The following is a 288,358-nucleotide window of genomic DNA, read 5'->3' as shown; positions in this document are numbered from 1 at the left end:
TGTGATCCATTCTACTAGCCTGTGTCTCTTAATTGGTGAGTTTAAGCCATTAACATTTAGGGTTATTATTGAGATATGGTTTGTTCTTCTATCCATATTTGTTTATTGATGTTACTAACCCTGATTTGTTATCCTCTTTGACTATTTTCCCCCCTTTACTGTCCTATCTCCCATTGTTGGTTTTCAATGTTATTTTCCATTTCCTCTTGCTGTAACGTTTTGCCAAGGATTTTTGAAGAGATGGTTTTCTAGCTGCGCATTCTTTTAACTTTTGTTTATCGTGGAAGGTTTTAATTTCATCTTCTAACCTGAAGCTTAATTTCGCCGGATACACGATTCTTGGTTGGAACCCATTTTCTTTCAGTGTTTGAAATATGTTATTCCAGGATCTTCTAGCTTTCAGAGTCTGTGTTGAGAGATCAGCTGTTATCCTGATTGGTTTACCCCTAAATGTAATCTACTTTCTTTCTCTTGCAGCTTTTAAAATTCTCTCCTTATTCTGTATGTTGGACATTTTCATTATAATGTGTCTAGGTGTGGATCTTTATGATTTTGCAGATTCGACGTCCTGTAGGCTTCTAGGATTTGGGATTCTGTCTCATTCTTCAAGTCTGGGAAGTTTTCTCGTATTATTTCACTGAATAGACTTTTTATTCCTTTGGTTTGGAGCTCTGTGCCTTCCTGTATCCCAATGACTCTTAAATTTGGTCTTTTGATATTGTCCCATAATTCTTGGATGTTCTGCTCATGGTTTCTTAGTAGATTTGCTGAGCTGTCTATGTTCTTTTCCAGTTGAAATACTTTGTCTTCTTGTCTGATGTTCTCTCTTCTAAGTGATCTACTCTGCTGGTAGTATTCTCAATTGAGTTTTTAAGTTGGTTTATTGTTTCCTGCATTTCTAGAATTTCTATTTGTTTGTTTTTTATTACCTCTATCTCCCTGTGAAATTGATCTTTTACTTCCTGGATTTGTTTGTCAATGTGATCTTTCATTGTCTGATTTTGCTGTCTCATGTCTTCCTTGAGACTCCAGATCATCTGAAGCATATAAATCCTGAACTCTTTATCTGACATTCCATCTGTTGCAGCTATTACCTCTTCTAAAGTTGAGTTGACCTGCATTGCTTGTGGTCCTTTCTTTCCTTGTCTTTTCATACTGCTCGCGTTTCTTTCTGCTTGGTGCAACTGTTGTGTTTTTGAAATTTACCCCCTATTTATTTATGTTGCTCTTGTATAGTTGGGAAGTCTCCCTTGCAGGACGGGTATTGGCTGTGCTCCTCCTCTAATTATGGTGGTCTGTCTACCCCGCTGATCGGTCGCAGGTCTGCCCCCGCTGCGGGCCCGGGTGGCGGCTTTGCTTTGCCCCCACTCCAATTGTGGTAACGTAACTACCACGCCCTGGGGTCATTGGTCCTGATCTGGATGTGGGTGGCGGCTCTCCTGGGCCCCCACTTCAATTGGTGTGATGAGTCTACCGCGCTGGCAGACCTCTAGGCCGGTGGGTCGCAGTTCTGCACAGCCCCCACTCCCAATGGGGGTACCTGACTACCTCTCCAACGGGTCGCTGAGCCCCCTCTGGACCCGGGCGGCGACCCTGCTCCACCCCCACTCCAACCAGTGTGATGCGACTGCCTCGGTGTTACGTGTCCACCACGCTGGCAAGCTACCTGGCCTGTCTTGCCAGTTGGCGGCAGGTCTGCCTGCCCTACTTGCTCAGATGGCAGTTCTGCACAGCCCCTACTCCAAATGAGGTTACTTGGCTACCGCGCCGCGGAATCGCTGGTCCTATTCTAGGCGTGGGCCGCTACTCTCTTCAGCCCCAGCTGCATTTGGGGTGTCATGGTACCACGCCGGCGGGTCACTTGGCCTGCTCTGGGCGCAGGTGAAAGCTCCACTCTGTCCCTACAGCACCCCGCCGGACCCTGATTGAGAAGCAGTCACCGCCGGTTCCCTAGCCTTGGGCCAAAGCAGCTTAGGTAGCTGGAACCCCGCCTCTCCGATCCCGATACACTCTCCGCTGGGAGCTGGCTCCAGGGAGCGACCCCCACGGGTTCCCCAGCCCCAGGCCAAAACTGTTCCGGGAGTCAGAACCCAGTCGCCCCAAGCTCAGTGCACGCTCCACTTGGAGCTGGCCTCCACCGGCAGTCTCTGAAGTTTCCTCAGACCTGGGCCAGATTAGCCCTGGGAACCAGAATCCAGCTGCTCAGTGCCCGGCGCATGCCTTGCCCGGCACGCGCCTCTAGGAGTATTCTCCACAAGAACCCCAGTCCCGAGCCTGAGCAAGAAATCTGTCTGCTAGACGCAGGCAAATACCAGCCTGATATCACCTGTTCCATAGTTGAATGGGCTGAGATCAGTAGTACATGGGGATGATTACATCATCTCTCCGAAATGGCGGCTGCTGTCCTCCACTGTGGTCCGACCGGTGTCTGGAACCAAACTGGGCCGCTTCTCTCCTCTGTTTCAAAGCTGGAACTCAGCACTATGGGCTCCGATGTACCACTGGCGGGAGCCCCCCCGGATCTGTATCGCTGTTCCCCCGCTCCGGCACCTTGCCGCTCCCCGGCGCTCGCCACAGACTCCAGCCGCGGGGCGATCGCCTGTCAGGCTATGCGACCCTCCATGTGGAGAAATGGAGCTCTCAGAGCAGAACTTCTCACGATGGAAATCTGTCCACTAGATTCTGGAGCACCTCAATTTCACTGGAACTTCCCAAAGATAGCCTTCAGCCGTTTTGCATCGTCTTTCTCCCACTTAGTGACGCCGCGGCACCCTGGGGTGATGCACTCCCTTTGTCGCCATCTTAGAATCCTCAAAATCCCAAACTTTTTGAATATCACATTTGGATTTCTGATTTCTGGATTAAAGGTGATCACAGCCTGTAGTATTAAATCCTTATATTAGAAAATGAGAAAGATCTTAATCAATGATACCTATTTCCAACTTAAGAAATGGGGGAGGAGTGTATAAATAGACCAAAGTAAGCAGAAGAAAGGAAATAATAAAGATTAGAGTGGAAATCAATAAAATAGAAGGCAATAGAGAAAATAAAAATAAAAAAACTAGTTACTTGAGAAGATTAATACAATTGATACCCCAAACCCAAAGCCTGAATGTTTTCCCTGGAATGTGTATGCTAACTCACAATGGTGGGGGGCCTAGGGAAGAGTAGAGGTAATTTGGCATAGGCAGAGGGGAGTGAAGGGAGAGTAGCGGGTATGGGGGTAGGGAGGATCGTGGAATCAATCGAACATTATTACTCTATGTGCATATATGACTACACGACCAATGTGACTCAACATCATGTACAACCAGAAGAATGACAAGTTATATTCCATTTATGTATAATGTGTCAAAATGCATCAAATTAACAGCATATAAAAATAAATCTATGTAATCCACCTTATTAGTAAACTATCATGTATAACTAATTAGAACAAATAAAATATACAATTGATAAACCTCAAGTCAGAATGAGAGGAAAGAGAGAGAAGACACAAGTGGCATCAACTCAGATTTTGCAGATCCTTTTATTATTATCCATTACAAAGAAAATGAGGAAATATCATAAACAACTTTGTACCAAAACTTTGATCATTAAGATTAAAAGGACAAATTACTTGGAAGATGAAAATACCAAAAGTCATTCAAAAAGAAACAGATCATCTAAATAGCCATAAAACCATTTTAAAAATTGAAGTTGTAATTAAATGCCATCCCAAAAGGAAGCTCTAGCCCCTCAGGGCCATATTGATGAATTTCACTGAATATGTAAGGGAGAAATAAAACCAATTCTACGAAAACTCTTCTAGAAATTCAGGAAGAGGGAATTCTTCCTAATTCATTATGTGAGTCCAGAATTACTCTGACTTTAAGCCTGGATGACATTTCAAGAAGAGAAGACTATAGCCTATTTCCCTCATAAATACAGATGTAAAAACTCTAAAGAAAATATTAACAAAACAAATAACAGCATATAAAAATAAATCTATGTAATCCACCTGGTTAATAAACAGAAAAACATCGTATTCTCATCTCAATAGACATAGAGAAAGCATTTAACCAAATCTAGTTTGATTAAAATTAGTTTCTGATTAAAACTCCCAGAAAACTAGGGAAAATAGGAAATTTCCTCAATTGGTTGAAGGGCAAATCTAAGGTGAGTATTATATTTAATTATAAAAGACCAAATGTTTTTCTAAACTCAGGAATAAGATAAAGGTGTTTACTCACATCGATTCTTTTTTTTACTCACATCAATTATTTTCAATTTATATATATATATATATATATATATATATATTTCAATTTATTATATGTTCTAGCCAATTCCAGACATCAAGAAACAATAAATAAATAAATTCAGATTGAAAAGTGGGAAATAAAGCTATCTTTGTTTAAAGACAGCATGATTGCCTATGTAGAAAATCTGATGAAGTCTACAAAATAGATATTAGAACTAATAGTTGAGATGGGCAATATTTCAAGGTACAAGAGTAATATGCTGACACCATTTGCATTTCTATATTTTAAATAACACTAATTTTAAATAACACTAGAACACAGTAAAAATATGCAGAAGAAAATTTAACAAAAGATATATAACAAGGGACAGCTGAAAAATACATAGCACTGCTAAGAGATATTCTAGGTGACCGTGCTCACCATCACCACCCAGAGTGGAGAGTTCCAGTGTGGGAAGACCCAATACACAAATTAAGATGTCATTCCTCCATGGATTGATCCATAGATTCAGTGCAGTTCCAACCCAATCCCTACATTATTTTATGTATTGATTCTAAAATTCAGATGGAAATATTAAGGTCCTAGACTGGCCAAAACAACTTTGAAAAAGAAGAATAAAGTTAGAGGGCTAAAAGCAATCCTTAGCAAGAAAAGTGATGCAGGAGGCATCACAATACCAGACCTTAAATTACACTACAGAGCTATAATAACAAAAATGGCATGCCAATAGCACAAGTAGGCATGAAGATCAATGGAACAGAATAGAAAACAGAGTCAAACCAACATAAATACAGTTAATAGCATACTAGACAAAGTCACCATGAACTTACATCAGAGAAAAGATAGCCTCTTCAACAAATGGTGCTAGGAAACCTGGAAATTCATATGTAATAGAATGAAATAGATCCTCTATATCTCACCCTGTACAAAACTCAACTCAAAGTGGATCAATAACCTAGGGCTCCTAAAGTGCAAGAAGTGAAATCAAGTATCAATAAATGGGATAGTATCAAACTAAAATGCTTCTTCATCACAAAGGAAACAATCAATACCATAAACAGACAGCCTCCAGAATGAGAAAAACTCTTACCACCAGCACCTCAGATACAACATTAATCTCCAGGATACACAGAGAACTAAAAAAACTTAACATTGGAAAAAAAAATTAAAAACCCAAATAACCCAATCAATAAATGGGCAAAGGAACTGAAAAGGCACCGCACAGAAGAAACACAAATGGTCAAAAAATATATGAAAAAAATATTCAACATCTTTAGCAATTAGAGAATTACAAATCAAAATAACACTGAGATTCCATCTCACTCCAGCCAGAATGGCAATTATGAAGAATACAAGTTACAATAAATGTTGGCAAGGATGTGGGAAAAAATGCTCACTTACACATTTCGAGTGGGACTGCAAATTGGTGCAACCACTATGGAGAACAGTACAAAGATACCTCAAAAAATTTGGAATGGATCCACCATTTGACCCAGCTATCCCATTCCTTGGTTTATACCCAAAGGACTTAAAATCAGCATACTACAGTAACATAGCCACATCAGTGTTTATAGTAATTCTATTCACAATAGCCAAGCTATGGAACCAACATAGGTGCCCTCCAACAGATGAATGGATTAAAAAATGTAATGTAATATATATATATATATATATATATATATATATATATATATATATATAAAACACACATAATGGAATATTACTCTGCCATAAAGAAGAATGAAATTATGGCATTTGCTGGCAAATGGATAGAACTGGAGAATATCATGCTAAGTGAAATAATCCACTCTCAATAAACCAAAGGCAGAATGTTCTCTCTGGTATTTGGATATTAACCCACAAGGGAGGGGAAGATTAGAAATTCACTGGGTTAGGGGCTGGGGATGTGGCTCAAGTGGTGGCGCACTCACCTGGCATGCGCGGGGCGCTGGGTTCAATCCTCAGCACAACATAAAAATAAAATAAAGATGTTGTGTCCACCGAAAACTAAAAAATAAATATTAAAAAAATTCTCTCTCTCTCTCTCTCTCTCAAAAAAAAAAAAAGTTCACTGGGTTAGACAAAGAGGAATGAAGGAAAGGGGGTAGGGATGGGAATAGGAAAGACAATAGAATGAATTGGACATATCTTTCCTATGTTCATCTATGAAAACATGACCAATGAAACTCTACATCATATACAACCACAATACTGGGATCCTCATTGGAACAAGTTTTACTTATTCTATGTATGTATAATATGTCAAAATAACCCTACTGTAATGTATATCTAGAGAGAACAAATTTTTAAAAAATGTAAAAAATCATAAGATTATATATTCAATCTGATTAAAAAAACTGGTAAAAGTTTAGGAAAATATTTTTTAAATATTTAAAAACAGAAGTCAGATTAGATTCAAGTTCTTATCCTCTTTGATTTTCTTTTTTGGTCTATAACCCAGATTTTCAATAATGTTATATTATCTCCAATATATAAAAATAATTTTCATTATAATTTTTAAAAAGTGAGAGGGCTAACATTGCCTTATTTTAAGTTGAACAATAAAGCTATACTAATCAAAGTGATATGATATAGGAATAAAGATGGACATGCAGATCAGTGGGAAAGAGTGACAATTCAATGGAAAAAGGATGGTCTTTCCAACAAATGGTGCTACAACAATTGAGAGTCCATATGGAAAAAAAATAGGAGGGAAGAAAGAGGAGAGGGTGGGATAGAAAACACACACTTCCACCTATTTACTTTTAATGGATGATAGACCCAAAAATTAAAACCTAAAACTACAAAATTTCTACAAGAAACAAGATAAAATTGTGTTTGGCTAGATTAGGCAAGCACTTATCAAATATAACACCAAAAGTATAATGTAAAAGAGAAAAAAAAATTGCTAAGTTGAACTTCATCAAAATTCAAAACTTCGGCTCTTTGAAAGACACTGTTAAGATCATGAAAAGACAAGGACAGACTGGTTGCTAGTTTGCAAAGTATATATCTATAAATCATTTCTCTGTTAAGGAGCTTGTGTCCAGAATATATAACTCTCTAGATATAATAATCAGAAAGGAAACACCCCCAGGGTGTTTGAAGATATGAGGATGGCAAAAAGGCACATGAGAAGATTTTCTTCATCATTAGTCTTCAGGAAAATGCAAGTTGAAACTAGTCTACTGTACACCTTTTACAATGGCTAACATTTAAAAGACTAACCAAATTATAGGCTAGTGTGTGGCTCAGTGGGTAGAGCACTTGCTTAGCATGAGTAAGACCCTGGATTCAATCTCCAGCACCACAAAATAAATAAATAAGCTTATTTAAGTAAGTGTTTTGGATAATTAACCAAATCAAATATTGGTCAGGATGTGGAGGAACTGGAAAACTCATATAGTGTTGGTAGAATGTAAAGTAGTAAAACTCTTTTGGAAAATAGTCTGGCAATTTCTTAAAAACTTAAGCATACTTCTACCATATGATCCAGCCACTTCAATTCTGGGTATTTACCCATGAAAAAATAAAACATATGTCTATATAAAGACTTGTATGGAAATGTTCACATGGGTTATGTTAATTTTTCTATTGTCATATGACAAATTGCCACAAATTTGGCAGCTTACAACAGCATGCATTCATTATCTTGTAGTTTCCATGGAACTGGAGTCTGGGCTTGACCTGGCAAAGAGTTCAGAATCTCACAGACCTGCAATCAGGGTGTGGGCCAGGTTGCATTTCTTTTTGGAGCTCAGGCCTTTTCCAAGCTCACATGACTGTTGACAATATTCAATATCTGGAGATTGTAGGAGTGAGTTCTCTATTTTCTTGTTGACTGTCAGCCGTGGGCTACTCTCAGCTCCTAGAAGCTGCTAGCAGTTACAGTCGTGTGGCTTACTCCCAACATGATAATTTACTTCTTTGAAGTCAGAAGGTGACTCTCCAGTCTGCAAAGAAAAAGTCCCCCATAACCTCCTGTAATGATAGGAGTGACCATCTCATCAGCTTAGCTATATGCCTTTCCTACGGGCTCAGTCTACTATAAAAGGAAGGAATTACTCTAAGATGCAACTCACTGTTGGTTATTTTAGGATGAATCTGCCATGCCAGATTTTATATTTGTAATGGTTTCAAACTGGAAACAACTCAAATGTCCATCAACAGGTGAAAGGATAAATTTTGATATATCCACTAGAAAAATACCATGCAGTAATGAAAACTAATATAACACATGTACAAAAGATGCATGAATCTCAAAACAGGTATGCTTATACTAAGGAAAAGAAGCCAGAAAAAAACAAGTATTTACATTTATTAAAAACTGTAGGAAATACACACTAATTAAAGTGACAGAGAAGATCAGTAATTAGTGATTACTGAGGGCAGGAGGTGGTAACTGGTTTTATGAAGAAGCATGAGGAAACCTTTGGGGGTGACAGATATGTTCTTGATGGTAGAGATGTTTTCATGGATTTATCATATAATTTACCATTTAATTGCACACTTTTAAACAATTCATCTTATTATTTGTCAATCATGCCTCAATAAAGCTGTTTTTTAAAAAAAAAAAAAAAAAACTTGGCATCTTCTACCAGAATCACCTCTATGAAGGTATTTTTGCTTCTTAATAAAAACTTCATTGTTACTTTTAATTCACTAATTTGCTATAATTAATCTTTTACAGCAGATTCTCAGGGGGTGAAACAGAAACATATGTTTGAGATGGAGAAACTGACAGCTATTGGTATGAAGGCCTATTTTAGAAGATCTCTAAATGGAGTCTCCCTACTTGGCTTACACCTTGAAGTTTTAGTGGGAGTGGAAAATAAATAACCAACGTCAATATATTTTAACTTTATGCATAAATGAACAAATTCTATGATCACAGAATAAAATTTGGATGTTTTGATATGTTATTCTCTTATAGCTCATAGAAAACAAAAGTAGCACTAGCTTTTATAATTGTCATAAATTTGCTTTATCAGGGATCTTTCATCTTAGATCTTTTCATCAAGATCTAAGTTGTTATCTAAGGTCCTTCAGTGCAGCCCAAAGGAATCCCTCACACAGGGTACATCTAGGGGAGACCATCTCCCTGGACTCTTGTTTAGCACATGCTGTTGTTTGAATGTGTGTATCCCTCCAAGATTTCTGTTGACAGTTCAGCCTCAATGGAACAGTATTGGGGACTGGTTGGGCCAGGAAGCTTCAACCCCAGGGATGGGATGGGCACATAAACAGAGCTTCTCCAGCATGCGCTTCAGTTCCCAGCTCTGCACACGCGCATACACACGTGCCTCTATCAAGCTGAGTGCAATGATGATGTATTTAATTAGTTTTAATTAATTTAATTAATTGATGTGTCTTAATTAGGAACAACTTGGAGAAGGAAAAGCTTCTCTGGGGTTAACAGTTCCAGAAGTCGCAGTTCCTACATGGCTGACTCCATTGCTCTGCCCAATGGAGGTAGTCCATCATGGGACAAGGGCCCAGTGGAGGAAAGCTGCTCAGTTCAGGCAAGCAAAGATGCAGAAACCTTGAGTGTAGCTATGATGAGGTCTTCCAAAGCCACCAAGTTATTACAGATTTTCAGACTGGAAATGAAAAGACCACTGAAGTAACCTACAAATTTTAGTTTCTAAACAAGTAAACATCTGTTTCCATAACTCACTAAAGCAAAAAAAAAAAAAAAAAACCCTTTCAGAGTTTTTTCTTATTCTGATTATTAAAGTGGAGAAGGTCTGGAGGCCCAAAAGTGAGATGACCACTGGGGATAATGCCTAGGTCCTACTGGCTCATTTCTTGCTGACTCAGAAGAAGCCATTGTGAGGGAATTTCAAACTGCAGGTATATAAGAGAGTGTGTTTGCAGCTGGATTTTTTTTTTTTGTTTGTCTATAAGTAAAGGAAGCTTTTAGTAGTGACCTGTCAGACTCCCAGATAGTTAGCATATTTGGTGGTAGTTGGTGGCTGGTGGTTGTGGTCTTTGGATATTGTTTTTGGTTTTTTTTCTTATTATTTTTTTGTTTTTGTTTTGAGTTATTATTATTAGCTAGCATCCTTGTTCCAGTTGAGGATGAGCTTTAAGAGTAGTCAGAGCAGTGTAGTGATCAAGGGGCAGAGCTCCTGCTATGAGCTCACCTTCACGGACCATTATACGGTCCTGCTCAGGCAACTCTGCAAGGATTCCAGGCAGGAGTGCATCTACATCCGCCAGAAGACTCCTCTGCCCCCACCTGTGAAGACACATCATAGAGACTTCCCTGGGACACTTTCCCCTGCCCTGCTTTTTGTCCTTTCTCCCATGCACCAGAAGAAATTTATTCTTCATTTCTTTTTTTTCAAAAATTGTATAATAAAATTGATGTTTCAAAGATAAAAAAAGGCTGTGTTTTTTTTTGTTTGTTGTTGTTGTTATTGTTTGTATGTTTTGTTTTTGAGAGGAAGGAGGCCTCAGGGCTATGGCTGGAGCCCAGAAGCCATCCTCTCCAAGGCCTGGACCACTGTACCTCCCTCTCCTTCTCACTGTATGTACTAGCTCACCTTGAACCAGAGTAGATTCAGATTTACTTACCTGAAGCCAATGTAGATGGGATCTTGCTCCCTTTATGTAGTATAGAAGAGATGCTCCCCTTGAGCCAGTGAAGACTTGATTCACTTTGAGCCGGTTGCTTTGGCCAGAAGAAATCCTTTTCCTGGTCTTCAGGCCCCTCCCTGAAGTGTGTGGGGAGAGTGGGTTGTACCAACCCCCTGGTAGCACTAATAAAGTATTTTAGGGTGACTGAGCAATGAAAAGGTGCTCTGCGAACCTCCCAGTGACAAATACCTCCATTTGAGCCCAACTGTACTCTCCCACACTCTCTCCCCCCAAGCACTCTCCTCCCCTCCCTGAATAGACTCTGGTCGATCAGACTCTAACTTTGAGAGAGGAACATTTTAAATGGAATTGTTCATAAGGACATGCATAGATTCTCTATATTAACATATTAATCCCTTATAAGTTTTAGGGATTCTCTTCTTGTTGTTTCTGTGCTCCTGAGATTCTTTGACTGTTAAAAAGAAAGTGTTTTCAATTCACTACTTCAAGAAAAGGATAGTAAGTGTCCAACAACCAACTAGATGTCCTTATCCTCTGGAGATTCCTTTAGCCCACAGAGCAGAGGAAAATATTCCATTATATGTTGCCTCCTCCAACCGCCATGGGTCATCACATTTGGAAGTTTAATAGTGACAGGAGGAGGTCAGTTGTGCCAGTGAGTCTGAATCCTCCAAGGTCTTTGTCCCTTGGCAAACTGGGACTTTGTTCATTCTTGCCAATAAGGCAGCAATCAATTTGGCAGGACCAGGTAGTGAGAGATGGGTTTGTTGGCCTTCACAAGCTCATCTACAGAGATGTCCCTAACGAGATATGAACTAAGATGGGAAGGTTTTTCTCAACAGTTATGCCAGGTGCATCACTAGCCTGAATACTGAAAAATTGGGAGCAGTTTAACCCACTCAAAAAAGTGCCTCATTGTCTTCTACCAGGCCTGGGAAAGGACCTAATCACAGTTGGAAAAAGGAGATGTCTGATGATTTTCTGCATTCAAATGTGGTCTCATTACCAACTGCAGGAATGGGAAATAGTCTCCAGAGGAAACATAAGTTATAATACTACAGGCTTAAGAGACTGATTTTACTAAAGAAAAAATAGTTAAAATGCCCTGTGCATAAGGTTTTGCCTTTCAGTCTTAATATAGTGGCTTTCATTACTTATTAGCCTTCTGCCAGATGGATCGATCCCCAACCCCTTCCAAGGCTTACATCTGAAATGTAAGCTACAGAAGTGATTATCCAAAACCAGTTTGAGACCAAATGGGGGGTGGGGGGAATATGTCATTTTTAAATTCAAGCCACTGTGGAACCTAAATGGCTGGTTATCTTATCTGTTCTTGCACTCTACCACCTGCTTTCTTAACAAGTTTCTCCATAAACACTACAGCACAGGGAGGAAAATGGAATGATCTCATATACACAAGTCTTATTTACCTTGAGAATATTTATCTAAGTATTTCAGGACTCTCACATTCTCTAAATACCTAAAAGTGCACTCTGATCTGATAAAGATGTTTTGCATACTCCTTTACTAGAGTAATTATGGCTGTGTTTTAGAACTCTTGTGGGATTTTGTTGTTGTTGTTGTTTGTTTAATTTCTATATTTTTGAGCTCATTGTTTTATGGTGAATTCACATTTGATTCTGAACACCTAAATTAATATATTTTTCTGATTAGACTTATTTTATCTAACTATAGATGTTGTTACACTCCATCTTGTTCAGAGTCAATTTCTCAAATACATGGAAAAAAATCTCCTCTCACAAAATCCTAAGAAGGACATAGACATGTATGTTGGGAATATATCTGATATCCATCAAGGACAAATGGCCACCTGAACCTTTGATTTCAGTGTCCATCATGGCTGTCAGACTTTACACCCTGCATCCAACTGAACTGGCCTGACCTTTATTTAAGTCAAAATGTAAAATTCTGATAGACTCTATTTTAATTTCTAATAGGTTAAATCTAATAGAGACTTTAATAAAACATCTGAAGCATTGTCTCCTACCTGTGGAGATCTACCTATGAAAAGCTACAAGATCTTTGTTTCCCATCTCTTTTATGTATGTATATACACCTGTGTATTGTATTGTTATGTCTACATATGTCCTGTGTCCATATATGATGTATGTGATATCAAAATTGGTATATAAATGAGTGTTCAAAAATCAAAATTTAAGTGAGAAATGGATCCAAATACCCTTTAGTTCATTTTAAAAGTAGTTCAATTTAAATTGGGTAAACATATGAGAGTAAAGATATTTTTAAAATTGTTAACTCACAAGTTTTTCTAAGTGGTGAGGCAATAAATGAAGTGTGGTTTCTATAAAATGTCTAGAATGTGACATCTATTGGTTCTAGGATTTTTCTTTAACAGGGAAAAGATGGTTAATACTTAATACTTTTCTTATATTTCTGTTTTTTCAGTTAAAATTAAATTTAACATCATGGGATTAATCTTCATAAATGTGTTAGAGAACATATCTGATTAATCTGTGAAGTTAAAATGCTAAAATTTCAACTACTAAATATCAAATCAAGTACTCTTGACTTTTTAAATTCCATAAGGTAACATATTTAAACATTAAATGTGTTTCATAAATTTGTAAATGGAAAAAGGTTTAAGAATGCTTTGTTTTTGTGTCTTCACCAACAAGGTTACTAAGAGTTAAGATTCTATCAGGTGTAATTCTACATATAAAGAATATAAACAGTTTCAGTTGGATTTCAATTAAAGTACTATAAAAACATAAAGTAGATAATATTATTAAAGTACAGTAATTTGTTTAAATTCAGAAATTTCCTAAGAATTGTTTCAAAATGTGAATTTAAAAATGGGCCAACAGTTAGAAAAGAAATATAAGAAGGTTCTAGGTATGGAAATATAAGAAGGTTCTAGTATGAAAGTAGAGGTAAAAAAAATGTTTCTGGATCAGAATGTCTTTCATGTGGGAAAGTAAAAGTTGTAGAATGTCTAAATAAGTTAGTAAAGATATTAAAATTTGTGCTGATTGTTGGAGGGTAAATCTCAAAAAGTTTGTGACTAAGTTGGCTATAATTGGCACAATCAGTTAAAGCTATTTAAGGTTTTTCTGAAGGTCAAATATTAATACACTGATATAAACCAAAGTTTAATCCTTTTTGTGTTAAAGTAACAAAAATTTCTTAAAACACTTATCTGCTGCTATCCAATAAAGTAATTTCTTGTGTCTGTTTTTTTTTTTTTTCCTTTAGAGAAACTAGTCTTAAAAGAATTAGGGTCTATACAATTCTGGTTAAACAACAACTGTTATTTTAGAATATTAACCTACATTACAGATTCTGAATTTTTCTTTAAAAGCAACTCAGTTAACATAAGAATATCAGTGTGACTGTGGTGTTTACAGGCTTCTTTGTGTACTAGTTGTATTTATATTTTCCAAGTATATAAGTCTTTAAAATACAAGGTTTAGAATAACATTTTACTAAGCTGATGTTCTTCAAACTAAAGTTTGAAGTATAGATTTGGGATTATAAAAATTATGTTTCTTGGTTCATAGCTATTAGACAAACTCAGTGTTTTTACTCTTGTTAATTTGATTTTAATATTTTTTCTTGTAAACTTTATAACTATTGTCTGTTAATGCCTTACAAAAGTACAACTTCTAATATAACAACCAGAATTAATTTGAGATAACAGGCCATCATAGAACAGACAGGATACAAGGCTAATATTCATTGACATGTTCCAGATGCATGTGACATTTATTTTGTATTAATCTCATTCCGATACTCATGACTTCTTGTTTCTCTCATAGAAGCACTCATCTTCCAGATCACTTTATAGTCTTTTCTTTCTGAACCAGGTTTTTACCATGGACCACTTGATAGGCCCAAAACATTCCTAAAAGGGAAATCCAAACTGCTTGCCCTACATAACCTCCTCTCAGCCTGAAGCAGCCAGAGCAGTCATTGTCCATTTCCCCTTACCACACCAAGGGTTCCTTTCTCAGAAGAGGGATTGAGGCCGGGGACAAAAGGACAATCAGTGTAGGTAATGAATGATTGGGTCAGGAAGATGGAGCTGATTCAAGAGGAAATAAAATCCTAACACCTCTAGAGCACTTTCCCCTCCTCCAATCTATTGCCAAGGTTACCTGTCTCCAGGGAATTGAGGGGACTCCCTGTAAGGCTTCTCTCCCACTTTTTGGCCATGTAGGCAAGATAGGCAGTGGGCATTAGAAGAAAGGATAAAAGGGGCAGGTCACCCTCACTAAGGCAATTTGAACCCCCTCCTCTGTAGAGGTCTCTCTCTCTCTCTCTCTCTCTCTTTCTCTCTCTCTCTCTCTCTCTCTCTCTCTCTCTCTCTCTCTCTCTCTTCTATCCTTTAAATAAAACTTTCTGCACTTGCCTTGGCATTTCAAGGATATTCAATCTTCAACCGGGGAGAATGGGACTCAGGCCTGATTCTCAACACCGATATCAATACCATTAATTGGGCTTAGTTCTAAACAAAGCAAAGCTCAAAATTCTAAGCAACATTCATTAATTTATATTTGCCTTTTTAAAAATTTTTACTTGATCACCCTAAAAAACAAACAAACAGAAACCAAGTTCTGACAGTCTCCCAAAGTTGCTCCACGCAACTGAGCTAAGGTTAAGGTTGTTTGTTTTTTAAATCCTGGAGTGTTAGGTCTCATCTTCTAAATTATCTACACTGAGAGTGTTGGTCCAGGCAACCAGGTCATCCACTTCCTTTTCCCAGGACTCTGCATCTATATCATCATCTCCAGCATATGAATCTGTAGAAACTTTATCTATGGTGAGAAAGATGAAAAGCAGAAATTTAATGCACATAGCAGGAAAAGCAACCTGAAGTGTTCCTGGATTTGTCACATAATGATGAAGGTCACCTGAGTGAATGCAAACAACTTGGCTCAACTTTTTAAATTTTGCATTTTAAAACAGACTTTGTGTCACAAATCATTCTTTCCTTTTTGCTCAATCTTTTTTTATTCTTTGCTAGTTCATTTATTGGACCTTTATTTACCGAGTCCCAATTGATTATAAAGGAAAACATCTTCAGAAGCACAACAGGGTAGGTGGGAACTTGTTATTATGTTCACAAAATAGGCCACAAAGATACTCATCCTAATTGCCTTATATTTTGTATGCTTTCCACAGAATAGATTCTGGAAAGGCTGCATCTTATTGTTATTAATCTTGGAACAATTTAGTTAGTATAGATATTAAAACTCATGCTGATTGGGCTCTGGTTAATGCCAAGTGGTTTATTTCCATTCACTCTTGTTATCAGTTTGGGTTCAGTTAGGAAAACAGAGCCACCATGAGAGTCAGTGTTTAGTACAAGACGTCAGCATTACCCAGGTGCAAGAGGACCATGGGAGGGCTGGTCTGGAAAATCTGAGAACTATAAGCAACTACTTTAGACTGACTCATGGGCTTCAGTGGGGAGAGGAGGCATTCAAGGAGTACAAGGAACTACATGCACACAGCTACCCAAGATAGGGCAACATGAGGAATTCCTGAAGACATCTGTGGAGCCATCAAGTCTGTGAAGATGGACTTTGTGAAAAGATAAATGAAATAGCTGTGATTGAGGAAGTCACCTTGCCCGATATGCATAACTTCCCAAGCATAATGTCCCCTTCTTCCCTCCCATCTCCTGAATCTTAGGAAAGTCTTCTCAATGGCAGACTATGACATGCTAAACCTCCCTGTAAAGGAACACAAAATTCATTCCTTCTCTGAGTCATATTTCCCTTTGATATTTTATACAAGCTCACTATTGCTATCTAATAAACAACCACAAAATTTTAGTGACATACAATGATAAGTATTCCTTTAGTTCACGCATCTGTAGGTCAGATGGGGTTGCCTTATTGGGCAGGGGAATGTCTGGCAAACTTGGTGGGGAATGCTCGGCTCCACACCTCACGTCTTTCTCTGTGATCAGAGAGCTAGTCCACACATGCTATTGTGATGATGACAGCACAAATGAAAGAGCAAGCCAAGTCCTACACACCATTTCCAAACCCTGGGCACAGCGTGCTCACTAATATTCCATTTATCAAAACACGCTCTGAGGCAAAGCTTATTTTGTCAGGATAATATCCATTCCTGCTTCAGGAATGGATATTTCTGAATGATAATCCAGTTTAACACAACCTCTTGGGAATAGTCTTTTCCAGAGTCGATGCAAAGAATGGTCTGCCATTTGCAAAGAGGACAGGGCTCAGTACTGAAGATCTACTCAGTTTCTGGACATTCCTTAAACTGTTCTTCCATCCAGCTCACCTATCTTGTGCCCACACATTATGAGTTCATTCCATTTTTTTCCAAAATCACAGGGCTGCTAAAATATGACAGCTGTATTTCTTTCTGTCATAATCAGTTCATTTGCTTTGATCACTAAATAGCTACTCTATGACAGGTACTGTGCCATGAAGACCGAGAGGAAAGCAGACCCTTTCCTCAAGGAGCCCACTACTCATCAAAGGAGACCAGCAGTTAAGGAGACATAAAGGAAACAAAATATAGATTTTATAAGGCATTTTAACAGTGTGATTCTCAGAATTATTCAAAATTTATATTACTATGTAATTTACTATAAAATTGAATCATGTCATTTTAAATTAATGCCAGATCTGCTTTCTACTCTTGGGTTTTATTCAAAGGTATTCATTCCAATTTGGATAGTAAAAGGAGATAGCTTGATATCTTTGGGTAACTTCTTATTGTTACCTCCAGCACTGACATATTGAAACCAAAAGGCGAATTCAGAAGAACACACTTGGCTGAAAAATGAATCCATAAAATATCACAGGTTCCATGACAATGGTCACACACTCAGTGGGACCAAGCATCCTTCTGGATTTGGGTTCAGGGGTGAGTGAAATCATGATTTTGCATTTTTTGCATTTTCTCCTCATGTCTATTTCAAAAAGAGTGATTAGAAACAAAAGGATGAAAAGATTTAGGACTTAGTAAGCAAGAGAAAGAACCTAAGTAGAGTTATAGGTTAACACCATAATTTCTGCACTCTTAGTTCATGATTTTTTTTCCTCACCATTTATTATGCCATGGCTGATTATTCTATGAGGGAAAAAGTGCTGTTCATTCATGTGTATGCTCACTTTCCCTTATTCCTTTGTGTATGCCTTTCCTCTTTCCTTCAATCTTTATATTGTATTTGAAGAACTATTAAAAGTACTTTTTCACAATAAAAAAAGAGACAATGATAGCAGCTTGTGTGGCAGACAGTCTTGAAGGTGGCCCCGTGGGATCCTTCATTCTGGAGTACACCCTCTGTAAAATCCCCTCCCTTTAGGCGTGGTGGGACCTATGACTTGCTTCTAACCAATAAACTATGCAAAGATGATTAGATCTCACTCTCATGACTATGTTGCATTACATAAGATGCCATCTCAGTATCTGACTTTCCCTAAAGACTATCCTTGCTGACTTCACGAAGTAGGAGGCCACACTGGGAAAGCCCACATGGCAAGGAATGTTGGGTGGCCTTCTGGAGCTGAGAGAAGCCTCCAGCACACACTTAGCAAAAACTCCAGGGCTCTCAGTCTTCAGACAGAAGAAAAGGAATTCTGTCAACAACTATACTGGATTTGAAGGCAGATTCTTCCCCATTTAAGTCACCATGGGAGAATGTAGACCTATTGACACTTTGCCACCTTCCAAGATTCTAAGCTAAAAATCAAGCTAAGCTCTGCCTGAATTCCAGGCACACAGAAACTGAAATACTGTATTTTGTTTTTAACTGTTAGTTGTGTGTTAATTTACCCAGCAGTTGAAAGTTAATACACTGTGATATGTCCTTGATAGAAATGCTATGATAACCCACAGAGAAAGTTTCATAGAGATGGTAATACAGGTTGGGTATGCCTTACTGGAAATATATGGGACCAAAAGTATTTCTGATTTCAGGATATTTTTTGATTTGTTTTGGAATATTTGCATATACATAAGGAGATACTTGAGGATGTGATTCAAGTCTAAATACAAAATTTTGTTTCATGTAAAATTTATATACATAACCTATAGTTAATTTCATACCATATTTTAAATAATTCTACACATGAAACAAATTTTACTGCAAGAAATTTTCCATTTGTGGCATCATATTGGCCCTCAAAGAGTTTGGAATTTTGAAGCATTTCAGATTTTTGGATTTTCAGATCAGGGATGTTCAACTTGTACCTGAATGGAATCCCCAAGGATGCCTAGGTATTAGAAAATAAAGAAGGGGAAGAAGAGTGTTTGGAGTAGGGGTATAGGGAAACAATGTACTTTTCAAAAAGTTTTTAAATGATGCAGGGAAGAAAGAATGATGACCCACTGGCTCAGTGTGGCGTTTAGGGTATGAGGGGAGAGTGGTAAGAGATGTTCCTGAAAAAGTAGGCACATATTAAGCGTCGGGGACTTTCTATGTCAAAAAGTATATTTTTTTCCTGAAGGAAATGGGAAATAAAATAGTTTAGACCTGGTGAAAATATAAGCAGATCTGAGCTATAGAAACCAGTGTGACAAAGCATGGACAGATGTTATTGTTATCATTAATGTAACTAAATGATCTCTTCCACGGATGCCAATGGTGGGAATGTTGGGACAGAGTGAAGAGGGGTAGAAAAGTCATGGAGGAGTGAAAGTAACGCTGCAGAAACAGCATCTGGTCAGTCCTTGTAGGTCCCCTGAGGTCTAGATGAAGGACTAGCTGGAGTCAGGGTGGTAATTTGTGGGAGGGTTTGAGTGGTATATGAGAGTGTGAGGAGTAGCTGCTGAGAGCTGTGAAGCAGGACTGCAAGAATCACTGAGCCTATTACAATAATAAAATAGTAAAAGGACACTATTGTACTTAACAGATAGGTGACAAGAAAAAACGGTCACTAATACTTTCCAGGACTTACCAGTTTACAAAGAATTTTGACACACACGGAGTCCTTTAGTCACAAGGGTCCTGTGAGATGGGGCAGGATATAGAAACTAATATTTACAGAAAATCTTTTCTGCAACCAGTATCAAGTGAGGAGGAAGGAACTGCTCAGAAGTTAGGTAACCTTGACGTAAGTACACAGAGCTGGGACCTAAATCCAAGTTTTCTGATCCCAAGGGTGATGGCTTTCCCTCCATACCAGCTGACTTTCGCTCTAGGTCACCAGCTCTCTCTATTGCGACTCAGGACTTGCCCCCAACCCATCTCCACAATTCTGGTAACTCAGCTAACATGGTTCCTTTCTTTTCAGCCATATTGCCTGTGGGTCCAAATCTACCATGAGTTTTAGGGGTCAGTTAATGACGACTTTGTTCTGGCTGTTTCTTTACACTTTGAAACTTGCCTCATAGTTTCAAGCCTATTATAAAGGGTAGTAAGCTTGAACATATAAGTCATCCAATTTTGTGTGTGTGTGTGTGTGTGTGTGTGTGTGTGTGTGTGTGTGTGCTGGGGATTGAACCCAGGGCCTTGTGCATGTGTGGCAAGCACTCCACCAACTGAGCTATATCCCCATCCCTGAGTTGAAGCAATCTTAGAGGAGAACACAAGAATTAGGTCCCCTGTATTCAAATGTATTTCAGCTGAAAAAAATTTAATTTATTATTATAGTATTTTAATTGTAAAAACAAAAAACAAATAGGCTGAATCCGGTTTACCTGGAGTTGGCCAGAGAGGCTTTTCAATTGAATCATGGACTTGGTGAAGCATTTTGTTTTCTCTAGCAAGATGAGACTTGGTAGCAGCATACCTACAAAGGGAAAAGGAAAGAAAGAATCTGAATTCCCAAATGAATTTTGAGAAGTGTATATTACATCCGAGGAAAAGAAATCTAACAAATTAGACAGAAAAGCAAAAAACAGACTTTGAGCATAGAACCATTCTGAGTGCTGATGAATAATAAAGTGAAATTATTTCAATATGTGGTTTCCAAAACAAATAGTAGTTAGGAAAATAAACAAACATGATATAAAATTGATATTGTAAAAGTAATGAAAACATCATGTGATACAGCAAAGAATATTAGTTTCCTATGGCCACCACAATAAACTAACACAAACTTAGTGACTCAAAATATGGTTATTTCCCCCTTAAGATATATTCTACGTAGATATATTCTAAGACCCCCTGCATTGGGTCAGTGGGTGTCAGAAATTATAGGTGGTACCAAAGCCCATTATGTTTCTCCTATACATGCATGCTTACACTTAATATCTTTTCTATCTTAACTAGTTATTATTTACTATGGTCATAACATCTGCAGTTTGAGATACAAAAGAAAACCTGGGACAAATTTCTTTTTCCTTCTTTACAATTTCACAAATAGAAGATTTGGTTTTACTGTAAGATCTTAGCCCCAACATATGATCTTTTTGTCTTTCTTATTAAGTCCAGAACATTAGCTAGACACGATGGTGCATGCCTGTAATTTCAGGAACTAGGAAAGCTAAAACAGGAGGATCACAGGTTTGAAGCTAGCCTGTGCAACTTCATGATTTTTTTCTCAAAATTAAAAGAAATTTTAAAAATTGGGGGTGGGGACTGGAGATGTAGTTCAATGGTAGAGTGCCCTTGGGTTAAATTCCTATGCCCAGTATAGGGCATGCGCGCGCGCCCACGCGCGCTCTCTCTCTCTCTCTCTCTCTCTCTCTCTCTCTCTCTCTCTCACACACACACACACACACACACACACACACACACACACACATAAACACACACACACACAAAAGAAGAACTTTCAGTTTTCACTTAAAAGAAGAATTTAGACATTAATTCTAGTTGTTCCCTGGTATTTCACATACCTTCTTTTCACATACATTTCTTTTTTTTTTTTTTTAAATCATCTTTATGGGTTTTTTTTTTTTTTAAGCTACTTGAGTATATTTTGTAAGATGCAGAATACCTGCCTTAGGGCCCATATCTACTAATTCCATCATCTTTATCACTTATGAATCTATGCCAATTGATTCTTTCTCTCTGGTCCTGAGTCACATTTTCCTGCTTATTTGCATGACATGATTTTTTATGCAGTGCTGGAAACAGCAAATTTTACATTATTCGGTGCTGAATTTTTGTTATATTCCTATAAATATGTTTGTGCTCTGTTCTGGAATGCAATTTGGTATCTTTTGAATCCTTTTTGTTTTTGTTGTTGTTTTTTTTTTTTTTTTTTTTTTTTTTTTTATTTTTGGCACCTGGGAGTGAACACAGGGTACTGAACCATGGAGCCACATCCCCAGCCCTTTTTATTTTTTGAGACAGACAGAGTCTTGCTAAGCTGCTCAGGGCCTTGCTAAATTGCTGAGGCTGGCTTTGAACTTTCCTCCTGCCTCAGCCCCCAGGGTCACTAGGATTACAGACATGCACACTCCGCTCTGAATCCGTTTAAAACCGTCACAGCTTACTTTTAAACTTTTTGTGGTTCAAAGATAGCCTTTATCTGAGGGCTAATTTGGTTGGCCCCATGACCAAGACATGACCCTTCTGAAATCTAACCCATGTCCCTTAAATTATGAGGTCTCTAGCTAGCAGGAACACAAATAATTTTATAAGCATAGATTTTGTGAACCTTTCACTTAAAAAAAAAATCCTTAGGATTTCGTTTTGTTTTATTTTCCTCAGGGCAAACAGGGCTTTAGGAAATAGCCTAGCATGATTTATACCTTTTCCCCTCTACCAGTCAGCCTTTGTCTTCAGAATAATATAAATATTATTATCTCCTTTTTAAAAATTCACTCATTTGCCTTTATATAACTGAAAATACATGTTTTGCATGCAAAAAATCTTTCATGTCACTAAAGAAATGCAAATTAATGCCTACAATGAGAAAAACCTTAGCCGCTGGTTCATTTTTAAATTCTTTCCTAAATTTGGCAGCACTGTGAATTGCAACTTGTTCTTGAAAAGCAGCTTTATGTGCATAGCAAGAGTCATAAAATTGATTGTATCCTTCCATTAGTAGCCCAGCTTTTGTTAACATGTTCTAAGGGAACTTCTAGACATCCTCATTTTACCTTTCTGGTAAAACACAATCTAGTAAGTCTCTGGGGAGTAGGTACCTCCTTCCTCTCACCTCTGGGAGGACGACCTTGTGGGGAGCCAGGGAAGGCATCAAATTCTTCTGGTCCTAGGGGAGGGGGCTGAGGGAACTTGAAAGATTAGGGAGAGGGAGGGAGACAGAGGGGGAAGAATAAAAGAGAAGATGGAAGGAGAAATGGAGGGAAGAAAGGAAGGAAAGAAAGAAGCAGGGGGAGTCCCCTCAAAATGTGGGAGAGAATCAAAGAAGCAGTTTCTTAGGGAAAAAAATGTTTCATATGCATTTTTACTTATATCAAAACCCTCTTTGAGGCATGGGGAAGAAGGGAAGCAACCTTAAGCTACGATGTTTATAATATAAGAGGTTCCACCAAATTCTGTGCTCTAACCAGAAATCACAGCAGTTTGGGTTACATTCTGAGAGAAAATTTGATGAAATGAATTATTTCCATAAAAGGGGACCAAAAAATATAGATTTCATGTTTAAAAAATAGTTGAAAGAATTGGATTTGCTTATTCTGAAAAAGAAAAAAAATAAATAGGAGAAAAATATGATAACTATTTCCTAAGACTGAAAGGGCAATTACACAAACCAGAAATGGCCTTATTCGTGTTGTTTCAAAGAATAAGTGGCATACTTTCTTTTCTTGTATAAAATCCTTTCAATCATGCCTTATGTCCATCCCCAAAGCCATCGCAGGTCCTCAGTATCAGACATGGTGCCTGGCACACTTGGGACAGCAGTGAGTGTGGCTTTGGGTTGGCAGGGTTAAATTTCAACTCTGTTACTAAATGTGCAACCTTGTGGAATCTTATTTTTTAACTTTTTATGATATGTTCTTCATAAAGTGAAGATAATTCTCATTTTCTGGACAATTTTGCAGACAAATGAGAATTTGGAATGGTTGATACCGTAAGGTGTCAAGTTGTAACCTAGAAGAAACAGTAGAGCTGTTTGAATGCTTGTTACTGAGCTCCCTGTATCTAAAAACATCCAAGCAGAGCCAAAGTAATTGCCTGGTAGAAATTATTTTTTAAAGGGATTTTTTTCCCTTTGTCTATATGTATTTTTAAACATAGTGTTAATTCCCTTTTTAGTCACAAGATGGCACTCAAGTTTTAATCTTTGGGGAATAAAAAAATTCCTAAAAATTGCATTAGATATAATTTTGTAAATCTATAAAAACAATGTTTAAATTCAATACCCCTAAAAGGATAACACATACATTAAATGAAAGTACTCAGCATGAATTTTTTCCATACTCCAGGAGAAAAGGGAATCAAACTTAAGCATACTAAAAGAAAGATGACATGTTTTTGGAAGTTAAAACACATATTCACAAAATCAGACACTAAAGCAACTTAGAAATAGTATACGTTTTAGCTCCTTAATTTATAAAGACAACTACAACCAGAGTATATTTCATAAACATAAGAAAGTTTTATATTAGTATTTCATACAGCAGATGGTAATTGTTTTTCCATGAACAAAAAGGGAAGCAACATTGTTAGATAATAAACTGTGGTGTTGACAAAAAGTAAAAAAAAAAAAAAAAAATTCCACAAAAGGCAGATTCTTATTTGTGCATGCATGCAGTTGAGTGGGCCATGATTTTACACTTACCTGAAAATTTTAAGCAAAAGTACATATTAGTAGGCAAGTAGGAAATACTTGTTTTAATTTTTAAACAAAATTTGCATTTATCAATAACCTCAGGCAAGCTCTCGTTAATCTCTTTGTGCCTAAATTTTTTCTGTTGGTAAACCATAAATAACATTCACTTCTAGTTTTACAGAATTTTCAAGAGGGAAGTGTCAGGAGTGGCAACTTGGTTGAAAGGGGGAGCGAGGAGCCTTCCTTGAAGCTATCACCAGGGCCAGCCAAGTGGTGTGACTTGGAGTAGAGGTTAATTGGTTGTTTGGAGTAGAGGCTAATTAGTTGTGGCTCTGAAGGAAGCGAAGGCTATATCACTCAGAAGCCTGGCTGTCTACTCCACAGCGGGGCCAGCAGCACCTCAGGAATGAAGAGAGCCTGGCACAGTGATGGTACTTTCCCATGTTACTACTTCCTGTTCCCTCTACACCTCCGCTTATGGGCAAGAGCAATGTTCTTCTCTAAAGCTACACTGAATGTAAAACTCCACCAGAATTAGTAACTTTTCTTTAGAAAACTTGATGGCTGCCAAAACTTAGATGACTGATGCAGATTTCTCTGTTTTTACATAAGCAATCATTAACTGTGGAGCACAACACAATTTTATATGTGCATAAGCGAGAACACTCAAAAGAACAGCTTTCATTACTTTCTCTCACTATTTTTCTAAAGAAAATAAATACAATCTGCTGATTAGATTCCGGATTACATTCTTTCCTACATCTTGACAGAAAAGAAAAGCATTTGCAGGAAGATCCAAGAGACAGTCAAGGCACCGGGAAAGAAAAAAAAAAAAACAGTAGAAATGAATATAAAAAATGATTAGTTAATGAATATTTATGAACTGATTAGTATGACAGTCAGTATCTGTTAATAGTAACTAAAACATGTGTAAAGTTCCATAACCTGTCTAAAATATTCAAGATAGTAATTTATATTTCTAGTTTTTATTCCATTTATCACTATACCCTAATACTCCTAAAATAGAACAATAATCTCTCCATTAGAAGGGGGCCTTAATAGAAGTCTATAGCTAAATTTTATTTTTCCTAAAATTAACTGCTTTCACATTTAATCTTAAGGAGAAACAGGATAAGTATGTACCTTTCAAAAAACATTAGTTGAGTGCCTACTATTTGCCAGGCACCATGCTAAGCATGGAGAATGCAAAGGTATACCGATGGCCCTGTCCTGGTCACTCACTGTGAACAGAGGAATCTCTGCACCACAGTTTCTGAAAGAGACAAGGAAAGGGCACTACAGGAAGAGAGGACAAGGGACCTGGGGATGCCTGAGCATGCCAGGTACAGTTTCACAAAGAGATGTTTGAGTTGGATCTTCATGTCATGCTTGTGAAACACTTTGTTAGGAGCAGGGCAAGTGGAGGCAAAGAGAAGGAAAAGGAGCCACAGGCATCATGGGTCCTACCATAAATGAGGTCGTGGTAGGTGTTGTTTTCTAGCCTGACAAAATTTTGTAATCTTTATATATTTCTGACAGATGAGTTTTGTTCTCTAAAATGTTGGAAGCCTGACTTTCATCTTACCCTCTCTGCAAGAGCTAATGTTTCTGTACCATTCTGTATGGTTTTAAATGTATGATCTCATTCAAGAGATTCAGTGCACAACAACTTGGCCAGGTAGGTTACATTATCTCCATGTAATGGATGAGGAAACAAGCTCAGGGTGGGTAAGAATCTATCCCAGATCTGTCTGACTCCAAAGCCCATGCTCTTTCCCATGCTGCTTCCAAAGAAAGATTTTCCATCTGTGAATTGAACTACGGCCTCAGCAGAAAAGGTATGAATAACAGCACATCTTGTGAATACCTACCTTGTGCCAGACACCATTATAAGCATTTACATGTTTTAATTTGTATATTCTTCACAGCCTCTTTGTAGGAGAGGTATGCTTATTAACTGCTAACAGATACAGCTGAAGCCCAAAGAAGTCAGAGAACTCTCTCAAAGTCACAGAGCTGGTAATTGGCAGGGCCAGGACTCAGATCCAGGCAGTCTGGCTCTAGTGCCCTGAACTTATATACTCTATGCCCTGTCATTTAATTCAGACCAAATCCTAACTCTGGGTCACCAGAAAAGACACTGCTGAGAAACTTAGCTCAGGCAGAAGGCACAAATGGGGAAGAAATGTTAGGTCCCCAAGAGTAAGACAAATCTCATGTTGCTTAAAAGAATCAGGAATTGATTGATGAGGGTAGGGGAAGACTATAGGGGAGGACAAGACAGTGACAGAAGAGGAAAAAAAAAAGTCTTTTTCCTTTACACTATGCAAATAAAATATTCCTAATTTGCATTTTTCTGTTATTCTTAAACAGGAAATGTCAGTGCAAGGAAAGCATTTCAAATATATATTAAAGCAGAGATACTCAATAGCACATACTGTGTGTACAAACAGACCGATGATTCACTTACATAGATTTCCCCACATATTTGTCATTTAAGTCTCTATAAATTAGCCACTTCATCATACCTTGCATATTTTGATGCACACAAGACTTGTTCTGAAAAGAAATCTAATTTCACCAATCTTTAGATTTTTACTATACTTCTACACATTTGCAAGTTCAAATATTTATGCCACAATAAAATGTATCTTTTAAAAACCTTATTAAAAAGTTTTTTTTCTTTTGACTAATCACTTCCAAAATTCACAGGAATTTGATTTAAATATATTCTGATCATTTGATTTAAATATATTCTGATCATTTGATTTAAATATATTCTCATCAACCACCAGATGGCATAAGGTGTGAGAGTTTTATTCTGACAGGGTCACTGTGCACATGATAACTTGACCTATAACTTCAAAATAATGTACTTGGAAGAATGTTCTAGCACTCAAACAGCTCACAATTATTTTTGCCATATGTAGAAGTGGGTGAGTAAGTTGAAAATAACATGGTCCTACTTTTTCTAAACCTTTGGGTTCTGTGGGATACTGGTGTTACATAATGAATCAGTGATCAAACAAATAAAACAAAGCAGTTCCTTTAAGGGAAATAAAAAATGAAGTCATGTCAAAGCAAAATTAACCTCATATTCTAAGTAAGTGTCCTCAACTCTAAAGAAAATTGAAATTTGTCTTTAAGAGAAAAAACAAAACAAAAACACTTGTACTCATGTCTAAAAAAAAAAAAAAGAACTTATCTTCTGCCTATAATTTATCCTGAAAGTAGAAAAGTATCGAATTCAAAAGCTTTCCTCTGCTTTGGCTTGAAGATAAGTTGTTGCAGAGGTCACCTAGGGGGAAAAAAAAAGTCCAACTAAAACATCCAATCTGAACGTGAACGTTAAATAAAGGAAAGTTTATTTTAAGAACTGCAACTTCTACACAAATTCAAAATACAGCCCATTATTTTTATAGGTCCTGTATGTCCACCTAGAAAAAAGAGAGCAGAACTCTAGATAGGGCAGAAGGGTGGGAGAGGAAGGGAGGGGGCATGGGGATAGCAATGAGGATGGAATGTGATGGACATTATTATCCAAAGTACAGGTATAAAGACCCGAATTGGTGTGAATATACTTTGTATACAACCAGAGATATGAAAAGTTGTGCTCTATATGTGTAATAAGAATTAAAATACATTCTGCTGTCATATATAAATTTTAAAAATTAATTAAAAAAGGATTAAATGATAGATCAATAAAATAAAAAGGTAAATGATAAAAGATAAAATGAAATAAATTTTAAAATATCAAATTTTTCACTCCCCTGGTTTTATGTAGCATGTTTATTGAGCACCTTGAAAAAAAGACACACCAGAATAAGCAATGACTTCAACCCACTCAGTGCATAGAGGAGGGGTCTGTGCTCTGGCACGCCTGCCTTTAGGAGCTGAAAATCAAAAATGGATTAAATTCCCTTCCTTAATGTGGTCTAAGATCAAGGACTCCAAAGATATCATAATAATTTATTTTTGCATTTTACTACATACTTCCTCATTGGAGTTAATGTATTTGGTTCCTAAGTGAGAAATCTTTGGAAGAAAAAAAGATGCTTGGAGCTATGATAAGGGTGAAAATCTAATTGGTCTTATATAAACAGTTTTTTGTTTTGTTTTGTTTTACTATTTCTAAGTTGCATGTTGATAAAGACATGAACAAGAGGGGGTGGGAATAAGATAATTAAGGGGAAGGTGTTGTGAGATTTCTTCACTGTGGCTCACATAGTTTCCCCATCTTCAGCAGCCAATAGAGAAAAGATGTTTTCTACCTGGGTTCATATGAAAGGGAGAAATGATACTTTATTATTGTTTTTATGCTTTTAAGTTGTTATTTCCAAGAGTTTCTTCTGATGTTTCAGCTAGATAATAGAAAGTGGAATGATGGATATTTCAAATTAATAGAATAATACCATTCAAGGCATTTGAAATTTCTTACTTTAACTTCCATTCTTTAGGATGTCCTTTATCAGTTTTCTTCCATTTATAATACTCTCCAATGAAATGTGGATCTCCAAGCACTGAAATTAGAGTATTAAAATAAGGAGCTATGCATAGATTCTTTAACAACTGTTAAAAGTTGAAAATAACTCATTTCTCATTAAGTCATTACAGGGCAATGATATATACCATATAGATCAAATCATGTTACAATGCTCAGAAACTTTCCAAATTTCTTTCTTTTATTGGAACTTTGTAATATTCAATATTATTTGAAATGAGTAGGTTGTGAACCAAAAGTTGTTTTCATTATAATGATATTTGTTTATATATCATTTATGTTGTTAAATAAAATTTATGGGAGACCATTGTTTCGGGCTGAGATCTCGCACTAGGCCCCAACAGACCAAACCAAAATCCCCAGTACTATGCAGTCAAACTGAAACTTTAAGAAAGAAGGAAAATTCCCAAAATGACCAGTTCCACCCACCAACCAAAACTAAAGATCCACGGAACCACTCAGAAGGGACCCAATAAACCAGAACCTGCATTGTGAATAACCAATCCACCTTTTTTCTTATCTTCTTTTCCACTTTCTGTAGTACTAGGGGATTGAACCCAGGACTTCATACATGCTAGGCAAGTGCTCTGACCACTGAGTTACAGCCCTAGCCCATTTTATTTTTTGAGATAGGACCTTGCTAAATTGCCCCAGCTGGCCTCAAACTTGTGATCCTCCTGCCTCAGTCTCCTGAGTAGCTGGGATTATAGGCATGCATCACCACGCCTAGCCCAATCTTCTTTTGGCATTATTGTTCCCTTGTTCCTGTTCTAGCTGCCTTATAAAATCAACCTGCTTGGCCATGCCCCGTGGAGCACTTAGTTATTCTTTAGAAGAAATGCTACCTGGTTCATGAATCACTAACAAAAGTCAATGCGGTCATTAAATTTGCTGAAATTTTGGTTTTTGGCAATAGTAATAAAGATAGTATTAAGAGAACTCATATAGCCAGGCACAGTGGCATGTGTCTCTCTAATCCCAGCTATAAAGGAGGCTGAGGCAGGAGGATTGTGAATTTGAGGCCAGCCTGTGTAACAATGTGAGATCTGCATATTAAATAAAAGATGTCTCATAAAAACCACAGACACTGTAGTTTAACAAGTTTCTAATTTAGCATTCAAGTTGAAAAATTAAATATTGGAGTTGGAAGGGACATTGCAGATCTTGATCTTTCACAAAGCAAGAATATCAAACATATTCATCAAGATCTGACCTTTGCCAATGACAGAAAACACTCCATTGTGTTGTTGGGAAGCTGCCCATTCTTTTGGCAGATACAATAATGAGGGCTACGATTTCCTCCCTTCATCTGAGTGCTGCAAATTACCATTGATCCTCGCTCTGACCTCTGGAGCAATAATGAGTAGGCTGGTTCCTTTCCCAATAGGACAGAGCCTTCTAATATTTGAGGATAGCTCTCAAGGAAGTCTCAGCTCCTTCAACTTCTTCTTAGGACATGATGTCCTAGAGACAACCATCTTCATCATTCTGATGGCAAACTTTGTTGGTGTTTCTGTTAAAATTTATGTACAGGGCTGGGAGAGCAGCCCAGCGTTAAAACACATGCCTAGCATGCAACGAGGTCCTGGGTTCAATTCCTAGCACTCACGCACGTGCATGCACACACACACACACACACACACACAGTCCATAAATGGATCAGGATTTTGATTTAATCTGAATAGCAAAGATGCAAGTGGAATTACTACCTCCCTTGATTTGTGTGCTACACTTATATAATGTTGGCTTAATTTGCAGTCACATTACAATCACTGGCTTATAAGTTTGTGATTGATTATAAACCTTATGTCTTCAATCAATTCACATCAAATTTATTGAAAACCTAATATGATTAAGACATTAGTAAATTTTACATGAAATATCTCACCTTGCACAAAACTCAACTCAAAGTGGATTAAGAACCTAGACATTAGAACAGAGACCTGAGTCTACTAGAAGAAAAAGTAGGCCCAATTCTCCATCATATTGGCTCACACAGACTTCCTCAACAAGACTCCTAAAGCACGAGAAGTAAAATCAAGAATCAATAAATGAGATAGCATCAAACTAAAAGGCTTCTTCACAGCAAAGGAAACAATCGAAAACATGAACAGAGACCTTACAGAATGGGAGAAAATCTTTACCACCATTACCTCAGAGCACTAATCTCTAGGATATACAAAGAACTCAGAAAACTTAACAGCAAAAAAACAAATAGCCCAATTAATAAATGGGTAAGGGAGCTAAAGAGACACTTCACAGAAGAAATACAAATGGTCAAAAATATATAAAAAAATGCTCAACACCCCTAGCCATTAGAGAATTGCAAATTAAAACTACACTGAGATTCCATCCCACTCCAGTCAGAATGGCAATTATCAAGAATGCAAGTAACAACAAATGCTGGTAAGTATGTGAGGGAAATTGCTGGTGGGACTGAAAATTGGTGCAACCACTCAGGAAAGCAGAATACAGATTCCTTAGAAAACTTGGGATGGAGCTACCATTTGACCCAGTTATCCCACTCCTCGCCATATACCCAAAGGACTTAAAATCAGCATACTATGATAATGCAGCCACATCAATGTTTACATCAGTTCAATTTCACAATAGCCAAGCTGTGGAACCAACCTAAGTGCCCTTCAACAGATGAATGGATTAAGAAACTGTGGTATATATACAATGGAATAGTACTCAGCCATAAGAATGAAATTATGGCATTTGCTGGTAAATGGAACTGGAGAATAGCATGGTAAGTAAAATAATCTAGTCTCAATAAACCACAGGCGGAATTTTCCCTCAGGTATGTGGATGCTAATCCACAAGGGAGGGGAAGATTAGAAGTACTTTGGATTAGACAGAGGGAAATGAAGGGAAGGGGGTGAGGATGGAAATAGGAAAGACAGTAGAAGTAGACATAACTTTCCCATGCTCAAGCATGAATATACAACCAGTGTAATTCCACATCATGTTCAACCACAGGAATGGATTCAAAATTGTAATGGGTTGCACTCCAGATATGTATAATATGTCAAAATACACCCTACTGTCATGTATATCAAAAAACAACAAACATAAAAATTTTAAAAGAAAATTTGACTCCACATTATGTACAACCACAAGAATGGGATCCTAATTACAATAAGTTATACTCCATGTATGTATAATATGTCGAAATACACTCTACTGTCATATATATCTAAAAAGAACAAATTTTAAAAAATGAAAAAGTATGGTAGGATATAAAAGTTAATGAAGGACTGAATAAAACTTTCTGAAAATAGAACATACAAATGGGGAAAAAATTTGAACTATTTATTTGAATTTAAGTTCCTATTTTAGAAGACAGAAGATCTTCAATAACCATACTCTTTTTTTAAAAAAAACAGAGAGAGAGAGAGAGAGAGAGAGAGAGAATTTTTGAAAAATATTTATTTTTTAGTTCTCGGCAGACACAACATTTTGTTTGTATGTGGTGCTGAGGATCGAACCTGGGCCACACGCATGCCAGGCGAGCGCGCTACCGCTTGAGCCACATCCCCAGCCCGAAGTAATATACTTTTGATGGGACTCTTCATTGTGCTTTGTAAAAATTTTAAATTTACTCTCTTGTGAATGCTATTTCCTTTTGAGGTTTCTATTCAAGAACAATACATATCTTTTCTTTTAAAAAATGTTTGGCCTACATTTCATATTTGAATATGTATGGCGGGCAGTCTCTTCCTTATGTATTAAAAAACCCAAATGGCAAGGTCATCTTTCTTGAAGAGTCCCATCAGTTTTATATCATCGACTCGTTTTCTCCTTTGCTTTCTCTCACACCTGAGTGGAAAATGCCACAGTACTTTGTACAAACTTTCATTTTAATGATTCTCATATTTTATCCCTTCCCTTATCTCCCACTGCCTTCCTGTAAACTTCTCTAAAGGCTGATCACAGTGTGTATCTTCACATCCCCACACTGTCAACCGTCTAGATACAGACGTTCAGTGAATGATGCCGACTGGAGGAAATGGTGAAGGTACGAGGGCAGGGGAATGGCAGAGAAACAAAGAAGAAAAGATAAGTGAAATTTTAGCAGAAGTTGAAATTCCTTTCTACCACTTCTCACCACCTGGCTTGGGGCTTCTGTTTTTAACAAATTTTCTAGAAGTTGAAATTCCTTTCTACCACTTCTTGCCCCTATGGCGGCAGTCTTATAATCTGTGGTTGAAAAGCATCCTCTCAATTATTTCCATAAAATAGGTTCATTTTCTGTTGTGCCTTCTAAGGCTTACTGGGCATTGTTTCCACTCTGGTGTGTGTTTGTGTGTGTGTGTGTGTTTTATGATGCTGGGCATCAAACCCAGCTACCCTTTGCTACTCTGGGTTTTCATGACACCCTTTCTGTCCAATATCAGTGGAAGTTGACCTGAGATTTTCTGCCTGCTGGGAGTGTCACATTCAAGGAAAATAACAGTTCCAACTTGCCTCAGTGTGTCTTATTAGCATAAGACAAATGCTGTCTTGTGCTAATCATGGAGCAAATTAAAGCAGGGTGGCATGCTTTTGTCCATCAAAAGAAGTGGAAGACGAGGAGCACAGAGTTGAGAGACTATCCTGAACTCACTCACTTGTTTGTGGCCAACTAGGACAGGGCTGAGTTGCTAACTTGTGACATCATACTCTTCCCAGCAGAACCTTCCCAGTCTGCATTGTACTCACTTGGGAGCTTTAAAAAATGATGACTGCCTGGTCCTTCTCCCAGAGATCCTAATGGAATTGGTGTGGGGTGTGCCCTTTATGTTGGAATTTTTACAAGCTCCTCAGGTGGTTCTAATGAGCAGTCAAGATTAGAACCACTGCCCTGGAAACAGACAGACTCCCTCTTGCACCTAAAGGCATTTGGGAGACACCTGCTGAGCCTCACTGCAGGTTCAAACACTCAAAAGTTAATGAAAGACTCCTAGGGTGAAGGCAAGCATCCCCCTGATGCTCCAGGCCGTTTGGTTTGTCTTGATGACGGCAAACAAACTTTGGGATGCCTACATTCAATATTACAGATCACACTTGTCTGAGGGAATTCTTTTCCCTCACATAAACATTTCCTTATGGAGATCATTTTCTGTTGTTAAGGAGCTGTTGCCCACAACCACATGTATTGGTTTGTTCTCTGCCAAACCTTTTATTAGCCATTCCATAGTGATGGACAGAGAACAGTGGGTCATTGGTTCATTTCCCTATATGAGTGCCTGTGATTATGAACAAAAAATTATAATTATTGATAAAAGTTTTGCCTATATTGCAGAGATGAATTTAAATCTCATACTATACAGAGATAACTTGCTGTCTTAAAGACAGTGTAGTGTGATAGAGTAACACATGAGGAGTCAAAGGATATGGCTCCAGTATTTGGACCACAGCCTTCTTAATTAAGAATAGGCACATTTATTGAGCACCAAGTGCTAGTCGTGTTGTAAATGTTTCAACCCTATGAAGTATGTGCTGTGATTATTCTCACTTTGTAGATGAGGGAACGTGGACACAGAGAGTGGGAAACTTACCCAAAGTCATACAGCTAGTAAATTGCAAAGCCAGAATTAAACCCTGGCAGTCTGGCTCCAGAATTTACCTTCCTTACCAAAATATGGTATTCTCCCTCCCATGTATGATCTTAGTTAAATTACTTAGCTTCTCCTGGTCTTGGTTTTCTGTAAAACAGGCTAATAATAATAATAATAATACCTAACTCATAGGGTTGATATACCACATGCATGCCATATATGTGTTTGATGAATATTGCTTGGATAAATGAATTAAACGATGATATGCTGGAGTGATTCAAAACTTAATTTAGGTGGGCACATTCTATAAACTGTGTTATGCCAGAACAAACTTATTATGGCATCAATGACTATGCAGGTATTTGTGCACAAAGGTATGGGAAAGTGTTAATCCCCCAAATAAAAATATAACTACTCATCGTTCATAAAACATACAGCTCTTAAAAGATGCACAAGAGTTTAATAATCTTACCATTGAAAAGAATATAACTGTAGAAAATGAAGTTATTAGAAGTCTCCCTTTCATTTCTGAGTCATTGAAGAAGCATTCTATAATCTACAAGTTTAATCTTTATTATTGCCAGGAAATTAGGCCATTAAAAAAGATAGTGTTGGATCTCATCCAGCTGAACTATCAAAAGACAAAATGGCCAGCAGCACATGTAAAGTTTACATTTAATTTTTTTAAATTAAGTGCTGGTTATTATTAAAGGTGAGCCCTTGAAACAGTCTTATAACAATTCCATGGGGCAAGAAGAGGCAGAGTGGCTGAAATCTTGCACCAAGTGCTAGATTTAAAGTCTCAGAAATTCTTCTGGGCTAGCAACAACCATTACCAGCTATTGCCTTTACAGTGAGGGTTGGATTACGTAGTTGGTTAGTGAAAAATGTAGAAACAACAAAATTAAAAATCTGGGGGTCAAACTCCTTGAGGAAGAAACTGCACTTTTCAATTATTCTTTATTGCAAGACAATCATTCCCGAATCTCCTTAAGGCGTGGCATGTGCTTCTATCATTTTTTTCTCTAGCAGTTTGGAGTTTCTAAGTGCCCTATATATTTATATAAAGTAGCATCCTGTAACAGTTTGTTTTTTGATTGAAGGAATTTGATTTGGAGTCATTCCCTGGAGTGTATCAACAAATGTCTCTTACCACCATGTTTGTGCCACTAAGTGGCTTTTGCCCCTAAAATGCATCTCTCTCCTCAGTGTCTCATGTGTAGTAAGGTACTCAAATATGTTTGATGAATTGACTAAGTAGCACCTGACCACAAGTCTTTGAAATTAAACATTCATGTATTCTAGTACCAGAAATAATAAAAATTCTTTATACTGAGAGAGTTGCAAAAATCTGTTTATCTTAAAGAGCCATAGCTTAAGGTGTAGCTCAGTGGCACAGCATTTGCTTAAGGTGCTCAGGTTCCTAGGTGCCATACCCAGTATAACAATAAGTAGTTCAGTGATAGAGTAGTTCAGTGATAGAGTGCTTACCTACCCTGTGCAAGGCCCAAATACCAAAATAATAATAATAATAATAAGAAGAAGAAGAAGAAGAAGAAGATATTTTTAAAGCACCTTAAATTATTTTCCACCACTAATCTATGAGTAAGTGAGGATGGTAATAGGTAATGAATAATCACAAAATAATTAGTATCCAACCTTTTGAAAGATATGTTATTTCTTAAAAATTATGTATCTCACTTTTGGGGGTATTTGCTCATTGTAATATTATTTTTTGTTCTAATTCTAAATCTAACAACTTTTTGTAATAGTTAGGAAACTGTCATGATGATGAGATGAAATATTAAAGAGACTCCAAATTAAGGCTCATGGAGTGGAGCTGAGTAGAAGCATTCATAATATTCTAAGATAAATCAGTCAATAAGGTTTAATGAGAGAGACTGAGAGGAATAAAAACAGATTACGGTTTTGGCAAGAAAATATAAAAACAGTGATCTCCCACTGACCAAGAGAGGGAATTCAGAAGACAGAATAGGGTGTGGGGCAAGAGGATGCATTCACTTTGGGACATATTTAATATGACCTGCTCATGATGCATGTAGATGAGATGTCCAATGCACAGTTGTTAATGTAGAATTCAGAAGAGGGCTCTGCTTGAGATGTGGCTTTAGGCTACTGCAAAACATGGCAGTAGAAGAGGCCTTTCAGAGAGAAGGTAGAAAGCATTGAAAAAAGAAGCTATTTTTAAGGAAAAAGGCAGAGGAGTGCTCAGAAGAAGAAAATCATGGCTGTATGGTATCATATAAAGCCAGGAGAACATAGCTGATGAGAGTTTGAGAGATGGACTAAAAGTTCCCCCTGAATCTTAGGAAGTCACTCTACTAGCTTCAGAATGCACCATCGTGTCAGTAGGCTGAGGCAAATTCTTAACCCACTTAGATCCAAATAATGAAACAGTTATCTAAGAATCCAGTGAAATGGAACTGGAAAGGTGTCCAGCTCTTGCGTTCTCTTTTTGTTCTGTATGTGTGATGATAACAGCTGATTTTTCCTCTTAGACTGATATAATCAAACACCCCTAGGTTCTTACGTTTTTCTCTCTGAATTTCTACTTAATTCTTCCTCTGGCTTAAAGGATAATTGTGTTTAGTATTTTAAAGTCTCCTCCTGCTGCAAAGCTTTCTTTCTGGGGTGAAGGGAGTTAGATAAACCTCATAAAATTAAGAACTTCGTCTTCTATTCTTCCAATTGCCTATCTTTCCTTCTTGGCTTTTAATCAGACTTTAGTTCAGGGCTCCACACAAAAGAGGAACTAAATTAATAGTTGTTGAATGAATAGTATATAGATCCAGCAGACAAGTTTATTGCTCTTACATAGCAGATATGTTGCAATTAGCCTTTGAAATCAAGACAAGCTGAGAATAATGAACAAATGAATATACACCAAAAGGACAGAGGATAAGGCAAGATCACCTTACGTGGAGCTCTGTAGGATTCTGTCGCTTTGGATGTGGCTATTCTAGACCATGTCTTGTAGTAATCATTAAATGAGATGGATTTAATTGATCTGAAAATATAAATAAAAATCAGACAATGAGTAGTTTGTAAATTTGCTTTTCAAAATTTATCAGAGCGGGGGCTGGGGTTGTAGCTCAGAGGAAAAGTGCTCACCTAGCATGCATGAGGCTCTGGGTTCAATCCTCAGCACCACATAAAAATAGAATAAAGGTATTGTGTCCACCTGCAACTAAAATATAAATATTTAAAAAAAATTATCAGAGTGGATCATTCAGATAACATCTTGTCATAAGACATTGGACTGATTTGCAAATTCTAACAAACAATTCTCCTTTTTTAAAAAAACATTTTTTTGGTTGTTGTTGGACACATGCCTTTATTTTATTTATTTTTATGTGGTGCTGAGGATTGAACCCAGCACCTCGCACATGCTAGGCAAGCACTCTACCACTGAGCCACAACCCTAGTCCCTCTAACAAGCAATTCTAATATGTAAATCTAACAGATGAATTTCACCCTCAGATGAATACAAATAACAGAAAAGAAAATTGTCCAAATCATTTATTAATGAACGTAAGTGTGCACCCATATGAATAAAAAGAAAAATATAGGTTTATGACCTCTATCTTACATATAACAATAAAAGAGAACTTTAAGCAAAGTATTATTCGTATACATTTTCTCATTCTGCAGTATACAGATTTCTTGCATTTTATATCAAAATTCAATAAAATCACCTTTATTTCCTCCTTCTTAATGAGGAGAATTTTTTTAGTTTTATTTTTACAGTTCTGGTCATTTTAAAAAAAGAAAAAAAAACCTAACTCATTTTTAATCCTCCTGCCTGTACTTTTCCTTCCCTTTGTCAATATTACTATGTTCTAATAGGAGGGCAAAGATCATCATAAAGTATTAAATGGGCACTGCAAAACAATCTCTTAAACAATTGCATTTCCAAGTATTTTTACTACAAACTTTTTGAATGCAGAAATTCTTAACAATCTATAAACAAAATATTGCTTAGAGATATTTTTCAGATGTGTGAAAACATCTATGTAAGTCATTCACCAACTGAATGACTTACATGGATGTTTAAATATTAAATGTAAACTGTTTTATGCTTGTTTTCTGATTTTTAAGTTCCTAGCTCTTTGAAAAAAGAAGCAATTTTTCATTTAGAATGGATATTTTAGCATTAATTTTTATAGATGAATCATAGGTACCTTGAAGTAAATATTTGACTCAATTTTGAAATTAATGGAGCAATATCTAAATGTGTTAATGCATTCATTTGTTTAAGTAACAATTACAGACACCTAGTTTTAAGACTAACATTTTTCAAATGTGTTATTACTTTCCCATTCACACTAAAGTAGAAATCTGAAACTTGGAAAAGATAAATTAATCATTACTATTATTACTTCCAGAGCTGCATGCTGTGATTTACCCCACTAAATGATATACTAAACTAACATTAATTTGCCAACGAAGTGTTTCGGCATTTGGCAACAGAGGTAACAAAATGAAAGGCTGCATTATATCTCCTGCGTGGAAAAGCTTGTGATCAATTTTCTGTCACAGATCATTTAGCAGACAACAATGACCCAAGAGGAAGGAAACTGTCAACACACTGTCTCGTGAAAAAAAAATACACCATCTTCAGGCACAATCGTCTCCGTTGTTTTTAGTCTGTTTGAAGACGACCCATGACCTTCTCCCTTCCCCAGGGTGTACTGTTCAATTTCAACTGTTAGCCTTCAGAGGCTTTTTTTTCCTTTCTTCTAGAATAATTAAAAATATTTCGCTAAAAGGTATAACAGTAGTTAGTTTGAACATAGAAAACAGAATATCTTAAACATTTGGAAATATTTGCATTTTCAATTATAGAGGAAATATCCCCCTTAAAATAGGGGAACAGTAACTATATTTTCCTATTATTCAGATAAACTACTAAGCTTACAAGGATATACACAGCACAAAATACTCATGTGTTTATAGTTTCAACCAATAACAGGAATTTATTGAATATTATCATTGACAGTATAACTGCAAAAAAGTAGAAGCCATAATTTTAAATTGACCATTAAAGCCTCCTATCTTGCTGGGAAAATAAGATGGAGTAGTGAACAGACGTTTTCTGTATTAGCATAATAAAGTGTTAGAAGGTTTGACCCAGATATTTGGAGAAGACAATGCATGAACACTTGAGCAGTGGAAATAACAAAAATGTTAGAAGAGGGAGGTTTTGGAATCATTTGGAGTATGGATCTAGAAAAACAGTAAGAAGGCACCTTTGGCCAAGGGAACAACGTGTACAGAGGATGCTGGGGCGGGGGAGGGGGAGATGAGAAAGATAAGACAATTGACTATTGTGCAGCATTCAAATTTGAAGTAGTTGGAGTTTCATAAAAATAAGTGAAATGAGGCAGTGCAGGATCCTCAAATTTTATGCAGAGAATGGTTTAGAGCAGATTCAGGTTTTGGGGTTTTTTGTTTGTTTGGTACTGGGGAACAAACCCATAGGCACTGACTCAGTTGCCCAGGATGGCCTTGAACTTGCAATTCTCCTTCCTTAGCCTCCCAGATCACTGGGATTGCAGGAGTACATACCACTGCACCCAACCTAATTCAGTCATCTTGATTCATTAGGTAACAGAGAGCCACCACCAGTAGTTCTTAAATAGGCAAGTAAATGAAGAAATCAACTTCGGAGCAACGATTTCCTCTGGGGGTAGTATACCAAGTGGATTAATATAAGGTAGACTAAATGCAGGGCAGAATAGGAAACAGAAAAACACATTCATTTAGAAAACAAATTCACTAATTTAGGCATGAGATAACTGAGAGCTAATAGAATGGGAGTAAAGGCTAGGAGGAGGAGGAGATGAACCTTAAGATAATAATGCAGAGGAATCTACTCACGGGTTACCTAACAGCGTGAAAGGTAAAGGAATGTTAGGGTCAAGTATGCTAAGGCCCAGAAAACTAGTTTTACACCAAGAGAAACTGAAGTAAAATATGAGTTTAATTTTAGACATGGGCTTTAGGTGACGAGAGCATAGACGGATAAGTCAAAATGACCATTAGGACTGTGAATGAGAAATTGGAAATGGAAAACAGGGATTTGGGTCAAATCAACATAAAGGTTGATGGATGAAGCCATTAGGGGAAACAACCTCTGAAAGACTTAAGTAAGTGTTCAGAAAAGAAAGAACAGAAACCAGCTCATAGTTAAAAGGAGCCAGTGAAGGAACCAGAAAGGTTCATTAAGAGAGGAGGAAAACAATGGCAGTGCTATTTCATGCAAGCAATTGCCCCAGTTACAACCACAGCCTAATGGCTGAACCTCTGCTTGGAACTTTCCTCTCTCTCATGCTCCAGTCCTTGGTATCATGGTTGAGAGCAGGGTCTGTGGTCAGCTGAGCTGTGTTAATACCCTCTGGCACCACTACTTATTAGTAGTGCGAATCTAAGCAAGTTACCTAGTCTCTCCAAACCTGTTTCCTCATCTATAAAAGTAAGAGATAGAACTTTCTCAAGTGGGTGTTGCCAACATTCAATGAAATCATGCATGAGCAGGGCCAAGTTTAGCAGCTCTTCAGCACTTGGTGCCGGCTGGTCTCAATTGCCTTTGATAAGGGTACCGTCATTTCTCTCCTGCTAACTCTAGACAGCTTCCTCAACATCTCTCCCTATTCCAGGTTGTTACGCCTCACTGCAAAACCACATTTGGTTATCTATTTCTTCAGGATAAAGTCTGAACACTTACAGGTTGCAATCTGAGCATTTCCAGTCTTTTCTTTTACTAGTCTTATCCCTACATTCAGAGGCTCCATCACATGGAATTTCCTGCAGATCCTGAGGATACCTAATACCACACTTCTATTTTTAATGCAAGCTTTTCTATTTAGACACTCTTTCCCTCTATCTGTTTGTTAAATTCTTATTCAACAAGGTTTGAGTCCAATTAACATATTTTGTAAGTGAAAGTTGTCTTATAGTGGACCCTCGTTGCCTCCTCAATAGCTAATTCATTCTCCCCACTTTATGTAGACACCATGCATTCTGGTGAGACTGGCCCATTCCACATGAGAGCCCAAGGAGTTCAGGAACTGTCTGATCATAATGCCTATTTCAGGGATAGTAATTTGATTTAAAAAGAGTGAATTAGAGCAAGGTTTATTGTAGCTTTGTAGTACAATATATCTTTATATTGGGGATGTGTCAATCCTTTTTGTTCTTTAAGATTGCCTTGCTACTCTAAATCCTTTGCATTTCAAGATATATTTTGGAGTCAGCTTATAAATTTCTAGAAAAAAAAACCCTGCTGATATTTTTAATACATTGAATTGAATCTATAAATTAATTTTGAAGAACTGACATAATAATAATATTTAGTCTTTCCCAAGAAACAAATGGTGATTATTTCATTCTATTCCTTTAGGTCTTTTATGATTTTCAGTATAGGTATCTTGTGCATCTTTTGTTACATTTTGATACTGTTATAAATTACATTTAAAATCTTTCATTTTCTATTTGTCCATTGTGAATATGTAGAAACACACAGTTAATTTTTTTCTCTTGCAGTACTAAGGATTGAACTCGGAGCCTTGTGAATGGTAGGCAAGTGCACTACCACTGAGCTACATCCCAAGTCCCTGATTTTTAAATATTCATTCTGGATCCAGAGACCTTGCTAAACTCACTTATTAATTTCCAAGTTTTGTATATTCATTTGGATTTTACTATATACATAATCATATTACTTGTGAAAAAAATGATTTGCAGCAGTCCCCCCCTATCCACAGTTTTATTCTCTGCAGTTTTATTTACCCACAGTCAACTGTGGGGCAAAAATATTAAATGGAAAATTTCAGAAATAAAAAATTCTGAAGTTTTAAATTGCACATAGTTTGAGTAGAATGACAAAATCTTGTGCCATTTGACTTTATTCACCTTGGAGATGAATTGTCTCTTTGTCCAGTATATCCATGCTATATATACCACCTGCCCATTAGTCATTTAGTAGCCATTTTGGTTGTCAGATTGACTGTCACAGTATCGTAGTACTTGTGTTCAAGTAACCTTTACATAATAATTTAATGCTATGTTACAATGCATTGCCCTCACTTCATCTTAACATGTAGGCATTGTATCATCTCACAAGAAGCAGCACAGGTACAGCACAATAAGAGATTTTGATAGATAGAGCACACACATAACTTTTATTGTAGTATATTATCATAATAATTCTATTTTCTTACTAGTTATTACTGCTAATCTCCTAGTATGGTTAATTTATAAATTAAACTTTATCATATGGATGTATAGGAAAAAAAACAGAAAAAAATGTAGTTTGGTATTATCTGCAGTTTCAGCATCCCTGAGGCTATTAGAATGAATCTCTGGGATGAAGAGGGATTATTGTTTTTAGCATCTGTCTGTCTCATTTTCCTCTCGGTTATCTAGCAACCAATCCTCCTCTCCCTTTCCCCCTTTGGCTTTGTATGTAAGCTCCTCACACCAACACCTTGATTGCCCCTGGCATTCATGATTCATTTTTACTTTTTTATTTGAGACATCAACAAGCCTTCCTGTGGGCCAGGTCATGGGAAATGTGCTTGCTCATTATTCATGCTTTTGCATGTGCTACTCCCTCTGCCTAGCAAGCCCTGCTTCTGTGGGTCTACAGACGAGTTCCTAGACCACCTTTAGAAATCACCTCTGGCATCACCTCCTTCTGCAAGCTGTCCTTTACATGCTCTTCTCCCAACCCCTGCCAAGACTTAGGAAGATATTCCTCTGCACTCTTCCAGTATCTTGATCTTACCTCTGTCATAGCACTTATGGTATAGTATTTATGCAACTGAACAATAAACAGGCATGGATCAAGAAAATGTTACATTGCAATATTTCAAAGAGATGGTTTGAGAGATAGATAACTTGCTTTAAATAGTGAAGGTTTCTAGAGAAAGCTTAGAAAAAATGAAAGCCACAGGGAAAGAAGTTTCTGCTCATTAGTTTAAATGTGGTTCGCTCTGACCTTAGCATTCCTCAAATTCCTCCCTAGCCATGATCCTGATATTTGCCTTGTGGCCTTCCAACTGCATCCTTTGGTGGAACATGCTTCATATATTTGTCCTGTGGGACACAAAATCAGCCTAGCTCCCTGTATTTTCTTCCCTTCAGAAGCCATCTTCATCCTTGAGTATAAATCTCATGAAGTTAGTATCACATGTTACTTGGGGGCATTTCCCCAATGCTGGGGCACAATGCCTTGGCACAGAATGTATGCTCAGTAAATGCATTTTAATTATATGCATAAGTAGCTGTTCTCCCATGTATGAAAACCTGATCCATAAACTGTGGATGGTATCCCATGGGGAAACATCCCAGATAACAAGCACAAGTTCAAGTCACCTTCAATTACTGAACATTAACTGATTTCCCCTGATTATATTCTACCCAGCTGACCAGACTTCACCTGAGTTTTATTATGTCTTTTGTAAACAGTGTTTTAATTGTCTGGCTATGCTTCTAGAATATGTTTCTATATGCAGATCAGTTCTTCCAGTTCATGAAGTAATGAGAAGTACTAAGCCTATGGTGTTAGAACACTATAATGCTAAGAGCAGCATCTCCAAATAATCTCTGAGAGACATCATTGTGAATACACTATTTTAAAACTAAAAACTAGATATAGATTAGCTCAATTGAAGAACAGATGTACTTCCAAGTATGGTGGGACATGCCTGTAACCCCACAACTTGGGAGGCGGACACAAAAGGATTGCAAGTTCAAGATTAGCCTCAGCAACTTAGCAAGGCCCTATGGAACTTAGCAAGACCTGTCTCAAAATAAAAAATAAAAAGAGCTGGGGATGTGGCTCAGTGGCAAACTGCCCTGGGTTAAATTTTCAGTACCAAAAAAAAGTACCACAGGCAAATATTGGAATTCATGAATACATAACAAATTGCATCCTGATATACACCAGGAGTGTAGAATATCTGAAACCTAGATTATTGCTCTGAGTTTTGCCTAAGATCTTCTCTAGAGAGTTCAGGATGTCACAAGACCTGATTCTGGTGTCATTTATCCTTGGTTTAGTTCAGAGAATCTACTGAAGCTTGATCACAGAAGGCTTTCAGTTCTGTTCCTACTGCTTTATTAGTTAATGTTGACACTGTATCTTTATGCACTGAGAATAACTATACTACATATAGAAAATGACTTTTTTATGTTCCGGGGGACTTCAGTGTTTTACAGTTGATAAAATAGTGTTTGTGCACTGGACAACAGGTCTATTCTGTGTGGATAATTGAATGCTCTGGACCACATTGACACATTTAAGGGACAGCTATGCCTCTACTGAATTCCAACCTAGTGCACTGTTCACTCACTAGATTATACATTATCTTCCTGCAAGTTTCCAACACTGTTGCATAAACAGAAGGCCCTTAAGTTGCCTAATTTCCCTCTTATTTAGAGCCAGTGAAGGAGCTAAATCAAGCACTGTTTCAACACTAGCTAAGTGGCTGTTTTCTACTTCTGATCCGTTAACAGGGTAAAGTGGGTGGAAATGCACAGGAAAGCAAAAGCTGCAGAACTGTATCTGAGCTTCTGCCTATACCCATTGAGGTGCTCACCACAAAATTGGTGTCACATTGTCAGGTTATCTCCAAAAGGTACAATGGCCTCAAACCTATCACTATTTTCCTATAAACATAATCTTCTAAATTTCTTAAAGTTTTATGGTTTATAATGATTTGTGCTCATTCTGTTGACAACAAAACCTTTTCCTTTTCAAAATTAAAAATAGAATAATAGTTCAGTTCATATAATTACATTCAATTTAAATTAAATAGAAAGAATTCAATCATTTCCACATTCTTCCTGAACATATTTTTTAAAAGCAAACACATAAGGTAAAAGCAACACCTAACTACTCCCTTTTCCAAGTTAAAAATAATTAAAATTTAGTGATTATAGAAAATATAAGCAGTTTAAATCAATTTTCCTTTTGGTAAATAAGTGGACAGAGAAGTATATAATGAAAAGCTTACCTGACCAATTTATCTTGGTCTTGGGATGACTGCATGTCATCATCTTTCACTGTAAAGAAAAAGATGAAAGGATTCTGGTTTATTTGGAGATTGAATATATGGCTTTATGTGCACTCTTTCCAAAGTCTTAATAAAGTGCTAAGAAAGGAATAAAAAATAAGGCATAAAAAAATCTTAAGAAGCTCAAAAGAAAAATGACAAGAAAAATCTTCAAGATGGAAAGAAGATGTCAAGTGGTAAATAACTATCTTTAAAATTTGATAACCATCTGTATGATGAGGGGATGCCAATAAAAAGCAAGTGAAATTGGACTTCAAAATTTAAGAAGTAACTCGGGAACTGAAGCTACCTGCTAACTCTGAAAGGAGGAGTGAAAGACAGAGCACAGCCCCCTCATCCTTTGGGACCAGATGACCCTGCTCCAGGCATGATGGATGATGCTGACTATCTGTATAGGAAATTTCCAGTCTCTGGAGAAGATACCTCTTGAGCAAGGGAAACTCAGGACTGGCAGGTACTAAACACAGAGCGGGAGTATGGTAAGGGACGGAGGAAAACCAGGGAAAATAAGATAATTCATACTGAACAGCAAGATCCTGACCCTTTTCCTGTCCATCTCTCAGAGTATAAGCACCTCTCTCCATTGCCACAGACTGGAAGATTCATCTCAGGAAAAATAATCAAGCCTAAGTAAATGGTCAGATTCTCCCTGAATAACAGCTTGATGATGAAACAAAACCATCAACAAACCTAGTTTATATGCAGAGCTTCCAATCTTTTAAATAGACCATTCAACCCCCAAACACAAAAGCCAAATGTTTTCTCTGATAAGCAGATGTTGATCCATAGTGGGACAGGGGAGTAGGGAAGATTGAAGGAACTTTGGTTTGTGTAGAGGGGAGTGAGGGGAGAGGTGGGATTGAGGGGATGGGAAGGACAGTAGAAAGAGACAGACATTGTTACATGTAATCATATACATGTATGATTACACTAGTGGAGTGACTCTGACCATGTACAGCCAGAGGAATAAGAAGTTGGTCTCCATTTGTGTACTATATGTCAAAATGCATTCTACAGTAAAATTAATTAATTAATTAATTTAAAAAATAAATAGACCATTCATGATATGTTCATCATATGAATGGGCAAATTCTCACAAATATGTTTCCTGAGTGCCCAAACTGACACGCTTTGTCGATAATTAAGTCTCAGTGTGACCTATATAAGCACAGACTCCCCCCTTGGCCAGTTGCTCATTTTCTATCAGGAAAGTGGGTCCACCAGAGGCGTGACTCCTCTGCTGAACAAAGGCTGTGCTGCTCTGTGAAGTTTGCACCTGGCTCTGTCATTTTGCGCTAACAATTTTAAGAACTAAAGAATCAGATCAATAGATCTAATGTCCCAATCATAGAAGCTATAAGAGGAGACAAAAGAGAAAATTGGGGGGGGGCAAGGAATTACAAGATAACTTTCTGGAACTGAAAGATAATATTTTGATATGTCAATAGCTTATCAAATGCCCTGTACAGTGAATGGAAGGGGAGGGGGGAATAGCAAAAAATACAACTAAGTAACATTGTCAAGAAATTTTCAATCACTGGTAATAAAAGATTTTAAAAGCTTCCAGAAATCAAGAATTATGTGTGAAGAACTGGACAACTGAATAACATCAGATTTAACAAAAGGAACCCTAGAAAGTAAAAGAGAATAGTGTTTCTATATTTTTGAAAGAAAGTTATTTCCAAACTAAAAGGCAGCCAAACCATGAGCATATAAGAGTAGAATAATCACAGAAAATAATGGAAAATTATATTTAGACCTTGTGTAGCAGGAAGTTCCTGAAGAGTGTCCTCCGAGAAAATGAAGGAACACACCAACCAAAGGAAAATGAGGCATTGAACAAGATCTCCAACCCAGAAGGCAGACAAAAGGAACATTCCAGCACACCTGCCGGAAAACTGCCAATTTGGAATTAAAAGAGGATGAGATATTCCAGGAAGGGAGTGGGGAAAGTGGAACAGATCCAACATTGATTGAATCCCTGGGAGCCTTTTCACATCTTGGTTAGAAAGTTTAGGGGAAGAATAGAGGGAAGATTTGTAAAAAACAGAGAATGAAAAATCAAACCATGTGTAAAATAAAAGAAAGAGCTTCATTCATGGCTTATTTGTGATGAATATTTAGTCATATTAATGTAACCAAATTATTTTAGGAGGAAGAGAAGAAATGTGGGAGAGAATGGCAACATAATAGACAAATCTTTCTATTTCATAAGACCACATCTATAAATAATATCTAAAATTGAAATCTTCAGAAATATTAGCACAGAGTAAGCCTAGAAATGTAGTGGTCAGTGCTGGAACAATTGTGCTGAGCAGTCACTGCCTCTGGGGGGCAGCACTCAAGGATAAAAGATGTGAGCTTCTGAGGTTCGCTTTCTTTCAGAAGAATCGATTCCTATTATATGTTCTTCAAAGCTATAAACATATACTTCTTTGATAGAAAATAGATATTTAACATTTTTAGCTATAGAGACTTTGCTAAAATGTTCCTGGTCTATCTGGTGCACTAAAATACAAACAGGGAAAAAGAAGTGTGTAGAAGTATATAGTCACAGCAAATAGACCCATATGCTACCACCCTGTTAAAAACAGGTTTTCTGTATCTCATGATAGCTGTAAGTAACAGGACATTTGTAAAACTACTGTAATCATTGGTTCTGAACGAGAGTGTTAAGACTCATGTTCTTTATTGAGAGAGCAGTGCTATTGGACTGTTTCTTTTCTCTGGACATCCAGGTGGATAGGATTTCTCTGGACATTCCTACATCTAACACCAAGAACAAAAAAATTATATGTACTCATTCTAAAAATCAAAACAAAAACAAAAAAACAACAACAAAAAAACCCAGAACTAAAACCTTATGAGACATTACTTGCCTCATTTGTAGAGGCAATTTTCTTTAAAATTGCCTTGTTGTTAAGAAGATTTTAAGGGGGGCTGGGGATGTGGCTCAAGCGGTAGTGCGCTTGTCTGGCATGCGTGCGGCCCGGGTTCAATCCTCAGCACCACATACAAAGATGTTGTGTCCGCCGATAACTAAAAAATAAATATTAAAAAAATTCTCTCTCTCTCACACACTCTCTCTTTAAAAAAAAAGATTTTAAAAAAATAGTGAAATAATTTGGAGTTTGAGCTGGAAAAGAATCAAATGCTCATCACAACGTTTTCCTAGCCATAAGCAGAACAGAATTTATTTGCATAATTATTAGGTTCTTAAAAGTTTAATGTAAATTAAAGCATTATATTCTCCATAATATTTCTATAATTCCCTTTATCCTAGTATTGACTCATCTGCTAGTTATTGCATTACAGGTTACTTAGACAAGTGTCTGAAACTTATTAAGATGATTTTCTTTATTTATCAAAAGCTTACAGGTTACTTAGACAAGTGTCTTAAACTTATTAAGATGATTTTCTTTATTTGTCAAAAGCTATAGGAATATACCTGGCTAAGAAAAAAAAATCTCAGGTTTAGCTACCATTATTCAGTTTACCCTCATATTTTCCTTCAACCAAAGATTTTTAAAATTCTTTAAACCTTATGTTTATAGAAGAAAAGCATTAGTGATAGGGGATCTGTCGATCTGACCTTGCCCACTATTTTAAGTTACTTGAATTGTTAAGAGAATTCTTCTTCATGTTCAGCTAGCTGGGAGCTGATGGAATTTACCATTAAGGATCGGCAACTATAATGGCATTTACTTCTAGGAAAGATCAGTTAGGCACCCAACTGGCTATATAACTTATTGTGCAAAGTGCATACTGCAAGGAAAAAGGAGTACTAGAAATCATTGCACCAGGACTATGCCAGGTAGTTAGGGGTATATGAACACTCTAAGGGAGACAAGGATATGACTAAAGGAAATGAGGCTATCAGAACATGGGAAGGTCACTGGGCCACCACCCACTGGGTCTGAGCTCAGAGCTTAGTATCTTCTTGTCAAGGCAAAGACCTAACTAGCTATGCAGATGCCAGGAAAGAGTTTGGGGAATGAGAGGCATTTGCATCTGCATATCAAATACCAAACTTAGCTTAGGATAATACAATTTATTCCAGATACTTGATTATGAGGGGAAAAAAAAATCCCCATTGTATTCCAGATATATTTTGACATGGGGCTGGGCCAAACCTGTAAATTCTGGACTTCAGTGATTACAATTTAGAAGGGATAGGAAATATGACAGACTTCTAACTTCAATGTAGTCCTACTTCAGTTTTCGGAGCAACAAAGAAGAAATCTCTTTTTCTGTATTTCTCTTCAAAAATTTGAAAACAGCTTTTATCATTGCCTTTGATTTTCTTTCTTCCATTGGCTTAACATACACATTTTCTTCAGCAGCAAAAACCATGATGTTATAATTGAGCATATAAGTAATCTACATAAGGACCACCAAATCAAAGTAGGATAAAATGATTATGTCACAAATACTTAGTAAGAGGATACTTTTCTACTACTGGTTTACATTAAGCAAATATCTACCCACAAGAACTTTTTCATAGAATTAAGTTCTTCTATCAAGTCAGTCTTCCATCTGTACTTGCAAATTTTAATTTTTTTTGACCCTAAATGAGTGATTTTACATTTGTTCCATTAAACTTGGAAGCAACAGGAAAGTGGGAAGGCCCAGGCTAAAGCCCTGACTCTGCAGCTTGCTCTATGTAGCCTTAGGTTAATCAAGTCATCCTTGGATTCCTCACTGAGGTAGAGACTGTGAGGATCAGATGATTACATGTGTTTGAAAGTACTAAATAAATGATGAAGTAAAATCTGGATCTAAGTTCATGCCTTTTTTTTTTTCTCACTCATTCTACAAAATTTTTATGCAATAACTCGTGTCAGACACTACACGAGGCTCTCAGGATAGAGTTCTACTCTATAATTAATGACTATCAGGATGACACAATTAGCTGCATCTTGTTTCTTGTTTACACAATTAACTATCTGTTCCAGTTTTGTGTCATTTAAAACTGTGACAATAGTTCTTCCTATGCTTTCCCTAGATCTCTGTACTGATATTTTAAATATGTAACATGAGAAAGGATTCTACTAATATTCCAGTAGACCATTTCCCCAGAGGTTAAAGTAATTAATTCTTATGGGATGCAGTTTTCAACATAGACATACTACTATCTAATTTAGAGTGAACAAGTGTCTGCCACTTCCTCATTCCTGATGCGTAGCCACTGTTTCTACTATATTAGGACACTCTTTCTCTATGAAGCTGTGGACAATTTTCTCTTCCTGGCACCCCATACTACCATTCCTGGCCCAGCCAAGATGGCAGGCAAGTTGATACTTAAATACTCTATTGTATTTCCATACATTTTACCAACATACATAATTAAGTGAAAGCTTCCAAACTATTTGGTTTGTCACTCATCTCCTGGGCAGTGTGGTAATGTGAGCAGCTTTTCTGGAAGGTGTGCTGGCAAAGTTGGAGAACTGAAAGACATAAAGGCTGATGTCTACCTGTGGAGGACAAAAGAAAGGACTGACCTCCATCAGGTATCTTCTCTTTTCTTTCTGCAGGGAAAACCCAAAATCTATTGTGCAAAATCATTTATTGCAGAAAATTCTTTAGAACCAGTTTTGAAAACAGTCACTCACCAGAAATATTGATATAACTTTGTTATATAGAATGTTTCTTTGTAATGCTAGCACTATCGGCCTCAGTGGAAGGTTATGTGGTATATATCATTTCTTTATTCATCCCACAGATATTTACTGAAAGCCAGTACTATTCTCCAGAGGATACAGCAGTGAATGTTACAGAATACTGGTAGATTCAGAAATGTGGTCCGTGTGAAGCAGTACTGCTCTCTGTGTACGGATCAAACTAAAAAATGTCAGGGAATGTTTGAAAAATTCTGAGAAAACCAAGACATATTTGGAGATACTGGGAAAGATGCCTGATCGATACTGTTTAATTTGCATCAGACCCAAAATTCCTATAGAAGAGAAGGAGTTGAACTTGGTCACAATTGTGCAGACCTAGCTAATGGACTAGGGGCAGGGATGGGAGTCTTAGAATGGGACTGGAAAAGAGACAATAGAAATAAGAGAGAGAAAACACCAGTAAAGGTCAAAGCCCAGTGGCTGGGGAGGTAATGATACTAGCTGCTATGCAAAGTAGTTGTGCCCTACTTACTAGGAGGAGGGACAGAGATTCAAAGGGAAGAACAGTTCTCACCTGTGGGGAAAGCCCTCTGGGTTCTGCTAACTAGAAAGAAAGCACAGGAGCAACAGAGCCAAAGTCAAGGGTCACAGGGAGGATACCAGGGTATCAGAAAAAAACTGGACATTCAAGCAGATTTTGGAGAGCTTCAGGTGTCAATTCCACGAGCCTATTAGAAGGAATACCTGGGAGGGAACGCTCCAGAAGAAAATGCTGAGTGTTTTGTTAATCAAGAGGAAAGTACTCTCACTTGAATAACATCTAGGGTACTGCAGGTAAAGTCTGGGAAATATCCATTACAGATATGAGTAAAAAGATATCATATTATGATGGGTAGACACCATCCATTCTTATGACCTTATCAGATGATTCTGGGAAGAATCTGCTTCTATAACATGTAAAGACACTGATTTTTTTTAAAAAGGATCACTGATTAGCTAGACAAAAAATTAGAAGAGATCTTAGTATCATTTCATTACTGAAAATGGAGTAAATAGGCCCCTCTATAATATTCAAATATTCCCTTATAAAACAATTATTTGTTAGATCATTTATTCCCTATAAATGCTTATTGTATAAATGATAGTTGCCAAATAACAAGTCTTCCTTACGTTGTAATGGTTCCTGGAAGAGCTTTCGAATTATTTTTCTATACATATATTCATCTTTAATCAGCATTTGGGCCGCTTGCATGTTCACTGGGTTTTCCAGCACTGGGTAAGAAAGCATAACCTCAAAGAAAACACACAATGTATGTGAGTTTTTAAAGTAAACTTTTTCTCTGCACAAAAAGACAGACAAATACATACAGCTCTGAACAAGCATATCTGTATAGACCTAAAGATCAATATAAAGATAGCACAACAGAATCTGTACTCTGAAGAAACTCTTGATCTATCTTGGTTTAAACTAGGATCAGAGCGAGTTAAAAGTTCTTTCCTATAACATTTCTTTCTATCGTATAAATTTAAATTGGATTTATGTGTAAATGGAAATAAACATAAGGAATACTGAAACATCTCTGTACATGGGTTAACACATTTTAACACAAGATCACATTAGATACATGGATAAACAAGCACATTTGTGCTTGCTCACACGTCAATATCCCTCCAGGTCATGGTTCAGACCATATCGCTAGTAGTTTTCTATTGTTGCTGTAATAGTTACCACAAATTTAGCAGCTTTAAAACAGCACAAATTTATTATCTCACATTTCTGGCTGGGCTGGTTTCACTTTGGATTTAACAAGATTGAAATCAAAGTGATTGCTGGGCTTCTTATCAGATGATTCTGGGAAGAATCTCTTCCAAGCTCACTCAGAGGGTGAAATGAATTCAGTTCCTTTCTGGATTTTATTTATTTTTACTGGCTGTTACCTGGGAGCCACCCTCAGCTCCTAGAGACCTATCTCCAGTCTCTGCAGTGAACTCTGAGGACCTGAGAACACAATGGAATGACAAATTTTCTTTTGCTTGGAATCTCTCTTACATTCCCTTTGCCCACATCCCCTCTCCTTCCACTGACTTTCTTTGACTCTTCTGCCTTCTTCTATTGCTGAGGGCTCATGATTACTTTGGTCCATCTGCATAATCCAGGACAACTTTCCTATTATCATATCAGCTGATTAGTAACCATAATTCCCTCTGCAAGTGCTTTCACAGTAATACTTAGTCTAGTGTTTGAATAACTGGAGGATGGCAGTCTCAGGGGGAACTCTTTAAACATTTTGCTTACTGCAGTATCTGTGCCCTCGACCAAATGAGATCAGTGGGAATTAGAAACGAATAGTTCTGCTAGACCATGATTTGTTTATCTGGCACCTCAAAATTATCTTACCTCAAACTGCAAGTATTTATTCAATAATTCAGTATTTTGAACATTATGTGACATGCAAACTCTATAATAAAATATAATTAAAACTACTACAAATTATGCATTACTCATATAATACTTATTTGTAGATGCAGAACAAAGTCAATCATGGTGGCTTAAAAGTTATGGAAATTATGGCAATCTTTCACTAATGAAAGCAATCATTTGACATCTGTGATTTCCAAAGCAACTAGCATTGTCTGCCGTTACTTGAGTTTTCCTGTTTAGAAAACACATTTAAGCCATATTTCCAAGAATATTAAATCACCAAAATAAGGATTCAGTGTAGATCGTAATATACCTTTGCCGCAGTCTGGCTGGGCACAATTCAGGAGCCACTTATCAAGCAGAAAGGAACTTTATTTTTAGAACACACACACCACACGACAGGAGCTCTTGAGGAATTCCCTCAGAGCCCAACTGCCACCACGGGCTTCCCACAAGACTCTCACCGCCCCCCCTCCTCCTGCTCTTCAGGCTGATTCTGGGGGGGGGGGCGCGGGGGGGGGGGGAGCCAAAAAAAGTCCCCCAATGAGCAGCTTCCTGGTCTGAAAGGGCGGGGAAACAGCCCAATGAGCATCACCGGCAGAGGAGCCAATCAGTTGGCAGCAAGAAGTTTGCTGGGGCTACTGTGAGCCAATCATCAACTGGCAGCAGGAAGTTTGCTGGCAGCTGCAAGTTTGCTGGCACCCCTTTGGCTGTGGCTCTCAACATACCTTTCAAAGTGGGTGGGAAGCAGATGAAACTTCTCTTCAAAGAGCAAACTTTTGGTCTTTGGCTGGAGAGCTAATCTTACTCAGAGAAGCACAGCTGGAAAAGTTTATTCAGTAGTCTGCTTATTAACCACTAGGCCCAAGACCTATTCACCTCATGTATACACAAGCTATTATGTATATTTAATGATTTTTAAGAACGGGTATATAAGTGTATTTTAAAATGTATAAATCAAACATCCTGCTAAAATGGCAAAAAAAGGAAAAAAAAAAAAAGATTTAACCTTTAAATTGGTTATGTGGTAATCTCAAATTTAAAAAAACTTCCCAGGGGAGAAAAACTAATAACAATAGAGCTAGGATTTTCCTTTATGATGATCAGTGATTTTGTTTTCTTTCCCTTTACATTATCAATCCTCTGTGATGTGACATACTTGTTTTATGAATATATTAAAAAAAAGATGAGTAACTGTATTATCTACTGGTTTTTCTGGATATATTTGGCAACACCCTGTGGTCACTTTGCTTGACTGTTTAATAGTAAAAATAATCATGATATTTACTATCACCTCTTGTGCTCTTGGAGTAGGCACAGTTCCAATTATTTTCACGTACTCATTAATTTAACCTCACAAGTCACATGATGTAGCTACTAATAACTGCCTTTATTTATTTATTTATTTTAATGTTTTCTTAATTATATATGGATGGCATGCCTTTATTTTTTTTTATTTTTTTATTTTTTTAATATTTATTTATTTATTTTAGTTCTCAGCGGACACAACATCTTTGTTGGTATGTGGTGCTGAGGATCGAATCCGGGCCGCACGCATGCCAGGCGAGCGCGCTACCGATTGAGCCACATCCCCAGCCCCAGCATGCCTTTATTTTATTTATTTATTTTATGTGGTGCTGAGGATCGAACCCAGTGCCTCACACAATGCTAGTGCTCTGCCATTGAGCTACAGCCCCAGCCCAAATAACCACCTTTCTTGTGGATAAAGAAATTGAGGTATGGAGAGACAAACTTATCCAACAGTGCAAGGATATCAAGTAGAAAAAACAGGATTTGAAGGCAAGCAATCTTAGAACACCAATTTTCCTTCCATTACATTATTCTTCAATTCAAAATTTTCACCAGTTCATTCCCGTTTTCCATCACTCATTACATTTTGGGAACATTCAACTTTATTATTCTTATGACAGACTGTATTTCAGATGGAAGAGAAAGGAATATATCTCAGTTTAAAGGGGTCCAAAAGTTCAACCCCAGATACCTGAATAGCACATTCACTCAGTTCCTTGACATTTTTGCTCAGATGTCTCTTTTCCCAGAATCAGCCTCATACAAGTAGAGGCTTAATACATATTTGTAGAATAAAATAATGATTGAATTGGACATGAAATCTTTTTAAAAGATTACACTTTATTCATTCAGTGTACTAAGATGACTAGATAGGAAAATTAACTATTATTTTACTCATTTAAAAAAATAAGCAGGAGAAATGGGATTTGTATTATAATTCTGTTGAGAAAATTCAATTAAGTCAAACTCCTTTGTTCTCCAAGTATTTCAGATAATCAAAAGTTAATAGTTTATCTCCAGATATTATTAATGATAAGTAAGTCCCTAGATAGAATAGCGCTAAGCCTGATCCAAGTAGTCAAAACAAATGTCATGGAAATAATTTTAGCATCAGATGAGAGAGGAGGGCTTTTAAGGGTCAGGAATAACATAAGACAGAGGTATGATTCTATGGACCATGGGTCCAGGGCATAAAGGTGGTGGCACTTGGGAAACAGGCTCCTATATGAGGAGAGGAGATAATTCCTGGTTTAATTATTTGCTGGGTTTGATATGAACATTTATAAGAGAAACTAGCCAGCACTGTCAGAACACAGGATAAAATAAAGCATTTTAAGTTATAGTCATGTGATTCACCTCTTCTGAAGAAGGCAAGGTTCATGAATGAGGAAAGATTTAAAAGGCCTGTTTTGTATTAGGAAATAAAGTTAAGAGCCAAAATAAAACCTAAGACTATATTTCCACAATTGAAACCATCCAAACCATTATTTTCTTCTATTATAAAATGTGTATTCTCTGGTTGTAAAGGCCCTTAACTACAATTTCAAATTAAAATAAAAATCTTTATAACTTAAGTTCCACTTTGTGTCTAGATATAGAATGTTGATTTACATAAGCTTTCTCAAATCCTTTAAACATTAAAATATTCATTGTACATTTTGATCCTTGTGTTTTGAATAAATGGGGTATTAAAGAAAGCATTATAATAAATCGATTCTTACCTGTAGGGCAAGTAAGATACTGCTCAATGTATAGCCTGTATTCCACATCTTGGGGTTGTCCAAAAAATCTATACAGGGCTGACCAGTGTATGGGTCTACTGTATTAAAATAATACATTGATGTTGATATATAATAATATTATCCTTTGAAACTTATAAATATCAAAATGCCTAGAACAGAAATGAAATCCACATGTTGGATGGGATGGAACTTCCCTCCATTCTGTTATATTAGATTGGAAAGATACCAAACATTGACTTATGTCCTCACACAGCTAATTAACTAATTCAGTGTTTAAAGAAAAAAAATAGAATAGAGCCAAATATGAAAAATGAAAGTATAGAATAACTAGAACAAAATTAAAATAATTACTAGATTTTGTTTTGCCAAAAGCTCATTAAACTTAAAGATAATGGCAAAAACCACAAATAACAAAATTAATAGATCTGATTACATAAAAAAAGTTTAATCTTAGATGTAAAAAGAAAACAGCATGAACAAAATTAATATTAGTGACAAATTAGGAATATTTGCAACATCTATGACCTAATGATGATATTATAAATTATGTTAGATAAGTCATCAAATTAGAAATATAATCACAAAAGTGAAAAAATTGTTTACTTCACAAGTATTCAAAGAAGTGTTTATTAGAGTAATAGCAATCTAGCATGTATGACACATTGGTTGAATGCCAACAATGTAAAGAAAATAATAATAATAATTTAAAGAATAATAGCAAGATTCTTATCAATTAGGCAAAAAAATTTCTCCAAAGTTTCTATGCTCAGAACTGAACGGTGCTAAATAGAACTTGATATACATTTCCTGGTGGGAATGCAGATTACATTGAAAGACAATTTGCATATATATATTATATAAAATATAAAATAATTATATAAATTATATAAATATATAAAACTATACATAACTATCTTTCTGGACTGGAGGTCTAATATATAACCTTCCTCTTTTCTTAAGTTCACATAAAAGTAAGAAACAGACCAAGATGTTAAAAGAAGGAAGTTAACATCAGCTTTGCTATATGTGAGACTGAAATGGAAGATACACTTGATCAATGGCTTTAATTGGCTCCAGAAAAGTCTCTCTGATTTGAACTTACCCACCAAACTAACAGCCTGCTTAAGTTTCCTGCTTGGAGGAACAGACTGTACCCATTCCAAGGTCAGGATAGTTGGAAAGAAAGAGTGTTGGGAAAGTGCTGGGACACAGGTGATCAATTCCTTCCCTCACCTCCGCAGACAGGTAAGTGACTTCTCTTGGGAAGAGTAGGGGAGGAAAAAACAATCATAGGCTTTCCCATATTTTTCCCTTCTAGAGACAGAAATTCCCTCTACTCCATGTGAGGAGTGAGGCCTAGGGGATAAGAATACATCCTATTAAATTTAACCCATTAATGTCCTAAATATTAAACCAAATATGGCACAATTTTACATTATGAATTTCAAAAATAGATTTTAATTACAAAAATAATAATAATGTACTGGGGGGTAAAGTACATAAGAGAATATAAAGTAAAATACAAATGTTCCCCTGTCTACCAATTCCACTTTTCTGTTATTACCAGTTGGTCCATAAAAGCTACATACACATACACATATGCACACGTGTGTGTATTTATTAAATGTAATTATATTTTACATTTTGTTGTTCAAAATGGTTTTTTATGTAACAGTGAACTGTTAATATATTTCCAGACATAAATATTTATCAAAAATATTGAGCACCTATGTACCAAACAAGGAAGATTCTAGGGATATTACAATGAACAAGATTCTAGCTTTCATAGATCTTCCTTGATTTGTTTAAAGGTAAAAGATATCACAAGGGATTTTTCACTTAAGAATTCCTGTAATAAGGGACATTTAGGTTACAGTAGGTCCTCTGCATGTATAAGTTTGGCATCCTTGGATTCAAAACTATATATAATACCTCAACTATGTAGAAAAAATATATATACATAAAAAAGAAAGTAAATTCGGCAACATATTAAAAGTAATATCTCTTTGCATTAGGATTCGAGGTGATCATAATTTTTTTCTTCAATTTCACAGTTTCCCCAACAAACACATAATCATATTCAAGTTATTAAAAAGAAACATAATTATATTAAACATTAATAAAGAATAAGTAATATAGATACAGAGCCCCTGATAATTAAAAAAAAAAAATCTCAGTTTAGTCCTTACCATTTGGATGAAAAGGAATTGTTGTAAATTTCACAACTGGAGGGGCAAGGTTGTACTCCGATGTAAATTCTATTGTCAGTTGTAAAACAAATCCTATGATGTAGAAATAAACGATTTTATTGAAGTGCCACTTTGTGCGCGTGAACTCCAATCTGATTAACATTGGAGTCTCTCCTGATGGTTTGCTTAAGTAAATTGCTTCTTGGTGCATAGACCCCCTTGGGTATTATAACATTTTTCACAACCTAATGGTGCTAGTTTGCAGCCTCTTTCCCATCAGTCCTTTGTATCCACCACCTCTGTTCCCCTAAAGCTAAAGTCACCAGAACCTGCTGCACCCTTTCTTGCTTTCAATTGCAGCTTTGCTGTGCTGATTGCCTGAATTTCTTTCCCTCTTCTGAACCTGACAAACTCTTAAACATTCTTCAGGATTCAACTCAAATGACACTTCTTTGGAAAGACTTTCCTGATTTTCCCAGGCATAATTCACCAATCACTCCCTCTTAGGCATTCTGTTCAAAATTCTTAGTAGCACAAATTATATTTTACTGTAATTATCAGCTTATCTCCCTTGCCTCACTCAAGGAATCTGTCTTGCTAACTCATGATTGAAAGAACACATGGTCATTAAAGTTTACAGTGATCCAGTCAGTCTTCTTAAGAATTTGTTATGGAAATTTAGGGGGAAATCATAGTGGGTAAAATGAGAAGAAACTGGGATTTTGAAAGTCAATAGGAATTTTAATAGATATTCTCTGATCTTCTGTAAGACCATTAGAAGATATTCTTAATTAATATGCTTTATTGTGTTTGCTTTTTAAAAATGTGATAACATTGGGACTGAGGGTGTGGCTCAGTGTTAGAATACTTGCATAGCATGAAGGAGGCCCTGGGTTCAATGTTCAGCATCAAAATAAAAAGATCTGGCATAAAGGAAAAAAAAATCTAGAATTTCAATCTATGTTTAAAAATAGCAAAACCATTTCTATATTGCAAATAATGTGAATATTTTAGAATTCTAGTGAATTGGTATAATTCAAACATATAAAGAATTTCAGAAAATTAATATAACTATATATGTATGTATGCATATATATATATATATATATATATACACACACACACACACACAAAGGATACAGACTATTCATGATATAAAAAATTTTAAAGCAGATTTTGAAAACACAAACCATGCAAACTTGAATTCTGTAGACCTTCAATTTCAGCTTGCCATTTCAGCATATCATCAGTTATAGGAAAAGCAGTAATACCCTTTAAAAAAACAATACAGAAGCAGACAAAAGATTATTAATTGCAGTTTTGAAAATCAGATGCCAGGTTATACTGAATTCCAAAAACTCTAAAAGTTTTTATTTATTTATTTATTGGTTGACAAGTTTATTTATCGGTTGATCTGGGGATGTTTTATATGCCTTATTGCATTGAAGTTAAGGTAGATTCTAGGGAACTTATGCAATAGTAAAATTAAAAATCACAAGGGAAACTAGAAGATCAAGATTGGTGTTCGTGTCTTATACAGTGTCTGTGTCAATAGCCAATTTAAGATTCAAATTAGAAAAGTATGAAATAGTTAGAAAGCCCATGTTTCTTCAAAGCTTTTTAAAGATATATGGATGCTATACGGAAGGCATAAAGTAGGAATGTTTTCTTTAAGAAAAAGTCCAATATTACAATTATATATAAAAACATTTTTTCCTCTACTTGAAGTATTGTTCCAATGAAGAGCCCAGAATGTGTTTAATAGAAAACCTACCAATCAATTATGTTGAGGAATACACTTAAATAATTCAATAAATATTTCTGAACAAACATGTTTGTTAGGTGCTTGCCTGGATGAACAGCATCTCTCTCTCTCTCTCTCTCTCTCTTTATGATTTTTGCTTTGCACTTTTTTAACCTTTATTTTATTTTTTATATGGTACTAAGTATGGAAACCACTGCCTCACTGCCTCACTGTACTAGGCAAGCACTCCACCACTGAGCCACAACCCCAGCCCAGCCCTTCTCTCTTATCTATATTATCTGTGTTTATATATCCCTTCATTGAGTTCTCTTTGCTAGAGAACCAGAAAGTTCACAATGAGCAGAAACAATATGAAATCTAAGTCTATGCCTCTGGGATGTTTATTGATAAACTGTTCCTAATATCTTCAGTGAGGGCTTTTTACTTTTATAGCATGGTGAAAACAGATCACACTGAACTGGAAATAACAGTGCAACTGTTGGTAGCATTCTGTATCTTCCTTCTAAGAATGACTTTCTTTCTAGACTTTTTCTTAAGCACACCTCTTTCCTCTTATCATCCACTTCACGTTCTTCATAAATTGGGCCAACACCCATTCCAACAATTCATTGGTGGCAAAGTAGGGCAAAGATATTGCATTCCTCTGAGATAAAATTATAAGAGAAACGTATTGGTGTGTTATGCTGGTAAAAATGCATTAGACAGTAAGTACTAGAACACAAGGGTAAGAGTAAGGTGTTTAGAATCAGATTGGGCCAAATCATTTTGGAATCTTTTAAAAACTTAGGTTCTGGTAGGTAAAATTAAATACTGCTTATTTTATAGTATTGTAATTAATGAGCATAACCCTGAACCTACTAGTTACTTACCACTTGATAGATTCTAATACTCAGGGCTTAAATCCACAATAAATTACTTAGCACAATATGCTTAAAATTGTTAGCCATAATTATCTTTAAGAAATAGTATTATGAAATAGTTTTGGTAAATAATAATATCATAGTGGCAAATTAGGTTTAATTAAATTATGATTTATAGAATAAACACGGATTAAACTGCTTTTTAAAAATCATTAACCAGTGAAAAAACAAATCCCTCCACATCCCCAGTACTTACCACAAAATTGTTCTGGTTCAACTCTTTTAAGTCTCTTTCCAGCAAGATGTAAGCTCTGCTGTACATGATAACGCAGCAGAGGATCTGCCACTGTTCACAGATAGACTGCGAACTCCTCAGGTTTACTCTGAGCCTCCTGTCTGAGGTTTTGGATCATCCATCTACATTCAGTTAGGTCTCAGAGGTCACTCGCTTTCTAGAATCCCAGAACATTCCCAAGATAAACGGTTTCTTAGTTTGGGATATAACAATGACTTTTCTTTTCCTATTCTGACTCCTCTAGAGGAAGACTTCCAGAAGGGAAATTGGGGTCTCACTCATCAGCGGCGTGTTACTGCAGCGCCAACCCACCCTCCCAACACAAATTTGGATGAGCAACTGGGACCACCCGGGTTGTTGGCTCTTGAAGTGGCAATGAGGAGAGTGGGGATAAGACAGTCCCAGCAAGTTGTGGTTTAGGCTTCCCAGGTGTGACAAGGTGTCCGCTGAGCCGGAGGAAGCAAATCGGTTGCCCAGCAACAGGACTCAGGGAAAGTCTAACTGTGGTGGAAGGTTGGCCTCTTCTCATCCAATCAACGGCGGGGTGTAGCGGCTGGATATCTCCGCAGCCAATCAACGATCAGTTTCACTTTGAAAGGCCAATGAAATCCGTGGTCAAGGCGACACCCCCCGCTTTCAGTCCGCGGACTAGGACTCCACACCACGGGAGTGGGGGGTCCGCGGTGAGATTCCAGGACCCAGCCTGTAAGTCACAGAAACCTTCACCCAATGTGCATCTCCGAAATTGTCCTTCCTAATTCTTTATCAGGGACTCTCCGGTAATGAGTGACTAGTAGGTTACAGGTTTGGGTTTATTCATAACCTCTTGGCTGGTAAGGCGAGGTATCATTCGTAGCCCAATCTCATACACTATGATGTTATCGAGTCCTCCAGTTGCCCTGGGAGAGAGCTCCAGAAATAGGGAACGGCGTGAAAGTCCTCAGATTCCCATCACTTCCTGTTTCGCTCTTGCTGTTCCTTCTACTTGGCACCACATTTTTTTCCCCATGTTTCTCGCCCCCGTTTCCTCTTCGCTCATCCTTCAGATTTCATGACTTTGTAAAGTCATCTTTAAAACGCAATTAGGCGCCTCTCGTTCTCACCACGAGACCCTATGTTTGCCTCTTTGTTAGCACTACCACATTGTTTCATAACTGCCTTTCGTCTTCACCAAGCTGGGCACTCCTCATTCCCTGTGCCAAACTCAGAACCTGGCGTCTTTGTTCAGAGGGCTTTCTTAATTTACGTAACTAATTTTATAGAAATGGGATATCGGTTTAATCAGTTCATTTCATAAATACTGATTAAGCACCTATTTTACAGACTGTGGAACTGTTCAAAGGAAGTGACTCATTATTGCTCCAATGTACAATAAGCAAGTACAGTCAGACCTCTGCATCTGCAGGTTCTGTGTCCTTGTGGGATCAGCATTTTTGGATTCAACCAACTGCGCATAGAAAATAATTGGAAAAATACTTATGTTGCATCTGTACTGAATATGTACAGACATTTTTCATTATTTCCTCTACAATACAGTGTAACAACTATTTACATGCAATTTACATTGCATTAGATATTATAAATAATCTAAAGACAATTTAAAGTGTACAGAAGAACATGTGAGTTATATGCAAATACTGCACTAATTTTTTGTTTTTGGTAAAGGATGTGAGCAAACATGAATTTTTGTAGAGGGGGGAGCATCCAGAAAGTATCCACTGTAATACTGAGGTATGATTGTATCCAAACCCACAACAAATACACAAAAGAAAAATTATAATTTCAGATCATGATAAGTGCTATGTAGAGAATAAAACAGTAATGTGAGAGGAAGTGGGGTAGAGAGTTAAAGGCTAGAAATGGTTATCAGGAAGGCCTCTGTAAGAAGTGGAACTTTGACCTCATACACAAAAGATGAGAAGGAACCTGTTATATGAAATACTAAAGGCAGAGAGTTCTGGAAGAAACTGAGGAAAATACAATAATTCTGAGTCAGGAACAAATTTATCTTGAAAAGTCAACCAAGGAAGGGCTGTGGGAGAGAAGTGACAGGGTGGGAGAGTACATGGCAAGAAGTTTAGGTTTTATGTTAATGGCAATGAAAATCCATTGGACATTTTGAGTGGAAGAATGTTATGCAAAATATTTACAAAACAACTGATCTGTGAAAAATAAATTGCGGGAGAGGGGGCAGTTGGAATGCTCCACAGTCTATTTCATGTTCAGGTATAGTAGCTTAGAAATTTTCATCAATATATAAATTTTGGCACAATGAAATGATTTGATCCTATGTCTCATAGAACTGAATACAAAGGATTTTTTTTCTATGAAAGTATCATCTAAGATCTGAAACTGAATTTTGTTTTGGCCATCTTTCAATCCCATTGGATTTGAACTTGGATTTATGTAGGACTGGTAATGTAAAGTGAAAGTGGACAAAGGAATATTTCAGTGAGAAGAGAATGGATTAAATTTAGAGATCTTAATTATGTTTCTCAATAATATTATGCTGCTTATACAATTCCTTCTTCCATTCCAACGGAATATTGTGATAGTAAATGCAGAATCTTCTGTAATTTTTTTTAAATTTTAATATTTATTTTTTAGTTTTCGGCAGACACAACATCTTTGTTTGTATGTGGTGTTGAGGATCGAACCCGGGCTGCACGCATGCCAGGTGAGCGCGCTACTGCTTGAGCCACATCCCCAGCCCCTCTTTTGTATTTTTTAAAAAATACTGATATTTATATTTTTCATGTACCACATAAATATGTGTACATTTTGAAATGGCTAAATGGAGTCAACACATGTATCACCTCCCACGCTTATCATTTTTTTTTGTGATGAGAACACTTAAAACCTACTCTCTTAGCCATTTTCAATAATAAAATAAATGTTATTAATTATACTCACCATGTTGCTCAATAATAATCTTTTGTTTTTGTTTAGAATTTTGTTTTAGGGAGAAACACGGTAAAGTAGATAAAGTAAAAGAAAAAATTCTTTGCTGTGAATTTTTAGAAGGTAGCATTTATGAAAGTAAAGCTGATAGATTCTAATAAGACCACCTCACACACCTATATTACTAGCTTTTTGATTGTTCCTTGGGACTTCAGACTAATATACCCAAATGCCTGGTTATTACCTGGCTTGTTCCAAGGGTATTACAAACTCAAATGTCAAAAAAGAAAATGACTATTCTTTCTCCTAACTAACCTTCTATCCCAAATTTTCAAGGCTGAAAACCTGAAATTATCTCTGACTCTTCTTTTTCATGGCTCACATGTAGTCACTCATCAAGATCTACTGTCTTCATAACTTCTCAAGTTTTACCATCAATACCCCAATTCACAGCCTTGTCATTGCTTGCCTAGGCACAGAACATCTTTGTACTGTACTTCTTGCCTATGGACTTGCATATCATAGTACTATATTTAGACTACTAGGTCATCTGATGATTTTCTGCTTAAACTATTTAACAGGACCAAGTACAGTGGTGCATTCCTGTAATCTCAGCAGCTTGGGAGGCTGAAGCAGGAGGATCACAAGCTCAAAGCCAGTCTCAGAAATTTAGCAAGCCCTAAGTAACTTAGTGAGACCCTGTCTCAAAATAAAAATGTCAAAAGGGCTAGGGATATGGCTCAGTGGTTAGGCACCCCTGGGTTCAATCCCTGATACAAAGAGAAAATATTTAAAGGGACCGCTTCAGCTCCCCAGCCATCTCCATCTTCAGCATTTTGAATGTGAATCATCTTTCTGGGGGTGTATGGATATGGTGTGTGACCTTGGACTTTTCTTTTTAGCAAAACGGAGTCCATGCAATTCATTAATTTTAATAGTATGTGATGTAAAAAGCATAAGACCCTGGACTTAAATTCAAGCTTCTTAGCATGGCAGTGCCAAGCCTACCTCTCTACCCCTTCCTTTATCGATGCCCACTCTGCTTTGTACTTGAGGTACCAGCACCATTCAGCTACATGTCTTTTTCCCGTATATACCATCTTGTCTGGTTCTAGCCATCTTTTCTACCTGGGTTTCCTTCCTCTTCTTTATCTCATTTTCAACTCTTACACATCCCAAACACATAAATTCCTCCTTAAAACTTTCCTGAATCACCAGGGTGGGTTGTGTTTTGATATGACCTGGACTCATCTTTGTTTATTATTACCAACTTTTTCTTAAAAAACTGTTTGTGGGACTTTTTCCCCCACTAGAATGTAAGTTCCTAAGGGCATGGTGACTTGTTTGTCACTGCATTCCCAGCCACAAGCACCTGGCTAAGAGGAGGAATTAAATATGCTGACTGAATTGAACTTAGCAAGATAAAAAAAAAAATTCTGGGGTCACGGAGAGTCACCTTCCATGAAAGAGCTAGGTTAGGCATAAGCAGAGGAAGGGTTTTGATGAGATGTGTTAGGGTAGGTAATCCAGGGGAACTTGGCCAGCTCCATGATGCATAGGGGGTTAAACTCAGGAACAGGTTGACAAACAGGGAACTAAAGGATGGAAGAAGGGTTGGTTATTGAGGTCAAGAGCCACCACAGCAGAGGGGTTGCAGAGCTGCAATGAGAGTATAACAAATCCCCAGAACACAAAAAAGGAAGGTAAAGGAAATTCAAAAGATCCTGCAACTGATTGGAGACAAACAGGTTGGGAATTCCAGGACTATTTTGAGGGTGGAATTGTTGGAAAAAACAGAGCTCCCTGCTGGAGGCCCACCGGAGCTTGGCACTATTATATTCTGGGGCTGCTAAACATATTCACAGTTATATTCACTAGATGGCCAGCATCCTGCATTTTTTAAAGTAGCTTAGCTCATAAGTCAGTGGGAAATGTGCTTTGGTTATGGAGGCTCCTGAGTTGAGGAATGGAGCTGGGGCTTTGGTGAGAAGAGGGAGCAAGAGGAAATATGTGTGTGTGAGCCCACATGTATGTTTATCTGGCATCTGGCATGCGTGTAGCGACTGAGTACGTTCACCTCCTATAATTAATAGCATCAGCTGTTCGGATATGAGTCATTTGCCATAGTAAATTTATAGCAGAGACCTATCTGAAGATACTTTCGTTGGAATGGAATCACCTTCCATTAATTACAGCAAGTATTGGTTTTAATAAACATTTTTTCATACATGATATACTTGATATCATGATCTTGCCATGTCTCACTCCTAAGCCTGCCCTTCTTTGCCTTGGTCATCAGGTTTGTTCTTGTGGTTGTTTTTGTTTTTATTGTTGTTTTATCAACTCAATCAGGAAAATAAATCTCTACATGTAGGCCTTCCATTGTTTCAATACCTGATGGTAAATAACAGGTGCTTTCAAGACAGACCTGGGTTGGATCCTGGCATACCTGTGTTTTATAAGTCTTGAAAAATTTACTTAGCTTCCTACACCTACATTTTTTCGTGTATTCTATGAGCCAGTGATAATACTTACAAGATCATTGTGAGGATTAAAAGAAATAACACCCTTCAGGGTTTTGGTTACTACCTGGCATAGAGAAAACAACAGTTAACACTTCCCAGGTATGGACATTGTTCTAAATGTTCAGCAGGAATTAATTGTATCCTCAAAAGTGAATCTGTGAAGTAGTTATACTTATGATTCTAACTTACAGATAAGGGAAACTGAGGCATAGGGACACCAGATAGTTTGCCTAGGTTACACAGTTGGACAGAAGCAGAGCCAGGATGCAAAACCCCAGATATCCAGCTCCAGAGTCCATGCTTTTAACCTTCAGGCTGCCCTGCCTTGCAGATGTGTCATATCCCATTGAGCACTCTGGGTTTCTTGAATAGATCATTGCTACTCTCAATAGTTGCTAGAAATATCTGTGTGCATCTGTGGTTTTTGTTCTTGTTTTCATTGGCAGTAATTTCCTCCTGTTATTGAGTCTCTTCCATCAAAATGTAAATCCAAAAAAGCCAGACTACTGCTGTATAAAATAGTGCCCATCTACACGTCTGTTAACTAAACGTGTACTCTTTCTTCTCTTTTAGATTACACATTCATTAAGAACTGTCTCTGACTTCTGCAAATTATGAATATACTTACAGTACTCTGTATGTTGTTAAAAATATCACCTAGTAAGTAATTATTTTTAAATGGTCTTTTACCACTTTTATTCCTTCACGTTGACAGTAGATTAAATCCTATTGCTTGGAGGAGGCCTTGTTCATGGTCTTTCCCCTGAAGGCCTAAAGGTTTGAAAAGAGAACTGTTGCACTGCCCTTTTATAGAAGGCAAAATGCAAAATTCTCAAATAACCCCCAGGACTGTGCATAAGATGGATTTTATTCCTGTTATTAAGTCATATGGCACATTTGCCTTTGAGAAAGTCCTTAAATGGGAGTTGGCTTTTCCTGAAGTCAGCTACTCAAAACTTGCAATGGATTCCAGGTGAGGGAGATTCTCTGTTGTTAGCTTTGAAAATGGAAGGGGCAATGTGGCAAAGAATGTGGGCAGCTTTTAGGAGCTGAGGATGGCCATTGGATACCAGCAACAAGAGAACCAGAGCCTTATTCCACAACTGCAAGGGAATGAGTTCTGCTAAAACCACATGAGCCTGGAAAAGCTCCTGAATTTCAGACCAGAACAACCAATGTGTGGTGAGACCCTGAGCAGAGAAGCTCGTCAGGCCATGCATCAATCAGACTGAGAAACAGTGAGCTAATAAATGAATATTGTTTCAAGATATTAAGTTTGTAGTACAGGTTAGTATCTCTCATCGCTTGGAACCAGAGATGTTTCAGAGTTTGGATTTTGTTTTTCTTGATTTTAGAATCTTTGCATAGCCTTTACTGATTGAGCATCCCTAATCCAAAAATCTGAACTCCCAAATGCTCCAGAATTTGAAACCGAGCTTCATGTTAGCATTTAAAAACTCTTGGACTTTGGAGAATTCCATATTTTGGATTTTTGGAATTAGGGATGTTCAATTTGTATTTTGTTACACAACAACAGATAACTCATACAACTTCTTATCCAGAACACATAGCCCCTGCCCAAGATAAGTAATATGGCAAAAAGGCAATTGACTTACTGATCTGGGTTTACCCTGATCCAGTGTGAAAAGAAATTGAAGTCAGTTAATAGTAAAATAGAATCATTTCTAACATATAATTTTTGGCAGTGTAATGAGATAAGTGTGGGCATGCAATCTTTAAAATTAAAGACCAAACTAAGGCTCACATACTAATTTTCATCATCCTAGGTGAGCAAGGCAGTAGACAGTGCAATTATTTAACATTTATGATATTACTAAGGTTGTTTCCAGCTTTAAAACCAGGCATCCCCTCCCCCTCCTTTTAAAAATAATTCTTTCCCTCAGGACTTGGACAGATGTTTTCATTTTACTTAAAGACTGTTTTCCTCATCCACGAGGAATATGTACCAGTACAAAGTGTTAACCTCATTTGGATTTGAACCCCCATCCTCAAGAGCAAGAGGATGGGGAGGACCGCCAAATGTCAACTCAGCTGTGAGAAGTGTTTTAAATCATATTTTGACATATGTTACACTGTTAACTAGAAAACGAAGTGCGGCACACATGCTTCTAGTAACTCTGGTTTCACATCATATGATCTCTTCTTTGTCTTGAGGACCTTTTGATGTGCGTTCCCAATATTGAGTTTCTCTGCTTTTAATAATCTTATGTTCCTTCCTCAATATAAATGTCATGAAAAATACTGAATGCTAATCTTCAAAGATCAAACAGGAAGAAAGAGGTGGGCAGCGTAGTTTAGTGGCTAGAATTCCTGAAATTTCTCAAATTAAAAAAAATTTATTTTCACTTATAAAAGCCTCAGCTCCAGAAATGCTTGGTTCCTCTTTTAATGTTGAAGCTGTATGTTCCTCCCGATTTTAGAATTAGATGAATTATAAAATAATTGCCTTTCTTGTTGTAAGGCACCTGAGATGCAGGGGCCACTTAATCACTATTTATATCTCTCCTTCTGGGTCTAACAGAGAGCTCAGAATCAACACAGAACTGGCTTTTCTTTCACCGTCTCTGCTTTAGCTAGGGGTGACCAACGGCCCTGGTGTGCGTGGACAAAGGACTTTTCAGTACTAAAACTGGGACAGTCCCTGGCAAACTGGCACGGTTTCTCACTCTAGCTGGGGCATCAAGGACCTTTTCAGATTGAGAATTGTGAAACAACTTGGTTAAAGCTGTCCACTTGTTTTTGGAGCTTGGTGTCTGTGAGGAAGAAATGTAGTTTTCCTGGGTTCTTCACACGTACTGATATGTTTTTACAAGAATCAGGTCTCCTTTCATTTTATTTGCCCACATGAAAATACTTTCTACCAAGAGATATGGCATTTCGTGATATCTAAGTACAGTTGTGACTGTGTGTGTGTGTGTGTGTGTGTGTGTGTGTGTGTGTGTGTATGGGGGAGGCATTTAAAAGGTGGAATTATCCTAGGCTTCCTTCACGTATATCAGTTTAATATACCTTTTCACAGTGTTCTCAGTTGCCTCAGGGATAGTTCCAGAAATTCGTGGTGGGAGAGGCTCTGAGGTGGCAATCGGCTCAGAAAGGGTGTAAGGGATGGCATATGGCTCAGGGATGTCTCAGGGGTGTGTTTTGAAGCTGTTTTTACTTAGTGTATGTTTATTAGGGGTGGTTTGAAGGGAGATGATGGAAATTATTGAGGAGCTAAGCCTAGCCCCACCTCTTTGGCCCCAGTACTGGGTGTTCTACATTATGGCCTACACATGAATAATTAAATAGAAGAGTTTATGCTCTATTTACCACATTAGAAAACAATGTCACCCTTTATAAAAATTGTTTAAAACACATTGAATAACAACGTTACCACTTTTTGAGCAATTACTCTCTGACAGATACTTCTTGTGTCTTTAGATAGTCTCATTAAATGCTCATGCCAAATCTGAAAGATTGGTGTTAGAAAAACTGCAAAATTATATAAGCTCTATTTTCTGAGAACTTTGTGTTGGTGAAATCTCACAAAATTCTATGAAATAGATACTTTATAGGTTAAAAAAAAACACACAACAACCACCAGTGACTTATTTAAGTTCAGTGACTGAAGGAGAGATTTAAGCTTCAATAATTCGACATTAAAACCTTTACTTTTTTTTGATGCTGTGGATGGAATCCAGGGACAGTATGCTAAGTATACGCTTTACCACTGAGCTACATTCCCTGCCCAGAACCCTTACTTTTAAATACTGTTAGTTATATTTACACCATTTGGTAGATAAGGAGATAGATAGAGATTACCTTAGCTACTGAAGATCAACCAGGTCATTTGCTGGTGTAGTTGTCAAATACGTGCTGTTGCTCCCTGTCTTCCCCTCTAAGTCAGGAAGGAGGGGATAGAGATACAGTGTTGTATGCTATTTCTGAGGAATTTATAGGAGATTTTTAAGGTACCTTTTCTGGTACATTCTAAGGTCAGCCTGAGAAATTATAATTTCTAGACAATTGTGGTGATAACTCAGTTTGACAATGATTGCTTAGCCCAACGATGCCTATTAAATTCATTTTTAGTGCTGTTTCTGATTGAGTGGTAGGTTGTCTAGGCAAGTATGTTAAAAAAAATTTTAAGGCTAAATCTTAGTTCAGTTTGGCCTCAGAATTTGGGTTGGCCAAGAGGATACCACATGGCGCATGTATGAGCAGAAGTTTTCTGAATGACTGTGTTTTGGTTCTGCCTGTTGCTCTTTTCCCTATGCCATGACAGCCCCTTGTCCTTCAGAGACCTGGGAGCAGGGCTGCTGCAGCAGACCCATCTCTGCTGAAACATGAGACCTATTTCTGAAGCACATATGCTTCTAAGGCTAGGGAGGGCTTGAGCTTTAATCTATGGCTTCACGTAGCTAGTTCTGTTATTTTGCTTATGTGCATCTGAATTTAGTCGAGAGCACAAGTCCATGAAGACTGGCATTTAGAATACTTTCCTTCAAAGTGAATATTCTCTGAATTATTTCTATTTCAGCATGTCCTGATATTGCCCTTTCAAAAAAATATAAGTAATGTCTAATCTAATTTTAAAGTAGGGCCTTCCTCCTAACTTAACCACTCTTGAGTTAGAATATTTACTCACAGTCACTCCAGCATGGGATACGCATCTTGCCAGGCCTGGTCAGCAAATGTTATGGTATTCATTTGTGAATAAGCAATTCATAGGTGCTTAGGATTCAACTAGTCATAAATATGTCAGCAGACCTTCTCCCTGTATATCTCTATGTTTTTAAGCCTTCCCAGCCTAATTTCCCAGAGGATTACATTGACCTTGAGTGCTTTGATGGTTTGTAAGGCTCCCCCTCTCCTGAGTTAACAGTGTCCTAATACTCTTGGCATTTATGGTTACAAACTTCAGGTGCAGTCTTATTATGACTGCAAAAGAGCCACTTTCTTACACGTGTGCTTCCTTGCTCCTTCTGCCTCTGTAATCTAGTACTTCCTCTTTAGTATTTCAGCTATTGGCTAAAAAAACCCTCTCTATAAATTAAGATTATGAGCTTCACCCTAGCATCACTTGGGTCCCTATCCCTGTCCTCCTTGGAACTTCCAGCCCTGTAGAGACCAGGGAAGGGGAAGAAGGAGCACCAGGTCTAAAAGCAGAGTGCTCACAGCCAACCAAGTGCTGTTGGACTGCAGCTAGCTGGAGGAAAAAGTCACAGTGCGATTGTTTCCCCACAACTGGGTAGAGTCACTAGAAGTGCAAGGGTTGGAGGGGAGGGGAATCTCTGGCACCTTCCAGTTTGATGTTTTCTAGGGGCTTCCCAGCCTTGCCCTCTGTAGAAGACCTGCCTAGCCTTCAGGATGATTCTGTTAACACTGAGGAGTGTTCCTTTCATTTTGTTAACCATCAGTCCAAGAGTTAAGAGGTATACTAAGAAACCAGTTGTTTTGAGCTTGTCCATAAGAAGGGAAAAATCTTTCAGCCACTAACCAAGAATAAGTGACTTGAATGAACTAGAAGAAGCATGACAGCCACACACACACACTCACTATATCTATGTATCTATTTATATAGATAGATATATAGATATAACACACACTCACTATATCTATATGTCTATATGTCTATATAGATATAGTGAGAGTGTGTGTGTGTGTGCACGTGTGCATTATGCACGCTCTCTGCCACTAGCTATACCCCAGCCTGTGCTGTTCTTTTTTATCCAAGCAATTACAGAAAAATATAGCTAGCCAATTGTCAAACAGCTAACACAAACAGTTTTAGTGCTGAGTTTTTTGTTTAAAGAGAGAGAAAGAGAGAGAGAATTTTAATATTTATTTTTTTAATTTTCAGTGGACACAACATCTTTGTTTGTATGTGGTACTGAGGATCGAACCCAGGCCACACATATGCCAGGCGAGCGCGCTACCGCTTGAGCCACATCCCCAGCCCAATGCTGAGTTTTTGATTAAGTAAAACTTGACTTTCTGTAAAGACAATAGAGTGCTAAAATGTTCTTTAGAGTAGGTCAGAATCATTTGGAGGGATTATTAAAACACAAATTGCTGGGTTCCACAGGAAGAATTTCTTATTTAGAACTTTGAAGTGGAGCTCATTAATTTGCATTTCTAACAAGTTTTTGGGTGCTCCTGATGCCTGACTTTGGGAACCCCACTTTGAGAAACACCAAGATAGGTAATCATCTTCAAAGGTATATAGATAATAGAACTCTTCTTCTTTTTCAGTTGATGCATGTTATTTACACACAATGGTGGGCTTAATAGAATCTCTTTTATTCAGTGCTTTGTGCCTCATAGCAGGCAGAATGGGAGAGTGAGGCTGGGAGCTTGCAGATGTTGGTGATTAAGGAATTAAGGGAATCGAGGGACGCTCAGAGTTGAAGGGATTGGGGATGGTGGGAGAGGCAAGAGGCTGGAGAGACATAAGAAGGAATGGGAGTGAAGGACAGATTGAGAAATTCAAGCGTGAGGGAGAAACCTAACCTGACAGGGATCTCACTGCCATATGAAGCGATTGCCTTATTGAGTTTGATCGTTGAGGTGGTGACAAGAGCTGTACCTAAAACAGATGGATAAGGCCCTGGAGGTTTTATTGTATTCCCTTCTGTATTAAATAGCAGAAATGGACAAGTTCTTTGAACTTTCATAATGATACTCATTTTCCTTGACAGTATGTATTAATCGCCAGATGGGAAACTCTTTCTTTTGGGCAAATAAGTTCATAAAGATAAGCTGTGACAATTAAATGGCCACATTTCTTTTATTTTATCAATATGGCTGGAATCTAAGTTGGACATGATAGGATGTAGGCAGCCTTTTTTCTTTAGTGTCCTAAAACATGAGTTTTGATGTCTAAGTTCATATGGAAATTCCTATTCCATTTTTTTACCTTCCATTCATTGTAATTGTTCAAGGTGTTATTTTAAGAATTCAAGGCTTAGCCATATATAGGTGGATAGAATTTGGTTATGAAATCATTGAAAGCCTCCTTCCACCTGCAGTCACTAGCAGAAGAATGCCCAAGTCTATTTTATTTTTTTACTTTTCCAATATTGGGGATCAAAACCAGAGCCCCATGCATGCCAGACAAGTATTCTATCACTGAGTTACTTCCCCAGCCCCTCAAGTCTATTTTAAAAGCCTACTTAAAAAATCATTTCAGTGAAGTATGAACGAATATGTCTTGTGATTCTTCTTTCTACAAAATGTCAATCATTAGGAGAAATAATATTAGAATTCCCAAATACTTCTAGAGAGCAATATTCAGAAAATAATATTTTATAGTAAACATTTTTAATAAACAGCAGCATAAAATAATCAGTGTTTAATATCATCTCTGGTGTGTGATACAAATGCATAAATCCTTGATATAAAATAGCCTTTTCGTCATTACAATTCCATGCTTGTCTATTTGAAATGCCCATAACAACAAATCAAACATTAAGTAATACAGTGATTAAATGCATGCAGTGAAAATAAGGAAAGATATGGTAAGGTGAAATATCTGATTATTGCCATTATATATTTGAAGAAAATCTATATTGAGTTAAGAACAAACAAAGGAAACAAGGAAACAGACCAGATATAAAAATGCAAAGATATATTTTCACTTCTGTGATACAAACCATAAAGATAGTTTTGTGCAAAAAAAGAATCTGAAAATAAAGTAATCTTACAAAACATTGTCAACAAAGCAAAAGATATTTTTCAGTTTGTGAAAAAATACTATTTAATACAAAAGGGACTGTGTTATGCAGTATCACAGTGCTGTTATAAAATACATTATTACAAGTGGTTTTGAAATTTAGATTGCTCACCTTAATGATTTCAGCTATTACAAAATGTTTAAAATAAATGTTATAGTTCTTTATAAAAAACTAACTTGAATTTATTTTTTAACCATAATAATGTTTTTCCAGAGAAGGTATTTTACTGGCTCATGGAATGCTAATTTCCCTTTAAGGGATTCCTAGAAAAACTCAGATTCACTGAAATTGTGTTTACTTAAAATAATAAATATTCTTGGAAAAACAATTGATTGTCATATGATATACAAAATTGTGGTTTGAAGCTTCATCATTAAACAGTTGCATAGCAACAAAAGGATACAAATATTCTCCTCTACCTAACGTTAAGAAATGTAATGTCTTGAATCAGCTTATTCATGCCACAAAAATATGTCTTAATTTATCTCCCAGAAAATCTGAATATAGCCAATTCTTTGAGTTCACAGTAACTATAAATTCATGTTTGTTCTTTGAAAATTCAAGTTTGGAAAAATTACAACACATTTTGTTAAATAGATTTCCTTGCTTTCCCATGCTAATTGTATTTTTTAAAATGGAAACATCAAGGTAGTTTCTAATTCTTTTACATTCTCCTCATGAAATATCATTTCCAGGAATTAATTTACATCCTGGAAGTCTCACATAGCTTTAAATGAAAACAAGACTTGGAGACATTGTTCTTAGAATAAAGGAGTTATTTTTTAACAAGAGAAAAATCAAATATAAAGCTCCTTCCTATATAGGACTTGAAACCCATAAGAATTCTAAACTTGGCAAAAGATGCTTGGCAAGTCAATGCCAGGAGAGGCACATCTGATACCCCTCTCTAAAGAAGGCAAAAAGGATCATGTTGCTTATTTACCAGTTTAAAGAATGCAGTTGTTGGTACCCTTTGAAATGAGAACTCATTACTTGTTTTTTCGAAATACTGTAATGTCTTGCAAAACAGAATGTATTGTCTTTGAATTTCAACTAATTGTATGAATACATTGTTATAATTCTTAGGGCTGAAATAAAATCTGTGAACATTTCCAGCACAGGGGGAAAAAACGCAGGGGGCGGGGGGGGGGGAGCTTTAAATTTCCAAGCTATTGGAATCATCACAGGGTTCCCTATTTGCCTACAGTCCACTGATGGTAAGCACCCTGACACCTCAAACAACTTGTAAATGGGGCTGGGGCTGCAAGATATGGCCTTCTTGGTCTGCAGCCACACCTCTATTCTTCAGCGTTATTGGTCCAGGGGAACTCCGGTGGAGGCTGTCTTTTTGGGAACTCTTGTTCTTCTCCCATGGATGTTTATCTAGGTTGAGGGACAATTTCCCTGGATATGCCTCCTTCCGTGTCTCGTTCCTAATGCAGCCAGGTGAACTATCAATCAACAATCAATTCCAGCATCCACATTCAGCCTTCTTAGGGTGCTATGCCCTGTGTTATTTCAAGGACTTGTGTAAACGAGTGAGAAAGGAAAATGTGGAAAAGGCCTTCATGATCAGAAAAGGTGGTTCACACAGAGGCATACTCTGCACCTTCCCAAAGAAGCCCCACTGTGGAGAAGACTTCAGGACATGGGATACATGGTTATGGCTCATTTCCATCCAAGATTTCAAATTTGGCCTAAAGTTTCCTCATTGACTCTGAACACCACTTCCATACAAACATGCATAGAGTCTAAATTGAATCAGTATAATTCCTGAACATTTGTCCTGAAGAAGAGACAGCAGGTAGACAAATGCTATGGTATATACATCTCGGGGAGAAACCAGTCATGGTGACTAAAGGCAAATACATAAAGCACCATTCAACTTTCCTTTTTGGTTTGATGTTTAATCATCAGGCTCTTTTCTTCTTCAACGGTTTCCAGTTTTAAGTACTTGAAACCGTATGTTCCAATCCCAATGTCACTCCATGCACCTGGATGGACTGTAAATCCCACAGTGCGTTTTTTTTTTTTTTTTTTTTCCTGGCCAGTGTCTGTCCTGCTTGGTAAGACACTGTTAAACTTCACAGAAGATACTTGTTGCAATGTCTGCTAAATGAGAACCTTACTTTAATAAAAAATATTTGAATATAAATCTTTTCTACGGCTTTCTAGTTTGTCCTGTATACCACATTTACAAAAGTTGCACATTTTACAGTTCTGCAGAAATCATAGATTCCGTGTGCCCATGAATATTGGAGTCTCCTAGCAAAGAGGGTTGCTTTGAGTCTATTTTGTAAGGTTTCTGAGATTTGTTGCCAAAAACGGTGATTCCCATTCCACCAGGATGATTTGGAATTGACATGTGGGGTAGTAATGGGATATTTGCTTCCTGATTGGATCCTGATGAAGGCAAGCTGGTCACATGGCCAGTGCTGGTCGACCCACTGGCGCTGCTTGGGGACCGACTCTTGGGAGGTGGGCAGTGCTGAATTACCCTGGGAGGACCTGTTGGCTGGTAGTGGGCAGCTGGAAAGGCTGCATAGCCAGGAGGTATTGGGTATCCATTGATGGGGATGAAGCGCTGGTTCTGAGGTATTGCTGGGCCAATGAAACCGGCAATCTGGCCCTGTGGTGTGATACCCTGGGTTGGGAACATGTAATTGGGATATCTGGGGTTACTGAGATTACTCACTGGGCTGGCACTGAGGGAGGTTGTCTGCGTGGTGGCATTTCCCCCAGAAGGAGTAGTAGAGCTGGTGTGACTTGAGAGACCCTCCCAGGACCGAAGTCGGACATGAATATCTTTAAATCTTGGTCTCCTGGAAGGAATCTCATTCCAGCACTCTGTCATGAGACTGTACATCCTGGGCGGGCAGTCTTCAGAACATGGCAACAGCTGGCGTTTCCTCACCATCTCGATCACTTCCTGGTTACTAAATCCATAATATGGCTGGAGTCCAAAACTGAATATCTCCCATAAGACAACCCCAAAGGACCAGATATCTGAATCAGAAGAGAATTTGCCATACATGATGGCTTCAGGGGGCATCCAGCGAATGGGCAGCAAAGATTTACTCTGAACTCTGTAGTAATCAGCAGAATAAATTTCTCTGGAAAGCCCAAGGTCTGAAATCTTTACATGAAGTTGCTCTCCGATTAAAATATTGCGAGCTGCAAGGTCTTTGTGGACAAAGAAGTGACTAGACAGGTATTCCATGCCGGCTGCAATCTGAATTGCAATGTGCAGGAAATCTCCATGATCCAAGCTGGATTTTACAGTGCCATCTTCATCACTGCTACAGCCAACATCGGAATGTGGGGACCGCATGATGAGGAACTCATGGAGATCCCCCTGATTCATATATTCAAAAAGCATGCACACAGGTTGTTCTTGAGTGACAGCACCCAGAAGGCAGACAATATTGGGGTGGTGCAGTTCGGCCATCAAGGAGGCTTCTTGTTGAAATTCTGTCCATTGCTGAGGGTTATTATAGTCTTTCAAGGTCTTGATAGCAACCAGCTGAGCATGGTCCATACCTGGGAGATAGAGATGGCCCTTATAGATTTTTCCAAATGCACATTCGCCCAGTTCTTCCATAAAACGTACAGCAGAAAGAGGCAGCTCTTTAGCTTTGCTCTGTGTGAAAGAAAGGAATAATGTGGATTAAAACATTTCTTAAGGCAAGGCATCAAAGCATCTGAAAGGAGGCATGAAGCAACCAGAAAAGAATCTAGAAATTAATGAAAATTAATGGTAATGCATTTTTTTAATGATTTCTTTAAATTTTCAGTAAAGAAAAGCTTATTGATTCAGTCCTATGCTTTATGGTATTGTTTGTAATAGCAAAAGATTAGAAATAACTCAAATGTCCCCCTAGAGAAAACCTACTTATTAAATAAGTCATGGTAGAACTAGTATATAAAATATCCCATACTCGTGAAAAAGAGTAAGGAAGTTTTCCCTGTACTGATATGGAAAAGTCTCCAAAATCCTATTGCTGAATTTAACAGAAAAAGTAAACAAAGAGTTAATGCTGTTTGTGACATTTTGTAAAAAAAAGAAAAAAGGAGAAAAATGAATATACTCATAATTCTCTGCATATGCATATAGAAACTACAAAAGGAGACTTGGGGTACGGCAATGGTTATCTGGAAGGTATGGTGGTAAGAATTAGAAAGGGGCACAGAAGTGGAAATTTTTCCTGTTATTTTTTTGTTATTGTTGGTGGTGGTGGTACTAGGGTTGAACCCAGGGCTTTATCCTCATAGGGAAGTGCTCCACCACTTAGCTACATCCCAACTTGCTATCATGCCTTTTTATACTTTTTATATAGGTAAATGGACTATCAATTCAAAAAAATGAATAGTTAAATTTAGAACTATATGGTCAGCCTTTCCACTTGTAAATCAGGAAATTTCTTCTGCAATTATAGGTCTAGCCGCAATTTTTCCTTTGTTGTCTGGATCCTTCTGTTATTACTATTATTATTATTATTATTATTATCCTTATTATTATTATTATTATTATTTGCTAGGGATTGAACCCATGGCTTCATGCACACTAGGCATATGCTCTACCACTGAGTTGTAGCCCTAGCACCTGTGGCAGCTAATGAAGTTCCTCTGGGAGAGCAAGGTGTCAATGATAAGAAAGGACCAATTGAACTAACTTTTTTCTCTTGCAGCACTTGGATGATTTTAGTTTTGCTATTAAGAGTAACCCAAGATGACTTTTTCCTACATGATGTTAAGATTGGGGCCTTCAATAATAACATTCGCTAATGATGTAAATGAATCTAACTGATGTGATGGTCCCTTGAACAGCATAGTAGGTATTTCTTTTTTACTTAAACAACACTCCCCAGGCTTTTGATGGTAGAGAGGGCTAAGAGACTTAGTTCTAAAACTTCTTTTGGGAAAATGAGAATTGGGAAACAAACCCATGGGTCATTAGACTGATATAATAAGGAGTTAGAAACCCAACACCCTCTTCTCCCCCACTGCTTGAAACTGACCCATAGGCAGTATGGTGTAATTCCAACCAAGTGAGCTTTGGAATCATACAAGTTTGAGTTTGGATGTTGGATCTGCTGTTTTCTATTAACAATAGTGAATACTTATATAGCACTTTGTGCCAAAACTATTCTAAGCACTTCATAAATATTAACACAACCCTGAGGAGGAGGTCCTATATATTAGCTGCTGACCTTGAGTGAGTTTCTTAACTTCTCTGAACCTATTTCCATATCTAAGAAATAATATAACTACTCCAGTTGCATTAGGGATTAAATACTACAATGTATAAAAGTAACTTCAACCTAATAAGTGTCCTTTAAATCATTCTCATTATCCTCATTAGGGAAGTCATCCAAGAAGTGGAGTAAATGCAAATGATTTAGATCCATTTCTAGCCTTAAGTAGCTCTAGAGTTTGTCTGATTCCTTCTATGTTTTAAAATATGTTTTAAGTGTCTTCTTGACAACTTTTCTCTGTTGTCCTGTTATTGTTAGTAAAAAAAAAAAAAGTTGATAAAAAAAAATAACATAATTTGTTTGGAAGCCTGAGGGTGGATACAAAGTTGTGACCTGAAGAACTCCTCAGAGGGTTCTGGTAAGAATAGATAGAAGTGGAGGCAGCAAGAGCCCATGCTGAAGAGCAGATGCTGGCAAACAGGACAAGGAAGCAGCAGGCCAGACTCTGGGAACAGGAAGAGAAGAAGGAATGATAGGAATTGGTGAAACCTGACTATTAGGCGCAGGCTGCCCACCCCTCCACTGAGGCAAACAAATGAATTTCCAAAGGTGATTTTGCCATTCTCCATAAGGAGAAAGAGGCTTAAAGAAAGTCTCAAGATTTTTCAGGAGACCCCAAATTGCTGCACTTGCAAAGAAGGCTGAAGTCAGCAATTCCACATAGATGCAAATACAGAATGTCTCTGGAGGCTCAGACCAGGCCTGACACCTTGCAGGGCTATGAGCTCCAGGGTGTGATCACTTGCAGAATTATAATTGTTCCTTATCCCTGTCCAGATACGTGAAAGAGTACATTTTGGCCTAAAGTGTGTCTCGTCATATCTCACCATTCCCATGGGCCCAGGGACCAAGCAGTATGGAGTCCAAGTCTTCTCCCACCTATATAGCATGAAGGAATAGTCTACTAGAAGCACTCAAAACCAAATTTGGGCGGCAGGTGTGGTGGTGCATGCCCATAATACCAGCAGCTCAGGAGCTAAGTCAACTTAGCAAGACCCTGTTTCAAAATAAACATAAAAAGGCTAGGGATGTGGCTCAGTTAAGGCCCCTGGATTCAATTCCTTGTACCAAAAAACAAAACAAAACCCAAAACAAACAAAAAACAAATTTGGGGTTTGCTTTAGAAAGAAGTGTAGAAAACATATACAATGGCAGATCTCACAAAACCTTTCTTTTGAACACCTGTGCAGCAGCCAGCACAGTAATGCCCAGAGCAAACCACACAGAAATTGGTTTCAGGGGAATCCTTTACATAGTGATTTGCATTTTTAAAATGCTCAAGTTACTTGGTACAAATGAGTCTTAACTATAGACTCATTTTCAAATTTTACATAAATCCTGAACTAGTTAAAAAATCATAAAAACCCTTCAAGAAGCAGTCGGTAGACTGTACGGTGATGGCAGGAAATTAGCTGTATTGTTGAGGAACAGATGGTTTACATTATACAAACCCTTTAGGCTAAACTTGTTTAGGTCTGGCATATTGTAAATTATATTTTAGTAATGAAAGTGAAATGACCTCTGCTTGACCTCAAGTGGGGTTTGTCTGTTTGAACCAATGTAGTGGAAAACTATGAAAGAAAATGAAGTCATAAAGTTTTGGCAGTTCAATTTTGGCTCATTTCAAGTTAAGGGGTTATAAATCTGTTTAGTTTTTGTTTGACAAGTATTTGTCATACAGGGATGTACGAAATGTAAAGAAGTGTAAAATACACATGAGGCACGGTGCCAAAGTAAACCAAGTACAAAGGAACACTGGAATGAATAGGGTCCTGGGCGCCTATCTCTTTATCACTCCCTCCATTAGTTGAATGACAAGATGGGCTCGGTTTATTATATGCTGTAAGGCAATTAAGTACCTTAAAACTGAAACAGGCTTTCAGTTTAAATGTTAACATTTTTACTTCTCAAAGTAAACACACATCTGCCTCAGTGCGGTTTTTAAAATTATATAATTTTTGATGGGGAGGCAGATAAAAGTTGATGTAGAAGCTGATAGATCGGTTGAAGATGAGATTGTGCTTCTTCCTTTAGAAACTTTTGGAGAGCAACAGTGTCAGGGTTCGAATGAGCAAAAGGAGAATGAAGAAAGAACATTTCAGATGTGAGCACTGGCTCAACTAAACAGTAGACAGAGACCGGGCTGATTGTAGGTGGCCTCTTTCACCTGAGTGATGTGTGAGAAGTGGGGATGTGCGACTCTTTTTGTTTTCTTTCTTAAAAAAAAAATTTTTTTTCATACCAGGGATTGAACCCAGGGGTACTTAATCACTGAGCCACATCCCTAGCCTATGTATATATTTTTAGAAACAGAGCCTTGATGAATTGCTTAGGGCCTTAATAAGTTGCTGAGGCTGACTTTGAACTCACAATCTTCCTGCTTCAGCCTTCTGAGCTGCTGGGATTATAGGCCTGCACCACCCTGCCCAGCTCCTTTTTGTTTTCTTAATGTTAGATATAAAAGAACAAACTATGAGTAGAGTTTTTTAAGTTGTAACTCTGATGGTGGCTACTGATGGGTATGAAGGGCCATCTCCGTGGTGACTTTATCTTTCTACTTCAGGGAAGTTACACCTCAGGTGATAACAGATTTGAAATAACTTCTGGTGAAGCAGCTTATGAGCAACTGTTATTTCCTAATCATTTTACATAAGTGATTACTCTAGGAAATGAGAGGTTTTGTGATGGCCACCAAAACCTGCTCTATGACTGTTTACCTCTGGTTTGGTTTCTGAGGGCTGCTCTACTTTTGAGTCCCACTTGAAGTGGACATACAGATAAAAAGCAAAGCCACTATAATGTATAGTTAATGTTTGCTAATAAAATAAAGGAGAGAAAATAAGCAGAGCTACATTAGGATGGAGGAAACTGGGCCCAGGTGGTTCTCTGGCACAGGAAGGGGTCTCTAACAACAGTTGCTGAAGAAAGACCAAAGTTCATATTCACAGTCAGCCCCAACCACTGCTTACAGTCTCTACAACCCCTGTCATTCAAGCTCAGTATATCCTCCATGTTCTGATGACCAGGCTGACTGTGGCCCTCTTACAAATCTCCTGTACTATTCTTTGGAAGTAGATTTAGCTAGACACAAGTGTCTGCAGAAGAGTAATTTTCATGTCATGGCATTTGTCTTTGCCCTGATGAGACAGATCCTGACCCTATTGAAATTTGAGGGATATATATATATATATATATATATATATATATATATATATATATATATTTTTTTGGCAGGAGGACATCACTTGGTTCTTTTTCTCTCCAGAAGCAGTACTCTCTCAGATCTGCATTCCTTGGAGACTGGCTTGCTATCTGAATCTCAAATATCGCCATATTCTACATCAAATAGGCATCAGACCCATTTGGAGAACCTATTAAAACATAAATTGCCAGACCCCACCTCCAGAACATCTCATTCTATAGGTCTGAGATATTCCATGGATGACAGCTCCCAAGTGAGGTTGATACTCCTGGCCACACTTTGAAAACCACTGGAATAAATGGAGATGGCTTTCTGGATTTTGCAGTCTGGGTTCCCACATGAAGAAGGACCACAGTGCATGTGAAGAACCCAGTTGAGCTATTCTAAAATATATAAGGTAGAGAAAATAATACTCTGCATGAAAAGATGCTTTGGGAAGGCAGGGAGAAGGAAAATGCAAAATTACCTACCAGCAGTTGCTGGGTTTGTATTCTGCACAGCTACCAGAGATTCAAAGTTCTGAAATGTAAATCTTTCTATAGCATGAACCATATTATCAATTTACTGTGTTTTCATTTAGTTTATAATAGTTGGTTGCATCAGTTAGTCAACTGATGTTATATCTACAATATACCAAAGAGTGCACATACAGACTGATATATGAGGGAACCATGCAAGACCCATGAAGAGCAGACACAGTTCCTGCTCTGATGTTTGTAATTTGAATTTATTAACAGCTACCATGTATTGAATACTTTCCATGCGCTAAACACTGAGATTAATAATGGCTATAGTTTTAATGCTAATGTATTAGGCTATAAATACTTTGCATATATTAACTCCTCATAATAACCCCATGAGATCAGTAACCATGCCTAATCCCCAGTTTACAGATGGAAAACCTGAGGAACAGAATGGTTAACTGGTCCTGAATCTGATAGGTGCTCAACTCGGACTTCAGAGCCTGCTTTGTCAGCTACTCCCCGATGCTCCCTTTTGTGCTCTCTGAGCTTCACGCGTTAGTTCATTTCATCCTCATTATAATGCTCTGAGATTTCCCCACCTTAGGGATGCTCAAGATGTGAGAGCTTTCTGAGCTAGACAACTAGGGTTGATGCTCTGCTGCAGAGAGTAAGAAAACGAAACCTGTCAATAGTAACCTTTGCCAGAATTGGGCACAAGAACCCCGGAGAGTATCTGAACCTGATTTTTCTTGGTATGTGGACTTGGCTATTGCCATGAATCTCCTTGTCTCCAAAGTCGATTTTCCTTTCATGTGCATTATCTTGGTTCTTAGGTAAACAGTGTTAGATTTGTGAAACAATTGACTCCACTCATAAACGGAAATGACTGAATTTTAAAAGCTTAGAGGCCACAGCCATTTTATTTTGGGAGATTACAGACATTTTTCAAAGACTACAGCTGAACTAAGTGCCTTCTGGCTTATGCAATCAAATTCTAGAGGGAGTTTCAACCCATAGTTTGCCACATTTGTTTCAGAGTTCAGCTGCACTTCTTTGGAAGTGATTTAACTTCAGAGGCGTTTCTTTTCTGTATAATGCAACTTTCTGATAGTTAGTTTGAATGTTTGGTGGTGACCAAGGTTGATTCTGTGGTGGAGTTACTTTACAATGTCAATGGGAGAGGATCCATTCTGCTTGGAAATAGACAGAACAGATGTCAGTAATTTTAATGTCAGCCTGACAACCATGTGCTTCTAACTTGAGCTCATATGTTTCAGCCAGCCTGAACATTAAGGCAGTAGAGTGAAATAAGCAGACCTGAGTTCGAGTTCTAGCTCTGTCTCTTATTAGCTGTGACTTGGGGTAAATCTTAATCTCAAACTGTTTTTTTTTTTTTAACCTCCTGAATCAGGCTTAAACTAGTATTTACTTGGTAGGGTTATTAAAAAGAATCTATTGAAATAATGCTGCATTACCTCAGTGATGAAGAATTTAGCCCATTCTTGGTACTCATTTATAATACTTGTTTCCCTACAAGTTTCTATAGACACAGGTCTGAGCTGAGGTTGTTTTGGCCACCCTCCCCGCAATCACTACTGCATCCTCTCCACCCTGATGGGTTTTATCTAGGATTCGAGCAGGGTGTAGGGCAGGGGAATTCATATCAATAGGATGGGCACAAAGAATATCAAATCTCCCCTTAGAGCTACCTCTATAATCTTGGTTGTGATTCTTTTGTGTCTGTCCCCACCCTGGGCAATGCTTTGGGCTGCTGGACCCTACAGCTTCTATGTGGAACATTCTGCTTCATTAAAAGACCTGTAGTCCTCCCTGTAACAATAATAATAATAATTTCTATCTATTGAGTACCTGTGAATGCCAGACACATTATCTTAAAGTGTCCAAACTATCTCTTTGAAGTAATATTTTTGTCCTTTCTTTACAGGTGAGAAAATAAAAGGCTCAGAGAAAAGTATTTGCTTACGATCTCACAGCCAGTAAAACAATTTAGCCGTGATTTGTAATCCTATCTTCCTGCCTTTCAATCCAAGCTCTTTGAAGAGTATCAAACTATCTCCTAGAAATATACTCAGAGAAAAATGTGTCTGGACAAATAAGTTAGGCCCAGATGGTAGGGACTCCTGGGTGCCTGGATGAATTTTATAACTTGAGATTGGTCCTTCCAGGTTGGGAAATTATTGTACTCAAGGGGGAGCTAAAGGGATGCCAGAGGCTGAAGTCAGGATGACAGAAAGAGAAAGAGGATGAGAGGACTGACATACATTAGAGGGCGTTCCCATTTAGGGCATTAAAAGAAGAACTAGTGAAGGAAACATGAGGAGGAGATAGGAGGACAGCCAAGGAAAAAGCAGTTCAAGATGGTGGTTAAGGATATCAAATGCTCCAGAGAAATTAAAGAGGATGAAGACTTGGAAAAGGTCACTGGGTTAAATTACATCATTGGTGACTCCCAGGAGGCCCATGTGAATAGAATGGCGAGCTCAGAAGCCTTGGGAGGCAGTGGCTTTAAGGAATGAGTGGAAAAGTTATTGAGGGTAGTTAACCATGAAGTGTAGTGACATCTGGTCTGGACAGGTGTTCAAAAACGGGAAGCCGGACCACAGCAGGGCTTCCTAGAAGCCTGTCTTGGCAAAAGGGACAGGTCTAGAGAATATATCCAAGTTTCAGCATATCTAGCAACTACTTTGGCTGGATAGGAGAAAGAAGAGATGAATTGCCTAGAAGTGAAGAAACAGAGAAGAGGGCAAGAGATGAGGGTAAGCAGAGAAATAAAATATAGTCACCAGCTTCAGGAAGCTAGGCAAATCCCCCTTCCGAACCCCCAACAATCCTCAAAGGCTTCTTACATCAGCCAAGAGCTGCAGAAATCTGACCCACCAGGGCTGGTTAGACTTTGGCGGCACCCCACCCAAGGCCTCCTCTGCTTTTCTGTGCCCCTGTTCTCAAACTCCTTCACCTCTGAGCCTCTTTGTTTGCCTAATCCCCAGGTAGGCGAGGAGTCAGAAAGCTACATGGGTCTCTGTGTTGAAAGGGAGACTCTGCCCTCTCCCTCTCCCTGAGAAGTTCCTTCCCTAGCCTCTTGGCCTCATCCAAGAGGCTTAAAGGTGCTGTTTTCCAGTTTGGGAAATGCAGGCAGGGGAATGAGAGGCAAAGGGAAAGAATTAGAGAAAAGGGAGTTTCTAGGTTCCACTGAGGAGGTTCACTTTCCACAGTACTTTTTTTTTTTTTTTAAAAACCCACTTAAATTGTAAAATTTGTAACTCAATATAGAAAAATCTTGCTTAGCTCAGATACCACTAGAGTACTCATCGGAGGATTAAATGGTCTGAAATCTTTTGCTGAATAAATGCTGAATAAAATAAAAGGAAAAGAAACTTGGACAGTCCACTTCTTTCTCTGAACAGCTGAGAAAACTCAGCAAAAGACTAGATGATTTCTCCCAGGCCCCGAGAGGTAGAGGGAGAGACAGAAGAGCATCTCCATGGCCTGTCTGTCCGCAGGCTCAGCATGAAGACGCCTCTCTGGTCCAGTGGCTTCCTTTTCCCATAGATCAGAAGGAAACTGGTGCCTCATCAAAAACCTTTACTAGCAGCTCCACCATTCTGCCTCTCAGGGGACCTAAGCCAGGCTCGTCAGCCAGTCTGTCTGTGGCCACCTATTGTCCTCCTGGAAGGGTATCAGTTTCTAATCTCCCAGAGGAGCCTCTTCTTCTTAATCCAAACACTCAGGGGAATGTTAGCAGCTCAGCAAGTGAAGAGAGATGGAAACAGATAGTTTAAACCCTGATGGGAACATTCGCATGGATAAATAAGAGGCCAGAGTCTCTGACTTTTGAATAGGGCCAAGGAAAAAAATAAAAATAAGGCGAAGGCAGGCAGTTTCTTTCCTTCACTTCTTTTTCACCCTCACCTCCAAATACCCTTTTGACTTTGCTCTGGTAGTGTTTTCAGGGCTTTTTCTCTTCCTTATTTGCATCGCTTCCTTTTACATTTTATAGGCGCATGCAATATTTATGTGGCTTTGACCTTTTAAAGCAGTTTTAGAGATTGATTGTTTACGTTTAGGAATTTTCTTTAAGGTCTACAAAGTCTTTTGTGCTTTTTCCAGGAAAAGGCACTCAGTAAGAACCAAAACAAACAACGGAATAACTCAAATTTGATTGGAGCCAAATCTCTTAGGAGAGTAAGAAAAAAAAAATTAGCATTTGTTTTTGTTGTTTCCTTTTCCCTCTCCCAACCCAGTCAAATATTTGAACCATTCCTACTTCAGTCTAGTTCAAAAGTGCTTATGAGCTGTTTAAGGTCAAATTGTAAGCCTTGGACTGGAGAAATCTTGACACTCATTTCAAGGCATGTTTCAGAAATGAGCCAGGAACTATGAAAACCATGTTTATTTCACCAAGTCTCTGAGAAAACTCATGTCAGTATGTTTTACATGTGTCTCTTTGACTACGGAGGATGGGGAACCATTATTACTCTGGCCAAATTTTATGTGTACCTGCAAAAGCTAGGGCTATATCACTCAGGTTTGTGAGTGTTAGCCAGGCCTCTGAAAGGTTTGTCAGCAGCCTGGGGATGCTTGGCACAGACTGACCAGATGGGATCATATTTAGTTGTTTTCCAGACTCCCTCCCTTTTCTATGTAATTTATTCTGTGAAAAAGTTATCAAGGGGTCAGCAAGAGCCAAAGCTTTATTTTGAGTTGAAAAACCCTATATTTACATTTTATCTCCCCAATTACAAGCTCTTTGACCTTGAACAAGTCACTTAATCTGTTTGAGTCTCAGTTACTCTGGCTGTACAACAGTAATGATATCATCTGACTTGCATATTAGCTATTTGGATTCACTGAGATAATGGATATAAAAGCCCCTAGTATAATTCTTGGCAATTCATATTAATCAATATATATTAGCTTTCTCTATTTATGCCACAAAACTCTATGAGATGTTCAATAGAAAAACTATGTAAATTCAAAGTTTCATGCCTGTTGGACATCACGTTACAAACCAGCCTGCACTAAAAATAGAATTAAGATTAAGCCTTATCTATAAAAATGATAATTTTCCTGAATGGAAATGATACTTCTATGGTTCCTGACACAGCAGTGAGGAGCTCATCTCTCCAGTAAGATGACTACTGCCCAGTATAACTGCTATAACCAAACTGATTTGAGCCTATATTTCCAGTAAGTGGCTTTTGCCCAGAGTAATTGCTATAATCAAACTGATTTGGGTCTCTCAGCCACCCAGGCTCTGCAATATCAGAAACGACAGGGCAAGACTCTCACTGAACAATGACATTGCACTAGAAGATTGAATCCCTGGGATATCTAAAAGTACCTGGAAGGCCAACCAAGTCTAACCTCCTGAATATGCAATAACATTAACCTCTTTATTTTCTTTTACTTTTATAGTAGTATTAAGTAGTAAGGATTACAGGTCACATTACATAAAATACTACAATGTTTATAAATTGGCTATCTGGAAGCTAGGATATCAAAAGAGTTGAACCCATTCCACTCATGCCCCAATCCACTGCATGATCTTCAGTGTGTGTGTGTTCATGTGTGTGTGTTTGTGTGTTATGGCAAATATTCACACTTAGCAAGAGAACATTGGTTTTGCTTGGGGTGGAAATTCTGAAAATGAAATTTTAGCATTTAAAGAACTCTAAAACTTTACCAAGAAATATGATTTACATAATAGCAAAAATATTAAGACTCCCAAGTTTAAAAAAAAAAGTCTAAACAGCAAAGCAAAACAAAATGAAACAAAGACCAATAGTCTCAATTGTGTCATTCCACTTATTAGACAAAAGAATTAGCTAATTTAAATGTGAAGACATTTTCCCCTAAATTTTATTATGGGTGTCCAACGAATAATATGGCCACTAACCCACAGAGAATATAAATATTTGTTGAATGACTAGTCCTCTGGATTTGGCACAAGAAGAAAAGACAGGCTTTGGAAGCAAGAATTCTACACGATTTAAGTGAATTCCTTTGCTGAGAGGCTTGGGAACAAGGTCCTGGCCTTCCTGAGAGTAAAAGCCTGTCAGGTTTCAGCTCAAGATGTAGTGCGGGTGCTCCATTCAAAGTGAGGGCAGTGACCCTGAGTTCCTTGTCAGGACCTCGAGCAACTTAAATGCTGAAAGATGTGAATGGAAAGCAAAAGGGGATGTGGGTTGATTTTGCAAAGAGAAGGGAAGGTTTAAGTGGGCTATCATAGAACAGCTTTCAAAGATTGTTGGAAGGACAACCTTTCTCTTAAACCAAAAAGAAAGAGATTGAAGATAGGATTCGAAAGGATTTTTAAAAATTGTGTTAAAAATCCAATACATAAAGCTGACCATCTTCATTATTTTTAATTATACAATATAGTAATTTTAATTATGTGTACATTATTGTGCAATAAAAGGATTTTCTGACTGTGAAGTTGGTAAACAATGAACAATGTTGAATCGAGCGCTCTCTCTCTCTGTCTACTCTGGGGAAATAGGGAATCTCCTTCTTCAAAATTTTAAAGTAGCTCACATTCTTTGAGGGCTGGGGCGGGGGGGGGGGGGACCAGGGATTGAACTCAGGGGCACTGGACCACAGAGCCACATCCCAGCCCTATTTTGTATTTTATTTAGAGACAAGGTCTCACTGAGTTCCTTAGCACCTCGCTTTTTGCTGAGACTGGCTTTGAACTCGCCATCCTCCAGTCTCAGCTGCTGAGATTGTCAGTGTGCACCACCGCGCCCAGTAGTAGCTCACATTCTGAGCCCTGAGGGCCTGACTGAGATGATTTCTTAAAAATCCCGTCTAACCCAACAGTTCCAGGGCAAGGCCAAGCTCTGGCAAGCCCAACACTGGAGTGGACACAGAGGAAAGCCATGTTTCAGGTGCCTTGGGCAGAAGAAGAGATGCATAATTAATCTTTGCATTGGCTAAAGATGAACTCTAGCACTTGAACTCTGATTCTACGTCATCTGATTTCCAAGCATAGTATGTTTATGATGGTTTGCTTGAACTTGAAGCCTGTGGAATAAGTGCAGCTCTGCACAGCTTATTTTACCTTGGGTTTATATGCATTCAGCATTGACATCTCTACATTTTGGCCTCTGACGTGTTTCGGTTGCCGCTGCACTGGTGGTGATGAGGACTTCTGGTTATTGCGGCAGACACAGATAAAGAAGAAGAGGAAAGCAATGGCCAGGGGAATGGCCACGCTTGGCACCAGTATGTACAGGATTTCCATTTTATTCTTCTCCTTGGAATCCTTTGAATCTGGGTACAGAAACAAAAAAAAAGAATGAGTTATTTTGTTAAAATAACACGTATAACATTACATTGCATAGTTTAAAATGACCCTCTTCTATTCTCCTATACACACAAATCCACAGTGAGAAAAAAGAATCCATTGCTTATTAAAATTTGTTTCTATCAAACCTTCAACATAACTTATTGAAGTTTAAAAGTTTAAAGTTCAAACGTTTAAAAATTATAGAGAACATTATAAAGATTTTTGTATGGGTGTGGGTTGTCCTCCGGTGCTGCCTCTCTCTAGCAGCAGACCTGCATTTCTCTAACACCTTAAAAGTTAAACACCACGTAAATGGACTATATACATGCAAGAGCCTTAATGTGGACCACAGGGGTCTTCTTCTTTTGGACGCCAGCCCAGATCAACCATCACCACCACATGGTGTTCCAGACATCAGACCCTTGTCTTGGCTGGTGTGGACTTACAGGTCCAGTCCTGTATCTGCCAGTTTCAATGTTGCTAAAGAATGCTGAGCCCAGTGTCCCCAAAGCAACTGGCAGGAGAATATGGGGATCTGAAGTCAGGGCCCCATGGGTCCCTGATGAGCTTTGTGACCTGTTCAAATCATTCATGTCTCTGGGTTTCACTTTTTCTCATCTGCAGAAGTGAAGTGGAATGTTCTGGATGGTGTGTACAATTCCCTCCAGCACAGAAGTACTGTATAACTTGACACTTTTTTTGAAACCCCAGAATTCTTCTTAAATGGTTTCATATGAACCCAATAATTATGAGTGCTAACACTTTGAAGTATGTTTTTGAAATTTTATACATCCACTTTACCATTGGTTGGCAAAGACTATATGTACAGAAGGGTATGAGTATGCTTTTTTGAAAAATTGGTTTGGGTCTGACCATTAAAACCAAAAACTTAAGGCATATATTTTCATCAATGAATTTTTTGTCTGGTAAAACAAACACGGAATGGTAATTAGACAGGTTAGATAATGACATGCTCTGACCACTAAAATCGACTATCTTTTTTAAAGAAAATCCAAAATTGTGAAAATTCAGCTTGACACCAAATTCAGTGATGATTATTTATTTTACAAAAGAATTAACATGCAACCCTTCAGTGTGATCTTCCACTCCTTCAGTAAGTCACTAAACAAAAGCTACTATATGCCTAGCACTATTCTAGGTGGTGGGAATATAAAATCACGTAGGACGTGTCCTCTGCCCTTAAGGGGAGTCTTGCAATGAAATAGAGAAAAAGTCATCACAATATGTTATTAGACAAAAGTATGAATAGAAGGATGAAAAGACCCAAACCCTCCTTTAAATAGAGAGCTTCCTGCTGGGCACAGTGGTGCACACCTGTTAATCCCAGCTATTCAGGAGGCTGACATAGGAGGATGGCCAATTTAAGACAGCCTGGACAACTTAGTGAGACAGTGGCTCAAATAAATAAATAAATAAACAAACAAACAAATAAAATAAGATAAAATAAAATAAAATTTAAAAGGGCTGGGGCCAAAGCTCCATGGTAGAGGATTTACCTAGTATGTGTGAGGCCCTGGGTTCTCTCCCCTAAAAAAAAAAAAAAACAAGAGGCAGGGGCACTTCCCTGGTACATGTAAAGACAGTATACTAAAAATAATAATTTAAATCCCTTTTTATATTTCTACTGACACAAAATCAGGTTTGTGATCATTATCCCTATGGAATAGGAACTTTTGAAAACAAACTCATTTTATCCGCACACCTAACTCTAGGAGGTAGGTGACATCCTTACCCCCATTTTCATAGGCAAGGAAGCTGAGGGACAGAGTGGTTAAGTAACTGGCCCAAGGACATGCAGCTGGATCTTCCCCATCAGTCTTGTTCCTAGCCTCTGTGCTGCACCAGCGCCAGCAACTGGGGAACACCTGCTGTTTTGTGCCCAGCTTCCCACAGTAGGGGTCCTTGGGTTCATGGAGGTGAAAAGGGTGAGGGGGATCTGACAGGTGGAAAATAACACTGGTGCTGGCTTTGAACTCCCTAGTACCTGGTATCCCTGGTACCAGGTAAATGTGCAACCTTGCATCTCTGGAGGGGCCACTCTTCACTGCCAGGTGCATCTGCATGTCGGTGGACCGATGGAGAGGAATCGTACCAGTTTGAGGATGTCTACAGCAAGGCCTCCTGTGAGCTCACAAGACACACAGTGGGTACACTTAGATACACTGCTGTGGATTAAGGGAAGTAGACTTTTTAAAGTCAGAGACCTCGCTTTACTTCCTTTGTCATTATGTAGGTGAACTTGAGTCAGCAGTAAGACACTGAGCAAACTTGTCCACAAAGTAAAAATAATAATGCCCACTTCGTAGAATTGTTGTAAATAACAAACAGTGTAACACGGAATTTACCTATTCTAGTAACTGTAATGACTTGATCACTCAAAGTTCACTGTTAGAGTAAAAGGGGATTCTGGGATAAATGTTTGGGACTGGGAATTCTAAATAACCCTCAGCAAGAAACAACCTCTCTGATCTCTATTTCCTTCTTTATTCAATGGGAATGAATCACCCAATCTTATTTAGTTCATGCGAGAATCAAATGAGATAATGTTCACGAAAGAACCTTGAATAATTGAAAATTGCTATACAGTTGTTGGATGCTCTGTTATTAACATTATAGAATTTCTCAGTACCCTGGGGTGAGGGCAGATCTCTGTTATTCTTGGATTTTCAGTGAAATCATTATAAGCGTAACGATTACAAAAGGAATGAGACTAATTCAGTACTAATGTAACGCTAGTCATTTTTCCAGCCTGGATTTTTAGCAACAAGAGAAAGTAAGGTCTCACCTGTCTGGCAAACAAAGGAGTCTATTCTGTATTCATAACCTATCAGCTTATTCATGGAAGGCCTTTTATTGTAAATGGGCGGTCTGGGACAAATCCCCCTGTAGTTCTGCAGGAGAACAAACTTCAAGAAGCTAAATCCTTTAAATACACTCAAACTTGGCTCCTTCTGCTTACACAGAGGGTATGCAAAGGAGTACAAGGGGTGCAATGTCTTCCTGCCAAGTGAAATAATCAAGCAGAACAATACGCAGTGGTGTTGGAGGTGACAGAAAACAAATGCAGGACTATTGTAAGTCTATCATACAACACGGTTCCTTCCCTACACGACTCTGCATTTGGCCAGAAGGGGGTTCAATCTCTGGCTCAAAAAAACTTTAAAAAATATTTTCCATAGCACAAGTAGCCTTATTTCTGCCCAGTCCCTTTTAAATGCCCAATCATTCTTATTTCTCATTTTAACCTAGCACTTGAGTGTTATCTCCATCTTACAAAAACAGAAATTGAGGCTGAGAAAGGATAAATGACGGACCAAAGCTGGACAGTGGTGGAGCTTCTGGGTTGGAATGTGAGCAAGCCTGTCTGGCTTCAGTGCTTCTATGAATCTTAAATTACATCACTAATGAAAATTATTCCAAAATATTATATGGAATTGTTTTTGATCATTCTTAAGATTCCAAGGTTCCCTTTCAGTGAGAACTAATATCTCATAGGGAGTCATACTGTTAAGACGTTGCATTGGAACAATGGACATTATTCTCACTCGAAAGGGTAATGGAAACCTCTAATGTGTCACGCAGAAAATTGGCTGCAAATTAGAATGGTGAAGATTTTTAATACTTTCGAATAACTGCTTAAAAGTTCAATGCACATATTAGTTACATCAAGTTAAATACTTGGGATTTTTGAAACCAATAATTTAGTCCAGATCACATAATTAATTTCCGTTTAAAAATCAACAATTTGGTATCTCAATTCACATCTGACATTCCTGTTTTATTTTTACAATGACACTCAATACTTTGATTAGTAATTAAATATATTAGAGAAAATATTCTGTTCTTACCCTGGGGTTTACAGCAAGGTAATCATGATTTCTTACTCAGAAGATACTTTTGTAAAGTGAAACATCATCTGGGATATTACTTTGAGTTAAAACAAGGAAATGCTCTGATTTTAAGTATGTCAAAGGTGGGAAGAAATTTGAGTGAAAGTTAGAATTCAAAGGAAATGAAACAAGTTTAAATTATGGCCTTGTTTGAAAAATTTTAAAAAATTAAAAAGAAGAAAAAACAATCACTATTATTTATTATTTAAAAATTATAAAACAAGCAGGTCCATGGCAATAATGATATTTACATATACCCTTGGAAACCAAAAGAAAAAGATGGTAATTAGGCCTTAACCTGGCTTGCTGGCCCTGGTATTCATTGCTTTGATTTGATGATGGAAATACTAAGTAGATTGTCTATTGCTTAATGTATTCTCAAGTAAATTCTTTAACGAAAGAAAGAAAGAAAGAAAGAAAAAAAGAAAAAAAAAAGAAAGATAGGCCATATCAGTGATTAAAATTTTCTCTGTAGAAAAATGTTTAAATTATAAAAAGTTAGGGGCAAAAATTCATTTGTGAGCACTGGGAAAATCTTAGTAACTGCCATCTATACAAGTTCACTAAAATTTTCTACACAGTCAGGGCCTCAAGTTTCCTTTCCTATAAAAGGAAAGAGTTGGGCCATCTTTGTTTTTTAATAATTAAAGAGAATTTCAATTGTAAAAAATACGTAACATAAAATTACCGTCTTAACCACTTTTAATTGTACAGTTCAATATTGTTAAGTATATTCACCCTGTTGTATGACCCATCTACAGAGGTTTCCGTCTTATGAAATTGAAACTCAGATCCACTGAACAATTCTTCATTTCTCTCTCCTTCAGACCTGCCAACCACAATTCTACTTTCTGTTCTTATGAATTGGACTATTTTAGGTGGAATCCTTGATAAGTGGAATCATATGGTATGTCTTTCTCTGACTACCTTATTTCATCATGTGATAGCATGTGACAGGATTTCCATCTTTTTAAAAACTGCATAATATTCCATTTTATGTACATACCATGTTTTCTTTATCATTTATCCATTGATGGATATTTGGGTTGCTTTCGCCTGTAGCTCTTGTGGATAATGCTGAAATGAACATGAGTGTGCAAATAGCTCTTCAAGATCTTGCTTTCAAATCTTTTGGACAAATATCCAGAAATGGGATTGCTGGATTATATGGTAATTCTATTTTGAATTTTTTGAGGGACCTCCATACTATTTTTAATGTACTGCACCATTTTGCATTTATCAGCAGTGCGCAACAATTCCAATTTCTCCACATCTTCACTAAAAATTTTTTCTTGGATAATGGTCATCCTAATAAGAAGAGTGAGGTAGTATCTCATTGGGGTTTTGATTTGCATTCTCTAATGTTAGTCATAATGAGCATCTTTTCACATGTTTGTTGGCAGCTTGTGTGACTCCTTTGGAGAAATGACTTTTGGAGTCCTTTGTTCACTTTTTAATTGGGCAAATCTTTAGGTGCCAAAGTTTGATAAATTGTATAAAATTAAATCTCTTTCATTTTTCATAGAGGGGTAGACCAAGCAAATTTAAACTTCAGCAAAACATCAATCAAGTTGTAATTGACTCATGATTTTCTTATGAAAAAAATGGATAAATATTAGTATCATTAGATAGAATTGTAATTCACTATATGCATTTACCTAAAAGTGCTAATCATAAATCAACACCGAATTATAGAGGGTTATACTTTAGAAAAATTGCTTGCTCAACATTGTCATTGATCATGACAACTTGAAAAATTCCTGAATCTAGGAAAGTTACCCAATTGTTTAACTATTGAAATAAAAAGTGAGAAGATCATACAATAGGCTAAAACAATGAATCTAAACCGGCAATTGAAACTTTACAAATAGATATAATAACTTGCAGTTAGGCTATAGACTTGTTTTATAAAATCCATAATTATAAAAATCTACTAAATGTTGATGTAATCACTTTCCCCCCAACCCCTCAAAAAGGGAATACTAACAAGTTTTAGTGGAGATTTGAAGGCTCAGTTGCACCCAGCAACAGCATGATGAAATTGCTCTAAATTTTTCTCATATGGCACTTACAGCAGTGTAATAGCCGTCACTGCAATACTGAGTAATGATTAAGAACGTCACAGCCCTCTGGTACTTTCTCTGGTTACAAAACACCGAAGGGTGTCTCGTATTCTGAATAGGTGTCCTCTATTTTAAAGAAGGGCTTTGAAAGAGTAAGAAATACCCATAAGAGGAGAATGGTAAGAAAAAGTAAGAGGGGCTATGTGCTTTTCAGAACAAAGAGAAATCAAATAAAGAATATGAAAGATGTCTTCAAATCTGTATGAGGAATTACATATACCCGGGAATAAAAACCCAATCTATTTCCACATCATGTACATCCACAAGATTGGGATCCTAATTAGAAGAAGATAGACACCATGTTTGTATAAATATGTCAAAACCTACTCTACTTTCATGTATAATTAAAAAGGACAAATTTTTTAAAAAAGAAAAAAAACCTCAATTTAATTCATAGACTTGCTCCTTATTAGGGTTAATTTTTTTTTCTTTTTAGTTAGCGGTCAGCATAATCAGATTTCACATAGAAGTTTTGTTTTCTCTCTTACAAAAGCAGACTTTTGAGCAGTGGGAGCCATTCCACTTTGAGTGGAACAATTTCTCCATCTCTGGAGCCATCTGTCAATGTTTGTGATTTCTACAGTTCCTCCCAAGGTTCTCTGATTTTATAAACTACATTGGTATAACTTATTTGGACCCTTACTAAATTTTTGACTCTCACATGAAGCAATTTAAAACCTATGATGACATTTCTCTGTAGTGCCCTCAGCCCATCAGATCCAGTCAATGAGGCTGACCTCTCTGCATGGTATCAATGGGCACTTTGACCATTGACAGGTTCATCCAATTAAAGTCATTAGCAGGAGATAAAGGCAAGAAGAGTATGGTTGATGGATTTGTTCCTCTGGCCTCCTCCTTACTGGGTTGCTGAGGATTGTCGACATTCTTCTACTAAATGCTACCACGAGTCCTAGACAGCCTTCTGGTCAGCCTTAATAGGCTGGTAATACTTTCCATTCCTTCTAGTCTCAGATCCTGCACCTTCCTTATTGGTTTCTCCTAATAACACCTGTATAGACAATTTCTTTGCAAAATTCCCCTGAGTCTATTGGGTCATTCGTTTCTTGCTAGAACCTTGACTGATACAAAGGCAACAGCAACAATCATTGAGGCTTAACATCAGAATTCTGTTACCAAAAGGCCAAGATGACAATGACCACTTCCTGCTGGCAGGGGTGGCCCCCAAAGAGTCAGGGGCTTTCAAAAGCTTATTTTAAGAGAAGTTTACACACTGGGTAAATGACTATGTACTGGGGACACCTAAAAAAAAACTTTGAGAGAAAATTATTTTATAGTTAAAATGTTTATGGACTATGACTTAGCTATATATAATTTTGGGTCACTATTGTTCTTTGTTGAAAAATGTATAAAGGCTGGAAACTAAAGGGCATCTTAGAAATGTCTGTAGCATAAAATAACTGTTCTAGAAAGCTTCAAAGTATACAAAATCACGGCTTTATTCTTTTCTTCTTTACCCCTCCCCACCATTCAGTTCACTGTAGTGTTCAATTTTGGTTTGAAGAAATGGCTGAGAGACAAATTGCCTCACAACAGGTCTTCTATGAAATATGGGAGAAGGCTGCTGACAGAATAAGTTAAAAACTGCAGTGTTCACAATCTGGAAAACATCTGCCTTGCCCCGAACTGTAAACCACCACATTGTAGAAAATAGTTTGTGACAAAGCAGAACCTGGGGCGGGTGTTTCTAAGGTCATGGGACAAGTCAAGGCTATTCAGGCACAGAAGAAGGCTATATGCCCTTTGGCAAATTGTTCCAAGCCCAGGTCTTAAAAGGAAATATAAAAGCAATAGACCAGGTTAAAAACTCCAAATGGAGCCAAATGATTTACTACTTTTCTTATCAATGGGACTCTTCAGTGAAGCTAGTTTAGGAGCAAAAATAATGCTACTGCTAGTGGGTTTGGGTTGTTTGGTTGAGGGGAAACAGACAATGCTGGCAAGGTTACCGGAAAAACTGTGACCTCAAGGCTTGATCAAGGAAAATAAAGGGTCAAGTCTTGACTATGGAAACACCAAAACAAGCAGGATTCTGCCTCTCCATACAAATCAAGAAAGCAACAAAAGGGATCTCAATAACTTGGGGAGGAAAAAAGAATACAAGTCGTGCAAAATGGCAAGATCATTGCACAAGGAACTTCCAGAAACACTAATGTTCCCACAGATTAGCCAACAAAGCTGGGTAGAAAAGCATTGGTAAGGGCTACAGTGAAATGGTGACCCCGAGAGGAGTGTGTAGATGCCAGTTTGGGGGAAAAAATCAGCAAAATATTTCTTTTTCAATTTAGTTTCTACCCAACCCATGATACTTGGCTTCAGAGGTGACCGATGACTGCACATGGAAGGTGCAGGCCAGATCTCCAAGATGATGGCTAGCTTTGAGTATTGGAGATCTGGGATAGCCAGGAAGTGGCCGGGAAAAAGGGAAACACCATGAGACCTGAGTGGAGTTGCTGGAGGAGCTAGACCATATCAAGGCTGAGTCTAAATGAGGCATGCTGGATTCTTCAGAGATGTCTTTGAAGCTGAGCGTTCTATTTCTATATCTCTGCATATGTGAATAAGAAAATCAATGGACAATATTCCAGAGAATTCATAATAATCAAAGGAAAATGATAAAGGAATATTTATTCATCTGAAATAGTCTAGAATTTGTTCTAGAAGCAGTTACAGCGTGGCAGACAGAGGGAGGGATCTGGGACAGGGTTGTGTGGATCTGGTAAAAATAACATGCCTCAACTTCTGCATCAGTAAGGTGGAGATGATCCCTTTGATCTTGTGGTTACTGTGAGGATTAATTAGTTCAATACATTTTATTATGCATCAGCTAAGTCTTGGGCTAGATCTAATAGAGAGAACTAAGCATAATGTTCAATAAGCACTGTCACCATTAAAATGCAGAGCACAAAGCACTGGGAACTGGATGACAATACTTAGTGCAATCTAGCCCCTTTCTTCATTAAATTCTCCACTGGACTTAAGCTGCCTGAGGGTCTGGTCTGATCTCTCTTGCTGGAAAATTCTGAAGCACAGTAAACCTCAACATATACTGGTTTAGTGACTGACTGAATTGTAATACTTTTCCATTGTAATTATCAGATGCCTGGCACATGAAAGAAAAGAGGGAGGGTGAGAGGTCAAGTCTTTCTCAAACTATCATCTGTTTTGTCCTTTCTTTTCATGTCCTCTAGGCACTTTCTGGGCATAGACACACAATCCTCACCAAGCCAATTTCCAAAATTCACAGTGGCCACATTAAGTTGTCCTTCGTCTTGTGTTCTGTCCCAGAGTGAAAGTTCATGAATAAAACAATCTGCAGCAGACTGTTTATTCTAGAAAGTACAACCAATGTTCATATTTTCTATTTAATTAGGCCTATACTTTTTTTTAGCCTTACTTAGTTGAAATTCAAACAAAAGATGTCATTAGTGAAAATGAGAAACCCATGAAGATTCTGAAATCTCAACTTGGAAATGTAAATAACTAAGGAACATTCCCACAACAGTCCATCCCACTTGGGATGGCAGAAAAAGACTCATTTCAATCCTGTTCTACTAATTTACAACTCATTGTGAGATGAACAGTTATAGTTAATATTAGTCTATCTATCCGTCCGTGTGTTCTCACACAGAGTCATATACATACATAAATCACATAGTTTAAAAGGCAGGCTGTAGGTTGTAGTGCTTGCTCCCTTTTCTTTTAGCCATGTGACCTTGGACAAGTTACTTAGCCTAAGTCTCAGTTTTCTTTATTGGGCATTAAAAACAAATAAACAAGTAAAAAAAGAAACCTACCCATAAGTATATGGAATTACTTATTCATGACAGATTGCATTTAAAAAAATCTCTTAGTGTAGTTTTTGGCCGGTTGTAACTATACAATAAATGGTAATAAGTGTTTAATATTGTTTTTCTATTGTCTATGATTGTATAGTATAGGAAAAGTTTCCTTGACCCTGGCATTATTGACATTTGGGGCTGAAGAATCTTTGTGTGGGCTCTTCTGGGTTTTGCAAGGTGCTTATCAGCATCCCTGGCCAGTAGCATCCTCTAGACCCCTCTGTGGTGATAACGAATTTCCGGTGCAGAACAAAGAGTGATGGTCTAAAGAGAGGAGACCCGGTTTCTATGAGGTAATTGGTGATCTTAGATGGGCCTCTCACCGCTCTGGGCCTTGGTTTACTCATGGTTAAGGGGGCCGGAAAGTCCTACTTCATCTTTTATGGTTTTTGTGAGGATGAAATAAGAAAAAATCAAATGCTCTACAGAATTTATAAAAGTAGGATTCCATTATGATTATTTTGTCAGAGGTGGGCTACTGAGGGTCGCGATTATGAGAAATCTTGTCTCAGTCTGCAGTCGACACTGACCTGCTCTCTTCTGGAACTTTCACACTAGGGAGCCGCTGGTCTCCCAGCAACTTCTTATTGATCACACAAGGATTCCCCGTTCCTTTAATGCATGTGTTTGTGGCTTGAGTTGAAGAACTCAAGAGGAACTGTTTTCTTTCAAAATAAAATGAAAGTTGTGTTGTTGTTTTTTTTAATCCTAAGTGGTAAAAACTGCCTTGTTATCTCTGGGTTAACTTTCATCTAAATTTATCATTCATGTGACTAGAATTAACCAGTCATCAGAATTTTAACTGTGTCCTCTGCAGGTTAATATTCAGAAAGAATTCTGAGTTTCCAATATCACTGTCCTGATTAATACTGTGATCATTTACTGATAATCATTTATGATGAATTTCTTCAGCAGTAAGGGAACCTTTTTTGATGTTATATCATATAAGGGAAACGGCATGGTGGAATCTGGAGGTTGAGCCTGTTGTTATCCTTGTATTTATTTTTGCATCTATAGCTTGAAATGAGAGCTAGGAGAGTGCCAAGTAGAAGAATATGAGCTTTGCATTTGCTCAGAGCTATGTGTCAGCAGATGAAAGTTCAGTGGTAGGTCCAATCCCACCAATGGCTGGACATCTGATTTAGACAAGTTCTTTAAAACTTGTGAACCTTAGTGGTACATATTAATAATACCCATCCCACAGCAAGGGTATGAGTTTTGAATGAAGAAAATCATGTTAGGTACCAAGCAACGTGCAGGCATGTATTAAGTGTTCTGTAGATGTAAGTGATATTTCTCTCTCTCTACACAGTCAGAAAGAACTTTAAAGGATTTTTCTTCTTCTCTCAGAGCATGTGTTTGGTCTGATGGCTTCAGAAAGGCTATTGAGATGAAAATTAATACTTTTTTGGTATAATGTATAGTCTTGATTTTTTTATTTTTATTTTTAGCAATAGAACTTGAGTCCTTGAATCAGACTGTCAACATATCTTCCAGTTTATGGGCAAATTTCTTCTCTATTTCTGATAACTATTAGTTAGAAATTAAGGATCAGAAGTGACCAATGGAGTTTGCCAAGAATGGAATGAACTGTGCATTTCTCCCATAAAATAATTCATTTGGTCCAGCTCCCACTAAACTTCTGCAGTTTCCTCTCTCTCAGCAAAAGGCAAGCCAAGCCAACAGCTCTGGAGTCATTCTTGAACCCTTCCTCCTTTTGTACCACATCTGATCTACCAGTGATTCCTGTCATCTCCAATCTCAAAATGCATCCAGCCTCTGCCCCTTGCTTCTGCCTCCTCCATTCCTCCTCCTGCTCTCAAGGACACTGCATCTCTTCCCCCAGATTATCTCTGTAGCTTCCCATGATCTCCTCGCCTCTGCTCTCACCCTTCCTGCAGTCCAGTCTCAACTCAGTTTCCAAAGTAATCCTTTAAAAATGTTCCGTGTGAGTTCTGTTCAGAATGCTCTAAGGCCTTCCCTACTCACTCAGGCTCACAGCCTCAGTGCTACAGTGGCTTCCAGGGCACTGCATGATTGGATCTTATTACCTTTCAGACCCATTTGCTGCTCTCCTCCTTGCTCATTCTGCTCCAGCCCCAATGGCCCCTTACTTCCTCTTGGGTGTGCTAGGCCTACTCTTACTTTAGGGTCTCCACTTATCCCACCACCCAGATGAGTAAGTACTTGGCATATAGTAGACATTTGACAAATATCGTGGCACAAATGCCTTGAATAATGATCTAAAGACCCAGTTCCCCCTGGCTTATGTTATCTGTGTGTCTCATAACTATTGCTTCTGGTTTGAGAGTTTTTGTTCTTAGTTTCCCAGCAGTGGCATCCTGGTTCGCCCATCATGCCTGGGAAGCCCACTCCCCGTATCAACAAGAAAGAGTGTCAGAAAGATGAATCCGTTCCAGAGAGTTCCAAACTCCAGGTCTCATCAACATTTTCATTCTCTTTCTTTTACCTTATAAACATTCTCTAAGTAATGGAACAAACTGACTCAGCAATTCCATTTTCTTTCTACACACTTGTACACTTCTTCTGCAGTATTAATGGACCAGACAGAGAACATGTTTATCCAGAGAGTGCCCTGGATGAGTGGGCAATGGTTGAAGACTCATCCTGGTTCATGGGTATGCTCTGTGACATACAGAAGACAGTTTTTTATCCGCACAGCTTCTGATATGACTGTTGTGCTAAAAAGGTCCACTTTAACATGGACCGTTATAGGTCACATCTTTTTCTACAGAGATGATTGTGATAAGCTGTCTCACCTGTGCCTCTGGAAAGCTGGGTCCCTGTTACATCTTCTAGTGCAATGGCTTCAGGTAGAAAAGCAGTTACTTTTTATAGTGTGATCTGGTACCTTACTATTATGTAGAAGTATCAAGATTTTTTTTTGAAATATCAAGATTTATCTACACTAGAAACTGTCTGACATCAAGCAAACACTTTCAATCCAATTTGCTTCCCCCCACTGCCCCCCCATAGGATACTTCTAAGTGAAGAGGGAATGGGGTGGGGATCTTTGAGAGGCGATCAAAGACATTAAGGGCAATGACTTGTATTTACCACAGGCTGGGATGTCACACAGGTCAGACTTAAAGTTTTCATCCAAGGTGAAGCACCAGGGCGCCTCCTTCTGATTCCCTGGGTTGCGGCAGTAGGAATGGCCTCCATTCAGCTCTGGGAAGCGGAGGGCAGTGAAGGTGTGTGTGTGGGGGTACTGGGAATTCCACGGCTGGCACTGGCGCCCTGATTTGGTCACACTGACAGTCCCCCGGTAGTCTACACCTGTATTGTTGTAGCACTTGTGATCTGAAAAACCCAAAGAAAAGCCCAAACTGTTAAAAAGACACAGAGGCAAAGCTGGTTGGTGTTCCCCAGGCAGCAGTTTCTGGAGGGGAGAGCATCTGATTAACCTCATGGTCAGGGGCCACGTGGGGCAGTCTTCCTGCTGGCTGGGCTTGGACTCAGGGCCTGCCTTGCAGTTACATTCCTGGGAGGATTTAAAGCTTATGCTTCAGGAATAAAACCAGTCTTCTGCAAGTATTTTTAATATTGAGCACAGAAGAAATCAGAACTAGAGTGGGACCTAGAGGTACAGAAGTAATTTCCTCGTGAATGGTTCAGTGAAGGTTCAAGCCAAGCTTTTCCTAACATTCTAATTAATGGCCTTACAATGAATCATGTGATTAGAGAATCTAGCTGGTAATTCACAGAAAATGTGTACTAGTGCATTCTGGGTTGCTAGCAGGAGTTAGGGCTCTCTCCGTGTGGATGTAGTGAATACCCATGGGAAGCAGATCCATTTAAGCAGCCCTCCCAGGTGACCATAGTGGCTAAAACTTAAAGCACTGTAGAATCTACTGAGTTGATATAAACTGGAGTTTGGAAGATTACTGACTATAGTAACAATTTTGATATGAGCACTTACTATGTACTAAGCATTTTTGATCTATAAATTTATTTAAGTAATAAAATAACATTAACTACTGAAAGGAAATTTAAAAAATTACAAGTTTAATCTAGGTGAAAGGAACATGTACAGAAGAATAGTCTTCCATTGGGTGGTGGAGAGAAGATAGATGATGGAGGCCAACCTTCATATATGTTATTTTAAATTGCAGTACAATACACATACCATAAAATTTACCATCAGTGCATTTGGTACCTTTACAATGTTGTGCAACTTCACCACTACGAGGTTCCAGAACACTTCTGTGCATTACTAGTCACTCCCACTACTCCTAATCCCTGCCCCTGGCAGGTATGAATCTGCATTGTATCTCTATAGATTTGTTTATTCTACGTATTTCATATAAATGGAATCATACAGTAGTGTCAGGCTTCTTTTATGTTTTCAAGTTCTATTCTGGTTGCAGCATATATATTTGCATGTCATTCCTTTTTATGAATAAATAATATTTCATTGTGTGGATATACCACGATTTATTTACCATTCTTCCACTGATGGACATTTAGGTTGTTTATGCCTTTTGGCTACTGTAAATAGTGCTATTATGAACATTCACATGAGAGTTTTTGTTTGAACATCTGTTTGCAATTGTTCTGATCATATACTCAGGGGTGGAATGGTAATTCTGTGTTTAGGTTATGAAGAAACTCTCTCCTATTCTTTTAAATGGTTGTTTTTATGCAGCTTGTTGAAGGTAACTCTATCTAGTCTACCATTGAGTGCTGAGGCATGGTACTCAGACCACTAGAAGGTGATCTAATGACCAGTGTGAACAATTACTGTCCTGATGTGAATAATTACTGTAGGTCAAGGTCCATTTTCACTATGCCATTGGGTTGCTCGCCTTCAGGTCAGCACAGAAGTTCACACAGAAGGTCAGGGCTACCACTTACTTTTATTTATAGGATCTGCCATGGGAATTCCAATCCGAATACAGTTTGCAGCTTCTGGGCTCTCTGGCTGGGGAAGATCTTCACAGTTTGGCAGTTTTAGCCTCATCAGAATCATGGGATTCGACCTTGCAAAAATGTACTCTGTTTGACACAAGACATTTTCCAGGATTTCACATTCATCTCGACACAAGTCTCGGGGCTTTGGGACAGCTGAGGTTTCATCACAGTATGGGAAGGCGTAGTGGCACAGGGAAGGAATGGCAAACTGAGAGCACTTATCAGATAAGTGACTGGAGGTGCCAATCATGGTGAAGGCAGCTGAAAAACAAACACAATTATTAACTCCAGAGGCCAGGGTTTATCTCCTCCGGTTATCTAGTCAACAGATATCAAATACAAACACACACAGGGAGGAATCTGCTGTGCTGAAACCCACAGGGCCCGGAGGAGGAGATTCATTTCAGATGTCAAAGCAGCTTACTTTCACTGACTTGAAAAAATCATTTTGACTACAAAGTTAAAAAAATATTAAATTACATATGTACTGTTTCCTAATAAAAATAATTAATTAGGTTAAAGTACAATACATTTTTCATTTTTTTACTACAAAGCAGTAGAACTTCATGTTTCATCCGGGATTTTTTTTTATTATTATTAGTTTTTCGATGCTTCTAAGACATTTGACAGCTCCAGGGCAGAACTTGCCTCAGGCAGTGGCTGAGCCTGAGCACAGCATCCAGTTCTGTGTCTTGCCAGATGGCAAGAGTTGCTGGACGAGTTTGGGTAACTTGCTTCATTTCTTTGCGGCTTGAATACTTTCTATTCCATTTTCTGAAAATGAGGCAACTCACTTGGAAGTTCTCGAAGAGCACAATCCAATTGTTCCAGTATGTATCATAGACTATTAGTGCTCCTCCAGCTTAACCTCATCCCCACGGGGCGTCTAGATAAAAAGAGCAGCAGTCTGGAAGGGCAGTCCTGGGGGCTGTTGATGCCCTGTTTCTCAATGTGTGTTTCTTGGGACTTTAATCCTGAAGCTTATTAACAGTGTTTGAGAAACTATGCTTACACAGCCAAACAGGTTTGGAAAATGCTAGGGGGTTAAACAAAGTTATATGGAGGGGGGGGATCAATAATACGTTCCAGGAAGCTGATGTCTACTGAACAATTATTATAAATAGGTCACCGAATATTTACGTCAGAATCTCCCTTTATTTGTATGAATTCTTGGTAAAAGTTGGGTTAAAATGTTCTTTTTTTTTTTTTTTTTTTTTAGGTTGAAATGTGCCTTCAATAGCTCCTTCCTATCAATCCTACATCTGCTCTTTGAAATTTCAGAGTTTTCTTCCTCCTGAAAACTTGAGGGCTTCCAAAAAATGGCAAGTCCATCTTTCCATAGTTAGTTCTCCTAGTTAAATAGCTCCCCCCAGCCTCCTCCCTGTTCTTTCAAATTCCTTCAAGATCATACTTTCTGAACCTTTTGTTGTTCTATGTTCCCACCTTGGAATGTTTTGATTCTGGTACTGACAACTAAATCCACAGCCTGGCACATTCTAGGTAGGTGCTGTGCCACTGAGCAACATCCTTAGCACTTTTAATTTTGAGACAAGGTCTTTCCGAGTTCACAAAGCTGGCCTCGAACTTGGGATCCTCCTGCCTCAGCCTTCCCAGTTGCTGGGGATTATGGGTGTGCACCACCATGCCTGGTTTGAGTTTATTCTTGCCTCTTTCTCACTTGCTTGCATACTTTTTCAGTGTATTATGCAAATTAAGGTGTTTCACTGTGGCATTTCCATACATGCATATATACCTGGTGCATTGGTTGTGTCTACCTTCCCTCTATGCTCTCTATCCTTCCCTGTTCTTGCCTTTCTTAAATCCTCAGGTTGCTAGACAAACTGTAATAGTCAGATTTGAATTTCAGAAAAACATGGAGGATATAATTATGTTAAACATTATCTGAAATTCAGACATAACTGGAGAAACGTTTTTGTATTTGCTAAATCTGTCAGCCTTACTAGAATTTCATGAAGGCAATTTCAAATGGACTGCAAAGAGCATGTGGCACAGAAGCATAATGACCACACTCATGAAAAGGACATGAGGCCATGATAGCCACCAGAACTAGGGTGGAAATGGTCTAAGATGCACTACACTAGCCACACTCATGTGAAAGGGCCACACTCTTAGCTTTCCATCAAAAGAAAATGAAGACAATTAAATTTCAGTGAGGAAAAATGATGAGTAAAATATTGACAAGTACAGCAGGAAGGCACCTAAGGTTAATCATTCATTTCATATAGGAAGAAGGGATTTTCTTTTTTTTCTGATTTTCCATATTGTTAATTGGTGCATTATAGGTACACATAATGGTGGGATTTATTGCTCCATATCAGTACATGCACACACTACAACAATATAATGTGGCCAGTATCATTCCCCAGAGGTTTCCCTTTCCCTCTACTCCTCCCTTCCCTAGTCCCTTTTTTCACTCTACTGATCTCCCTTCAATTCTCATGAGATTCCCCGACCTTTCTTTTCCTTTTTTTTCCAGAAGAAATGATTTTTGTGGACAAGAAGCAATTTCCCCCAAGTCGCTGTAAAAATAGCTCTGGGATTCATGTCCAGAGTTCTAGACTCTAATTTCATTCTCTTTCAGTGTATAACACGTTGCTTCCCAACAGTAAGCTCTGTGAGGGCAGACACACCCAGCCTGTTTACACCATCACATCCCCAGGTCCGAAGCCAGCTCCTGGCATACTGAAAGCACTCAGTAATATTTATTGAGTGTTGGAGTGAATGTCAGATTTCTTAAATCTTCCTTTTTCTCTAAGAGTGATCTTTAATAAATTATTTTAATGTAAATTCCAGAGCACAGAGATCATGTCTCATGATTCTTTATGGCCTTGCTCCCAGCCCTCATGCCTAGCCTACTCCTTTGTCAAGAGAGAAGCTCAATGAAATTGTTGGTGAGAAAAATAGTTATTCAAGGGATAAATATAACTTTATTGTTGTTACCTACCTGTGATCTGATTTTCTATTTCCCCTTGCATATGCAAAGACTCCATATAGACAGTGCGGTTGCCAATAAATCGTGCACATGCAATCCCTCTGTATGGCTGACAGAATCCATCTTCTTCATACTCATCTCTAAAAACAAAGCGTAGTGGTTATCTAATGTACCGGTTAGTCAGCTCTCACTGTGCAATGCCCTTAAATACCACTAGGGGGCACATTTGGGCATAGTATCCCAAAGACAGCTTTTGCTCAGTTCTCAAAACATCACTTAAAACATCTGTTGGTCACGTTGGTCAAGTTTCCTACACCCCCAGAAAATCATCCTGAAGCACAAAATCATCCTTAAATATGGGAGAAAACGCTTTTATTTTCGCAGCTGGTGGTGGGCTGGAAGATGATGTAGTTGTAAGAGTAAAGAGGAAATGAGTTGGAAATCTGGGCACATGTTCTACAGTTTTTTGTTTTTTAAGCACAGATTATTTCTGCTTCATTTGCTACAATGGCGTGGGTGTATTAGCCACAAGATCCACTCCAACTGACATGTCAATTAGGGGGATCCACAGGGTAAGGAGCTGGGTGCAGCTAGAAGGAACCAGAGTGTAGCCTGGATAGGTGGCTTCTTACTGCTTGAGACCTATGCTATGCAGAAAGACAGCCTACACAAAGCCACAGACCTGAAAATTTGAGTTGAGTCACTAAATCTACAGGAATTTGGAGAAAATGTCTTTGGAAGTCTTGCCTTAATGTTACCCTAAAATTTTTTTTTTTAAAAAAGTCTTACTAAAATTTTGCTACCTCAAAATAATAAGTAAAAGAAGAAAGTAGATTTCATCTTGAAGACAAAGGGATACCAGTTAATTATTAGCACTGTGGCAAGTGATGAACCTGGAGATGTTAGTTTTAATATAAAAGGGCAGAGGCTATACCTTCCCTAAAATGGGCCCAAGACAGAATATAGGACATCCACCTGTTTTTCAAAGGAAGATCATAGCTATGTCAAAAGCTGCCTGCCACATTTGTAGGTTGATCTCTACCCTGGATGCTTCTTTTCTGCTCAATCTGGCTGCTGTCAATACGTCTCCACAAAATATCATTTCCCTCTTGGGTTTTTCTAAGTTAAAAGCCAGGAAAACAATATTTCCTTTCTGGGTTTAACATGTGGGCATCCTTAGGTAAGTCCTCTATGCCCTCTGAGCCATGTTTTTCTTATCTATAAGATGGGGATGACAATTGATCTCTCTAGCTTCCAAGTATAAGTCATAACAATCCCATCAAATAGGGCAAAGGCCTTTTAAACGGCAGAGATGACATTGATTATTATTAAAGTATTTACAAGACTCAAAGAGGAATTTTATTTAAAAGGCATTTACTAAGCTCCTATCCTGCAACACAGACTGTGGTCAGGGCTTTGGTGCAGTACTTCCCCACTTGTGTCGGTGGGGTGAGGGTCAGTACAGGAGTCTAGGAAGCCCACAATACAGCAGCAAACCAGAAAAAAAAAATCTGATAGACAGTTATATTCATCAGTTTTCTATTTCCCACTCTACACCAATCAGTTTGAAGGTGGGGGTAGGGTAAGTATCTTTAGTTGAGTCTCAAAAATAGCCTGTATTGCAAAGCTCTTAAAATCTTAACCTTTAAGTACACATACAAACGAATATATTATATACCTGACATAAAGAAATTGAAATTTTAATGTTGTGCAATCCTGCAAGCACTCCATATGTTTACTTTCATAAACCCTAGAGTAATGTTGAAGCCTTTTTGGCTTAAATTTTACTTGGGTTGTAAAATTAACCCAACTTTTATTGGGTAACTAATACCATAAACCTATGGGGAGAAGGAAGGTTCTCGATGACCTAGCCTTGGATGCTGTAAACCTAAGTAGAGACCAGAATCCACCCCCACACCACCCCTGCTATTAGAGACTATGCTTTTCTATCCCTCAGCATTAGCAGATCCCTGGATGTTGAAGGTGTCATTATGAGAACCCTTCGTCCTCCCCTACTTAAATTCTGAAGGCCTCAATTTATATCTCTTGGGAGGACAAAACCCTGGAATTACCCCCAGATATAAATCCCCAACCTACTGGGAGTTCCCATATTTTATGTGTGAAGCTTAGGCTAAACTTCTTACCACCTTTCCAGTTCAAGCCTCTTAAAAAGACTCTTTGAAAATATATATATATATATTCCCTCCCCCAAAAAATAAAATGGAATGCAATTCCTTAGCTGCCCATTTCTTATCAAGGGGTTACAGCTGCAGGTGTATTGAAATTTTTTTTTTACTATGCTTAGAATTCCTGCTATTCTGACCAATTTCCTGGGGACAGATATTTTCAAAAACCAAAAAGCAAACCAGTATGTAACGTCATCTGCTGGTGAGCAGTTCTCAGCCCTGGCTACTTGTAAGAATCTCTTGAGGCAGCTTTCAAAAATACCAGTGCTTAGGCCCCGCCTTGGACCTATTAAATCATACTCTCTGGGGGCAAGGCTTAGGAATTCATGCTTAAGAAAAAAAAAAAAAAAAACCCCAGGTGATTTGAACGTGGTGAAGAACCACAGCACTAAAAAAGCAAACTCCTATTAAGCATCTGCTCCTCTGTGCTGCATGCGGTGTGAGGTGATTTCTTCATAGCATCTTTATTTCACAGGAGGAAACACTGTGGTTCAGAGAAGTTAAGTAGCTTGAAATTCACAAAGCCTGGAAGTGGTGGAGCTAGGAATTAAAGGGAAAAATTCAAAGCTCAGGCCATGTTGCTGGATCTGTAACTGTGTTCAGTTTTCCAAGACTGTTCTCCATCAGAAATAACTTGATTGTAAGTAAGAGACTTTCTGATGAGCCTTTATCCTGTACCAAGCACTGCTGAGTTCCATATATTTATAAAATAGTTTGTAAGTCATCTCATATTGACTGGAGTCTTCTAAAGAGGGTGTAGTGTAATTATTCCTATTTTACAGATGAGAAAACTAAGGGCCAGAAAGCGTGAAGAACTTGTCCAAAGTTGTACAGCAAGCAGAAGAGCTAGATTTTTCCTAATGGAGTGCTTGTAACCATACTGTGTGTGTGTATATATATATATATATATATATATATATATATATATATATATATTTTTTTTTTTTTTTTTCCTAAATGGTTTGGTTATGGAAGTTCCTGCACTTCTTACAGGGGCTTTCTGCTGTGGAGATGCTTTAGTGTATACTGAGTGGCAAAAAGATTTTCTTTTAAACACAGTCACAATCACCTTTCATTCCTTCCAATTTTCCCTGCTGGCTTTGGCTGGGGGAGAACAAATCCTCCCCAGCATTAATCAGCTTTATGCTTTTTTCCAGCTCACACTTCTTTCATCACTGATGTCTTCCTGCCTCACTCCATGCTCTGCAAATTAGAAACATGAAGCGGCAAGGCAGCTGAAGTGCAAGGGCACTTGCAGTTATCGTGTCCAAGGCCACGTTCTGCGGAGGAGGAAAGTGCATGGTGAAAAGGCAGACGGAACCTGGCTGCTCATTGCCATGGTCAGCATGAGCATGCGCCAGATACCTCCCTGGATGTAGAGGTGCAGAGGGTGTTTTGCGGGAACTTAGGTTTCTCACAGAGGTAATTTAGTTACCATGTTGCCAGCCTCTGCAACCTTCCCAGTTTGTTGTCATGGAATTGGCAAAGACAGAAAACGTTTTGCCCTCCACTTCCAGGGTCTCATTCCCTAGGGCAAAGAGTTTATAAAGGATGATGAGACTTTGCGAGAGTGCAGGTGGCACCTTGGGGCAGCAGTGGGAGTATCTATCCATTAAGCTCTGAAGAGCCAGGAAAAGCAACACTGTTCTATGGAGACTTCATCTCATGCCTGTTCCCAGCCTCGTTCCCTGCCAGGTGTAGTGAACCTGGTAATACTAGCCACACTAAGGATCTTGCAAGTCTCAAAATAAAAAATGCACTTTGATGCTCCTGTGGCTCGGCTTGCACTCTTTCTGAGGCCTGAATGCCTTCTACCCTCCTTTCATCTGTGAATGTCCTTCTCATTTTTAGGATCCAGATGCTCCCAACTCCCCCCAACTCTCAGCACCTTAGTCAAACCATTCTGTGGAATACTAACTTTATATTATACCCTTCTGTTTATTGCTCACTCACAAATCAACCTAATTGAGGTTGTGGTGACTGTCCTAGGCTAGCCCACTGTATGGACCATTCTCCATACCAGAAACATCCTCCTTCCTGGGAATCATTTTCTTTCTCAGAATAATAATAAAGGGAATGGGCAGATCTAATAGATTTAATTAGCAGAATGGATGATTGCTAGTGAATTTGGCCCTAAAATTCCCCGTTTTGGGGAAATACAATAGTTAAAATGAATACTTATATGTGGGAAGAGAATGGATGTAGAGGTGTTTTGCTAACCATAAAACCTAACTGAAACCAAAGGATGGAAAACAGGTACTCAATTAGCTTCGACACACAAACATTCACAGCAGCACAATTCACAGTAGCTGAAAGGTGAAAGCAACTAAAATTTTCATCAACAGATGAATGGATTAACAAAATTTAGTTGATACACAGGGTAAACTACTATTCAGCCATAAAAAAGTAAAAAAGTACTGAAACATGCTACAGTATGGAAGAACCTCCAAAACATTATGCTGCTGGGTGTGGCGGTGCATGCCTGTCATTGCAGTGACTTGGGAGACTGAGGCAGGAGTATTGCAGTTCAAAGCTAGACTGGACAACTTAGTGAGACCCTGTCTTAAAATAAAAATAAAAAGGTTTGGATGTAGTGCAGTGGTACAATGTCCCTGGTTCAATCCCTAGTACTGAAAAAAGAATATGCTAAATTATATAAGCTGAACACACACACAAAAAAGCCCCACATATTGCATGATTCCCTTTATATGGACTATTCAGAATAGGTAATTCACAGAGACAGAAAGGTTGGTGGTTGCCAGGGGTATGAAGGCAGGAATGGGAAGTAACTGCCTAATGAGAGAGGCAGTGTATGTGCCACACTGTGAATGTGCTAATTATACTGAATTGGTCACTTTAAAATGGTTAATTTTATGTTTCGTAAATTTTGCCTTAATTTAAAAATATCTCATTTGTACAAGAGGGCTGAGGTGGAGGTCCAGGGAGAGGCCAGTAGCTAGGATTCCAAGTCTTTGAGGTGAGGAGGGGTTTTGATATCTTTGTGGGTGACTATCACAGATTCATCTGACGGAAGTGTGGGCAATTTACAGAGCATCTGCAGTATGGTACCTCTGTCCTGATTCTCACGGCTCTTGGAGTGGACTGGCAGGGAAAGTGAGCTCCATAAGCCCACAGCATGGCAACCTCATGGGGAGGTCTGCAGGGAACAAAGTCATCCAGCACCTCTGAAGTTACCCCCTCAGCCCTCCTATAGGCCCCATTATGAGCCACGGGAGATGACATCATATCAGGACCACAGAGCCAAGACCCAGGCCACCATGCAGCGGTGGGAGTTTCCATCCAGGAGGAGATGGTGTCCCTAGGTGTGCTCCAGTGAGCCATCTAGCAAAGGTGGGTTATTTCTTCTCTATGTGGTTAGCCTTTTCTCTTTTCCCGAGTAAAAACAACTTCCCAGTGCCTTCCCAAAAGACCATCATGGCCAAATATGGATGGAAAGTATCCCCTTTTAAAATGTGTAAATTGGGCAACCTATTGGCAAGATTGGTTAAAAACAAAACCACATACTAGCTTTAGATATTCCAGGCTCAGTGTGAAGTTTCCCAGACACCCTTGGGTGATGCAGTCAGATCACTTAAAGGTGAAAATTAGGTATAACAAAAGCAAAACCAAAATACAACAAAAACTTTCCACATAGTAAAGGAAATAATTAACAGAGAGAAAAGATAACCTGCAGAATGGGAAAAAGATATTTGTAAATTATTCATCCAACAAGGGGTTAATACCTATATATATATATATTTTTTTTTCAACTAACTCCTCAGCAAAAACAAAACAAAACATATAAACAAACAAAACAAAATAATCTGATTTTTAAAATGGGTATGTGATGTGAATAGATATATTGTAAAAAAATATATATATATATATATATATATATATATATATATATACACACACAAATGGGTAACAAATATATGAAAAAATCCTCATCTTCACTCATCATCAAGGATTTGATATTCTGTCCTTTGTGGCAACAATGAATGGAAGTGAATAATATTATATAAAATAAGTCAAGTATATGACATGTTCTTACTCATATGTGAAGCGAAATGAATTGATCTAATGGAAGTAGAGAATAGAATGGTGGCTACCAGAAGCTAGAAAGGGTAATGATTGGGTAAAACAATAAAGTGAGATAGGAAGAATCAGTTCTAGGATTCCATATATAGAGCACAGCATGGTGAAAATAGTTTAAAAGTTTATTGTGTAATTCAAAATAACTAGGGGAAATGATTGTGAATGTTCTCAACACAAAGAAACGATAGAGATATGTTAATAAGCCCAATTTGATCATCACACATTGTATACATGTATCAAAATAACACTGTAAATATAAATAAATATGAATAATTGATATGTATCAATTAAAAGAATTTTAAAAGGGGACTTTATAGTAAAATTAAGGATCCGAGTAAAGGTCACAGAATTAGTCCAATGCCGATAGATCAAAGACAAGAAGACTTTAAGAACAGGTTATAATCAGATATTACCTCAAAAGTTATCACCTATCCAAAAATATCTCCTTTTTCCCAAGAAGATTTTGAGCCTGGAAATATCCTTAGTTAACTGCTAACCAGGACGAGGTGACATAATTTGAATCATACTGGCTTTAGCTACGCACATCTTGGAATGAGGCCTTTTGGTGAAAAGGCATCTGCACAGGTACAGGCAGACTCGTGAAATGAGCTAGTCCGAATAAAGAACGTGCTGGAAAGGGAGCTGTCAAGCGCACCAAAAGCAGACTTTGCCTCCGGCTGACTGTGGTCAAGAGATTACAGGCGAAATACGTGATCCCAAGGTGATCTCACAAACTGTTTTCTAAAGATCAGTCTGAAAGTGGGCATCAAAGAAGGTAATGTGCTAACATATTTGACCTTTCAGGTCAATTTTCAAAGGGAGCCAATCAAGGTATGTCCCCCAGAGGGTGGATGACACAGGGAGAAGACTCCAATCTGTCAGGTCAGGAACTCAGCTAGCTCTGACATCCTGTTGTCTGGTGTTGAAATGCCTTTGTAAGCACAGGCAATTTTGAGGTGACTGTGTCCAATATCATGTGAGGTTCCCACAACTGGGCACTGACAACTGTGAACATTTATTCCCTTGCTCTGTCTCACACCACTTTTTTGCTTAAAAAAAAAATTTAAATCAAATTTCAAGGTTTCCCCCCTCTCTCTTGGCCATGAACCATTTAAACAAACAGATGAATAATGTCTGTCATAGTTTCCAGAACAACACATAATAGTTACTTGTGTTCAACTCAGAAATGGGAAGACATTGGCTTTGCTTCACGGTGATGTTTGGGAACACAAGGGTTGCACTGCTCTTGGAAAAAGAGAAGAATTACCAGGCTTGTATCTCACAAATGTAATTTAAAGGAAAATGATTCATGTAATGTATTTTCTTCCTAATAAACAATATATTTGAAATGATAGGACTGCACTAGTGCAGTGCTCATAAGAATAAAAAAGATCGTTAATAAAAAGAATGAGTGATTTTTGTCATCTTCAGTTTACTGAAGTTTTCGTGGTAGGGTGGCCTTGTACCTTCTAAAAATGCCTTGGATGTTTTTATGTTTTCCTGCTGTCAAAGGCCTACATTGCCCCTAAGGTTAGGCTGAAGCTGGGAATGCATAGGTGACAGTTGGAGCCCTCAAGGTCAGGGCCCTTGAGTTCTCATTAGAAATCCTACAGATGTGCTTTGGCAGCTCTCCAAATACCAGGTATTCGAACTGCTCCCCCAACTTGCCCATTGAGAATAATGGGACTCTGGAATAATGTGGAATTCACACATACCAGTGTGGGCAGATTTTCTACCACAAATGTTGCTAGGATTGCTTCCCCCAACTCCCTATTTTCCTTGTATGCTTTTGGCCATGTATTAAAAAAAAAAAGAAAAGAAAAAGAAAAAAGAGGTTTGTGGAAAGAGTGGTAAGTGAAATTTAGGGATGTTTTAGGAGGATTTAATTTCATTTTACTACTCAGAAGTGAGGTGAAACCCAATCCCCAATTCTTGCTTTTCTGTTTCATCTCAGTCAGCTTTGTCTCTTACCCCTGCTGTCACAAGACAACTGGCTTCCATGCAAGGATGGTGGGTAGAATTCCACCCCAATCCCCAGGCCCCAAAGGGCAATGCAGAGGTGCCCCCGTGAAACAGAATCTTATAATTTTTTAAAAATTATAAAAGTAGAAATTCACACTAAAATAAGGATTAATTTGTGATGCACCAAATGAGATTAAGCAGACAAGGAATATCTATTAAATAAGGGGTCTCTGGGACACTTGTGAAACCCAGTGAGCTCTTTAGGAGAAATGAGGAATAGGGGTGGGTTATAGAGGGCTTTAACTGGAGTGGGAAAGTGCAGGCAGAGGGAGGGGAGGGCTTCTACACTTGGCCTCCAGATACCAACAATGCCATCTCTGTCCACAGGCTAGTGTGGAGGAGAAATTTAATCTCTATCCCCCATTTTCATCCCCTGCCCCCTTTCCATCCCTTCTTCTCTTTAGCCCAGATGTGTCTTGAAGCACTGTGCTGAGAATCAAAGAGGGGGCAACTACTTGAGACTAAAAAGGCTTCTGAGGAGGTGACTGCTTAAAAAAGGAATAATTCAACAGGTCATGGATTAAACAGTATGCTGGCCAAGGCAGGTGGAGTCAGAGGCAGGAGCGAGGTTTAATAGAAGCAATGGTAAGAGGGCAGGGGTTGTCCAAGACAGGCCCAAGGACAGGGTCTTCACTTGAGCTGGGGAGATAGAGAGGCTCAACTTTCCATTCGTTTTCTTCCTTCCTTCTTTCTTTCTTTCTTTCTTTCTTTCTTTCTTTCTTTCTTTCTTTCTTTCTTTCTTTCTTTCTTTCACAAAACTTACATTTAGATTCCTATAATTTTTTAAACATAGTCTTATTTTAAACTTGCTATCTCAAAATCATAGTCACAAAAGGGAAGGGGATGGATTCTATGCCAAAGACAAGAAGGCACCAAAGAGTAGTGTGGTATGTCATGGTGACACAGTATGCAGAGGGCAGTGTACCAGCCTTTTCCACGGAGAGCTAAGCCTATGCCACAGGTGGCAGAAAATGATAAAGGGCCCACAGGCAGAGCTGGTGTGGAAGGGGACTGTGAGCTCAGGGCAGACACATGACTCAAAGCTCTCCCCTAGGCCTGTTTATCAGCTCATACAGATATGCAGTTGCAATGGGGAATTATGGTTTGAATGTGGGGTATCTTTCAAAAGCTCATGTGTGAGACAATTCAAGAATGCTCAAACATGAAATGATTAGATTATGAGAACTGTGACCTAATCAATGGATTAAGCCCCTTAAAAGAGTTAACTGGGTAGTGAATGTAGACTGTAGTTGAGGAAGTCACTGGAGGCTTGATTTTAGGGTTTATATTTTGTCCCTGGTAAGAAGAGCTTCCTCTGTCTCTCTCTCTCCCTCCCTTCCCTACCCCCCATCTACCTCTCTCTCTCTCTCTCTCTCTCTCTCTCTCTCTCTCTCTCTCTCTCCTTCTTGGTTGTCATAAACTTAGTCTTTCTACATAACATTCTGCTTCATGAACTGAACCTATGAAACCGTGAGCCAAAATATACTTTTCCCTTTCTAAGTTATTCTTATCTTTTGGTAAATGGCAAAAAGCTAATTAATAAAGAAATTGGTACCAGAGGTGGGACTGTTGCTATGACTAACCTGACTATGTTGTTGGGAAGCATTTGGAACTGCTTTGTGGGAGGAGTTTGAAAAAAATTGGCGATGCAGGATGGAGAAACCTTAGAATGTAGTAAGAAGAGCTTAATAGGCAATTCTGGTGGGATCTCAGAAGACCAGAATGCTGGTAGGAATGTGGACAGTAAAGATTTGGCTCATGAGGTTTCAGGTGAGAAGTTAGACTCTACTGGAAATTGAAATAGAGGTCATCCATGTTACATTCTGGGAAAAAAGAAAAAAAAAAAAAACATTGTCTGTATTTGGCTCATGTACTGAGACTTTCCTGAGGCTGAATTTAAAAGTGATGGGCTAATTAATCTGTTGGAAAAAATTTCAAGACAGCACAGCATTCAAGTGCACTTGGCAGTTTTCAGCCAAGTTTACTGTGATAATCATGAGCAGAAAACAGTGAAATGATTTGAGAAACTTACAATTTGGCCATAGTATGTGTAAAACTTGGGTTAGGGAGAGATGGTTGTTGAAAAGATTACAGTCACTAAAGATATGTGACTAATAGGACATAACAGGTCAGACATAATAGGAAAGATGGCTTGAGGGGCATCTTAGGAATTGATAAGATCACATCCATCCTAGGTTCAGGGGTGTAAAAGTAAAAATTCCTTTGAGAAGAGACCACAGGGGCACCCTGATTGTATAGGGGTCCCTTGGAGGTGGCTTCACCATGCTCAGCTATCCAGGCACCCAGAGGCCACTGCAGCCATACTCCTGAGAGACCTGGCTACTGCTCAAGATTGGCAGCAGATGGCATCATCCATGTGGTGCTAGTTCTGCAGGAATTCAGGATTGTATAGTTAGGGGGTAATGAAGGCTTATAGAGAGATTTCAAAGGAAGACCTGAGAGGCCAGGCAAAGTATAGTAGGTTCAGAATCTCTGCAGGCAACTTCTGAGAGGGTGATGCCTGAAGATGTGAGAAAGAAGCGGAAGCTGCAATGGAGACCCCTGAGATTAAGAGATAACGATAATATGGAACATCTGCCAAGGAAAGCTGCAGAAATCAAGCAGAAAAAAGCCAAGAGATAGGCCCTGTGGGCTGCAACCAGTAAGGCCATAGGGGCAAACCTACACAAGCCCTTTGGAGAGAATATTAGGAAGACATGTACCCCAGATGCTGGATATGGAGCTACAGGACTTATTTGCTCAGCTGGATTTTAGTTTTTCTTCGGTCCTATCTCTTTTTCTATCCCCAACTTCTCCCTTTTGGTATGAAAATATTCTGTGTCATTATATATTGGACATGTGTAAGAAGCTTTTGATCTTTACAGGGGCTCACCATCAAGAATTTGCCTTGAGTCTCAGATGATATTTTGGATTTGGACTTTTGGCAATGTTGGAACTGTTAAGATTTTGGGGACTCTTGAAAATAACTAAACATATTTTGCATTGTTAGATGGGCATGAGCTTTTTGGGACCAGGGACAGAATTTTATGGCTTGAATATGTGATGTCCCCCAAAAAGCAGTTCCAAATGCTTCCCAACAACAATGTGTGAGATAATGCAAAAATGCTCAGAGGTAATATGATGAGGTTATGCGAGTTGTGACTTAATTGGTGGATTAATCCACTTTACTGGAATAACTGGTGGTAATTATAGGCAGGTAGAATGTGGTGAAAGAAGTAGGTCACCTGGGGTGTGCCTTTTGGTTTATATTTTGTCTCTGGTGACCAGAGCTCTCTCTGCTTCCTGGTTGTCGCGAACTGAGCCGTGTTCCTCTGCCGTGTCCTTCCACCATAATATTCTGCCTCGCTTTGGACCCAAAGCTATGGAGTTGGTTGGCCATGGACTGAACCTCTGAAACCATGAGCAAAAATAAACTTTTCTTCCTCTAAGTTGTTTTTGTCAGATCTTTTGATTACAGCAACAAAATCTGACTAATACAGGGAGTTTGTAAAACTCAGGTCTAATCTTCTCTGTAGCTGAATGAATGAAGAGTGAGTGGCTCTGTGACTTGATCAGGTTCACCACATAGATGTCATCAGTGTGCAGTCCACAAGGAAGTTCAGGGCTTTAGAGACCCACAGAAGTTGGTTTAGTCCTGACAGCTGCATTCTAGCTCTGTGAAGCCTTGGGTTACTCACATAGTCTCTTTGGGCCTTGTCCCTTCTGCTGCAAACTAGCATGATACTTAAGTGTGATAATGTTTACGAAGTGTTTGCTCATTGCAGATGCTTGTGAAATATAAGTTTCATTTCTTTTTTATTTATTCTAGAAATATGTACTGATTTGCCTACTATATTCTATAGGGCTCCAACGGAGCAATGAAACAGGAAAAAATCCTCATTCCTATATGACTTACCTTTTACTGGAAGCTGTTTCTCCTACTCATTTATAACTTGTTACTTGCACTTTCCTTTTATCATACCAAAGATTAGTCATGCTTCTCTGTGGACAGGTTAGGAAGAGAGGAGAGTCTGTTTATGAGGTCAGAAAGAGCCACCGGAATGCCAAGTCTTAAAAGAATAGCATTTAAGAGAAAAAGTTTGAATAAGCTTCCCCTTGAGCCTCCATTTTGTTCTCCTATTAGAGTGGATGGGCTCTCTATGCTTCACACTATATCTCAGCCATTGCCTTGAGCATATTCATACCTAGTCATAGATGTTGCTCTGGCAATGGTCCCTTTCCTCTGTTTACCACCATTTCCCCCACAATTTATACTGGACCTTTCCCATTATACACCAATGCACTATAATATCTCCCATCTTTAAACCAATATACTTCAGCCTGTGTTTCTGTTCAGCTGCTTCTGTGTTTTTCTTCTCATTTTTATAGCAATGCTTCTCCCAAAGAAAATGTCCACGGCTAGTTTCTCCAGTTCTTCCATTTGCTCCTGGATCAACCATTCCACTGAATAAGCTCCTGTCAAGGTCAATGGTCTTTATGTTACTAAAGTTCACAGTGAACTTTCAGTTCTTATTTTATTGACCTAGCAGTAATATTTGACACAGCTAATCCCTTCCTCTTGAGATGTTCTCTTTCAGTTGGCTCCAGAGTACTGTTTTCCCCTTATTTCTTTGGTTATACTTTCTTTAGTCTCCTTTGCACTTCAAGATTTCAGTAATCAAGAGGCTTAATGCTCAGTGCTTAGATTTCTTTCTATATTCACTCTCCCTATTTCTTAGTTTTAAATGACAATCTCTGTGCTGATGACCTCCAAATTCATATCTCCTGTCAAGACCTCTTTTTGAACCTGAGCCTCCACTTGAATATCTGAAGCAACTTCAAACTCAACATGTCTAAAACTGAAACTTTATTTCCCTCCAAGACCACTATTGAGTTCTTTTCCATCTCAGAAAATAACAACTTCTTCCTTCTAATTGTTCATAACAAAAACTTTTGAGTTCTCCTTGACGCTGCACTTTCTCTCATCTCCACACCATTGGCCCATCCTTTCACTCCCTCCTTCAAAGTCTATTCCAGACCTACCTTTCCTACTCTCCTCTGGTTCAGGTCATCATTCTTGGTATATGAATATTTCTAACTGCCTCACAACTGGTCTTCCTACTCCACTCATGGCCATCTTCTCCCTCTCATCTTGGTTTAATCTCAATATGGCAGCTGGAAAGATCCTTTTAGGACATGTTTCTCTTTTTCTCAAAATCGTCCCTTCTCATATTAAGTAAAAATCAGAGTCCTCACAATGTCCTCTTACAGTCTTTTCCTACCCCCACTGCCTCTCTGACATCTTCCCTGCCACTTTCCCTCCTGCCCTTACTTGAGTATTACCCATCGCACTTAGTATCCTCAGGCATACTCTGTAATGATATATTTAATTGTTTATAAGCAAATTTCATAGGAACAGGAAACTTTGGTTCAGTCATTGCTATATCTCTAATGGTTTGCATCAAGTTATTGGAAAAAAACATAAACAATTATTAAGTGAACTAAATTTATTCCACTCTTAACTTTTACTTCTGTTTGATGGTAGCCAGGAAGGAGCCTAAGTTCATCTAAAGATTTGAAATTTATTGTCAATTTCTCTAATTCTCCACCTAGCCACCCAACTCCTCACACATCTAGTTCTGCTAAGTAGAAGACACAAAGAAGAGAAGAGGAAAAGAAACAACCTTTAAGAGTAGCATTTTTTTTTTTACCTTGAAAACTAAATTAACTTCCAATGCACTTCTTGGATTTGACCTCACTCTTTTCTCCTGGTTCAGGTCCTCCCAACCCCTCAGCTGATGTACCACAGTTTTACTCTGAGAAGTCTGCCCCCAGCCTCTACTCTTTTCCAATCCACTCTCCAAAAGTTGCCAAAGAGATACCTGAAGAGGACATCTGTGTCCTCCCCAAGGCTGATGCCCTCTGCAAACCCCCCTGCCTTTCTCAAGTGTACAAAAATAGTTGTTACTCGGATGAGTGAATAAGAGCTGAATGCCACTAGCTTCTTAGCTAATTTCATTTTTAAAATGGTTCTTTTGCTTCATTTATTCAATCAACCTCACAAGTTATGAAGATTGTGTTCTGTGGTCAAAAATATACTAGGCCCTAAGGTAGATTTTTAAATGATGACCTTTGACTTTAGCTTTGGAGATCATTTTTAAGCATAGATGCTTTTGAAAAGACAGAGAGAGAGAGAGAGAGAGAGAGATATTAAGGAGAAGGAGGAGGAGGAAGTGGGAAGAGGAGGAAGAGCTTCCTCTACACTTTCCTTGTTCCAAGAACCCCTCAAGGTAAGTAGCATAATCCATATTTTATAGTTGAAGAAATTCAGGTTGAGAGATTAAGTCTCTTGCCCTAAACTTTAGTCTTACTCCCAATTTACACTATAAGGAACACTTCAAAGCTAACAACAATATACTGAAATTGTGTGCACATATGATTAAGTGAGAAATAAACAATAATACAAAGCAGTGTTTGCAAATAATATTGCCATGTAAAATAGTTGCATGCACTTGATAAGAAAGGAGTTCAGATAGAAATAGTTGAAATTTATTGAATTACTCATCTGCAAAATTGTCTAAATGTCAACAATGATGCAGTAGTTAGATTAACAAGCTGAAAAAAGAAGCTTGAACACAGGTGTCATATTTTATTGTACACTGCTTGGAATCAGCAGAAAGGTGAGGATTTTGTAAGCTGTAGTTGGAGAAGGTTTCTTGGAGGAGAAGAGGGAGGCGAAGGTTGGGGAGATAGCTAAAGGCAGAGAGAAAGATGGTGAATAGAAAAGGTCCCTCCCAGGCAATCTGGCCTGATTCAAGATTCCCCCCATCCAAAAAGAACTGTTCTGACTTCCTAGATATTGACAGGAGAAAAGCTGGCCAAGTAAGTTTCAAGTTTTTCTATGGCATTACCTAACTGAAGCAGGATGCTGGGACTGAACTTGGCATTGCTGAATGGAAAAGTCACTGGGCTGGAAATCAGAAGACCACGGTCTTGCTCTCATTTTGGCTGCCAACAAGGTTATTTCCATACAACCTTGGTTAGGTCACTTACCCTCCTTTGTCCTTGGTTACTCCATTTGTATAATATAGAATTTGAACTACACAATATGTTCTTTCCAATTCTAGTGTTCTTTCTTTCCAAGTGTAACATTTTCTGGTTACTCTAGTTTAAACACCCATTGTGTCCCACCAAGATGGCTGCAGTAGCCTCCTCACTGATCTCTCTACCTTCATTCTTGGCCCTATAAATGAACCTTTTACACAGAGGCAGAATGGGCTATAAAATAGGTAGATTAGATCATCTCTTTCCTACAACTGTTCAATAACTCTACTGCATAAAGTTCACTGGTGACAATCCTGATACATCAATACTGATCATAGGCCCCCAATGACCAGCACCAACTGTATCTTAAATACTTTCTCCTGCCCAAGGACCCCTTGGTCTTTCTTCCCTGGTATTAAAAATCAGTGTTGTCACAGGATGTTTCCCTTCCAGTAAGTCTATCCTCACCTGTCTCTACCTGGATCACTCTCTTCATCCTTCCAGTTTCAGTTCAGTCTCACCTCCTTTAAGAGATGAGACTTTCCTGGAATCTTGGGATTTGTCCATGAGAAGATATGTGCTCTCCAGCATTCTGCACTTACTTTATTCTATGATTATTTGTTGAGAGGTCTGTTCCCTTACTAAGCAGAATGCTCCTGAAAGCAGTAGCTGTTCCTATTTTCTTTCTTTCTTTTTTTAATCTATCTGCAATCTCACTCCTAGCAGAGCTGAGTACCTATAACCTGGTTCACAGAAGGCACCAATAAATATTTATGGAATAGTACTCCATGCTTCTCAGTGATGGCTGCACAGACCTCTGTCAGATTCCAATGACATCAGTCTCAAGCAAAACCTCATTTGAATACAATCCCAAAGGTGGAATGAGGCAGGTTCAACTCCCATTTCTTAAGTGCACTTGGTAGCCCCCCAGGAGCCCAGCAACCCCAATCTGCTCTTTTCAGAGTTGGCAGGTTAAAGGCAGTCTCTTTGCTCCCTGTCCCCTCCCTCCAATTTCTCTAACCAGAAACAAAAAAGCCTCGTGGTCCTTGGGGTACATGTTGCTGTTGTATGGGACTTGCAGTACGGAATCATATCTGATTCAGTTTAGGTATTATTTCAAGCATTACTAAACTCCGCTAACCTATTAACTCCTGGCTTTGTAGTTATTTCCAGTTGGAATGTTTTTAGGCCGAAAAAAGGAAAGTTTGTGAGAAGACATAAACATCTTTGGTGAGAGGTGACATGTGTTTTCCCCTAGTGAAAGCAAGGCACTCCTGTAGATTCTGCAACTTTTGGACAGTGCATAAAATACATCTCTTAGGCGATTAATCTCCTGGCAGGCTTTGAGTGAAGCAATTACTCTGTGTTTTTCTTTGTCACCGTTGGAAATTTTAATTGTGTCTATCTACGCTATCCATGTCTGGAAAGCCAAAGCCTGCCTTGAAGCCTCTGCAGCAAGCAGATGTAAAAATGCTTAGTGTTCACACGTTTGATTTAAATATTGACAAATTTTTTCATTAGAACATTAAACCCTTAGCTTTATTCATCTGCAATGCTTTCCAGGAGGGTGACTTCCCCCACCCCCTGTTAGAATGACTCCCAGTAACTCAATACAAACTTTGCAAGCAAGAAAATCATGGAACATGGTAGTCTATTGTGTCCACATTCTGTGGGGAGGCAGCTGTAACTGGTTATGAACCGGTGCTGGAAATAGTATTTAGAGCTTTCTTGGCAGATCTCTTACATCGTTATTCAATATGAACTGCAAATCATATGCTCGTAGTTATGAAAATGTCAGGAAACTCCTAGTGTTCATGCTTTGTTTGACAAAACTTTTTTTGAGTAGTGTTGGAAGCAGAGGCATCCAACACTTGGGATGCAGAAGAAAAGAACCCCCCTCCAACCTCCAGCAGGTTTTGAGAAGCTGGTAATTCGGTCCTCTGTGACAAGAGCTCAACCCTGCACTGATGGACATACGTTTCACACAGTCTTGATTAGTCCAGGATGTGTGTCAAGGCTACTAGAGGTCTGGAAGGAAATGCGAGAAACTTGTTCACTTCTTGCTCAGTTTGGATCAACTGAGCTTCAGATCAAGGTCAGCAAACTGTTCACTCTGAATCCCTGTGGCAGCTGAGCCATGCTCCTTAGGGAGGGAGCAGGAATAAGGCAGAGCCTAGAGGAAAAGGACTGAGCAAAAAGTGAAGGAGAGAAAAGAAAAGGAGGTGGTGGAGAGAGAGAGGGAAGGAGGAAGAGAAAGGAGGAAGTGTTAAAGGAAGGCAAAATTTGAGATGCTAATAATAATAATAATAAGCTGGTATATTCCCACATTGATATTATAATTGGAATTTAGATTCCCACCTCTTATTTTTTTTAAGGATGCTCAGGATTGAACCTGGGGCTTCATGCATGCTAGGCAAGTGCTCTACCACTGAGCTACATCCCAAGCCCTCTCACCACATTCTTATATGTAAGGGAATTTTGTATTTCACCCTTTAAAAAACAATAATTGTTGTGAAATTTTGAAAAATAGAAACAGAAAGAGGAGAATTGAAGTCCCTTACACCCAGAACCCACACATAATTGCACAGACACACACATTACATATGTATTAACACACATATTAACTGTTCTTACAAGTTGGAATTATCTAGACATGTTTTATTTTTAGTGTATATTTTCTGTAATACTAAAAATTCTTCTAAAACATAAACTTTAGTGGTTACCTGTTAACATTTAGGTTGTATCCAACTTTTCATTGTTCATAAAATGTTGGGATAAACATCCTTGTATGTAAAATCTTTACATATACCTAAGATTATTTTTCTAAGCTAAAAACAGAGTTATTTCCTAGGTCAAAAGGAATAATATTTTAAAGTTTTGTTTTTTCAAATAATCTTCTAGGAAGATGGTTATAATTTATGTTTTTACCACCGTCATAGGAGAATATCTATTTTCCTGTACTCACTGCTATAAATACCTGCTAAGTTACCTACCACTAAATGCATCACTTTTAAAGATACCTCATTCTTTTATCCTTAGTAATCTTAGTAATATCCATTTTTCCTATATTCACATTTGTAAAACATTTGATTCCTTATCACATCCACTGTTCATACATTTTCTCTGTTCATTCTATTATTGGTTTTATTCTTTTCTTCCTTATTTATTTATTTATTTATTTATTTATTTTTGATTGCTGGAGAGTATTATTCTTTATTCAATGAAGAAATTGTATTTTGAAACATTAATCAATATGCCCAAGAACAGACAGCTGGCATAAGGTTACTTAGGTTTTCTACGTCTGCTTCGTATCAGGTCATGCAGAGTGTTCTTTTCTGTATTCTAAAACTAATGTCCTTAAATCCAACACATCAAAAACCCAATCCACTGAATGCAAAACAAAAACCAAGAAACTCCACAGGAGTATAACAAGGTATGGTGCTCTTCATGAGAAGCATCAATCATTGCTTTGATTATATTCACTAAACTATGTTTAACATATTTGCAAAATCAAAATAGTAGTGTAATAACCACTTTTATTATGTGTTTCATTTGATTGATCTCTAGTTTCTCCTGGAGGTAGGCAGACTTAAATCTGCAGGGAAAGGCAATGTGAAGAGAGATGCTGAGGAAGGAAAGACTTCCTCTTGCGTATGGTAATGGTAGAGTGGTTGATGGTCTATCTTCTGGATAAAAAAATATAGATATCTGAAGTAAGAATATATAGATATCTAAAAGCCTGACTGACATTAGGGGGCAGTCAGGTCTCAAAGTGTCCTCTCTGAGCAGGAGGATCCATCTACATTTAGCTGGACTGGTCAAACTTCACCTGAATTTCAAGTACCATTCTAGGTGCCAAATGTCCCCAGAGCTATATATAAATTGACATTTACTGAAAGCAAAGGTGGGTGAAGTGAACTAAAATCATGTCATGAGAGGAATGGTTGAAGGAGCTTGAGGCAGGAGAATATCTTCACTGGTGTAGGCAATGCAGGGTGTAGAGTCTGTGGAGAATTTAAAAAGCAGGAATGAGACCAGTATGTTAGTCCCTTTTATTACCATTCTGTGCTGGCAACTCAATGCCGTGAAGTATTTCTCCCCACCAGGTGGATGCTCTCACTGCCCTGCCCTTAGTACACCACCTGCTGGAACCACAGCTGGGAACAAAACATCCTCAAATCCCTGTCATCATGGACTTGGAATTCCAGGATGGATAGTGCTAAAAAATGTTAGCTGTCCATTCAGGACTACTCTTTCCTTCCAACTTTCATGGTAGAACTTTCCACATTCATTGACCACTGGCTCAAGCAGCTGGAGACCACAACTAGATGTGGACATACTACGTTCCAGTCAAGGAGATGTGAGCAGAAGGGAAACATACTTGCTTCTGGGTCAGGATTTCGTAAAGAAAGGAAGGAAGGGAGGAATTTGAAGGGTGGACTCTGACCTTAAAAAGAAAATAAAAGGGTGTCCCACTGACTAGAACATAGCCATGGAGAATGATACAGAAGAAGTCCTCTAGGATGAGGCTCACTGGCAGGCGAGTGAGACAGACCAGGCTTGGGTCTCAAGGTGAGCAGAGAAAAAAGAGCTACCCTTCTAGTTTCCAGCTCTTGGAAGCCCCACTGGACTGGAGGGAAATAAATATCTATCTTGTTTAAGCCTGTTTATTCATTATCTATCTATCTTATTCATCTATCTATCCATTCATATATTCATCCATTATTATCCATTTATTGCACCTGCTTAGATAATACCCTAATTAAAACTACAAAGAAAACATACAGTTTGTTAGGTGATAAGTGTGTGCAGAAAAATAAAACAGAGGCATGGGAGTGTGTTGATCGGTGGGGGAAAGCAGCGGCATCACTGTCGCTGTTAGAGCTGCAGCTACGTTCCAGTGTTTATAGGCAAACTTATGTGCCCAAACCAAGATGGATGGTAGTACAAAATGTACTCTGGATTGCAAAGACTTGGTATATTCTGCCTCTAAAAGGTAAAGTCTCTCATTAATACTTTATATTGATTACATGTTGATATGATAACATTTTGGATCTAATGGGTCAAATAAAAATATTATTAAAATTAATTTCACCTGTTTTTGCTTTTTTAAAAATGTGGATCTTTGAAAATTTAAAATTACACATGCAGTTCCCATTTGTAATACATGCCATTTGTATTGGATAATGTTGCTCTAGGGTCTCACTAACAATTCCTTACAGTGCTCCCCACCTGATTCTCCCTGCAGCTTGCTTCCAATTTATTATCTTTCCCTGGTCCTATTCATGGGAAGAAGGCTGCATTCTGGATATTAGGGTTTACTACTCCTGCTAATGATCACCAATAGGCTCCATTAAGGCCACTGACAAGAAAGCCTTGTAGGTAGTACATTGTTGCCTCTTTGGAGAGAGCTGAGAAGCACTAAAGGGAATATAGCTCAGTTGGTAGAGTGCTTGCTTTGCATGCATAAAGCCTGGGTTCAATCCCCAGCAGCATAAAAACAAAACAAAACAAAACTCTCCATTTCCCAAATGACCTGCACAATATACAGATTTCCACCTTTAAAGGTTTGCCTTTATCTTAGGAGTTCTTGTTTCAAGAAGGCTCTTGGAGTTTGAGAAACTCTAAGCCACAGTGTCCAATAGCAAAGGCTTAGGAATCAGATTAGCCAGACCTGAAGCCCTAGCTCTGCCATTTCTTAGTGGTGTGGCTTAAATAATAAGCCATTTAAGTCATCCATTTCTCCGTTTCCAAAGTCAGGATCTCATTTCTGCATCTCATGGGGCTGTTCTGATTTCTGTGGCTCCCCCTTAAACAGGTGTGCCATGGAGAGAGGTCAGCTCTTGCACTACAGACCCTGGCCCCCAGACACTATACTTATGTAGAATTTTAGAATCAGGAACAAGAATTTTAAAAAAAATAGTACTACAGGAGTATGAATCACTTTTGCTTCCTCTGCCTGAAAGAAAAAATTTGCCAACATGGATTGGGATGGAAAAGGCAGTAAAAAGGAAACCACATTTCCTTAGAGTACAAATAACAAATGTCAAAATTCCTGTCATGCACGTACTGTGTTCTACCTGGAGGCTAAGAGGGGTCAGGAATATGCATGAAAAAATTTTGACTGAAATGGCTCTTTAAGGAGGAGGAAAAACAAGGCAACCCCTTGATGTCTTCAGTGAAATGTCCTTTTCACTTGGCCCTTGGGTTATGCCAACTAGAGATGGACCATCAAGGTGACGTGGGCTGAGGGACGATGAGGTATTTTATTAATACTGTCAAACCATGATAGCATTTACTGGTCCAAAGGCTGGACTTTCCCAAGACATCCAGACAGAAATCTTTCTTCTATTTACATAGCCAGAAATGGCTAAAATACCACAGCCTCCACCCAGGAGTCATGCCAAGTCCTCAACCTGGAGTCAGGTATGAATATCTCCCATTCACCAACACTTGAAAAGAATTCTGGATTTTCCCCACCTGGTAAGTATCAGGAGGAGTGTTAGAATCAGATCCATCTATTCTTTGTTTTAAAAAATTTAATTTAATTTAGCCATTTATTTATTTATTATTTTTAATGGTACATTATAATTATACATTACAGTTGGATTTGTTATAATATATTCATACATGCATACAATAAAACAGTATAATTTGGTCAATTTCATTCCCTAGTACCTCCTCCCTTTGACTCCCCTCCCTCCTTCTGATCCTCTTTTCTATTCTACTGGTCTCCCTTCTATTATTTTTTAAAATATGTTCTAACTAGTTATACATGACAGTAGATGCATTTTGACACATTGTACACAAATGGTGCACAACTCCTCATTCCTCTGACTGTACATGGTATATATATATATGGTAATAATGTCTCATTCTACCATCCTTCCCATCCCCACAGCCCCACCCCTCCCTTCACTCCCCTCTGCACAGTCCAAAGTTCCTTAATTATTCCCTACCCACCCCCACTATGAAGATCCATCTATTCTTAACCAATCTTCTGTGTAGCTGAAAATGTAGACAGGCCAGGGTTACAACGCTGACATTTATTAAGGAATATTAAAGACTTATAAACTGGATGAAATATTTGCTTGAATGTTTTAGTTATTTTTATGGAGACAGATTGTTACTGCACTATCTCCTTGACGGGAATGAAGGCTGTGGACATATTTACAGTGGAGAGTGCCTTGGGAGGGGGCACCTAATTTATATTTACCCAGGTGGTACTGTGGAAAGAGAATTAGACTGAGAGAGCTAGACAATGTAAGCCTGCCAGGGTGACACTGGAACATTTTTAAACCTCTGGGGTATCAGCTATTCATCAGTGAAATGGGAATACTTACCTCCATGTTGCTTTTATAATGGGACTTTTGAATGACAATGCTTTTGTGAGCTACAAAACCCTACAGAATGTAACAGAACCATCAGGTGTGGGGTATGCACAGGTGGGTTGGTTTGAGAAAAGGATCAACGTTGGGAGATCTAACTTCTTACATAAGCCCGAGCAGCTTTGGAAAATGTGATTTTATAATAACTTCTACCCTCCCTTGTTGGTTTGAGAAAAGAAAATAATCCTTTTTTTTTTCCTTAACACAAACCAAACTGAAAGTCGAAATAATGAATAACACAACAAAGTTCCTACATGCACAGCATTTTCCACGTATCTCATTTGACCCTCAAGATCATGCTACGAGGCAGATATTTTAAAGATGAGGACAATGAGATTGAAGAAATCAAGTAGGCTTTATTCAGTTCTCTAGCTATCAATTTGGGCACTTAATACTGGATCTGTTGATGTCTTCTTCATCTGATTTCTTTTGAGTTGAAACTCTAGTCTCTCACTCCCTCCTTTATTCCCCCCAACAAAAGATTTAGCAGAAGATAATTTAACATCATTGACCAATCACTGGACTTCTTGATTGATAAGATTTCGTCTGAGGATATACTTTCCAGCACTGTCTTGTGTCTCAGAGAATGGTTCAAAAGACAGACTACACTTGGCTTCTATTCTCAAAGAGCATGTATGAAATCTTTCTGGAAAGATAAGATAGACAATGTTGAAATTACTAAAGAGGCCATATGTTAAGTCATGTAGCACAGAATGAAAGTGTCACAAATTCAGTGCAGGAAGAACTAGAGGCTTGGTAGTCTTCCTAGAAAAGGTGGACGTTTAGCTTCCTCTCAGAATTATGGCAGCATCAAGGTCAGAAGCCAGATCCTAAGTCCCAGCCAAGGGTTCTTCTTGTTTACAGATTGGTGCCAAAGGAAAGAGTTGCTTATACATTCAAAATGCCCTTTAGAGTAAGGATGTAGCTCAATGGTGGAGTGCTTATCTAGAATGTTCAAGGCCCTGAGTTTGATACACACACACACACACACACACACACACACACATGCCCTTTGACTTAAGTGCGTGTGCATGCATGCACCCCCCAACACACACACACACTCACATGCATCTTGTTGCTGTATATAACTCCTGATGAGAGGAATTATATTTGTGAATGTGTGTCATCTAAGAGGTTGAAATGACCATCACAACATCAGTAAAATCATTAAGAATGATCCGTCAGAATGACACACTCCTTTTGTAAAAGCCTATTCTTTCTGAAGTAATATACTTTTTTTTTAAAACAGAGACATTCTTTTATGTGGATTTCCCAAAAATGCAATTTGTCAATTTAAAAGCTCAAGTAGTAAAGCTGCCCCTTTGGAAACCTCCTTTATGTCTACCATGTGCAGATCCACCAGGCATAATGTTTAAAGAACTGTGCCACAGAAATCACAGCACCATCCTTTCAAGTTTGATGCAGTTAGTTTAATGTTCACTATCACTATTCACAGAAATACTTTTTGATCTGAGGAGATATAAACCACAGCCATCACCCAATTGGAATGCCAGGACTCTGCAGAAGAGGGTGGACTAACTCGAAAACACGGCGGAATGGGATGGTCTTGTTTCCTTGGTGACTGAGAGTTCATGACAAACACTCTCTTGCTTCAACACACTGTAAATCTGTCTCCTGGATGCCAAACTCTTATGTCTGGAACAGAGTAAGTCCTCAAGAGGTAAGTGTTGAATGAAGGAAGAGGTACTGTTTTTGATGATCCCACACTTTCTAGTGCCTTGAGAGTCCTTATTATAAACAAACTAATGTTGAACATTTATTGGCACATGTATACATTAAGCACTCTATATCTGTGATCTTACATGCACCATACAAGAGTGCACATATCTGTACTCAGGAGAGATGGACATTACTACTCCTATTCAGATGAAGAAACTGAGATTTAGAAAAATAAAGCAACTTTCCCACATTCACACCTAGGTCTACACAGTGCCTCAGCCCATGCTGCCATCCATTGTCAATAAAGTTTTCAACCTTCACTGCATCAAGTGGAAGCAGAGAGAGAGCAAAAGCAGACGCTAATAACAATATTAATAAAAACATTTAATTATTTCGACAGCCCTAAGAAGTTAGTTCTATTTATCCCTCATACAGATGAGCAAGCTGAGACATATATAAAAACTTAGGAAACGCTTCTGAGGATGTCCTAACTAAATGGTGCAGCAAGATATGAGACTGGAAGCTGTACATATCACTTATGTTTAATTCTCCTTTTAAAAAAATCTGAATCATTTTATTTTGACCTAATTTATCCTTACTTAACAAAAGTTGAACTATCACACAACACAAGGCAAGCAACTCTGGAAAACTGAATATTCCAGTTAATGGGGATTTTATCACATGTCCAGTGATGTCCTGACCCTTGACTTTTTTTTACCTGTAAAAAGAAGAAGTAGGACAAGATGAAGATGATTCATGGTCCCTGCCAGGAATTCACTTGGATGGTTCTAATGATCCCTTTCATTCACCGCTGCCCAGTGGTACTGAAAGGTAGTTAATACCCATTTGAATTGTGTCAATCAGAAAAGGCAAGGTGCCAGTTTTATTAATGCCATCCCAAATAACTTCTCAGTAGATCTCTTAGTGCTGTCAGTATCCTGGGCCCTGCTGTAGAGCAGAAAAGACTACTTAAGCATGTCTCCCCAGCCCTCTATTTAAAGGTGCTGCAGGCGGTCTTTTAGAACTGACAATCTAAGGAAGCCAGTCTGCTGTTCACACCTGCCACGGGCATCCATGAACCCTCAAAGACTGAGCTCCTCTCCCATCAGCCACTCCTTTGGAAACGGTAAGCCTTTAAGCTTTTGCTTCTTAACATTTCACAGAATGGTATCAAAGGGGTGTTAACTGTCTAACAAGAGCCATATTAGACTGAAAAACTCTGAGGATTTGATTGGAAAGATCCAACTGCATTTCAGTCATGTTGCAAGTTGGAGGTGGCCTGGGGCTGCTCGAATGGGCAGCAACTGTGCAAGAAGCAGTTCATGTTTCCCAACATCAGTCATCTGTCTGTTTTTATCTCCTCTCTCCTCTCAGTAGGTGAGTCTCATTTTGGCCCCAAGTTCTCTGGTCACCGTCCAATATTTAGAAAGAGTTGAAGGTGGAGGCACAATTCAGGGGCAGAGGAAGAACAGGCACTGAGTGTCCTGTGCCAGGAGCCATGCCAAGCACTTTAAAATTACTCTTTTAACCTGCACATATTCCCATGAGTAAGAGTGGGACTGTCACTTTATAGATGGTGGGACTGAAGGGTATTGTTAAATGTTGAAGGTAGGCCTCTAACTAGGTCTCTTAGATTCCAAAAGAAAAATCTTTAAAGCTTTTAAGACTAGGCTTTTCTTTTTGGAGACTAAAAATTGGAATTTCCCAGAATAGCTTGGTACCTAGGTCTCTCCTGAGGTAGGTGAACTACTCTTAGGAGCTTCAAATACGGAGCAGCACGGGAGGGAGAGTCATGGAGGCCATGTGGAAATTGGGTCAATGCTTATGACATCCAAGGTAGAATATCAAATCAGACATACATGCAACTGTTGTCAATTCAAATTTTCCTCCGAAAGTTCTCTTCTCTCTCTTTTCTTCATTTTTCCATTTTACACAGAGGAGAATGGCACGATGGGGAGTTAATCTGTCTTCCAGTTCAGAATCTTAGGAATGGCTTGGTGATCCTTGAGTCAGTACATAGCTCTGTCCAGTCCAGGATAAGGTATTACGATCATCACACTAACCTTTAGCAGCTCCATCTGTAAATTGGGGTTAATGACCATCCCTACCTCCTTAGCACACCACGGGATAAAAGAAATACTATATGAAGGCCCTTTATAAAATGTCAAGTGCCATGTCTGCTTTTACAGATCCATTCTTCTGATAGAAAAAGATTCTTTGTGAAAAACATAGTGTTGAGATATCTGGTGTATACAGAGGAAGGAAATATAAATTCTTCCCTTAAAGTATACACATTCTTGAAGAGAACAGATATTTGTATGAATGACGATTAAAAAACGTAGAGGGGGGAAAAAAAGGAACCAGAACAAACACAAACCCAAGACACTATGGAACCCAAGGGTAAGGGAATTGAGGGAATTCAGGAAAATTGAAGATAGTGGCTTAGTTAAGAGCAATCTGGAAGGTGAAATCTATAGACTGTGCCAACTATTTTCATTAAATTCTGTGACTTTTCACCCATTGGCCATCTATCATATGCCCAGTATGTGTTGGCTACTGTGCATGAAGCAGTACATCCTGGATAGATGGGAATGGAAATGTTCAATGGGAAGTCAGACAGGTAGGTCTTGAGTTCCAGAAGAGTTGGGGTGGGTTGACCAATCTCAGTCATCCTTACAGAGCTATCAGCTGAAGCTACAGAAACTAAAGAGCTCACTCAGGTCTATAGGTGAGAGTAAACGGAAGGGGCCATCTAAAAATAAGGGACTGAAATAGAAAGGAATGTCAGCAAAATGTACTAAAGATCATCTCAGAGAAGTGGGAAAAGATACAAAATGTGAATGACAAAAGGGTAGTCAGCAGTAGCCCATTCACAAAGTGCACTGGCAACTGAGAAGAAATCAAGGACTTCTCATTTAGGAGGCTTTTAGTGCTCCTGAGTCAGTACAAAGCTGTCTAGTCCAGGACAAGGTATTACGATCATCTGATTCCTGATCACTAATAACCATGGCAGAGCGCCTGGGTGGAATTCCAGCTCTGCCACTTGTTCCTATGTGACTTGCACAGCTCAACCTTGCTTTCTGGGCCTCAACTGGGGGTAATTCTTTTATTGCTTCATATAATTATTGTGAGGACTTGATAACACTTATCACAACAGCACTTCCCCCCTGTCATTTAGAACAAAGTACTCAGTGAGATTTAGCTGCCACACACCAGCCTATTCACCTACAAGGACCTTTTCCAACACCTCCTGGCCTCTGAATCTGAAGATGAGAATCAGCTTCTCCATCCCTTGCCAGGTTCCTGTTCATGCAGGACACCCACAGCTCTGTCATGGAACCTAGCTCTGGGCTGTCATTTTGGGGAAGCTCGTCATGGGAGTCACACAATCTTCTGGGACTGTTACTGCAACACTGACCAGTTTTTGGAAAACTAAGGCCTTTTCATTGATGAGCTTTGGGGAAACCACTGTAAACAAGCTTTAAAAACCAACACGTCAGGCAAATGGTTTATAAGTTGTGGAAAGTGAACACAGCATTAGTACATGGTAACAAAGGGGGGAAAAACTCAGGAAGATTTCATTACTTTTAATCACAGGTTTTTGTTCCATGGGTTTTCTGTTAATGGGCTCAAAGAATTTAATTTCACTTTTTCCCTCTATGTGGCACCTCATTTATTACCAGTGTTTTACAGATGAAGACACAGAAATGCAAAATGACTAGCCCTGGGCTACTTTCTCACAGCCCACTCTCACGACTAGCCTGCTGGGTGTCACTGTGGGTCTCTAGAATGTGTGCCAAAGCAGCAAACTCCCATGCCTGTGAATAGCTACCTAGGGTGCTGGATGGACTAGCTGCTGGTTGGGCACCCATGCTCCAGAGTGTTCCTAAGAAGTGTGGGAAGAGCTGCTTTTGAAATAGTTTGGATGGTGGGAATAGGAACCTGGAAGGCTAAATTTACTTACAAGTCAACTGGATTAGCCCTAAAGTCTTTTTCCTTGTGTAAACCCAATTTGAAGTAATGCATGAGCTAAATTTGGAGCAGGGGGTTGAGACAGACTTCCTGTGTTGTCCAGCTCTCGCAGATTTCAGCAGATAACAAAGCTATCATCCCGGCAGAAATGGAAGCATCCTCAAATCCTGTCAGATGGCCACACTGACAAAAATTACAACCAAATGTATTTTTACACTGATTCTCTTTCTTAAGTCTGGCTCTTAAAAGCAAAACATTCTCTTCTAGGAGAAGTCTTAGTGAAAACACAAGAATCCTGCTCGTAAGGAAATCTCTAGGGAATGCCGGGGACTGACAACAGAGGATTTCTGACAGAAGAAAGAGACGAGGATTTGGAACAAGCTTCTGAATGGCATCATTGTCCAGTCCCACCACCCTCCTCCCCTACTCCCCCACCCCCACCCCGCACCATACCTTAGCAGCCATTTTGGAAGAAAGGATTTGGATAAATTATCTGGGCTCAGAAACATATGGTGTGGAAATAGTTTCTAAATGTTTTCAAGTTAAAGGTATTTACCCAACTTCTCCTCACATATTTCCTTAAGCCCTACCTGCTCTTGGCCACTCTAACACTACACTGTATTCTGCTTCCAAGATAGAGGGCCTTCTGAGACTCATTTTCTTCATTTATAATTTCAGTGACAGCAACTTCATAGGACTGAGAGGACTAAGGAACAGGAAGTGAGCATTGCTAGGAAGACTGGACTATGAGCTGTTTTGGCATCAATGTTATTCATTAGAGCTGATCTTCAAAGTGCAGGAGCTTGGGATGATCATTCTGATGGAACTCCGAACAGCCCTTGGTGACATGCTTCTCTAACTGGGGTGTGCATAAGATACACCCACAGGTTGGGTCAAAGATGTGGATACAGGGAACCTCCACAGAGATCTGATTCAATGGTTCAGGGTGGAATCCAAAAATGTGCATTTTTAGCAAGCTACCCATGTGATTCAGATGCTAGTGGGCTCCCCAGGAGACTCTGAGAAGGTCTGAGCTAGGGCTGGACAGGATTACCTTCCTCCAACATAGTGAACAGGAAGAGAGTGACCCAAAGGGATCCCTAAACCAGGAGTTTGTATCACAGTTATTTGTGGAGCTATATCCACATTCCTTTCCCATGGCCCCATGGAATAGGAGAATCAGAGATTCTGATTCAGTAGATGTGGGTGGGTCCCATGGCCTTGTGGCCCTTTTATATATTCATTTTCCCAGGTTCTTCTGAGCTTAGGATTCAGTAGGGGTACTATGGGGGTCCTACATGCAATTTTTAAACAATTTCCCTAGGGATGCTTATGGTCCTGTAAGGGTGACCCCTATAACCAAAGCTTGTTAACATTGGTTGCCAAACAGGGTCCTCCTGTCCCTCTCCACACAAAAGCTCCAGGATGCAGCATATCCCTTTGAGACCTCATCTCCCTGATTTTTCCCTTGAATACTGTCACTGGTGAGCAATATCCCATGCATTTTTGTTTGTTTTGAAATGTGTCCGTGTGTACGTGGGCACGTATGTGAGTGAGATGGATAGAGTGAATGATCACTCAATATGGCTTGGCAGCCTCACAGTAATTCCCATGGCCAGCATCTAGAATGCAGCTATTGGAATGTTCTGGTTATTCGAGATCTGTCTAGTCCACAGCAACTTCATGTTTTGTGACCTAGCACTTTGCCTAACGGTGATTAAAAAGAAAAAGAAAGATGACGAAAATATGATACCCAAATCAAACTTGAAATTTACACAAGTGTACAATGTAATACACATATCATTTATTTGCCATTAAAATTATTATGTTTCAACACAGGGCTTGACTGTGACCACTGATTCCCAGCCCTTTTAATAAGATTTATGGCTGGCTCCTTGAGAACAGAGGTGACTACAGAAATATGCTCCTACTCTACCCTCCCTCCACTTGATGAATGATTATTTAATTAGTAATGTAGTGAGTGAGATCAAATTTGAAAATACCTCAAGAGGTTAGATCCAGTAAAGTAATATTTATAAGCATAGGCTATTATAATTAGTAGTGGGCTTAAAATAGAAATTTAAAAAGTGAATTGATAAAAATAGAAAACCAGTACAATCTGTACTAATCAAGAAAAGCACTCAATTCACCGCCACTTTAAATTTCTTTACAAATCATTACACATTTAAATTTATTAACAAAGCTAGACTTAAAAAAAAAGACGTCCCTAGGTCCCCTAATTAAAGTTGGAAAAGCAGGGAGGGACCCTACCCAGATGAGATACAGCAGGCACTGCATGAAGATCACAAGGAAAGCACAGCCCTGAAGCTGAGACAGGACTGCATCATGACTGCCCCCCGAGAAACCCGAGCACCCCAAGGCTTTCTAATCACCTGCTCCGGTTATCATGACTCGCAATGACTCTCGAGTCTGTGTAGCACTTGACAGACAACTCTGTGGGTGAAAACCAGACATCCTGTGTTAAGTGCTGGCTCTGCTACTTGTTGACCACGTGAGAGCAAACTATGTACCTCTCTGTGTCTTACTCCTCTCATCTGTAAAATAGGAACACTATGTACTCATAAAGGTTATTCTGGAAATTAAATACGCAGGGCACAGTAACATACACCTGTTATCCGAATGACTCAGGAGGCCCAAGCAAGGAGGATTGAAAGTTCAAAGCCAGCTTCAGTAACTTAGTGAGACATTGTCTTGAAATATAAAATAAAAAGGGCTGGGGATGTAGCTCAGTGGTAAAGCACCCCAGGTTCAATTCTCAGTACTGCAAAACTTAAAAATGAAATAAAATAATTTAAAAATTATGCTTAGTACACAACACACTATTATTTTCCTATGATCATTTCAACAGCCATGTGAGAAAAGTATCACTGTTCCTATTTTACAGAGGAGGAAATTGAAGCTAATCAGGCAAGAAGACTTGTAAACTGCATATTATTCCTCAGTCTGGCACTCAGGATGGGGACATTGGACTGGCCAGGCACTAAGTGGCACTTTAGCAAAGAATGACAAAAACAAAGTGGATCAGAAGATTGCACTGTGCACTAAGAATTGATGGTCCAGAAGGGATGGAATAGATAGCTTTGTGCTACATTGCTTGGTCGAGGACAGGGCACAAAATGTGTGACTTTTTTTTTTGGACACATGAGCATCCTCTTGTAAAGACCAATTACACATGGTTTTAAGTAAAGATAATAACAATTAAAAAAAATCCACAAGAAGCCAACTCAGTGTGGTTATGATGCCTGGCCATAGGGTCTAGCATTTGGACATGAATCCCAGCTCTCCCATTTACTAGTTTGAGGATTCTGGTAAGTTACTTCCCCTTTCTGAGGGGACTAATAAGAGTAAGGATCTGTTAAAGAGAGTCATAAGGACTATGTGGATGACAGATAAATAACCAAGTCCTGGGTTTCTCATCCTCAGTGTTATCGGCATTTGGGGCTAGACACTTCTTTGTTGTGGGGAGCTGTCCTATGCCTTGTAGGACATTATGCATCTCTGGCCTCGACCCACTAGATGCTCATAATACTTTTCCAACTATAATAACCAAAAATGCTTCTAGACTTGCAAAGTATCTTCCAGAGGGCAAAACCACTGCTTGTCCAAAGCCTGGCATATTGTAGATGCTCAAGAAATATTCAATCTTTCCCTCTTTTTAAATAAAACCAATTTTGGTGGGAAGTAAATTAATTAGTGAGAGAGCTAACTAATTTGGAATCCATGTTAATTCAGATAGTGGCAGAACTGAAGTTCACGTTTTCAGTGATACGAAAATATTGTCTATAAGAATCCAGAACACTGTGTTCATTATGAAAATGAACTACTTTATTAACACTCATGTGAAAGTCATTTACTTCTTATTAATACATTAAATATAAACAACTTTAATGCATTTAGTAAAGCTTCAAAATGCCACATCTACCACCAACCATTTCAGGTAAATTTGAATTGCTAATTGCACCAAAGAGTATTGAAATGGTAATTATATTTTCTGAAATACAGACAACTATTTCTTTTTCTTTTCTTCTTCTCTTTCACACAGTCCCACTAGGTTGCCCAGGCTGGCCTTGAACCTCTGGGCTCAAGCAATCCTCCTACCTCAGCCTCCTAAACAGCTGGGACTGTAAGTATGCACCACTGTGCCAGGCTTAATGAACAACTATTTCTGATTTTTTCCCCCTCTGAGGCAGATTTACTTTCTCCTTTAAAAGCAGGTTGGTGAAGTTTTGTTTGATTCCCATACCTAAAGTGAAGGATATTTTATAACTGTTGCATTGCGGTTTTCTAAGTTCTGCTTCACCACTTAAGCAGGAAATTCTTTTCCATAGCTAACCTAACATCTTCCTGCTGCTTTTAAAGCCATTTTTCCATTGCTCAAGCTTCAGTAGAAAGTGAGACCAGCTGTTCTTAAGGAGCGCTTCATTCTTGTATACCTGGAGATTGTAAATAACACCAGTCCTGGCTAGGACTTCCTCTTCTGGACCAATGATTCTCAATGGGGTGGTGGTGATTTTGCACCCCACAGGACACCTGGCAAGTTTGAAGACACTATTAGTTGTTGAGACCGGGAAAAGAGAGGTTACTGGCATCTAGTGGGTAAAGGCCAGAGGTGCCACTAAGCATTGTGCAATGCACAGAGCTGCACTCAATTATACAGACACAAATGTCAGTAGCATTGAGGTTGAGAAAATCCATTCTAGGCTATGGCTCTGAGATTAGGTGAGGAGAAGAACAATGAACAAACTATTAAAAAAAACAGTCAATCAAATCCTGCTTCCCTGGCTGTGGGTTACGTATTGCATTCCTTCTTATCTTGAGTTGGATGCCCCTTCTTGGCCCTCACAGTCCCCATCACAACACTTGCACAACCAGCACAATGCTGGCACAGGCATGTAACAAAAGACAGGTGGATAAAAGCCCAGCTGTGAGATCCGATAAGGGAGCTCTGGACCTCTCTCCCCTCCTTCTCTGGGCACATCTGAAGGAAGCTCTGAGGGACTCAGGGACTTCTCTCTGTGAAAAGAAGGGGCGTGGGCGTGAAGGAGCCCGGATTGCTTGTCTCCTTCGCTGCCTACACCAGGAATTGCAGTTTATTTTCCTTCTCTGCCTCACACTGACAGGAATATAGATTTGGTTTCATTTAACATTTCACTTAATCGCCTGAAATGTAAAAAGTGAACAAACAGATCTGATTCCACACTTTCCGCACTCCTTCTTGTGGTGCTGCTAAGTAGAGCTGTTAAAACAAACAGAGGAGAAATGTGGGGGTCGGGGCTCTCTACCTACTTATAGTCTGATTAGTGCTGCAGCCTGGCCCCCATTCTCTCCAAGCCTCCCCCCAGCCCTCCCCTGAGTCTCCTGAGAGCAGGGCCTTCTTTGCCTCAGTGCTGGAGGCCCTGTGGTTATCAGCGGCACCAGGTCTTCCCGTCTGACTGAGCTGTGTGTCATCCACCTAAGATGGAGAGGGTTTTCCAACAAGCTGATAGGAGATGACAGCTGATCTTAAAGCTTCACTCAATCCATGTCTAAGACTTCTTGTTACTTCTTGAGTGTGCCAGGCATGCTCCTGTCATGACGTCTTCATGCCGGCTGCCCCCTTGACCTGGAATGCAGGCCTCTCTTGGATAGACTCTTGGCTCACTCTCATTTCCTGTAAGACTTTTCCCAAATGTTACCTCAAAAAGAGGGGCTTTCCCCAACCAACATAAGTAAATTAGTAGCCATCTACCATAGTCTCTATTTCCTTTTATTCCACTATTTCTACTGAAGCAAAATGTCCCTTTCCTGGCATTGCTGGGGTCTCCCTCAAGAATGGAAGCTGCATAAGCAATAGAGCAAGGTCTTGCCTGTTTCTTTCCCTGTTGTATCCTTAGCTCCTGGAATTGTAGCTGACTCTAAATAGGGACTTAGTAACAATGTGTGGACAGAAGGAAAGCCTCCTGGCCTTGCTTGGGCACAAACTTGTCCCTCCCCTACCCGCTCCACCAGCCTGAGATGGGTTATGGAAGAACATTAGTTAATCCCCTCCTTTCCCTCCCAACAATTCCACATATCCACATCTGGCTATTATTTAGCATTTATTAAAAAAAAAAAAAGCCCAGCTCTGGGCTCCTGAAGCCTCCTTAGGCAGGAGAGAAGACCATGGTGAACAGAGACTCCTTGTCTCCTACCCCTTCCCTGCCATCCTTTCCACATCTTCAGGCAAGGAGTCCCTCCAAATCCTAGTGTAAGGATTTTGCTGTACTCTGGACATAAAACTCTTCCTCATTTTACTTTTTTTTTTTTTTTTTACAGAGCAGCTGAAGTGCTTCTCAGAACCACCGTAGAAGGTAAAAATAAAGGAGAATTTCTACTCACAAAAGTGCATAAAATACCCTTATGGTTTCATCAGTAACCCTGAACCTTTCTTTTTTTTCCAAACCCCTTTTATTTTTGTAAAAGAATGCACTAGGCGGCGGCATCTGGCTTGTAAAAATAAATACAGTGACTGGTTTTCCCAAATAACTTGGCCTAATCATCGAGTGCTCCTGAAAAGACTGTCTCCTGAGACGTGCAATCTACAGAACGATCTATTCTACAGTCCAGGCACTGAGAGGGCACCTACGTAGGTTGAATTACAGACCCCAGAGTGTCTGCACTGAGAGCATGGACTGACTCTTGACTCTGGAGAGTCAGATGTTTCTTGTGGAGGCTGGATTGCCAGTGCTGGTCGTTTCCTTCAAACAGATTTGTTATGACTCAGGTATGTGCAGACTGGATCATTGGAGGGCATGCACTAGCAGGAGCTTTGACGTTTTTTCAGATTAGTTTTATAACTTAAAATCAGAACGAAGGTTGAGAGTATTGTTTATCAAAATTAAGTGAGATTGATATGGAATAACTGGATACCCATTATATCTAAAGCAAGGTATGAATTATTAATAGGTGGAGACATTATTGATAGATTTATTTTTATGTTTTCAGTGGTGCTAGGGATTGAATCCAGGGCCTCACACGTGCTAGACAAGTGTTCTTTCACTGACTTATACCCTCATCCACTTTCAATTTTTAAAATAATTAGTTGGCTAAACAATAAACCTAATGTATTTGGTCTTTATTTTCAACAGTAAACCCACAAACATATTTAAGCAAAATAAGAATGTGTTGCTTGAAACTTTAATTATTTTACAAACAACTGTAACTAAATTTATTACAGGAAAAATATTACTCAATATGCAAACTTTAAAACACTGGACCAGATAACCTAATTTGTTTTTATCATTCTTTCACTATTTACCACCCTCTAGAAAATACAATTATTTCTGCAGGTATAATTTCCTATGAGAAGGTAAATGCACTGGAGCAGAATGTGCCTGCAGTAGCCTTAGTTGAGTTCAGCTGCTCAAAAGACTTTCACCAGGCTTCCCCGGCTCCAACAGCGTCAACACCATTTGGTGTTCCCTAAGCACTTAGCAGCTGTTGATATTACAAAAGGCTTTCTATGGGCTAGGTACTGTGCTGTTTTACAGCAAAACACCATCCTTGGAACTGAATGTAGACCTGTTTCCTAATCCTTGCTATAGAGGTAGTGCTCTTGTCTGCTTTATGCACTTCTTTGTGATTGTGTCCACTGTGAGTGGAATATAGTTCAGTGGCACAGTCCGGAAGAGGGTGAGCCTCGCCGAAGTAGAAACAATGCTTTACATCTGGTGAAGTACCAGAGCCTGCCAGTGAGTCCTTCCTCCAACCTTCTTTCCCTTCCTCTCAGTAGTAGGCATGAGCTGAAGGGCAATGCTCTACCACTGAGCTACATCCTTAGTCCTTTTAATTTTTATTCTGTTTTGACAGAGAGTCTTGCCAAATTGCCCAGGCTGACCTAGAATTTGCCACCATCCTGCCTCAGCCTCCAGAGTAGCTATCCACATGATGAAGTGGCTCACATGTGAAGGTGGTGGATGCATTGTGAAACAGGGAAAAATTCTACTCGTGTTACTGATAACATTCATTTCTCTTCAGCAACCTATTTCATGAATAGTCCTAATATTTATTTCTCCCCATTGTTAGGGAAAGTATTTACTCTTCCTGCAAACAAACAGTTGAACCTACTATGGAGAGAAAACTATTTCAAGCCGATAAGTCTTGAAGTAAAAAAATGGTCTGGTTCAGTTCTATACCAATATTGCAAAGTTTCTTTTGCCCCAAAATCAGCTGGGATAAAGTAAAAAGATCTGCAGCATATTGGTGAACACCAATCCCCTGTAGCTGGGCTATGAAGAACTGATTCTGGAAAAGTGAAGTAGGAGGCATCACAATATCAGACCTTAAATTATACTACAGAACTGTAGTGTAATTTAAGGTTACTACAAAAATGGCCTGGTATTAGCACCAAAACAGATATAAGACCAATGGGAAAGAACAGAAGACAGAGAAAACTCACATAAATACAGTTAGCTTACACTAGACAAAGGTACCATAAACATACATTGGAGAAAAGATAACCTCTTCAACAAATGGTGCTGGGAAAATTGTAGCAGAATGAAACCGAACCCCTATCTCTCCCTGCACAGAACTCAATTCAAAGTAGATCAAGGACCTAGGCAATAGACCAGAGACCCTGGGCCTACTAGAAAAAAATGTAGGCCTGACTCTCCATTATGTTGGCTTAGGAACTGACTTCATTTACAAGACAGGAATCTCGTAAAGTACAAGACGTAAAATCAGGAATCCATAAATGGGATGGACTCAAACTATAAAGCTTCTTCACAGCAAAGGAAATAATCAGGAACGTGAACAGAGAGCCTACAGAATGGGAGAAAAATCTTTTCCACCTGCATCTCAGATACAGCATTAATCTCCAGGATATATAAAAACTCCAAAAACTTAACACTAAAAACACAGATAATCCAATCAATAAGTAGGCAAAGGAACTGAACAGGTACTTCACAAAAGAAGAAATACAAATGGTCAACAAATGTATGAAAAAATGTTCAACATCTCTAGTAAATTACAGAAATGCAAATCCAAACTACACTGAGATTCCATCTCACTCCAGTCAGAATGGCAATTATCAAGAATACAAGTAACAATAAATGTTGCTGAGGATATGGGATGAAAAGGTACATTTATACATTGCTGGTGAGACTGCAAGTTGGTGCAACTACTCTGGAAAGTAGAATGGAGACTCCTTAAAAAACTTGGAATTAAACCACCATTTGACCCAGTTATCCCACTCCTTGGTATATACCCAAAGGACTTAAAAATCAGCATACTACAGTGATGCAGCCACATCTATGTTTACAGGAGCTCAATTCACAATAACCAAGTTATGGAACCAACCAGATGCCCTTCAACAGATGAATGGATAAAGAAAATGTGGTATATGTACACAATGGAATATTACTCAGCCTTAAAGAAGGATGAAATGAAGTCACTTGCCAGTAAATGGACAGAACTATTGACTATCAAGCTTAAGTGAAATAAGCTGATCCCCCCTACCTACACCAAAAGGCTGAATAGTCCCCCTGATATTTGGATGGTAACAAATAGTAAGGGGTGAGGGGAGTGAAAAATAGAAGTTCATTGGATTAGACAAAGGAGAATGAAGGGAAGGGAGGAGAGATGGGAATTGAAAAGACAGTAGAGTAAGTCAGACATAACTTTCCTGTTTTCATATGTGAATACATGACTGGTGAAACTCCACATCATGTCCAAACACAAGAATGGGATCCTAAGTCATACTCCATGTACGTATAACATGTCAAAATAACCCTACTGTCATATATAGCTAAACAGAAAAACAAACAGACAAACAAACAAAAAGAACTAATCCTGAGGAGTCCCAATGCCCTGGACAGGATCAATTATCCTCAGAAACATGGGGTTGTGACTCCTGTGAACAAACTTGGACAAACTACCAGAAAGCCATAGATAAAGCCAGGCTACACTTAGCAAAATACTTTCACTTCGAGATCACACTGTTTTTATGTATCCTGGAGTCCCGATTTGCACTTAGGCTCAGTTTGCCTGAGAAATCTGGCATGTTGGAGGGCCATCAGAGTCTCTTAGAAAGACCCAGGAAACTCCATGACCAGACTTCAGCCTAAGGGCCAGGAACATCCCTTGGCACTTTCCCAAGAGAGAGAAGCAGTTGTTGCTGCTTGAGTTGCACAAACTGACCCCTTCTTCCATTTCAGAGGGGGTTTGGGGATGAGCTGGCAGAGCGCCTATCCCGAGAAGGAGCACAGTACATCTAAAGGCAGGAAAGCTGCTGACTAGGTCCTTCACCCTGGCCATGGCATGTGGACTCTCGCCCACATCACACACCTCCAGATACAGTCAATCAGGGGCTTTCCTCACTGCTCTTGGGTCTCTCCAAATTACCTGGAGGAAATTTGAAAGGGATGAAGTCCCCTACAGCAAGAGAAGTTCTGCTTTGTGACAAGCACATGACCCAGGCTGGGGGTTAAACATAGGGGAGGGAGAGTGAGGCAGGTGCTAAGCCTTAGAGATGAGTGGAAATTGTGTGTAAATTGACTGAGAATTGAAGCTATTTGAAAAATTTTTCCCAGTGGAGTAGCAAATACTATCCACTAACTGCCAATTCTACATATCACAAATGCTTCAACCTTTAAAACAAAAACCATTTAAATTCTCAAAATTTCCACCATAGCTTAGCCTCAAGAGGTTCTAGAAGACCATTTCTCACCGAGGACATAGGCAGTGGGTCTAAAAATCCGGCTCCTGGGTGTGGCTGTGCCTTAACCAGCTACAGAAATGTAGGCACTCTGCTGTCCTTGACACTTCCCTTGGTTTTTGCCTTGGTAAAATGGGAATAATCATACCTAGAAAGCTTTGCCTTCACGCTTAAGAAAGAAAATACATGTAAAACATTTTGGAAAAAATGTAAATAAAATTTTATCCATGACAAACAGAATAACGGTCCCTAAAAATGTCTGTGTCGTAATCCTCAGAACTTTTGAATATGGTAGGTTCGTGGCAAGGGAGAATTTAAGGAGGCAAATGGAATTCAGATCAGTTATCAACTGATCTTAAAATAAGGAGATTATACTGGATTATCTGATTGAGTCCCAGGTAATCATAAGCATCCTTTAAATAGGGAATGAAAAGACAGAGACATTAATATGCTAATGAGGCAGTGAAAACATAGATCACATTGGCTGAATTTGAAGATGGGACAGGATCACCAGTCCAGGAATGCAGTGAAAAAGGCAAAGAAATGTGTTTTCCCCTCCAACCTCTGGAAGGAAACTTGATTTTAACCCAGTGAAGCATAGTTTGAACTGTAAGACAGTAAACTGGTTTTAAACTACCAGGTTTGCAATAATTTAACAAGTAGGAGGCTAACTTAGCCAATTGGGAAACTCACTTACTACCCATCAGATCGTATCACTGTCCTCACTGTGTACATTGTCATCATCCCTGACATCATCGTTATCATCATCTAGGCTTTATTTCAAACATAGCCTGGGAAGGAAATTTATAGCAATATATAATTTTGCCAAAATCCTCACAAACCAAACCAGATGACTATCCCATGGAGCAAGTCACAGAGGGATTTTTGTCTTGAGTGCTGTCAATGGTTTCCATGCAAAAACGGATGCCATTGTTCATGATATTTATTTATTATTTTCAATTCATTTATCTGATAAAAACAAATGTGTCCCGAATATCAAAAGAATTTTAGAAATCCAATAATAAGGGGAGAATAATGAAACAATGGATTAAAGATCTAAAAAGACACTTCCCCAAATAACATCAATGACACATAAGCATACGAAAATATGCTTCACATAGTATGACATTAGGAAAATTTAAAAATCAAAATGACATCACCAAATGTTTACAAGATTGTAAATTCATTGCACAATCTTTGAAAATGGTACACTTTTTCTTTCAATTTATTTATTTATTATTCTAATTTTTTTAGATATAACAGCAGAATACATTACAATTCATATTACACGTATAGAGAACAATTTTTTATATCTCTGGTTGTATATAAAGTATATTCACACCATTTGTCTCTTCATACATGTACTTAGAGTAATGATATCCATCCCATTCCACCATCTTTTTTACCCCCATAGCCCACCCCCAGCCCTTTGCCCTATCTAGAGTTCATCGAATCCTCCCATGCTCCCCCTCCCAACCCCACTATGAATCAGCCTCCTTATATCAGAGAAAACATTCGGCATTTGTTTTTTTTGGGGGGGAATTGGGTAATTTCACATAGTATTATATTCTCCAACTCTATCCATTTACCTGTAAATGCCATGATTTTAATCTCTTTTATTGCTGAGTAATATTTCATTTTGTATATATACCACATTTTCTCTACCCATTGATGTACTGAGGGGTGTCTAGGTTGGTTCCATAGTTTAGTTATTGTGAATTTTGCTGCTAAAAGCATTGATGTGGCTGTGTCCCTGTAGTATGCTGTTTTTAAGTCCTTTGAGTATAGACCAAGGAGTAGGATAGCTGGGTCAAATGATGGTTCCATTCCCAGCTTTCCAAGGATTCTGCCTACTGCTTTCCATATTGTCTGAACCAATTTGCAGTCGACCATCAATGAATGAGTGTGCCTTTCTCCCCACATCCTTGGCAACACTTACTGTTGTTTGTGTTCTTAATAGCTGCCATTCTGACTGGAGAGAGATGAAATCTTAGGGTGGTTTTGATTTGCATTTCTCTAATTGCTAGAGATGGTGAACATTTTTTTTCATATATTTGTTGATTGATTGTATATCATCTTCTGAGAGGTGTCTATTCAGTTACTTGGACCATTTATTGATTGAGCTATTTTTTTAATGATTGATTGAGCTATTTTTTTAATGGTTAGATTTTTGAGTAATTTATATACCCTAGAGAATAGTGCTCTATCTGCTGTGCATGTGGTAAAAATTTGCTCCCAAGCTGTAGGCTGACTGTTCACCTCATTGATTGTTTTTTTTTTTTTCCTGAGAAGAAGCTTTTAGATTGAATCCATCCCATTTATTGATTCTTGATTTTAATTCTTGTGCTATAGGAGTCTTATTAAGGAAGTCGGGTCCTAATCTGACACGATGGAGATTGGGACCTACTTTTTCTTCAAATAGGCACAGTGTCTCTGGTTTAATTCCTAGGTCTTTGATCCACTTTGAGTTGAGTTTTATGCATGGTGAGAAACAGGGGCATAATTTCATTTTATTGCATATGGATTTTCAGTTTTCCCAGCATCATTTGTTGAAGAGGCTATCTTTTCTCCAATGCATGTTTTTGGCACCTTTGTCTAATATAAGATAATTGTAATTATGTGGGTTAGTCTCTGTGTCCCCTATTTTGTACTATTGGTCTATTTTGGTGCCAATACCATGCTGTTTTTGTTACTATTGCTCTATAGTATAGTTGAAGGTCTGGTGTAGTGATGCCACTTGCTTCACTCTTTTTTTCTAAGGATTGCTTTAGCTATTCTGGCTCTCTTATTTTTCCAGATGAATTTCATAACTGCTCTTCCTATTTTTATGAGGAATGTCATTGGGATTTTGATTGGAATTGCATTAAATCTGTATAGTGCTTTCTGTAGTATGGTCATTTTGATGATATTAATTCTGCCTATCCAAGAACAAGGGAGATCTTTCCATCTTCTAAGGTCTTCTTTAATTTCTTTCTTTAGTATTCTGTAGTTTTGTTGTAGAGGTCTTTCACCTCTTTCATTAGATTGATTCCCAAGTATTTTTTTTTTTTTGAGGCTATTGTAAATGGGGTACTTTTCCTCATTTCCCTTTCAGGGCATTTGTCACTGATATACAGAAATGCCTTTGATTTATAGGTGTTGATTTTGTATCCTGCTACTTTGCTGAATTCATTTACTAGTTCTAGAGGTTTTCTGATGAAATTTCTTGGGTCTTCTGGGTAAAGAATCATATAATCAGCAAATAGTGCTAATTTGAATTCTTCTTTTCTTAGCTGTACCTATTTAATTTCTTTCATCTGTCTAATTGCTCTGGCCAGTGTTTCAAGAACTATGTTAAATAGAAGTGGTGAAAGAGGGCATCCCTGTCTTGTTCCAGTTTTTACAGGGAATGCTTTCAATTTTTCTCCATTTAAAATAGTGTTGGCCTGGGGCTTAGCATAGATAGCTTTTAATGGTGTGGAGATATGTTCCTGTTATCCCTAGTTTTTCTAGTGTTTTGAACATATATGGTGCTGTATTTTGTTGAATGTTTTTTCTGCATCAATTGAGGTGATCATATGATTCTTATCTTTAAGTCTATTGATGTGATGAATTATGTTTATTGATTTCTGTATGTTGAACCAACCTTACATCCCTCAGATGAACACCACTTGATCGTGGTGCACTATCTTTTTGATACGTTTTTGTATTTGATTTGCCAGAATTTTATTGAGAATTTTTGCATCTATGTTCATTAGAGTTATTGGTCTAAAGTTTTTTCTTTGATGTGTCTTTGCCCAGTTCTGGAATCAGGGTGATATTGGCCTCATATAATAAGTTTGGAGGTCCTCTCTCTTTTTGTATTTCATGAAATAATTTGTAGAGTATAGGTATTAGTTCTTCTTTATAGGTCTTGTAGAACTCAGCTGGTCCTTGGCTTTTCTTGGTTGGTAGGCTTCTGATGGCATTTTTTATTCCCTTGCTTGAAATTGATCTGTTTAAATTGGGTATATCACCCTGATTCAATTTGGGCAACCCATATGCCTCTAGAAATTTGTCGTCAATGCCTTTGATGTTCTCTATTTTATTAGAGAACAAGTTTTCAAAATAATTTCTAATTATCTTCTGTATTTATGTCATATCTGTTGTGAGATTTCCTTTTTTATTATGTATGTTAGTGATTTGAGTTTTTTCTCTTTCCTTCTTTTTGTTAGTATGGATAAGGGTTTGTCACTTTTATTTATTTTTTTCAAAGAACCAACTTTTTATTTTGTCAATTGTTTCTTTTATTTCAATTTCACTGATTTCAGCTCTGATTTTAATTATTTCCTGTCTTCTACTGATTTTGGTGTTGATTTGTTCTTTTTCTTGGGCTTTGAGATACGGTGTTAGGTCATTCATTTCTTCTTTTAAGGAATTAACTCCATGCAATGAACTTTCTTATTAGTACTGCCTTCATAGTATCCCAGAGATTTTGATATGTTGTATCAGTGTTCTCGTTTACCTCTAAGAATTTTTTAATCTCCTCCTTGATGTCTGTTGAAACCCATTGTTCATTCAGTAGCATATTATTTAGTCTTCAAGTGTTGGAATAGTTTTCATTTTTTATTTTATCATTGATTTCTAATTTCATTTCATTGTGATCTGATAGAATGCAGGATAGTCTCTCTACTTTTTTCTATTTGTTAAGAGTTGCTTTGTGGCATAATATATGGTCTATTTTAGAAAAGGATCCATGTGCTGCTGAGAAGAAAGTGTATTCACTCATCGAAGGATGAAATATTCTATATATGTCAGTTAAGTCTAAGTTATTGATTATATTATTGAGTTCTATAGTTTCTTTGTTCAGCTTTTGTTTGGAAGATCTATCCAGTGGTAAAAAGAGTGTGTTAAAATCATCCAGAATTATTGTGTTGTGATCAATTTAATTCTTGAACTTGAGAAGAGTTTGTTTGATGAACATAGATGCTTCATTGTTTGGGGTGTATATATTTATAACTGTTATGTCTTTGTCCCTTTTAATTAACTTTAGCTTAAAGTCTACTTTATTTGATAAGGGGATGGAAAGCCCTGCTTGCTTCTGCAGTCCTTGTGAGTGGTATAATTTTTCCCAACCTTCACCTTCAGTCTGTAGATGTCTTTTCCTAAGAGATAAGTCCCTTGGAGGCAGCATATTGTTAGTTTTTTTTTTTTTAAATTCAATTTGCTAGTCTATGTCCTTTAATTGGTGAGTTTAGGTCATTAACATTCAGGGTTATTATTAAAACATAATTTGTATTCCCAGCCATTTTTATATATTTTTGTTATTTAACTTGGTTTAGTTTCTCCTTTGATTAGCTTTTTATTTAGTATAATACCTCCCTCTGCTGATTTTCATTGTTGTTTTTCATTTCCTCTTCGCAGAATATTTTGACAAGGATGTTCTATAGTGCAGGTTTTCTAGCTGTAAATTCTTTTAACTTTTGCTTATCATGGAAGGTTTTTATTTCATCATCAAATCTAAAGCTTAATTTTGCTGGATACAAAATTTTTGGTTGGCATCCATTTTCTTTCAGAGGTTGATATATGTTGTTCCAGGATCTTCTAACTTTCAGGGTCTGGGTTGAAAAATCTGCAGATATTCTAATTGTTTTCCCCCTATATGTAATCTGATTCCTTTCTCTTGTGGCTTTTAAAATTCTCTCATTATTCTGTCTGCTAGGCATTTTCATTTAAAATGTACCTTGGTGTGTATCTGTTGTGATTTTGTACATTTGGTGTCCTGTAAGCCTCTTGTATTTGGCTTTACAATTTGTTCTTCATGTTTGGAAATTTTTCTGATATTATTTCATTAAATAGATTGTTCATTCCTTTGGTTTGGAAATCTATGCCTTCCTCTATCCCAATAACTTATAAATTTGGTCTTTTTATGCTATCCCATATTTCTTGAATGTTCTGCTCATGGTTTCTTACCATTTTCACTGTGTGGTCTACATTCTTTTCAAGATTACATATTTTGTCTTCATTGTCTGAGGTCCTGTCTTCCAAGTGTTGGTGATGTTGGTGATCTGTTGGTGATGCTTTCAATTGAAATTTTAATTTGGTTTATTGTTTCTTTAATTTCAAGAATTTCTGTTTGGTTTTTCTTTAAAATCTCAATTTCCCTATTGAAGTAATCTTTTGCTTTCCTTATTTGCTTATGTAGCTCTTTGTGGAAATGATCTTTAGCTGCCTGTATTTGCTCTCTTATATCATCATAATTCACCGAACATCTTAATTATGTACATCCTGAACTCCTTCTCTATGATTTCATCTGCTGTGCTGGAGATGGATTCTAATAATATGGTATCTTGATTTGTTTGGGTCTCTTTCTTCTATTGTGTGTCTTTCTTTCTAGCTCTGTGGATCCAAGGCATTAACATTTTTACACTGTAGACTTATAGTACTGAAAGCAGGTGCCTCCTGCTTTCCAATATCTTTCCTTTGAGGGGAAGAACAATGTTAACAGGTTCCAATATAAACAAAATACCACCTAATGATGAATAGTTGTCATTAAGACGTTTACAATTTGGTCACAATGTACAGAAATGGTGAATTCAATTATTATCTTCGATATAATCAGTAGGTTTTTAAAAGGACTTACAGTTTATGGTGGTGGAAAAATAACTTGGGGAGAGGTGTGGGAAGATATGCTGAGGAGTTATGAGATGAGGATATAGAGTTATTATATCTTAGGAAGTATGAAAGAGAAATCTAAAGAAGAAGGTTAGTATCAGGAGAATAGAGAGGTAGTAATTTTGGGTAGACAAGTAAGAGGGAAAACAGTAGAGTATATAAAACAAACACACATATATATTAAGAAAAATAAAAATGTTAAAAGAGTAAAAATTGGGCAGGAAAAAAGAATGTACAACAAAATTGTAATATACTATTCAGTCATCTCATTCCTCAATATTATAATTCATGCAAAGCACTTGGTTTCACATATGTTGGGGATGTGAGGGTGGGAGAATAAAGAGGGAGAAGAAAGAAAAAAAAAATCTTGAAGGCAGAAACAAGGATTGTTTTGGTTGGAGTTCAGTATCTTTCCTGCTTCCCTTCTCATCCAATAGGTGGGGTTGTCTGTTGGTAGATGGTATCTCTGCCTTCAGGATGGTGGGGGTTACCAGGATGTGAGGGTTGATCTTGGGTGCAGAACACCTGGAAATGGGGTGTGGCACCCACCCGTCCCGTTGGGAGACTGCACCTCAAGGATCTCCTTTGGGGTCTGCTCCTGTGCATGGGTGCCGGGTCTTATCTCCTCATCTCACCTATAGATCTCACATTCCCACCCTCTAGATTAGTCTCTAAAGTGTATCTCCCTCACCCTTTCCCTTTCTACTTCTGAATCAGGAACCTTTCTCTCCAGGGGTCGTGTGTTGCACTCTGGTAGCTGCGAACCTGTTGCGGAGGGCTGTTTTGTATTGGGCATCACTCTGCTGAGTTAGCGACTGCTGGGAATTGGGAGGAATCAGAAAACTATGGGTACCTGGTATCTGGTGTTCCAAACTGGTAGTTGCCCCAACTATAGATGGTGATGGAGGTGACCCAAGATGGAGGCAGCTGCTTTCAGCAATGGGGTGTCAGGTTGGGTAGGAGGAGCCCTGGGTTGTGCCCTGGGTTCAAAGATGAGCTCTGTGGTGTGCAGTTGTGGCTGTCGGCTTTCTTCAGAGCCTGTGATGTCCCCAGGCACAAGCAGGCTATGGCGAGTAGGGGGCTAAGGCAGTTGCTGCCGAGTCCCAAGATGGAGGTGACCAGGGGAGTCCCACATTGGTAGGTGGGGGTCCACACGGAATGACAGCAGGAGTTCCTGTGTGTGGGTAGGGCTGAATGTCCTTTGTGGGAGCAGCATCTGGGAATTCTGCACCGGTGCTGATGCCAATGGTCCTGCTAAGGCACCTGTGAGACCTGGGTGTGCAGGGAGTCCGGAGTCAGGAGTCCTTTTCTAACGCTGAGGCCCAGGGCTCTGTACTGCACAGCAGCCGTGATTCCTGTGCAGGATTAGCTGTGGAGGGGTCCTCTGCCACTCCCAGCAAAGCACTATTACCACTAGTTGAGACCTGGGTCACGGAGTGACACGGAATGCTGCCTCCCTCTGGCCCACCATCTTGGATCCTTTATTTTACAAATCGGTTGTTCCAAGTACAAGAGTACATTTCTGAGTAAATTGATTTGAACCTATTACCAAGAGACTTATTTAGAATATCTGTGTTAACATAGCTAAAAGATAAAAGGACTAATCTTGCCTTTTCCAATAATAAGTACTATGATTTATAGCTTATCACTTCACTTTTTGGCTCTGGTTTCTCTTTATGTAACAAGTTTCATGATTGAACGAGATACTCTTTCCTAGATCTCTTACATTCTTAAGGATGTTGAGTTTAATCTCTTATTTTATGTAATGGGAAACCATGACCTAGAGGAAGTAAGTTTTGTGCCTAAGTTCCAGCAGTTCAGACTTTGGGGGGATAAGCTTTTACATAGTGTGCATATATGAATGTGCACAAATGAAGAATTTGCAAATGCTAGAGCTCAATGAACTTTTCTAAAGTGAACACACCCATGTAACTGCCTTCTGAATACAGATGTAGATTACAACATCCAGAAAGCTCCAGCATGGCCCTCCTGGGACTTCCCCCAAAAGGTAACCATATTCTGACTTCAATCACTTTATGCTAATTTTTCATGTTTTTAAACTTTTTAAAAACTTACTTATATTATTATACAATTTTCATTCCTTGCCCTTGGCTACTTTCTACATTTTGCTTGTGAGACTCATCCACTTTGTTGCCTGGAGTTGTAATTCATTACACTTTATTAATATACAGTATTTCACTATATAAATATATAATACCAGAATTTATTCTTGTTGATGGAAATTTGGGCTATTTCCATTTGGAGACTATAGTAAAACTTAGTCTCTAAGTGAAAACTTAGATTTTGCTTCTTAAACTAATGCTTGTAAAACACAAAGAGTCTCATTCTATGAAATTGAACTTGTCATTGTTAGCACTGTACAGTGCCCGTGTGACATAGGCGTGACCTGAGTCACCACACCATCTACAGAGCACAGCGTTTGGTAAGATAGTAGGAACATTCTGTTTGCAAACACAAGTCCAGAGCTTCAGGATGGAGAAGTGGACAATATATGGTTAAGTAGGGGGGTCTCACTGAACGACAATAGCACCCAAGATGCAAACTGTTACCAGACCACTCTCCCTTTCTCTGCTTCTCTTTCCAAGGCTCAGTCCCTTGGCCTTGATTTCACATCTCCACTCTGTCTTGGTCCTCATTCTCAGCTTTGTTTACTCAAAACCTTTCTTCAATGGAGCATTAAAGTCATGGCTTCTAGAGTCCCATTTTGTAGAAGGAGTGGGTGGAGGAGTGACAGGGAACACTCCTCCTGAAGAAAGGGATGCTATTGGTTAAGGCTGGGGAAAGCACCCCCTCCCCAAAGGTGTTTACAATAGACACAGAAACCCCTGGGGAGGGGCAGAACACAATACTGATTTAAGAAGAGTTGCACAGTATCTCATGAAATGAGTCTGTTGTATGAGCCGGGTCTGTTGTGGGAAGAGAAGGCTTTATTCTTCCTAAGTCTTTGTATTCTTTCCCCTGTGATATGATGGAAAGAGCAGCTTTTGAAATCAGGCAGGCATAACTTTCAGTGTAAGTCCTGCTCCTGTGGCTCAGTTTCATTGGGCAAATTACTTAACCTCTCTTTGTTCATTTCCCTCATTTGTAAAATGAGATTCATAATGATTGCCCATCTCATAAAAATGCTCTGAAAATTAAAGACCCATGTATAAGCATCAGAACCTAACTGGAAAATAATCATTGCTCTTTTCTAGAGTTACAAGTTGGGGGCGGCTATAGTCAATTAGAGAGGTGGGGGAAGCAAAGGAAAGTGGTTCCGGACAGGCCTGAATAAGTAAGGGGAAGTTAGACTTGCTTTGGGGAGGCCAAGGGCTCCCCCTAAGTGCTTGTGTGTTGCTGGTGTGTGGAAGGGCAAAGAGCAAGTGAAGTGCAATTTAGTAGAATTCCTCCTATTTCTCTCTCTCTCTCTTTTTTTTTTATCTGTTTTATAAATTGAGGCATCAGATTTGTTTTGGGGAAGAAAGGTCTGCTGCTTGAAAAATTAAAAGGCGTCTTGAAAAATCCCAGACAAGACTCCCTCTCAAGGCATTCCCTGCTCTAAAACTGGAGGTTCTGCTAAATGCCTTCCATTGTTGAAGTGGAGCTACCTCCAGCACCAGGAGCAGCCTGGACATTTTCAACCACCCATTAAGTCATCTGTCTCGGGATCACAGGGAAAACAAACCCGACAACGGGCCGTGACTAAAACAGAGAAAGATTCAATCAGCTTGTCCAGAAAACAAACCCAACACATCCTCTCCTAAGGCATAACGCAGGAAGCATCATCAGAACCCTAAAAGATGTCCCATCCAGAGTGGATGAACAACCGTGCTTTGCTTTGGATTGTGGCGTATGACCCCACCCCACCCCCAACTTTAACAGAAGGCAGCTCACGAGTCCAAAGCTGTCTTAAGTGGTCACCCTTGCCAAGAGAGTTGGCCCTGTGTGGAAACCCTGACAATACATGTGTCTTTCATGAGCCCCTGCAGTGATGGACAGGTCTAAACAGAAGACACTCACCAGGGAAAATGGGTTAGTTCGTGCATGTTGTGCTGTATTGAGCCACATAGGAAACAGGATGAAAGGAGATTATTCTTTTGATAAGAAAGTCATTCTTAGAGCAACAACCACATAGGGAAAAGAAAGACCCCATTCTTTCTGTAAATAAAGATCATAAACAGATAATTTATATACTGAAATCAGATATTCTGCAAGGCACCTTAGGGACAGTCTAGTCCTTTTCAAAGTTGTTTAGAGTACCAACAATAGTTTAACCAGAACATTTATTCTGGTTGCAGTCAGGGTAAAGGGATTATCCCTTCCTATTCTATACAACCTTTGCCTTCTCTATCACAGCATGCATGAATGTTTCAGGGCTCCCTGAACAGTTTGAAATTCTGTCATTACTTCAGTTTTTCCTATTTACAGATGACAAAAATAGGCAGGAGTGATTGAAAAAATGAGGCCTCGTGATTTGCCCAGAATTTCAGGGTAAATTGAAAAGGTAGGTCAATGCTAAAGCCAGACCCCCTATTGTCCAGCCAAGTTTTCTTGCTATTATATAACGTGGAGCCACCCTAAGAAGATATCTGAAACTACCTGCAGTTTACCTCTGAGAAGCCACACAATCAATATAAATGGCCTGAAATTTTTTTCTCTGCTTGTCTAAAGAATACCTGGAAGTGGCTGGGGAGGTGGCTCAATGGCAGAGTGTGTGCTTAGCACGCATGAGGCCACAGGTTCCATGCCTGGGGTGGGGTGAGGAAGAATACCTGGAAGGAGGGAAGGAAGGGAGGGAGGCCAAAGAATTAAATCTCAACACCCTTCACAAAGCCACACACAAAATTGTAATAAATATTTTGAAGAGGAAGAGAGATGTTATCAGAATGGATTATATTCACTACACTCAAATGGTGTTTTGAATGAACTACATGGCCATAGGTCCCACCTCTCCATCAATTCATCCACCCAACTAGTAGACTGATGCTCAAAGTCATCCCTTGCTGCTGATGGTAGGAGATGAATGGCCCCAGGCTTTGAGAAACTTAGTTTTAAGAAGAGAAGCACACCTTGATGCTGAATCTTATGTTGGGAACCCAGTACTGGAAGAGCAAGAAATGGAAAGGAAGGGAAGAGAAGGGAAGGGGAAGGGGGAGAAAAGAATGGTGGTTAGTGGGAGGGGGCCTGGGGCAGGTGGACATTATATGTGGGAAGGTGGTACATGAAAAAGAGCGCTTCCGTGGGCCAGAATGGGACATGTGCTCTGGAATATCAAAGACCAGACTGGAGACCATTAGGATGAGTGGCGGAGCTTTGGGATAACAGGGTAAAAGAGATCAAGAATTGTCATTTCCGTTTCCTTCACATCAGCAAATTCCTCCTCGTCCATAAAATGTGATTACAAATATACTGAATCTTTAATAAATTAGGAAGAGTTTACTGTTCCCCTCACATTATAAAACCCTGGTATTATGTATCTGGTCAGTTGTTTAGCTTTGTTAATGCAAAATGTGAAAGAAACATGTTTTGTTTTATGACTTGGCACCATCTGTATTTATACTCTAGTCAGACCTTTCCCAAACTCATCCCACTGTCCAAACTGAGATTGGCTGGGGTATAAAGAAAATACCACCACCTCATCCCTAATATTTTTTTAAGGCATTCATGTGTCACAAGCGGCAGCTTTGCATGCACAGGAGTGGACTATGTGTTGCAATGGGTTTAATGGCTAAGATGTGGACTTCCGACCCAGACAGACTGGTATTTGAATCCTAGCTGACTGGAACCATCTGTAGATCTTCAGAGATGTATTTAACTTTTCTTTTTTGTTTTCTTTTTTTTTTTTAATTATCCCTTTTCTTTCTTTTATTTACTTATTTTTATGCAGTGCTGAGGATGGAACTTATTGCCTTACACATCTACCATGGAGCAATCTACCACTGAGCTATACCCCCAGTCCAGTATTTAACTTTCCTGGTTTTCAAATGGGAGTGATAATAATGAAGGTACCAAACTATCAGAGCTGCTCTGAGGACCTCTTGAATCATGCATAAGAGGAGCCACTGTTCCCACAGGCCCATAGTGCACTAAGTTGACGGACAGAAGAAGCCCCCTGATAAAACTGAGCTTTCGACACTGCGAAATCAGAGAAGCGGATGGGGGAATTTTAACTATATTGATGGGCTAAACAGCATCTTTTTTTGTTAGGCCTGGGAATAAGATTTCACATTGATTTTCACTGAGAAAAACCATCCTAGCAGTTTGCTTTGCACCAGGACAACATATTTTTTTTTCTTTTTTCTTTTCCTCTGTGTAATCAAATGCAAACAAACTCCAGATTCTACTCTGTAACAATGACCACATGGAGTAGGAACTGATTTCCTCTTGGAAAGCACTTAATTCTAGAACACAGCTTTTGGGTCATTTCCTTGCACTCCAATGACAGCATATCCCAACTTGTTTCTTTGTTCATCTGTAATTGTTGCTCTACGTACGTTTGATAGCAATCGGGATCCTTACGCACCGATTAACCTGGCATCAAAGAGTTTTTAAGAAGGCAGCTTAGAATTCATGGGATATTTGACATAATGTTTCAATGAATCAATTAAAGTTTATCCAAATCTGACTTTTGAGATAATTGTTTCTTTGATAGGTATTTTTGAACATGATTATGTGTCTCTCCAATAGTTTTGTCACATGACCCACTGTGGATTTTTTCTTATATGAGCCAGGAATCACTCCCAGACTTAGTGAGGAACACAATAGGCTTTTTCTCTTCAATGAGCAGGCAGACCTGTTACATTTCTCTTGTTCCATTGAGAATATTGAATATTTTTCTGTCTTCAAAAGCTACAAGTTTTGGCCAGATTTTTCATTTATTGTGTCCTTACTTATAAAAAGTGTAGATATAGACAGAGATGTATCCCAGTTGTTATTAACATTTTTCAAAGAAGTTGAAAATGAATTCAATCTGCATGTCTCTGTCAGTTTATTCTCTGGTTAATGTCTCTGTTAATGTTGGTATAGAACTTGTCTATACCAACACTTTTTAACCTTCTGGTTTGATTTTTGTTTAACTATTACCATCAAGGCTGGCTAAAATGATAACCATTAACTTAGGGAAATAAAACAGTGTACCAAAGGTGAAAAGTGCTACAATTTTGAACACAATAATTTCTTCTCATCTTCAGAGTAATACTCCTGAGAAATAGCAATAAAAGCGTTAAAATGGGATTTAACCACAAGGAAAATATATTTCAAAATGCAGTTTTAAAAATGTTCTAGAAAACTACTGTGTCCAGAACGAACCAGATGTGTCATTTTAAAGCCTTGTTCTCTTAGGTAGGTGATACACTTTCAGATCGGCAGAAAACATTGTGGAGATTTGTTCTCCCACAAGAATTATACTCTGCAGTCTGTATTGCTTTTGAAAGACTCCAAACTAGCCCTCAAAGTCTTAAAGTATACTGTGATTTACATAGGGGTTTTTTTATGACTTTTTATTTATAGCTTGTCCGAATGCTTTTCTTAGTTGTCAGATTGCTCAGGGTCACATTTCTCTGGGTCTGATCTAATCATTTGTATCAAGATTCTTTTGGTTGCAAATGACAGAATTCCAACTTGATTTAGCTTAAACAATAAAAGAATATTTGTGGGCTCACTAGCTAATTCATGGGAAAAGTGGGTGTGGAGCTGGTTCAGAACAAAATTACATCCAAGAAATCAGATAATCCTATCGTTCTCTCATCTCAGCCTCTTGGTTTTATGGAAACAGGCACTTTTGGGTTTATATTATCATGCCACATCGAAGAAACAGGTGAGAAACACAAGCTCTAATTAGAATAATTAGAAGCACACTCTATATTTAGAAAAAAAATTGTAGAAGAATTTAAATTGGCCTGGCTCGGGTCATCTGCCCATCCTTGGCCCAGGACAAGAATGGGAAGCATCTATGAGATCCTAATACTTGGAGGGAAGAGAAGCCTCTCTCTAGAAGAAGAGCTATTCTGGATGTCAAAATTTTTACATGTGTCTATGATCCCTTTAGGAGAAGGTGTAACATTTCTAGAACCCTCCTTTCTGGATCTTTTATTAGATTATCTCATGCTTAGTAGTACTGGGAAGCAATAATTGCCATTGTGTTCTTTTGAGCCGAGAATGAACTGGAATGTGCCTGCAAAATGTTTAACATCTCTCGTAATTAAAGAAACGAAGATCAAAACTCCCCTAAGATTTCATCTCACTTCAGTCAGAATGGCAATTATCAAGAATACAAGCAACAATAAATATTGGTGAGGATATGGGGGAAAAGGTATGCTCATACATTGCTGGTGTGACTGCAAATTGGTGCAACCATTCTAGAAAACAGTATAAAGATTCCTCAGAAAACTTGGGATGGAACCATCATTTGACCCAGTTATCTCACTCCTCAGTTTATACCCAAAGGACTTAAAATCAGCATACTACAGTTATGCAACCAAATCAATGTTTATAGCAGCTCAACTCATAATAGCCAAACTATGGAACGAACCTAGGTGTCTTCAACAGCGGAATGTATAAAGAAACTAAGGTGTATATATACATAATGGAATATTACTCAGCCTTAAAAAGAATGAAATGATGGCATTTGCCAGTAAATGGATGGAGCTAGAGACTATTGTACTAAGTGAAATAAGCCAATCCCCCAAAAAACCAAAGGACAAATGTTTTCTGATATGTGGATGCTAATTCACAATAAGGTAGGGTGGGGCTAGGGAAGAATAGAGTTACTTTATATTAGGCAAAGCGGAGTGAAGGGAGGGAAAGGGGCATGGGGCTAGAAAGGATAGTAGAATGAATCTGACATTAGTACATTACTGCATATATGATTACATGACTAGTGTAATTCTACATTGTGGACAACCAGAAGAATGAGAAGTTATACTCCACTTATGTCTGATGTTTCAAAGTGCATTCTACTGTCATGTATAACTAATTAGAACAAATAAAAAATAGATACCTTTCTATAGGTATCCAAAATTTAAAAAATAAATAAGTAAAATTAATTTAAAAATCCTATGGGGTCGGGCACAGTGGTACACACCTATAATTTCAGCAACTTGGGAGGCTGAGGGAGGAGGATTGCAAGTTCAAAGCCAGCTTTAGCAACTTAGCCAGGACATAAGCAACTTAGTGAGACTCTGTCTCAAAATAAAAAATTAAAAAAAAAATCTTCACATTCAGAAATTATCAGTTACTTGTGGCTAAGTGATTAAGCGCCCTGGGTTCAATCCCTGGTACAAAATTTTTTTTTAATTTAAAAAAAATTAAAAAATGGGTTTTTAACTTTGGCTACAAATTTTAAGCCATGTGATTGCAAAACCATCTTGCCAGCAGCTCCAGTGCACAAGACACCAATCTCCCAGCAGTCCCTGTGGAAAGCAGTAGCCTTCCATTCTGTACACACCAGCGCTCACAGGAGACAGTCTACTGGCCTGCCCTCTCTGATGGTCCTCACCAGCCAAGTCACAATCCACATAGAGAAATCAAATAGAACCTAGTTACACATGTCACTCATTTGTTACCCAAATCTTCACATTCAGAAATTATCAGTTACTTGTTGACAGACTGATTGATAAAAATTCCAAAAGGATTAGGATTTGTTTTCTTTAATTTTTTTTCCATTTTAATAAACTGTGTCATGCTGCAGGTCTCTCCTCTCCACATTTTGGTCTCTTTTCCTCCAGATCCTAGAACTGCCTGCAGCTTCAGGGAGCGCTGCTTTCTATCAACATGACCGCTTATCACAAGACAATAATAAATACATTTCTGTAGAGATTGAAGAATGGAAATGAAGATTAATCCTGCATTACCTAAAGTGGAAACTATGCCACCCAAACGGAAAGAAGGGGTGGGCCTTTCCTTAGTTTTCAGGGCCCCTGGTCACTCCAGCTGGGCTCTGGATTTTGGCCGTTGGTCCATGCTCTGCTCTGGCCCCATCTTCTCCCAGAAATGCCTACTGCTGCTCTATTGTGGTGGTCCATACCTCCGTCCAAGAGATGCCAATTACTCTGTTTTGAAGAGACCAGTTAGCACAAAGTGTGTATCTTCTATCTTCCTCCTGACTTTAATCAATCTCTAATTTATCACCTTTTTAGAAACATGGGGATTTATTTTAAAATTGTCCTATTGGGAAAAAAAAAGATGTCATTTTTTAAGAAAACCACAGAATGGAACAAAGAGCAGGGAGCCAAGATACCAATGAGTTCTGCTATGAAGGTCTGAGTGACCGATGAATCAACGGCTGGTAGACTGAAAGTGACCTGGTTGTCGAATTCACCTTCTTTTCTACGGCTATCATGTGATTGGGCCCTTTGATATTCTCTGAGTGTTTCAAGTGGGCAAAGATTTCCTATCTGCCAAGGCCCAAGTACGTGTGTACAGAAATTTGGTTTTTTAATCAGACCAACGTTGGAATCCCTGCCCTGCTTCTTAGTGACCATAACTTAGCAAGTTTCTTGGTCTCCTTAAGCCACAGCTTCCTCAACTATAGAACAGGGCTTATGGTTGGGTTGTTTTAGCCTTTACTAGACAACATAAGCAGAACATTTGGCCAAGTGCTCTATAACAGAAGCTTCGGTAGTTCCAGTAAATTCATTAAATTCAGGTAAAATCAGGTTAAGGTTAAGACTGCTGTGGTTTGGATCTGAAAGGTCCTCCAAAGGCCCATCTCTTCAAGGCTTGGTTCCCAACCTATGGCACTGTGAATGGTGAAGGAAACTTAAGAGGTGGAGCCTAGCGAGAGGAAGTTAGGTCATTGTGGGTACACTCTTGAAGGGAATATAGGGACCCTGGCCCCTTCCTCTCTTTGTTTCTTGACTGCCATGATGTGAATAGGTCTGTTATGCCAAGTGTTCCCTCCATAATGTGCTGCCTTGCCACAGGTCCAAAGCAATGAGACCAAGAGACCATGGACTGAAACCTCTGAAATAATAAACTAAAATAAACCTTTCCTATTTTTGGATTACTTATCTTGGGTGTTTTGTCACAGCAACAGAAAGCTAACAGAGTAATAACGATTTTCTGCAACAGACAAGAGGGCAAATGTTCTTTATTTAATGAATTATGCTAGGTAGTATGTGAAAAAGAGAAGCATTAGATAACAGTGTTGCCTTCATAGGGCTCATTTTCCTAGCTAGGGGAGCCAAATGTAGCACACATGCACAAAACTCAAGAGCAAAATAAAGTATCAAAATTACAGATGCTGACCATGTGTGTGAAAGCAGGTGCTTATTAAAAGCTAGACTAATCCACTCTAAAACACAGGGACCACGATGGCAGTAGTACTATCAGTAAGTCCATTGCTCTATCCCCAACACCTACACTAGTGCCTGGCTGTTAGTGGACAGTTAATAAATATCCACGGACTGGCTAGGAAAATGAATTTGCTTGAACTAATAGTGGAAAAGCATCAGACCTTGAATATGAAGACCTGGCTTTGAATCTCTGCTTAATAGCAATTAATCATGGATAATTCTCCAAACCTCAGTTGCTATATCTGTAAAATGGCTATGCAATCCTTGCCTACTGCATTAGGTTGTCACACAAATAAATAATACATTTAACCAGGCACTTTAAAAAACAGTAAAAATGTAGTTGTAAGGAGAAACTGAAGGCTTCAGGATGGGTACTACTAATTCAGATAGATAGAAAGAAGCAATATTGATATTGCATTTACCCATATGTCCCTTCACTTGGGCTCCATAACCAATAGTGGTGTCCACAGACTAACCAGATAGATGGCTGTTTTTCTTTCCTGCCATGGTAACCCATGGCACATGCTCCATTGCTGTTAACAAGATCAATAAACTTGCCACATTCAGAAACCGACAATTAACCCCTTTTACAACACTTAAAGTCGCAGACCTCTTTATTTTATATGGCCAAGAAGACTGCTGAGCACATGGTTTTTATTATTACCCTCCCCCCTCTTAAAAAACAACCCTACTACTAATAATTTAGCACCTTCTAGAACCTGTCCTTCCTTAATGCTTTTGAGGGAAGCTCTGTGTGCTGCAGCTGTCTTTGTAGGGGCCACCTTCAGGCCCGCCCTCCACGCTGCTTGGGGGAGTGCTATTGTCTCTAGTCCTGCTCACCTTTCTATATGTTTTATGGTTTACAGCTGTGGTGAAAAGCATTTTGGGGTCGGCTGAGATTTATTCCCCTTTTTAATGTTTTTACTAGGCTGAATAAACACATTCTCAAAGAAAGAAACCTCTGGCCATGTTGGGAACATGGAAAACTGGGCTCCACTCTGGAATAGCAGCTCTCTGGTGACTGACACTTGCTCATAACAAGGAAGGCCATTGTTGGCTCCAAGGGGACTGTGGTCAGGAGTCCTTCAGTGAGTTCCAAAGCACCCAACCCACGAGCAGCTCTATCACAACCCTACCTAAAATCACCTTCCTCTTTGCAGGACCCCATTAACACCTGTGGGAAAACACTGCCTTTTAATGGCTTTGGAGAGACTGGAGGATTGAGAAGGCATAATTGATGCTATTTCTTTGGTGCTTTTTTTACATCCAGCATATGCTCATTTAAATATTTTTGGCAAATGAGTTCAGATAAAGTGAGTCTTTTTCCCAAATTCAAACCAACCCTTAATTTTTATGAGGTTTGTAAAACTCCAGCAAAATGATTTCTTAAAAGGGGAAAAAATTATTTCCTTAAGCTTGCTCACTCCGTTGATTTTGGCCAAGACCGCTTGTAGAATGACTAGCATGCTATGAGAAAGATTATTCATATATGATTTGGAGCCGGGTGGAATCAGAAAGTAATATAAATCTCTTCTCATGACATTCCTGCAAGCTTTGCCAGCTCTAGAATAAAACAGGCTTGGAAGCCAACAGCCAGCACCTGCACAGCCCAGTGCAAGGAAAGGCTAGCCTGTCATGCTGACCTTTCCAAGGTGTTTCCAAATTATACCCAAAGACAGAGGAATAAAGAGCTTCGTCTTGTCAAAGGACGTTGAGGATAATTAGCAAGCATAAGTCAAACCTGTAAAGTCATGACAATTGGCAACATTGCTGAAAACTGACATACCTGGCTCACCCTCCCCAGTTTCAGGGCTTTTCTCTTTATATCACTAACAGGAAGCATCTCCATGAACTTGCTCTTGGAGCCACAGCTGTCTAATATTACAGGAGAGCTTGTGGGTTTTGTCATTTAGCCACTTTCAGGTAAGACCCTCTCTTCTGTTTGTTTTAACTCTACAGTCCTGTTACTAAGGTATAGTAAGGTTACATATTATATTATTGAAACAAATGAATATATTATATTACTGATATGATTTTATCATATTTTATTATTGAAATGACTGTATTGTATTATTGAAAGGATTATTTTCTATTATGTTATTGAAATGATTATTTCAATACTTGGGAGTCAGGTACTTCCATACTTGCGGTAATAGTGACTTTTTTCCCTGTACGAATGTCAATGACTGAGGTTGTCTTTATAGCTTTAAATACTGAAGGACCAAGATGCAGCTATACAGCTGAAACAGTGTTGTACAAACCGCCTTTTTTCCAGAATAACAGAATTTCTACTGCAGTCATCCTAGTTCTGACACAGAGTGTAGTAGTTCTGAGACATTTTTTATCATCTTTATCACCCATCATTATGAAAAAGGACAGTGCCACTCAAACAAAGCAAATGGGTAGCTATTCACTAACTCTTTTTCTGTGAGTGTTACTAAAGGTTCAAGCTTTGGTCCTCCATTCCTCCCTTGGATCGTGCTACCTGAGAAGCCCTTGGAGTTCCACTATCCTCAATACCAATTGCATTCTTGATTATACTTTTTTTTTCCCTTCCAAAACACTTTATTTAGATATGCAACCATCAGCTGTGCTGGTTCTGATTCTCTGGGAGGATACAGATGCCAAGATGGAATTTAAAAATACAAGAGATTTATTGGGGCTTGTGAAAGAAAAGTGGAGAGAGCATAGAGCAGGTAGGGAGAATCTGTGGACCCTGATACAGACCTGACATATGAGAGGGGAGTGGGGGAGGTGTGAGGATTGGGTAGGAAGAGTCTAAACCATGATGCAGCTCTGATATTTTGGCCAGTCCAGTGGACAGCCCTGGAAAAAAATGATTGCCTTTGTGAGAAGGCTCACCCAGGGCAGGAGGGCGCAGCTCTGACACCTCTTCTGAGCTCGGTTTGTGACTGGGAGCTGTCTGGGCAGATGTGACCTCAGCTTGTATGTTTTGATAAACCCAAAGGGGCTGCAGCTGGAGGCTGCCAAATGACTACACTTAGAGGAGGTTTATTCTTAAAGGGAGACCACAGACACAACTTGTAAAAAACAAAGCCTAACTTCTCTTTCCCCTTCTGCCACATAGCTTCCCTTCCATGGATCCCATCTCTGTCTTTGGTATCAATAGTCTTCCATCTTCCAGGATGGAGACCTTCAAGTAACCTGTGGTCTTTCCATTCTGTCATCTCTTATATCCAGAGTTTAACCTCATTTTCTTTCTGCTTCTTCTTGGCCACACCCTCTCACTTTCCAAGGCACCTAGCTGATCCACACAGGTTTTGCCACCTTCCAATGCTGCTACAAGCTTATTCCCTTCTTTGTCTCCTGTTCCTCACCATTCCCTAAATGTTAGGGTTTCCCAGGGTTTAGTCCTTGACCCTCATCTCTTCTCACACCACAGCCTCATCGTAGGTGATCATACTGTTAATCAGTCTATTGAAATGACTACGTTCCAAAATTTTTGTCTATAGCCCCAGTTTTGTGCATAGCTTTAAATAAATGTCTTTCACCTCTAGGATTATATGTTCTGCCTTTGAAGGGAAGAAAATTATTGTATATCTCAGCATTAAATTATTTGATTAAAAAAAGTTACATATACTAAAATTAAGAAGTAGCTGTTGATAGTGATATGGTTGCCTCTCAGCCCTTTTTTAAAATTCCTTTTTAATTTTAATTTGTTATCTATGACAATAGAATGCATTAGAATTCATATTACACACATAGAGCACATTTTTTCATATCTCTGGTTGTACACAAAGTAGAGTCACATCCTTCGTGTCTTCATACATGTATTTAGGGTAATGATGACCATCGCATTCCACTGTCTTTCCTGCCTTCATGCCCACTCCCTTCCCCTCCCTCCCCTTTTCCCCTTTGCCCTAAAATACATTTTATATAGTTGCGCTCATATTATAAGTATATGGGGGGATACTGCATTTTTGTATCTTATTCATGAAATTAGAGTATAAATATTTTTCCTATTCAATAAAACACTTCACAAACATTTTTTCATGAATATATAACATGTTATAATTTATTTTGTGTGAGGTCTGGTGTTAAATAATGAAGCAATAAGTAAATAACTTTATAGTTTTGTCTGAATTTGGAAATTTTTTTTCTCAGAATAGAAAACTTAAGTTCTAAAAGTTTGAATGATTTCCCAAAAGCCATCCAGATTATAAAATGTAAGGGTTAAGAGGGGAAGTACCAGCCCTGGGTTATTTCTATTGGATCAGGCTTCTGAAGCTGGGCCATTACCTGCAGTAAGGGATGCTGAACTCAGATTCTCTAAGGGTGCAGGTATGGGAGCTCCAACGGGTTAATTAATGATCTGACCCAATAAAAACTTCAGCCTAATTTGGACTCAGAAATGCAGGTACCTGTAGCATGAGCCATGTGGGGTCCTCAGAAAACCCTAAGATTAGATAATGTAATCAGGTAATATTTGTGCTAAAGTCGAATTTGAGTGAATACCACAGTTGTGGTCTTTTTGTAGCTTTGAAAGGCTGCAGGAGCCTTCCAGGGTAAGCTTCAAGGCCCAGTCCTATAAAGACAGGATGAGCTATTACTCCAATGCAAATGAAGGGCAAGCATCAGCTGCCTCTGTAGCTTGTCCCACAGGTATTCCCTTGGCCCAGGGCTGTTTCTCTTCAAGTTGTGACTTCCCTGACCTGTTGCTTGTTTGGCCCCTAGACCAAGAAGGTGACAGGTGAGTTAAGAATGTCCTTCATATTGCTACAGCATGGAGAAGGGGCTGGGCAGGTATGCAATTCAGAAGCAGAACAGGCAACAATTCTTAAATTAGGGATTTCACAGAACATAATGGTGGCAACTGATTTTGAAGGAAGACTTATAAATAGGCCAGGACTGGCACTCCTGACATTTTGGACCAAATAATTATGGGGTGTGAAGGTCTCTCCTCCGCACCGTACACTTTGAGCAACTTCCCTACCTTCTACCCATAAGATGCCAGCAGCACCTCCTCCAGTGATGACAATCAAAATGCTTCTGGATATTGTCATGTCTTCTTTGAATCAAAGTCACCCCCTGCTGAGAACCATTTAAGAAAAGAAAAAAGCCAATCCCTAAATGGGGAAAATGAAAAATATGGGACATGGAAGAGGGCTCCAAGTCAGATCAGAATCCACCCACCATCTTTGGCCTAAGAGTCAACTCCAGATGCACCTGAGAAGGAACAGGTAGGAATAGGAAAAGAAGCCCTCTCCATAGTGGACAAAGGTACTATTTATATACACATACATTGTGACTGCTAGGTCATGTATACAGTTCTCGAACCAGAGCACAGCTTCTACCAATTTTAACAAAAATCCTCCTGGAATTAAAAAAAAGAAAAAGAAATCCCAGGATTGTTTTTATTTCTTGGACTGCATAAATTGTTTTGAAAATTACAATTAAGATTGTCTTGCTTAGCAAGTGGAACAACCAGCAAGCAAGCTGAAGTTGGCTCCCCTCTAGCTATATATCCATAAAATCTTGGTCTTAAAAGGATTGAAGAAGCTGTCTCATTAAGATTTCCAAATTTCATGCACAAACAACATTCTTGACAGATGATGGAAACCCTTCGGATGGCAAACAAACAACGTTGTTGGACAGCACTACTTAGGAATTGCATTAGGGAATCTGCCTTCTGGTAGAACCAGGACCTGATTCTGCCCCTGAAGCAACATGGAGGAAATCTACCCCCTCATTCAGATCTCTGAAGGCAGAACCTGAAGTCACCCCATAAGTCACCTGTTGGTTATAACTTCTCTACTCTAATCGAGCATCCCCAGTATGTATGTAGACAGTTGTTCACAGACCACCCCTCACCTTTCTTTCTACCAGTTACTCTCTTCTCAGGTGAACACTCCTTCCTCAGGACCAGAAGAGGCATGTGTCACTAACACCTTTTCAATTGTCCTCAATGATTCTGAACCTTCACCCCTTTCTCCAAGGCCGTTAAGATACTCCTTCACCTCTTACTCATCTCAGGAACTTGTCTTTGACATCAGAAGCAGAATAGATGCATCTCTCAAGATCACATTCTTCTTTCTATCTCCACTTACTTGCTCTCAACACCACTTCTTCCAAACTCACCTAGGCCTTCCTGGCTGATAAGGATCTGTTTCCACCCATCATTCTCTCTGTCCTGTGCTTTTAGATTTTCCTTCACTGTCCGCTTCCTAGGGCCTACCCATAGAAGTAGGTGCTTCCTCTCCAATACCCACAAACACGACCATCCCTATTTCTAACTAGAGTGCTACCCTACTGAGTCTCCTTCCTCCACATCTTAGCTCTGCTTTAAAGGTGTCACCCATACATGACTGTGTATCTTACTTACTTCTCACTGCAGTCAGTGTTCTCACACTGGGTTCCTACGTGTTCCTTTAGCTCCACACACACCAAGAGATCTGCAGGTCTCCAAACAGATCATTTTAGGTCCTGTGCCTCTTTCGGTGTTCCCCACCCGTCCAGCAGGCAAACTCTTATTCTGTTTTAAATATACCTAGATGACATTTTTCTTTGTATAGCTTTCACAACAGAGAAAGCATTTGGTCCATTTCATAGGTGTCCTTTCCAATTTAAATGAGATCGTAGATATCAAGTGCTTAGAAAAAAGAAAAGAAAGTGAGTGGGCACACAGTAAAATGCTCAACAAACTGAAGTGATTATTCCTATTAGCCCCTGAGGTAGACTCTGTGTCCTTTTCTCTAGGTGTTAATCATAGCTCTAGGACATTATGTTCTTTTTGTTGTTGCTTTGGTACTGGGGATTGAACTCAGGGAAACACAACGCTAGCCTTATTTTGTATTTAGAGACAGGGTCTCACTGAGTTGCTTAGCACCTCACCATTGCTGAGGGTGGCTTTGAACTCACGATCCTCCTGCCTCAGTCTCTTGAGCCACTGGGATTACAGGCAGGTGCCACGTGCCAGGCTGAGACATTATGTTCTATTTGACAATTTCCACACCAGTTGAAGGCCGGGACATCATCTTTTAATCTATATGTCATCTATATGTCCCTAACATTGAGTATCATGCCTGGCACCTAGCAGGAACTCAGTGTCTATTGAATGAGTGAATGACTGCATAAATACAAGACAGTTTTTGTGATTGTAATTACCAAGGACATTCTGGTTCCTTGCCTATGACTCTGGCCTTATAAGCAGTGATATCATATTTCAAACCTTTGATTTATCTTCACAAAATTGGAAATGGCTTCAAATGTCAAAGCAAGAGAGGAGATATTCCCTGAGAAGGCTTCCCCAGCGGTGAGACCTCTCTGCTACATCTGGGGGCTTGGGTGAACTCTTGGCTGGGTTGGCGCTGTCTGCCCTTGGTGGGTCAGGGTTGCCCTGAGCAGCCAGCCTCTCTGAGTTCAGCTGTGGGCCAGACGCTGAAGCAGAACAAAGGCAGCATTGATGCCACCACTCACAAAACAGGCCCTTGGGCAGGGATCAGAGGACTTGCTGGCAGCTTCTCTCTTCCCAGACAGGCTCAGCTCCACCTTTGTCCTCGGGGTGACATCAGCCACAGGGAGAAAGGATGCATTAGACCAGGTGTGAGGTGTTCAAAAGAATGTTGCTGGGTGGTTACGAAATGAAGAAGAAGTTTAGTGGACATTTCATTCTGATGATAGAGTTGATAATTGTTCTAAGAAACATCAGTCAGAGCCAAAAAGCCAAGTGCTAACACTTTCATCACGAGCATGCTTTCTACATTTTACATCTCCCTGCCCCCAAGCATTCTTGCTTGAAATGTATTTGTCTAAGACATAAATTTTCAGTTTGTAAAAGGAAGAAAATTTATATATTGAACCCTCACTAGGCACCATATTGAACCCTCACTGTGCGCTTTGCATTATGTCTCTACGCCTAACAACAACTCCGTGAGGTGGATATATTATTTCTATTTTATAAATGAGGAACTTGAGGCTCAGGTAGTTTAAGTAACTAATTCCAGACCACAGGCCTTATAAATAACCATATTAGCGGTTTAGTCAGCTTGCTCAAGGATTGCGGTTTTTAAAATGCTCTCAGCAAATAAATAGTTAAGTAAAAAAAAAAGTAACCATTGCCCTGTTGTTATTAAAATAAATATTTTTGTGAAGTAGAAGTTAACCAAAATGTATTGAAACCGATAATTAAATTGAAATATATCCGCCAACTAAAGCTTCTAATGAGCAGGAGAATGAAAATTTAATTGATAAAATTTGAAGATCAAAAATAAAGAAATATATTGCTCTAGCGGTCCTGTATTTCATTTAAAAAATTATGTACCAGTAGGAGTTCAGAAATATGATTAATAGTTCACAGACTCTGTTACTCCCTCCAAGGGCCCTGAGGTCCTAGACATACAGAAGGGCATCCCTATTCTAAAGCCATTTCTCAGTGTACTGCACACATGGCTGGCTGCATGCCATTTTTGTCTTGGTGGCCTTCTCTAAACTTAAGCAAGTTTCTTTCTGTCAGGAAGGCATGCAAAGGTCTCTCTTTTGACATGGATGCTTATCTGGAGAAAACACAATTTTAGGATTTCCTCAAGCTGTTTGCATGATCCCTGAAGGAGCAGATCATAAAGATTTCAAAGGAATTGTAGGACCTGAAGAAGAAATGAAAAGCTCACCTTTGCCCTTAGCTTTTTGTGTCCATCAACCAGGGAATCTGTGGGCCTGGCTTATTGGTGACTCCAGGTGTGTTTAGGAGGGTCCGATTTCAAAGCACTAAGGAAACTCTTGCTCTAAGACCTAAATAAGAGTTTGGGGCTTTGATTTGCAACTGAAAGACAACCTTAAACTGTTTTTGTAAAATCCTGGCTATTCTGAAAGGTAGGAGTCTTGGTGCAGGGGCTGTAGCTGAGTGGTAGAGCACTTGCCCAGCAGGTAGGAAAGTGCCTGATCCCCAGCACAGGGGATGGGGGAGGGTGATTCAGGGAAATAATTCTCCTTGCTCTGTTGGCAAGAAAGGCAGGGAGGAAGGACAAGTTGAGAGGAAGACCCACAATAAAGTCACCTAAAAGATGAGGGCCAGAATAATGGAGGGAATTCACTATGGGAAAATGACAGTCCTGTCTTTCTGGGGCAAACCTCCCACCCTCAACCAGCATAATCCACAATTTGTCAAAGGGCTTTGTAAACGGTGGGTACCTTTCATTCTCACTGCTCCTTGAAAAGTTGTAGGCAGAACCATAATCTAAACTCAAAGAAACAGGTGCACTGAAATTCTGGGGCATCAAGGGTGTGAGGTGCAACATTATCTACACGTTTACAAAGAAATAAAAAAACAAGGGCAAGTTGATAAAGTTATTTTAGGAGAACATATACATTAAGGAACATATACATTGAGGAATCATATACTTAAGAAAGTATCTAAGATACAATGTGAAGTGTTAAAAAGAAGGAAGCAATTGTATATAAGGGGTATTCCAATCATATGGAAAACACACGGGCCAACCCCTTGAAAGGCTTTAATAGGAACAATATTTGCTGAATGCATATTATATGTCAGGTGCTCTATAAAGCATGAATTATCTCAGTTAATCCTTATTTTAAAAACTCTGTGGAGAAACTTCTAGAAACCTCCCATAAGAATGACTGGGAAAACTAAGGCTGAAGAAAGTGAAAGGAACTTAGGAACTTGCCCAAGATTACTCTGTGGTTAACTGATGGACCTTAAAGTAGGTTCTCTACTCCATCCCCGACATGAGCAAAACATGGCTGCATTATAGGTAGGGGAAATATGTGTCCATTTTCCTCTTAATCTATTATCTAAATGTTCTAAAGTGTGATTGTATTAAATTTAAAATATTTCAGGATGGGTCTTCACAAATTAGAACTTGAATATTCAGATAGTATATGCAGACCTAATTGGACAGTAAATCCAATCCTCCTGTTTGATTAAGCACAGGAATGAAATTACCGCAAATGAGATCCAGCAAACATTTCTTAAAAACTAGTTATAGGGAGGATTAAGAGAGATTTGGCACAGCAGGAGGTTAGCCCAGTGCCTGGGGACACTAATAAGATCTGTTAAGATCTTATCTCCATCATGTGCCAGCTACTATCCTAAGTGCTCTCACACAGGATAGCTCATTTTGTCCTCACAAACACCATGGTAAACTATTATTATCTCCATTTTACAGGTAGAAAAAAAATAGCCATTCACAGAGGTTAAGTAACTTCCTCATTGTCAGTTATTAAGTGGTGTGGCCATTGCCAGTGGCCCTTCGCCTTGCTTGAACTGGCCTCTCTCAACTCAGGTGAAGGATGGTATACCTAAACTGGCAGCATAATTTCAAGTGCATTTTTCCCCATCTGTATGTAAGTCCATACTGCAGAACAATCCAAGGAAATTCAAACTTTTGATTCTGGGATTCCAACTCCTCTGGCATTTGTGCTGCCCCTCTATCTGTCAAAATCTACTCCCTATTCCTTGACCATGGGAAACTTTCATTTGAGTTCTCCCAGGGCCTTGTGAGGGCTACTGCATTCTCTTGGATTCCTCTAATCCTTGCTATCCTTGGGACCCTGTTCAAGTCCAACCTCTTTCAGAAACACACATGCCCATATTCATTTCCCCTCCTCTGAATTTTCCACAGAAGTTACTTTCTATCTCATTTAATTATACTCTAGGACATTTAATCCTGTAAATAGTTAATGTACCTCTTTCCACTTGGCAGAAGCTGAAACAATAAAAAGTGGGAGTGAAAGGTAAAGGTGTTTATAGGCTCCTGTATTTGACAAATCCAGTGGCTCAGGGGCATTTACCAAATGCCCCAACTGAGCCAGCCTGGTCATGTGGCTACTCGGATTGGGTTAAGAGTCAGCTCACCTCGACTGAGAAGAACAAGTGACTCTGCCAAAAGACTTGCCCTTGGGTGAACAGGCACAACAGATGTCCTTCACCTTCTTCAATCAAGTTCCTCAAGGACAGTTCTTCACTGGTTAGACACTCAGCTGGACGCCCATTAGAAACTGCCAAGCAGCCTTAGAACTCTGATTAACCACTCTGATTAACTAGACCTCTGCTTAAGTGAACCTGGCCTGGGGGCCTGGCTACAAAGGGGCCTCACAAGCCTCTGACATAGCATTTTAATCCACAGGGGATTGTTTTCCATTCCCACACGTTGTGTTAACCCTTGGGGAACCGGGAAGCCCAGTGTAGAGCTCATTAGTGACTTTCCTTCAGAGTTCTTCAAAGAGGCCCTGTCATTTGCCAGTGTGATTTTTCTTAAATTGTACAGAGGGCAGGCTAATCCATCTTCAAATGATCTAATTGCATTGAGCTTTTTCTTAAGAAACACTTTGTGGAGTTGCGACGCCTTAATTGTGGGGTGTATGTTGAGCGTCTCCAAGATTACAGAGCCCTGCACTCCAATGGAAGCTGGGGAATTTCCACTGGAAACTTTCAGGGCAGGAAACTGGAGGTGGTGAGTGGCCATGAGCTGGTGAGCTTCATCAGGTCCCATTCTTGGGGCCTGGACTGCATAACCTGGGGTCCTGCTTCAACCTGCCGGCTAAGGTTTTCCACAAGGGCTTTCGGAGGTTTCCCTGGCTCCTTCAAAGCCTCACATCTCAATTTATTATTTAAAGATGGGGGAGGGGTACAAATAGGGGGCAGAAGAAGAAGCAAGGAGCAGGCAGAGGAGTGATTGGGATCATCTTATTGGCTGGGTGAGAATATGAACCCCAACTGAACAGTATTTTCTTGGGGTTTCCCTGACATTCCACTCTCTTAGCCCAGCAACCTTTATACATCTTGCAAAAGGACTAACTGAAAAAAACCCAGATTTACCAAGAAGAGGTGGACTAAGCGAAGTGGGGGTTGGGGAGGCTGGAGATGGTGCTTCTGGTATTGGGGAGAGAAGAGCACACACAAACAGGCGAGGTTAGTGCAAATACACTCACAGGCTTTCTTTAATTTACTACTTCTTTTAAATCTTATTTATCTTGTTTACTCATCACAACTGCTCTGGAGGGTAGAGTTATCTGAATTTCCATTTGGGAAAACCCAGGCTCCCAGCTAAATGAAGACAATGCCTAGCAGAGCTGGGATTCAGCCTGGTCTGTTTCTGACTCCATGGCAGATGCCAGAGACCAAGCCCCTCCCTCCACATGCCAGGCTGGTTTGGGGGAGCTGGGTCAGGGCCACATATAGGCTGCCCACACCCTTGAGGTTCCTGGCATGAGTAGGTACAGATAACCCTGGCTCTCCCATTCCCTGGCAGGCCTGAGGGAACTATGATTTTTACTAGGATGAAGTCATGCTTTAAACACTAGCATGGTTTCTGTCAACATCAGGCCTTTGTTCTGCCCTCCCCACAAACATATTTATATTGGCCCCAGTTAACAATATCCCACTTTCCATTTGCGATCAGCATCCCTTATGTCTCATCTGGTGCACAATACTTGGGAAATCAGGCTGTAAATGAACGGTGATCAACTCAAGGCACTTTATTAATTCCACTTCTCAGTCTCCAGTGACAACGAGAACTGGGAGGGTTTATTCTGGCCTCTGTACCAGAGCCCTTGTTTTCCCGGAGATTGGCCATATTTCTCTTTAATCCAGGACCCCCAGAGAGCCTCCAAGAGCCATACAGCCATACAGCAACAAGAAGCCACAGAAAGCAGACCTCCCCTCCAAATAATAGGACTAACAGCAAACTTCTCTGGAGAGCTTGTTAAGTGCCAGGTTGTGGTTGGTGAATGACACATAGTATCTCACTTAATGTTCACAATCCTTTGAGTAGATTCTATTGTTATCCCAGTTTTACAGAAGAAAGAAGCCTCGTGGGTTATTCTAAAATGAAGGCACTGGCATTATCCCCAATATGCTCATTCACTGTTCAGGTATTAACCAAGCGCTGTATCAGAGGTTACAAAGATCTAATCCATGCTCCAACATCTAAATCACTGACAGAAGGATGGCAACATACGGGAACAGAGAAGCGCAATATGGTAGAGGAAGGGAATCCTCTTGAGGCTGGGACTGGCAGCTGGAGAAGGAGAGAATCCTTGCCTTAATGGCTCCCCCTCCTCTCCCTGGACACTAGGCAATTATGAACCGTCCAGAGACAGAAAGTAGGTTAGTGGTTGCTGGGGGCTAAAAGCAGGGATGGAGGGGGAAAAGACTCCAAAATTTCTTTCTGGGTTGTAAAAGCGTTTTCCAACTGTATAGTGTTGATGGCTGCCTGCCACTAAACTGTGCACTTGAAAACGGTCAAAGTGGTAAATTTTACGTTATATGTATTTTTTCACAATTATAATAATGATGAAGCAAGGAAAGTCAGGGACCCGCTGCTATTTGGAGGCTGCAGGTATGTGAGCTGCGCCGCCTCCTCCTGCTGTTCTGAACCTCCACAGGGTCTGCCTGCCAGAGTGGTGGACTGTTTCAAAATTAACCCTAATCTAAAAGAATAACACTTTACTTTGCAACTTCGTTGTGTTTCTCTTTGCAATTTGCCCCTTCTCTTTAATCAGGGTGATCACCCAAACAATCACAAGGGTGCACACGCGCACATAAATGTATGCATTGAATCCAAGAGGAAACGCAGCCTGCTGAATGCGGCTTTGAAATCCTGTCTGACTGCCACTGTTTTCTGAATTTCTATTTTTAGCCCTAAACAGAAAACTGATTCAAACACATACTATTTCGGAGAAGTTATGAGTTCTGTAGTGTTTTGGCCAAGGAAAGACTTTCTGAAACAGGAGAGTAATGGATAAAAGAGACTGGGATAAAATATGCCGTAAATTTCATGATGAATGTCAACTGGGGCAAGGGTACACACAAAAAAAGTTATGTGTTGTGTAAAAAAAAAAATTAAAGGTAATAAAGTGGACTATGTTAATGAGACATTTTCAGCAAACATAGTGGTTTTGATTTTTAATAAACTTCCTTTCAGTAGTCAAAAAAGAGTGACATTGGTCACCTGAGATCAGAATTAAATGCCATACCAAAAATATAAAAAAATTAAAAAGTTTACAGAATTTTAGCAAAATCTGGGCTTGTAACTGAGCAGCTATAAAACCATTTTTTAAATGGATAGATGGTAAGAGAGATTATTATTTTAGTTATGGATAGCCTGTAGAATATAAATCTTTCTAAGAAAATCAAAGATCAATTGATTCAAAATTTGAAAAATTTCAGGCACTTTAGTTTTAGATGAGGCATGAGATATAAAAGAAATGATCAAATTAATATTTTGGGTTATGTTTCATCTCAGAGGGCTTCCATTCTCTCTCTCTCTCTCACACACACACATCACACACACACAACACACACACACACACACACACACATAAACACACATGCCAATTTGTACCTATAAAGTTGAATTTGTGAAGTAGGTGTTTTTTAATCTTTTACATCTGTCAAAGAATTTCAGCAAGGTATAAAAAAAATGGTTTCTATCATGACAGATGTACTTCAGCCATTAGGTCAAAAATGTAGACTTAGTGAAATTTTAAAAGAATCCCAATGGTTCCCTTATTGCTTTGTTCTACTGTATGATACATATTGAAAATATCTGTGTTCAGTTTTCTGAAGCAGATTTTATGAACAATGTCATGGATACAGTTATTAAAATCATTTCATATATGTGGAAATGAAATCATTGCCAGTTTTTAGAAACACTGAAAGAAATCAAAGGCAATGTCCTCAGTGATCTTGTGTTCATTGCCAATGCTTGTTAACTGAATCATGAAAGAGTTGTACAAAGATTTATTGTACTGTTAACTCCAATTCAAGACTTTCTTGAAATGGAGGGATGCTTGCCAAATACTCAATAATCAAAGACAAAAATGGCAATGTGATTTACATTTTTCAATGATCCCACACTGTATCAGAACAAGCTAAACTTTTAGCTTGTAACTTAGCTAGACATTTACGGAATGCATGTTGTAATTGAGGCTTTTCACAATACAAATCAACAATCATGGTTTTTATACACTTAACATGAATACTAGGCAAAAGATTTTAATTGTAATAGGCAGCATTTTGTAAGCTGGCCACAAAAACTACAAGAAAAAAATTTCAGGAATGCCTTGTGGATATTGATAAATTTAGGCTGCTTTTCAAGTTATGCACTATTTCTTTGAATTTGATATAAATAGTAGTAAGCTGATACAAGATGTAGTGCATTTATTTAACTTGGATAAACGTAGCTTGGAAACTAATGTACTGGGGGTTCAAAGTCAAATCAATCCCTCTAAAAGTGATGAACCAGTTTTGTCACTAAAGAAAAAAAATGACTTTTTGGTATTCAAATTGGTTGCGGAAAACTTTGAATACATTTGAAACAACCTGACAATGTGAAACTAGCCTTTTAATTGTCAATTTTATAAAATATAAGTATTTTTGATGAAAATTTAATATTCAAACTAAGATGTGCTGTAAATACAAAACACTAGATTTTGAGGACTTGGAGAAAAAGAATATAGGATATCTTATTACAGAAATCACTTTGATGTATATAAAAAAGACCACTGAATACCTCAGTTATATACAATTTTTACTTGTGAATTATCTCTTAGTAAAAGCTGGATAATCATCATCATGTTAAAAAAGTAATATTTTGAGTATATTGGTTTAGATAAAATATATATTGAAGTTAATTTTACTAGTTTCTTTTAAAAAATGTGGCCACTGCTAGGTGCAGTGGCACACACCCGTAATCCCAGTGGCTCAAGAGGCTGAAGCAGAAGGATCACGAGTTCAAAGCCAGCCTCAGCAATAGCAAGGTGCTAAGCAACTTAATGAGACCCTGTCTCTAAATAAAAATAAAAAGGAGTGGGGATGTGGCTCAGTGGTTGAGTGCTCCTGAGTTCAATCCCCAGTAGTAACCCCCCCTTCACTAAATAAATAAATAAAAATATGGACACTAGTGGATTTAAAATTACTTATGTGGCTTACATTATGTTTCTAATGGACAGTAGAGACACACAAAAACACCACAGCACCCATCATGGTATATTGTAATGGCTCTGAGAGAAAAGTAGGATTTCATGTGAGCACAAAGCGTAGCTACCAAGTCATCTTGGAATGAGTGGAGGGTAGTCACATTAGACCTTCGCTATAAAAATACTAGGCCATCTGCTGAAGTAATAGATAGTAATGACTGACTCATAATGGCTATTCCAATATTTATAGAACATTTCCCATCCAGGGCCAATATTCGCATTTGGGTTACACCACCACTATTTGTGTTTTAGGCATAAGTTCCTGATTTACAAACTATGCAAAGCTAAGAGAGGTGAATGGTATAGGTTAATCTCAGCAGAATTGAACTAACCTCAGAGTGATACTATTCAGAACCACAGATCACAGGCATTCACTATGGAATGTATATACTAAGGATACATGATGTTCTATGAAAGCAAGTTGTTAGAGGTGGGAGGTATGAGCTGGTCAGCATTATTTAGTAATAATAATTGGATTTATGATTTGCCCCTGATTTCAGTCTTGGAGTTTCAATGATTCAGGTGTGTCATGGAGCCAAATGTGTCTTTGGGACCAGCTCACCCAAAGAGCCCTCTACTATGAGATGACATTAGCGTTCTTGGAATCCAGGTGCTTGGCAGGCACACCAGGGAAGGTTTGAGACTTACAGACTAAGGGTGTCCTGTACAACCCAGATTGGGGAGGACAAAAAAGTTGGCACATGGAATCTCTTAGCCCCTCTGGGTTGCATGTCTAGCTCCTGGAATTCTGAGGCCATATCCCTTGCGTGTAATAAAATTGTTCCATGAGGATAAACTGTTTGTGCGCTGTGAATCTGCTCAGCAATCAAATACTTAAGGAGACCAAATGTGTAATTCCTGCAAGAGTTCATACACTGCTCACCTCCCAGAACTAGGGGAAGCAGTGTGTAAGAATGGCTAATGTCTAAACTCTGAAGTCCACCTGCCTGGCCTCAAATCAAAGCCTCTTCCTTTGCCAGTTGAGTCTTGAATGAATTACTTCATCCATAAAATGGGGATTTGACAGTGCCACATCAAGGGATTCCATGAGGTCACACTTACGTGAGTTTTATAAATATATCCAGCACAGAATAGCACTCAGTAAGTGCTTACCACAGTTAGCAAATTGTATCTTTAGAAACCCAAGAAGCAAATTTCTAGGAGGTTTTTTTGTTGAACCCCCCCCCTTATGAAATTAAAAAGTACTTGCTGAGATAAGAAAGAGGGAGGCTGATCACTAATCTATTTTTCCTTTTTGCTAGACAGAAAATTAAGACATGAAGCTATCTTGTCAAAGCTACAAGGTAGCATTAAGATCAGAAGGGATTTAAAAGAACGTTCTGAAAATCAGGACTAGTATTACAGAATAAAAGGTCTTATTCTAGTTCCTTTTATTTTATTTTATTTTTTTTATTTATTTATTGTTGGTAGTTCAAAACATTACATCTATTTTGATATATTTCACCGTTTGATTCAAAAGGGTTATGAACTCCCATTTTTACCCCGTATACAGATTGCTGAATCACATCAGTTACATCAATTACATTTCCATTGATTTACCTAATGCCATTCTAGTGTCTGATGAATTCTGCTCTCTATCCTATTCTCTACTATCCCCCCTCCCCTCCCCTCCCCTCTTCTCTCTCAACCCCCTTTACTGTAAAACACTTCTTCCACTTGTATTATTTTTTCCTTACCCCTCACTTCCTCTTGTATGTAATTTTGCATAACCCTGAGGATCACCATCCCTTTCCATGCAATTTCCCTTCTCTCTCCCTTTCCCTCCCCCCTCTCATCTCTATTAATGTTGATCTTCTTCTCCTGTTCTTCGTCCCTACTCTGTCCTTAGTTGCTTCCCTTATATCAAAGAAGTCATTTGGCATTTGTTTTTTAAGGATTGGCTAGCTTCACTTAGCATAATCTGTTCTAATGCCATCCATTTCCCTCCGAATTCTATGATTTTGTCATTTCTTAATGCAGAGTAATACTCCATTGTGTATAAATGCCACATTTTTTTATCCATTCATCTATTGAAGGGCATCTAGGTTGGTTCCACAATCTTGCTATCGTGAATTGTGCTGCTATGAACATCGATGTAGCAGTGTCCCTGTAGCATGCTCTTATTAGGTCTTTGGGGAATAGACCGAGAAGGGGAATAGCTGGAATATCATATGGAATAATAAAAGACCCAGAATAGCAAAAACAATGCTAAGCAGGAAGTGTGAATCAGATGGGATAGCGATACCAGACTTCAAACTATACTACAGAGCAATAGTAACAAAAACAGCATGGTACTGGTACCAAAACAGGCGGGTGGACCAATGGTACAGAATAGAGGACACAGAAACCAATCCACAAAACTACATCTATCTTATATTTGATAAAGGGGCTAAAAGCATGCAATGGAGGAAGGATAGCATCTTCAACAAATGGTGCTGGGAAAACTGGAAATCCATTTGCATCAAAATGAAACTGAATCTCTTTCTCTCGCCATGCACAAAAGTTAACTCAAAATGGATCAAGGAGCTTGATATCAAAACAGAGACACGGCGTCTGATAGAAGAAAAAGTTGGCTACGATCTACATACTGTGGGGTCGGGCTCCAAATTCCTCAATAGGACACCCATAGCGCAAGAGTTAACAACTAGAATTAACAAATGGGACTTACTCAAACTAAAAAGTTTTTTCTCTAGTTCCTTTTATAGTTTCCCTTGGGGATTTCACCTTCTTCAAAACTTAGCCAATAGTACCAACATCGATGCTCTTTCAGCTTTGACCTTTGCTCTAGGGCTAGTTCCACAACCCAACTGCTCACAGGAATGGTTCTACCAGAGACTGGACAAGGAGGACAGTTGAATGTCTTTTCTTTTCCCCATGCCATTTCCTCCCACCTGTCTCCACTCCCACGTTTCCATAGGTAGGTAAATCTATGTGAGCCATCAGTGCAGGGCTGGGCCTGTGTGCCCTGGATTCCCCCCTCGCCCTCTCCCTGCTCTGTTCTATGTAGAGGGCCACAGGCAGATGGCCTCTGCAGGTGGCAATTCCCAGGCCATGTGGATGGGTCTCTTCTAAGTTCCCCAGTGAAGACACTGGCTTGCATTTGGATATGGGGAGGAAGGGAGAAGCCAAGTAGTTTCTCCTGCTTCTTTCTGCCTTGATCAGTAACCCTAGCAGTGGAAGCATCTCTGGTGACAGAGATGGGCCAGACTTGCCATCATTCTAGCCTCCACAGGTTATCCCAAACCTGGGCTGGGGTAAAATCACCTTCATCTTCTGTCTGTTGCTGATGTTGATCACTGTCCCTTGTGTGATTTTTCAGCAAATTCTTACATTAAATTTCCTGTGTTAAAAATCATAAGTTGGGGGCTGGGGTTGTGGCTCAGTGGTAGCATGCCTAGCATGCATGAGGCACTGGGTTCAATTCTCAGCACCACATAAAAATAAAATAAAGATATTGTATCCACCTAAAACTAAAAACAATAAATATTTTTTAAAAATCATAAGTTGGTTATGTTTTCCCAGTGGGTCCTTGATGGTGCAGTAGGCATGTGACAATCCAGGCAGAGTTTCTGCTGCTTCCACTACTCTGCTCTCTGCAATATGGTGTTGGGGAAGAGAGCTAGATATGCAACCCAGGGGGACTGAAAGATCCCATGTGCAAGCTTTTCTGTCCTCCCCAACAAGAGAGGTGGAACTGGGCCGTTTAATACAAGTTCCCTTCAGGTGAGAGGGGGATGGGAGATGATATTTCTCAAGTCTAGCTACATGTATGTGGAATCATTTGCCCTAACTTTTTAACATACTCTATCTGGGCTCTTAACTTGTCTGTAGTGGGTAGTTTATAAACCTCCCTGGGTAGTTCTAATGTATGTGTTGGGTTGAGAAATACTTCCCTAGGTAATAATAAAAGGCAGAAGATTGATATGATTTTCAGAGAAACAAGAGTGTAGGACATAGGATCCCACCTATAGTTTTTGGAGCATGTGTGAATACTGGGGGTGGGGGGTGCAGGGAGAAGAGACAGAGACAGGGGAAAGCAATGAGATGAAATTGTCAACAATGATGGTGATGAAAAAAATCTACGACTTGACATAAAGAGAAGGAGAAATATGAATATTAGACTGAAAAAGGTGAAGGGGATCAAAATTTGCCACCTGAGTACCAAATTGGCATATTGACTGCTGCTGACCTGTGGAAAAATCAGCAATCTCTCCTGCACCAGAGGACAGAAAACCACAGCCACTTCAGAACCATGTGGAGGTTCTCCATAAAACCTTTCTCACTGGCTCAATTTACCTGGGCAAGGTCTGGAATGGGCAGGATGGGAGATCACAATAGGAGGGAAAAAGGCGGGGGGACTATTAACACCCTCAGGGCAGAGAAAAAAGATCCAAAGAGCATATTGCAAAAACTTCAAAACCACGAGGGGGGTCTTACTATAATATAGAAAATAAAAATTGAGTTTCAATTAGTCCTTAAATTTGGTTGCAAGAAATCTTAGAAGACATCATAGCCCAAGTTCCTCAATTTGCAAGTAAAAAACTTGGGGTCAGAGAAAATTATCAATTGGCTCACTGGCCGGTGAATGGCACAGTAAGAACTGGAACCCAGGTGGGTAAATTCTCTAAATCTGTGCTTCTCCGAATGTGTGATCCAGCAGCACCAGCAAGCCCTGGGAAGGTGTTAGAAATGCAGAGTCTCAGGCCCACCCAGAGATGCTTTCAGCACCTGCATTTTAACCACATTCTCAGGTAATTTGTATGCATGTCACAATTTGAGAGTTACTGTTCTAGACCACACGGATTCCTCTGGGGCTGTCTGTTTACTCACAGCCAGGGACAGGGTGGAGATTTTTCTCTATTCCTTGAGTATCACCTTCCTTGCAACCTTGGGCAGAAGCAAATGTCAGAACTCATAAAACACAGGAAGGGAATTCATAAGGTGTTGAAGGAGTATTGTGATATTGATTTTTTAAGTCTGTAACTTAAAAACATCTTAATTAGAGGCTTGGAACATAGAAAGAACTCAATAAGGATGTATTAAGCAAATGAATAAAATTTTGTCAAATTTGGAAAAGGACTTTAAAGACAGAGAGTTTTGACCTTCAATTTAGCACATTTTTTTGAGCATCTAATATGTACTAGGTGCTGGGTTAACATGGAGATACATATATGTAACTAACTCATACGCTGAGAAGCTCATGGAGGGTGGGCAAGCTTTTGGAAGGTGTGCTCCTAGACAGCAAGGACTTATCTTCCCCCTTCTCCCTTTGGATGTGCTCTGCACACAGGGATATGCATTGCCAAGCTTCACAAGTATCGTTTTAATAGGAAGCTTTCCACACCCTGTTCATCCAGTGGGGATTGTTGAGTGATGGTTGTGGATTGAGACATAAGGACTTGGCTTCTCAACCTCTGTACTCTTGGATCTCTTCCCCTGGGATTTGGAAACCCTTCTTATCTAATCTCTCTACACTCTCACCATCTGCCCTTGGTCTGCAGAGTGCTGAGTCTAAGGCGATTTGATGAGCTGCTTCCCTGGGGTAAAAGCCCTCTGTGGCTTCGCTCAGCTGCTGTTTGACTTCCTGGTCCTCTCACTACAAGATGCCTCATCCCTGAACTGTCTGAGTAGCTGTGCTGAAAGTTATCCTTGAGTTTATCTTGAGTTGAAAGTTCTATTATCACTTCCTGAGCTGGGCCAACACCCAGCTCCACTTCTTCACTGTGGCTGAGACTTGGAAACAGAAAAAAGAGGGAGAGAGGTCATCAAAAGCTACTTCTTTTTTTCTGTGGAAAGAGACTTTAGCCAAAAACCAATGAGAGAAAAGGAAATAAAGGTTTCGATGGCTCTGTTTGGTGTTCAGAGCAGGGAGTACTGTCCAGCAGAAGGACTCTGGCTGTAAAGACAACATAGCCTCTTGTTTCCAAATAGTGATTACAATGTTGCTGCTGCTGATGTTGTTAGTCAACATTATTAAACTCCTATGAATGTGCCAGGCACACTGCTGCCTACTATAGCAATGATCCTAAGACAGATCATTGTGATTTCACTTAATCTCAACATCCTCATGAGATAGGTCCTGCCCCCATGTAGTTTTAATAAACCAATTCTGCAGGAAACCCAAGAGGATGAAAATAAAGGAAAGAAATAAAGCTGAAATTCATTCAGTGTGAATTCTACAACAAACTCCACCCTAGGATTTCTTGTGTAATGTAGGTGAGAGAAAAGACAGAGGGGGAAAGCTGAAAATTGTTAAAAACAGAGTTTTGTGGCATTTCACCTGGCCCATTCCCATCTTCTTCTCCCAAGTTCTTTGTAGTCACTGGAGGAGACGAGTGAATCTGCAGATCCTTAGAGGGCTCATCTCCAGAGAACTGGCATAGTTTGACCTGTCTAGCAGCTTTCTAGAAAAGTCCCATTCACAGGGCTTGTGCCTATTTGACTAAACTTGGAGTGTCTCAGTGGGAAAAGCCCTAGTCCCAGGATGTTTGTTGAAAAAAATAGCCTCTTTGCCTGAGGAAGTGATACCAGTTATGAGAAAAAGAAGCCTTGCCAAAAAACTTAAAAGCTCAAAGGGAAGATCTGAGAAATGAGATGTCCATTGAGGCTTTGAAAACCCTCTGACATATGCCTGGGTTTTGAAGGGCATTCTTATGAGCGGGGCTATGTGCATGGCTGGGAAGGAAAGGCCCTAATCTCTCCTCTCTGGCTATCTTTGAGGTCCTGCACTCATAAGGATAAAAGCAATGGCAGAGTTGTGAACTGCTGGGGTACTAAAGGTATGCTCAAACTTTCATGAAACCCTTGGCAAAGGACCAGCAACTTTCTGATTGAAGGAAATCTCTGTCATTCATTAACTAACTGCTAAGAGCTACCTAGCTGAGACTCTAGTATCTTTCGTTACACAGAATGTAGACCATATAGATTGAGTTCAGGTAATACACTAAACAAATGGCAAGCACAATACACAGCAGACAAGAAGGTAGACAATCAGACAATCTGATTTCCAGAGCTTCGATATTACATTATTTAAGCATCCAGTTTTCAACACAATTTACTTCTTTGAAAAGACCAACAGAGTTGGTAAACCTGGACTAGCCAGTCCAACCAAGGGGGTGGGTGGAAGACACAATTTATTAAAGTTCAGAGAAAAAGAAGGGATATCATTACGAATGTTTCAGAAATTAGCAGAATGATAAGCGAATACTATGAATAAGTATATGCCAACAAGTTAAATGATTTAAAGGAATGGACAAATTCCTAGAAAGACAAACTACTAAAACTGACTCAAGAAGAAATAGAAAATTTAAATAGACCTATAAAAAGTGAAAAATTTGAATTAGCCATTTCTGGCTTTACTGGTGAATTATACCCAACATTTGCATGAATTAACAGAATTCCTTCCCAAACTCTTCTAAAATAATAATAATAATAATAATAATAATAATAATAGACAAGGAAATACTTCCTAACTTGTTCTAAGAGTACAGTATTGTCCTGATATGACAACTAGGCAAAGATATCACTGAAAAACTATAGGCCACTACCTTATGAGTGCAGAAACAAAAATCCTCAATAAACAATCACTAAACTGAATCTAGCAACATATAAAGGAATTATACACTATGGCCAAGTGGGAATTACTCCAAGAATGTAAGCTTGGTTTAACATTAAAAAATAAATGTGATACACCACACTAATATAGTAAAAGACTAACAAAACTCTTTGATCATCTCATTCACATAGAGAAAGCATTTGACAAAACCCAACACTCTTTCATAATAAGAAACACAAAACAAAATAGGAATAGGATGGAACTTTCCTTCTGATAAAGGGCATCTATGAAAACCCAATAGCTAACATCAGTCAATGGTGAAAGACTGAAAGCGCTTCCCTTTAGATAAGAAAAAAAGACCAGGATGTCTGCTCTCACCACTTCTTGTTAACATGGTTAATAAACTATCCTAAGGTTCATATGGAATGCAAGGGACTGAGAAAAACAAAGACTAAGAGAAACATTGAAGGATATGATGGTCAGTTTTATGTGTTAACTTGGGCAAGATATAGTCCCTAGTTATTCAGGAAATACCAGTCTGGCTGTTATCGTAAAAGTACTTTATAAATGTGATTAACATCTACAGTCAAGTGGATGTAGGAGGTCATCCTGATGATCTGAGTAGATCTGAGCCAAAGGGTCTTAGAACAGAACTGAAGCTTCCTACCTGTGGACTACAACGTGAGCAGCTTTCTGAGACTGTCTAGCCTGTTTATTTGACATTTGGCCCCAGGACTTCAAACATGGCTTACCAGTCCACACAAGCACATAAACCAATTCTTTGCTCTCTCTCTCTCTAAATATATATATATATATATATATATATATATATATATATATATATATATACACACACACACACACACACACACACACACTGGGATTTGAACCTGAGGACACTTTATCACTAAGCCAAATTACTAGTCCTTTTATTTTATTTGAGACAGGGTCTTACTATAGGGCCTTGCTAAGTTGCTGAGGCTGGCCTCCAACTTGTGATACTCCTGCCTTAGCCTCCTGAGCCACTAGGATTACAGGAGTGTGATACCCTAGTGGAATACTGACTGATACAGAGAACTTATTTTCTGACTTCAAAACTTAATACAAACCTAGAGTAAGCAAGAATGTGTGAAATTAGCATAAGGATGGTATAGAATCAAGAGTCCAGACATAAGCACATATATTTATGGTTAATTGGTTTTAACAGGGTGTCAAGGCAATCCAAAATAATCCACAGAATAGTCTTTTCAACAACACAAAGGGGGTGGGGACAAATGGATACTCACACACAAACAAATGAATCTGAGCTCTCACACTACACACAACAATTAACTCAAAATGAACCAAAAATCTAAGCATGAGAGCTGAAACTTGAAAACTAAAACACTAAGAAGAAAATCTACCTGTAAATCTTTGAGGTCTTGTATGAGGTAAGGGTGTCTCAAAAGCACAAAAGACAAAAGAAAAAATCATGAGTTAGACTTCATCAAAATTAAAACCATTTGTGTTTTGAAGAACACTACAAAGAAAATAAGAAAGGCAATCCTTTGACAGGAAATCTTTGTGAATCATATATCTGATAGGGTATGTATCCTCAATACATAAAGAGCTCTTACAACTCAAAAATAACATGACAAAAACTCAAGTAAATCATAAACAAAAAATTTGAACAGCTATTTTTCCAGAGACATACAAATGACCAATAAGTGCATGAAAAGGTCTCAGTATCCTTAGTCATTAGGAAAATGAACATCAAAACCATAAGAGACCACTTCATTCCCACTAAGATGACCAAAATAGGTACATAGATAAATAAATAATGGCTGCATAAAAAACTAAGTAAACTTATTTATTTATTTTGTGGCACTGGGGATTGGACCCAGTGCTGCATGTAGGCTAGGAAAACATTCCACAGACCCAGGCCTACATCCTTGGGCCTTTTCAGATTTTAAGAAAGGGTCTCACTGAGTTATCCAGGCTGGTCTGGAACTTTCAATCCTCCTGTCTCAGTCACTTAAGGAACTGAGATTGGAGGCCTGTTATACTATGCCCAATTTATATAAATACATTTTTGAAAAAGGAAAAAAGCATTAGAGAAGATGTGAAAAAGTTCAGATGTCTATACGTTCTTTCTGAGAAATGAAATGGTTCAGACCCTTTGGAAAATAGCTTCGCAGTTCCTCAAAATGTTAGACATAGAGACATCAAATGCTACAAGAACTCTACTCCAAGGTATATATCTAACAGATTCAAAACATACACTCCACAGAAACTTGTATGTAAGTAGTAATTGCAACATTATCCAGGATGAGAAAAAGGAGAAGGAAACCAAATGTCCATGAACAGATAAACAAATGTGGTAAAACTATACAATGAACTATTATTCAGCCATGAAAAGGATGAAGTATGATACATTCTATAATGGGGACGAACCTCTAAAACACATGCTAAGTGACAGAAGCCAGCCACAACAATGAGCATAATATGGTTCTATTTATATGAAAGAGCTAGAATAGGCAAATTTAGAGAGACAGAATTTAAGTTAGAATTAACCACAGGCTGAAGCAGTTTAGTTTTGAAATAGTGAATATGTTTTAAAATAAGATAGCAGCAAGGGTTGCATAACTGTAAAAATACTGAACTGCACACTTTGAAAGGGTAAATTTTATGATGAAACTGTACCTCAGTGAAACAGTTTTTTAAAAAGAAAGAAAGAATGAAAAGAGAAAAGAAGAAGAGAAAGGGAAGGTATCTGTTCTAGACCCACATTTTTTAAAAAAAATAAAATAAATTTATTAAGAGCAAGAACACATGGGACTGTCTGTATCTTGGAGGACTTGGTCCTCCAAGCTGGCATAACCTCAGACATTCACTCATGGGACTCAGCTGTTCCCGCCCCAGGGAACACTTTTCTATGCCTTGTGCCACTGTTGTGGAACAAAAGGTGATGTGATGGATAGTGTGAAGATTTTTATCTATTGTTTCACTGCCAGAGTGGGACAGGGACACTGTTTCCAGCACAGAAAAGACGGCAGAGGCAGAAACACTGCAATAAGAGATAAGTTAATCAAGTTGGGGGATTCTTCCTCCAGTTCAAACACAATCGATTTTGCATGATAAACTTATTTCCAGTATTGCCCAGCATCTATTGATCCTCTTGTTTTTTTACACTCAAATTGTGCTTCTGAACGTTCTTATAAATTAGAATAAGAAACTCAGCAAGAGTTTCACATGGCTGAGAAAATTTTGTAATGTTAAGAGTCATGGGTTGAATCATGTCACCCTAAATTAGTGTGTGGATGTGCAAACCCCCAGTGCCTCAGAATGTGACCTTACCTGGAAATGGTTTCTTTACACAGGTAATCAAGTTAAAAAGAGATCTACAAAGTGGATCCTAACACCTATGTATCACTGGTGTTTATTTTTTTTAAAAAGAGGGTTATTTTGAAACATGCACGAGGCAGAAGAACATGTGAACCTCAAAGCTGAGAATGAAGTGATGCATGAACAAGCTGGTAAAGGCCCCAAGGTGCTGACAAACCAAGAATAAAAGAAGATCCTTCCTGCTCCCTCAGAAGAACCAACCCTGCCAGCATCTTGATTGTGGATTTCTAACCTCAGTTTCTACTGTTTTAGCCATGCAGTTTATGACACCTTGAAAACCAACAATTAAATAATTCTTATTATAGTAATGTGCCCCATAATGATGCTTTGGTCAATGACAGTCTTGTTCATGAGTGTAGTCCCATAAGATTATGACGGGGCCCAAACCTCCTATTGCTTAGAGGGTCTCAGCACAACCTGTTATTCACGTGTGTGTGGTATTGCTGATGTGCACACACCTACTGTGCTGACTGCTGTTTAAAAGCTAGCATGTAAAGTGGTATGTGGCATATCATGAGAAGAAATATTGATGCTGCTGGTTTATGTACTTATGAAACTATCTGTTGTCACTTTAGACTGTGCTCCCCCTTCTTATCAAAAAGGTTTATTGTAAGTGTGCTGTTACCTTGGCTGCAGTCTCATATGTGTCTTATTTGTTGTGTGTCCTGATTGCAGCAGGAGGCCACATCAAGCGACTGATCTATAACACACAGATTTGTGTAATTAAATTATCTGGAGCTTACTTAACAATGAGATTGCCTGACTTGGAGTTTCTCAGAGTGTATCCTCCCTGATAAGTGACACATGACTGTCCTCTTAAATTTGTACACAATGGGGTAACATGTCGGCATGTTATGATTATTGAAATCTTTTGTATATTCTGTAATAATGATTATTCATCATATATTATTCCATTTCTCTGTTTGAACTTGGTATATAAAATTCTTCACTTCTCAGAAGAAGATATACAAGTGATCAACAAATATATGAAAAAGTGTTCAACATCTTTAGTAATTAGAGAAATGCAAATCAAAACTATACCAAGATTTCATCTCACTCCAGTCAGAATGGCAGTTATCAAGAATATAAGCAATAAAAAGTGTTGGCGAGGATGTGGGAAAAAGGTACACTCTTGCATTGCTGGTGGGACTACAAATTGGTGCAACCACTATGGAAAGCAGTGTGGAGATTCCTCAGAAAACTTGGAATAAAGCCACCATTTGATCCAACTATCCCACTCCTCAGTCTATACCCAAAGGACTTAAAATCAGCATAGTATAGTGACATAGCCACACCAATGTTTATAGCAGCTGAATTCACAATAGCTGAACTGTGGAACCAACCTAGATGCCCATCAATAGATGAATGGATAAAGAAACTGTGATACATATACACAATGAAATATTACTCAGCACTAAAAGAGAATAAAATTATGGCATTTGCAGGTAAATGGATGGAATTGGAGAATATTATGCTAAGTGAAGTAAGCCAATCCCAAAAAACTAAAGGCTGAATATATTCACTGATTAGTGGATGCTGATCTATGGTGGTTGAGGGGCATGGGAAGAATGGAGGAACTTTGGATTGGGCAAAGGGGAGGGTAGGGAGGGGTTATGGGGGCAGGAAAGATGGTGGAATGAGATGAATACCATTACCCTAGGTATATGTATGATAGCACCAATGGTGTGTCTCTACATTGTGTACAATCAGGTTATTGAAATGTTATTCTCCATTTGTGTACAATGAATTGAAATGCATTCTGTACATGTACAACTAAGTAGAACAAATAAAAAAATAAAAAATTCTTATTTCCAAATTTAAGTATCACCTTAGGAATTTTTCTGGTACAGTTGCTACTGACTGAGAGAAGTGAAGTTTCTCCCAATGAAAATTGGTATTAAAAAGTAAGAATTATAAAAACTGGAAAAAGTTTGTCCTATTTGGCATTGTTGTCAATAGAGCATACACTATATAAACATCTTGTATAGAATAACGTAGGTATTACTTTTGCTGAAATGAAGGCAAAAATTTCTATGGAATGAATACATAACCATCAATAAATTATATATAGTATTTTGGCCCATGAACAGAATACCCAGACATATAAAGTGATGATTAGTCACTTTTGAAAACTGCTGGCTTTCAATCATAGAAAAACAGTAACTTTACATAATGACATTTTTCTTTTATTTTGTTATTATGAAGGTGTATTTGTCAACATGGGAGGATAGAACATATTTCATTTAACAGTTTTGCTAGCTTGATTTAACCTTTTAAATATTTAGATATGTGGTATGTGAGTCTCCACTTGTATTCATGCCCCAGGCCCTATAATTGTTAGGGGTGGGCCAGGAACTAGTAATGACAGTAGAAATAAAGCCTGAAGCTATGAACAGAAGCCGAACTAAAATCTGAAATTTGCTTCTACTCTAAGAGCATCCTGAGCACTTCATGAGAAAACCCCACCGATACAGTCCCTTCGTAGCCAGTGACCGTAGTCCAAGGGCTCTCGGCTCCTGCCAGGTTTCATACACCTGATACATTTTACTGATGTCCTGATTTTCTGACTGCTAGGTTGTGGCAGGGACAGTCTTTTTTTTTTTTTTTTTTTTTCCCCACTAGTAATTCTGTGGCACTTTCAAATAAACAGCAATTTATAATTGCATTTCACTCTTATTTTGGAAAAAGTAGCATAAGATTTAACAGAAGGCCTTCTGAGGGATCCTTGATGTTGTGATATTCTCCAAGGCTCTCATTTTGTTCACGTCTGCCATCCACTTTTAGTGAGGTTTGGCTTCTAACTGAGGGCTATGAGGACAGGGATGGGAACTAGCATTCTATCTGAGATTAGGGGTGGGCCAGGAACTAGCAATGACAGCACAAATAAAGCCTGAAGTCATGAGCAGATGCCAAACTAAATTCACAGGGTAAGTGGTGATGGTTGGGGGGGGGGGGTCGGGAAAGCAGGCACACCACGAATTCCTAAAGGAAAGAAACCAAGAGCATCAAAATGCCAACGAGGAATGCAATTAAGATGGAGACCAGCCTGCAAAAAGCCCCATGGGATTTCCAACTTAGATTGCATTTTGGCGTTAAGTCCCTCCGAGCAAAGGTGGTAACTGTACACTACATGCTATTGCTCACTAAGTGATGGATAAATGGACAGCAAACATGTAGCAGAGGTGCTGGATTGGTAGCAGACACTTCCAGTTGTCAACAGGCATCTTTAAGAAATTGTAATACCTACTCTATGGACATCAGTTCACAAAACTGTTAAACTCTGTCTAAAATGAAAAAACATGAGAGGCTTAAGGTTCATCAGAACGATGGCAGCAAAGAAAGAGCAAACACTTCCAGAAATAAGGAAATGTAAATGTTTAACAAGTAACTTTGATTACAACAAATAACTGATGCAGATTGAGCAGGCAGGAAGTCCAGGGCTCAACAGGAAAGGCAGATTAGAGAACCACATTAATCAGCTTGTGATGCAGATTATCAACCACACTTGAAACACAGATTAATAGGAACAAATAAGGTACCAGGGTGGGAAGCATTTTTACAGCCAGTAACAGAAGTTTTAATCTTTGTTTAAATAAGACTTCAAAAGGATTCCACATATAACCTAGGGAGAGATTTTTTGGGGAAAAAAAAAAAACCTTCCAAAAATGTAAGGCAAAGTGACCAAACTTCCAACCTTTTCTAAAATCAAGCAACACTTTCTACCTGGGCAAGCAGAATATAATTAGCGCTCGGCTGATTTTAAAGACTTTTAACGGCCTTTAACTGCTGTTGAAGTAGCAGAACAGTGTGGCTGAAGGCCAATGTTTGTTTTTACCCATTACCTATTTTATTAATGGGATTGTGGGCCACTGGGCCTCAAGGAACACACCAATGTATTAAAATACCCCACACTGTAATTAAGTGGCACAGAGGGGATTAGAGCAAGCTCAGCGGCTCTTCCATTTGCCATGGGTGTGGTCCAGGCCAGACATGTTGGTGTTCTCAGGATGGACCCAGGGAATTCTGCTTCAGATAATACAAAATATGGAGGAGACTTTCTTGCAGAGCAAAGGTTTGAATAATTAGGTCTTTCTCTCCAAATAAAATATAGTTAAGGAAAAAATGTCCCAAGAGGATACTTTCAGAGTGGAAGATGAACATCCCTTAAGCAAGAATAAATGGAGTCTTTTATCTTTTGAAGAAAGGGAGTCTTTAGACTCCATTAAAAGGGTCTCAGAATGACTCCAAATTCCACAAAACTCTCTATCCAAGTATGGGGCTTCCGTCCCTTATGTGAACTAGAACTTCTAGTTCTTTGAAGGGAATAAAAAATAAAGTGATCACTTAATTTTTGCCCTGTTCAATAATATAAAGTATCAGAATGCTTACAGTATGTACAACAGACCCTTTAAGCTGGAGTAAAGTTTCCTAAGCCAGCACCCTGTCATTTTTTGTTTGATTTTTACCGAGTCCATTGTTGCCACTAAATGTTAGATTCATCTTAAAATAGTAAATGTAATAAGATTTGTTGCTTTGATCATTCAGATTCCACATTACCACACTTAAGATTACTGCCAATGCTGGTCTCCTGTGAATCTTCATACCAGAGTAAAAGCAAAATGGAATGACATTTGAAAACATAGTGTTTGGGCCCAAGCAGGGAACAACATTGCCTTTGCCCTAGAAACCAATGAGGAAATGCTAAGAAACGACAGAAAAGGAGACTCAAAGTACTTACGAGGAACCTGGACTTGCGGTGGGAGGGGGTCCTGAAGAAATGAAAGAAAAACAAAAGAAATAGTCAGTTGGATAATTGGAGGGTGAGTGTGGGTACAATCAAACCATTGCAAATTAAAGTTCTCAACCACCTAGAGGGGATATTTATTTTTCTGGGATTTATTATTTGACTCCAGCTCCCCTCTCCAACCACCTCTGTGAACAAAAGCATAGCAATGAGAACATATCTCTATTCCACAATTCAGGGGCTGAAAAATGCTAAAAGACGAGCCGACAGAGTGCATCTTCAGATGGGCAGGTAGCTTCCAATAGAAGGCTGAGTGACTGCATGAGGATGTCAATTGCAAAAGCAAGAGGGGGCTTCCCGTCTCTGAGGAAGCTGCATGGAAGAAGGGCATGCTCACTGCCATGCTCCCGGCTTTCAGGACAGGAGCATCCTTGCTGAGAAGAAGAGCTCTGAGGCATGGTGGTTTGTAGTCAGGGTGTTAGGATCAGACAGAACTGGACCCCATTCCTGCTCTGCTCTTTACTAACTGCACAATCCTAAATATGCTAATTAACTACTGGGCCATGAATTATTTATCTGCAAATTGGGTACAGCTCTGCTAGGTTTAGGACTGCACTACCATCTAGTGCTTACTTCCTTCTTCCTTGCCCTGGTGGACTCTGGTTGTCCTAGCACATTGGGCTTGGGTCAAAGACCATCCCCAGTAGGAGGCTGCTTACCAAACTTGACAAACAAGACTCCAGTGGTGGACACCACCTTCTTGCCATTTGTTGCCACACACTGGAAGTAGCCTGTATCTGTGGTGTCGAGGTTTCTGATCCTCAGCCTCGAGCCATAGTTGGTTGCCCGGAAGGAGATTCTCCGGGGCTCCTGGACCACAGGCGCATCATTTTTGAACCAGCGAATAGTGGGAGGTGGATTTCCAGAGACTTTGCAGTGCAGTTCCGCTGTCTGTCCCAGGGACGTGGTGATGTTATTCATTGGTTCATCCAGGGTCAGATAAGAATCTGTGACACAAGGGAGAAGGAAGGAAGTGAGAGGGCTGGAGAGAACCTCTTAGCAACCTGAATGGATTCCACTGTTGGAGTCACAGAGAGGCAGAAGAGGGGAAGCACGTGGAGAAAGCAGAGGATTGAAGCAGTGGCATTAACCAAGACCATGACTGCTAACCTTCCATCCACAGGGCCTGCTGCTTGGAGGGAAATTTATTACTAATCAGAATATAAAACTCAAAGTCCTCAAATAACTACATGGTACCCATGGATAAATGTACTTTTTAAGATAAGACAAGATAAGTGCTGGAGAGGATGTGGGGCAAAAGGTACACTCATACACTGCTGGTGGGACTGCAAATTGGTGCAGCCAATTTGGAAAGCAGTATGGAGATTCCTTGGAAAACTGGGAATGGAACCACCATTTGACCCAGCTATTCCTCTTCTCAGACTATATACCCAAAGGACCTAAAAAAAACCCTGCATATTACAAGGACACAGCCACATCAATGTTTATAGCAGCACAATTCACAATAGCTAAACTGTGGAGCCAACCTAGATGTCCTTCAGTGGATGAATGGATAAAAAAAATGTGGCATTTATACACAATAGAATATTACTCAACAATAAAAAATAATAAGATCATGGCATTTGCAGGGAAATGGATAGCATTTGAGCAGATTATGCTAAGTGAAGTTAGCCAATCCCAAAAAAACAAATCTTGAATGTCTTCTCTGATATAAGGGGGGTGATTCAAAATGGGGTTGGGAGGGAGAGCAAGAGAGGAAGATTACCTCTAGATAGGGAATAAGGGTGGGAGGGAAAGGGAGGGAGAAGGGGAATAGCATGGATGGTGAAAGGAGACCCTCATCATTATACAAAATGCATGTATGAAGATGTGAATTTGGTGTCAACATACCTTATATATAATCAGAGATATGATAAATTATGGTATAATGGTGTATTAAGAATTGTAATGCAAAATAAATAAATAAATAAAATCATAAAAAAGATAATACAAAATGAACCTTTGTGTTTCAGATTATAAAAATAATGCATGCTCCTCGTTGCAAATTCCAACAGAAGAACGGGGGCGGCGGGGGGGGGGGATAAAATTTACCTAAAATAATTTCTACTCTAAACTTACATCTTTTTTAACCTCTGGCAAACAGACTTCCGGTTTCGCCACTTTTTTAAAAATATTTTTTTAGTTGTAGATGGACACAATATTTTATTTACTTATTTTTATGTGGTGCTGAGGATTGAACTAAGTGCCTCATACATGTGAGGCAAGAGCTCTGCCACTGAGCCATAATCCCAGCTCCCCCTGCCCCCAGCTTGGCCACTTTTGTTAACAAACAAATCATCAAAAGCTAGAAAAAAGGGGCTGGGGGTTGTAGTTCAACGGTGGAGTGCTTACCTAGCACAAGCGAGGCCCTGGGTTCGATCCTCAGCACCACACACAAATAAAATAAATAAAACAAAGATATTGTGTCCAACTACAACTAAATATTAAAAAAAAAAAAAACCTAGAAAAAGCAGGAGCAACACATTTAGATCTACATGGCACAAGATTGAGAAATGTGCCTGAAACCTTCCCGAACTGAGGGGTGCTTAACAAATGAGCCACATTCCCACACCCCCCTTTTTAATATACTTTTATTTAAAGATAGGGTCTTCTTAAGTTGCTAAGTGCATTGCTAAGTTGCTGAGGTTGGCTTTGAACTCATGATCCTCCTGCCTCAGCCTCCTAAGCCACTGAGATTACAGGCATGTGCCCTGCCTCCAGCTAATGCTCCTTCTTGACAGAACATCAGTGTCCCACAAACTACCCTGAAGTCTTTTGTAGTCAATCCCTGCTCTCAAACACATCCTCCCTCCTATCCCCATGGCAACTACTGTTCTAATTTCTATCATCATAATTAATTTGCTTATGCCAGGATCTCATATAAATGGAATCATGCTATAATTGTGTTTGGCTTCTTCTGTGATTTTGTTGCATCAAAGATTTTAACAATGAAATAAGTTATATTTAGGATTATTCTTCAATAAATACTGTTTTAAAAATCATACTAAATATTAGTTGTGGAACCCAGAGGCAAAGAAAATAATTTGAAATTAGATTTACTATTTTAAAAAATTGCTTGCTCTTCACATATATGCAGTTTCCTTTGGTTTTGTCTTTCCTGACCACGCATCCTTGGGTAGATTCTCTGTCATACTTTCCCACCATTCACTGCTCTCTGTCCATCCCTAGCCCCAAACCTGGGATGCTTGTTAAGCAGTTGCCTTCATTGCAAGCAGCTTACAAGGCAGGCCACAGAAGGTTCTAGTCCCCCCTCCCCATGCATCACAGAGCCCAGCAGCGTCCAGCAACTCCCTGCAGGGATGGACGTGTTTTATGAGCTGCAGTGACTGGCAGCCTCTAATCACACATGGCTTACAGAGCTCATGAAATATGGTTAGAGGACAGAGGAACCAGATTTTTAAACATAAACAGCCACAAGTGGCTAGTGGCTACTGTATCGAACAGCACAGTTGAAACAGTAAATTTGTTGCATTTAATGGAAATTTATTGGAAAATAACATTTTCGAGCTCCTTAACTGGGTGATTTAATTACTTGAATGCCTATAAAATGAGTTCATAAATGCTAAAAATAAATGATTCATTATTTGCTTTCATTTTCCACCAACAAATTGGGAAGGGGTGTTGCTAAAATCTGCCGCATGTGTGAATGGCACTTACCGGGTGCATGTGGTGGAAAAGAGACTAAGCATGACCATCATTCACTGTGTTACCATAACAATAGTTTTCATCTCACCTAAGCCAGTGAATAATTATTTCTCACCACACACAATCATGGTTCCATAAATGATTTTGCTAATGCCTTGCTTTCTTAATATATATTCTGATCTCTAGCTTAGAGCATGTTTCTATAAGAAAACTATAATTTCATATATCATAATATGCACATATGTATGCATATGAATCGTACATATATATGATGCTATATATATATACTATTTTGTACTTATTATACTTATCTTTTCAATCCGTGAATCTGTTTGTTCATGAATATAATCACACATGATCTTTAGATGTTTTGAGATATGCCCAGAAGGTAGGGAGTTATTATTACAGCTTTAAACTCCAACGGATGCTTTGATAATGTATAACTACACACTCTCTGTAGAGAGAAATGTAGACATAGCAATCACATAATACCAATATAAGCGTAGTTATTAATTTTCCATTGGATAGATTCTGGAATTTAATTGGCTGGGTGTGAATCTCTGGTCTTCCTCCTGCCTATCTGTGTGAACCTGGGCAAGTTATTTAACCTCTCAGTACCTCAGTTTAGCCAACTGAAAAATAGGAATTACAGGGTTCCACCTGGCAAAACCGTTGGTGAAAGATTAAATCAGGTGACGCCGTAAAGCACTTAAAACCAGTGTTTGGTGAAACATAAGCACTCAGAAATGTTAATCAATGTTGCTACTATCATTTTTATAATAATAACCTCTACATAATGGCAGATTACATAATGTTTTCATGGCCTCCATCCCCTGTTATCCTCTAATGTCTGGGTCAGTAGGAAAGGCACATTAATTGACCAGGATTCCCAGTTGTAGATGAGAAAATTCTGACTCAAGAGATAAACTAACTCGCCTGTGATCACACAGCCAACTGCCCAAAGATTCCATCACCAATGGCCTTCAGTTCTCAGCTTGGCCTCACACCTATATGAAATCCAAGGGAGGCAGCCGCCCAAACAGCAGCAATAACAGAGGGCCTTGTGATGCTGCCACATGTGGAGGGTTTATTTTTGTATTTACCAACATGGTAACTCTGCGAGGGAGACTTGCTATTGCTGCTTTAGGAGGAGGAAACCTGGGATTAGAGAGGGGAAGTGACTTTCTCAAGGTCTTCTGGCCAAACTAAGGTCCATTTCACATCTTTTTGGTTCCACCATCTGGCTCTTCCCGCTTCATCAAACTGCTTTGGTACTTGAGCCCCACCTAGGGCTGGGCACAGAGCTGGGATTGCTGCCTAACTCAGGCTGGAACCCAACACACAGCCACTCCCAGGCCAGGGTTCTTCCCCTACCTCCAGGGGTCTGAGTTTCAGCCATGTTTCCAATGGGTGTTTCAGTGCCCCTCCGGGGGCCAGGAATCTTGCCTGATCTGCTCTGTTCTGTATCCATATTACACCCATCTAAAAACAAAAAGAGGGGTGCAGGGCAACTGGAAACCAGTGTGTTTCCGGAAAGAACAAAGGAAACATAAACAGATCTCTGTGTTTACTGAGCAATGGAGCCTTGCCACAATTGGAGATTTGGTCTTGACTTCTTCCCAACATAGAAGAAGATTGGCATTTGTTGGCCATCTGTAGCTACTCACTTAGCACGCAGGACTAACAAATGGTCTGCTCCTCAGCTGGGCAAAGACCAGAAGCATCAGAACAGCATTTTGCCTAAACGACAGGAAGGCATTCTGTGCCGGGAATAAAATAAAGTGAAAACGCATGTCTGCATCCCTGCTCTCTTTCTTGTTGTTAACGAGCCCTTGGCCAGGATCCATTCTCTTCCCACAACCAGCTGGAACGTCGGTGGCAGCCTCGTGGGCCATGCTAGGGGCCCAACTCTAGTCTTATCCAAAGCTCAGTGTGACCATTGCAGACTCTGATCTAGCTGTTCCTTTCAGAGAACACCTAGGCTTGACCTGCACACTGGACTCAAATACCAGTTCTGCCCCTAGTAGCTGTGGGGGTCCCATAGCCACTTCACCTCCTTGGGCTTTGCATTTGTTGTCTATTGCTGGGGTCTCTGGGGGTCTGCCCCTTCTGGGGGAAGTTTGTATTTCCACGTGGGCAGAACCATTAAATGACAGGCAATAGGTGCCTGCGGAACCTGAATATAAGACAATGCCATTTGGCCCTACATTTGAATCTGGCTGTTTGTAATTTTTTCTGGTGGTTTGATACCTCTGACAATGTGTGCTTGGGTTGTGGTACATTTCTGATCCCTTTCCCCCTTCTTTCTTAGACTATAAATATTGACGTGTCAGACTTGTGGGTGGGAGGTGGGATATAATCTAGCTTGAGAGAAAAAGTCTCAGTTCAATTGACTCCACCTATAGTTGTATGTCCCTGAACTAACTCTGTCTCCTGGTGGCAATACCAGTGGTAATGACAAATGGTACTTATTATCACAGCAGGTGCTGTTACGAAAATTTTACAGATGAGAAATTCAAGGCAGAGAGGGTAAGAAGTTGTTCAAGATCACACAGACACTAAGAAGACATGAGATTTCAAATTATTTTGGCTCCAGAGTGCATGCTCTAGAACAGAAATTCCAGAATCTTTCAGTCAGTCTCAGGATTTTAGTATGTAAAATACTGAAGACCCCAAAGAGAAAATCTTAAATTTTAAGATTTTATTTTAATAACCCCAACTTAAAATAAATATTTTAATGAAAGCAACTGTACTTTCCACACACATACAATAGGGAGATGAATGGCATGATTTTTATACTGTAGCAAATGTAGTATTTGCTTTTAGAGCAGAGACTACTGTATTCTCCTGGATTAACATTCAGGCTGTGGAGATAAATTGTATTTGTTGAAGAAAATCTTGACTTCCCACATTTGAAAAAGGCAGAAGCATTTTAACAGCCTTTTAGATAATTTAGGATGCTGTTCTTTGATACTACACCAAAATTCGACAAGGGGTAGTTTCTTAAATTGCCAGGTGAAATCTAAACCATATCAATGAACATTTCATACTTCATTACATTAAAAAGGACTGATTTATCTTGCACTTTGAATGCATCACCAATCCATGTATGGTTTTGAAACAGAAAGTGTTATCTGTTAAAAAACATAAGATCACTTATATATATATGTATCTCACATGTGGACACATTTAATTATATAATATAGAAAAGTCACATACATCAATATCATTAATGACATCAGACAAGATTAGGAAGTGATGAAGTTCATGGTGATAGCTAAAAGTTTTCCAAACTTCTATTTTTTGCTTGAAAGGTCAAATTTTATTGCTGGCAACGAATGCTATCTGTTTCCTTGAAGTGGCAGGCTCATTTGGTTAAATCTCAAGAATAACTAAACATAGTTTGTTAGTCATTCCTTCAAGTAAAAAGGGTCTAGTTCCGCTCAAAACTCAAGTGCTTTTCTTTGAGATCCTCATTGTACTGGTTCCTCAGGAGTCAGCTAGAGATCTTTACGTAAGCTTCCCATTCTGCCATATGCAATACTAAAGAGACATTCTCCAGGGTCGAGACTTAATAAAATCAATAAATTTTGCTGCTTTGTTGAAGACATTCTAAAGTGCAATTGACTTTTTGTTTTATTTTAACTGCAGGTGGATAGCAATGGAGAAGATGACCACTGGTGTGGCACAGTTTGGTGCCACTGTCTTGATACGCACTAAGGCCCCCGCTGTTTTGTGCACCATTGCTTTGCACGTCAGGACGTGTACACTGCATCAGAGGATGTAAGACCTACTCCAAAGCTCATAGTTAATAAGAGGCAAAGCCAGGATCTGGACTTCAAGTCCAGTGTTCTTCCCATCACACTCTAAGCTGCCCTTTACTGCCCTTCCACCTTCTAGTCTGGTCTGAAATTCTTAAGAGCAAGACAGTTTAGCTCAAGCCTTGAGCATTTTAAGTCAGAGAGAAGAAAGGGGTGATTTCTAAACAAGCAGTTTGGGCTCTGGGAGAGTCCCAAATGACTGTGTCCTATATGGGCAAAAATTTGAGACTCCAAATAAAAAAAATCAGTATTTTTTTAAAAAGTAGGAAAATGAAATGCCAGTATCCTTTTAATGCCACCATTTCCCCCACTCACAAAAAGTTAGAAAGCTAACACCACTCCCCCATCCTCCCCCTCCTCCTCCTGCTGCTTCTTCTTCTAATTTATGAAGATTGGGTACTGTTCAGAACATCTCACGTACATCATCTTATTTAAACTTGAGAACACACCTGTGAGATAGGCACTGTTATTACCCTCATTTTAGAGATAAAAAAGCTGAGTCTATAGCCAAACTACCTTGAATGCATCTAATTTCATCTGATCTCAGAAGCTAAGCAGGGTCGGGCCTGGTTAGTCCTTAGATGGGAAACCAATTGGGAATATGGGATACTATAGGCTTCGGGCTGGGGACAGTTGGTAAAGTGCTTGTCTCACATGCACAAGGCCCTAGGTTCAATCCTCAGCACCATCCTCCCCCGCCCCCCCCCCGCAAAAAAAAAAAAAAAAAAAAAAACTCTGAGATACAGAAGTGTTCATACATCCAGAAAGTGGTAGAATCAGGACACAAATTCAGGCCCTCTGGACACCAGAAACCATACAATTACCTGATGCCCCATTTCTCAATAAACACAGATTATAGTCTTTCACTGTGCTTTCCATCACTGTAACCAGGACTACAAATATTCTTGCCCTTTTTATAAATCCACCCAGCACGTGACAATACCCACCGGTACTAGAAACAAGTAAATCACCACTAGTTACTTATGACGTAACTAGAAGTCACCATAGAGAATGAGCTTTTTAAATACAGCCCAGGCATCCTGTATCCTGAGACTTAATCAACCTAAAAAGTGAACTGCAAGAAAAAAGAAGTTAGTTTATGAGTTCTTCGGGAATTGAGACACCATTTCCTCTTTTTTTCCTTTCTATATTCCTCCCAGAGCTCCATGTGTTATTGTAAACTTTGTAGGCATTTAATAAATGCTGGTTGATTAAGTAAATGGAAGGCTCAAGTGAATTTCAGGCAAATTAGCTTTGGAGACACCCCATTTATTACGGTCCTGCTTGACAAGACGTCACATCCACAGGTCCACAAATCCCTCCCAACATTTATTACTTAATTTTCAAAGTGCCCTTCCATCTTCCCTCGGGATGGAGGCAGGGCCAAGAGTTCTAGTCCCATTTTGACAGGTGAAAGAAACTTGAGATATAAAAAGTTGAATGGGGCGTTGCCATGACAATGCAGCCAGTCAGGCAAGGGGCAGGGTGCAATTAGGCTTAGGGCCTGGGCCTGGGTATCAAGAGGGGCACATGCCAAAATGCTAGCCTCCTACATGACCTCTCCCTCTTACAGAGGGAGGAGGCTCCTGACATGAAATAAAATGCTTAGCTAAACACAAAGGAAGGCTGCCAAACACAGTTAGGTCATCGCATTTGACTCTGGGAGAACATTTTGTTCATGCTATCAACCTGCGTTCACTTTCGGTACACTTCACCATAAATTCTTCTGACTCACTATCTTGGGAAATATTTTTTATCTTAATAAACTCAATGCAAAGCATAATCTAAATCAGCTTGTGCATTCTTGAGTCAGAGCCACAAGCTGCGTTTAATAAAAATCAGCCGAAGTGGCAGGAGACTTCTGAATAACCACAGTTCATTATCCGTTGAGGGGTGTCTGAGCCTGTGGAACCTCAGGTAAGAGAAAAGGAGGAGGTAAACTGGCTACAGGGTGGAAGCCCAGGACAGCTGCATGATCCCATTTGCAGGAGCTTAGTTCTTGAGGGTCAGCCACCTTGGAGGTGCTATTTATAAGAACAGACTATTGGGCTGGGGATGGAGCTCAGCAGTAGAGCACTAACCTAGCATGTGCAAATCTTGGGTTCAGATCCCCATCACCATTAGAATAAATAAAAATAGGGTAACTAAGAACATGGGCTCTGGAGCTGGGATGCTTGGCTTCATATCCAAGCTCTATCTTTTACTTTCTGTCACTTGACCTCTAAGCTTCAGTTGGCCCAACTGGAAAATGGGGCTAATAATTGTACTTATCCATGAGAGATGCTGTGGAAGTTAAATGAGATAATCTATCTCTGGAACACTAAAAGTGTTCCAAGTTTTTTTTTTTTTTTTTTTTAAATACTCTGACTTGTGGGTTCCACCTGCAATCCAAGCATAAGCATAAAAACATGCTCCCCAAATCATTCTCCCACGGAAAAACACTTGGTCACAGTGATAAAGCTACCATTTTCTAACCACGGACTCTTGCCCAAAGCCCTGTAACTATTTATTCCTCAAAAATTGCCCGGAGATTTCTCCCGGACAATCCCCTGGGTCCACAAGAAGGACCAGTGCAAAGGCATGTTACCGAAGGCCATGTGACTGATAAGGAGTGAAACTGCCTTTCTAACCCAGAGGTCAGCTGGAACTTTCCAGATTCCAATTGTCCCTAGCCAGGCCCAGAGAGAGCACAATGGAGATACATACTTTCTGGCTGAGCAAAGCTGCCGTTGACCTGGGCATATGATGGTTCAAAGTGAAAAGAAGTGCCAGGCTGGGTCCGGGACCGCCACTCAATTTTCCCGAGAACATAAATACAAATGCCTCAAGCTGGGCTTGAGCTAATGACCTCTGTATAATAGCTGTGGGTTTACTGAAGGCCCATTGGATCAGACAACAGATGGCAGAGGACGCAGGGAACACACACCACATCAGAAAAAGTTCTGCAAAGGTACACTTAGACCCAAACACCCTATAAATCTCAACTAATGGGGAAATAGAGCAGCCTTTGTGGGTCTTTCTTTAGGAAGCCCACTCAATACCCAGAGCCACTCACAGGAGTTTAAGAAAACTTTGCTACCTGAGGGGTTTGTTTTAATGAATAGGTATTTTTACAAGTAGACCAATTGTATGTAAATGGACTCTTAATAGCTTAAGGAAACTGCCTTTTCCTCTTAAGTCCTTAAGATCCATGCAGAAAAAGAATGACTGGACTGCACACTTAGACTGCTTTTTGTCCCAGTTATAGTTGATCCAGGCAGAAGGAGAAGGCATTTTGCATATCATTGCATTTTATCCTGACCCTGCACATTTTATGCAGAACCCAGGGATGGTGGTGTGGGCAGGTTTTTCTAGCAGCATTTTACAGAAGATGGCAAAGCTTACAGAAGTTTTTGCATAGCTGGCTTTGTCACTGTTGGGATGCGAGCAAAGTTCCACTCTCCTGCCCCACTCCCAACTTGCCCCCTCCCCACCTGCTATTTGATACCCTACTGCCAATAAGAACTTCTCCTGCATTGACTAACCTGAGTCCAATCAGAGGTGCCTCTTTCTCACACCAGTGGTAGTGATCTTTGCCTTAAATCCTTATTATCTCTCTAGGAGCAGGTTATCTGATGGGATCATGAGCAACCACCAACACAATTACTCTACTGTTGTTTTTTTTTTTCTAGTTATAAGCTTTTGTGGATATTATAGACTGAATGTCTATATCTCCCTAAAATTTGTATGTTGAAATGTGATGGTTTTAGGAGGTGTGAGCCTTGGAGCTGAAGAGGTCATGAGGGTGAAGCACTCATAAGTGGGATTAGTGTCTTCATGAAAGAAATCCTTGGCCACAGGAAGTCACAGACAAAGATGGTTGCCAAGGAACCCTCACAGCACTCTACAATATCTACACCTTCATCATGGGCTTCCAGCTTCAGAACTATGAGAAATAAATTTCTGTTATTGATAAGCCACCCAATCTATGTAGTTTTGTGGTTGAGGTGGTCAACTTATTTTTCTTAGAATTTTCATTATTTGGGTGAGGGTTGTCATTTTGTTACTTCATAATTACCATGGGTGCATGTTTTATTTCCATTTTAAAATACTGAGAATATTTAGAAGTGGTGAGCAGAAACATACTTAACCATGAGGATGCTGGATTCATTTTGATAACTAATCAAACTTTTCCAACTGAAATATTGGACTCAAGGTTTTTGGCTTGGACATTAGGTCCACTTGTCTTGCAGAAATATTCGTAGTCTTGCTTTTGACTTTTGCAATCTCATTCACCCTAACTTTAAAATGGTAATTGAAAAATTAAAAACCTAAATCTTCCTCTGTAGCTAAATGCTTATGGCATGATACAGAAATTCTTGGGCCTTCAAAACCAAATCTAATAACAAGAGGGAAACCACTAGCTTTATGTCACTATAACCTAGCAAGGTGCAAACTTAAAAACAACCAAAAAGAGAAGGTTTTGCCTCCTAGGCTCAGGCCCTGCATGCCACACTGCCAGTTCAAAACTGCACTTTCCTCCTCGAAAGCTGAGCTGTAAACCCATGAAAAACGCTGGCAGCCCTTAGTGACAGCAGGACGGGAGGAGTCGGTCTGCGTAATGAACTTCTAAATGACTGGAGATAGTATCTGGAAGGCCAAGCCTGATATACAGTTCTGGTTTGGGCTTTGGGCCAATGCAAGCAGAACACATCATAAGTCACCTCTGTGATTTCCATACTTTGAACGGGAGACGCCTCAGCGTCAGCATGGCTCATGGTGCTCACGATGGAGGCCTGTCACTGCTTTCTGCAGATGCCATAGTTGTGCTTCAGCCCTTTCTGGAGCCTGGAGCAAGGAGGAATCAGGCTGCATCCAGGGTCTTCCAAGACAGAGTCAAAGTGTATTTTTGCTACCTTGGCCTGACTCTAAGGTAGCCATTTGCCCAGTCATCATAAATTCTCGGATTTGATGGCTTTACGTGGAATCTGGGTGACTGTAAATGTAAAAGTTTCCCCTTCTGGCCTGTGAATTTTTATTCCAATAGAGACCACAGAGTTAAGTGTTAAGTGGGCAGGCTTCCCTTCCCCTGGCCCTTTCAGGCTGTGGGCAGGACTTTCCACTTGGCTGAGGAGACCAGAAATGGCCAATCAGAAGCTGACATGGCAAAGGACCCCAACCACCAGGTTCCCAGGGCTGAAGCAATCACCCTGTCATTTCACATCTGCCCTGACCAACCCGAGACAGATGTGACCCACTAAACTCAGCTCTGCCAACCTGCTGTGGGTAGCTGTCACTTAGATGGCCCAGGCCTTCCTATCTCCAGATTCCCTCTTTAGCGTTGTTCTTGCCTTTCCTGCCTGCGACTTCCCTAGTCCTCACCCTTTGGTGGACTGGTGAACCTCGCCTGGGAGCTCCCCCCCATAAACCTTTTTTTGGTGCTTCATTCTTGTTCCGTGGTTCCTGATCTCGCGTGCCCCTTTCTGCTTTATATTAAGCACCTCAGTTTTCTAAAGTCACATCTTGATTGAACAGAAGCTGTGTCCCTTTTCTTCAGAACATTCCAGCTCAGTTCCACTGAGGCTGACATTCTGGTTTCAGGATTTCCCAGGATGTAAACTTCAGGGAACATGGAAGGGCACACACACCATTCTTCCCTCTGTCTCCATCCCTTGTGTAAGATTTGTGTTTCAAAATCTGAAAGAATCTGCTGACTTGGCCACACCCCAGATCCCTTTCCAGCAGCATAGCACACTGGTGAAACGCTTGTCACCTGAATGTCCTCTAATGAACAGGGGTTTTGCCCTCACATTTTGAATCAAATTCCTCAACAACCAGATATTATCTGCTCTACTGCTTTTGCAAGAAAACAGAAGAGCATTGAGGGATCTACAGTTGAAAACTGGAGTGAGCCGGGTGCAGCGGCATACAACTGTAATCCCAGCAACTCAGGAGGCTGAGGCAGGAGGATCACCCATTTGAGTCCAGTCTCAGCAATTCAGTGAGATCCTGTCTCAAAAAAAAAGTGGCTCAATGGTAGAGGGCACCTGAGTTCAACTCCCAGCACCATAAATAAAACAACTACATCGAAAGACTTAAATGAGTACTATTTTTTAGTAGCAAAAGGATAAAATCAGTTCCACACAGAAGACTGAACCTTGGGGATCCAATTACACCTTGCTCATTGCAGTTTCTGAAAGCTAGCACAGAACTGCAAAAAAATAGATGTGGAAAATATTCTACAAATAGGTGAATACATGGAGCCAAGTGGTCCCTCATCCTGGCGATGGAGTCCAGCAGGTAAAGAGACCAGCATGAGGGAATGGGATCTGAACATGTTCAGGGATGTCAAAGAAGGAAACAACCCATTTTCCAGGCCAGAGTGACAGTAGAAGCCAAGTATGAGGTCAAGACAAGGTAGCAAAAATACATTTTGACTCTGTCTTCGAAGGCCCTGGATGCAGCCTGATTTGTCCTTGCTCCAAAGGAGGCAACACTTGGCAATGGCTTGGCTTTTAAAAAAGGAGGAGATGTGGCCTGTGTCCTTCAATAGCCCTGTAGATCTTGAAGAAAGAAGGAGACACTCCAGGGATCTAATTGGAAAATACAAGTTAGAGTGACAGTAGGAGACAAGTACGAGGTCAAGACATTGAGCGAAGGAGTTAGGAAGGATAGAGAGGGAAACCAAAATGGGCGGCTGGGGTCACTGTGTGGCAGTGGCATGGGGGCCAGGCAGTACCCTGCCTTTCATCAAGCAGAGTGGGAAAGACCTGAGCAGAGTGGAGAGGGAGAGAAACCCCAGACTTCCTGTCCTCTTGCTGGAATGTGCAGGCATTCAGGGGAGGGCAGAAGTACAGCAGAGAGGAGGGAGAAAGAAAAACAAGCAAGTACTTCTTAAACACCTGTGCAGGCACTGAGGGGTACCTGTCCCATCTCCCCCAACCTCACAGAAGAGCAATGAAAAAGAAACCTATACAAATAATCAGAACAGGGAAGAGGAAAGAAAGAGATTGTTTAATGCTGGGGGAGGGGTGGAGTGAGCATGTCCAGCTATAGAAATGAGGGAGGGCCTGGGAGAGGAGGTCATGCCTGAGCTGGACTTTAATGGAAGGCAGGGATGATCAGGAATGAGGAGGGGCAGGCTGGCAGGGGGCTGGCTGGGGAGAGTAGGGCACACAAGCCAGATGCCAGCTTTGGTGATGCTCCGACAAATCCCCCACATATCTGCTAAAAACTCCACGTGCACTGCCCATACTTTCCCGCTTCACTCTGTGCCTCTGTCAAGACATCACTGATATTTAGGCAGGAAAGTTCCTGCAGAATTGCCTGTCTATGGCTGAGGGCTTGATGTCATAAGTTCCTGCCCAATATTTGTTAAATGCACGCCCTAGTCATGGTGAGGGCTAACAATGTCCCACTCTCTCAAGCATACTGAGGAGCCAGCCCTGAGGCATTTTTTCATCATGGTCTTAATAACCATCTTGTTAATATCATGGATCTAAATTTTTTCACAAAGAGACTGCTGCAACTCATGGAAGTTTCCAGGTATCCATCATTTACCTCTGCAGGTCAACTCTGCTCTCAGGAGGCGGAGGAGGAGATGGCTTGCTGTGGGCAAAGGATGAGTGAAGGCTGAAAGGCAGGTGGCTAGAGTGAGTACAAGAAAGGGAATAAATTGTACCTGTTTGCTTTTGGGGAAGGTGAAGGTAGTAATGGGCACAAAGGCAGAACAGACAGGTTGGGCAAGACTGAGGCAAGAGCTTCATCAGGAATGAGTAGCTCTACACTTCATCTGGCTGGCAATGGGCAGCTGTCCAACAAGGCTAAAGGGGTCACTGTGCTCACAGCTGGACTTCAGGAGGCATGAGATGACCTGAGCAGGGGAAGGAGAGTGGGTGAAGACTTTAGATGGAGAAGCATTTGCTGGGATCCTGATTTTGTGTCCCTGTTTCTTCCTCACCATGTAGGTGTCACCTCAGAAATCCAGAGAAAAGCAGGCACAGACTCCTGATGATGGATTTCCATCAGAAGTCCTAATGAAAGGATTTCCCCACTAGCTGAATAGCTTCCATCTTGATTTTTATTGTTTAAAAATGCCCTGATGTACACCTTCGTGCTTAAAATCTTCTTTCCCTTTTGCAGTACTTCCATGGGTTATATCTCTAGGAGTGGCTCTTGCTCTGTCTTGGGAGGTCCAAGGCATACTCACTGTCCATTCCTGCAAAATATCAAGGCAATTCCCAGCACACAAGAGTTGCATGGTAAAATAAGACCCTGACCCTATCTGCTTGCCCATACTAACTCCCAGGCCACTGAAATCTAAAGTTACTAAACACCGTGAGTAATTGTGGCTAAAAGTGGCAAACCATTTAGCCACAATTACTCACGGTGTTTAGTAACTTTAGACTATTTGGAATTCATGTATCTTTCAGTGAAGCCCCAAACCAGCAGTTGTCTAAAAAACATGGCTTTTGAGTCAAATAAAAACTCCTGGAGGACAGAGACAGTGCTTACTTCTTTTCATATGTCCTATATGTGAAAAAGTGTAAAAGCAGAAATGTACAAACAGGTCTGAAAAATTTTTTACACTCCTTCCATCAAAAAGTGGAGTCCACGTCTTCTTTCTTCGCATCTGGTGGCTGCCTTGAGGAACAGTGTGCTGCCAAAATGACACTGTGTAAAAGACTTGGGAGATTAGGTTAGAAAAGGCTGAGGGTAGTCATTTTGGGAGCCTCCAGCTACCAGTTACCCTGAGGCCACCATGCAGAGAATTCTGAGAGAAAGGGATGCCCTTGAGGGCCCCACCTGTTCCAGCTGACAGCTCTTTGAGTCCTCTGAGCCCCGTCACCAGGCATGTGAATGACCAAGTCTTCAAAATAATGGAAGCACAACCACCATTTGACTGCAGTCACGTGAGAAGCCCTGACTGAGCGAGGACCATGTAGTTGAAGTCAGTCAACTCTCAGAACCCTGAGAGATGATGATAATACAGGATTCTTGAAAGAAGCCATTAAATTTGGAGGGGTTTGTTTCCTAATAATAGATAATTGAAGCACAGTGTTCATTTAAGATTCTAAAGGGTGAAATAAATTCTTAAGAATGCGAGACACTTTTTGAAGAGGTACCTTGTAAGATTCCACAGATAATTAATGTACAGTGTTCATTTAAGATTCTAAAGGATGAAATAAATTCTTTAGAATGCTAGAGACTTTTTGAAGATGTATCTTGTAAGATTCCACTCTAGGAGGTGAAAGTCAAGACTCCATGCAGTTCTTGCATTCCAGGAGCTTCCAAGGGAAAAGTACATTATGGAAATGGACCATCACAGATATTAGAGAGGTGGGGAGACCATACAATGACGTGTGCTCTGGGAGATTCCTGGATGAACATGCTCTGATGATGTTCTAATAACACAAGCAAAGTGCCCTCCACTTCATGGGAAAGCCCATGAAATGATGGATAAATAAGCATAAGGATCTTTGATTCTACTACATTCTCAGGTTGTTGAGGACAAAAAAAGCATGTATTCAAGTACCTGTCATATAGCAGGAGCTTTCTCAGTTTGTATATACTGGATGGATGGATGGATAGATGGATGGCAAGCACCAGAGAGTCTGCCTAGAAAGAATGCCAACTGATCTGAGGACCAGAAGGCCAGGGATCAAATCCTGGCTGTTTGATCCTGGAAAAATCATTTACTTTGCATTTATTGTCTTCAGTTTCCTCATCTGTCTAATGAGAGGACAAGACTAAGAGATCTAGGGTTTGTTCTCAGCTCAAACCTTTGAGGGTGTCAAAGAGTGAAAATCAACTTATCCATCTATAATGAAGCAAATAGATATTGGAAAGATGGATAACATGTCTCTGTTAAGACCCTCTGACTGCAAGTCACTGGAACTAATTTAAGGACGGATGAAGGGCAGATGAAGTACATGGAAATTTAACATAGGATCCAGGGTTTCTTGCACAACTGACAAAGAGTCTGGCCAGGACTTAGAAGAAACAGAAACCAGAAGCTGAAAAGCTGCTGGGAACCAGTTCAGAAATCTTCCATCCTCAATCTCTGATTGTCTCTATGAATCTGCTTAAATCTCTCTTTGCAAAAAAAGTTTTCTTGTTTTTTCGATATACACAGTAAATGATCATTACATGGCCCCCAAGTTGATCTGACATCCCTAAAAGAAACTCACTAATACTAACTGGCTGTTTCTGAGAGCCAAGTCCAAATTTCCAGAAAAGAGAACTTGACTGTCCCTACCACAGTCAAGTACCTCTCCCTGTCCAATCAACTCTCACCAGAGGGCCAGGGCTACATAACATAAATATGGCTGCTGAAGGTCCATGGTGATGGGTCATGGGAGCAGTTAGTTATCAGATAGCAGGGGGTTCTTACAGGTAGACAACCTCCCTGGAAGATATTAAATATAAAGTCTAACAAAATTTACTAACAATTTTAGTGGATTATTAATGGATTATTGATAGAATGAAAATTCTAACTTAAGCTTCCTTTTAATATGAACCGAAATCTTTTCCAAAGCCACTTGAGAAATGAACAAATTTCAGGAAACCCAGCTATTTTCAAATCCACCTGAGTCCTGTGCAAACATCACTGTTTTCTTCCCTTTCTCTTTTACCTTCTCCCTGTACTAATGGATAAACCCAAGGCCAACACATGCTGGGAGAGCACTGTACCATTGAACTACTCACTCCACCCTTTAAAACTATATATATTTTATTTTGAGACAGGATTTTGCTAAGTTGTCCACACTGGCCTGGAACTTGAGATCCCACCCCAGTCCCTAGCTGGGATTTCAGAACTGGCAGCATTGCTGGTTTCTAGCCCTCTAGGATGGTCCTTGAACACTGTGAAAAAATAGCCTCCTAAGACTTCAAGTTCAGGGCTGCTACCACATGCTAGTGCCTCTCTTCTCAGCACCGTATCAAAATATATAACCAAATGTCCCCACTGAACTCCCCCACCAATTACTGAAAGCCACTGAGGAATCAGGTGTCACTTTATAAGTCACTCTGTGGATGGCTCAGCAAGAGAAGCAGATCAAGCTATTAGGGAGATTCTCTGGAAAGGGAGGTGCCTCAAGATTAATGCTATTGATTCAAGGAAAAGCAGTTATTTTTTGACATTTTGACAATCATTTTTAGGGTCTGGTTCTTATTAGTCTCATTTTTGCTTTCTAAAAGACTTATTTATTTACTTATTTTACAAAAAAAAAAGTCAGGAAATTTGGAACAGAAACTTACAATAAAACACGTCCCCTGACCCTCTGATCTATCAATCTTTCAAATAGAAATACTTAAGAGAAGCCTAGAAGAAGGTATTTCTTGGTAGTTGCCTGATATTAGCCACCATATTGGTTATTTCATAGCAATTCCTTTGTGGAAATGGAGTAAAACAGAGATATTGAGAGAAAACGAGAGTGAGGGTGGGGGATGGACAGAAAGAGAGAGAGAGAGAGAGAGAGAGAGAGAGAGAGAGAGAGAGAGAGAGATCTATAATTCATTTTGCTATAAATACTTTAAAATCCTGCAGATGTCAAACAGGACACCCTCTTTCATTTTTTTTCCTCCAATCATTCCATCTTGCAAGCTACATTATTCACAAATGAGACATTCAAGAAACACAAATTCTGAAATAAAAATGTGCACACCACCAGTGGAAAAGCAAACAAAAGCAGCTAATGTACTGTGGCTAAAAAAATTTTCAAACAAAGTGGCAGTAATTTACTACCCTTGCTCTTAGCTGGACCCCATGAATATAATCAGAACCCCCAGGACTGATGGGAGTGTGTGATTTACAGTAAGTCTCGGGATAATAAAAGAAAATGAAAAAGCAAATTGCGCATGAACATGAGAGCTGTATTTCTTCCACTTTCAGCAACTGAATCAAATTTCCAGACAGAATTTCAGGGTGAAACTTAGAAGTCCCTCAAGAAGCAAACCATGAGCCACCCAAGCATCCATGCCTGGACACTGCCTCAGCCACCCAGATGATATCATTACTAGTGGGATGATGGTGATCAGAAGGATGCACACTACAGTTAGTGAAGAGGTAGGCAGACCTGGGTTCAAATCCTGGTCCTGTCATTTCTGGTCAAGTGTCTTTAAGCAAATTATTTCAGATTTCCAAGCTCTGGTAATACCTCTTGCCTCACACTATCATATGGATTAAATGAGATAAAGTACATGAAGCTCATAGGAGGGCTTAGCACACACTAGTCTCAATAAATTGAATTATAAAGTTTAAATTAAAAAGAACAGTACACATTTGGACAAATGAGTTGGTATATATAGGGCACATAGAAAAGTACCTGGCACTCAGGAAAGTCTTAGATAAGCGCTTGTCATGATTGTCACCACACAGGAAAGCCCATGTTAATCAGAATGCTTAGACAATAGGGCAACAAAGTTAGTTTATTTTTTATTTTTAAAATATTTTTAGTTATTGATGGACCTTTATTTTACTTATTTATTTTTACGTGGTGCCGAGAATAGAACCCAGTGCCTTGCACATGCTAGGCAAGCACTCTACCACTGAGCCACAACCCCAGCCCAAGTTAGTTTATTTTTGTGTTCAAAGCTTCCAAACCACTTTAGTGTTTGAAATTCTTGAAAATCCTTCTAAAATGTAGTTGTCTACTTGCTAGGATTAGTAAGTATAAAATGCTTAGCATCAATTTAAAATTTTGTGCTTGGTTCCAGGAATTCAAACCAGAAGCCCTGGAGTCCAGAACCAACTCCACTGCCTATCAGCTGGGTAACTTTGGGCCTTGGTTTACTCATCTGTAAAATAGGGACAAGGAGACCTGTTGAGCCTTTCTCCCTGATTTGTAACCGTACTTATGAGATCGTTTTGAAAACAACAAAATACAAGGCAAATAAAAGATAGTATAAAATTCTTATTATAAACTCTAGATAAGGCAAAAGGGGTGAGAAGGGAAGGGAGGGGGCATGGGCTTAGAAATGATGGTGGAATGTGATGGACATTATTATCCAAAGTACATGAATTGGTGTGAATATACTTTGTATCCAACCAGGGATATGAAAAATTCTTCTCTATATGTGTAATAAGAATTGTAATGCATTCTGCTGTCATATATGAATAAAAATTAATTGAAAAATTCTTATTATAATTCCTTAGGATGTAATAGTCTGTTTGGGGAGAGGCATGTGTACAGTGGTATGGAAGTTATAAATTGTACCAAGAATGCTGTGCTTTTTTTTCTTATTGTGGTACAATGTACATAACAAAATTTACCATTTTAACTCTTTTTCACTGTATAGTTCTCTGGCATTAAATCCATTTATGTTTTTGTGTGATCCAACACCACCATCTATCTCCAGAACATTTTTCATATTCCCAAACTAAAACTTCATTCCCATTAAATGCTTATTCCCTACTCCTCCACCACTCCAGACCCTAGCATCCACCACGCAACTTTCTGTCTCTATGAATTTGACCACTATAGGTATTTCATTTAGGTGGGATCATAGAGGACACTGCTTTGTAAATAAATCCCTTTTTCTATTTTCTTGCCTTTTCTAGCCTTATCTTTAAAAGTTGAATGCATCAAGCAATGACAGTTAATTGAGGATTCGATGTTGTGGGTTCCATATCCTTGAGTTTCATAAAAGCACTGTGAAGAAGAAGAAAAGACGCTTTCCCTGATGGTCTCCTGTGAACTCTGGGGGTGCTGATTACTCTATCAGGTCTTCATTACAGTTTGGAACACACCTGAGAATCTGTGACATTCCCAGGCTGTGCAGTGAGGACCAGGCAATGGGGTCTGTCCCATCCTTGCCACAAAAGTATTGTTTGATATCACATGATACACCCTTTCCTGGATCATGTCTATCAAACTTGTAGCAGACTGGGCTAAATGATCCCAAAGTAGTGCCAAATTCACATTCAAGTGTTTTGATGACTTTTCTATCTTGCAAGATCCCAAAAAAGGGGGAAAAAAATCATCATTTCCTTCCCCAACCCTCTTCCAGAAACAACACATTTTGTGGAATGAAAATGGAAGAAGAGGAAGATATTTTTCTTGGGAAAAGAAACCAGGGGCAAAAGAGAAAAAAATTTAAATAGTTTTGGATGTTCTTGGCAGTTGATTCATTGTTGTCATCTCTACTTTAACCAGGAATGGTATCTTACACACATACACACACACACATACAGGCAGAGGCAGTACTCAAATTCAAGGCTCTGTGTTTACAACAGGAAGTAAGAATACTGAGTTAAGCCATTCCAACTGAGAAGGTAGACAGACATGACCATTTAAAGTTATCTCTGAAGCTACACCACAATGTACATCAGCTCCAGATTTTAAGGCCCAATTCTCTTAAGTATAAAAAAGCAGTGTAGCCAAATATGAGAGGCTACAGACCAAATGGGTCATGTATTTGGATGGAACAACTATCATTCACATTCATAAACTTCCCAACTGGGATGCATTTGTATGAATAGACATTTCTGGTTTGATAAGACCCTGGCTCTGGGAAGAACAAGATGACCCAGATTCTTATGGGGGAGACGCTTTCACACATGAATCACCCAGGAAAAATGGCAGCTGCTTCAGAAAGTTGGCTGCCTGCCCCAGAAGCTGATGCTGGGGAGCTCAGTCTGCAGGGACCCACCTTCAGCATGGAATGTACTCAGGATAGCAAGGCTAAGTACCTCATCCATCTGACTTCTAGGATCAGGTGACAACTCATGCATATTTTCATTTTTTTTTCCCTCAGACAGAGTAGCCTTTGGTGGAAAAATGAAGCCCCTATTGGCCAGAACCAAATCAATTTTATTAGAACAGAAATTTCCAAGGCCATATCCTCCAAATAGCTTCATAAATACGGATAGGACCAACAACCCATGAAATAATATGATAATTTGTGATAATTTTAGTAAGAGTTTTATGATACGTCTTTTCCACAAAAAGATGGTAGAAGGGAGGTTTTATGGGTATATTCCCATTAAACTCATGTCAGAGACTGAGAATTCCCCAGATTTTAGAGATGGAAGAAAACTGAAATATAAGCTACAGCAATACCCCTGATATGGCTTGGATCTTAAATGTCCCCACCAAAGGCCTGTGTTGAAGGTTTGGTCACCAGCCTGCGGTGCTCTTTGGAGGTAGTGAAACCTTTAAGAGTGGAGCCTATTGGAAAGAAGTTACGTCATGGAGGCCTGCCTTTCCTCATTCTCTCTCCGCTTCCTGGCCTCCATGAGGAGAGCAGCTTTGAACCACCACGTGCTCCCCACCATATTGCTCTGCTTTGCCACAGGCCCCAAAACAACGGACTGACCCCGGACTGAAACCTCTGAAACCATGAAACATAACAAATCTTTCCTCTCTGGGAGTTGTTTGCTCAGGTCTTTTGTGACAGAGACAAAAAGCTGACAAACACCCTACCCCAAGCACTCATTATATAGCATTCCCCAAAAATGGCCATGCAATTTCTCTAGGGAGGGGGAGATTGCTTCTTCAGGAAGGAATGCATGAAGAAGTAGATGAACGATGTGAACTAATACTCATCCCTTTTTTCGTTTTTGTTTTTGTTTGTTTGTTTTTTGTGGTACTGGGGATTGATCCCAGGGCCTTGTGCATGCAAAGCAAGCACTCAACCAACTGAGCCATATCCCTGGCCCTAATACTCAGTCTTTAGCCCTTTGGGAACTTTAATTTTCTCATCCATAAAAGAGGGAAGCTATTTTATAAGACCATGTGTGAGTGGAAATAATTTATGTACAGCAGCAGTTCAACCCTTGATTATCAATGACTATTAGTTCTTTCCTACCCCACCTTCTGATTTGTTTTTTATTAGGAAGATCTTCTATATATTGGGCTGAAATTTGCTTCACCATCCAAACCTATTAGGAACTGTGGTATCAGAGTGTGGAGTCATTTTTCCCTTCTTCTGGTAGGCGTTATCTCCAACGCCTGGAGTCGATCACAAGGCTGTCTCTAGCTTTCCATGGTCCAGCCTAAGCCCACCCAGCTGCCTCCATCATTCCTGAGAACTGTAAATAACTCCACTCAGGACCTTTATGGAATGCCAAGAGAACTGGGAACAGACAAATGGGGAGCATACTAAGTGTTATGGTATGGATCTGGAATGTCCAAAAAAAAAGCTCATGTGTTAGGGAACGCAGCCATGTTCAGAGGTGATGTGACTGGATGGTGAAGGCTTTCACCTCATCAGCAGATTGATTAATCCATTTGATGGGTTAATAATTTGGACTTACTGGGAGGTGGTGAAAACTATAGGCATGGCTGAAGGCAGTAGGTCACTGGGAAGTGTGGCCTTGGAGATTCTGTCACTGGCCCTTTTCCTTCCAGTCTTCTCCCTCTGTCTCTCTGCTTCCTGGTGGGCATAAGCTAAGCAGGTTTTCTCTGCCATGCTCTTCCACTATAATGTTGGAGCTAGCCTACCCTGGACTATACTTTTGAAACCCATGAGCCAAAAATCAATCTTTTTTCCTCCATGACCAGAATACTAAGGCAGGGTCCCGGCTTACAAGGAGCTTAAATGTCAAATGCAGCCTGAGTAAAATAGGGGCTAAGTCAAAATACCACCAAAATATCATTATTGAGTAAGAGAAAGAGCAACGAAATTTAACTGGAAAACTAGCAAAGGCTTCATGAAAAATGACATTTGAATTGGGGTGAAGAACAAGAGAATTTTGAAAGGCAGAAAGCTAATGCCAGGGGAACACCATGGAGAAAGGGAAACTGTTAAGCTAGAGAAAGGAAATTCTGTGGGCAATAATAGCATAATGATAATGTACCACCACAGTCATGCATGGTCTCCCCTAATTCTCAGAGCAAACTCATGCAGTCTAGGTGTCCATCCACCAGGTGCTTTACCTGAGAGCAGAGGCTATTTGTTATTTTAGTTCAAAGTTCAAAACATACTGGAACTGAATAAGGATACATCTATATAATAATAAGTTTCATAACAGATCATTAGTGTTAGTATGATACTGATTTTTATTCTTATTGTTTCTTTTGAGAGTGTTTACAAATTTATACGGAGATGTATTTGGGCTTTCTTTGTTGATTAAAAATAAGGTTGCCTGGCACAGTGGCGCATGCTTGTACTCCCAGCAGTTCCAAAAGCTGAGACAGGAGGATCCTGAGTTCAAAGCCAGCCTCTGCAATGGTGAGATGTTAAGCAACTCAGTGAGACCCTGTCTCTAAATAAAATACAAAAAAGGAATGGGGATGTGGCTCAGTGGCTGAGAGCCCTCGAGTTCAATCCCAGGAACTGCCCCATCAAAAAAATAAGGTTCTAAGAAAATGTTTCACACACAGTGTGCACACCTTGGAAACTTAAAACTGAAGGAAAACTTGAGTCATAATCAAGTCTGAAATGATCACATACAACAAATGAACAGGGCAAAGCTGATACTATTGGGCACCACCTTTACCTTTGTCTTAAAGTTAGAATATGTCTTTTTAAAAATTTTCATATTTGTTTTAATTAGTTATACATGACAGTAGAATGCACTTATATACTTTGATATATCATATATAGATGGGATATAATTTCTCATTTTTCTGAGTATACATATTGGTAGAATCACATTGGTTATACAGTCACATACATACATACAGTAATAATGTCTGTTTCATTCTACTATCTTTCTTATCCTCGCATCCCCTGCCTTCCCCTCCTTTCACTTCCCTCTACCTAATCTAAAATAATGCTATTCTTTGTTATTGGGGTTTTTTTTGCATTACAATTCTTAATACACATATATACAACAATTTTTGTATCTCTGTATATAAAGAATGTTAACACCCAATTCAAGTCTTCATACTTGTACTTTGTATAATGATGTCCATCACATTCCACCACCCTTGTTAATCCCCTGCCCCCTCCCTTTCCCTCCCACCCCTCTGCCCTATCTAGAATTCATCTATTCCTCCCGTGCTCTCCCTCCCAATTCCACTATGAGAAAACATTTGGTGCTTAGTTTTTTTGGGATTGGATGACTTCACTTAGCATTATCTTCTCCAACACCATCCATTTACCTGCAAATGCCATGGTTTTGCTCTTTTTTAATGCTGAGTAAAATTCCATTAAATTTTTGAATCCTCATAATTTTACAGATGTCAAAACTGGGGCTCAAAGAAGTAACTTATCTAAGGACATTAGCCAGAAAGCCAGAGCAGAAAGAGAGGCCTCCTGACAGCACAGCCCCAAGCCACCCTCCTCCCTCTAGCTCTAGCCAATTTCTGAGGGAAGGAAGGAGCAAGGCATGGAGGTGTGAGAATGAAGACCAACTGATCAACAGAGCCAAGTCCTTCGTCACCTTAGGGCTTCTCGAAAAGGACACGTTAGCCTTGTGTAATGTCACTGGAGAATGCATTAAGACAGGAAGGACAACTGCTTCTGAGGTCCTAGAAAAAGGCAGCCATGTATCAGCCAATAGTCTGGAGATCATTCAACTCGGAGCATTGTGCGTCCAGGCTGCAGAGAAAACCAGCTCTGAGCTAAATTAATTTGCTCTCCTCTCAAGGGCTGGAATATTACTTAGCCTGATCTAGACTTTCAAAAGAAAATGATTACTTTGGTGTGGGGGTACCAGGGATTGAATCAGGGGCACTCAACCACTGAGCCACATCCCCAGCCCTATTTTGTATTTTATTTAGAGACAGGGTCTCACTGAGTTGTTTAGCACCTCGCTGTCATGGAGGCTGACTTTGAACTCTCGATTCTCCAGTCTCAGCCTCCTGAGCCACTGGGATTACAGGCGTGTGCCACTGTGCTCAGCAAAAGGAAGTGATTACTGACAGTACCTTAGAAAAAATAGAAATGACTTTTTCTTTCATCTTGGAAAAGAGAAGGCTTTTCTAAGAGTAGTGCCAAATTTAAAAACCCAAAGGACAAGATTGATAGACTTGATTTCATAAAAATGTATTTTTTTCATGTTAGTATACACACATCATAAGCAAAATTACATGTTGAAAACTGTAAAAAAAAACCCACCAGATTTCCAATTAATAACAAAAGATAAATATATTAGTAGCAGAATGAGACACAGAATGAATATTCATTAGAGAAAACTATGGTCCCTAAACATTTAAAAATTCAACCTCAGCTATCCAATGAAATGGGAGTTACAAAAACAACATGCTATTTATTTTTTCTTTTAAAATTGACAGACTAATAAAATGGCTGTACCCAGTGTTGGTAAAGGTAATCAGTAGAACGTGGTGTTCTGCCCTGCTGTCGGGGATGTAAATATGCAGACAGATTTATGATAGTGCTATGTAGAAAGCACCTTCATGAGGCCAGGTGCTATCCTAGACCTTGGAAGTTATTTTTTATCACATTATTTTTTATAACATCATAAAACTAGAATAATCCTAACTCTTCAACAACAGGAGATAGGTTCAATAAGTTAGTAAACACCTCTACAATGGAACACACTTACATGGCTAATAAAAATGATGTCAAAAATACTTAATGATTCAGAAAGAGACTTGGGATGCTGCTGAAAGACAAATGCCACGTTCATATGTGCATGGTTGCATTTTGGTAGATATGTGTGTAAAAATATAAGCATAAAAACAGATGAAAAGAATACATGTGAGCAGTGACATAATTCTGACTTGGTTGATTTCCTAGATTTTCTACAACAAATACATTTAGCTTTTGCAAGCTTTTTAAATCTAGTTTGTTTTAAAAAGAAAGAAAAAGGTTTAGGGAAAAGGGCAACAAAAGAGAACAACAGAAGAACCCCCAGGCTCACCTCAGTCAAAAGGACAGAGCTGCTGAGAGCCACCCACCCGATAGACTCTCCTGCTTCAACTCACCCTGTGAACAACACCCCAAACCCTTTAGGTGGATTCTGAAATGGCCTTTCAAGGTTCCCCAGCCTTCTCCAATCCCTCTCCTGGCAGCACAAGGGTGGCTGAAATCAGAGAGGGTATGGCTAGCAGACCTGGTTGCACTGGAGGGCTGGGTTATGGGGCTCCTTGGTCTATGCTCTGTGCAGGGCCAGAGCATCCTTCTCTTATTCCACACCCAAGAGGATCTCATTTCAAAGCCAGCAGCTCCAGGTCTGCACAGGATTTCCCTGTGCTCTGGGCCTGAGTCTGATTTAGATTTAGCAGCAGCAGCACTTAATTACGACTGGGAGCTGTTTGCAGACAGAAAGACACCCATCAGCTGTAGGAAGCCTTATTCTGAGCTCTTATCTTCATTGTGCTCTTGCATTATTAGTTTTTCATGACCTTGATCCCTCTCCCACTTGTATACAAAACATTACTTTTTACCTGAATAAAGTGCATTATAATGTTAAAAAATCCAAGCAAACAAATAAAAACACTCATAAATAAAAAGCAGCAATGTTAACAATGACAGCATATCTCTAAATATACATATTACCAAGATTTCATTCTCTCCTCTTATAGTTTGTTTGTTTGTTTGTTTTTTAAGATGGACTCTCTCCATGTTGCCCAGTCTGGTCTTGAATACTTGGGCTCAAGTGGTTCTCCTGCCTCAACCTCCACAGGCACATGTGCCCCTCCAGGCCCTCATAGTTCTTTCTACACATGCCTGATAAGCAATTAGAGATGCTTTCTGATCTAATAGTGTTTTGTAATGTAAAAACAAAAACTGCAAAACATAGTCATGTCACTTTTAGTTTACAAAGCACAACATTATCATATTAGGATCTGGGGCTGATTTCAGTGGACATAATTACTCCTGTGTGACAGCTGAGAACATGAAGTCCAGAGCAGTCAAGTAAAAGGCCCAAGGTTTCTTTATTAGTTAGTGGACACGCCAGGGCTCTTATTAGGTTCAGAGCTGTAACACCCCATACAAACAGTGCAGAGACACTAAAATCAATAGTATGCAGCCCTCGAGGCACGAGCAGTACAGAAGAACAGCATGATAAAGTATGATTGTGTGACAAATTTATTTATTTTAAAAATTATTTATTTAGAATTCACTTATTTATTTATACAGAAATAAGAAAATCCACATAATATAAAATTAACCATTTTATGGTGAACTATTCAGTGGTAACTAATATATTTACAGTGCTGTAAACCACCCCTTCTGTTTAGTTCCAAAATAGGTCTACAACCCCAATTTCTTCCTCTATGAATTTACTTCTTGTAGATATTTCATTTGTGAATGGAATAACACAACATCTGACCTGCTGTGTCTGCCTTCATTCATTCAGCAGGATGTTCCCAAGGATCATCCATATTGTGAAATGTATCAGAACTTTATTCATTTTTATAGCTGAATAATGCCCCATTGTATGACTACACTATATACTTTGCTTGCGACTCATCCATCGATGGACATTTAAGCCATATTCACATTTGGTTATTGTGAATAGTATAGCTATAAATATGTGCACACATATCTTAGAGTACCCACTTTCAATTATTTGGGTATATACAAAATTTCTTATTTCTTTAAGTATTTTACCTATTTTTATCAGACTACAAGAGTATATGATACTTATTGAAGAAAATGTAGAAATTAGAGGAAAAACAGAAACAAGAAAAAACTCTCCTAAGGGTAATTAAGAATTTCTTATTTCAGAAAGCCTATTCTATTAGCTAATAACTTTTAACCCTGTTCTTTCTTTCCTTCCTATAAATAGGGATTCTTAATTTAGGTTATCATTGAGAATATAAACTTGGCAGTTAGAAAAATGTAGACTTGAATTCTGGCTCTGCCATTTACTAGAGTCACTTCACCTGAACTGATTTTCCTGTCTACACAGTAGATCTGACAGTATCCACTTCCCAGAGATTTTTATAGCACAGTAAATGGTGTTCAAGTACTAGCTGCAAATGTACTTCCCAGACAGAGGCTGGCTAACTCCATCAGAAAGTGAGGAATTGGGTGTTTCTATGACTGTGTCCTCAACATGTTGCTTGGCACACAGGTGGCACTCAATAAGCACCTACTGAGTGCATGTAAATATTGGGGGTGGGGCAACATTGAAATTAGAGTCCTGAGAAAGGTCTTTGGGAGGAACTCATCTGCCTCAGCTCGGAAGACAAGTAAGGCTATGGACAAGAAATTCTTGTGGGTTAACTTGAATTCCATACCATATTCCAATGGCCACTGATGGTCAGGTCTAACTTAGGAACCATTAAAAAAGGAACTATTTGCAGAAAATAAGCTAAATCTTTGTTGTAGCAACTGTAGGCAGAGCTAGAAGTTCTCTGTGGCATGTGGGCAGTTGAACATTCTACCCTGCTAAAGTAGCTAAGGCTAGGGGCAGCGCTTCAAAGCAAGTAAGCATTGGATGGAATAAACCCAGGCAGAGCAGTGCTGAAGCATAGGGCCTTGGCAGGAACTGCCTTGAAATACTATTGCTTAAAACTCAAGAGATGATGACTGAGCTCCTCGTGGCCCTCCAGGAAATCTTGCCTGGCACAAGAATGCAGATGTCTCCCAACCTTGTCTAAAAGGAGTTCCCCACACTCCCTGCCTCATGATGATGTCTTAATGGGTTGCAGAGCTCCTGTCTGCTGAAGCTCTTCGGCCTCCCTACACTCAGGAGTACTTATTCTCCTGGAAAGGACTTGCCTGTTGTAGACCAACTTCTGCAAGCTCCAAAGGGCTAAGGTGGGGTTGGGGGCACCCAAGCTCCCAGGAGACAGGCCAGAGGGAATAAAGGGGACTGATGTCTACGTCAGGTGACTGTTAGGAGGGCCCAACTGGGAGGATGTGAGAATCCTTTGTTCCAGGGTATATCTTATGTTTTCATGTTTCTTCTTTGGGGCACCTATCACTGCTGGAATTTAATGATTTTGAGTATATCTATGAAAGTAATGATTTAAATTTTCTCCCTTACACCAAAATTGCAGACTAAAGGCAAGACTGCTTCTGACTTGTTCATTATGGCTTCTTCAGCCCCTGGTATAGGCCTTATTGGTGGCAGGCTCTCGATAAACATTGAGTAAATGAATCTAAGGTATTTTATACAAACTTCAATTTGGTTTCAAGGCAATAAAATTTAGTTGTTAAGGACATAGGTTTGAATTCTGGGTTCACTTCTTTGTAACTTTGCACAAATTGCTTAAATCTTTCAGTACCTGAATTTTACTTGTAACCAATTATTATAAACTTGGTGACTTGGAATGACAAACATTTATTCTTTCATATTCTGGAGGCTAGAAATCCAAAATCCAGCAGGGCCGCACTCCCTCTGGGGGTTCTCGGTAGACTTCATTCCTTGCATCTTCCAGTTTCTGAGGACTGCCCTGGCCTTCCTGGGTGTGTGACTGTGCCCTTCTGCTCTCTGCCTCCACCTTTGCAATGCCTTCACCTGTTTAGGTCTATAATAATCTCCCTCTGCCTTTACCTTACAAGGACACTTGTAGCCAGTTAAGGCCTACCTGGATGACGTCATCTCAAGATCCTTAATTTAATTACATGTGCAAACATCTTTTTTTCAAATAAGTTACTATGAATAGGTTTCCAGGGGTTAGGACATGGACATATCTTTTGAGGGCTGATACTTAATCTACTACATTTATCTACAGCTCAGGCTTTTTGTTTGTTTGTTTGCTTGCTTGCTTTGTTTGCTTTTTTCATATATATAAAATTAGAAATACTACATCAGAATTATAATAAGGATTAAGTGTGACAATCCATGTAAATCTCTTAACATGATCCATTGCACAACAAAAGCTCTCAAGATAGTGCAGCTACTATAGTTACCATTATTTCCTGAGTCTGGGAGGTATTACTCCATAAGGTAGGATACCATTCCCAATGCCCAGATGGAAAAGGTGATGGAGTTATGCCAACACTTCAGACATTTTAAAAATGCATCAATCTTTACTTCTCTATGTTTATGAGGCCTGAGCCCAGCTCTCTCACTTATTTCATTACATTTAGTACTCACCACAACCCTGAAAGACTGGTATTCTCCCCATTTCATTGATGAAAAAACTTAAAGCTCAAATTTCAAGAACCTGGAGTTAGCCACAGAGCTTAAGTGTAAACCAAGGGCTTCTCATTCCAAGGGCAGATCTTTTCAATATTACCTCAGAAAATTCAGAAAAGATGGAGAAATTTCCAAAAACCTATATCGGTATCAATCACTTGTGAGAATATTACCACAAGAGTTGAACTACATGGCAGATTAGCACAGAATAACTTGAAGCGGTGGTTCACAAGCTTCCTTGCACGTTAGCAGGGCTTTTTACTCTCACAAACTCCAGACCAGATCAATGGAATCAAAACCAGGGAGAGACAGATGTAGCCATTAGTAATTTTAAAAATTCCCCAGGTGATTTCAATTACATCTGAGGTTAAGAACCACTGCTCTATCAGTGGTCCTCAAACTTTAGTGGGCTTCAGAATCACCTGGAAAGGTGGTCAAAATGGAGGGGCTTAGAGTCAACCTAATTCAGGGAAGGTCTCAACAGGTGATCCTAACACCTATCAAAGTATGAAGACAACTACAGCAATACCTTTCAGCTCCCCTGGTCTGATTTTTACTTATTCCTTTATTTATTCAAACAACTGTTCGAGGTGTTGGAGCAACAGGGAGGCAAAATAATACAGAACCCAGGATCTGAGGAGTTCACAGCAAGCTCTTCTGAGCCCTCTCAAAGCCCTCTCCACACAGCCTTGCCTCCACTGCTAGCAAGGGCAATCCAGGAGGCTTTGCTTGAAATGAAGATGCTCAATGAATGTGTCTTTTATGAGGGAAGAAGCAGCAGAGGGAGAGGGAGAGGAAGAATGCACATGTAAACAGGTGTCACATAGTTGCTCGGTGGGGAACAATTGAACACTTAGAGGGGTAAGGGGGGATCAGGAAAGACTTTTTGGCAGTGTTGAGTGGGAGCTGGGTCTTTAAGGATGACAGAAGCTGGGATGGTGTCCTCAATAGCAAACAACAAAGTTTGCACTCATGCTTGAAACAGGATGAGGAACAGTTAGCTGTTTGGTTCTAGAGCACAGCTAGCTTGGGTGGAAGTGGAGGAGCCGTGGGAGCTGAGGCAAGAGCCAGCCGGTCAAGCACTTTGTACCAAGTCTTTCTCTCCCTCATGAAGAGGCATTGAGGTTTGAATGTCCTTCCCAGTCTTTTGACAAGGCTTGACCAAAGTCATAGGTCCAGGACTAGTCAGGCCTTCCATGAATCCTGAAAGCAGGACCCCAGTCCACAGGTTTCTGGAAGCCTGAGGCTAAACTCCAAAGCCCTTCTAAGGTGGGTGGTCCAGGAGGTTCCCTCAGGAGGAGGAAGTTTTAAATCCAAAACAAAAACAACCTGGGAAAGCTCTGTCTCTGCTGCTTCCATATTATTTACAAGTCAAAAAATGGGCCTTGGGTTAACCAGCAATTACTGTAAATGGTACCAAGGGAATAAGGAATCAGAGGCCCTTGACACGTGGTGGATAAATATCTATCTCAATTTTAAATGGTAAAAACAGGACAAACTTGTTCAATGGCTTCTGTCTGGAGTGGGGCAGAGGTCGCTGAGAGGAAGGAGCCAGGCCTCACACAGCCATGCTGGCCATTTGCTAGGCACCCTAGGGGCCTCATTCCTCTATGTTGAACACCCCACTGACAGCAGCAGGTAGAGGAGGTGAGGAATGGCAGGAGGGATCAGGTGCAAGAGCTGGGGCTGGAGGGATGGAGGCAGTCCCTCTGTTGCAGTGGTGATGCTCAATGAAACCCTCCCCCATGCACGGGCTTTGAAGAATCAAGACGGAGCAAAGTGTCATTTTCCTGATATTTTATGTCAGAATTCCATAGCCCTTGTCTTGAAGTTTCCTTCCCCTAGACTTGTCAAGTAAGAGGATCAATAAGAGATGCTGGGTTGCAGGGGAATGATTTCTGTGCCATATGCTTCCACACTAGGTTCCAAGCAAGGGGACCAAGAGGTCATTGCTACTAAAAGATGCAGCGAACATAGCAGAGCTGGCAGGAAGCTCCCGGAACATAGTCCTATACACAGGTATCTGCTTTCCCATCTAACGGGTCCTCTCATACCACATTTAGGCCGAGACTTCTTTAAAAAAAAAAGTCCATGAAGGAAAAGGAAACTAACAGCAGAGAGTGATTTTGGTCAGGAAAGCCTTCTTTGAAGAAATGACAATGAAGCTTTGACCTGAAAAGCAAAGGAAAGAAGTCTGGGTAGAAGGAAGAATGTGTGTGACTATCTTCGGTCAGAAGAAGTGAAAAGAAGATAATGGGGCTGGTGCACAGGAGACAGTGCAAGATGAAGGTCGAGATATAGAGGGTGACTGGATCATTAGAGTCCTGTGTGCACACACCTGATTAGGACCAAAGCTGGGCTTTCCCAAGTGGTTTTGTGGTTCCATTGCTGTTCTTTATGTAAACCAGCATCAAATTGTGATCCCTTTTGTTTTAACCCACAATTTTTTTTTCTCCACAAAAGAGAGATTACATCAGACATGGCCTTTCTCTGGTAGTTATTGATCAGATTATAATCAGTAAATATATATTTTCAAGTATTATAGACACAGAGGCCTGTTTCCACCCAAAAATAGTTCTCTGCAGTGACAGGCTAGAAGTGGGGTATTTTTGTCATTTTATTTCTAATGAAGAACTGGCTTCCTTCATTGGCTAGAGCTTTATGTATAGTAGGGAAGTTTATAGCCAGGCTCTTTGGAGCATGGGCCTCAGACTTACCATGACTCTGAGCTTACTGTTGCTCACTGTAGAGTTTTTTGTTTTTGTTTTTTTAATTTCTTTTTATAAAAAGTAGTCCCTAGAACTTTAAAGCTGAGAAGAATATGAGCATCTTTTGCTGTAGGGAGGAAACATAGGTTAGGAGATTTCACCCAAGGTCCTAGCTATAGTCTATGAGCAAAGTGTTATCCAAAAGAAATACACCATGAGCCACAAGGCAAGCCACGTAAGTCATCTCGACTTCTCTAGTAGCTACATTAAAAAGGATCAGGTGCATTAATTTTAATAATGTGTTTTACTTAATTCAATGTAAAAATATTGTCATTTCAACATATAATTAGCATAAAAATTATTGATAAGATATTTTAAGCATTTTTTAATATTAAAACTTTGAAATCCAGTGTGTATTTTATACTTACCACGTCTCATTTTGAAGTAGTCACATTTTGAGAACTCAATAGTCACAGGTGGCTGGTGGCTACTGCACTGGGCCATGCAACACTGGAGCCTCAGAGCAAGTAAGGCAGCAGATCAAGGATGGATGGCTGCCCTTTCTACGATGAAAACACTGACGCTCAGGACTTAACTACCAGGACATTGACCCATGGTGGATTTGAGCTGGGACTGCAACCTAAGTTCATTGTCCAGTGCTCTTTCCCCAGATCACACAGCCTTCTTGGGAATATGAAGGGGTATGGGAGCTACAGAACCAGTACTGTGCACCTGTCTACTCTGGCTACTGCCATGAGGTTCCTACAAAGTCTTCAAGTGCTTTTGTTACTGACAACTACAAAGAGAAATTCTTTAAAGAAAATGATGCCATCAACATTGGGAGGATATTGCTTAAGGTAAAACTTGAAATTGGGAGACTTAAATACCACATGGCTACCCAGGAATGCCATAAGGAATTCTTCCATCCAGCTACCAGATTTGAAGATAGAACACAGTTGGATAAGCTATCAGAGACTCTAGTTCCAGGAAGATTGTTTATCAATTTGTCAAGTGCCAAAGCCTCTCCACCTTGCCACCATCACCCACTGCATTGTCCCAAATATACACAATCGGAAGCAAAATGAGATGACTCAGCGACCCCATTTGAGTAAGCTGAGAGTCAAAGACCAGAGTAAAGGTGAAGATCAGTCAATACCATTGAAATAATTTGTGTACCAAGGACAAGTCAAGTAACAGAGTGAGGACAAGAGGAAGCAACTACTCCTGACCTAGAGAAACTGGTCATGGCCTTCAACATGATGCTCTGAGGAAAGGCACAGGCTAAGCAGCTGAGTCAAGGATGCATCTGCCTTTTGTGGCCATGAAAGTTAACTGTCTCATCACACATAGACAAGTGGCCCACATACACGCTTAACAGATAGAAATCCTCCTGCTCCACAGTTAAGCAAAGGGAAGTTCAGAGTCACAGCAAGTTCAGAATCTTGCTCAAAAGAGCCCAGTTGTAAATGTCTGTACTATATATGAAGCCTTCTAGCTAATGAAGGAAGGCAGTTCTGTATTTTTTTTAAAAAGGGGGGTACACAAAAATGCCCCAAATCTAGTCTGTCAGCAGACAGAACTATTTGCAGTTGGAAGTAGGTATTGATATTTTTTTTTAATGGTAGGCTCCCCCTTTTCTGGTACCTAGGGGTGCAATTTCCAGTCCTTTCTCCAAAAGAAACATTTGACTTTCTACAGAGAACCTCTGAGACTTCTCATGACTGAACATGGAGGAAGGGAAAGAGGCCCCTATGGTACCCACTGCAGCACCCCATGGTGAAACTGAGGCAGGGCTCCAGTAGATGGATTTATTTTGGGAGGTACTTGCTTCTGAAGAATTTGTTTCAGAAATTTCCCCCATGACCTATCAGTAATAGCTTTCAAGGGCTGTTCCCTGGGGCAGCCTTATTTCTCTTGAATTTCATTTCCTGTTGAAAAAAATAAGCAGGTAACTGTTGAACACCACTGACTGAACAGAAACCAAGGACCTGAGAGAGGCTGGGGTGCCAGGGTGGGGTAGATGGAGGAAACTCAGAAGCTGGATGAAGAGGAAAGCATTGAACTCTGTCATGCAATGGATTTTGTTTGACTGCTTCTCCAGGTGAATGCAAGCTGTTGAGTTGGACATGGATCCCTGGAGTTGGCCTACAGGCCATGATGGGAATCTAGGTGCTGCGACTTACTACCCATGGCCTTCAGCCAATCCACTCACCCCATGAGCCTTAGTTGTTTATTTGTTCTACTGCACAGGGTGGTGTGATTCAAATGATGCACAAGACAAAAGTAGCTGTCACTTCTTAGCAAGTACCTCACACCCAGGAGGAGTGACACATGGCAGCTATGTATGAGCTGGCACTGGAACCCAAATGATTGGTACTATATGCCAGGCATTGTGTGAGGTGCTAATAACACAGCAACAGAGAAGTCTTTGAACAGGCAGGCATAACATAGATTTTTTTTTAAATCTTTTTTTAGTTGTAGATGGACACAATACCTTTATTTTATTTATTTATTTTTATGTGGTGCTGAGGATCGAACCTAGTACCTCACACATGCAAGGCGATCACTCTACCACTGAGCCACAACCCCAGACCAACATGGAATAATTTTAATACAGAATGGAAAGGATTCTGATTAAGACAGATGGGCAGTAATATGGTACCCCATATTTTCAGGCACAGTGGATTGATGAAAGAATTTGTTCATTGTCCGTTTCTCCCTCAAGAAGGTCCATGGAGGCAGGTACATTGCCTGTTTTGTTCAGTTATATATCCATAAGGGGGACTGTGGAGGGAAGGTGCTAAGACTTACCTAAAGTGACCCTTAAGTAAAGAAGGAGCTAGTGAAGTAAAGAACAGGGTTATGGACAGTCCAGTCAGAGGAAATTGCATGAATGGAGGCATAGAGCCTGGAAAGAGATTGTAGGGATAGGGAATTTAGACATAGGTTGTTGAAACAGAGTATAAACCACGTGGACAAAGGGTGAGGTAAGATCATGGAGACTCTTGTTTGCCAAACTAGGAAGTGGGTCACTTGTGTGGGTGAGCACTCATGTGGAAGGCCAGCTGCAAACTCAGGATGATTGAACAAGATCTGAAGTCTATCCTAGCCCTAGCATATGCCTATCTTGCCAAACTGCCTGAGAACCCATGATTTTTTTTTTTACAAAGCCCAAAGTAAAACCATATTTATCAAAAGTAGCTGTCACTTCTTATTCTCCAATTAGCTTATCGGATTTTCTAGCCAGATGAATTTTCACAGCTTCGTGTGGCAGGTACTTTTATTAGCACATATTGCAACTGATACGAATACAGCACAAATAGGTTGAACCACTTGCCAAAAATAACACAGCAAACAAATAGAGTAGTGTCAGGATGCAAACCTAGTCAGTCACCTTGGTTTGAGTCTATTCTCTAAAATCCCATATTATCTCAAATCTATCTTCCAATTTACAATTTTTCTCTTTAGCTGAATTCACTCACTGTTTAACTCATGAAGTTTTAATTTCCATGACTCTTATTTTTCAATTCTAAAATTTTTGTCCTTTTTACTTCTCTGTCCTGTTATCCTGTATTTGCCCTGTGGTTTCTATTTCCACTTTCACCATGACACATTTTAAAACATATACTCTTTCAAATTGGTCTATCGTGTTTAGTGTCTATGTTTGGACATTTCCATTTCTTGTCTACTGACTATTGCTAATGGTGGCTTCCCCTCACTCTCTTGCATGCCCTGTAATTTTTGAAAGTAAACTTAACATCAACAGGAGTTTGTTCTTTTTTTTTTTTTTTTTTTGCATTTTGGGGTTTTTTGTTTGTTTGTTTTTTGGTGGGAGACCCTCACACCTGGAATGTTTAAACATTTTTATGAGTTGGTTTTAGGTTTGTGATTATCAAGGTCTTAACCAACACTAGGCCAAGTTTTTATGTTATCTTCTTGGTTTGTGGCTTATATAGCACAAGAAGAATTCCAAACCCACACTTATATGTTGGGAAGGATGGGGATTTGATTTCTCATGGGTGATTTCAGTGGCCCAGGATTGGTGATAGATGCCATACCACATTCTCACCAGAATTCATCTTATTTCAGACTCAAGCCAGTCATTCCTCACTTACAGCCTAATAAAGGAGTTTATTTCCCGGTGCCTTGATTCTAATCACCATGGGATGCAGACACTCCAGCCCTTATGAAGGATAATACTGCCTGTATTTTCATATGAATTTTTACTTAGTTCCTTCTCACATATTGCTGCTTTAACATTGAGCTTGCTCTTCATTTCTAGAACCTGGGGAGTTCTCTTTTGCATACCAGCCTGAAAATGGATGTTGCTGTTTATTTCTAGCAGCATCTCTCTGTGATTGGAGAAAATGCCCCTCAAAGCTCAATCTGTCAAAGTGACTAGAAGACTTGGATTATGCATTTAGATCTCAGTCTCGGTCCTTCCCATGAGGTTCTGAGGTCATGGAAGACAGGAACCTTTTTCTCATTAAACTACACATTCTAATTCTTCAAACAAGACTCAGGATGGAATAGGAATCAATAAGGATTTGAGCAAGGAATAAGTAGGTGAATTAAGCAGCTTTCCCTCTGATTGGAAATGAGAATTAAAGACCATATTACAATTCTCTTCTAGAAAAAGATGACACCAAGAATCCCTGGGAAGTTGCCCAAGCTCTCTGGAAAGCTGTGCTGTGCAAAGGAAGGAGTATGAGTCCTGCCTTCATCTGCCCTCTGAACAGCCAGGTCACCACCATTGCACCGCCTCCTTCTTGAAAGCCACACACTGTGGATTTCAGTGCTGGTTTGGTAGAAATTCCAGGTCTGGCTGGCGGAGTTCTTAACCTGAAGCTGCGCTGCCTTTCTTAGCACAAGTCAATACCCGAAATGCCCTTCTGTATCCATAACTGGAATGAGATCAATAACATGCAGTGATACAATTTTTCTGATGGTTCTAAAAAGGAGCTTGCAAAATAAGTTCACCCAGTGAAAGTACCTTGCATGACGCCTGGCACAGAACAGGCACTACGCTAAACCTGAGTGCCCTTTATTTCCTTTTCTCCATTCATTGTACTTGGTGCCCAAGATGGAGAGACATATCACCCAATCCCTGTTTCAATCCTTAATTAGCAACAGAATATCCAGATCAAATTAAAAATCATGAAAACTTTCTTTGGCTTAAGGTAAGAGACATTTCCATCCATCCTGCCATTCAAAATGCCTCATAAACTGTAGCCAGCAATAAACTGCATCTAATATAGTTTCATAAAATAATTGCTCCTCAGAGAGGAAATAAAATTCCAAGAGCATATGTACAAAAGGCTACTGTGACAATGAATTTTGAGCTCCTTTTCCCTTTGTAATCTTGGAACTTAGAATCTGTGCCTGAAGTAAGTTAGAAACTCAGTAAGCTTGCTGAATGTATTTTTTAATTAATGGGTTAATATATATATATATATATATATATATATATATATATATATATATATGATGGACCTTTATTTATTAACATGTGGTGCTGAGAATCAAACCCAGTGCCTCGTATAAGCTAGGCAAGCACAGTACCACTGAGGCACTTGCTGAATGTATTTGTACACATAAGTATGGGAATAGCACCTCTTTAGATAAGGTATGGACTCATCAATCCACAAACCTTTATTGAAGATTTCCTATGAATAAGAGTCTGTGGGAGATTCTGAGATGAATAAGAGGAAGAAAGAAAGCACAAAGAAAAGCAAGATTGAAATCCTACCTCCAAGGAACTTCCAGGCTTATGGGACAGATAGACAAATAATTAAATTAATAATATATAACATGGACAAAGTTAAGAGAAGAACACATAGAAGCACTATGGGAATTCCAGAGAGGGAAAGGCCTCTTCCTGTGGAGGGACTAGATAAGCCTATGAATAATATAGAATTTATGTTCAGTATTAAAGGAAAACTGATTTGTTGGCTTGCAAAAGTTAGAGGATGGGTATTAGCAAAGAAGAAAAGGCAATCAGAGAGAAAGAACAGGATATACAGGAAGAAATAGAAATTTGGCTGAAGATACACAAAGGGGCATAAGGGGGACGAAGAGGAAATATGGCTGGAAAGTCAGGGTGAGCCAGACTGTGGGGGCTTTGAAAACATCCTGATTTACCACTGCAGGACATAGGGTCTTTATAGGGTAGCCAATGCTTAGCATATGGCCAGGCTTAATTAATGCTAAGTAAGAACTTCATAGCAGGAACCTGTTCCCCACATGCACATAGGAAGCTTCCATCTGTATGCATAGGCAATTACAAACATTCCAAATACTCTGTCCTGAACCCTGCAAGCACATCAAATGCTCATTGTAAAAGGTCACCCAGCACACAGCTCTGATCAATCCTGGCTCAGGCTGAATCAAATCCCTTAAATAAGATCCACTAGATGTAGTGTCAGGAAGGTCAGAAACAAGCCTATTTCACATCTTGAAGCATTTTTACCATGTGGAACATTTTAGAGGAAGAAGGGAAAGGAAAGGAAAAAAAAAAACTCTCCAGAAATGATAGAATTCCAAGTAATTAAATGTTAAATGATCATAAAGTAAGCTGGGAATTTATTTTGGCCACCACCTTCTACTAGTGATCTGAAAAGCAGCAGATTGCAAAGCAAGCCATGCCAGGATTCAAAATGGAGTTTCACACCTCGCTCCCAGCCTCCCCTGTGTCCCCCCAGGTACCTTTGTCGAATTCACTTGAAATGTTCCATGGTGAGGTAGGCACTAACTCAGCAGTGACTGACAACTCTGTTTCTGAAAAGAGAAACAAGGGAGGGGAGAAAGACAAGGACAGTATTAAGTACAGTGACTTATGGGCTGTTAGAAGCATCACGCAAATACAGTGGGACTGCCTTTGGAGGAAGCAGTCCCCTCGTTTACTGAACTGGAGTGGCTGCTCCAGTGGCCTCATGGAGGTGCCTGAACCTTAGAGGCCATCCAAATGAACAAGCCATAGGCCAGATGTGACAACTGTTCCTTTAGAGCTCTGGTTTGAAAATTAAATTTAAAAGATTATGTTAACAAACTGATAGTAGTGACCATGCATTATCAAACACGAACTCTTGACTTGTTAGAAGACCAGTTTTAGACTAATATATTCAATAGTCATCCTATGGAAAATATGAAAAACGTTGTCCTTGCAACTGACTCCATTGGTCACACTTGGGAATTAGCTGCTCTATGAATAGAGAAATTCATTTCCTTACTTTGGCACTTCAAGTCAAGACAAACAAAAGCTAAAATTTGAACACTTGTGGTAACTATACTTAAAAGGTGATTTTCAAAACCACCATCAATTAAAACAAACATGCAAATCAATACTCTAAAGGATATACTATACTATTAAGATTTAGAGACTTTTCAATGGTAGACTGTGATATACAAATGATGACTTTGTTGTTGTTTTTGAAAATTTAAACTACTAATATATTTTAATATGGACTACACTAACCTCCCTTAGGCTATGTCTGCGTACGTGCGCTCACGTACACACACACACACACACACACACACACACCACACACACCACACACACTCACCGTATTACAGAATATTAGTTAGACTGGGTCTTAGAGGGTCCAAGGACACCAGAAGTATTGCACACATGCTGTCAATACTCCAATGCACCTAAGCAGGCCCTTCTGTCCAGTGCAAATATTATAAATCTCTTATGAACCTTTTTTTTTTCCTCCAAGTATACCAGGGATTGAACCCAGGGGTGCTTAACCACTGAGCAACATCCCTAGCCCTATTTTTTATTTTGAGACAGGGTTTTTCTAAAATGCTTAGGGCCTCACTAAGTGGCTGAGGCTGGCTTTGAGCTTGCTATCCTCCTGCCTCAGCCTCCTGAGCTACTGGGATTACAGGCACACACCACCACACCAGCTCTTATGGCTCTTTTTACCTGTTGGGCCTGGCATCTCCTGTAGTCTTTTCAATGCATGTTTGTTCTAATTAATGGTGGTTTTGAAAATCACCTTTTAAGTGTAGTTACCACAAATGTTCAAATGCTTAGCTCTCATTTGTCTTGACTTAAAGTGCCAAGGTAAGGAAATGAGTTTCTCTAGATAACCACTAAAAATGGGTCTGGTTTGGAACACAAGATGAACTTGAGTAAGTGGAAGAACTGGAATTCAAATCCAGGTCTGTCTGACTGTACTGCTGTCTAGTACTTGAGTCTATGAAACTAGACATTTTCTCTGATCTTACCTTGGACTTCACTTTTTCACAGAAATAAATGTGCTCTCTACTTTTCCTTATTTACTGACAGTAACCATTTGCCAAATGATCATAGAAAGTACACATCCTTATCACTGACTGAACATTGCCAGGGACAAAATGTTTACCCACTGAGACCTTGCAAAGGATACTTCCAGTGTGTCTACCTGCCACACGCAGCAGAGATAAAGGGGTTGTTGGGTTTGCGCAGACCACCTTAGTTTCCTGCTTCCCCATCTAGAAACAGGTAGGACAGAAAGTGGACAACTGACCCAGACCCTCCCTACCCACGGTGGCACCTGTCCTACATCCTGAGCCAGAAACAGCAGAGTGATTGAGGGGGACCTCCAGGCAGATGACAGCATGGCAGGATCTTACATCTCATAAAATTCTCAAACATCAAAACAAACAGAAAAATTGACCCAAGTCGATAAAAGTTTTAACACAAAATCACAGTGGCAGGCAGTGTTTCTATCTGCCCCTGTCCTTAGATGGGGATTTCATGCAAGGGATGTTACATTTTGGGGCCCTCCATGTCTGACTCAACTGCAAGTCCACCCTGACTCCCATCCTGCGGCTACCAGCTCTGGCTCCTTCAAGCCTGTCAATCCTTGATTGCAGTGTCACAGAGGATGGTAACTTGTCTTCCAAAAAGGCTCATGGAGCACTCAGATACCCAGATTTCAGGGAGCAGAGCTTGGGAACAGAAGCATGGCAGAAGGAGTGGCATTTCAGGCAAGGAGGCACAGGGTGAGAAAGCAGTGGGATTCAGGCAGACCCACGCAGAATTTACGTTCAATATTTTCATAGCTTCGTCTTACTGCTGTTCACAGCTAAACTGCCAGAAATATAAGTTTCATTTTACAGTATGAACTTCATAGAAATTTAGCTATATGTCACTTGGTTTTTTCCAACCCGAGTTTGAAATTGCTGATTGAATGTAATTTGGGACCGATGACAAATGAATGGATTCTTGGAAATGCTAACAGTGAAATTGTTCTCCACCTGTCCCTGGACACTAATTACCACTCAGTTCTTGGGCAATGGAAAAGATAATTCCAATTTGCAAGCTCATTAATGGATTGTGCTGATTCTGAGGAATTTTGTTCTCAGCCTCAGGATTGATTGCTTTAGATAACCATATGTTCAGCTTTCTCAGATAAAATGACAATAAAAACATAAAATATTTTAAAATATGAATAATAACCAGAAAGTATTATTTTCTGAAACCATTCTTAAAAGAAAGGCTGGCTATTTTATGTATAAATATAAATTTTAATATCAATAATTCTGTCTTACAAAATGATGTTTAAATTTTTTTTTTTTCCTGAAAGGCTGAAGTTCAGGTAAGAAAAACTGAGCACACCTCAATTTGAACTACATTAATTTCATGGCCACCAGTCTTGACTCTGTAGGATCCATTGGTGGACTGAGCTCCTCTACCATTCTCATTCTGGCAAAAGATGAACCATTTCCAAGTATATTTACTATCAGACTAGTAGCTAGAGATAGCTCTTGCTTTCACTATGTAATAGCAAATTAATGGAGACAGCAGAATATTCAATGGAAATACACACCAACATTTAAATAGCAATTTCTTATGCTTATGAATTTTGTGATTGTGAATCAGTTATTTGATATCTTTGATATCTACTTTCTCGTCTATAAAATGGAGACAATAAAAGCCACCTCACAGGATTGCAACCAACTTTAAATTTTCTAATGAACCAATAAGATCCTGCACAACGCCCAGCTTCGAGTGAGGACTTGTGACTTCTTTTCTGTCTAGCAAGGCAGACAGTAACCATCCTCCACATGGACATACTCAGTTAGCTGCTATGTCACTGTGTTTGAAATAATGCATTCGCCATGCTCTTTAAAAGACTGTATTTCACATGCTTCACTAATCCAAGCCAATCTTTTCATTTTGTGAGGTTTTCCTGAATTGGTCACCAGTTCTCTAGGAACTTAAGTGTTTATATGTGGTTTTATCCAATTTAAGCAAATCAAGTATGTTTTAGAAAACTTCAGCCCTTATCTTTCTCAACCTCCGTAGGAGAGCAAACCTCAAAAGCTATTCTTCTGATTTGATCAATAGGAGCTATTATCTTTGCAGTTTCTCTGATGATTGACTTTTTGGCAGTGATTCTGCAAACCATACGGTTTTGGTATTTAAGCCTGAACAGTGGGAGTGTTATTTGAAAGAAAGAAAAAAATATATAAGCCTTGAATCCTCCTCAATGATGAAAGTCTGTGCTCTCCAAAAGAATTACTGGTTCATTTCAGCATTTGGCAGGTAGAAGTCCAATGTCCACAGGATGTGGAAGCTCTTCCAAGATACACCCAACCATGCCACATCTTGCATCCCTGATCCAGAGATACCTGAGGTTGTTACAAAGGCACAACATACTCACAAGATGAGTCGTCAGCCCAGAGGACACGAAGGCCAGGTGGACAAAAATGGCTGTACCAGCACCTTTCTTGACCAAAGTCAATGAGTCCTAGGATCTTATACCCTGGATCCTGGGACTTGGATTTAACTTAGCAAACTACATTCTTGGCACACATAGAATTTTGTAGCATCATCATTATAGTGGTACAGTAGAGGATATAAAGGAGAAAAGAACAGATTCTGGATCCTCCTTCAACAGGAATAATTCCACTTTTATTTATAAAATTCATTTAAAGGAACCAATATAATTTTACATCATGTAACACCAGAAGAATGAGAAATTATAATCCGTGTATACATGTCAAAATACATTCTACTATTATGCATAATAAGAACAAATAAAAACATTTAAAAAAATTATTCAAATGTTGTGAAAGTCTCCAAGACTTAAACATTTTTTAAAATTATGTTATACAATGTCCTCATGGTACAGATGAAGAAAGTGAGGCCCACAGTAGTCAAGTGGCTTTGCCAAAATCACAGTTCCATGACAGAGCCAGGACCTACAAACGGCTTGGAAATGAAGACAAGCCAGCTTCTCCCTGAGCTCCATTTTCTTCTGCCTGCAACCGTAAGACAGGATAGGTGTCCTCAGGGCTGAGTTCTGACACACTCAAGGAATTTCCAAGCAGCAGGGATCAGACCCACAAAAGGGGCCCATTTCCCTGCTCTGCTTGGGCTTCTTGGAGAGCGCAAGAGGCAGCCATGCTGAAGACCTGGAGGTCTCTGGTGGGCAGTGGTATTTCCGATGTCACTTGGTGAAGCCTCTAACTTTGGTTCCTTCCTCTCCTGAGAACCTCACTGGGAAGCCTACCTACACCTGGTAAATCACCATAACCCTGCACCTATCTGGGTAAGAGTCTGTCTGCCTCAAAGGGCAAAAAAACTCCACTCCCCACAGTGAAGAGGGTCAAAGGGCCTGGGCATTGCAGCAGCCCTAGTCTCACAATGACCCCACAGTCGGGCTCTGAATGAGGGGTCCTCTCCACTCTGGGGCCTCATTGTAGTTACTGGAGAGAGAGGAGAGTCAGAGTCTTCCACACCTATGTGGGATAGTCAGGAATGGAAAACACCCTGTTCAATGTCCACAGAGACATCATAATCCTCAGAGACTTCCAATATGGATTTCTGGTATAATCTCTAAATGAAATTATTGAGACAGTCACAAAAAGATGGTCCAGTCCTTAAACCTGAACCCTCTGCTGCATTACTCAACCATGCCACTTATGAAGTCGTTTCTTGCTTTTTGTTTTGGTAAGACAAGTGATTATTTTATAATCAGCACAATTATTGAACATGTAACAAACACATTTATTTCTTGAATAAAATTCAAAATATCTGAAAATTTGAAGTATTATGCACAGACAGTAAGAACTACCCCCCCATCTCCCTAAAAAAGGGAAAGGAAAGAAAGCAAAAACCTAAAAAAGGAACAAAAGGCACCCAGGTTTTCTTAGTGTCTGAGAGGTTCTGCTGTGTATAGTGATCTTCTCAAAGATTCTCTGAGGAAAGGGCCAATCTTATCTCCATTTTTATGACTCCTACAGAACCTGAGGTAGAGATTCTCAGATTATGGGTGGGTAGGGCACTTTGATGAAACCCAAGCAGCCTGAGACAGAGACAGTGCACCCAAGTACAGGCCCTCTGGCCTCTGGCTGAAGTCCCTGCAGCCCCAGAAGTCCCCTGTGTGATTCTCAGCTCCACAGAACAGGAATGGAAAACCAGGACCAGAGACTAAACTCCTCCCTCTGTCAGTTCTTGGTTTGCTAATTCTAGAGTAAAAAAAAAAAAAAAAGGCAGAAAACATAAAGGTGGGAGAGAAAATACTCTTGATTCACTCTTAAATGCCTTGTTTTTTCATTTAGAGAAACTTTCTTCTTGGAATCTATTACATTAAACTTAGGGATCATATGCACCCTTGGTATTTAAAGGAATTATGCTACACGAAGCACCATGACCCACATTTTAAAAGTGAATTTTAAAAAATCATCTGTGTTCTTGATAGCTACTTCACTGGAAAACTATCATACCTGGGTTCTCTTCCATGAACTATAGAGATTCACTTGCTCATTCATTCTACAAACGTGGAGGGGCACTTTCTCTGCATAACAATGAGGATTTAAAAAAAAAAAAAAGGCTGACCTGGTCCCTAACACTTTCCATAACTGCCCAGTCTAGTGGGGAGGAATACAGGGACACAGAGAGACCAGACAACAGCAGGAGTTGTCAGACAGGCCTCTCCATCCACCTAGCCAGCCACCCCTCCCCAGCCAGACTAGAATACCAAATAAAATCAAGAGAAATAATGTGGTACAAAGCTGAGATCAAAAGAAAGAGAACTTCACAGATATGGAAAAGGAAGAGGAAGAACCCAGTGCTGTGAAGGGGAAGGTGTCCCTGCCTGGCAGAGCCTCTGCGCTGGGGCTGTTTTAATGCTCTTTGAAAAATCAAAGATGTAGCCCTAGGCCAGGGGAAAACCGGAGCTTCCTGACTGAAGCTGTACTAGAGCCTGGGAGAGTTGCTCCATCGTTGGGAAGGGTTAGAAACAGTTCTCCCTAAGGTCCACGGAGGCAGCTAGGACTTTAGCAGTCTACTCAGGACTTGGGTAGGATGCAGAGAAGAGTCTCCATGCGATATCAAAATGGATGTGTGAAGACAGAGTGATTAATTCCCTATGTCCAGTTTCTCTCGGTCGTCAAAACCGGGAATCTAACATCATTCCAATATATTGTCATTTTATCACATGGGAAGATTCATGTAACCAGCTCTGCAAACAATATAATGATGTCTCCTCAAACAGAGGTCTCCCTCATGCTCCCCCAACAGTCCTACCCTTGTCCCTCCTAATCATGCCTAACCCGTGGCAACAGTTGGTTGGACCTCTCTCTATCTCTAACTTTGTTGCTTCCAAAATGTTCATAAATGGATTCATATAGTACTTGACCTTTTTAAAATGGCTTTTTCCACTGGGCATCATGCCCTTGAGATCCACCCAATTTGTTGAATGTGTCAATAGTGTTCCTTTTCATTGCTGACTAATACACCGTAGTATGATGGTTTGTTTACCCGTTCACCTCTGACATTTGGAGGTTTCCATTTTTCTATTACTAATGAAACTGTGACGAATCCACCCACAGACTTCTGTGATAAATTACTTATTTTGTTAAGAAGGAAATGGACCACAGAAGGAAGGAGTTAAATGCAAAAAAACAATAATAAGCAAATCTCTTGGGATGTATGTTGAAGATTTTGTATAAGCCTTGGTGCTAAAAATAAGTATGTGATGAGAGGTACAACAGAAAGGCAGCGGGTCTTAAGGCAATCCTGAGGAAGAATGCATATGCCATTTGGAGGAAAAGGAGATCACTCCTTCAAAAGATTGCTCCAGGATTGGCGGGGAGGGGCTGTGTATTAGAAAAGCTGTGGCATATTAGTACAAATAACTCAATAATGACCTCATTCAACTACAGCAATAACAATTTTTTCAATCCAGAGATTTCTAGTTCTTTAGGTTTTTTTGTTTTGATTTTTTTTTTCCTTAAAGACAAAAAGCTAGTTCCTGAGGAGGCAGGATCTCCTTAGGGATAATGAGAAGTCCTAAGAGAACTTTCCAAATGGCTCTAATCTTGATCTTCCCCAGGGAATCAAGGGAGTGAGCCCAAAGTCAGCAGGGTCTCACTCACCCCGGTTGCAGATGCTTAGTGAAATATAAGAATTAGTTTATTTCTGGCCAAGATAAAGTGAAATGATAGAAAGCATGTTGAAAAATGCTTAGCTTGGAAATTGGTCTTATCTCCCTACAGAGGCTCCATTTCATTTCCTTTCAGCTGTGGCGGGCACCTTGGGTTTCTAATGACATCAACAAACTTCACACTTTCACCCTTCTTTTCACGTGACTGTCCTTCCTCACGCACTCTTCCTGTCCAAAGTGCCCCCTGGCGATTTTTCCTTCTTACTCCTTCTGCTGTGTCATCTATCTTTGTCTTATGGGGTGTGCCATTTCATGTCCCCTTTCTATGACCTATGTACACTTTCATTTCATATTCTTTAACCCATTTTGTAATTAAAAACCCACTACCTAGTAATCTTCTCTAGCCATTTCAAAGCCACACGTCATTCAAAAGAAACAAGGGACTCGAGAAAGATGCTTTCATCGATGCCATTCCATCACAGCCTGAGAATTCATTCTTGACTCTTCCAAAAGGAACGAGGTCTTAGTTTTAAGTGCCATACACAATGAGAATGGAGTTAAGATGCACTGGGTATCCCCTAAAGCCATAGTATATTAGCAGAGTTTGCAAAACAAATGGTCAGAAAGAGTTTGAGGGAGGGGAAGAAAATACCACTTTATGTTTGCCTGGAGTTTAATGCTATTAAGTTCATTTGTTTGTTCAATGATCCATCTAACTATCCATTCTGCAAATATTTACTGAGTGCCTCTCTGCTCCAGGACAGATAAGTGCTATGCTAGCTAGGTGTTGGGATATAATGGTGAACAAAACCAAGACAGTTCTTATTTCATGGAGCTCAGGTCTGGTAGGCACACAAAGAAGCATACCGAGTATTAAAATACAGCATGATAAATGCTGTGAGGGATGTCTAGGATTGGGAAAGGCTAGCACAAATTTGGAGGATCCAGCATTGACCAAAGACTTTGGTCAAGAGGAACTTCATGTTGTTTGTTGTTTAGACAGACAGAAGGGCTTTGGTAATCTAATCCCTTCCTTTGAACAAAACAGGATAGTCCAATAAATGAACAATGAACCCAGACCTGGTGGGATTTCAGCCCTTGGAAAGACTGTCATCTTAGACACTTCATCCATCCTAATCACATGACTGTCTTTGCAGGATTTGGTGCTCCAAAGAGGTTTCTATTGGAAATACGGGATGTCTGCTCCAATCATAGTCATTAGGCCCTAGCCCTACATACTTCTTAAATTGATTCTTCAACCTAAACTGAGTCTTTTATGCTTTTTTCTTTCTAGGAATATAAATATCTTCTGAAAATGGAAAATTAGTCTAATATACTTGTCTAAAAACTTCTAAACTTTCAGTCCCTTTTGCCTTTCTAATTTATAGTTGTCTCCTCCAAAGGAGAGAAAATAAACGCCCATTCAACATAGTACAATGTGAAGGTAAATGATTTCTCTTCCAGCCTACTAGATCAATGATGAAACAGAATATGTGAAATAGAATTTATTTTTGTGGTGCTGGGGATTGAACTTAGGGCTTCAAGCATGCTAAGTAAGCATTCTTCCACTGAGCTATACCCCAACCCCACAAAAAGAATATTTTATGTACAGATTCCATCTCCTTGAAAAAATGCAAGGCTGACATCAATAAAATCTCAAGTTGGAACCTCACACAGAAGGGTACTTCTTTCTGTTTCACACTATATTTGAGTCACAGCAGAACAACCTGCAGTTCAACAAAAATAAGATAAACTTGCTAATCCAGTGATATTCTGCTTACCACTGAAAAACCTAGAATTGCCCTAATTTTCCGCTCTACAATTTTCCTTTTGGTCATTTGCAAGTGTCTTCCTTTGATTCTGATTACATGGTCAGTTTCTTGAGAGCAAGGATCACATCTTATGCATCTATTGCGCCTGCCTTAACTTTTTGGAAGCCTGGACTAGGAGAGATGAGAGACAGCACGGCGGTGGGACAAGGGGTCAGTTTTAGCTTTTGACCTTGGGCAAGTGACTCCACACTTCCAATCCTCAGTTCCTCATTCATAAATTGGTATATGAGGAATGACCTTACAGGTTTGTTATGAAGCGTAACTGGGTAATTTCTGAAGATGAGTTCAGTGCCCCAACAAATGGTAATCCTTCAGCAAAGTCGCCCCTAAGTGTTGCGAAAAGACTATTTTACTCACCACAGATACAGCATGAAGGGTGTCTGATGCAGTGATTCCCAAGCCTAGTCAAGAAGCATGTTAAACAAATATAGATTCTTGGACCTTTATCTCTAAACTATTGAATCTCCCTAGGTGAAAGCTACTTCACCTATAGCCTAGCATGGTTTTGTGCAAACTACCAGGACCACAAAACTTAAAAAATTATATGACTGGGAAAAAAATTAATACAGAGATGTTTAATATAATTTAAGAATCCAGGGGAAAGGGAAGAGGCACACTACGTGGGCAGAACCTCAATACTGAGGTAGCTCAAGGACTATTCACCAAGATTGAGAATTAGGACCCCTACAATGTCTTTCAAAGCCAAATGTTGCTGTTCAACTTGAAGTTTTCCTTAATTAGTTGACCATTGATTTAGCTAAATATATTTTAGTTGGAAAATTATGATGCTATAAAGAGCAGTGCAGTGTTGTCTTAACCATTGTCTAAGTTACACAGGTTCTCAATGTTTGTGGAACCCTTCATTAAATGGTCAAATTGGGCACACTCTAAAAATGTGTGGAAATCTCACTCAAGGCACAGAAGGAGGGAGAAACAAAACTCTTTTCAGCCTTGATTCTCAGCCACTTAAAGCAGTTACAAAGAGAAGCCCACTTTGGACGCAGTTGAGAAAGCTATTAAGATTCCAAGCACCTTCCAGGAATACAAGTACCTTGTATTTAGGTAGCACTTTTCCTTTCAAGAAAATCGGTACACAGAACAGACTTTATTAGCTCATGACTCCACGTGTGAAGGATCAAGGCCCAAGATAATCATACCCTGGTTGGATTTGAAGAAACCCAGACTCGGGAGGAGAACTTGCCTAAGGTCCCCTGACATGTCATCGGCTGCCAGAAGAACATAACCATGACCTCCCCCTCACCCAACCCTGCCTCTGCTCAGGCTCTCTACACCTCTGCTGAGGCCCCCTCCCCAGTTGTAGGGTTATTTTTTTTTCTAACCCCTCTAGCACACTGTTAATGCAATCATTTCAAAGTTCCAAAATGTGAGGAATAAGAGAAAGAGGGGAGAAAAAAAAGGGAACTATTTTCAGAAAAAAAAAAAGATCTATTGAAAGTGTAATTTGTACCTTCTGGCTGTCCCTAGAAATCAAGTATTTAAGTTAATGGGATTGAGGGTCTCCTGGATTAGTGAAAATTATTTTAATCAGAGAGGTAAGTTTAGGAGAATTACTATTCACCTGCAAGATAGTAAGATGGTTTTTCTCCAACCATATTAGCCTGGGCGTGTAGAATCTAGATGGCTGGCAATTTTCAAATACTTAATTCGCCTCAAATTGCTCCAGTTTAAAATGCTTCATCTGTCTGGACTGGGGTTTCCTACACTGTGTCGTTATTGATAGCCTGGGGAGATCAATAATTAGAATTAAATACAGGGAAACATTAAGCAGAGTCTAAGTTGAGACCAAAATCCCTTCCCAGAGCCTTGATCTCTCTCCCTCTTCTGAAATCCTATATTATTTTATCTATTCTTCCTTTAAGACCCTTCTTTGCACATTGTAAGGTAGCATACAATTGCTTGAGTGTTCATCTTTTTTACGCAGATTGAAAGCTACTTGAAGTGGGAGGTGAGGTTGTATTTATCTGAACATTACTCACAGTATCAACAGTTCAGTGGACAAATGGTCGATCCTCAACTAATGATTCTGAATGGCTCTGGGATACAATAGTGACACTCTCTGTTTATCATCATATTTATTCCTCTAAGGTAGCATGGTAGATTGTAAAAGGGCCACAACCCACCCCTCTGTGCACTCAGGTCTTTTTGCATCTCCTCCTATGAGGAGACAGAGTCTATTTCTCCACCATTGAATCTTCACTGGCCTTAAGACTTGCTCTGGCTAACACTAGATGAGAGAACACCAACCACTGACTTATGAGCTAAACAAATGGCTATTGTAAACCGCTAGATTTTGGAGTGAGTTGTTACACCAAATTATTTGTGGGTAATACACACCCATTTACAGACAAGTACTCTAAGGTTCAAAGAGGTTAAGAAGTAGTCCAAAGCCATAGAATGATAGGATTTAAATGATTATTTCTCATTCCAAAGTTCTCATTCTTCCCACTAAATAAATGGATCAGATTTCAAATGTTCTTGTTCTTACTCTGAAATAAGTTTGAGAAACTAAAGGCAAAAGGAGAGCTGTATTTCCTTTTATTGCTGTGAAGCACCAAGGGAACTGCCAACGGGAGTAAGTCAACCCCATCTGACAGGACCATCTGTTCAAACCTAAGAGGCAAGAGTACAGGATCTCATTTGATCAAAGATCTGGAAAGAATGGAATCCTCACATGCATATACTCAGAGCTCAACCAATAACAGTTGCTATTCAAACTTGGTGACTTAGCATTTCCTCACCCAATATACTTTGTTCCATACTATTACTAGAAAGAAAAATAATTTTCCATGTAATTAATTTTATGACTCTACCTTTCCATTGGCCATCAGTAGGCCAACAGTCTGACTGTTTTGATTTTCAAATATGAAAATATGTTGGTCACTATCTACATCTGAAATGAAAGGCAGCCCTACCTGTAGCCTTCAGGCAAACTAGGTGTTTGAGGCTGCAATCATGGGAATTTTTCACAAAAATGCAAGGCCTTGCTTCAGATTTGTCAAAGAGCCAGTCACATGTGAAAAGGGAGGCTCTTCCTGCTCCCAGAGCTGTCAAAGGGCACCAATTCCGGAGACCTTTGTAGTCAACAGCAATGAACGGGAACACCAAAGCTGCCTTGTGCATGATGGATGAGGGGGCCTGTCTGCTCATGTGTGTCGCCTACCAAGATGGGCAACTTGATCTCCAGCAGATAAGATAATGCTCTTAGTTCCTCTGCTCAGAGAAGGCTATATAGCCTCCCCATCTGGAAGGCGGACATCCATTTTCAGTCAAGGATGACCAAGGTGATCGGGGGAATTTGGCGGGGGGATGATGGAAAGGACTGGGAGAGCAAAGTAGCACGGTGGGTTTTGTTTTTCTGCCTCCCCCTGAGTTCACAGTCCTAGTTCCCCTGTGAGATCATTCAGTAAGAGGACTTCCTCAATGGCAGACCTTTCTTCACATGCCCTGTAAACTGTCCACAGCTGTCCTGACCTGCTGTTCCAAGGTCCCCAGCAAGCAACTGTATCCCTAGCATGTGGGAGAAGGTTATTTAGCAACCTTGTAATGCAAAGGGTTTTTCAATGTTTGGCACAAAAATCTCAAAGCCATAAAAAAAGATGATAAAATGAACTACATTAAAAAGATCCTATGAGGAAAAAGTGAAAATAATGTCATAGGACAAACTCAGAAGGAAAAAAATCTTGCAACTCAAAAGGCAAAGGGCTAGCTGACAGAATACAGTAAGCAAAAGCACCTATACTTCAGCAAGTAAAAAAGTCCAAAAATGTGTAAAGGGGACAAATTGGCAATTTACAGACTAAACCATGAGAACATGTTAAGCTCACTGATAATAAATGTAAATTAAAACGTCAATGAGATGGTATTTTTCCCCTAATCAGATTGGAAATTTTAAAAACTTTGATAGCTCACTCTGTTGAGAAAGATATGAAAAAATGGGAATCCTTGTCTTGGCAGAAGTACGAAATGATTCAACTTGGCAATATCTATAAAATTTAAAATACAAATACTGTAAGGACAGCAATTTCACTTCTAGGAATTTAATCCTACAGATGTACTCAAACATGTATGAAATAATATCAGTATAATATTTAGTTGCATTACTGTTTACAATAGAAAAAGATTAGAAATAACCACAGGGATCTGATTATGGCTATCCCAAATTCACAATGAAACAAGATGTGACTGTGATAAAGGATTAAAAAAAAAGGAAACTCTGTATATATTGATTTAGAACAGTCACCAAAATATAACATTAGCTTAAAAAATAAAGTCAAGTACTAATTGTGTGTATAGAAAAATAATCTGGTAAAAACAAATGATTGGTTTGGTTTCTGAGCTTGTGTGCTCATAATATAACAGGTATATGTATATATTTCTTACATATATAAAAATATATTCTGACAAAATATTTATAAATTGAAACCCCCAAATTAGGAACAGTGTCTTCATCTGAGAAGGGAAACTGGTAGCAAGTCATGGGTAAGAAGACTTACTTACTTTTTACTGAATATCCCTTTGTACTTAAAAAAATGTCATATTCTGTGCAAAATTAGGGCATTTTTAAAAAAAGTGTTCTCAGGTGTTTCTTTGCTCAGGGTGTTCTGGGATCTCAGAGGAAGAGCACTTCCTCAGAGCATGTAGGAAGAAAACAGAAATTATCAGCAAAGGTGGCCAAGGGATGTTGACTTTCAAGTTGAGTTTTGCAAGATAAGTAGCAATTACCTATGTAGACAAAAAGCCTTTCTGTCCCAGGGACTGTGAATTTGGGGAACTGCAAACAGTCCATGGTATTTGATACATATTCATTTTTGCTTATTTTGAATGCTCATTGTCATATCCTAATAATTGCCCTCTCTGACTCACTGGTAAGAAGAAGAGGACATGGGTCTGAAGGTGTAAGACTTATATTAATGGCTTACAGTTTGATGAAGCATAGAATGTTACTGTTTGGATATGAAGCATCTCCTGGAAGTTCATGTGTGAGACCATGCAGAAATGTTCAGAGGCAAAATGATTAGATTATGAGAGTTATAGGCTAATCAGTGGATTAATCCACCTGAGGAATTGATAATTTGAAAGGACTATTGTTCTGGGTGATAACATTAGGCAGGCAAAGTGTGGCTGGAGGAAGCAGGTCACTGGGGGCATGCCTTTGGTGTTATATTTTGTTCCTAGCACCTCTCTTGCTCTCTCAGTTTCCTGGCTATCAAGCTAAGCAGTTTTCTCTGCTACACCCCTCAGCTATGATGTTCTGCCTTACCTCAGACCCAGAGCAATGGAGTCGGCTGGCCATGAACTGAACCTCTAAACCTGTGAGTCCAAAATAAAACTTTTCCTCCTCTAAGTTGTTCTTGTCAGGTAATTTGGTAACCGTGACAAAAAGCTAACTAGTACAAGTTATAATGATAATGAGCAGGAGAAAGATAGAGAACTCAGCAAATATTATACTAATTAGAAGAATCGTACTAATAGTATTTCATATATCAATTTTAGTTTGCAAAGCACATTTAAAGATTTTCACAAAAAAATTGTCAAACTGTTGTTATTCCTGCTAGTGATGACAAAAAACCAAGGATTAAAGACTGATGTGCCCAATGTCATTGCTATCAAGGGGCCAATTAAGGTTTGAACTCATAGTTCTTTCTCCTGCTCTATGGTGGCTTCTAATGAAACTATCACTAAAACTTTTGACGACAAATGTGTGTAAATATCTTTAAACACAAATACCCTGAGATGAAGGCTATAAGACATAAATGACCTATCACAGATCTTGGATCCATCTTCTGCATTTAACATATTAGATTATTGTTTTAGTCAGCTTTTTTTTTTTTTTTGCTGCTGCAACAAAAAGACCAAATAAGAATAATTTTTGAGGAGGAAAAGTTTATATTTGGGGGCTTATCATTTCAGAGATTTAAGTCCACAAACAGCTCCCTTCCTTGGGGGCTTGAGGTGAGTCAGAATATCATAGCAGAAGAGGCTGGCAGGGGGAATCAGCTCACATGATGATCAGGAAGTAAAGAGAGACTCCACTTGCCAGATACAAAATATATACACCAAAGGCACACCCCCAATGACCCACCACCTCCTCTAGCCACACCCTATCTGCTTTTAGTTACCCCTCAGTTAATCCCCATCGGGAGATTAATTCACAGATTGAGTTAAGGCATTCCTAACCTGATCATTTCTCCTCTAAGCCTGCTTGCATTGTCTCACATACAAGTTTTAGGGGACACCTCACATCCAAATCATAACAATTATCAGCTGTCTGACATACACATGGGCTGTGTTTTTTACAAAGCTCATCAAACAAAAGAAAATGTACCAAAAGAAATTCTCCCTGAAAGTTTTAAGTTAAAATATAAGGTCAGAGAATTTTGATCACAATGGACAGACCATTGCTATTTACATTCTCTTTTCCTACTATCATATTGTGTTCTTCATCCACATTTAAATGTGAAATGTTAGTAGAATTAATCAAGCAAGAATGGTGATAGAAGAGAGAAAGTTAATCACATTCCATGACAAGCCTGTTGTGATGGTCCACTGGCTTTTCTTACACCCTTAAAGGTTAACAGTGATCCTCTTTGTTGTAAAAACACTCCCAGGCCTCATTTTCCTCTCCTCAAAGAAGCTCAAAATTATTAACTCCTTTTGTTTTCCAATCTCCCGAGGTAGCAGATAGAAAGCAATTAATGCAAAAAAAAAAAAAAAAAAGTGGTGTTTGCACAGATAAACCCACCACAACCCAAATTAGACATGGAAGATGCTGAGGAGCATGGATACATTCACCTGGTGATTGGCTAGTTTATTATACCACCAGGTACAATAGTCCTTATCAGCAATTTCATTTTCTGAGGTTTCATTTATCTGTGGTCAACCATAGTCTGAAAATACCATGAAAACTTAGTCTGAAAATACTGAGAAGTGAAAACTTCTCTGAATAAACAACTCATATGTTTTAAATTACACATCATTCTGAGTAGTGTGATAAAATCTGACAATATCCCACTTCCTCCCATACTAGATGTGAATCATATTGTAGTCCAGTGTATCCATGCTGTATATGGTACATGCACACTAGTCACTTAAGAGACATCTTTGTTATCAGATCAGTTATCACTGTATCTCAGCACTTGTGTTCAAGTAACCCTTATATCATTGCTAAACCTATGCCACAATACCTATGTCATTCACCTCACTTCATCTTATCACTTAGCCATCATATCTTACATCATCACAAGAAGAGGATAGTATAACTTAATAAGATATTTTGAAAGAGAGAGACCGTAGTCACATAACTTTTATCACAGTATATTGTCGTAATTGTTCTACTTAATTGTCATTTTTTAAATCTCTTACTGTGATGAATTTATTAAACTTCACCATGGGTATGTATGTATATGAAAAAACAGAATATATAAGGTTTGGTATAAAACAAAAGAACATTTGGTACAGGGCTGGAGATGTGGCTCAGCGGTAGCGCGCTCGCCTGGCATGCGTGCGGCCTGGGTTCGATCCTCAGCACCACATACCAACAAAGATGTTGTGTCCACCGAGAACTAAAAAATAAATATTAAAAATTCTCTCTCTCTCTCTCTCTCTCTCTCTCTCTCTCCCCCCTCTCTCTCACTCTCTCTTTTTTAAAAAAAAAAAAAAGAACATTTGATACAACTGGGGGTCTTAGAACATTTCCCCTGTGTATAAGGAGGACTGTAATAATGACTGTACTGGGGTGCTCATCACAAGGCAGTATAGTATCATTCCACATACATAAAAAATAAGCAAACTAACAAGTGATCACTTTGTTTTGACTTTGCAAAATATGATCTGCATGTGAGCATTCTGGGAACCCTTGATATCTGAAAAGTTGTTGTGAACTATTAATGGTTCTTCAATGTTCTGAGTGGTTAAAGGCAGAAGTCATAAAGTCCACAGCATAGAGTTCATGTATATCAATATTAAGTGAATCCACCAGGGATTCACTAAAGAGAAGGCTTTCATTTTACAGTCTCAACATGCCTTTTGACTACAACAGTGCCTTAGGTTAGAGGATTCAGAGCACTCTATTAAAATGCCAACAAAGTGAGTTATCTACCTCCACCCCCGACCCTTCACTTTTCTGTTTTGTTTTAAAAGAAAGGAAGAGAATTTGGCTTGTACCTTTTTTTCTGTAAACACATGACATGTGCTTGGGAGGACAAATATATGAGGAAGTAGATTTGAAAACCCGGAGTTGAGGAGGAGGAGGAGAAAACACCATATGAATATTTTATCCTTGACAAAATTACAACTTCCCTTCTCAGGAAAAGAGATTTTTGGATTTTTGTTTTTAATGGTAAAAAGGTCCATAATATAACTGAATGGCCTTCTTGGATGTCAAAGATCTCATAAAAAAAGATATTTAGATGAATAAGGCGTGTAAATCAGAAACACACAGAATTCTTTCAGATACTTGGGAACTTGGAGAATTAGCACTACTTCCAAAGTACTGTATTCACCCTCCTAAGGGCAAATTTGGAAACTGGCAATTTAGCTTGGCATTGGAGATTCAATGAATTACAGGACAGGGTAGAGGATGGTGAAGCCCTCCCTAGACTTTCATGTCTGAAAAGCCATGTTCAAAGTGCTCCTTAAAGTTTCAGCCAAAAAACCCTCCCACCCTACCCTTCCCTTTCTGAGCAAGTCTTTAGGTGTTCACTTCAACAATAGAAAAGGCTCAGACTTCAGTCAGTGTCCTCAGTGGTTGCTGAGACTGTATCAGAAGACATAGTTCCATGTCTAACAGTCCTGCTATATTCTATTTCAAAAGCACAGTCCTCGTGTCCACTAGGCATTGGTGGCACCATGAGGAATGTGTGTGGGATTAGGTAGCCTCCAGTCCCCCCCCCTCAGGAGATAACCAGAGAGGGGGAAAATGGAGAACATTTAAAATGCTATAAAACTGACCCTAAACTGAATAAAAGCTAGCGCTCTAGACATCAAGCACACTGAGCAATGAGGAAGGAGAGGCCCCCAAGCCATGAGGGGCAGGAGCACGGCAGATTCCAGTCTGTTGTACTGACTTGCTATCATCCACACGTCTGTTCTTTCATGTAGACTCACTTTCAGGGACCAATCCCAAAACAAGGGAAAGATGTTGTGATTTCCAGTTACCCTACTCTATCAGACAAACTGAGATCCAGAATTGTGTGATTAACATGATAGGAATCTAGAAATCACCTCACTTAAGATGCTGTTGAAGGAGTCCAGAATGTTTGACCCAAACCAAAAGACTAAGGAATGACTGATGGCTTCCGTCCCATATCAGACAGGTGACACATGGAAGTAGAATATTATTTACTCTGTAACATTGTAAACAGCAGAATCAAGACTGGCGGATTGAGGAATTGCCACACAAGTTATACCAAAGTGACAGTTTTAATTCAACATGAAGGAGGCAACCTAACAATCAGAATAGTCTCAAAACACAGTGGCATAATCAGTGACCACCAGAAAGTCACCAACGATTATTTGCTGAAGGCCTACTATTTTAGACACTGAGTTAAGTATTTTTACAGTGAATTTTATCTCTTCATCTGCATAATTATGTAAGAATAACATTATCTCCCATAGTACTCACACTATTAAAAAAAAATCCCTGAGGCTCAGAGAAATTAAAACAATTTGTCCAAATTCACATCAATAATACGTGGCTGAGCCTGGCTTTAAAGTCAAAGTCTATGTTCTTGAAACTATACCATCCTATTACAAAGAGATTTATAAAAACAGAAAATAACAAGTGTTGACATAGCTGTAGAAAAATTGTAGCTCTTGTGCAATGTTAGTGGGAATGAAAAATGGTTGGAACCACTGCAGAAAACAGTGTGGCTGTTTCACAAAAAATTAAACATAGAATTGCCATATGACCCAGAAATTTACTTCTATAATTGATTTGGAGTATGTATACCTGAAAGAAATCAGGGACTCAAATATGCATACCATGTTTGTTCATAGCAGTATTTGTAACAGCCATCTAGTGAAAGCAATCCAAACTGATGGATGAATAGATAAATGAGATGTGGTATATTCATACAATGTAATATTACTCCGTCTTAAAAAGGAAGGACATTCTACCACATGATCCAACTTGAATGAATCTTGAAGACATGACACTTGCAGAAATAAGCAAGTCACAAAAGGATGAAATACTACACAATTCCACCCACATGAGGTACGTAGGGCTGTCAGATTCATTGGGTCAAAAGTAAAATGGTGGTTATCAGATACTATGGGAAGTGGGAAGATGGAGAATTTGTTTTTAAGGGATTCTGAGATTTAATTGAGGAATGAGAATGTTCTAGAGATGGAGAGCAATGATGGCTGCACAACATTGTGAAATGTATCTAATGACACTAAAATTGTATGTTGTATGTATTTAATCAAGAATTTTTTTTTAATGATTGAGCTTTCCATAGCTGAAAGTGTTCAAGCAGAGATTGGATGCCCCTGTCAGAAATATTGAGGAAGAGATTATTATCCTGGGAGGGGGATAGATTAATTTAATTCTGAGATTTCTTCCAACTCGACATTTGTATAACAAGATACACATTTCATCAATTACCAAAGTAAAAAATTGTTTTATTTTTCCATAAAAATACAGACTACCTTTATCCTGGAGCTTCCCAGCCTGGACCCCGAGACAGCTGGGTCCTGGAGTTGATTTACCATCCGATTCTCTCATTGTTTGTAAAGCACATTACCAGAAAACCATTTCCAGTTCTATTTTAATGAGGACCAATTTGTTATTTTGTTGGAACCCTCTGACTGCCATTGTTATAGAAAAGATACAAGAAAAGAAAATCCAGGTCTTGCAGTTCAAGAATTAATGAAGGCCCTGAAACAATTATGCCTTAAATATACAGAGGTCTCCTTAATGTAAATAGACTGTATTTCACAGCAAATCTTCTTAGAACAGGGGATCCATTTCAGCATGACGGAGTGGGCTATGTAGCAGGGCTATAGTCTGTACTCAATTTGTGATTTTACTTCCGTTGACGTTGACTAATGTACAAATAGCCTGGTTTAAAGGATCTGGGAAACACTAGGTCACAGTGTGAAATATATGCTAATATAGCACAATTTATATAAAAATAGAGGAATGTAAATAGCTAACTGAAGCCAGAGGCAGCGGCTCCAGCCAAGTGGGACCGAGGACACTGAGAACGCAAAGAGAATGCTGTTTTCGTGCAAGCCTCTGAGAACACTACCCTCAGGTTTTCTTCCAGCTGAAATGCAATGATAAATTAAAACTGAATTTCTGCTGTTTTCTGAAAGCATGTGTGTGTCTCTGCATCAGAACATGTTGAAATAATCTAAATTAAAAGTCAGTATGATACAAAGGTTAACATTCCTGTCTCCCAGGTCCAAGAGCTGGCAGTCCAGTGGGGATAGGCCAAGAGCACACAGCCCTGGAGCAAAGGGGGAGTGTCTGATTAGGAACAATGGCTGTTTAGTTAGTGCTTATGAGTCAGGCATCGGCATTTGGCTGATCCACACTTATTATCACATTCAGTCTTCACGATGAGGGTTAAGAACTGCTTTGGTATGGGATAAACTCAGTCATTAATAAATTCCATTGGAATCATTCTCCAGCAAAACCATCTATTAACCATTCCCGGAGTCAGGCAGCCTCTTGAACCTACTATAGGTGCTGACTGCTTGGAACTAGAACAGCATTGAAAAGAAGAGCAAAGGCAGAAACCAGATAAAAGCTGGTTGAGTCTAGGCAACTGAGGCAGAAACCCCAAGTTTAAGGGTGACAGGTGAAGTTGAAAATTACATATAATTTCTAAGTACTGTGTTTGGGGTTTCATCAGCTGCTAACCACTTTCCACAGCACAATTCACACATCCTATGTTTATACTTTTCTAAGAACACCTTGGATAAATCCTCTCTGGGCACCTCTTGCACACAAGATAAAGTCCTCACAGAAAATGAAAAGCCCTTTACAACATTGTCCCCATATCCCAGACATGCCAAATTATAGCTCCCCACTCCAAATGCACTCTGTCCTTTCATCTGGTGATTCTCTTTACAGGGATGCCCATCTCCATCCCTCTTCCCCTCTTCTCCATTCATTCTTGGATATTCAAATCAGAATGGGAAACACATCTTTCTTATTCACTACTGTGATTTTAGTGCAAGGAATACAATGGGTGCTGCATAAATATTAATTGAATGTAGGAAGGTGAGAAATATAGAAAGATATATATGAAATAAAGAAGTGAGGTAGAGAGTAAATTGTCTCCTCTTTTATACTTCCAAGTAAACATCATTCCCTCCTCTGAGCTAAACAGAACTCAGCCATCCACCCCTTTATGCTGTTTTTCAAGTGTATTTATTTCTACATATCTTACCCATCTAGACTTTCAGCATCCCAAGGGCAGGGTCTGTATGTCTAGATAGTCATGCTTAACTTGGGACCTGGCAGTGAAGAAAAAACAATTGAATGAATCCTCTGGAGGAGCTTACAAAATCTCACTTAAAAGAAGCTCATAGGCAGTAGTAATTTGGAGATTCCCATCAACATTTGGATGGGTTCCTAGGAATCACATTTGGCCAACTAGGTAAACAAATATCTGACAAAAATAGTGTCCAGAGCAGGATGCTCTGTCCTGGCAAGCCAAGTCAGACTGATATCCTGAAACTCTGACTCCTTAAACAAGCTTCAAGTTCTTTACACAGAAACCATCTAGACACACGATTCACAAGTTCAGTTAGCAGATTTTCCAGGCCAGAATGACTAGACACAACAAATTGATAGCAGGAAAGGTGATAGAGACAGATAAACTAGATGCCACTCAGAGGAGAAAGAGTGGAGACTGAAGACTCAGAGAGCTTAACAGCTTGGACCGTCATCCCAGGATCCGACAGACCCTGGGTGTGCACTCAATGGCAGCAGAGTCCACTAAGGCACAATGATGACCATGCAAGATTGTGAGAAAGTAGCCCTCCCTAGGCATGCAGAGGTGTGTGGGCAAGACATTGAGAAAGATCTCCATTAAGCACCAAGCCATTTGACATTTAATGAGGAACGCTTCCATGAGTTGGAAATTTCACTTAGGTTAATGAGCTGACAATGCCAGATAAATAATGTGTTACTATAGAAACCAAAGAGACTTCATATTTAGTGTCTGTCCATTCTTAGCTATTCAACACCTGGAAAAGAACCAAAAGAAACATCAGAATGAAAATACACATGAAGTCAGAATCTTAAAAGCAATTCCAGAGACTGCATTCCCATGCACCCCCAAACCAGCTTTTGAAGGCTGTATGAGCCCTGGCAAGGGCCCTCTGCAGAGGAATTCCTTCGGGAGCTGATGTTTGATACAAAGAAAGTCAGCATGAAGTCAACAGGAGCAGCTTAGCTTGCACATCCTAATAACATTTACAGGACAAGAACCCAATGTGGAATTAGCCAGGGGTAGTTCTTTGTCTAAGTCCCAAAGTAATCACTACGCATATGATTTAATGCCATTCCATGGGGCACACTTCCAAGGATGGACAAAATACAAGCTTTAAATGTGACTGGCTGTGATCTGCCTTGGGAGTGGAGGACACAAACATTTAGTTTGCAGAGGACAGTTTACAGACTCCAGATCTATGTTATAGTTGACAAAACCCCAATCTGAGGCTCCCTGACAAGCCTGGGGGAACTACTTGAGAGAAAAAATTGCCAACACCCACCATTCCGCCCTACCCTTATTTAGAGTTGATTTTGTTCCAGGCATTAAGCTAGGTAATTTCCAAAGATGATATCATTTCTGTGCCAAAGTCAGGATGACATTTTTCAACTTGATTTTCATGAACTATAGAGCACATGCACATGCACTTGTGCGCGCGCGCGCACACACACACACACACACACACACACACACACAGTATACAAATAAATAGACAGAAGCCTGTTTAGAAAGAGGATGTCCTTGCTAAAAGAAAGGAAGGGAACTAATGTTTAGTAACAACTTTCTATGAGCTGCTCTGGGTGTGGTATAATTTGCCTCTTATTTGATCATTACATCACCTAGAAAGAAAGCATTCTTTTTTTTTAATATTTATTTTTTAGTTGTAGTTGGACACAATATTTTTATTTTATTTATTTATTTTTATGTGGTGCTGACGATCAAACCCAAGGCCTCCACATGCTAGTCGAGTGCTCTACCACTGAGCCACAACTCCAACCGCCTCCCCCACCTACCCCCGCAAGAAAGTATTCTTCAGCACACATGGAAACTGTGCTCTGAGAAATTAACCTCACCTGAAAATCATATAGCCAGTTGACGACAGAGCCGAGATTCAGAACTTGGCCTGCCACATTTTGAAGGCCAAACTTCTACTCTACCATGATGTTCTAGAATTAGGACTTTGTCCTCTTGGACAATGCGGAGCTAAAGGGACACTTAATGCTGTAGACTGATGTGATAACCTAAATCAAACCAGTTGGAAAATGGATCATTCCTAAAGAATTGCAGAATGCCAGTTCCACACTCCAGATCTACCAAAAATTTCTTAAAATCTAGTTTAAATCAGCTTTAAGAATACCCAAAATAGGTTAAGTAATCATTGAGTAGCACAAGAAAACCCTGAAAAGGTAAGGAGAGTCTCCCTCCCCATTGTTGCCCATCTCTCAGCAGTATGGGGACAGCTTAGGACACCAGGCAGTCTTCCCCATTCCCAATACCAATCAGGAATGGGAGATTTACTTCTAGCTGCCAGATTTTGTCAGTTTAGGAAAACAGTAGAAAATGAAGGGATCACAGGGAGAAATTCAGATTATCACAGAGTCTTCTGGACCTTGGTTTTTTGTTTTTTGTTTTTTTTTTAAATCTATGAAACGGGTGGGTGGATAAAATTTCCTTCTAATGGTTGTTACGATGATTAGAAAGGTAAAGCACAAAAATATGGCACACAACACACTGTGGGAAGCTATTACAGTTGAGTTTAGTATTGTCACTTACTATTTTGTTATGCATGAATGTTTTGTGTGCTTAGTAAAGCATAACAATAGCATGAGGCAAGTTTTACTGACTGGTTATTATGCATAGGCTCAGTTCCAATGACTCACTCACCATCACATTAGCCTCACAAACTAGGTGATATTATCATTCCAATTTGACCAATGAGAAAACTAAAACACAGAAAAATGAAATAAAACCAAAAGTCCCATTGGACAGCCAACATGCTTTACGCTACTCCCGTGTTTGTAATTACTGTTATCATTTTGTATTGCTCTTATCCTCCTCTTGAGTATCCAGGGATTCTTATGCACCTCCTTGAAAGCAGCTCCTCAGAAGAGAACAATTATCAAAAGTGCATGTTTTCAACTCCCACAGTCTGTGAAAGGACATTTAATTCTCTGACACTTAATGCAGTCTCTTCAGTTTAACTTCCTGGCTGTTTAAAGACTTCTTGAGCTTGCTCCAAGTTTGCTGAGCCTACCCAGAAAACAAAACCTTCCTAATGGCTTTGGTTTTGTGGACTTCATAAACATTCTTAGAATGATAAAAGGATCACATGTGGTGTTATCTTATTGAATAATGGTCTGGTGTGTCTTCTCTTAAATGAAATGTTAGAGCCGTGTTTTTGTAGACCAGTGATACATTAGAATAATACCATATATTTATATAGTGCTTTGCAATTTTCAAAGTGCTCTCCCAATTACTGTCTCATTTGATCCTCACCGCAGGCTTGCAAAGCAAGCAGGGCAACTGTTATTACCATCCCCGTTTTATAGGCAATGTGGTCAAGTAGAAAGAATCCCCAGTTTTGAAGGAAAACAGAATAGGGTTCTGGTCCCTGCTCCTCAGTGTTCTAGCTGTGCAACCTTGAACTACTTTCCCAGGCTTTCCAAGCCTGTTTCTTCACCTGCCAATAGGGGACGACAGTAATTTAGAAAGTCATACAGAGGATCAATTGAGATGATCTCTGACAAGCAACTAGAATGGTGCATATCACCGAGTATTAATACTTCTATTTTATGAGTATTTTCTTTTTTAAGTTTTATATGCTAGTAAGACAAAATATTCTAACAAAGAGAAAAATCAAGAGAGGCAGCGATTGCACAGTACTGAGAACAAAGGTACAAAGTGTTTTGTTTGTTTGTTTTTTGAAATAGGGTCTCACTAAGTTGCCAAGACTGACTTTGAACTTGCAATTGTCCTGCCTTACGCTCCCAAATAGCTCAGATTACATGTGTGCCGTGGCACTCATCACAAAGTGGCTTCCTTCACTTCAAGGTTGCAAGAGAGGGCAAGGATGTGTGATCCCAAAAGGATGAATAATGAGAAACACCAGAGCAGGGACAATTATGTGGAGTCTCCCTAACAGCCCAGGAGCCCCTACTTCCAGCTCTCTGGGAGAAAACTAACCCCCTAGGCCAGGCCTGGTCCTTGCCTTCCTTGCAGACCTCTCTCCACCCCAGCACACCAGGTGAGCCTCCAGCTCCGCCCAAGCAGGGGGAAACAACAGACACTCAAGAGATGGTGAAGGGCCTTGTGTCAACTTGATCCTTAGGATCTATCCCCTGAGCTTGTCATTGGGTGCACTCCTTCCCTTCTTAACTGAGGGAGACCACACAGGCTCTCTCTCCAGGAAACCAGAGAGAACAACCTCATCAAGAAAGCCCTACCTGGGCTGGGGATGTGGCTCAAGCGGTAGCGCGCTCGCCTGGCATGCGTGCGGCCCGGGTTCGATCCTCAGCACCACATACCAACAAAGATGTTGTGTCCGCCGAGAACTAAAAAATAAATATTAAAAATTCTCTCTCTCTCTCTCTCTCTCTCTCCTCTCTCACTCTCTCTTTAAAAAAAAAAATAGAAAAGAAAGCCCTACCTGAAAGACAAGCACCAGTCTGGGTCTTGGGAAGGAGTGGCTGATCCTGGGAAGCTTCAACCTTCACTGGGCTTCTATTGCACCTCCACCCTGTCTCGGGAAAGAGGCTGTGGCATTGGGGCAGAGCCCTGTGAGGAACAGCAGCTGCAGAAAGACCTGGGCCTGCCTCATCTGCTGGGTCTTGGCCTAATGAGTTGCTTAAATTACTGGACTGTGTTCTTGAGGATGAAATGAGACTGTGTGTTTCAACCTTTAGGTTCATCTACAGTAGAGAAATGGTGGATGTAGTAATCCATAATTTATAGTGTTACAGGTTGAGGAGCCCTTACCCGAAATGCTTGGGACTAGAAGTATTTCAGATTTTAGATTTTGAAATATATGCATACACTTAATGAGTTATCTTGGGAATTCCCATTCTCAACTCTAAACACAAAACACACCTTACAAAGCCTGAAAATAATTTTATACAATATTCTTATTTTACTAGGGATTGAACACAGAAGTGCTTTAAGACTGAGCTACATCCTTAGCACTTTACATTTTTTAAAAAATTTTGAGACAGGACCTCATTAAATTGCCAAGACTGGCCTGGATCTTGAGATCCTCCTGCCTCAGCCTTCTGAGTTCCTGGGAATATAGGTGTGCACCCCCTCCCCGGCCATATGCCTGCATTTTGTCTATGACTTACAACATGAGATCAGGTTTGGGATTTTCCTCACGTGGTATTGTGTCCATGGTCAGAAGGTTTAGGATTTTGAAGTATTTTGGATCTGAGATTTGGGGGTTAGGGATGTTCAACCTGTACCACTGTTGTTCTTAATTACAACAAACTGATTCATTCAGGTTTCTCTCAGCTGGCAGCAAGAAGGATCCAAACAAATGTGAATTTTTTTCTTTTAATTCCCAGAGTCCTCGCGACACCTGTGCTCCCTGAGTAATCCATTGGTTGGCCTGATCATTGCAGATTTAGTGGGGCGATTCTCATCACTGCTGTTACCTGAAAACCTAGCCCAGTTGTCACATAATAGAGAGGGTTGTATCTATCTGTGGGCAAAGCTGGGCAGCGGAGGCCATCTCCTTCTCGCTCTGTCTAAATGAACCCCATTTTCTAAGCTTAACAGGAAGCAATGAGACACCTGATAACAGATGGCAGGAGGGAAATCAGTTGAGAGCTGAGGTCTGTGTCTGCCAAGCCCAACCTGACAATTACCTTGCCCCAAAAACTACAGCATTTACAGAAGCCTGGACCGATCATAGGTAAGGTCAGTGGAAATAGTTTTCTAAAGTCAGTCCTCAAACTTAGAGAGTGGGATGTGAGTATTTGAAGTTCTTCCCTGCTCACAAGGAAAGAACAGGAAAACAACACAGGCCTGAATTCACTGCTTGGTGTGGCTCAAACGTTTCAACGGGGTAGACAGTGTAAGTGAGGAGAAAGATGTGCCATCTATGTGCATCATGAATGACACCTGGCTTGAATTTCCTCCAACCCTCTCCCACTTCCTCCTAACCTGTGGCTACCTCCTCAAAGCCGTCGGGACTTAGCTGCCTCCTTCACATAGCAGAAAAATTAATACCACCTCTTTTCTTTTTTCTTTTTCTAAGTTACTTCTTTGCTACAGAGAGTTTAGCTAATCACTCCCCTCTTTTCATGGCACATATCATTACTGGTCCATGAAAAACCTCTCTTCTTTATTTTTCTATTTTTTTTTCTCTTTAATCCACATCCTCCCCCCACTTTCCCCACCACAAGCAGCCATTCCACAGGGCTGGATGTGTATATATGTTTTTGTTCCCAAATGCTCTTGCAAAGGTGCATTGCTGTTTTGTGTACGTAGTTTATTTTCATAAGTGGAAAATCTTTAGATCTTTTTCTGTTTCTTACCTTTTTTTACCCAGCACTATATTTTCAGATTCATTCATGCTGTTAGGAGTATATTTACTCATTCCTTCCAACTTCTGCCTGCTGTTTATACTGGTCTTTTGTTCTTTACCCTTTCAGTCGTTCCTTGTCCAGCTCTGTGCCCATAAGGATGATCTCTACAGACACATTACCCAGACTGCATGTCCATTGGCTGCTGGTTATATTTAGCCAATGGGAAGCACCAACTGAGACTGATGGTGGGAAGCAAGAGAGGTCAAGTTTGCATGTTGCTACCATCCCTCTTTCCACCTTCCCCTCCCTCCCTTCCTTGCTGAGTAGTTTCACTCATTTATGGCAGTAGCTTCTGCTAAAATGTGTCTCTTTTATATCTCTGCTCCTACTGGGCTCCAAAGATATCTTTCTCGCCCATTATCCTTAAGGTATAGATACTACTTCTTTTCTATCCTTGATGATTCCTTAACCATGTCCACCATCCAAAGTAGTACCTTCATTAAATTTTCTTCTGTTGAACTCTTTTGAGCATACCATCTCTTTCCTCTTGGGACACTTATTTCATACAGTATCCCAAGGTCTATATCTATTAAATTTTACTGACATGATATAATCTTGCAGGAATGGCGTGATGGTTCACTTTATGTGTAGATTTGGATGGGCCACAGGGCCCAGATATTTTTGTGAGGATGTATTTGGGTGACATTAACATTTCAAATGGGTGGATTTTTGAGTAAAGAAGACTGCCATCTATGATATGGGTGGTCCGCCTCCAATCCATTGAAGGCCTGAATAGAACAAATGACTGACCTCCCAGAACAAGAGGGAAGCCTGCCAGCAGATGGCCTTCATACTTGAATTGCATCATTGCTTCTTCCCTAGTCTCCAGCCTGCCAGCCCACCCTGCAGATTTGTGACTTGCCAGCCTCCATAACCATGTAAGCCAATTCCTTTAATAAATCTTTTTCTCTACGTATACATATGACTCTGTCTCTCTGGAGATCCCTGACTAACACACCCGGGCATCCAGATTGTCTCCAATTCCCAGATACCACCCACAATGCTGTAAGGAACATATATACTTTTTCCCTTATGAGACCATATGAGAATTTCTTTGGTTTACATACCCAGGAGTGAAATTTCTGGGTCATAAGATGATACCAACTTTCAGTATTCCAAAGCATAATGCTCTAATAAAATTATAACATTTTACAGTTATTTATGGAGTGTCTACCATGTGACAGCCATTACATTTGGAAACTACAGGCAGGATAACCTACAAAATAAATGTGATCTCTGCCCATATTGAACTCAGCAGAAAGTATATATATGATCTGGCACATAGTTACTGCCCAGTAAAAGTGTAATTATTCTTGAATCCAAAATTATCTACTACACACAGCTTACTGGTCTACATGAATATGACTTTATTATTCCTTTATCTTAATCAACATGACTTTATTATTCCAGGAACTTCTTGGCCGGGAAGACAAAGGTTGCATATAATTTCCTGAAAAACTCATTCAATAAACATCTAACTGATCAACTGTGATACAGATGACATAAACTGACTGTTTAGTTTTCTCATTCCCTCCCTGGATGCAAAAATAAAAGATTAAGTAAAGATTCCTGGTTTCTAATCTTAACTGGGTTACAAATAATCCATAGTGTGTATCCACCATGAATGGATAAACAGAGTCTCCAGGCCTCAGTGTTCTCATGTAAAATGATGGTCCCTAAAGATGATCAGCAGTTAGCACCCCCAGTGCTACTTGGTATGCACATACATGCAAAGCAATCATCAACAACAAAAATGGTGTTTTCATGGGAGGTTGAACTTAAGCACTCTTAATAAAATCTAAGATGTGACCCTATGTGCATATATGATTACATAACCAGTATAATTCTACATCATGTACAACCAGAAGAAAGAGAAGTAATATTCTATTTATGTATGATGTGTCAAAATGCATTCTGTCATGTATAACTAATTAGAACAAATTTAAATTTTTTTCAAAAATAATCTAAAATATGGAAAATATGATATAGATATTTCCTTCCTACAAAGGAAGTGAAAAATTTGGGTCTAGATGTACATAACACAACTATGCAGCCAGTGGGGACTGTGTCAGAAGCAGGCATAAGCAAAGCAGAGCCACACTGGGATAATGATTGCTGAGAGCCTCGGCCGAGTCTGCATGGCTCCTGGCATTTTGCCAACAGTATTGATTGACAGGCGAGGCATTAATATCCGCCTCTGCCACTACTTTTGAGTTCTCGCACTATTTTGGAGTTCTCGTGGGGATTTCCGGGGATTCCTCGAGAGTTCCCATTTGTTAGGGAAGTGCAGGAGGAGGGATTTCCGGGAGAGATATTTCTGGCTGGGGGTTCCTGGACAAGCCGCATGGCATTGGGGAGAATTCCCCAGGAGCGTGTGTGAGGTTTTTTCTTGCAGTTCAAAAATAAAGTTTGTACCTGCTTCAGTGGCTCATGATTTGTGCCCAGCCAGACAGTGGCAAATGATGACAGAGACAGCTATGATTTGGGCATAATTCAAGTGTCCCCCAAAGGGTCATATAGAAAGGCTTGGTTCTTTGGGTGGCAGTATGCAGAGGTGCTGTGGGCCATTGAGAGATGGAGACTAGTGGGAGGACCTTAGGTCACTGGGGCATACCCTTGAAGAGCATTGTTGGACCTCAGTTTCTTGGTCCTTCTCTGCTTCTTGGCCTGATTGCTTGCTCCAACATACACTCCTTCCACTGCCATCTGCCTCACCAGAGGTCCACATAAGTGGAGTCACCTGAGCTTAGACTTGAACTTCCCAAACCTTGAGCTAGTAAACCATTCTTTCTGTATTAATATCGTTGCCTCAAGTATTTTGTTATAGTGACACAAAGCTGACTAACACCAAGATGATGAAAGGGAGCTTGAGAATGCTGGCCTTGCTTTTTGCTTGATGTTATTCTAAGCCTCATGAACATGTTTGGTTTTTAGGATAATCTAATGAGTTCAGTACTATTATCTGTTCATTTACTGATGAGGAGATTCAGTAAAGACAAACAATTTTCCAGAGCTGCTGAAGGGCAGCCAACTTACTATTTTTATTTTCTTATACCACCTTGAAGGTACTAATAACCAATGAACCAAATGGATAACAAAATTAAGATGAAAAAAGAAGACACTAAGAAACCAGGGATCTACAATGTCCTTACTCTAGAAATTTCTCTCAAATGGAGAAAAGTTGATTTTACAGTACCACAGTTTAACAATAGTATATATCCAGCTAATAGCAAGTTGCTGGGCATTGGGCTAGAGAGAAGTGGGTTGTATTCACTAAGTCTTGTGTCTCACTGGTACCATGTATTTCCTGCAGTGCTACAGGAATTTGGGTTTTTAAAATAGGTCACTTTTCCCCCTCTGTTCTGTACATCAACAGTTTTTGAAACTACTATTTTCATGTTTAAACTCATAGAGACACAGTTTGCAATGGGCATTAGATATAAATTCAGGCTTCAGTTTAATCCTCCCTGGCTATGCTTCCTCAGGCTAGTGCCCCACCCCCAACCTCGTCCTTCTTCAGTTTCTTCATCGGGAACAGAGGAGGATTAGATAAGATCACCCAACCAGAACTTACACTTAAAACATTACCTTCTATGAATTCTAGCACTACTGCATTGCATGGGTGTCTAGTTTTTTATGTGTTGTTATTTAACTTACAAATGCACGTCTTACCTCTCTGAAGATCGGCAAATTCCTTGAGGCCAAAAGCTCTACCATATATTTTGGTTTCGAAACCATATAAAGTACATTCTTTTTTTCAAATTCCCCACAGTGTTATTAGCCCAGTGAATGATCAAAAATACTTTCCAAATGAATGAATATACCCTCGCAAGTCGTGATTTGCACTTGGGCCAAGAAACACTGTCTGTTTTAGCAATCCCCCTTGCAAATGTTGGAACATGGCAGAACCCTGGGCCTGGGCTGAAATGATGGGAGCCTCTCTCATGGATCCCACTCACAGGTATCTAATGCTGACAAGATGCCACCCAACAAGGAAGAGCCTCACCGAATGTGGCTGCAGCAGATTACACTGCATCAACCCAGACAGAATCGTGGGATCTCACAGCCAGGGAGAAATTACATAATGCTCAGAAATTTGCTTTGGCACAGGGTGGGGACGCTGTGGCACCACTTCGTGTGTGTTCAGCAATTTCACTATCCCATGATTTTTCTGTTTTATACTTCCGGGCATGAGAATGAAAAATTTCTGCATAACTGCTTAACTGGGAGACAGCTGACCAAAAGAGAAGTTGATTTCAGAGAACTATCCTGACAGCCAATTAGGCCATCTTAGTTATTCATTCATTTTTCTTTTCTTTTTTTTGAACACTGAAGACTTCCCACTTTAAAAATCCAGGTTTCATTGCTATTTTCAAGGTAGGAAAAATAGATAAGCACAATTTAATTACATATTGCTCTCCAGTCCAATATTAGCATGATTTTATTATAAGATATATAGCACTGTCAAACTACAGTATGATAAAAATACAATCAATTTTTGTTCATTTGGGAGATATTTCTAGCTTGAGGAGACCCCAGATTCTTTGTTCCAGTATCTTCCTTTTTCCTTTCTCTCTGCCAGCCATTATTACCTCTGAAGGAACCACTGTAGAGCAGTTCTGACAAATCACCTTTAGAGATAAAATGATATTTAGCGTGCACTCTGACAGGCCTCCATTTGTTACAGAAAATAAAGGAATAACTCCAATGCAAATCAAATGCTGGTATTGGGAGAAACCTTGTGGATCTTTTAGCTAAGACTAGAACCCAAATTTTGGGCTCTCAGGATTCTCCCCTTTATAGCATTCAGGAAGTGCAATGAAGACATAACTCAGCAAAAGCCATGAGAAAATAAGAGAGTTTACATTTCTAACACATTTTAGGAAAGATTCATGTAAGGTCTACATCAAAGCATATTCAATTAATATTTAAGAAGACCCAAGTAATGTTCATATTTAATAAGATTTCTGATCACTGACTTTGGGCGCTTTCATTTGTTTTCTCAAATGCTTTTCACCACAATCTAGCAAAGCAGGTTTTATTATTTCCATTTTGTTGAGAAAGAAGCTCAGGCTCAGAAAGACTCAGGTAAAGGGCACATAGTTAGTTTAGTTCCAGAGTCAAGCCCAAATCCTTGGGACAAATCAATACAGAGCTTTTCCATTTATTTTGAGGTTTCCCAAACTTTAGTTATGCACATTCTACCATCACAGTTTTTGTTACTAAAACTATAATTTACTTAATATTTTCTGCACATTCCCAGATCTCAGGCTCCTAGATCAAGGGTAAAGATCAGGAATCAACATTTAAAAAAAAAATTTAGTTGTAGGTGGACACACTACCTTTAATTACTTATTTATTTTTATGTGGTGCTGAGAATCAAACCCAGTGCCTCATGTGTACTAAGCAATCACAACCCCAGCCCAGGAATCAACATTTTTAACAAACACCCAGCAAGCCAGTTGCTGATGGTCTTCAAATGATACTTCAAGCAACTGTATGTCCCAACATGGGAGAACTATATGATTCACCAATACAAGAGTCACTTAACACAGCATCTCCATTAAGATTTCAAACAAGTTTTGCTATTAATTTGTAGTCACCAAAGAGCACAGCTTAAGAGAAAATTCCAAATCGATTGCCATAGATTCTGCTTTCTCCTTTATGAATCTCTATGTTCCCTCTGGGACTGCTTAGAGGTATCCAGGGGGTAGAAGTTCACTCTCAGCAGGCACCACATTATCATGGGTGGAGCTTCCCAAGGCAAGTCATAAATATGCTCTGGGTAGCCCAGGGGGAGCGTTTGATCTTTTGCCCAGTGATCTCTGCATGTCATCTGCTCACCCTCATTCATCACAATAAAGACAACAAGCTAAATTAGAGAGTAAGATCTAGTATCAGGGATCTCTGCTTAGGGAGGAGACAGGACGGTCGCCACCTCTCACAGCAGGGAGGGAAAGTGAGACAAGGCAGGCTGGCAGGGAGCATGGAGCTGCAGCCATCACAGGGACCTGCTACACTCAGATGAAGGAGAAAAGGAGCTCCCTGCCTTGGAAGCCTGGACACTGTGGGCTGAGGCACTCAGGTCTCAAGGTGACGCATGGTAACAACCAGTCAGCCCTGTGTTCTCCAGTGGTTTCATCTTTAAAAAATAAAATAAAATAACGAAAGTAGTTGCCAACATTGACTAGATGAAAATGGTACAAGTAAGTCTGGATTTCCAGGTTTTCTTGAAAAAAATTAAATTCTCCTAATATGAGGCCCATGTTCCAAAAATTGTGGTTATTTCCATCAGAGCAATGATGTGGATCATCAGTGGATGACACCAAACCTCCTTAACATTTTTACCACTGTCTTTACTGTGGCCATTTGAGTTTTATGAACCCAATGCAACCTATTTTTACTAAGTAAAACAGAAATGTCACCACCACATCACTGTCTTTCCTTCTCCTACAAAATCTATGTTTGTTTAATGCCAGTGCAGAAGACCTAGCGAACATTTTATCAGTTCAGTAAACATAAGTTGAAAGAACAACAAAAAAAATTACTGAGCCTAAATATGTGCTAGGCTCTGTAGGAAGACAGAAAATTGAGCAAGACATGACACCTAATTTCAAGGAGAGAGCCTGGGGTAGAGGGAAAAACCATCAAAGTTGCAGTCTGACTTGGCTTTTTGTCTTTTGGCAAGTCACTTAACTTCTTTGAGCTGATTTAAGGGTTAAATGAAAGACTGAATGTGAAAAATTTAAGTCTTTGAGAGCTGAGGCTAGAGAGGAAATTCAGTATCAGTACACCAAAAATCAGAAGTGAAAATAAGCCTGAGAGGTAGGCATAGTGCAGAGAGGGGAAAAGCAGTTAGGTGAGGGGGCTCAGGAAAAACTTTGAGAAGGAATGACCTTTAATTGTGGCCTGGAACAGATAGGATGGGGTCTTACTGATATGGGTGAAAAAATCCTAGAAGAAAAGGTCTGAGTATGTAGCAGTCAGGTGGGTTTAATTAGGGTACAGAGTGTGAGTCCCCTGGACTGAGAACCCAGTAGCACCCAGAACACCGCTTCCCAGCTGCTGTCACCAGGAAGACCGAGGACAAAGCCTTCACCGATGCTAACTTTCCTTGAGCTGACCCAGCTTCTCCTCCTCCTCATACTCCTCAGGTAGAGAGTACGGTTCCAGTGACCACACACATGGCCAGACCCACCCTCCCAGGCCCTCCCTTTAGAAGAGCTCCCGTAAGAATGTTCTCAGAGACGGGTTTTCAACTAATCTGAGCAGTGAGTTTTCAACTTGGCCCAACTTTTACAAGATTTATGAAAGCCTTTCAAGTGAGGTTTAGCAGATGATTTATTTTTATCTTCCTGGAGATGTATGTGCATGTGTGTATGTGTGTGTGTGCGAGCGCAGAAAAAGAAATAGCCTATAATGAGATGAAAGAAGAACTAGTAGATTTCTACATCTTGATCAGTAGTTCAGCTCCCTGTACTTAATAATCAAAGCATCCTAACACTAGCTTGAGTAAATATTAATGAGATTATTTTGTAGAAATATTAATGCAAACATAGTGTTTATTCTGTGCCAAGCCTTGTTTTAAGTGTGTTGTATGTTAACTCCTTTACATCCTCACAACAGCCTGTGAGCTATGTCATATTATTGTCCTCATTGTATAGATGGGGAAGGTGGAGACAGAAGGTCAAATAACTCGTCCAAGGCAATATACCTAATAAGTGGCAGAGTTGTGGATTGAACCCAGATAGAGTCGATTTCTTAACTGCTATGCTGTACTGCCTCTCCTGAAGAATGTAAACACCTATGCCAGAAAGAAGGACAGGGCCTCATGACAAGGACTGACCCCACCTGGATTCGTTGGGTCCTAGACTAACTGGGGAGGAAGTCCCACACTCACAGTTTCTGATGCCTTATTGGCCATAGACCCAGCTTCTGCTTTTGAGGACCAGAGAAACACAGAGGGTCAGAGCAAAATGTTCATTGGAGCACACCTAGGGAGGCAGCCAAGACGTGGGCCCTGGAATTGAATTGAATGCCCAAGCTGAAACCAGGCACGGCAGCACACCTATAATCCTAGTGACTCAGGAGGTTGATACAGGAGGATGTCAAGTTCAAGGCCAGCCTCAGCAACTTATGAAACCCTGTCTAAAAATAAAAAATCCAAAGGGCCAAGGGTGTAATTCGGTGGAAGAGAGACTTGGGTTTAATTTCGAGTTCCAAAAAAATTACCTCATAGATTTGTTGGGAGGATCAACTTAATGCATGCAAAGCAGTTAGAAGGGGCCTAGTGCACCGTCATGCTTGGCTCATCATACTTATTTAGAAATCACCCCCTTTGGGATCCCAACCTCACACAGCAGCCCCATTTGTGTTTATTTTTACCCTGGCATGTAATTTTTTAGATGTAGTTGAATTAAGAGTTCAGGCACATCCTGGCAGGGCCTAGTAGACACCCTGGGGTCAGTTTCCTAAGAGGAGTCTCATCCAGAAAGAACCAAGAAAACAAAACAGTTGCATAATTATCATTGTAAACTCATCTCAGACTCATCTCTAATCCCAGATCAATCTGGTCTAGAGAAACAAAGGTTGTTTTTTAATCAACACTCCTTAGGTACCTGCATTTATCTATTATTGGACTAGATTCTCATAGAGCCTGTGGTCTTTTGGTGAGGGGAAACAGTCCAGGCAGTGACCTAACTGTGATGATGAGGAGGGACAGGGATCTAGGGGAGCAGGGAATAAGAGTCCCCAACCTAGACCTGGAGATTCAAGGAAGACTTTCTGAGGAACTGACATGTGACTCAAGATATGAAGAATGAAATAGAGTGGTCCAGGTGGGGAAGAAGGATGTAAGGAGGATGTAAGGGAGAACATTCTGGACAAAGATGACAGCATGTGTCAAGATATAAAGGTCATAAGAAAAAATGAGTATGATAGGAAGAGGGGGAAAAAAGGAATTTGGCACTGGTGAAGTTTTAATGATGCAAGAGAAATGTGGTGGGCAACAAGCCTGAGGTGTCGGCACAGTTAGGTGGCAGATGCCAGGTTTTCCTCAGAGGGCAGAGGTACCATGCAAAGGGAGGATGTGATCCAGTTCCACTCCAGGAAGATCATTCTGTCTAAATGTGAAGAAATGACTGAAGGGGAGCAAGCCTGGGGCCAGGGGGACCTGAAGGAAAGAAGCAGGCGCTAGAATGAAGAGAAGGGAACCAAAATGAGCCACAACACAGCTGGATGGTTCAGTAGCATGGCGGGCAGGAGAGGAAATGGAGGAGTAGAGATCTGGGGCTCAGATACTGGGTGGACAACAGCATTGTCCACAGAGACAGGCAACAGAGAACAAGAGGCTGCTTTGAGGGATGTGGAGTCAGGGAGTGATGACACCAAACTCAGTTTTTGGTGATGACATGCCAAGGTTTAGCTGACTGTTAGGATTCCCAAGGGAAGCTATCTACCTGACAACAGATGTATGTGTCTGTAGCAGAGAGGGCCTCCCAGCTTGGGCTCCCAGGTCATAAGTCACAGCTCCATAAGTAGGACCTGCACTGATGGTGGAGTCTGACATGGTAGAGTCTGACATGGTGCACTGATGGTGGAATCTGGTTGCAGGATGTGAGGTAAGAGGGCCTGGAACCAACCATGAGGTGCAGCAGAATTCAAGGGAAAGGCAAAGAGACCAGGATTGTAAAGAAATACAATAACTTGTCTGCATCTGTCTTGCCCCCTAGGGCATTAAACTTCCAAAGGGCATTAAACTTCCAAAGGGCATCTTGTTCATCATTTTATTTCCAGCACCTGGCCCAGAGCCTGGCAAGAAGCAACTGCTCAGGGGATCCAGTGACACAATTGGTTAGCATGGTTATAAGAAGCAGCAGCTCAGTAAATATTTCCTAAGTGAATGACTAAATTTTCCAAGATCATGCAACCAGAAAGAAGCATAGCCACCACAGTCTAGATAGTTCCAAACAGGATTTCTCCCTGCCTTTCACCCGTATGGGCTGAGAGAATCCAGGATTGGGAGTGAAGTGACATGGGAGGTTCTCTGTTAATCCTACAATGAGAGCGTTTTGAGGAAGCCTCTGTTTAATAATCTCATTACAAAAAAATTAGTGGGAAATTAAGTTCATTCATTTTATAATTTCCTGGATTTGCACCACCTTCAGTAAACAGTAAACCTGAGTGAAATGGATTCCTGCAGATTTCAATAGTCTGTGAGAGGTACTGCCATGGTCATCAGCAGGACAGTTTGCAGAGTGACCTCTTTCCACTTGAAACCACAGTGTCATTCATGGACATAGATCTCAGCCAGGGAGTTCAACAGATTCCACAGTCAGAACCTTTCAGAGAAAGTCCTGCTGCCAAGTACGAAACTGGAGGGTGTGTACAATAAACTTGGGGGCAGAATACTTCAATTCATCTCTCTCCTCTTTGGCATGATATTTCCCATGCAGCAAAGAAATTGGTCCTGGTGGTTTTAGTGTTCATTACTGGAATACCTATATTTTAGATAATGTTTAAATTTTTATATAATTTTCTCATAAGAAAAACACTGCAGATTACAAAAAAAATCACCTTAGAGAAATGTCTTTAAGAAGACAAAAATATTTCATAATCCCATAATCCAGAAATAAACATAATCATCATTTGTGATTATTTCTTCTACTTTTTAAATTGTTTTTTACTTTTTAGGGGGTACCGGGAATTGAACTCAGGGGTACTTGACCACTGAGCCACATCCTCAGCTCTGTTTTTTAATTTTATTTAGAGAAGGGGTCTCATTGAGTTGCTTAACGCCTCACCTTTGCTGTGGCTCACTTTGAACTTGTGATCCTCCTTCCTCAGCCTCCAGAGCCACTGGGATTTCAGGAGTGCGCCACTGTGCCCAGCTTATTTCTTCTACTTTTAAAATTACTGAGATTGCACTTATTTTGTATGCAGTCTTTTAGTAATGTAAATAAGATCATTACTAATAACTTTTTAAGTTGTTATCTACATTGTAGGCTCTTTCTCTAGAACAGATACTTAAAAGTGAATTACTATGTCAGAGATAACTACTTAACCTTGGATCCAATAGAAAAAATAATAATCCTGCCATCTACCTGTAAATTATAAACAGATGCAGAAGTATGCACTGACTTATGCACAGCGACACATAGATAGGCCCTTACCAATTTCTAAAGGTCTTAAAGAGTACAAAATGTAACGAAGAATGTATGCAGTTCTAAGAGGAACTTCCTATATAAATTTCTCCCTAATTCATTTTCCAAGATAAAAAAAAAAAACTTGTGGAAATCTAATCTTTGTCTTCATGTGAATGTTCGCACATACAGGGTAGAGCACACTGTATTTCAAAAGCATTGAAAGGCCACCAGGGATTGAAAGCATCAGAGCCAGGTGAACTCAGGAGAACCAATAGCCCAACTGTCCTCCCAGATTATGAATGAAGGAACTGAGGCACAGGGAAAAAAAAAACCTGATTTTATCCCTGAGTTGGGTGATAAAGTAACACAAATGATAAATAGCAGAATAAGGAGGAGGTCAGGTCACGTTAGGTCAGTTCAATGCTAACTGAACAACTTCAGCCCACCAGGTACTGTATCAAGTGCTGGCAATGAACAGGTGAAGAGGACAGGTAGACCATGATAGGCGATGAAGGAGACAGGAGAGAACTATACCTATTGTTCTTTTTATGATAGTGGATAAAATAATCTTACACTGGAATACTTTTTTCCTCGACCTGGGTTCTTCTGATGTAATTTTGCAAGAAGGAATGGAAACTTCTTATATTCATTCCCTCAACTGGATAGAGGATGAAAACAGCCTACCTACCAGGTGTTATACAATGATGGCATAAGAACAAACACCGCCATCATTGCTAAGGTTTATTGGATATTGACCATGTGCCAGACACCATTCTAAGCCCTTTGAGGAATTCACTGAGGTCAGACTTCTCCTAAATTGCAGCAAGTTCCCTCAGGATCTAATTTCAGAAAATTTCAAACCTGATGGCACCAAATAATGACATCTCATAGAGTTTGAGAGATGCAGTCAATCAAAAGAAAATGTTGATGGTGTACAGTGGGAAAACCAAAGGTCATTGTAAAAAAAAAAAAAAAAAAAAGTGAAGCCTCACAGAAAGAGGCTATCCTCCAGCCCAGAAGCTAATCTGAGGTAAGAACTTTACCCACCAAAAAGTGAAATGCTTGGTCATTTTCTGGTTAAGAAGTCCCACCATATTCAATGCCAATTGCCATCATCAAAATGGAAACTAAACTTTGACTAACTTGAAACGGTATTTTCTCTCTCAACTGGGAGGTTTCCAGAGGAAGCCAAACAAACAGAAAAAAAAAAAAAAACTCATTACACAAAAAGACAAACAATAGTAACAACAGAAAACCCAGAGATTAAATTAGGACTGCTTGCTTGAGATGACAGAGACTGTCACTTCATGGCATGAATGAGAATCGGGTATAGGATCTGGCACCACCCCATAAGAAGCTTTTTCAACCTTTCCTTCTTTTCTGTATGATCTAAAAACTCATCTCAGACTTTTTGAAGACTTCAGCTAGACCATACTGCTCGTACAAGATTACCAGCAGGAAACCATACAGACCCTGGCATCTATTATCCCGGTGCAAAAATCAAACACTTCAGAGTAGAACAGATTGTTCTCATTTAAAGTCACGGTGGTGGCTATGTCAACACGCCAAGTAGGGGTGTGCCCTGCAGCCCAGAAGGCTGCATGCAGGAGGCCAGGGGGCATCCCTTGACACGCACAGCTGACGGTCAATGAAGGGGGTTCCAGCCATTGCTCTGACAGTTCTGGGTAACTGAAATCAACCTGGAGCATCTCCCATTACCTCGTAGTTGACGCCTGTCTACCTCTTTGACAACTTCCAAAGCAGCTGACTGGTTTTAACCACATTCAAGCCATTACATTGATAGAGCATCAAGATCCAAATGATAAGACTCATGAGTGACAGGTATTCAGTGTTTGCTGTGTCAGGCACTTAAGCCACAACCTGGGATTTAACCCTCCTAACAATCCTAGCATAAGTTCCTATCAGTGATGGTTCATACCCCCACTTTATAGACAGCTTAGAGAGGTTTAGTGACTGGCCCAAAGTTATACAGTTGGAAGGAGAAGTCCACTTCTCCTTTAGAATCTAGACCTATCTGATGCCAATGCCTCTGTGGTACCCATTGCTTCCATCACTGCTTCTTAGGTTTACTTAAAGTTCTCCTCAAACTTAATTTATTATTTAGTCCACTACTAGTTTCCTAAAAGGAATCCTTTGCTTAATATGCTACCTATCTCAACAAGCCTGAGCCCCTAAACGGAGGAAGTAGAACCCTAAGGTTATACAGAACCAAGGAATAAGCTACATAATAGAATAAGTAATCTCTCCAAACATTACTAATGCTCAGAGGCTGTGACGTGTAACCATGCAAGCCTCCCATAGGAAAGAGTCCTTTCATTGCTTTTATGGGCATACAAAATTTCAAGGTTTGATTTTTCTTCCTTTAAAGAAAATCTTGTAAATTGTGGGCAGTTTGCTGAGATAGGTTAACAAGTTGGGTGTTTTCCTAAACAAATGTAATGCCTGTGGAAAAGTTAGACATAGCAACATTATTACTGAGGCCTGTAATGACAACACTATCCATGACAACCGGCCCCTCTTGTCATGAGCAAATGAGTACCACCGAGCCAGGTGGTCTGCCTGCTGTCCAGCTCAGTGGGACAGGTCATAATTAGACACCTCTGAAATTACCAAAGGAGGCAGGTTTAGTGGAGAGCTCTGGAATCATACAAAGCTGGATTTGAGCCTAGGACCTATCATATACCCGCTGTGTTAACTTTGGGCAAATTTCTTAACTTCAAACTTCAGTTTCTTCATCTATAAAATACTGCTACTTTGTGGAATTGTTAGAATGAATAGGCATGTAAAGTACATGGCATATTTAAAAGTGTTCAATGAACAGTATCAGTAATTAATACTAGAATTTTCTATTCTCTGAACCTGTTGGGAGAAAGTTAACACCCAGCTAAATACCTAATGAACCCCTTTCCTGGATTTTCAACTGCTGAGCCTCTTAAGGCTCAGCTTAAAAACTCATCCTCAATTTCAAAAAATTGCCAAAGCTTCAGTCATGCCTCTAGCCCTACTGTAGCCAGACACAGTGGCAAAATGTGCCAGTCCACATTCAGAAACCAAGAATCACAACCTAAATCAGACCACATTTGCTAATTATACCATTTGGGTGTGCAGTCAAAAGGCCCCATTGCCAAGGGCATGGGCTTTCTTTGAATAGTCCAACTAATTCCATGTACAGTGATGAATGGATACATGCACCCTCTATTATCTCAGAAATGGAAAAGAAAAGAACCATTTCTTCAGAACCCTCAAAGATCAACTTTAGGGAAAAGTAATGTGGTTTATTTTCATTTCTCCCACTTCTGGCATAGCACTAGACATACAATAAGATTTTCATAAATATTTGATAAAGAAAGGGTGGGAAGAATTAGTTGAATTCAGACTGCTATGACAGTGTTTACATACACAATTGGTCGTCAGTATCCATGGGGATAGGTTCTAGGACCCTGTGTGAATACCAAAACCTACTGATGCTCAAGTCCCTTATATAAAACTGCAAAGTATTTGCAAATAACCTATGCATAAGTCCCTTATATAAAACTGCAAAGTATTTGCAAATAACCTATGCATATTCTCTTATGTTTTAAATCACCTCTAATTACTTATACTTTCTAATGCAAATGTAAAAGCTATGAAAATAGTTGGTGTACTATACTATTTAGGGAATAATGTCATTTAAAAAAAAAGTCAGTATAGACATAACCATCACAGGTCTAACTACATTTTCCCAAGGGAACCAATAAGACACTGCTCTCTTACTCTGAAACCCACCTCAATGTGAATACATGAAGACAGTCCAGTCCAGTTCAGTTCAACTCAGTTTAATAAGCATTTGTTGTGCACTTATGTGATATGATAGAAGAGTATTGAGCTTCGTCAGAAGTCTTAGTTGATTATCTGAACTTAAGGAAATCAAATGCTGCCTCTGAGTCTCAGTTTCCTCACCTGTCAAATACAGATGATCATGAAGTCTTACAGGCTGCTGTTAAGATCAAAAGTGATTATATACACGAAAACACTTTGTGTGTGCTCCAGTCAGGATGGGGCTTAGCTATACATAACCAGGAAATCAAAATAAGTAGTTTAAATAGAGTATGTTTCTTGCTCAAATGAATCTAGGACTAATAATGGTGGCTTCATAATCAGGAGAAACAGATTTCTTCTACCCTCCTCTCTGCCATCCCCAGAAAAAATGTACATTGGCACTGGAGGCACTGCACCTGCATTCCAGGCAGCAGACAGGGGGAAAAGGAGAGCAGGAGAGGGGTACTTTCTCCTTACTTTTAGAAGTTCCAATGAATACTCATACTCAGATCTCATTAGCTAGGGCAAAGTCATGTGATCATACCACTGATCTGTAAAGAATCCTGGGAAAAGTAGTTTATTTGGCTGTAAAGCAATGTACTCAGCTTCAAATCAAAGTTCTTTTTCTAAAAGGAAAATGACAAATACGATATGTAAGCTACTATAAATAATTAAGCACTTATTAAACATTATTAAAAATAAATTTATTAGATACCGGATACTGATCTAGGCATTAAGGATGTAAAGTTAATCCATAACATCTATTCTCGACAAACCCACTGTCTAGCATACAAGGCACCATCTTCTATCTATCTGGTTGACTAAACTGAACAAGCGCCAAGTCGTAATATTTCCCTAACTCAATCTCTATGGTCACTATCCAAGTTTTAGCTTTCATGAGTCTTCTGAGCCACTTTACCTGAACAGTTTCCAAGCTTTCTATTTCCCCTTAAAGGCACCCTCCACATAGCTACAAAGTCACCACTCTGCTTAAAATCTATCAAGGTAGCCAGGCATGGCGGCATATGCCTGTAATCCCAGCAACTCTGGAGGCTAAAGCAGGAGGACCCCAAGTTCAAAGTCAGACTCAACAACTTAGTGAGACCCTAAACAACTCAGCAAGACCCTGTCTCTAATTAAAATATTTAAAAAAGGACTGGGGATATGGCTCAGCAGTTAAGCACCCCTGGGTTCAATCTCTAGTACCTCTCCCCTCAAAAAAAAAAAAAAACCCTCAAGGTTTCCTATCTATCCAGGCAGAACCTGCTTTCTTTCATTCACTATATACTCTACGACCCCACTGACCTCTCCTACCATCACTCCTGCCTCAGGCTTCTCCACAGGCAGAACAAAGTTTGGATTTACAGTCTGTATCATGATGCTCTTGCCTCCAGATCTTTGCCCCATGCTTTGTCCTGTCCTAGGCATTCTCTCTACCTATTTTATCTGACCTTGATCATTTTTTTTTTAAGATGCAGTTAAATCATCACCAACTCCGTGGAGGCTTTTCTGAACATCACAGTTCAGGGTAGATACCCATTCTCTCCAGCTTCCTTAGCAGCCCCTGTGAACATGTCTCCATTATGTCTCCACAATGCAGTGACCTGCCTTGTCACTTTTCCAGATTCTGTCTTTTCTCTCACCTTCCCAGTTCTTGGCATGCAGCAATAATATTCCTTCCTTCATACATTTTTTTCAAGAGGATCTTTGTTAACAAGTTAGATTCATCTCCTGTTCACACAGAGCTATATCTTAAAGGTGCTGAATAGGAATTAAAAGGAAAGAAGGAATGAAGAAAGGAGGGAAGGAGGGAGGGAGGGAGGAGGAAAGGAGAAGGGTAAAAGAAAGAGAGGCAGAAAACAGAAAGGGAAGAAGGAAAAGAAAAGGCTGGTTCAATCCTCCAGCTCATCAAATGCTCCTCCTTGTGACGGACCCTGAAAATTCTAAAGCTGCTGGCTTGTTTGATTTACTCCTTTCTTTTCTTAGCATAAAAAATATTTTTAGACATTTCTCCCCCCAAAATATTCTCTAATGTCAATTCTACCCTTACTCTGTTCATTTTGAAATCACCTTTCTTTCCAAGGTTGGTTCTCTTAATAATAAACATTTCTTCTAGAAAAATCTAATCCTTTTTGTATTTTTTAGAAAAATGAAACTTAAGCATATCAGCAATTGGCAATGAACGGAAAGGCTGGGAGTTCAAAGGTTTAAACCAGCCTTCTGAGGGGCTCTATAACACAAGACCCTTTTAAAGAGCCTGGACAGGAATGTTAATTACTTAAGCAAAGTCATGCATGACACACACATACACCAAGTGTCTGGTCAAACTGCAACAACAAATGTAACTTGAGGTCTCCGGCTCATCTTTCTGCTCAACAGAGCTCCAGGATTCAAACAGGATTAGCGCCAAGGACCTTTTCCTATTCAAAAATAAACCATTATAGAAAGCCCAGCATTTTATTCAAGTGGCTGATGGTGTCTCCTGAGTCCGTTCAGCTGCATAAACCAAGACCTTCTCCCTTGACAGTCTTGACCACAGAGCTGCTATTGGGTGGTTTAATTTAGCAGCCATTCCTGGCATGCTTTATGCTTTGATGAAGGAAGGAGATACTTTTACCACATGGCTGGGTAAAGGGCTCCCATCCCCAAAAGATCTCCCCACTAAGGAAATTCTTTTTTACTTCCTCTGAATCTAAGTACTAAAGTCATCATTCTTTCATTCATTCATTCAACAAACAGTAACTTTGTTTCTTTTAGATGGAAGAGATTGCATGGTAAATTCACTGTCCTATCCTCCAAGAGTTCAGGATATACTGGGGGAAGTCAGGCTCACATATTAACACTGACGACCCAGTGTGATAAATACTGTCGAGCAGTGCACTAGGGTACCTTTGTGAGCTCAGGAGAGGATAGTAATGCTAAGGAAAGGTTTCCTGTGTCAGCTGATGCTTGAACAGGGCCATTGAAAATGAGCAGAGTATGCTGGGGATAGGTCTCTGGAAGAAGTGAGGGGATGAGGAGGACACTCCAGGCAAAAAGAGCTGCTATGCACGTGTCCCAACTTATTAAAGGACACAGTGAGTCCAAGAAAAGGGATTCAGCGTAGCAGGAGTGTAAGACCTTGAGGGAATAAGCAGTACAATGGATGGCAGGGCTGAAATGTCACTTAGTGATTCTCAGCTCCTTTGCTAGTATGGATTCAGCAGAGAGACTGGCTGCCCAACTGTGCCCAGAGAAGAAGGTACACAGAATTGATCAATTTTGAAGGAGAGGGTGGGCAAAAGTAACTTCGAACTCAGCATGTTCTACATGGCCAAGTGCTGTACCAAGTTCCCTTCTCATGCAGGAAGCAATAGTTTAGGACAAGATCCTTAGGAGGAAATAGGCAGAAACCCAGATGATGGGGGAGGTCAACAGACAACCTGAAGCCCCATCACATATCAGCTCTGAGAAGTAAGCACATTCCATATATGTGAGCATTTGGTGAAACCCACTAGCAGTCAAATCACATGCAATGGACTGCTAAAGGCCTGACTGATATTAACACTTCTTTTATTCCTTATTAACCAAACCCCAGTTTTATTCAAGGCGGCACTGTGCCTAGGGACAGCCCAAGATATGTGACAACTTCTGGTCAATGAGATATAAAAGGAAGTGTTATGTGTGATGCTATATAAGCTCCTGAAAAGGCAAATAGAGGGCTGACAAGCATCTCATTCATCCTTTACCCTCCTACTTTTCCCTGCCTGGAACACTGGTGTGGTGTGAAGCTCCAGAAGCCATAGTTGTAACCCTGAGGATGAAAACTACCTGCTAAAAATGGAGATGGAAGAGAAAGACAGGAGGATTCCAGTGATTTCACAGATCTACCCATGAGCCTTGGACTGCCTCCTCATACCGCTCCATATCCAGACGGATCTCATGGAATATAACCTTAAAACGTCCATGTTCAGTTTCATCCCCACTCCTCTTGGAAAAGAAGAAGAAAGGTCAATTCTTTCTGAAAATGTGTTTCTCTCCCTTAGGACTTAGAATATGTACTTATAGGAAAAATATGCACCAGGTGATTTGAACATTCTCCTGCGGTTGCTGCTGCTGCTCCCTCCCCTGAAACCATAACCCTGTGATTCTGCTGTCAAAATTGTCAAGCAAAGGATTACACCCATAATGGAGGAATGGACAGCAGCTGGAAGACTCACAAGGAAGAAGTTCTTAACTGGCATACTGTTGCTTGTAGACTAGGTGACAAGCAAAGGAATTTACAAAAGAAGAAGAAAGAAAATATGGGCAGAGAACAGAAAGTATTTTTTAGTCATACTTGCATAACCATAAATAATCTATGTCAATCAATGATAAAATGAATAAATAAAATTCTATATAGCTCCACAACAGAATTTGATACAGCTGGTAGAAGGCCTGAGGTGCTCTGGAAAGTGCTGCAATGGAAAGGTCAGTAAGGGTTAGTGATCAGTGAAAAAGCAAGGTGCAAAACTTAAAACACAGCTAGAAGAATGAATGGTCAGACCAACAGACAGACTGATTCATGCTGTGGATATGTGTGCTTTCCATTGCTCTCTGTTTTAGGCAGCTTTTCTGTTCCTGTGAATAAAAGATCTGACATGAATAATTAGAGGAAAAAATTTTTGGCTCATGATTTCAGAGGTCTCAGACCATTGACAGTCAAATTCAATGCTCTGGGCCCAAGGTGAGGCAGAACATCATGGCAGAGAGCTTGACAGAGAAAAAAAGGTAGGTCGTGACAACAGGAAGCACAGAGAGAGAAGTTCACTCACCAGGGACAAAATGTAATTCCCAAAGGTTCACCCTCAGTGACCCACCTCTTCCAGCCACTCCCCACCTGCCTACAATGACTACCCATTAATCCATGCCAGTGGACTCATGCACTGATTAGGTTAAAGTTCTCACCAATCATTTCACTTTTACTCTTTCTTGCATTGTCTCACACATGAACTTGTGGGGGATACCTCATATCTAAACCATAACACCTCCTGGCAGCCATTTCTTAGGGGAGGTGCAGGGACAAGGGCAGGAGGAAAATAAAATGTGTGTTGGGAAATGTCATCACCCTTCTGCCTTTGGGGAAATAGGAGGAGGAGAAAAGATATGTTCGTCAACATCATGGATCTATATCCTTCATAATGGGCCGAAATTCCAGAAAGGTGAGGGGTCAGAACTGTGTGTGTAAAGGAGAAAGCAAAAGCCAAGCTGAGTTACCCTTCACCAGGAACTCCGAGGGGAGGAGAGACTTCCCTACCCAAAGGTCCTGCTGTGACATAAAATTGCAACATAATAACGCTGGCAGTTGAGCATGCTCAGGCTGCAGGAGGGCACTCCACTCCTGTCTTGACTCAGGAAAATACAGAAGGAGCCAAAGGTGATAGCAGATGTGAGCCACACTTGTCATTGCTGGGCAAGGTTTTCCTTTGGAGTGCCTACAAGTTAACTAGCCACCAGCTTCTTCAATAGACAGAAGCCCATGGTGGACCCTGTCAAGCCAAAAGCAAAGAATGCCAACAGTCTAGAGGCCAGAGCCTGAGTCTAGGTCTCTCACCCACTTCCAATGGCCAGCCAAATTAGCAGGAGGCAGTGCTGAGGAAGACCACGAACTAATAAAAAAGATGTTACATTTTCCTAGTACTTCCCAGAGATTTATGTTTTCTATTACATTAGGGTTTTTTGTTTTGTTTTGTTTTGTTTTTTGGTTGGGGGTATACCCGGGATTGAACTCAGGGCTCAGGGGCACTGGACCACTGAGTCACATCCCCAGCCCTATTTTGTATTTTATTTAGAGACAGGGTCTCACTGAGTTGCTTAGCACCTCACCGTTGCTGAGGCTGACTTTGTACTCTTGATCCTCCTGCCTCAACCTCCTGAGCCACTGGGATTACAGGCATGTGCCACTGCACCTGGCTAGATTTTTTTTTTTTTTTTGAGTTTTAGAAGGCTATTCAAGCAACCATTTTGCCTTTTAAGAAATAGAACTAAGAATTGGGGAAAGAAAGGGAAGAAGACTTGCCTCTTTGAATTCTTTAATCAGGTTCAAATTCTTCTGCTACACTATTAGTTGAAAAATATTTGAAAGCAAGTTTTAAAAATGTATTTCTCCACAGAGTTGGTTCCACAGAATTTTCCAGAAGGCATCAGGATTGTCATGAGAAATGCACAAGATAAATAAATGACAGTGATACAGGATGCCTCAGATTTACTGAAGGAGTAACAGATTACATTTGGGCGCTACCTTAGAGCCATCTGATAATAGATAATAGCCATCTACTGGACACTGGACTGCATGAGAGGAACTATGTTAATCACTTAACTGTGCTTAATAATTCTTTAATAGCAGTATGAATTAGCCTCCTGGGTTGTAGGTGGGAATCAGGGCTATTGCTCTTGGGGCCCCTGGTTATATCCACTTTCCTTACCAATTTCCCAAGGGCTGAGCTCTGCAGATCAGTAACTCCCTGG

At 39.5% G+C, this 288,358-nt stretch overlaps 2 protein-coding genes across 2 annotated transcripts; both read right to left on the bottom strand.

The window, feature by feature from the left end:
• Window positions 1–28,939: 28,939 nt before the first annotated feature.
• Window positions 28,940–61,883, bottom strand: Ube2u (ubiquitin conjugating enzyme E2 U). The gene is made up of 8 exons (XM_026408727.2): window positions 61,818–61,883; window positions 60,127–60,208; window positions 58,937–59,029; window positions 56,727–56,824; window positions 52,443–52,563; window positions 45,592–45,640; window positions 37,489–37,577; window positions 28,940–29,025 (listed from the first exon to the last, which is right to left on the bottom strand). The coding sequence occupies exons 1-8, from the start codon at window positions 61,881–61,883 to the stop codon at window positions 28,940–28,942; spliced, it is 684 nt and encodes a 227-aa protein (XP_026264512.2).
• Window positions 61,884–77,183: 15,300 nt separating this feature from the next.
• Window positions 77,184–240,345, bottom strand: Ror1 (receptor tyrosine kinase like orphan receptor 1). Its single transcript, XM_077791550.1, has 9 exons — window positions 240,276–240,345; window positions 238,573–238,644; window positions 198,400–198,687; window positions 197,675–197,705; window positions 109,043–109,170; window positions 106,021–106,338; window positions 104,221–104,466; window positions 91,021–91,232; window positions 77,184–78,658 (listed from the first exon to the last, which is right to left on the bottom strand). The coding sequence occupies exons 1-9, from the start codon at window positions 240,343–240,345 to the stop codon at window positions 77,231–77,233; spliced, it is 2,793 nt and encodes a 930-aa protein (XP_077647676.1). The 3' UTR covers window positions 77,184–77,230.
• Between the last annotated feature and the right edge of the window lie 48,013 nt (window positions 240,346–288,358).

The sequence above is a fragment of the Urocitellus parryii genome, chromosome 11, assembly GCF_045843805.1.
Source record: "Urocitellus parryii isolate mUroPar1 chromosome 11, mUroPar1.hap1, whole genome shotgun sequence".
NCBI classification, from domain to species: Eukaryota; Metazoa; Chordata; class Mammalia; order Rodentia; family Sciuridae; genus Urocitellus; species Urocitellus parryii.
The sequence above is the reverse complement of the archived record's forward strand: the minus strand, read 5'-3'. Positions and strand labels throughout refer to the sequence as shown.

Bases quoted from the DNA above. Each gene is read 5' to 3' on its own strand.
- Ube2u (XM_026408727.2), bottom strand. From the start codon at position 61,883: ATGTACAGCAGAGCTTACATCTTGCTGGAAAGAGACTTAAAAGAGTTG. The intron at 59,030-60,126 runs GTTTGTGTTTTC...TCTACATCATAG, and splicing joins ACAGAATTCAAGTTTGCATG to GATTTGTTTTACAACTGACA. The intron at 56,825-58,936 runs GTAAGGACTAAA...ATTTTAATACAG, and splicing joins AATTCCTTTTCATCCAAATG to TAGACCCATACACTGGTCAG.
- Ror1 (XM_077791550.1), bottom strand. From the start codon at position 240,345: ATGGGGAAGCAGGAAACTAAGGTGGTCTGCGCAAACCCAACAACCCCT. The intron at 106,339-109,042 runs GTAGGTAACAAC...TTTGTTTTTCAG, and splicing joins AATAGAAAATCAGATCACAG to CTGCCTTCACCATGATTGGC. The intron at 78,659-91,020 runs GTAAAATAAGCT...TCTTTCACACAG, and splicing joins TGAATGCATATAAACCCAAG to AGCAAAGCTAAAGAGCTGCC.